This window comes from Poecilia mexicana, unplaced genomic scaffold, assembly GCF_051168715.1.
Source record: "Poecilia mexicana isolate PSO_F unplaced genomic scaffold, ASM5116871v1 scaffold_5, whole genome shotgun sequence".
In the NCBI taxonomy this organism is placed as follows: domain Eukaryota; kingdom Metazoa; phylum Chordata; class Actinopteri; order Cyprinodontiformes; family Poeciliidae; genus Poecilia; species Poecilia mexicana.
Window position 1 is genome coordinate 550,480 of NW_028263374.1, and position 288,358 is coordinate 838,837.

The 288,358-nt window shown below is 39.1% G+C and overlaps 1 protein-coding gene and 1 pseudogene across 2 annotated transcripts; both read left to right on the top strand.

Moving 5' to 3' along the window:
* Positions 1-38,133: 38,133 nt before the first annotated feature.
* On the top strand, positions 38,134-41,057 carry LOC106912160 (uncharacterized; annotated as a pseudogene). Its single transcript, XR_015762798.1, has 10 exons — positions 38,134-38,225; positions 38,426-38,578; positions 38,669-38,810; positions 38,903-39,049; positions 39,148-39,241; positions 39,334-39,445; positions 39,517-39,751; positions 40,123-40,283; positions 40,362-40,480; positions 40,625-41,057. The product of XR_015762798.1 is annotated as an uncharacterized LOC106912160 (transcript).
* Positions 41,058-57,474: 16,417 nt separating this feature from the next.
* chl1b (cell adhesion molecule L1-like b) lies at positions 57,475-206,485 on the top strand. Its single transcript, XM_088005311.1, has 26 exons — positions 57,475-57,903; positions 132,287-132,484; positions 148,496-148,604; positions 148,752-148,942; positions 150,131-150,253; positions 151,235-151,405; positions 152,617-152,640; positions 152,718-152,829; positions 152,906-153,087; positions 155,897-156,028; positions 158,009-158,149; positions 159,830-159,941; positions 164,812-164,978; positions 165,064-165,229; positions 166,642-166,766; positions 167,043-167,144; positions 167,391-167,588; positions 168,547-168,617; positions 169,324-169,546; positions 171,423-171,538; positions 171,651-171,855; positions 171,987-172,109; positions 183,973-184,152; positions 201,030-201,161; positions 202,608-202,680; positions 205,795-206,485. Exons 2-26 carry the CDS (start codon positions 132,379-132,381, stop codon positions 205,997-205,999), a joined length of 3,489 nt encoding a protein of 1,162 aa, XP_087861437.1. The 5' UTR covers positions 57,475-57,903; positions 132,287-132,378; the 3' UTR covers positions 206,000-206,485.
* The last annotated feature ends 81,873 nt before the right edge of the window (positions 206,486-288,358 follow it).

Genomic DNA, 288,358 nt, shown 5'->3' on the forward strand with positions numbered 1-288,358 from the left:
AATAGTGAATCTGTTTTTTTTAAATTAGACCTCCAAAAGCGCTGTTCTAACAGCTGACCTCCGAAAAAAATCCCTGGTTGTGTAGCATTGAAACATCGGTGAGTAATTGCACGCGCTCAGCCGTTGGCCAGTAAATTTGCTAAAAAAATGGCTAAAATATCTAATAACTGTTCAAATTTAATAAAAATTAAATTGTATTGTAAGCTTTATATCATTGTTGTTGTGTATGTTGTATTTGTCCTATGTGGATTTGCTTCTTTTCCCATTAGTACGTGTTTTAATATTTTGACATTGGTGTTATGGTGCTGTAATGCGGGTTTCTAATCCACATTTTAAATGTTAGATTTAGTGTTATAAATGTACTTTGGCACTTTTAGATTGAGATTTGAATTGTTGCTTTGTTGATATTAGCATCCTAAATTTTAAGATGCTTTACTTTGACCTTCTTCCAGGTCAGGTTTTTTTCTTATGGTGCACTTTTAAAACATTGTGCCAGAGACCTCAAGATCACCTTTACAAAGAACTTGGATGGCGAGCCCCAGCCCAGAGGACCGAGTGAACTGGTAGACAGTGACCCGACTGGTCACCAGCCGTGAAACATAAAAAATATTTCACAGACACATTGAGAAGACTAAACAAAACTTGAAAGAACAATTGACAGATATCCAAAAGACTGGGTTATTTTTTTAATTTAATTTTTTTAAAGTGCACAATTTTTGTTTATTTGTACAATGTGGATCCACAAATGTTGTTTATATTAATTTTTTTTTTTTTTTAAATTAAATTCTACTTTTTTATATATACATTGTGTGCTCTCCTCTGTTGTTCACACCTAGGCTTCCCCGGAATTTAGAATCTTCTGATCAGGCCCAAATTCCTTATACTTTGGTAGTGTTGGTTTTAGTAAAGTAAATTAACTTGACTTGCTATCTACTATTAAAGGTATTTAAAGTAACCCTTCTTGTGGGTTACAGAGAAAAATTTGGCGAGCACAGCCAGGAGCCTAGAGTTGTGTGACAACAGTGGAACAACGATTTGAACCTTGCTTGTTCACACATTGTAAAAATGGATTTCATTGCAAAATTAGGTGTTAAGATACCGAATGCACTCATTGTTAGCGGTCTAACTGGATCAGAAAAGGATGATGATGTTTTTGACTACTTGCGACAATGTGGTACAATAAATAGGACACTAACAGTCGATGATAGCTCATCTGAGTTTTACCAGAACTGTGTCGTGGAGTTTAGCTCTGATTTAGCTGTTCACAAGCTAACATTGCCTTACCTCTATCCATCAACTGATAATCCAGATGTTAAATACTGTATCCGCGCCCTAACAGATGTTTATTCAAAAACCGTAGGGGGCAGTGTTACAGATACCTACCTCACTGAACTAAAGAACTTAGCTAAGGTAAGTGGAAAGGATTTTGAAGAAGTTTTAAGGGACGTGATGTCAAAGTTTGAAGAGTCCATGGGACCTGTGGAGGCAGCTGCAAGCCCATGTCCAAACAATGACACAGAGCCTACACAAAGTGCTGCTTTCCCTCCACACCACATTGATAATCCCCACTTTCCTAAGCTTGTTCAGAGCCCAAATACAAGTTCCTTGAAACTTAACCAGAAACCTCACATGTTAAGCCAAACCGATCTAGTCTCACCTGAAGTTCAGAGGATTGTGGTTGAACATGTTGTTAAAACTATAGATAAAACATCTAATACTCATTCCACCCTTAGGCTGAGAGCTTTCTCTGGAAAAAACCCTAGACCACATACCGAAGCCGACGATGAAACATGGCGTTCCCATGTTGACTTAATGATGGGAGACACATTGCTTTCCAACTTGGAAAAAACCCGAAAAATTCTTGAGAGCCTTCTCACTCCAGCTTCAGATGTTATTCGGCCTCTCGGGCCTGATGCATCCCCTGATGACTATCTTAGGCTGCTCGAGTCGACATTTGGCACTGTTGAAGATGGTGAGGAACTGCTTGTGCGATTCATGAACACTTTGCAGGATCCTGGGGAAAAACCATCTGCTTACTTACATCGCTTGCAGGTGGCGCTGAGTCTGGCAGTACGCCGGGGTAGTGTAGACCCCAGTGAAAGAGACAGACAGCTTCTTAAGCAATTTCAGAGGGGCTGTAGGGATGAAAACCTGCTGACAGAAATGCAGTTAGAGTTAAAGAAAAATAACCTGCCCACGTTTGCAGAACTATTACTCCTCCGTACTGCAGAAAACAGAAAAGAAGTTAAAAGCACCAGAATGAGGAAACATTTTAGTGCAACAAAACAAAAAGCAGTGTCACATGAACAAACCGTCACTGAAACAAAAATGAACTCTTCCGAAACAACTTCAAACACTTTAAGTGATCTGAAAAAACAAGTTGCTGACTTAAAAAGCCAATTAGCTGAAGTTATGAAACAAAAGAAACAAACAGTACCTAGGAAGAACCAAACAACAAAACCTGACCATGCAAACCTTGAACCCAACTTACTTTCACACAACCGCCCTAGTTCACGGCCCAAGCCTTGGTACTGCTTTCGTTGTGGGGAGGATGGACATATTGTTGCCAACTGTGCATCTGAGCCGAACCCTGCACTTGTAGAGGCAAAACGTAATGAACTAAAAGCAAAAAGACAAGTATGGGATATACAACACGGTGGCTCTGTTCCTTTAAACTGAAGTCTGCCTCTGTTGAGGGACAAACCGAGACTACCACAGAGTCAAACCGTCCCCTTGAACCTGAGAAAACTGTGCAGACTAAAAAATGTGCTATTTTAAAGTCGCATACTAAAACCGACAGATTCAAACTGCCTCGAGGCTTAATCGGCACTAAAAGTACAGCCCAAGTAAAGATTAACGGGAATACTGTAAACAGCTTACTCGATTCTGGTTCCCAGGTGACCACGGTCCCACAGTCATATTATGAACAACAATTGTCCAGTCATGAGATTAAACCACTTTTTGACCTGCTCGAAGTCGAAGGAGCAAACGGCCAATCAGTGCCTTACTTAGGATACATTGAAATGAACATAACTTTTCCAAAAGAGTTTCTCGGCTTTGAAGCTGATGTCAACACTTGCCTTAGTTGTGCCAAACATTCGAGCTGCTTCCCAGTCCTTGGTGTTAATTGGGACTAACACCCTAGATGTGCTTTATGAGCTCTATAATGAAGCATGTCCCGGACTGCAGCCTCTCACATCAGATGGTTATAAGGCAGTCTTAAAAGTCCTAGAGTTAAGACACAAACAGACCAAAGACAGTAGCCTTGGTCTAGCAACCATGTATAACAGAGGCCCTCAGTTAGTCCCAGCAGGCCAAACAGTTGTCCTAGAAGGCTCGGTATCTGTGTCGACTTATGCCACAGAGAGATCTGTGCTGCTAGAGCACCCATCCTTTTCAACCTTACCCGGGGGTGTCCTAGTAAAGCCCAGTCTCATCAGCTTACCTGAGCGAGCACCATACCTGATACCAGTTGTTCTCACCAACGAAACTGAACATGATGTCATGATTCCTCAGAAATGTGTGATTGGAGAAATCCATGCATTCCAGAGAGTCCTCTCTCATGAACATTCAGTGGAATCTTCCAAGTCAGGGGTCAGTCAAAAACACAACCTGGCTTTTAACTTTGAGTCCTCTCCTATCAGTACTGAGTGGAAAGAGCGCATCTTGCATAAACTCAATAACATGTCGGAGGTTTTTGCACAAAATGACCTTGATTTCGGTCGGACTGATCAAGTCAAGCACACCATTAAACTGTCAGACGAAACTCCATTCAAACACAAAGCACGCCCCATACACCCAAACGACCTAGAAGCCGTCCGTAAACATTTACAGGAGCTGCAACAAGCAGGCGTAATTCGAGAATCCACTTCACCATTTTCTTCACCCATTGTTGTTGTGCAAAAGAAAAATGGCGATGTCCGCCTCTGTATAGATTACAGAAAACTCAATTTGCAGACTGTAAAAGATGCTTACGCGCTCCCGAACTTGGAGGAAACATTCTCTACTTTGACAGGATCTAAATGGTTTTCAGTCCTTGATTTAAAATCGGGCTACTATCAGATTGAAGTAGAAGAAGCTGACAAACCAAAAACTGCATTTGTATGTCCCAGTGGCTTTTGGGAGTTTAATAGAATGCCCCAAGGCATAACCAATGCTCCAAGCACCTTCCAACGCCTCATGGAACGATGTGTAGGTGATATGAACTTAAAAGAAGTTCTTGTGTTTCTTGACGATATCGTCTTTTCCAAGACACTTGAGGAGCACGAAACTCGCTTAATGAAGGTTCTTAACCGCCTCAAAGAGTATGGTCTTAAACTGTCTCCTGAAAAATGCAAGTTTTTTCAAACTTCGGTGCGATATCTCGGACACATAGTATCCCACAAAGGGGTAGAAACAGACCCCGAAAAAGTGAAAGCTCTGAGTACCTGGCCTGTGCCCAGAGACCTTAAACAACTTCGTTCGTTCTTAGGTTTCTCAGGGTACTACAGGCGCTTTATCAAGAACTATTCGAGCCTTGTTAAGCCTCTCACTGATCTAACATCAGGCTATCCACCATTGCGTAAGAGCACAAAACCCAAAGCTAAGCCTGCTGAGTACCATGATCTGAAAAAACCCTTTGGTGAGCGGTGGACTCCCTCTTGTGAGCGAGCTTTCAAAGATATCATTGGGAAGCTCACTTCTGCTCCTATCTTGGCATTTGCCGACCCTAAGCTGCCGTACTCACTTCACACCGATGCTAGCACCACAGGGCTTGGTGCCGCCCTCTATCAGGAACAGGACGGCCAAACAAGGGTCATTGCTTATGCGAGCAGGGGGCTGTCCAAGAGCGAAGCTCGGTACCCCGCCCACAAATTAGAGTTTTTGGCCCTAAAGTGGGCTGTGACAGAAAAGTTTGCAGACTACCTTTATGGTAACCAGTTTACTGTCATCACTGACAGTAACCCCCTGACCTATATTCTGACAACAGCTAAAATGGATGCAATGAGCTACCGTTGGTTAGCTTCTCTGTCTACCTTTAACTTTAAGCTCCAATATAGAGCAGGCAAACTGAACTCTGATGCAGATGGTCTTTCAAGGCGACCGCATGGTGATTTATTAAATGATGCTGTGTCACAAAAAGAGCTTGACAGGATACAGCAGTTCACCCAAACTCATTTAGCACAGCAAGATACCAGTTTAAGCCAAGAAGTGGTGTCAGCCATCTGTGAGAGACCCTTGTGTTGTAGTTTCTCCGATGAACCTACCCCTATTGTGCACTCACTAGCCATCTCGGTAAACACCTTACCTGATGACTTTGTCAATGAAGATGACTGTGGTGGTCTTCCAGTTGTGCCCCATCTCTCAGCTGAACAACTCAAACAAGAACAAAGAACTGACCCCTGCTTGCGCGAAGTCATTGTCCAAATTGAGACTGGTGAAAAGGTTCCACCTACAGTCAGAACCGAACTTCCTCATATAAATCTGTTACTTCGAGAACTCAGTCGTCTCAAACTGCACAACCAAATATTATACTGAACACGCCAAGATGATGGCAACGTCATTTTTCAGCTCGTTTTACCTGAACAGCTCCGTGAGTCTGTTTTTCACAGTCTCCACAATGATATGGGCCATTTAGGTATTGAGCGTACCCTTGATCTTGCCAGGGCAAGGTTTTATTGGCCTCGAATGGCAGCTGACATCGAGAACAGAATCAAAACATGCAGCCGCTGTGTGCGGCGAAAGACCCCTCCGGAAAAAGCTGCAGCGCTGGTGAACATAAAGTCTACCAGACCGCTCGAACTGGTTTGTATGGATTTCTTATCCATTGAGCCAGATCAAAGCAACACAAAGGATGTGCTCGTACTAACTGATCACTTTACTAAGTACGCCATAGCCATTCCAACTCCTAACCAAAAAGCCCAAACTGTGGCAAAATGTCTTTGGGATCACTTTATAGTTCATTATGGCATTCCTGAACGATTACATAGTGATCATGGGCCAGATTTTGAGTCACACATAATAAAAGAGCTTTGTAAGATCATGGGCATTCACAAGATTCGAACCACCCCTTATCATCCTAGGGGAAATCCTGTGGAACTCTTTAACCGCACCTTGTTAAGTATGCTTGGGACGTTGGAACATAAAGACAAAACGCAGTGGCTCAACTTTGTAAAACCATTGGTCCATGCGTACAATTGTACGAAAAATGACACAACCGGATTTGCACCTTATGAATGAATGTTTGGTCGTCAACCTAGGTTGCCTGTTGACCTTGCATTCAATCTACCTCTCCAAAAGAAAAGTTTTAAGTCCCACTCACAATATGTGGAAAAACTGAAAACAACTCTCCAAGAAAGCTACAAACTAGCGACCCAAAATGCTAACAAAATGGCCGACAGAAATAAAGCCAGATTTGACATGCGTGTAAAACCATCCAAACTAGAACCCGGAGATCGAGTTTTGGTGCGAGCCGTTCGTCTTAGGGGTAAGCGTAAACTAGCCGATAGGTGGGAGACAGGCATTTATGTTGTGGTGGAACAAGCTGGTGATCTACCAGTCTACACCATTAGGCCTGAAACTAAAGATGGGTCAGTGCGCACAGTCCATCGTGACCTTCTTCTACCTTGCGGGTAGAAGAAGGTCTACCCGCAAGGTAGACCTTCTGTGAGTGTGCTCTCACAGAAGAGAATCCAACTCCGCCAAATCGCGTCTGCAAACCTAAAACACGCCATTCTCCTGAGCAAAATGAAGAATGCAATCTTTCTGAACCTCCTGAAGATGAGGAGCTCTACTGGTTTAGAAAACAACCTGTCCCAGAGTCAATCAAATTCACACGAATTTATGAGATTCCAAGACAGACATGCCCTAAAAACTTACCTGGATGTGACAACTTACCTGGATGTGACAACTTACCTGAATGTGACAACTTACCTGAATGTGACAACTTACCTGAAAGTGACAACACACCTGAATGTGAAAACCTGCCTGAATTCAACAATAGACCCGTTTGTGATAACATACCTGGCAGTGGCCCGGTAGTTTCTTGTGAGGAGAACTTTGAAGAAGTAGCAAGGACTGAACATTTGACCCATGATAATGATTGTGAAAGTGAACCTAACCTACCTAGTGAAGGTGTATGTAACCAAAACGTATCAGAGGACAGACCCAAATACCCAAGTTCTGAAACCACAAATCCTTTGAGACGTTCAGAGAGACAAACCAGTCAACCAAACAGGCTCCAGTACAGCCAGTTAGGGAACCCACTCGTATCCATTGCCCAGTCTCTATTCCATGGCTTAAGCCTTGCTTTTACCAGTGCTTTGGTGGAGCCTGAACTTGAAACCACTTTTAAGAGTTCCTGCTTTCCTATCATTTCAAAGCAACCCATCCCATGCAAAGGGACTTGCATGTTCCAAGGGGGGACAGTGTAACCCAGTGTTAAAAACACAACAAATCAATAGATGTTGATTTAATCTTATTCTACAACGAGATTAAAAAAAAATTGTAATAAAGTAAAAAAAAAAAAAAGAATATGTTTGTAAGTATGTTCATAAATATTGATATAAACAGTGCTAAAAATCTTTAAAACCTGTGAAATATCCCTTTAGTGATTGCTTTTAGTGACAGATTAAACAACCAATAACTGGCACAGTCTGATTTCACATCAGCCAATCAGGTTGATTGTCCCGCCCCTTTAACTGCAACGCTGAGCTTTCACTCAGATTGCGTCTAACTCCCTTGAGAGCTGACGGTTGTTCCGTAAACTTCCTAGAAGATTACATTAAATTCCTTGAAGAATCCTGGAAATTGGTAAGGCAATGTTAAATTATTATCGCAGAATTCATCATTCAAAATAGTGAATCTGTTTTTTTTAAATTAGATCTCCAAAAGCGCTGTTCTAACAGCTGACCTCCGAAAAAAATCCCTGGTTGTGTAGCATTGAAACATCGGTGAGTAATTGCACGCGCTCAGCCGTTGGCCAGTAAATTTGCTAAAAAAATGGCTAAAATATCTAATAACTGTTCAAATTTAATAAAAATTAAATTGTATTGTAAGCTTTATATCATTGTTGTTGTGTATGTTGTATTTGTCCTATGTGCACTTTTAAAACATTGTGCCAGAGACCTCAAGATCACCTTTACAAAGAACTTGGATGGCGAGCCCCAGCCCAGAGGACCGAGTGAACTGGTAGACAGTGACCCGACTGGTCACCAGCCGTGAAACATAAAAAATATTTCACAGACACATTGAGAAGACTAAACAAAACTTGAAAGAACAATTGACAGATATCCAAAAGACTGGGTTATTTTTTTAATTTAATTTTTTTAAAGTGCGCAATTTTTGTTTATTTGTACAATGTGGATCCACAAATGTTGTTTATATTAAATTTTTTTTTTTTTTAAATTCTACTTTTTTATATATACATTGTGTGCTCTCCGCTGTTGTTCACACCTAGGCTTCCCCGGAATTTAGAATCTTCTGATCAGGCCCAAATTCCTTATACTTTGGTAGTGTTGGTTTTAGTAAAGTAAATTAACTTGACTTGCTATCTACTATTAAAGGTATTTAAAGTAACCCTTCTTGTGGGTTACAACTCCATGCCATGATGTTCAGAATTTAGGTTTCATGGCATCTCAAGGTTTCAACATTGCAGCCAGAGGGGCTGAGGGAGGAAATACAACTTTATTTTGTAACAAATCAAGAGCTATCCAGCTTTTATCACTTCACAAAAAAATTAATCAGCACATTAACTCCAAAGCACACAAAGAAGCTATACTCACCTGCGGAGGGTGAGGAGGGAATTATATATATATATATGTATATATATATATATATATATATATATATATATATATATATATATATATATATATATATATATATATATATATATATATACATATATATGTATATATATATATATACATATATATATACATATATATGTATATATATATACATATATATATATATATAATTCCCTCCTCACCCTCCGCGGGTATATATATATATATATATATATATATATATATATATATATATATATATATATATATATATCAAATATATATACATTTGATGGTATATGCCATCAAATGTGGCATATACCAAGGAGATGCTCTGTCCCCACTGCTGTTCTGCATAGGCCTGAACCCCCTTAGCCAAATCATCAACAAGACTGGCTACGGATACCGACTCAAGAATGGGGCCACAATCAGTCACCTCCTCTACATGGATGACATCAAGCTGTACGCCAAGAACGAGCGAGACATCGACTCACTGATCCACACCACCAGGATCTACAGCACTGACATTGGGATGTCATTCGGACTAGAGAAGTGTGGCCGGATGGTTACAAAGAGAGGGAAGGTCATCCACACAGAAGGGGTCTCACTCCCAGAGGGAACAATAGCAGACATAGAGCACAGCTACAAGTACCTGGGAATACCACAAGCAAATGGCAACCTCGATGAGGTCACAAGGAAAGGAGCCACAGCCAAATACCTCCAACGAATAAGGCAAGTCCTGAGAAGCCAGCTCAATGGCAAGAACAAGATCCGTGCAATAAACAGCTATGCCTTACCAGTAATCAGATACCCTGCCGGAATAATTAGCTGGCCAATGGAAGAGATGAAGGCTACGGATGTTAAGACTCGGAAGCTACTAACCATGCATGGAGGGTTCCACCCCAAATCCAGCACCCTGAGACTGTACACGAGCCGTAAGGAAGGAGGCAGAGGACTAGTGAGTGTGAGAGCCACTGTCCAGGATGAGACATCCAAGATCCATAAATACATCAAGGACAAAGCCTCAATGGACGATGTGCTCAGCGAATGTCTCAGACAATGGGGAACAGAGGACGAGGTGCTGGAGGAACCATCATGGGAAGACAAGCCCCTACATGGGATGTACCACCGACAAATAACTGAAGTGGCTGATATCAGGAAATCCTACCAATGGCTGGAGAAAGCTGGACTCAAGGACAGCACAGAGGCCCTCATCCTGGCCGCCCAGGAACAGGCACTAAACACCAGAGCAATAGAGGCTCAGATCTACCACACCAGACAAGACCCAAGGTGTAGGTTGTGCAAGGAGGCCTCTGAGACAGTCCAGCACATAACAGCAGGGTGCAAGATGCTGGCAGGGAAAGCATACATGGAACGACATAACCAAGTGGCGGGCATAGTGTACAGGAACATCTGTGCCGAATATGGACTGGAAGCCCCGAGGTCAAAGTGGGGAACACCCCCAAAGGTGGTGGAGAATGACCGAGCTAAGATCCTGTGGGACTTCCAGATCCAAACAGACAAGATGGTAATGGCGAACCAACCGGACATTGTGGTGGTGGATAAAGAACAGAGGAAAGCCGTTGTGGTGGATGTAGCAATACCAAGTGACCACAACATCAGGAAAAAGGAGCATGAGAAACTGGAGAAATACCAGGGCCTCAGAGAGGAACTGGAGAAGGCCTGGAAGGTGAAGACCACAGTGGTGCCTGTGGTCATAGGGGCCCTCGGGGCAGTCACCCCCAAACTGGAGCAGTGGCTCAAACAGATCCCAGGAACAACATCAGACATCTCAGTCCAGAAATGTGCAGTTCTAGGCACCGCCAAGATACTGCGCAGAACCCTCAAGCTCCCAGGCCTCTGCTAGAGGACCCGAGCTCAGAGGATGAAAGAGACCACCCGCGGAGGGTGAGAAGGGAATTTTTTTTTTATATATATATATATAAATATATATATATATTTATTTATATATTTATATAAATAAAATATATTTATATAAAATATAAATATTTTATATAAATATAAAATATTTATATAAAATATAAATATTTATATTTATATATAAATATAAAGGTGCCTGTGGCCCCGATGACCACAGGCACCACTGTGGTCTTCACCTTCCAGGCCTTCTCCAGTTCCTCTCTGAGGCCCTGGTATTTCTCCAGTTTCTCGTGCTCCTTTTTCCTGATGTTGTAATCACTTGGTATTGCTACATCCACCACAACAATGTCCGGTTGGTTCGCCATTACCATCTTGTCTGTCTGGATCTGGAAGTCCCACAGGATCTTAGCTCGGTCATTCTCCACCACCTTTGGGGGTGTTCCCCACTTCAATCTCGGGGTTTCCAGTCCATATTCTGCACAGATGTTCCTGTACACTATGCCCGCCACTTGGTTATGTCGTTCCATGTACGCTTTCCCTGCCAGCATCTTGCACCCTGCTGTTATGTGCTGGACTGTCTCAGAGGCCTCCTTGCACAACCTGCACCTTGAGTCTTGTCTGGTGTGGTAGATCTGAGCCTCTATTGCTCTGGTGTTTAGGGCCTGTTCCTGGGTGGCCAGGATGAGTGTCTCTGTGCTGTCCTTGAGTCCAGATTTTTCCAGCCATTGGTAGGATTTCCTGATATCAGCCACTTCAGTTATTTGTCGGTGGTACATCCCATGTAGGGGCTTGTTCTCCCATGATGGTTCCTCCAGCACCTCGTCCTCTGTTCCCCATTGTCTGAGACATTCGCTGAGCTCATCGTCCATTGAGGCTTTGTCCTTGATGTATTTATGGATCTTGGATGTTTCATCCTGGACAGTGGCTCTCACACTCACTAGTCCTCTGCCTCCTTCCTTACGGCTTGTGTACAGTCTCAGGGTGCTGGATTTGGGGTGGAACCCTCCATGCATGGTTAGTAGCTTCCGAGTCTTAACATCCGTGGCCTTTATCTTTTCCATTGGCCAGCTAATTATTCCGGCAGGGTATCTGATTACTGGTAAGGCATAGCTGTTTATTGCACAGATCTTGTTCTTGCCATTGAGCTGGCTTCTCAAGACTTGCCTTATTCGTTGGAGGTATTTGGCTGTGGCTCCTTTCCTTGTGACCTCATCGAGGTTGCCCTTTGCTTGTGGTATTCCCAGGTACTTGTAACTGTGCTCTATGTCTGCTATTGTTCCTTCTGGGAGTGAGACCCCTTCTGTGCGGACGACCTTCCCTCTCTTTGTGACCATCCGGCCACACTTCTCTAGTCCGAATGACATCCCAATGTCAGTGCTGTAGATCCTGGTGGTGTGGATCAGTGAGTCGATCCACACGCTCTTGGCGTACAGCTTGATGTCATCCATGTAGAGGAGGTGACTGATTGTGGCCCCATTCTTGAGTCGGTATCCGTAGCCAGTCTTGTTGATGATTTGGCTGAGGGCGTTCAGGCCTATGCAGAACAGCAGTGGGGACAGAGCATCTCCTTGGTATATGCCACATTTGATGGACACTTGTGCAAGTGCTTTGCAGTTGGCTTCAAGGGTGGTTTTCCACAGCCCCATCGAGTTTGCAATGAAGGCTCTTAGAGTCCTATTGATGTTGTACTTCTCTAAGCATTCAATGATCCAGGTATGTGGCATTGAGTCATAGGCTTTCTTGTAATCAATCCAAGCGGTGCACAGGTTGGTGTGTCGGGTTTTGCAGTCTTGGGCGACTGTGTGGTCTACAAGGAGTTGGTGTTTGGCTCCTCTGCTATTTATGCCGATGCCCTTCTGTGCTGTGCTCATGTATTTATCCATGTGTCCGCTTTTCTTAGCCGCTATGATGCCTGATATGAGCTTCCATGTTGTAGAGAGACAGGCTATTGGCCGATAGTTGGATGGGACTGAACCCTTTGAGGGATCCTTCTGGATTAGGATTGTGCGCCCTTCAGTTAACCATTCAGGGTGAGTCCCATATTGCAGCTGGTTCAGTTGAGCTGCCAGTCTATACATATATATATATATATATATATATATATATATATATATATATATATATATATATATATATATATATATATATATATATATATATATATGTGTGTGTGTGTGTGTGTGTGTGTGTGTGTGTGTGTGTGTGTGTATGTTTTTTTGTTTTGTTTTTTGTCATAGTACCCCCAACAATTTAAAACTACTTTCACCCCTGGTGATAAACCCCTGCCCAATAATAAAGTTTTCCCTTAACCAAAAATCAACCTTTCTGATCATAGTTCAACATTGAATTACCATCTTTACCTATATGGGTTGAGACTATAGAAAACACTTTTCCTTTTTGTTGTTTTATTGTCTTTATATAAAGTATATCTTTATGTAAAATGCTTATTTATTTACTGACGGTAGACCACAGTATTATGAAGTGTAACCTGCTTCCCAGGTTTTTCTTTCTGATTATTAATGTTTAAAAATCTAGAAATAAGAATAACAATAATAATAATAATAATAATGTTATTCAATACAATATAATTAACACACATGGTTTCATAGTGGTTTGCACAGAAAAGGGGGTCAAATTAATTAATTAATTTTATTTATTTATTTTTTGCATGATTTTCTTCACGCACGTGTGAATTCTCCCCAGGGACTCGAGTTTTCTCCCACAGTCTAAAAGCACGCGTTAGCTTAATTGGCCCCTCTAAATTGTCCCAAGGCGTTAACATGTGCACGCGCTGCTGTCTGTCCTTGTGTATCTCTGCATCATGTTACCGCGATAAATGTTGTTCCCTGAGCCTCATAACTCACAGTTACTGGTGTTATTTATGAAGGCAAAGTGGCTTGAAATGGCTAAGGAGAAAAAATATAAAATACCAGTGAGGGCGAAAAAAATAAGGTTTGCTGAAAGTGCGGTGCCAACAATGACTTTGGAGTGAGAGCTGGATGGCTCGCAATATGGAGACAGTTTAAGGGTGAGTGCAGTTTGGTCTCTGTCAGTCTGTTCGCTGCACTTTGGCAACAGGAGAAAGCAGAGTATATCTGAAGCCTGTTCTGCTGCTTCATTTGGACCTAGCTACATAGTGTGAAAAAAAGAGCAGCAGCCTTTTTTCTTTTGGAAGCTTAACATGTTCGAGCTCGGTGATTTTGCTTCTTATTCAACAACCTCTGCATTCAGTTCAGCGTCTGGAAAAGTGCTCAATATGTCCAGAGCTGTGAATAGCAATTTCTTTTCCCCTTGGAGAAGCGGGTGCCAACTTTGGAGGGGGGTCTGGCAGCAGATGGTGCAGGTGTGAGATTAGAGCAGGCATTGACACATGGCGGGAGGCTGAGCTGGTGTGAAGCCACAGTGGATGAGAGCAGAGTTCAGAGATCTTCTCTATGGGGATGCATCACCAGCTCTGTAGTTTCTTTCAACTTTGGGAAAAACATATTAAATGCAATAACTATTTTTTTAAATAGTGTGTCAATTTAAAATAATCCACACACTCCGTAGACAGTATGATCTTTTAGATGTTTCATTTTCCCCACTGGACTGAGCTGTGTGCCAGGGGTTTATTTATAACAAAATTAATAACTAAGTAATCACTGGTCGGGACTACTTTGCATATGGCTGTGTTGTGGGAATAAAGTTCGGTAACACTTTATTTGAAGGGGGGGTGAATAAGACTGACATGACACTGTCATAAACATGACATAACACCTGTCATGAACATGAATAAGCCTTCATGAATATTTATGACTGTTGTCATAAAGCGTCATTCGGTAAATTATGACACTTTTAATACAAAGTTGACATTATTCAAAATGTCTTTATGACATCTTGACATAAACCAAAAAATCATTACTGATACAAATTTGTTATAAAAGTATTACTGATTGCACTTTAAAAATTAGGTAACTTTATGTTATTAAAGGTAAAGTTTAAACAGTAATGATTTCTTGGTTAATGTCAAGTTGTCATAACAAAGACATTTTGAATAATGTCAACTTTGTATTAAAAGTGTCATAATTTACCGAATGACGCTTTATGACAACAGTCATAAATATTCATGAAGGCTTATTCATGTTCAAGACAGGTGTTATGTCATGTTTATGAAAGTGTCATGACAGTCTTATTCACCCCCCCCCCTCAAATAAAGTGTTACCTAAAGTTCTTTATATTACTGCTGCCGGAATTCATTAATAACAAATAATATTTTTCAAGAAATATGATGTGTGCTTTTATGTGCAGGGCCATATCAGAGCAACTCTATTTTCACTGCCGCAATTAAGGACAAGATGGTTGCTCAAGGGCATAAACATGGCTCTTTGATTCATCTCCCTGGTGCTAAATCACAAGGCTTTTGACCCTGTGTAATACCCACTGCTCACCCGGCAGAAAAAGACTAATTACAGAGCTGTAAGAAAACTGTAGTGATACAGGTTGGATATCTCACTGGAGGCCAGGAAATATTTTTAAATAATAATAATAATAATAATAATAATAATAATAATAATAATGGTAATATGTTGTTGCTTTTTTTTTACTTCTCCTCCTATCAACAGCCAGGCAAGTCTAAAACAAGACTTTAATCTTCACGCCTTTGATCAAACATATTTAATGTTCTCATGATTTAGATATCCAGCAACCAGTATAGTCAGAAGAGGGCGACAGAGACTAAAAATTAAAAATAATGCATAGTTAAAAAAAAAGAAGTTTTGTCCAACAGAGGGAGGCAGAGGATTATGGGGGAAAACACCAGCGTTTCTCCAATAGTCTAAACGGGTCTGGGAGCTTCAGCTCAGGCTGGAAGCTTTCTTCCTCTTCAGGAAACCTGCTCTCCTGTTCCATGACTCTCTTTCTGCCTATGATTTTTTATGATTAAATAGAAAAAAAGTAGAATTACAGCAAAGTTTGCAGGACACAATAACAACACACACAACCAGATAAATTTTTTACAGTCTGACTCTACTGTTGGGTCTTGATGTCACCTGTGTACTCAATTTTAAGGTAACTTTATTCATTGTTATTATTAAGCTAAAATCTCCAGCATGGGGAAGTGGGATGAGCTCGACTTTTCTCAACACCCCCTCCTCGAGGTCAGACCTTTCACATGCTAGGAACCCAACACCCTCCTGCAGGTCTGCGTCCTCATCCCCTGGAAAGAGAAGATGGTCCTCTGGGATGTGAAGATGCAGATCCTCAGTTGTCACCAAGAACTCAGCAGTCTTCAAAACTCCACTGCTCTTTGACACCCACTCCTTGGAGTTTTGATGTCTCCCAGGAAGTGACAAATGTCGAAGAGAACCCAGGTCACTCTGATCCTTTAACAATGGCAAAAATCCTCAGCTGGATGAATGGCTCTTCAGGATGTGGAAGATTCCTTAGGGACAGGTTGATGGGATGAGGCAGAAACCTCCAAAAATAAAAAATAAAAATCTGGAAGTTCAGCAGAGCAAAGCAAAAAGCATAAGCAGCATGACGCTTTATCCATAATTGTAATCCTTTTCCATCGCTGGGGATTGTTAAGGGGTACTGGAGTTGTCGGAGGCAACAGGAATTGTCCAATTTTAAAACTGCAGTCTTTGGGGCTTCCTCATCAAAACTTACAGCACTGAATATCCAGGACAGGTGCTCTGAAACAGTTGCCAGGTCCTGGGAGGAAAGTGTTGACCCTTCCCCTTCCAGGTTTCTGAGTTATTTTCATCACCCCAGGTTCAGTTATTCTTACATGTCTGAGTTTAGGTAGACCTTTCTTTAGTAGTTCAGTTATTTCTTAAGTCCTTCTAGCTTCCCCCGGTAGTGTTTCTAGTTTTCTTATTTTGTCACTTTAGGTTTAGTTTTTTGTCTGAATCTATGTCTGTCCTTCTTTAGCAATTCTAGTTAGGTTATTTCTTTGTTTAGTCCTTCTAGTCACCCTAGCTCTACGTCCCCTAGTTCTTATTATTGTTAGATCAGCCTTCTTCCTGTTTAGGTTTGTTTATGTTTTTTCCCTCATGTCTTTTTGTCTTCTAGTTTATCAGGTTTTCTTCAGTATTAGTGTTTCTTTAGTTTTAGCTAGGCCCATTGTTCCATTTACCACCTCCCAGTACTTAAGCTCCTCTATCTCACTCACAACTCACCACTCCGTCTTGTTACCCTGCTCGTCACTATACTTCTTTCTATCCATGTAACCCTCCCTGGATTACCTGTTATTCCCTGTTGTCTTCAGTTTGCTTTGTTTTCCTTTTGGGATTTCCCTGGATCATTGAATTTTTTGTAATTTGAATTTCTTTATTAAAACATCCACAGCATTCAGCGTCTTCTGCCTGCTGTTATTGGGTAACAATATACACACATCATGACTTCATAACTAATTGTTTAGTTTGAAGTTACCACTTAGCTCGCTGACTAAATAGTTTAGAGCTAAATATTTAATTTGTAAACTATTTAGCTAGTTGATTAAATATTTATGTAATTATTTTTTACATTTTTTTTCTCCTATGACAGGCTACATAACCAAAATTATTGCTGTTAATTTATTTCACTGTGTAACTTTACCACAGTACGATCAGAGTCAGTTTCAGCATCAGTTTCCCAACAGGCCATTTGCATGTTTGCGTGTTTCCCATATATGGTCTGTGTTGGTCTCATCTGACAAGAATGCTTTGTTTCACATGCTCTCCGTGTCCCTTATATGACCTGTGCCAAATTGCAGTGCAGATTCTTTTTATTCTTTTAAGCAGTCTTTTGTTTGTTTTCTTGTCTTGTCTTTTCTTCTGGTTCCCCAAAGACAAGATTTGTGGAGTGCATGGCTGTCACTGCACTAAGCAGAGGAATTCTGCAGCTCATTTTATAACCCAACTCTGCTCCAAACACCTCCACAAGTTTCTCCTTGACTGTCAAACAAGTTACTTCAAATAGAATTTAGAAAATTAATTGGTTGCACTGGGTTTTATTTAGGGGGATCAGAGTTGGGGTGTGAATAAAAATGCAGTTGGCTGAAAATGTGACGGGTCATACTTTTACAAAATCGTGTACGACACAAAACCAGGACTGGGTGTTTTAACTCAAACATTGCCAAGCGAAATGAGTAAAAGTGCCAGAGGTGTCATGAATTACGGTGTGGTGGTGAGGTAGCCTTACAAGACAAGAGGCAGGCAATTGATCTTAGTCAGAGGTTTTTTTTCTCGAGGATCAACATGAGAAGCTATGTTTGAGCCCATAAATGACACAATTGACAAAAATAATGAGTAAAAATGATTGTTATCCCAGGAGAGATTTTTTGCATTTGGTGCATAATTGGGAGTTTGCAGCAGGGATCAGATGTCGGTCAAAGCCATGGGTTTTAAAATAGACCATGATGGAATGGACTGAAAGAAGAATTTTGTTGTAAGGCTAATGCAGAGATTTCGAGGCTGTGTGTGATATCTGCTAAGAGTTTAAATGTGATGGAGAGAGACAAAGGATTCCAAAGACTAAAGATCTGCACACTAAAAAGCTCCAATTTTTAAACTGTTGCTTGCAAGCCTCCTGTGTTAAGCAGCCGACTGGCTACCCTAGCAGGTAGCCTGACTAATTTATTAGCTGATATCAAAAGATTGGTGGGAAGGGATAATATTCTCTGCAACTAAAATTTAACCACTAAAGTTAATGGATATCTGTTCAAAAAATTTAGCTTTAATCTATGCAACAACATTAAAATGATAAAGATTAGCGCTAGATAACATAAATATAGCTGCAATTTCTAGCTGGATTTCCATTGGCTGGATTTTCAATCGCAAAAATTTGAATTACGAAAATGAATTTGCTGAATGGAAACTTGTAAATTTTGGAAGAAATAAATGTTTTTGGATAAAATGTTTTTGCCTGAGAAAAAATAAGGGTACTACTTTGTGTCAAATTTTAATTAATCGAGTTTGATGGATTAAAATGCCACGCCCAAATCAAAATCGATGTTATCGCACACAAACATCTGTTTATTTGCGTCATTAAATGCTTATCGCACACAAACACCTGTTAAATCTGCGTCATAAATGCTTATCGTATAAAACGACTGTTAAATCTGCGTCATAAAATGCTTATCGTATAAAAACATATGTTTTGATTTAAATTAAGTTCTTATCAATAATAAAACAGGCAGCATTCTGGAACATTCTCTCATGCATCACATTAAATTAAGTTCTTATCAATAATAAAACAGACAGCATTCTGGAACATTCTCTCTTGCATCACAATAAATTAAGTTCTTATCAATGTAAAGCAGGCAGCATTCTGGAACCTTCTCTTTTATATCAAATGGTTAATAAGGGGTCAGGCCCTCTTTGTGACTTTTGACCCAGTTATACCAATGCAGCTACTCCTCACGCAGAGAATAAGGGTCAAGGAGCCTCTTTCAACATATAAATTTAAGTTCTTATCAAAATAATACAGGCTGCATTCTGGAACATTCTCTCTCTCTTGCAACATATTAAATTAAGTTCTTATCAAAAATAAAACAGACATGATTCTGGAACCTTCTCTTTTATATCAAATGGTTAATAAGGGTTATCAAAAATAAAACTGGGTCAAAAGTCACAAAGAGGGCCTGACCCCTTATTAACCATTTGATATAAAAGAGAAGGTTCCAGAATGCTGCCTGCTTTACATTGATAAGAACTTAATTTATTGTGATGCAAGAGAGAATGTTCCAGAATGCTGTCTGTTTTATTATTGATAAGAACTTAATTTAAATCAAAACATATGTTTTTATACGATAAGCATTTTGTGACGCAGATTTAACGGTCGTTTTATACGATAAGCATTTATGACGCAGATTTAACAGGTGTTTGTGTGCGATAAGCATTTAATGACGCAAATAAACAGATGTTTGTGTGCGATAACATCGATTTTGATTTGGGCGTGGCATTTTAATCCATCAAACTCGATTAATTAAAATTTGACACAAAGTAGTACCCTTATTTTTTCCTGAGGATGTTGTGGTTTTTCAGCTGTATCAAAAATAGTATATTTCACAGAACTGCATTGGAAACACTCTTTTTGCATCACACAAGTCATTTGATCAACTGACGGATGTTAGCACTGGCAGAAACCATGAAGAAGTTGACAGGAAGTGGTAGGAGAATGATGGCACGGCAGGTGCAATGACATGTTTTAGTGAAAACACTTATTTTAATTGTGTTTCTGATTTAATGGAAACACCTCAATTGTCAAATTGTGTTTTGTCGACATTAGTGTAATATCGACTAAATTTTCTAATTTAATGGAAACAGCTTTTGATCATTTACAATAGTTGTTCCTCTTATGTTTTAAATAAAAACAGTTTGATCATGTCATGCATTTTTGTTTTAAGTATTTACTGTATTATCGCAATACAGTGACATAAGGTTAGCATACATTGACATATGGGGAGAATCTCGTAAAAGTCCCAAGCCTAATCTTGACCTAAACCAGTGGTTCCCAAACTTTTTCTCCTGGGCCACCCCTATCGTGGGGATGTTTGTTGGGGGGGATTCGACTTTTTGGGGGGCAAAATTAATGTACATAGCCGAACATAGACAACACCAGTAGCCTACAAGCTACTTGTTAACAAGCTTAAGGTGATGTATTGACATTAGCTAGTCATCTTTTAGCTAACATTACCTGCATCCAACAGCTTTACTCAACTCAGTCGGTTAGTTTGGGGGGAAAACTGTGAAAAGTTCTTTGCGTTTTGCTGGTTTGCTGCCGTGATTCTAACACACCTGTAGCTCCGCCCAGCAGCAGCAGGTCGCCTTCACTGCCACACAGGTGTAAACCCAGTGCGAGTGTCGTAGCGCTCATGTTAAGGCGGTTCGGAAAAACAGGTTACGACATGTTAACAACAGATTAAACAGTTTTAACTGCTGATAAAAGTGACAGAGGACACAGATATGGGAAGTGTGGAAGCCTCTGTATCAAATTGACATAGGAATAACAGAGTTGGCCACTCTAAGGTAAAAACCCAGCACATACAGCGTTCATGTTTTTTTTTTTCAACCAGACGGCTCACCCCCGCCCCCCGCAATGGCACGGCGCCCCACCCCCCCTAGGGGGCGCACCCCACAGTTTGGGAACCTCTGACCTAAACAAACATGGAGAAAAGCAGATGACCTAGTAATTATTTAAAACTAATAATGTCTTTTCAGTCTTGTGACATATTCTTATTATGTGCACTGGAGAGAGAAATAAGACATAAACTGTTAGATGGTTAATATTCTAAGCAGGAAAAAAGAGGGGGCAGAGATGGTGGGGAGGGCTGACTTCATCAGGGCTCGGTGTGAGCACCAAGAGGCCAGACAGAAACTTGATTACTGGGAAATGGAAGACTGTTGTCGTGTGACTCTGACAGTGTGTAGTGATGGGTGGAGGGGGTGAAGGGAGGCACGACTCCAAGATGATACCATCAAAGTCCTCCTTTATTTTGCCTGATGAGGAAGCGATGTCCCATCTCCCTGAGCTACCAAAGGGCATGCTGATCTCATCTGGCAGTCAGACACAATGATGGGACGGCTTTTTGCTTCCCCCAGAGCCACAAGTAAATGAACAAATTAGTGAATGGACTCTGCATCAGGTTTCACAATGAAACTAGATGGAGTGCATTAGCATTTTTCTAGGTAACTGACTGGATATATTCTGTGCTGTAATAAGATGTGTGCTATCTTTGATGAATCTAAGTTGCGCTATGTCACTTGGTGCTGGAAATTCAAAGCACTGTTCTGAGACACTCTCCGCTGCGTCTGGGGGTTGGTTTAGGGGTGTTCTTCTCTCTTGTGCTCCGCCCTTGATCCTTAGAGACACAATAGGAATGGGAAAACAGAAAAGGAGGCAACTGCTTTTGAGTATTTTTAGAGACAGATGCAAATTATTGCATTTATAAAAATGTATTTAAAAAAATGTTTTTTACATATTTGTTAAAACTGTCACCATGTTGTGACAGTTTGCTATGAGACAGATATGAAAAGATCAGTCTCCTCCACCACCTCCATGAGCTACTATTGCCACCTGAAGAAATGTACCGCTCCCAACCAAAAGCAACCAAACAGAGCCAGTAGGAGGGGCTTAGTTCTGTAAATCAATGTCATGTCCTTGCCTCTAATCGTACTAATGGCAGAGAAAGAACTTAACGTTACATGAAAACTGCTTAGCCACCATCATAGTCCAGTTAACCCCGGGAGAAGGCAGAGCAGCTCAATCCTCTCAGATGATCTGTCTCATGCCATACTACCACAGCATAGTGACAGTTTCAACAAATATATATATATATATATATATATATATATATATATATATATATATATATATATATATATATATATATATATATATATATATATATATATATATATATATATTTTTTTTTTTTTTTTTTAATAAAAGTTACATACTGCAGCTTAAAGTAATTCAAACCCAAAATAACTTGATAATTTCAGTTTAGTTGCACATATATGTGCAACTAAACAGTATTTAGTATATATACTATGGTATATATATACTAAATAGCAAAGACATTGTAAGTTACATTTGAATAAGTTAGCACTGGCAGACTTTCAAGACTTTTTCAGGGTAAGCAATATTCTTAAACAGATCTGAAAGTGTCATTTTCAAGAAGCTTTCTGTTTTTTTCCTTACATCATCAACAACAGCCTTATTGTGTTAACCTACAGGCATTAAAGAATAATGATGTCATCAGAGCATCCATCCATGCATTATCTTACACCGTTGTCTCTAGTGGAGTCAGTCGGGATGCTGGTCCAGCAGACAGAGGGGAAGAGGCGGGGTCACCCTGGACAGGTTGCCAGTCCATCGCAGGTCATCAGAGCATATTTTAGTTTTCAACAAGTTGTACACATATTGAAAACTTTCTCTTTGTTTTTTAAATGAGCAGAAAAGGAGTAACTCCCTGACCCTTTACAATCCAAAATCCTCATCACTTTCAAACACTTCAGAGTTGATGAGAAGCTATGTTCACTTGAAATCTTTTATTAAGCAGAATGTTTTGTTGTACAATGTGGTTTGAGAATAACAACAGCCACATAGGGGATGTTTAAATTGTGGGATTTCACACGGATGGCAGGTCACAGATGCCTGGATTGTAAACAGGCCACGCCCTGTTGAGCCTAGCAGTGGAGTCAGACACCCTTAAACGCTCTGAGGAGCAACGCTGCCTGGTGAAATAAATCCAAACCTTGACTACTCCACTGCAGCCAGACAGTGCTTAATGAGATGCAGCCAGATTACTAATTGACTTTCCTGGATTCCACGTTGCATACATCGCCATGTTAACTGAACCAGCCATAGCTTCTCATACTCAAACAAAATAAAATCCTTTTTTGTTCCATATCTCCATTTTTTCCGAGTCTGAATAAAACTTTTAGTAATTATCCCAATCTGTTAACTGCTAATCGTATTAAAGAAATAATGAAGTTTAATAAATGCAAGACATGATTAAACAGATTATATCTGCTTGAGAAATTAGTTATAATGGCTCCAACGTATGAGGCATGGGTCGAGAGAGTGAAGCGCTGTGGCTAGAGGCAGTTAAAGAAGATGCTGTTAGTGCAGCGAGGAGGAGGAAGTGCCTGGATTCTCGCTGACACCAACACGGCCCATTCTGTTCCCTGTCACAGTGACATAAAGCAGTCCTGAGTCACTGCTGGCCGCCTCCTGAATCCCTCTGCTTGGCTGACACCCTGACCCTCCACTACCCCACTACCCTACCCCCTCCACACATCAGATTATGTATCCTAATCAGATGGATAACAAGATCCAGAATGTTTCCTCCTGGGGAACAGATACTTAGATAGCAATATGTTGTTAATTGCACAGAAACATGTGGTGAAAGCAGTGCAGTGTTTCTGCAGGTTTCACCAACTCAAATTTAAGACTTTATGAGACCTTTTTAAGACAATTATGAATACAATTTAAGATCATATCATGGTTATCATAGTTAACTAAAACTAACAAAATAACAAAAACTGAAATTGAGAAAATATTTTTAACTTGCATTAATAAAAATGTTAATTAATAGTTAACAGAAACAATTTGGAATTATATTGTGCATTTATAATACTATTTGCAACATGCTAAAAATATAGATACAATATCCTTTGATTTTGTGTGTATGAATCTTTTGAAATGATGTGAAATAGATTTTTTCCCCACACAAGCAGCTGTCGGCACGTTACCGAACTCCATTCTCCTCCTGGCAGCTCTTAAGCCAGTCCACAAAATGGTTACAGCAAAAGTCCAGCCAGCTGAGAATAAATTTGCACTTACCCAAAAAGCTAGTTATCTAGCTGGCAAGGGCAGCAGTTAGCTGCAACTGCCTCGAGTCACAGAACGTAATGCAGGTCTGTACACTGCTCAAACCCCCCTAAAACGACATAGAATATTCAAGATTAAATAGTAATGGCATGACAACATTTAAGATCTGTGACGTATTTAAAGCCATCTTACTTTTTTAATTGAATTTAAGACATTATAAGGCCTTAATTCTTACAATTAAGGATGCGCGGACACCCTGTGTAGGGATTTGGCCCAGGCTTCACTAACTGGGCAGTTTACAACCTGCATATCATTTCCTCTGCTGAGGAAGAATGTTGTAAACTTGAGTCTTTGTAGTTCTCTAAAATTTTAAACCGACAGTTTTGGGTTTCTGCATGTATCCAGGCCCCATGGCTCTATAAAACAGCTTGTTTTAGACTCAGTGTTAACATGTTAATGCAGGGTAGCGCATTGTGCCCATCCATTGTGTAGATACATTAGATTAATAACAGCAGAAACTGGGCTGCGGGCATCATGTTTTAGTGGCTTTTAGTGCTTAATGTGAGACAGACTCCATTGTCACACTGGATTCTGTTCTCATGTTGTGAACTGAATACTGTTGTAACAAATATTCAGACACTTTGAAAAAAAGTGTCTTAGATGTCAGGAACAAATTGGTGCAAGTGTGGTTTACAATATTTGACCAAAGGACATTTTGACATGACATGGATGATAGGAATAATACCAAACAGACTTCAAGTTGTCAAATGATTACTCAGAATACAGTTTCTAATTGTACTAGAAAGTCAAACAAGTCAAGAAAATCATTAAAGCTTTAGGAAATAAACTTTGACTGCAATTGTCTTACTGGATGTTCAGATTCAATAGAAACAGAGAAATTACACAGGATTTCTATGTTATCTCCATGGCTGTTGTGTAATACCATATAACTGAAGTGATACATGCAGCATAAAGTATTTAGTCAAACAAAGTGCAAAGTGGATGATTTTTTTCTACTCCTGCTGAATCTTCAGTGGGCGTCAGATCAAAAAAGTGGAAGAAACTCCATCTGTCTTTCAGTAGCTAAATTAATAACATTAGCTAAATGCCTCTTGTCACTCTTTAGAAGGTCCTGATAAAATAGAGCTCAGTTTGTCATATTTCATGTAAGATTTAATTTGAGGCTTTTGTGTGTCGGTTGCCAAATAGCTGAAGAAGAAAATGTGGCAGAGATCAATATGAATTCATACCAAATTCTTTTTTTGTTGTTTTTAATGATCTAACCAAACAATAAGGGGTGCAACTGCATAATCTTGTGATTTAGCACTCCACCTAATGCGTCAGACGTAAATGAGAATGTGAGAAGACAATGAAGCAAATGAAAGGGATTATTTCCATTGATTGCAGGTGTGTTTCTCTTTAATTCACCATAGGGCTAAAGACTTGGTTAGATGGGGTTCTGGGTCTAAGCTTATTGATTTGTTGTTGGGCCCCACTTTAAAGCCACTTTGCTGGTTATTACATGTACTACCATTCTCCTGTGGGCAGCGTTTGCCCCTGCTACCAAGCATGCCGTGCCCCCCCGACACACACACACTCCCATCTCAGATGGCTCCGTAGTACATTTAATTGAAACAGACAAAATAACACTGCTGTTATCCCGTGGGCCTGATTCTATTAGCATCTTACTTGGACCCCCTTAGGGAAACGCAGCCGCAAGCGAAGGGGGAAACACAGACGGAACCATCCATATCTTTGGAACTCCTCTGGGGGATGATTGCATTGCCTGCAGAGGTGAGACAGAATGTTTCCCCCATTCCACCAGAGCTGGTATAAGACATCCTGCATATCAGGATCCCGATGATGTTTGTCCAAACTGTCCATTCACACAGAAATGAATTCACATCCAAACACAAATGGCTGTAGAAGGTTTTGAGCTTCCACTCGTCTTCGAAGAGACATGGACCTTTTTGCCCTGGTACGAGCGGACAGGCAATTATTTGCATGATCACACAGTCATTGTGTTGCATCCAGTCACTGAGAAATTTAATTATCTCATGGTAAATTCTTTCACAGAAGACAAGTAACGAGCCAGGTCCGCCCTCATTTCCCGCAGTGGTTCATGTCCATCAGTGTGTCTATGTGATTGGATTTTTACTCCGTAAGGATTCATGTGTGAAAAACTACGCCTGTTTGCTTGCTTTGACTAATGCACCACGTATTAATTATAAGTGCCCACCTTCTGCTGCGTTGATTGGTTGTCTGAGTCTCAGACATAATGGTTGATAGAATTGGAGTATGGATTCTGCTGAGCAGTGGAATCAATTGTCTCACCTGAGTAGTCACATAAAATATAGGCTTCAACAGACAGTAACACTGCTGCACGCCTCATTCAGTGACAGCACTCCACTTTATCAAGTGGGCTGCACTCATACTACTGAAGGAACAAGAGAGTAGAACCTTATTCCCCATTTCCTCCTTTGTTAAATGATTGAAGGCCACCTGGTGCCATTCTAACTCAAATCTCATTGCAGCAATATTTGGATTGCTATGGAAACGGCTTTCCACCCAGACATAATGGTGTCTCCCAGCTGCTCCTATACAGTCGCTCTCATAAAGAGGAAATGATTCCACAAGACGATGATGCTCCACCAACAGAGCAAAGCAGGGTCCCTGGGGAACAAGTGCCTACGCAAAGAGCAACCTGCCACGGTAAAAAAAACGCCTCTCCCAGCCGACTGCTGATATTAATTACCAAATGAAAGATGTGCCTCCAGTATTTCCTAAGTATGGCTGGGAGGGTAAGCTACAGATGTTCACACACGCGCGTACACACACACACACACACGCAGACAGGTCTTCTAGTAGAAAAATGGGAGATGCTCTTGCTTTATTCTCAGCTCCTTGCAGCACGTGTCCTGGTAAGAAGTGGAAGAAAGCCTTCTTGTAATAAATCACAGCTCCCTCCAGATAACACGCCATGCGCTCACTCTACCTCTGTGTCAACTCCCATAATGCTTCTGTGCAGTGTAGCCTACAACGTGCAGAAAATCACAAATAACTCTGGATAATTTCCTTCCCGGCTTGTTTTTGAAGGAAACCTTTATGCAATAATAGTATTGCTTTTGACATAAATTTGAGATAAATGTAACCAAATTCATTCCTAGCCTATGAATATATCACCAATTCACAGCATGCCATCTGAAAGCCCTTTACAATCCCATTTTAATGCAGAGATACAGTGGTGGGCACTCTTCTGCTAATAGTGGAGCTAATTTTTTGTTTAGCGCTTTAGTGTTTTGGCTAACTTTAAAAATGTTTAGTTCACTTAGCGTCCCCTAAATAAATTTTTCTAGATAAATTTTAAAGCTCAAATTTACTTGGCTGTTTTGTAAACTTTTAATTGAAAAAGGTTTGACATCTCTGTTGACGTTATTGACAGTTGAATATTGACTGATGTTTATATCCATGCTCTTATTTTAAAGTGGTTGAAGACCACTCGTGGCTCTCGTTCTTTCGCTCTTTTTCCTCCCCAATAACTTTATTTTAATCAAGACATACAGGAACAAAATGGATACTAAAAATAATTTAAATACAATATCTAAGGGCTTAGTAGAACATGTAAATTATAATGTCAGTGTGAGGAATTTACCCCCTCCCTAACAGGTGCTGTTTTTTGTACTTCTATATTTTAATTTATCTGGTAAATGTATTTTTTGGTTGGAGGAAGATACTGACTTTATTTAATATTTTGTAAATCATTATCTCTTCTCTTTGAGGTCACCTGGTCAAGTGTTGCCATGAGCAGTGCTGACAAGGTGTTTTCAACCAGCCTCACTGGGAAAATCCATTGTTTGAGAGGGAGGGGAGATGTTTGTGGATTTTGTTTGGGCCCAGATTGTTTTTGTTTTGAAGTTGTTAGTGTTAGTTGTAATTATGTAAATATGTTTCTAAGAATATAATTTAGTACAAATGAGACTTTTTCCTTTCTGGAAATGTAACTGTTGTCTCCATCCCTTAATTAGTCCTGGTAGGAGCCAATCCTTTAAAAACCAGGTGGTCTAGATCAGAGGGCGTCTCTCTTTCTTGTTGTTTGAATGCCTGTTATGCTGTGAACTGGATTGCAAAGTTTGAAGGACTGCATAAAGAAAAATTCAGAGCTCTACAATTTCTGGATCCTGTCTGATATTTGATTGCAAACCAACAGTCAGCATTAATTTAGTTCTCCAGGGTTGTAGTCTTTCAAGGGTAGATATAATTTGAATTGAAGTTAGCGCTTTAGCATTAGCTTTTAGAAGTTATTTGTTTGTGAATACAACAGATGTGCGTGCAACTTGACTGCATCAAGAGCTGGTCGGCCTTTGAACTCTCTCTGGTTGCCATGGTTACCCACACTTATCTAGCTGTTTCAGCAATGTTGTCAGCAATACAACTGTTTATCACAGTGTGATAAAATACGTTATTCTACCAAATTAACATTAGTGGATGAGATGCAAATTAATAACCCATAAGCAGCTTTAGTGTTAATGCAACTATCTTTTTGGCTATCGTTGCCCACCCCTGGATAAATATATAATCAAATCAGTTAAATTATGTTGATGGAATACTGTTCTGGCAAACTGCCAGGTAGCCACTCCCCTCTGCTGTACCTTTCTGCGGCTTCTCTGCTTGCAGGTGGACTCAATCTCCTAGCAATCAGAGAGTGCAGGTACTTTTGGTGTGACTGACCTATCACTCCTGTTTGAAAAAATCCCACAGCATGAAAAGCAAACGCATGTAAATTCAAAACTGTGCAAAAGTCTACTAAAACTGTGAAGGATAGCCGGTAAGCCTCACAATGCTGTTGCTCATTTCCTGAATCTTATTGGAGCAGCACATGGTGTCTGATTGTTGTATCTAATAGTTTTAATCTTAAATCTTGAAGTCAAGCTAGTAAAACATACACGTGATGTTTATTTGCTAAAGTAGAAAGTGGAAAAAAAATTTGACTAAAAAAGAAAAATAAATAAATGTTTGTCAGAATGTTTGACTATGAAAATATATTTAACAAAATGATAAATATGCTAATTTATTTATTGGTGTTGAATTTTACTATAAAATATTTGCTGTTTATTATACTTTTAGAATAACTGGTTTAAAGGGGTGGAAATCTGTTTAATTTCACTATGTATTTATCTTGTTAATTTCAGAATGTAATGGATGTGTTTCTGTTTCTTTTGAGGCTTTTCACCTATGTGGCTGAAAGGCTAAATTACTATGGTGACAATCATACTAAAATAAAGACGGATCAGCTAAATTGAAGGCTCTGAGTGAAATCCAGTTAAAAGTTTCATTGTAGAGACTATCCCTTTCAAGTGGGGAATTGCACAGTAAAGCAAACCTGACAAAACTTGACAAATACCATGCAAATACATACATTTTGTTGCATTCAGGTTATTAATGAAATGCAGTCAAAAAAGTAGTGCAGCATAAAATATAGTGGTTGTTTCTGCAATATACCATAATGCACAATATTATTTGTCTTCAATCTTAGCTAGTTAATGCCTCATTTGTTTTGGTTATGTATTTCCTTTAATTGAATACAGAAATGTTTCAGTTTTGGACTTAATCAGACTTTCAGTTTGACATATGACACTATTTAGACCACAGAGGATATACATTTTCAAAATGTTTTATTTAATGGATTTTAGCAGTCTCGCCTTGCTGTATGTAGTTGGCAGCCCTAAGGTGTGCACTATTTAGACTGAATGAAAAGAAAGCTAGTATTTGGCATTCATTTAGTGCCTGTGTAGTACCGAATAACATCCTTAGAAAACCCAACAAAATCAGTTTTACCAGAATTTATTGTGGTTTTATCAGTAAACCTGACAATAAATTTACAATCAGAAATGTTTGAACTGGGAGCAGACTAAAGTATTTTCATTGTAAGTTGCAATAAATCTATTAAACATTAGCAATATTTAAAGTGCCTCCACCTCTGTGTATGTTTTCAGGACTAAAACTGCAGCATACTCACCCATCACTAACTAAAGGTAGCTTTTGATAATGCGAGATTTGAAAAATAAATTTTCCCTCCAGTTGGTGGGTCTGGGTTGAGCTACGTGCCTCTTTTCATTTCTGCTTAACCAATTCATATTGACCTTGCAAGCAGAGCCACTTACTGAATGCTCTCCAGTTTATTTTTTATTCTGAATTTTAATAAATCTTAAGTAATTTAAATATACATCTCTTTTTGCAGTGGCTTCTGGGGACTACTGCTGACTTAAGTGGCCCATATTACAAAAAATGAAACCACCAACTGAGCTACAAGAGGATGGGGGGAGGAGCAGCTGAAGGAGTTTTGGGGTTCACTGCTGCAATATGAGGTACAAAGTCCTTGTTCATACCCCAACTGTGAGGAAAGAAAAACACATGTTGGCTATTCTCTTTGAGTAGGTGTGAAATGACAGTACAAATGAAACCTAACTTATTGAATCAGCCTTAGTATTCCCTTAAAGCGAACATCCGCAACAAGAGAAAACAAATGATCCAAACTGGAATGAACGAACAGGATAAATCTTTTGTGAAGGCGTTGAATTCCACTTTAGATAAATAAAACACTGGCCAGCATTGTTCTGAGCTCCTGACAACACAATCCATCTTCATTTTTGATGAAAGCCTATATAGGCTGTCTCATATAGAGCAGGCGAGTCGGCACACAGGCTGCATATTTACTTCCAGCTCATTTATTCTCATTATGCAGCTCTGAGGACGTCAATGAGGGGATTTCTGCCCCACAGTGATATTTGAAGATGCAGAAGGAGAGAGAGGGAGAGCAGAGAGAGAGATAGGAGGGGTGAGGGTGATGTGTCAGACGGAAGAGGAAGAACGGGGGGTGCATGCCGTCATGCTCTGTCCATGAACTTTGACACCTTTGACAGAGGTACCCTCTGTTTTCAGTCCCCTTGTTGACAGCACCAGCTCATTCTTTTCCCCCTTGTTCAGTCTCCATTGGAAATTTCACCACCCCCTCACATAATGAGATCCTGCCCTGTCTAGTTGAGACGGATTCACAAATTTTAAACTTTGTTTTACCTCTGTGCAGTAATTGGGGTTTCCAGCACTCTCAATACTTGAGAAATGCTCCTCAGTTGTATTGCCGTAGATATTCTAAAAACAAAGCTGTCCTTGTCCATTTAATGGTACTAGACTTTTTCAAACTCAAATATTTTTTCTGATTGATTTAGTAGCTGCGTTTCCACTAACCATATGAGTGCAAATTAAGATTGAAAAAGTACATTTGCTTTTAGGGAAACAGAACAACCTCAGAAAAAAATATTTTTTGATAAAACACTTATGGGCTAGGATGAGGTGGTTTCTCAGGCATATTGGAATTGGTTTATTTTGCAAAACTGCAATGGAAACTCTTGACTGAATTACGAGGGGTGCAGTTAGTCACTCCTTTGGTTGCAGTACAGAAGTGTGGCCTAAAACTTCTGTTGTTCTAAGCCAAGAATCTGCTGACGGTAATGACCAGAGCGTTGTGGAGCGCCTGTGTCTTGTCAGTGTGTGGAGTACCGTTGACACTCTCCAACTCTGTTGACATTTTTCAGGGTCACTGAGTGAAAGAGATCACTTGGATTGGCTGTGCACAATAACAAATTAGTGCAATAGAAGGGATGTGGTTGATAAGTACACAAACTTCCAAAACCTCTTGTAAATTGCAATTTTATTCTCCACAAAACAAGAACGCAACAGTGGCAATGAGAAATTTAAATAACAGCTAATAACTGATTCATTGTAGGGCTGTTGTAAACGAATATTTTAGTAATCGAGTAATCTATCGATTATTCTTACGATTAATCGAGTAATCGGATAAAAAAAAATTATAAAATGAAATATTGGTAAATCTGGCATAATACCGGTGTTACTATCAGATATCAATGTCAGTCCAATTTTTCATATTTGAGCATCCCTAACAGTTGCTTTTTTGTAGTTTAGAAAACTAACCTGTAACAATAATAGCTCACTTTCTAAGTTAACCAGAAGAAAAGTTATAGAAAAATCTGAAATTATATTGAATTTAATAACAAAGAGGCAGGCTCACAAATGTGCTTATAAAAAATGTCTACAATCCAGCTTTTAGTTTATGTATTCATCTTCAGTGAGTTTAATAGATTAATTAAACTCACCTTGCCACCTAACCTGTCACGCTTTGGGTTTGAAAATACGGGAAATGCCGCCTGGAGTGGGAGGAGAGGGCGAATGAACGTAAGATGGGGTGGAGGGGAGGAAATAGACCAGCGGACTGACGAACCGTTAGACCGGGGGACGAACACGGGGGGAAGCAATACGGGATATTTACGACACCTTCACTGGTCACACTCAGAAACTCATCTACCAGCCATGTACGATGCGCTCCGCCACCCGTTTCTTCAGACCGGGATATGAAATTTATTGTGCGGTTCGTCGGTAAAGCTACATTTACACGGTAAGCATCAGATACTCAGCCGCCCGCCCTGTTCAGTCTATCCGCTCACCTCAGCGCTCTTCCCGCCGTTCGCTTTCAACCAGCAGCCCCGGAGGAGAAATGCTGCCGTACTCCAGGCATTCCCCCAGTCATTTTAAGGATGCTTATTGGTTCCCCAAAAACGATAAAAAGTCGGGCATTATCATCAATCAATAAAATCCCCACGGGCCAATCTTGAAGATTGGACTTTATGCTGAGACTTAGCTTTTGTCAACAACTCAGAGGCGGAAGTGAGAGCTCCGCGCAACGCAAATGAAGTCCCGGCCGGAACACGGTGCGCTAACTAATAAAACATAAATTAACGAAGCTTCGAGGCAGGTAAATTTTCCTCGAGGAATTTTAGTAATCGAGGTACTCGAATCATTCGAGGAATCGTTTCAGCCCTAATTCATTGTCAAAGTATTTTATTTTATCAACATTAGACTGACTCTAGAAAGGGGAAGAAAAGGTTTTGTTCCCTTAATCTTTTAATGATTATGGGAAGAAAATGATCCAAAACAACTAAGACCCTTGTGAAGAATAATTCATGATCTTGTTCGGTCATGAATTAACTGTGATTGACTTTTTTATCGTTCACAATCTCTAAATACTCCCAGGTTTGGCGTGTAGGATTAATACAGCACTTAAATTAACCTTAAGTAAACCTGTCTGACAACATGGAGCTGACTGATCTTCAGTAAGAACACATTGTGCCCCAATTTAAAGACATTCAAGGACAGGTGACAGAGGAAATCACTGACACCTGTCAGTCTGGAAAGGGTTACAAAACCATTTCTAAAACTTTTGGATTCCTGTGAACCATACTATAAAGCATTATCCACAACTGTAGAACACATGGAATGATAGAGAACTTTTTTAGAAGTCATTGACCAACTAAAACATTCTCCAGGACTGCACCAAGAACTCATCGTGGAGGTCACAAAAAAGCTGGAAAAACCTCTAAAGGACTGCGGGCCTCATGGTTCCATTAAGAACAATGTTCAGTATATATTACTAATGCCTTGTTTCCACTTACTAGTACTGCAAGAGTCGGTGTGCTATTTTATGAATCGGCATATTCAGGAGAACTTTTCCTCTGTCGGTTGTGCTCATCCAAATGCTCAAAGTAGCATCATTGTAGCTGGATGACAAACATGATGCACTATGTATAATGGTTACATTTACATTTCCAAAGCATCAAGGTGATCCCCTAGACTTTTTGGAAAAATATTGTATGAACTCATTAGACAAAAGTGGAAGTTTTTGGAAAGTGGGTCATGTTATATCTGAAATAAAATTAATACATTATGTTGGTATGAAAAAGAACATCATACCAACAGTCAGACATAGTGTAATGGTCCTGGGCTGCCTAAATGCTTCAGAAACTGAACAACTTGCCATTACAGATGAAGCCAGTCATTCACAAGAAAATCCTGAAGGAGAATGTCTGAATAATAGTCTGACATCATGTCCAAGCAGACAATTCCTAAACCTATATACAATACATTTTCCTTTTGTAATCCACAAGAAAGGTATACTTCAAATACTCTTGTTAATAGTAGATGGCAAGTAGGGCTGAAACAATTCCTCGAGTGATTCGAGTATCTCAATTATTAAAATTCCTTGAGGAAAATTGATTTGCCTCGAAGCCTCATTAAATTATGTTTTATTACTTAGCGCACCGTGTTCCGGCCATGTCATTTGTGTTCCGCTGCGCTCTCACTTCCACCTGAGTTGTTGACGAAACCTAAGTGTTAGCAGCATAACATCTAATTTTCAAGTTCGGCCTGGAAGGATTTTACTGATTCATGATGACGCCTGGGATTTTGTCGTTTTTCGGGGGACCAATTAACATCCTTAAAATGACAGGAGTGATGCCTGGAGTACGGCAGCTTTTCTCCTCCGGGAGCTGCTGGTTCAGAGCGAACGACGGGATTATTTATACAGGTGAGCAGATAGACTGAACACTGCGGCGGCTGCACATTAGATGCGTAGCTTTACTGAAAATACCGGAAAATAAATTTCATATTATCCCAGTCGCAACTAATGAAGCGCATCGTGACGTTACATACCTCGTAGATGTGTTTCTGTGTGTGACGAATGCAGGAGTCAAATCCAGTAGCTAATATGAACACAAACTATATAAATGGCTGGACAAGGTTAGAGTTCACCTATTAAAGTGACTGAAGATGAATACATAAACAGAAAGCTGAAGTATTTTTAATAGCCTGCTCACAAATAGGAAGGCTATTTGTGAGCATAATAAAGAGCCTGCCTCTTTATTATTACATTGAATATAATTTCAGATTTTTTTATAACTTTTCTTCAGGTTAACTTGGAAAGTGAGCTATTATTGTTGCAAGTTAATTTTCTAAACTACCGAAAAGTAATTGTTATGGAAGCTCAAATGTGAAAAATTGGACTGATGATATGCGATAGCTATGTTATGTTAGATTTACCCATGTTTTATTTTATCATTTTTTTTATGCGATTACCCGATTAATCGCAAGAATAATCGATAGCTCCACTGTGCAACCAGTGTTTAGCTCAAGGTTAATCCGATTTATGAACGCTAATTTCGGCTGCTCCCTCCTCAAGTGCTCAGAGGTTCACTTAGGGCTCTACTCCGGCTTTAGAGCCAGAGTAACAGCCCTTACAACCGACGTTATATCTAGCGTTAGAGCCAGAGTAAGCGGCCTTAGAACAGATGTTACAACCGGAGTAAGCGGCCTTAGAACCGGAATAAGCCCTAAGTGAATCTCCAAGCGCTTGAGGAGGGAGCAGTAGAGAACGGCTGGCCAAAATTAGCGTTCATAAATTGTATTGACCTTGAGCTAAACGCCGCTTACACCGTGGAGCCAGGAGCGGAGCTATGGGGGGGAGCGGACCCTCGGCCCGAGCCTTGGAGGGGCCCGGATGGGAGGCAGAATATGACTTCATGTATCCAAGCCTTTATATGTCTGAGAGCTGGACCCGCTCTTGTTGAGTACAGTGTATGTAAACTTACATAGAACGATGCCCAAGTAGTTTATATAGGATGCTGCCTCAGTCATTGTTGACTCATGGTTACGAAAAACTTTACACGACCGACTGATTTTAGTGACAAAGTGGGTGTAAAATATTGAACAAAATGTTGTGCTACATGACTGCTTTATTTACATTTAAACTTTATGACATACAAAATTACAAGTGGATCGTCCTTATTGTCTCCAAGTGTAATCTGGGTAAAGCTTGTCACCAGCCGTCCACCAACGTCATCACTTGACAACAGATGGCAATGGACTAAATTAACTTGAGTGGAGCTACATGGAGCGGCAAAGTGAAAAGAATGGAAAAAAGAGGGCAACGAAAAGCCAAAAACTGGACACATATTTTGTCTTGGAGATGAACCGGACTTTTTTGTTGGCAGCCCAGCGAAGGAGCCGGACTAGTTACAGTTACAATGTGTGTTAATTGTAGACTGATTGCAGTGGCGCAAAAAGTGGGCATGCAGCGCATGCAACGCGTAGGGGGGCTGCACCAGAGGGGGGCGTCAAAACCCCGTCTGGAGGGGGCGGCGCGCCGATGATGCCTTCGCATACACTTCACCGCGCCCTTACGCTCCTTCACCTCGCGCACATGTAAATGTAGCGAGTTTTACCTTTTACGTGTCTTCGTCTCGGGGTGGGGGTGGGGGGGGGGGGGGCGCCGATTTATGTTTTCGCATCCACCTGAATAATATGTAGTTGCGCCCCTGACTGATTATAAACTGTATCAGCCCAGCCGCCTAGCTTACATCTCCTTTTCTCTCTGTCGGTGGTACACCGGTGATGTCTGAAGGCTGAGTTATAGTCGTGGTTTTAACAGTTCGGGTTGAGCGCGTTTTTGAGCCAAGACAGAAAGAAGTATGGCGTTTATAGTTGAGGTTCACATTGGAGTCGCCTGGAAGAGCATCTTCCAGATCGTGTGTGAACGGCGGCGCGCGCGATCCGCTCCGAGTTTCAAAGATCCAGAAGTGCACGAGCTGCTGCCACACGCAGAGCATGCGGCGCGTGCCGCTGCGTGCTCAGTTCTCAGTTCAACGCATCAACAATAAACCTAGCTTCAGCAGTTGCTAGCTGCTCCAGGCTCCGAGTTGAAATTAATAAAGTGCCAACATGATCCGATCGCTCTCCGTGGTTCTGAACTGAATTGAATTTGTGTTCATCATTAGTGACCAGTAGCCTGATGTTTCTGTTCTCTTGGTTTGTTGTACTTCATGTCTGATGGATTTCAGAATGACAGAGTCGTTCTTTGTGGTGGTGAATGTTGTAAGCTCCGCTGTTGCGGGCATGTCTATGTTGTAAAGTTAAATTATCATGAGCTTTGTTATAGGGCCCGGTCATTAGCCCCGACGCCCGGCCCGACGCTGACTTGTTCCACCACTGTGTGGAGCTTTAATATCATAGTTTTTGTCCTAAACAGCCCAAGCATGTGCGATCACTCACCGATACTCCGATGTTACACGACGCTACACAGGGATTTTTCCGGGCTCACAACGGAGGCTTTCTGAGATTTAATAAAAACGGATTTACTATTTTGAATTATATATTTTGCGAAACTATTTTAACATTGTTTTTCTTACCGATTTCCAAGATTCTTCATAGAATCTGATAAGATCTTCCAGACTATTAACGGAAGCAACCATCAACTCTGAGCTCTCAAGCGTGTCTGACGCAATCTGAACAAAATCATAGACATAATATAAGAATAGACGCCTCATGCACCGCTCTCGCTTATAGAGCTTTGGAGCTGACGTCACAGCGTATGACGTTTACGTCGCTCGGCACCATCTTTGGTGTCCACAGACGAAAACAATTTTTTTCCGGTGTTTTTGTCGTGTTAGCGCTGAATTCTCCTCTTCCACAATGCTGAAAAGCAGTTTGAAACAAAGTGGGCTATATCGCGAAAAGCTTCTCCCAGAAGCCAAAAAACGCTACATGGAAAAAAATAGAAAAAATTGGACATAACGACCTGTTTGAGATAAAAAGTTGGAGCAGAAACCCTGATCATTTACCTCATTTGACATTCCCATACATATTCGCATACCTGGTCTGTGGTGTCAGTGCTTACACCGCGAATCAGTTCAAGAATTATAAGTCATTGGAGGCACGTGTCCAGTTTACGAATGGCTGGGTACATGATTTGGACATTTTTAACCCCCCCCCCCCCCCCCCGGATTGCGAATACGTTGTGGTTCGAACAAAGGTAAGCTCTGAGCTCCTTAATTTTATATACATTCTTAAAGTACATTATTTTACAGTCAATCAGAATGTTTTTTGGTATGAGTACTAAAAAGTGTGAACGCGTTATTATGAAAGTACTAACTGATTTGCGAAGCCCCAAGTTTGTATTAAATTACGGCAATTCCACTGCATTTTTGCTTCCTTTGAGCTCGTCTAATAACAAGATAGAAAGACTTAGAGAATTAACTTGTCATTTACACATGTACAATGAAAGAAAATACAGTTATAAAAAGTGCAAATAACGTATGAAGTATGTACAATATAAACCTAAATATGCAGCTGCTAGAGATGCATCAGCACTTCTTGCTTTGTAACTCATAACCTCTTTGAAATTACAATGTCATGGTTATTCTTCAATTATAAAGTGTTGATTGGAATAATAGATGGTACAACTACCTCTAGGTTCACATGTATACATGTATACATATTTTTTCGAACAGACCATGCTACTGCGTGTTTTGTTTGGTGGGGAGCAGAAGTACGTGAAACTTTCTAACCTAACATTTGATGCATTCCTGAGAGAAGGTTAGTAAGTTAGTAATATAATCTTGCTAAAGAAATCCATCTTGCATTAAGTATTTTTTTCTTTCCATTAACGTATTAAAATGTTGTACTGGATTGAACTCACTGGCATTTTGTAAAATTAGTTGGGTTACTCTACTTATTTCAGCCTTTGTTTATCAGCAGTACATGTTTTCATTTTCACTTCTTTAATATTTCTTTAGTGTGCCTGAAGTTTAACATTCCAGAAGGCACACAGCAGGATCTGAAGGTGTATGACCAGTCTGAAACAGAAGTTGATGTAGATGTTTTTGAAGAAATGGTGAATCAGTCACCTGGAACCTTTTGAGTTATGTTGAGCAACAAAGAAGATCCTGGTAATTCACCGATGTATATATATTTCATTTAGAAGCTGGTTTGGGAGCATTAGAGTTCTCCTAAACCGGCTATTGCTTTACTTTTTGCAGGTGCTGTTCTACCATCATGATCTTCATTTTCAGTGACATCTGATGATACTATCATTCTGGATTTCCCAATGTGTGACCCATCAGAAGAAGCCACTGCTGAAGGAAGTCAACCTAAAAGCCCATGTAAAATAAATTGTGAGGTGCAAGCGGTAAGTTATTACATTTCATTTAGCATTGTTTATGTACTTTCTAGGTTTAGTGGTTCAAGAGTTTATAATTTTTTTTTCTTTGAAGTTGAAGTTGATTGAAAAAAATCTTGACAACAAAGCCTGGTGGTGGTGAGCGTATCATGCAAGAGTATGCAAGAACTAAATGCTGGACAGATGCAACCAGAAGACAGATGATAAACATCCTTACAGCTGCAATGACAGAAGCACATGTGTAAGAATCATACACTGAGGCTATAAAGAAACATTTTGTTTTGAATTGTTTTTCATTATTTTTTCAAACGTCAGTTTAGTGACTCATTGTTTCATCAGATCATCCCCTCCTAAAAGCGTCAGAGTGATGTATGCTCAGGGGATCGTTGCCTTATTTCCTTATCTGGAAGACCCATTTTCAAAACATGAATATGTAAGTAAAAGGGTCTTAGCAACATTAAGCATATATATTTACCTTCAAAGATGTTTATGGAATGGTAAGTCTGCTTGTATTTATTGACATAGGAGCTTTACTATGATCCAGACAGCGGTTCAGGATACCTTGCATGGCGTTTAAAGACCATTCAAAGAAAAACTGCAGAGGAAAGAGGTGCCTCAGGTAGCAAATCTCCCAAAAGTAAGTTTTCTCAATAGTGAGTATATGTAAAGTAATATAAAATCTGTGGCTGAGAGAAACTTTTTTTTTAGGTGGTGGACCAGGCCATGGCCAATCCAGGGTTTTCACTGCTGACAAAGTGCTGTCAGATGAGGAAGTGGAAGCAGCTATTGCTGCTTTGAAACACTCTGCTGATGATGACACGGTCCGTGAGAAGATGAAGGCGACCTTCCATTACCGTCATTCAGTGGTCAATGATGAAAAGAAAGCAACAAATGTCTTCTCTGTCTTTCCACGGTTTCTGGACACACCAGGACTGGTAAGACAGCTTTATCTCTTACACTACTAAAATATTCAGTGGCAACAGTCATAGGAGTGTGTCCTGTAACCTGTGTATTACCAGTTTGAACCACAACTCTTTCTAAACGGTTTTCCCCTTGGCCAAGACACTTCACCTGGCTTGCCTGCTGGTGGTGTTCAGAAAGCCTGGTGGCACAAGCACATGGCAGCATTGCTTATGTCAGTCTTCCCTTGTGCAACTGTGGCTACAATGTAGCTCACCACCATCAGCATGTGAATGACTAAATGTGGTGTAAATCACTTTGGGGTCCTCTGGACTTCATAAAGCACTATACAAGTACAGGCCATTTACTGCCTTATCACTGTGTGAAATGCTTTTATTTATGCATTTCAGGTAGAACAAGATTTCAGTTTGGTGAAGGCACTGCCAACAAATTTTTGGAGAAGTGACCCACCAGTCTCAAATCCAAGGTCATAAAGGAAAGCCATGGCCTGGAACCCAGCACTGAGCTCTTGGATTTATTGCGGAATGCAGAGTTGCCTGCTGAAGCTGAGAATGGTATGTTGGTCTTCTAGGTAATTGTGACAAATTCATATGTTAGTGGGATGATGGTAACCTGAAGCTGTTGGTTTGTAGGTTGGGATAGTGACATGTCTGCTATTTTGCATCTGCTACCACCGTCTGCACAAGGACAAAGGAGGCCGGGTAAGATGTCTGCATCTCAAGCAGTGGATCACCTCATCAGATTTCTAAAGGTACTGCTAAACAGTTATTTAAAGATAAAAATCCATAATTCAGTCTCTTCATTTTTACAATTCAAAATTTGACTGTCTGATCTTCATTCAGAAATTTGTCACTAAATACTTTTGTCATGTTTTTATTTTTTTTTTTTAATGTAGGCTGGAACCAGTGTGCAGCAGCATCTTGACAAAATCAGACAACGTACCCAGCCCTACCTCCTGGCCCATGGATCCATCCAAAGCAGTATTCATGCATTCTTCATTGTGATTGACAACTGTGCTATTCCATGTAAGGCAACATGTTCAGTTGGAGCTCTTGATGAGCTCTTTAAGGCCCATTATGTGTTTAGTACGTCATACAGTGCTCCCTTGACCAACTTCTTCACCTTTCTCCAAACAACTGTTTACAACTAATCAGTTGGAGAAACAAAGGAAACAGCCAGAGTTGCAGAGTTGAGAGCAAGAATGCTCCATTAGTGTGACATATGTACAGTAACTTTTCATGAACATTTTTATGCTTATGAAGTTATTAAAACTATGCAAGGTTTTGTTGTTTGATGTCAAATATCTATGTTATCCGAAGCCCTTTGACATAGACGACTCATATAGAGCAAATGGCACTTCTCTCTTTGTTGTCCCATATTATCATCTTTGGTGAACATTGTTTTGAAGATGATTAAACTGACACTGTTACAGTAATTATGTCCCTGGATCATAAAGTTGAATAAATGTCACTGTGAACTTAGAACTTTGTTTATTGATTATTATTATTGATTATGATTATTGATTATTGTGACTGGTAGGTTTTATAAAAGCCATATAAGTGTAAAAGTTTAAGTAAATTTAGTGTAAAATTAACTCCATAAAAATAACAGTATTACTCTGAAGAGTGTAAACAAACAATGGTGTTAAATAATTTGACTCATTGACTTGTTGATTTTGACACTAAAATGAGTCAAATTAACTCTGAAAATTTGACACTGGCCATAGAGTACATTTTTACACTATTTTCGAGTGGGACCAAATGTTATCTGAAACGGAGTTAAATTCAACTCTATAGGTGTTAAATTGACACTTCGTTTTTTACTGTGTATGTTCCAGATTACAGAACAGTTTTTGGTGAAATATATATATGAAAAAACGTTTTTGGTGAATAAAGTGGAGTAGACTTGCTACTTGTCAGATGACGGAAAAAGTTTAAGTATCGTTTCTGCTTCAGCTTTGAGTAGCGGTTTAAGCAGAGAGGTAATGAAATACAACAGACACTGACAGGCCTCTGCGTCTGCTTTACTCTGAAGAACTACTGAGGGGAGGAGACAGCCAGGTGAGGAAAAACTGTTCTTATCTATCGATTCAGTATTTTTATCATACAGACATTAGGCTGCTGTTGTTGTGCTATTAGCTAGCTGCTAGCTAACGACTTTGTTTGCAAAGCTAGATAACAAAAAGCTTCTTCCCTGTGTACGAGGCACATCGCCCATCCAAAACGTATCATCTCCATAATGGATAAATGTCCGATCTTCTAATTTCCTTTGCTGCATAATGTACATTGCATTTATTCTGGCGTTAGGTAAATGTATCTTGAAAGAGAATAGCACTTAAATAAAAGTCCAACAAGGATATTCATTTAGAATTAAAAATAACTCACCCTGAATTACCATGATAGATATAATGTATGTCATTAATGAAGGGGAAAAAACTCAACCCAGACTTTAAGTTTAGGGTCTGGTTCGCAGAGTTTGTAGTTAAATTTTTTCCCCAATTATTCAATGGTGAAAAATAAACTAACCTCAGTTAAGTAAAATAAAATTTTAATCAAAACTTTTGGAATTGTAATGATTTCTTTTTTAAAAAACAAATTGTTTTGTTTAAAAAACTTTTTTTTAATTAAATAACTAATTTTTGTCTTGTGAACTTAAAAAGTTATTTGCCAAACATAAACTTTTATTTGCACACATCAGAAATCTTGTTGCGATTTTGGGTCCTGCCCATGATGTCATGTGAGAATCACAAGCAAAACTTTGAGTCAAACAAAAACTTAGAATATCAAGAAAATATTTCTGACATGCACAAATAAGTTTGTTTTGCAAAAAAAAAAAAATCACTTTGAGACAAATGTGTGATTTAAATGTTTAAAAAAGTTTTAAGCAAAACTCAGTAGGCTTTTTCCATAATGACGTGCATTAACAATTCAATTTTTGCTTTTTTTTTTTTTTTTTTTTTTTTTTTTTTCTGCAGTTCCACCTTAAAGTTTGATGCAGCTCTGCTTTCCTGAATGGACCATCTTCATCTCCACTGCAGTAAACATGCAGCTCTTTTTTTATAGATTACAGTTCACTAAAAGGTTGCATTGTGCCCTTGTTTATATTTTTAATAGTGTAATTCTGTAAAGACAAAATATGTAAATCAGAGCTAAACCACCAGCTCTGATTTACATTTCTTGCTAAATTGCGGGTTTGAATATCGCAATACTTTCTTATAACAAAATAGACCTGCAGAAAGAAATTACTAATAAAATATCTTACATATGCATAGTTGTATGCTCTGTATAGAGATTTACCTTAGCTTTGATTGTATATTTCACAATTTTGTAATTTATCATTGTTTATTAAACTCTGAAAGCTGATAGGCTTTGTTAATATTCTGTCCTAGAATGCGGGGAGATGTGCCCTTTTTTTTCTTTTGAGCACCTGCCCTATTAGTGGTCTCTGCACGGCCCTGCTCAGTACCACATGCAACAGCGGGTGAGGCTCTGGCAGGCTATAGGAGTCCGCCATTGCCGAGAGGACAGCTTGTTGCAGCGGATGTTGGGATCGCTACTGTAACCGCTGTATTTTCTTTTCGCAAGTAAGCTGAGTATTAGAATGTATAGCTCATAACGCCAGTAGCCTCCGATGGGTATGGAATGACACAACAAAGGCGCTTCAGTATAGCTGCATTACCGAGCTAGATATAAAGCCGGAGTTAGCACCAGGCTAAAGTAGCGAGGCTAACGGCTCACGCTTGGCTCGCGCTTATGTGGGCTCGGTGGGTCGGCTTAATAGGGCCGCAAAATGTGTTTTAAACTTATGTATTGTTTGAGTTCAGTTGAGTTAATGAAAGTATGTTGGATGTAGATGTACAGTGATGTCAGTAGAGAGCATGTGTATTTGTTGTAGCACAATGTGCAACAGCGGGTGACGCTCTGGCAGGCTGTAGGAGTCCGCCATTGCCGAGAGGACAGCTTGTTGCAGCGGATGTTGGGAGCGCTACTGTAACCGCTGTATTTTCTTTTCGCAGTTTAAACTGAATAATTATGCTGCACGAGGAGTGACTCGGCCCATCATTTCCTGCGGTGTAACAATACCGTGGGTCATGCTGAGCAACACTGGCACTGTTGAGTGTGCACATTGCACCTGCATGGCAGGGGTAGCAGACCTGCACCCATATAGGTGCCCTACTTTTTAAGGTGGAAGCAACAGTGAGGATACGAGGCACAAAAACTGTTACAGATGAGCCAGCATACCGGATATTACCTGGCAATTTTACGAAGATTCACACAGAAGATGGCCATAAAATAGACTACAGTACTTCAGCTTCTCAAAAGAAGATACTTGACAAAAAAAATCCTTGCTGAAGTCTCAACACCAGCCAGAAGAAGCCGTCCACAAAAAAGAAAAATTCGTACCATTGCTAACTTAGATTCAAAAAATCTGCGAGAATGTCGTTTTCGCCGGTTATGTTTATGGACACCAAAGATGGCACCGATACCCCTCTGACTAGAGCAGTGACGTCACGCTCCGAAGCTCTATTGTCACTGACGAGATTTAGGGCGGTCATCTTGGAGCGGTCCATCACTCCACTCAGCGTTATGTGTTTAGCAGGCACAATGACGTATCAGCGCATTTAATCGATTATAACACGCTTTTTTGTTACTGGAAACCATATTCAAACATACATCAAAGCTACATTTATAAACAATTGTATTTTTAAGTATGTTTTAATACATAGTTCAGCATATTTAAATATGCTTATGTAACAGAGAGAAGAGCTCGTGTGTCTGTTTGAGTTTTGATCGAAATGATTATAGTGATGGTTGTATGTATTTGATCAATGCGTTTGTTTGGAGCCACCTAGTGGTGTGATGAGTGACTGCATGCAACGGGTCCGTCAGGCACTCTCGCAGCTTCCCCCACCAGAATTCTGAGGAGTACTGGTGGAGGTAGGTGCGAGAGAGGCAGCTCTTCACTTCTTTTTTTACTTAGGGTCATATTTTTCTAGTTCAACAATTAACAAGGTATTGTAAGAATATTTAACATTTATAAATATAATTTGTAGAGATGTGCCCATCAGGTTTTTTCCTCCCGATACCGATCACCCATGAGGGCCGATCACCGATACCGATCACATAATTATTATTTATTTTTTTTTTTTTATCATAAACCCTACCAGTTACATTATGTGGAAAAAGGAACCATGAATTCACCTTAATTTAGACAAAAACTTGTTTTTAATAACTTTTTCCAAGAAGAAAACTAAACAAAACAGGCGTTGTGCAAATTGTACTGCTATTGATAATACTATCTTTAACAGACTGATAACATATGAATGCTCTGAAGAGGCTAAATAATACAAAGAGCCAAAATAAAACCTCTCAACATTGCCAAGAAGTTCAAGTATAAAACTTAACATTCAAAGGCAAAAACAGGTTCCATTACAATAAACAATCCAGAGTTACTGAATGAAAACTTCCTGATAGCATGGCGGCTAGCTGATTACTGCTAGCTCTGATTGGCTGTTTCTGACTGAGCGGAGTAATTATGCAGAACAGGGAGGAGATTGATTCTTTTCTCAGAGATTATCTGTCTCATGTTAGGACAGCGAAAGTTTTAATACGTGTGTAAAATGTATTTTTTTAAGTTAGATGCTGCAGCTTTAAGCAGAGGTTCGGTGTGAGAGTCACTACCAGGTGGAGCAGAAGCGAAGCTCCGTCTGTGAAATATTACTACCTGTAGCGTAGCAGCAGTTCAACAGCGAGAGCAGAACCAGCGTCTTACATCGCAGCTGGATGACCTAAATACTTTTGCGGGTTATTTGTTTAGCTTTCTGACCGTCATGCTAATCCGGGTGAGTGTTTGTAGCTGTGCGCTGCTTTACCTGCTATCTGATCCTCCGTATGTCTTTTTTACTGCAGTGAGCCTCGATGTAGCCAAACTCCGTCAAGTATGGCATTGTTTTTATGTCGTATTGGATTCGTCGTGTTGATGCATTTTGACCTGCTTCAATTTTCCGCCGCAACACGCAAACTTCCCCATTCACTCAGTGGTTATAGTTCCACATCGCTTAGGATTTGTTGCTGCGCGTTTGCGCAGTGAAGGAAAGAGGAGACCAGCTGCACAGGCAGGCTGCGAAATGAGAAGCAGGTGATCGATATCGGCAACAAGAGCCTGTTGAAATAAGAAGCAGTAATTTTTTGTTTAATGGTTAAAGGAGAGGCTGTTATACTGACCTCTGCTGTGTCTTGTGTGTACTGCAGTTGTATTATTCTGTTCAGCGAAAATAAACGAACGCACGTTGAAACGCCTGTTCTCTTCAGGTTATGGGCCCAGAGCGTCGCTAAAAACGTCCTGTAAGTGAAGTTTTTGAGTCAGATAAACGGAATTGTGGGATTCACAATGGATGAAAAGATGTTTATCGACAAGCTGAGCGGACCAGAGAACTGGGCAACGTGGAAGTTTCAGATGGAGCATTTGCTAAAGGCTAAAGGACTGTGGGGCATGCTAACAGAGACGGATATGCTAACTCCGGACGCTAGCGCACAAGCTCAGGCAGAATTCCAGAGACGGAGAGAAAGAGCATTTTCCATGTTAGTGCTAAATGTGAGTACACCCCAGTTGTATTTAATAACAAGCTGTCAAACTCCAAAAGAGGCTTGGGACATGCTAAAAGGACATTTTGAGAGAGACACTTTAGCAAATAAACTGTTCTTGAAGAAGAAATATTTCAGATGTGAAATGAAAGAAAAGGACAGCTTAAATGACCATTTAAAACGAATGAAGGAACTGACTGATCAGCTAAGAGCAATAGGTGCTGTTATTGAAGAGGAAGATCAGATTGTAACACTACTGTGTAGCTTGCCACCAAGCTATGCTACGATAGTTACTGCTCTCGAAACAAAGATGGACAATTTGACATTGCAGTTTGTTCAGCAAGCATTAATCAATGAAGAGCAAAAACGAGTCAATGTTAATGATGACTACAGTGCTACTACATCGGGTGTTGCATCAGCCATGTCAACACAAGTTCGCAGAGAAATGCAGGACCATTCAAAAGTAGTGGGAGCTGAAGGACAGAGTTCATGGAGATGTTACAAGTGTGGCAAAGAAGGACACATAAAGCGTAACTGTCCAAGCTGGAAAAAAACGAATCAAAAATCACAAAGCCAAAAATGCAGTATGCGAAAATGAAGAAAATCCCTCTGAGAGTGCCTTTGTTGCAGAAAATGCAAATCTAACTGAAGGACCAGGACAACATGAGTGGTTGATTGATTCCGGAGCATCAAAACACATGACCTGTGACAAAGAAATTCTTCAAAACTACCAGCAGTTTTCAGAAACACAGTCTGTAAAACTGGGTGATGGCAGGGTGGTGGAAGCTCAAGGATTTGGCATTGTGAAATTGAACATGACCTTCAAAATAAGTGATGCTAAACCTGCCACAATGCATGATGTGTTATATGTTCCAAGATTGTCTGGGAATCTTTTTTCAGTGGGAGCCGCTACGAGAAAAGGAAATACAGTGCAGTTCAAAAAACCTCGGTGCTACATACGTGGCAAGGATGGAACTCTTCAAGGAATGGGAACACAAAGATCTGATGGACTGTACCAGTTGGATATTAAAGGATCTTCACCAGTGTGTCATAGTGCATCAAGTGCATCAGTAACAGCTAATCTGTGGCATCAGCGCTTAGGTCACACCACTAAGCTAGAGAAACTAGAAGATCTGGTGAATGGAGTGAAATTCTCTGCAGGCAAAGAACTTCCTTTCTGTGAAGCCTGTGTGGAAGGCAAGCTCACAAGACAGCCATGTAAGGCAGTGGGAGAAATCCGGTCCAAACGAAAGCTGCAACTGATCCATAGTGATGTCTGTGGACCCATGCAGACTGAATCCATAGGTGGATCAAAATACTTTGTAACATTCATTGATGATTTTTCTCGCTGTTGTAAGGTTTACTTCATGAAACACAAAAGTGAAGTCTTAAGCAAATTCAAAGAATTTGAGAGAACATTCTCCAATGAGTGTGGACACAAAGTTGCAAGACTGAGATCAGATAATGGTGGGGAGTACATTTCAAGTGAGTTTCAAGAATATTTGAAGGCTCAAGGCATACACCATGAGATGTCTGTACCTCATACACCTCAGCAAAATGGAGTTGCAGAAAGAAAAAACAGGACATTGGTTGAAGCAGCTAGAAGCATGTTGTCACATGCTAAGCTACCAAAGATGTACTGGGCTGAAGCAGTAGCAACAGCAGCTTACATACAAAACAGATTGCCGACATCTGTTCTGAAGCAAGAGACACCCTATCAACGATGGTCTGGTAAAAAACCTGACATGAGCCATGTGAGAGTGTTTGGTTGTGTTGCTTATGCACATGTTCCAAACGTTCAAAGGCGAAAACTTGACAAGAAAGCTGTAAAGCTTAGGTTTGTGGGATATGCAAACAACGCAAAAGGATATCGTCTGTTAGATGAAGAAAAAAGAAGAATTCTGATTCGAAAGGATGTCGTCTTTAATGAGTCGGACTTTGACTGGAAACAGAAGGAGGAAGTTTCCTGTCCAGAAAAAGAGGTGGTTACCATCACAGAAGAAAAAGAAACAACTGATGATGTCACTGTCGATGAAACTATTAAAAGAGGAAGCAGAATCAGAAGGGCTCCAAAGAGATATGGATATGACGAGTTTGCAGATATGGTGACTGTTGATTATTATGTTCTGTCATGGAACCAATCACACTGAAAGAAGCATTAAAGGGTCCAAATGCAAAAGAATGGCAAGAAGCGGCTGATTTGGAATACCAGTCACTGGAAGAAAATGAAACATGGGATCTGGTGGAATTACCAAAGGACAAAGAGGTCATTGGGTCAAGATGGGTGTTCAAAGTCAAGCATCAAAGTGATGGAAAAGTAGAGCGATACAAGTGCAGACTTGTTGCCAAAGGTTACTCACAGCTCTATGGTGCTGACTACTATGAAACATTCTCGCCTGTAGTACGTTTTAGCTCAATTCGTACATTATTGTCCTTTGCCATCCAGAATAACCTACATGTACATCAAATGGATGTTGTCACTGCATTCTTAAATGGACACCTGGAGAAAGAAATATACATGAAACAACCTGAGGGATACATCAAACCAGGTCAGGAGCATCTTGTATGCAAATTAAAAAAGTCAATCTACGGATTGAAACAGTCTCCTCGTTGTTGGAACAAAGAGTTCACAACATTCATGATGGACCTTGGTTTTAAGCAGAGCACCTCAGATCCGTGTGTGTTTGTGAGATCATCACAGGAGCTGGAGATAATTGCAGTTTATGTAGATGATCTGATGCTGATTACAGAGTCGACTGAAAGCATGGATGAGTTAAAACTGACTCTCCAAGAGCGCTACAAAATGAAGGACTTGGATGAACTGTCCTACATCCTCGGCATCTCAGTTATTCAAGACAAAGCAAAAAACTGCATCTATCTTCATCAGAAACAGTACATTGAAACCATTCTTCAGAAATATGGGATGGATAAAGCAAATCCTGTGGCAACCCCTGCTGACATCAGTGTAAAGCTGAAAAAGGATGATGGTGTCAGTAATCCTGTCAATCCAAGCACATATCAGTCTATGGTTGGAAGTCTACTGTATGCTGCGATGACAACAAGACCAGACATAGCACAAGCAGTGAGTGCAGTGTCAAAGTTCAATGCAAGTCCAAATACTGCACATCTGACTGCTGTGAAGAGGATTCTTCGATACTTAAAGGGCACTGTTAACCTTGCTCTAAAGTATGACGGTTCAGGGAACAAAGATTTGACTGGTTTCTCTGATGCTGACAACAGCAGAAGCTGAATATGTTGCTCTCAGTCAAGCAGCTCAAGAAGGTACCTGGCTGAGAAGATTACTGAATGATCTTGGAATGGTCACAAAGCCTACAGTGATTCTGGAGGACAACCAAGGAGCCATTGCGATAGCAAAGAATCCGGTGGACCATTCAAGAACCAAGCACATAGACATTCGTTACCATTACATTCGTGAGTGTGTGCAGAATGGTGAAGTCAAGTTAGAATATTGCCCAACTGATGACATGAAGGCAGATATCTTGACAAAGCCTCTTGCAAGACAAAAGTTTGAGTATTTTAGAAGAAAGATTGGACTTTTTCCAATGTAAATCTGTGGTAGAATGTCTTGCTTTGTAGTTTCATTATAAAGTTGACAATGTTTTTCTTGTTGAGTATAGCAAGACGAAAAGTAAACCATAAACAGAAAAAGGTTGAGTTAAAAGTATTTCAGCACTATCTTGTGTCTTAATACCATTGTAAAAAAAAATTAAGTGGGAGTGTTGAAATAAGAAGCAGTAATTTTTTGTTTAATGGTTAAAGGAGAGGCTGTTGTACTGACCTCTGCTGTGTCTTGTGTGTACTGCAGTTGTATTATTCTGTTCAGCGAAAATAAACGAACGCACGTTGAAACGCCTGTTCTCTTCAGAGCCAATGATCGCCGATCACCGATCATGCACTTTTTCACGGAAATCGGCCCGATTATGATTGGTGACCGATCGATCGGCACACCTCTATTAATTTGTAAAGTTTTCTTGTGGTTGGGCTGGAAAAATGTGACCCTATGAGTGGGAGCTGCGCCGGTTGGTGTTCGTGGCTGACCACTCAGTCACGGCGCTAACTGTGTCTTTTATTTTTCAGCCTGTCGGACCACTTGCCTGCGGTCAATCACATTGTGAAGAGTTTTTCATCTTTTGTTGTGCTAGGTGGGTTCAGACTGTGAATTTGTTGATATATAGAAAAATGTTTTGTTAGTGTTTTGACTGTTAATTGGTGTAGCAGTTGTCTGTTATTTTACTGTTTATTGCTGTTGATGTTACTTTTGATTAATTCATTGAATAAGAATGTTTTGTTTTGGTTTTGAAAATTTGTTAACCGTTGTAAGTGTTGTTTAAACTATACGATCATATCTTAAAAAAAAAAAAAAAAAAAAAAAAGAAATAAAGAATTCTGAGGAGCGCTGGTGGAGCCTGTCGGACCACTTGCCTGCTGTCAATCACATTGTGAGGAGTTTTTCATCTTTTGTTGTGCTAGGTGACCAACAACACAATAAGAAGAGTTACACTTAGTGGCTATAACAATAGAATAGGAATGGGATATTCTGATATTGATGTATGATGAGCATATTACAAAGCACACAGCCGTTCATAATTTATAAATTATTTAGTAAGATCAATACATATTTATATAACTATACAAACACAAACAAATAGATTAATACTGAATATTGGATACATGTTTATATATGTATATACACACACACACACATATATAGAGAGAGAGCTATAGAGATATATGTATATGTTTTTAAGCTGACGATTTCTAGCTTCAGAGTGATTCAGCAGCTGAGATTGAGTCCAAAATCCGATGCGAGATTCATCCGTGCTGCAGTGAATCCATCTCTCTTTAAAGATATCTCACTCTTCTTCCTCATGTAACCTGGTTCTGCTTCACTGTACCAGGCCGGCCCAAGTAACCCCTCGACTCTGCGTTGTGTAGTTTTTTTTTTTTTTTTTTTAAAGAAGACAAGGAGTTTCTGGGTGGTCTGCAGTTTATTTCCTGAATGAGAACATATCGGGTTCGAATCAGTGCAACGGCTCAGCTTCAATCAGCACACTCTCGTGTAGCTTTCACAGACTGGCACTAATTACAGTAAAAAAAATCATGTTTTAAAGATCATACAATGAAGAATAGAATAATAAATGATGTACCTGAATGAGAACATATCGGGTTCGAATCAGTGCAACGGCTCAGCTTCAAAATCAGCACACTACAACAGAGAGAGCGTTATGTTAACTTTTTAACTTGGCACATGAAGTGTTTTATGATAAAATTAAAAGTACAAAAATTGGTGCCAGGCACATATCTGGTAAATATTAATTACATTCTATTTATCCAAGTTAATAAAAATGATGTTTTATCTGTTGCTAACATTTTTCTACTCGGTGTGCTGAAGATGCAACTCACCTCTCGTGCAGCTTTCACAGACTGACACCGAGTACAGGAGCCAGCAGTATATTACCAGCCACACAGAAAGGGGGCACTATTTCCCCATTGCACTGATACATAAAGCAAGTGGGATTCTACAACCTAAACACTGTTACACTCACATCGTGTCTTTAGGAAACCTTCAAAACAAAAACGGAAGATTTGGGATGTATCTTACTTTTGACAAAATGAAAGAATTACATATAAATAATAGTCTTTACCACCTGTGTAAACTTTGCTGGTGAATGTTATAACACATAATATAAGTTTTATAATATATGTTACATTGTTTCATTTCTAATATAGGCTCTTGTGTCAGATAATCTAAGTCAATGTTAGAGAATAATTATTTTTTTTAGATTTACGGAATCTCAGTTAGCCTTCATAGCGGGGCTGAACCCGTATTACACCAAGCACTAAAGCTAATATTAGCTGGTATCTCGCCGGTGGACATAAATACAGTAAATTAATATTCTAATCACAATAATATGTCCATCTTACTTGTGAAATGTTGTCTGTCGAGCCACACAGAAATAGTCCATCGATCCGAACAACAATATCCCTCAGTGCTCAGGCATCTTCTGCTGTTTTGGTTGAGCAAAGTAGGAGGGACGACCGCTCCAAGATGACCGCCGTATTTCCTGCGCCGGAGCAGTCGATGCGGGGTCTACTCTTATATTATTTATGTCTATGAGCAAAATCTCAGCAACGCAGTTAAAGGGGCGGGACAATCAACCTGATTGGCTGATGTAAAATCAGACTGTGCCAACTATTGGTTCTTTAATCCGTCACTAAAAGCAATCACTAAAGGCAAATTTCATAGTTTTTAAAGATTTTTAGTACTTCTTTTCTATATTTATGAACTTATTTTTAACTTTTAATTTTTAACTCTTATAGTAGAATAAGACATGAAATCCATTTAGACTTTTTAATCTTGTAGAAGAAGATATTAAATCAACATCTATTCATGTTTTGCTTGTGTTTTTAACAGTGGGTTACACTTTCATAAATCATTTTAGTCAGACCTGGATGAAAGCCTGGACTGGTTTATAATTATCTACCTTTACAAAAAGCAAACAAAATGATTTTCCATCTAAAGAAAAGTAACAGGTTGTGATTCTGCTACCACTTTGTTTCAGTATAGTTACGGTGATCTTCCGCTGATGCTCAGCGCTGTTTTTTGTGTTATGCTAGTCTCGAGGGTTTGTTTCATAAAAATTTAAGTTCAGTTTTATCAGACCACAACACATTCACCCTCAAAAGTTACATGAGATTTTAGCTAGGATAGAGTTCTGTCAAGAAAAAGGCTTCTACACGCAACCCTACTCCACTGCTTGGAGACATGGACAACATTATTGGTACATTAAATACTAATGGAGAAATATGCAGATTTAGTTATGTCCTATATTTCCTCTAATTGTTATTGAATGCCTAATTAATAGTATTGGGTTGTTTCCTGCTTTATCCTGACTGATACCTTTGCCCAGTGTATCCTTTGATTTGTAATCTTGTCATTAATTGCTTGTCATTAATTGCTTGCTTATGATAAGATGACTTCTTAAATTAATTCATCAGTTGCTTTTGCAATTGTAAGAGGCTGATCAATTTGAACGAGAATGATTAATGTATGATAAATTAAATTAGCTGAGCCTAAAACTGATGGTGTTTTCCATAGATTGAAAATTATTCCCCACATACAAATCTATGAAAGTATCCATCTATTTTACAGATGATGCCACATTGTTATGAGTACTTAAAGATACAACTGAGAACCAAGTCATTCAGACTAAGGGCTTTAATAATGAAACAGGAGCAATGGAAAGGGTACACTTGTAAATACACAAGTAATTACAGAACATAAACAAACTCAATAGATATTGACAGAAATGTTCACCACAAACCTAATGAGTTATCATTAGGTTTGCCTTTCATCTGCAACAAACCTCAACATTTCTCACACTTTCATTTAAATTTTGTTCAATGTTTTCAAATGGTAGCCTGTGACATGTGCATTTTAATGCTGCATTAAGCTTTTATGTGCAAACAAAGACAGAATATCATGGTGACAGCAGGAAAATATGAACCAGCCTAATCAGTTATATATAAGTAGACCTCTTTTAACCGGCCCTCCTACAGGCTAGCTGAGAACAAGACCTTAAGCCACTGTATCTCATTTAACACTTACAGCCGAGGCAGATTCACACTGAGAGTAGGAAAGAAGCAGATGTTCCACCAAATCTAATTAGATTTGATAAGAGCACCCGCTGCAGCACAGTGCCCCTCACAGAGGTATCGTATTCCATTCGTTGCTCTGTCTAACCATTGTGTAATCCACTCAGCGCAATTATGATGACCTATATCAGGTTATTTGGATTCAGTTCAATCTGTTCATTTCCTTTCTTTGGGAACAGAGAACTCTCAAGGCTTTTCTTTTTGGTAACACCCAGATGAAAGCGATTCCAAGGTTGGAAGAAAACCGGGACATTTCCAGTTAGCTTTTAACCTTAGCCCTGTTGCAGATTTTCATCTTCTGTGACTATAGTGTACATATTAAATATAGAATATTTAATGGAATTGCAAAATTTTGTGTTTTGACATTAGTGTAATATAGGTCAGTGTTTCCCAACCCTGGTCCTCCAGGCACACTGCCCTGCATGTTTTAGAAATTTCCCTGCTTTAATGCACCTCATCCAGCTGATTGCAGTTCAGCCTCCTAATTGAAATCACCTGTGCTGAAGCAAGGAAACACCTAAAACATGCAGGGCAGTGTGCCTTGAGGACCAGGGTTGGGAAACACTGATATAGATAAAGTTTTGTGCACATTTGAAATGGAAACACACTAATGTTAGCCTGTGTCATGCATTACCAGTTTTGATGTGTGTTTGGGGTCTTTCTCCTGTTTGCAATGCCCAATTGTGTGCCCGTTTTTTTTGACTTTGGACACAGTCTGTTCATCATTACTAGTGTTGCCACAGTTACCTTGACAAAGTAATCTGACTGCTTAGTTCAGTGTTTCTCAATTCCGGTCCTAAGGCCCCCCTGCCTGCATGTTTTAGGTGTTTTCCTTCTGCCACACACCTGGATTGAATCTGTGGGTGATTGGCAGCCTTCTGCAGCACTTGATGGCTGCAGAAGAGGCCATGCAAACATTTTAATCAGCTGTTCTGGAATAGAGGCACAACATGCAGACCTGGGGGGGAGGTAAGTTAGTTAGATTACAAGTTCAACATATAGTATCTTTATTGGAAGTGTAATCTTAATAGTTCTGTCAATAATGTGTCTGCTGACATTTCAAGTTGCACTTAAGAACAGTTTTTATAAAAAATTAAATAAAGTGGTATGTCTTGACTTAAAATAACATAAATACTTAAAAAAAATAAAATAGACTTACTGGTTTTGCATTAAAGTCAAGCTTTTGTTGTTTGGGTGGTAGGGAAACTCCTGCATTAGTCCTTTCTACTTGGTGCTACCTGGTGGAACTTTACCAAGTTTGACTGTGCTGCAATGCCACCATCACTGGTCATTACATCATCCACTCGAGGTTATGCACCAGCATTGACTTATCTTGAATTTTCCAAACACACTTCTTCTCAATGTGGTCAAATATCCCAGTGCAAGTCTTGTCTGACCATCACTTCTATTTTTCTTGAAGGCTTTTGGCTTGTCCACCTTTACAAGATGGACACTTATGTTGAGCTGTAGGGTACCAACTTTGGAAAAGTGGTTTCTTTCTTGGACATTTCTGTAAATGTTAAACGGTTCCATGTGATGACCATTGTGATCCTTGATTAACCTCGTTCCTGGACTGTTATTGAACATTTTAACCATCTTTCTTACCATCTACAGGTTTCAAGAATGCATTAGATTCTTGAAACCTGTAGGCAATGGGTTTTCCAAAAGGACAATGAACCCAAAGAAATATCTTATACACATTTGAGCCTCTTCTGACCCTATGTAAATTAGTGCAAAATTAGCCTTAGCACTTAACCACAGAATAATGGATAAAGCCTCCCATGAGATTGGTGAAAACTGCATTCATTCACAATCAACTCTTTAATCAGTTGAAAGCTTTTTCCATTTCCAAGCTCAAATCAGGAAACTTCCTGTCTTGCATATATATCTCGAATGACCCGATGAATCAAAGATAACTGATGGTGAGCTCTTCAACATTCCTGGCACCGGCCAGGAAGCTCTTTCCACCTTGTCATTTCCCAGGTTGGAGATTGGTCCTATCTCTGCGTCTGAGTCTCAGGTTATTGAATAAATTGATTTCTTGCTGACCTTTCCTGCTTGCTCCGCTGATGCAAAGAGTTCCTAATGATCCCGAACTGTCAGAGGTGCTGAAATCACAGATCCCAACAGACACCATTAGCTTGTAATACTGGGACTGGCTGTGTGATCAAAGCAGTGGAGTCCCCTTGATACACACCAGGTTGACAGCACAAGAGCACCTGTTAATGTGCCGCAATCCGTCATTTGCAAAAAGTGAGACCTCAGAGGTGAGACAGATGATACAACTTTGTACTGAGGTTTTATATGTTTGAGTTTTTCTTGCCCATTACCTAGTAATGGGTCCTATGACTGTTAAAATATCATAGGACATTTTAACAGTCCTACGAGTTAAAATGTACATTTTGTTCAACTTTTTATCAGGTTTTATCTATCCATCCATCCATTTTCTGTACACCCTTGTCCCTAGTGGGGTTGGAAGGGTTGCTGGTGCCTATCTCCAGCTAACGTTCCGGCCGAGAGCCAGGGTACACCCTGGACAGGTCGCCAGTCTGTCAGTTTCTATCAGGTTTTACTAAAATGTTTTGTTGCATTTATGTTTCACAGAATAAAATCACTTTTAGACAGTAAGCTGACATTGTCAGGACCACTTACTGTTTTTCTATTATTCTCTTAGAGATTTAATTTCATAAAACAGGTGCTTTTCATACAATCAAAAAAAACGAGCAAATATTTTTCAGTTCTTATTTTAGAGCAATGGAACTGACACCTGAACAGGGATCTGTTCTAGTTCTGACTTTCAGTTTCTTCAGATTTTGAGATGTGAAACATTTTGAAAGGACACAAAATGTCAGATTTCTTCTTTGTTTTTCTACATCTATCAATTTCCAAACAGACTTTATCCTCACATTTTAGAAAATGAATGGAGAAAAAAAGTCAATTAAAATGTTTATTCAGGGAATATCTTAAGAAAAAAAGATGGCTTTTAATCAAAAACATGAAAATGGTATTTAATGTCAGTTTCACATATTACCGGACAAGATCAAACCTTACTTTATTTTATTGGGTTTTTATTTGACACACCAGGTTTAGAAAATGGATGGATAGTGTATGTTTATTTTTATGTTGTCTTGGTCAAACATATGAAAACCTTGCAAAATACATTCAATGGCACAATGTGGAAAAAGTTGGAAGGGATATATAAATATAAATACTTTTATAAAGCACTATAATCAAAAGCCATCATGTGGACTAGTGTCTCACAGGAGCTGCTGTTACTCTAGTTTGAATCACGGAAATTCGTTAAATTCTGTGCAGGGAAACGCATTAAACTGCCTACTGATGTAATAAATTGAAACGTTTTTGACTCTTCATGTTTGAACAACATCCTCACCAGCAGAGTTTAGTCCCCGTCCCTCCTCTCCGCCCTCCACCCTTTTAAACCTGCTCTCTGTGAAGCCTGGGAATAATGTCAGTCACAGTTTTTGGGGGGTCTGGACAGAAAGAGGTGGGGGTGCTTTAACCCGGTCACAACGCGGGGAAGTTGTTATTGCGTTGCCATGGGGTTTTGTGAAACCTATTGACTGCGATAGGGTCCCTGCATTTCTTCTGAGTCCGTCTTTGTTGAAGGAGGAGGAAGAGACCCCTATTACTTCTTTTTTTCTTCCCCCACCAAGTCTCGCGGAGGCGCGTGAGGAGGCAAGAGGAGAGAGGAGGAGGAGAAACGAAAGGAGCAGCCGCATCCAGGAAAGGTAGAGAGGGAGGAGGAGAAACGGAACTGCTCCGGTTAAGACAAACAGCGAAACTAAGAGGCTCTACGTTTTTCTTTACCGGTTACACCTCCAATCTCTTTCTTCCGGCGGTGGATGCAAATCAACTTTGGAAAGAAGGGCTGCGGCATGAGTTGCCCCTGAGGGTGAGTTTCTAGCACCGTCTAAAATTATCCTTGTTGAGAGTTGTTGATTTTATAGCATGTGAATGTCGCCGGTTTGAAAACGGAGGTATTTGGTACCACTACTAGAGTGGGCGAAGCACCTGCGTTTGTTTCATACTAGCAGGTGTGGGCTATGTTAATTTTTTAAAAACGGGGAAACTGAGATGGTGAGTCGTATTTTGGGAAACGGTTTTTCTGGACTCCTTTTTTATTATTTTCATAACTTCAGTGCAAAAGTGTGTAAAAATAAAAAATAGCGGGGCAGCTAGGTATCTCATCATTTCCCCCGTAAATTACAATAACTCTAAAGTTAATTTTGAATTTTATATACTTTAGAAAAAATTTATTTTATTTTATTTTTTATGACTAGTAATGACAAGAAATCATGCAATGTTATATTCCTCTAGTGTGAAGGGAATTTCGTCTCTTTTCTGAGATTCAGATCATTCGGCTAAGCAGGGGAAGAGTCGGCGGTTCTCTCTTCCCATAAACGGTTTTCCACTGTTTCCAGTATTACTGTTTCTAGACAGAGTGGTTCATATCTGCCTATTTAGTACTCTTGGGTGTATGTTTTTCACTGTAGAAATGAACACTATGAGGTTTCAAATCAAGAAGCAAGTTCATTTGTTGTTCTGAAATCAAGCAAAAATATCCAAATAACAATGACAATCTGTTAATGCTATAAATGTTGAGGGCATACTTAGAAATAGGTAAAAACAATAAGTGCTTGCAGGAAGTATTCACCCCCTGGGTTGTTTTACCCCTACTGTTTTTAACGAATCAATAATGCTTAAAAAAATGGCTTTTTGTCAAAAAATAAATGTTCTTATGAGTGAATGTACCTTCCAGACACAATCACTCACTACACTCTGGTGATCTCCATCCAACATGTGTTAATTGGGGTACGTCACTTTAAAGGGGGATAGTATTTATTCAGGCACTAATTTTTGGTTATATATTTTTTTTAATTGTCCTTATTTAGTAGAAATCAGTTTTACTTTGATAATAAAGGATTTTTTTGTCTATTTTGTTAAAAAAAAAAAGCCCAAATTGTTGATCATGATTAATTTATAAAAGCAATAAAAGGAAAACATCCAAGGGGGTGAATACTTTCTATTGGGACTACATCTTTATTCCATCCATTTAGATTTATGCATCAATACAAAGTCACACACCTTTATTTTTTTAATTAGTCATGCCTGTGCTTGAAAACATGGGAGTAGTAAAATAACACAATATTTCATCATTAGAAGGTTTCAGTCAATGACCAATTCTGTTCATGTTTCTCCAGTATCTCCTCTGTTTTTTGGTGTGAGTGATGTATTGTCCCAAAATTAGTCTTAATATGCTGCTCTAACATAGGTGAACTAATGCTAATGTTGGCATGTTTTCTTTTTGCTTTGACATAAGTTGTTGAGCATTTGGCTCCTAACAGATTTATTGGTGTGCCTAGTTAAACATGTGGGAGCAAACCTTCCAGAAAAAATGAGTTACTCTACAAACTTAGTGCTTTGCTTTGAAGGCTGATTAAAGCTGGTTGCAGAAAATGAAACTGCAAAGTCTGTATGTCATGCAACTGAAAAACTTAAGGACAGTACAGCAACAGCAGGTAGCAGAGGTTAGGATTTGTTAGAGCAGTGGTCCCCAAACTACGGCCCGCGGGCTGGATCTGGCCCGCCTCCACATTTGGTCTGGCCCCCTGAACAATACCAGAGAGCATTTAGATTTTTTTTCATATACTGTATTTTCCGGACTATAAGCCGCTACTTTTTTCTTAAGCTTTGAACCTTGCGGCTTATAGCCCGGTGCGGCTTATATGTGGATTTTTCTTCAACCACCAGGTGGCTCTCTTAGCAGGAAGTGAATCACTGGAAGTCAAAATTTGAAATAAAAGAAGAAAGCACCCATTAAAACGGAATTAGGTTTTAATGGGGAATTGGAATTTGAGAATGTTGTTGATCAGCTAAATAAGCATTGAGGGGAAAAAAGATTTTTCGTTTTTTTTTTTAAATAAAACTGGGATCATTATGAGAATTTGAGGTATAGATATTGGGATCCAGTAGATGGCAGTAGTGCAACAATAATGGATGCAAGCTGCCTTTGAAATCTAAAGAAGAAGAGCAAAAAGAAGAAGAAAGCGCCGATTTTCATTTAGCACATGCTAGTAGCAGACACGAAGGATCAGCACTTTTACTGTTACAGTTATCGTTCGGAAGCTATCGTAATCAGTTCAGTTAAATCTAAACTTGGCAATTTTTTCTTTTTCAACCGTAATAAATGTGATATTCAATTGACCTGTTATGACTCAAATGTTGAGTGTCTGCCCCCCTCTGCTGTGTGCTGCATCATTGTGGAAAACCTAGAGCAGCAGAGATATCTGAGGCTTATAGTCCGGAAAATACGGTATTTATTTCATAAATAGTGTTATTTCCTGGATTTTTTCTCTGAAGAACCCAGAGAGGGTTATTTGAGTGTGCTTTCTGGAAAACAATAAATTTTTACATTTAGGCACTCCTGTAATCGTCACACTTTTTCTGTTACAAACTGACTGTGGCCCCCCACCAGAGAAGGAAAAAGTTATGTGGCCCTCACAGGAAAAAGTTTGGGGACCCCTGTGTTAGAGTCCACTACAGGGCATTAAAAAAAATCCTGGATTGGGAGTCTGGTTTGATACTCTGGATCATTAACAGATCCACAGATGCACTTTGCGGGCTCTTTGTAAACAGTAATGGTCTGTAAAACACAGCTAGGTGATTAGTACAGATGAATAAATATGACTCAATTTATATAAATATTCAAAGTTCAATGTTTATCTCTTAAACTAGTTAGAACAATGTGGAGAAAACTGGTTACTACGGAAGCGCATTGCTATCATGCAGTAAAAAATTTTTTTCGATCGCTATCTCGTTATAACGAGTTACGTATCTCGTTTTAACGAGTTACGTATCTCGTTTTAACGACTTACGTATCTCGTTTTAACGACTTACGTATCTCGTTATAACGAGTTACGTATCTCGTTTTAACGAGTTGCGTATCTCGTTTTAACGACTTGCGTATCTCGTTATAACGACTTACGTATCTTGTTTTAACGACTTACGTATCTCGTTATAACGAGTTACGTATCTCGTTTTAACGACTTACGTATCTCGTTATAACGACTTGCGTATCTCGTTATAACGACTTACGTATCTCGTTATAACGAGATACGTAACTCGTTAAAACGAGATAATTTTAGGTCCAGGAAGTGGCGGTATTATGCTAGGCTAGTACAGTGACTAACATGAATTGGTCAGGTTTCCCTTCATGTTTGGTCTACAACATGTAGAGATACGGATGCTGCTTTGCACTGTGGTTAAAACCATTAACAGCATGCCTACTCTGACAAGATCCTAAACAGAACGGGACTGCACAGAAGGAGACGTCAGTCCGGTCCTCTAGCTGTGGCGGCGTTCCTGACTGGATCGAAGCTGAAGTTGGCTTTCGATTGTAGCTTCTGATTCGGGAAATGGCTAAAGGGAGATTATAACGGAGGCTCAGATGTATTTGATGAACATTTTCTGGTCAGATTTTTTATTAGAACAGTACACTTGCTAAACAACGGCAACGGCTGTTCGTAATCAAGCAACCGAAATCAACAGAAGGCTAGGTAGTGGCAAAAGACAAAACTAGATCCTGTTAAGCATTCTTCAAAATAAAAGACTTCCTCTCTCCAAAATAAATCATACACAAAGCTTTGAATTTAATTATTTTTCACGTCACCTTTTGGAATTGTGTACAATCAAGTTAAATTCGGTGAATAATAATTATCATGTAAATTATACTTAACATATGACTTGACATATGACTGTAAATAAGTAACTGGAAATTATATTTAACATATAAATGTTAAGAAATCATTTGTTATGCTTTAAAAACGAACATACATCGACACTTCAAATCTGGAGTAGATTATTCTAATCTACGCTAATGGCAGAATATTTCAAACCTAGTTTGTGATTTGTGAAATCTTTATCTGAATTGAAACCTCAATAATGAGAGATTTAAAAATATTTTTGCATCTGGAATGCATTAGAAATAAACTCCTATCACATTTACAATATTTGTTATTATTTTAACCTTCTGTTTTCTTTCACTTTTTTGTCCTAGAGCACCTGCCTTTTTGTGTGGCTTACAAGGATCCATCAGCTGGGATAATAATGCCAACAACTTTTCAGATTCCGATTTATAGTGATGCAACATGGCATCAGAGATGAATAATCTATTCCAGGTCGGAAGTGTCTAAGTATGTTAGCTTTAAAAGTTTAATAGTTAAAGATGCTACCCATCTCCTTAATTGGTCACATCAATATTATAAAAATTACAATATTGCCAAAATTCTTATATGTTTTCCAATCAGTTTCAATTTCCTCACTCCCCTTCTTTTTAAGGAGCTAAATATAACTTTTTTCAACTTCACTTAAATGGTAAACGCCCAATAATGAAACTGCCTCTCTTATATCTGCCATATGACAGAGGGTGTTAACAATTATCAAACCTATTATGTTATTTCAACCCAGATCAGGGCAGCAATGTTTTACTTTACTGCCAGACAGCCCCCAGCATGGGTTACTATTGTGTCCCACTGGATCTCTATTGCTATGGACTTGTACATGTACTCATCAGGCAGGAAAAGGTTAATTAAGCAAACAAAATACCCATTTCTGAAAAATACAATGATGATCTGGCAAAAACACTTGATTATTTGGGAGAAATGCAACAACTATCCGATATAATGTTCATCCATGTAGAGCAGGATTTAAACTGCTAAGGATATAGCTAAAGTGTCTGATCTTTTTCCTGGGAAGGTATTTATGTAACTTGAAGAAATTAAAAACAAACATGATATTCCTACAAAATATTTCTATAACTATCTTCAAGTTCAGAGTTTTATTTTATCAAAGCAACACAATAATCTTTATCTACCCTCTTTGTCTTCATTAGAAGACATTATTGTAAGTCACCTATATGGTAAAGGAGAGGTGTCTCTTCTTTGCTCCTTGTTTGTCGACAAATATTAAAATCTTTGACCAATATTTGAGAAATATTATTATTTTATTTTTTATTTTATTTTTTTTATTTTATCAGGTAAACCCCGTTGAGATACACATCTTATCTTATTTTCAAGAGGGACCAGGGTAGAAGTCTGCAACACACAGCAACCTGGTTACAAAATAAAATTAATTATATGCAGAAGTGTAAAACAGTAGAAAAGAATTTAAAAACAGTGACACCGTTTAAGAGAATCTCGTCTGTTTTTAAGAATTGCTCGAAATAAGTCCAGTGGAACCAGTTTTGACATCTTTATTTCAGAGCTGATTCCAGGCTGTAGGAGCCATCACACTAAAGCTTGCTTCCCTTTTTCAGTTTGGAAACGTGGAACATGCAAAAGAAAAATATTGTAAAAACGTAAAGAATGGGAATTAACAGATCTATGTTAAAGAAAGTTTAAGTATGCTGGAGCCAAGCCGAGTAGAGATTTATGAATCAGGATCATTAGGTGATTGTTTCTCAAGACGCTTAAAGGAGGCCATTCAGCTTTTGCTGATTTATGATTTATTTTGGAGAGAGGAAGTCTTTTATTTTGAAGAATGCTTAACAGGATCTAGTTTTGTCTTTTGCCACTACCTAGCCTTCTGTTGATTTCGGTTGCTTGGTTACGAACAGCCGTTGCCGTTGTTCAGCAAGTGTACTGTTCTAATAAAAAATCTGACCAGAAAATGTTCATCAAATACATCTGAGCCTCCGTTATAATCTCCCTTTAGCCATTTCCCGAATCAGAAGCTACAATCGAAAGCCAACTTCAGCTTCGATCCAGTCAGGAACGCCGCCACAGCTAGAGGACCGGACTAACGTCTCCTTCTGTGCAGTCCCGTTCTGTTTAGGATCTTGTCAGAGTAGGCATGCTGTTAATGGTTTTAACCACAGTGCAAAGCAGCATCCGTATCTCTACATGTTGTAGACCAAACATGAAGGGAAACCTGACCAATTCATGTTAGTCACTGTACTAGCCTAGCATAATACCGCCACTTCCTGGACCTAAAATTATCTCGTTTTAACGAGTTACGTATCTCGTTATAACGAGATACGTAACTCGTTAAAACGAGATACGTAAGTCGTTAAAATGAGATACGTAAGTCGTTAAAACGAGATACGTAAGTCGTTATAACGAGATACGTAAGTCGTTATAACGAGATACGTAACTCGTTAAAACGAGATACGTAACTCGTTATAACGAGATACGTAAGTCGTTAAAACGAGATACGTAAGTCGTTAAAACGAGATACGTAAGTCGTTAAAACGAGATAGCGATCGAAAATTTTTTTTTACTGCATGATAGCAATGCGCTTCCGTAGGTTACTTAATGTACATTAACGCAAAGAATAAAAATACCAAAATAACTGTATAAAATGTGAGCATTTTCTTTTTATTATGTCTTGAACTTGATGTACAAAAATGAATGTGAGTGTGTAAAACCTATAACATAAGAATTAATGGCCACACCTCCCCTTTTCTGTTCTTTTATGCCCTCATATGGCGTATACCACTGTGCTCTCTCTGACTATATTTTACTGTGATTGTCTAGGTTTCTCTTGTACTGCTACACTGTTTTTTAACCTGGTGAAATGATTCTGACTGATGCTGGACAAGTATTAGCTTTGGTTCAGCAATTGGTAAATATCAAGTCAGATTTGCATAACACAAATCAATGATTCTTGAGAAGAGGGACAAAATGGGTTTCAATTTTCTCCCCCCCAAAAATGTAATTATTCCTCAAACTTATATATTCAAATATGACAAATAATGTTTTGGAAATGTAAAGATGCTAAGGTGCAGGCTCCAAGTTGCAACATTTATTTCACAAAATTTCACCAAAGTTTTGTAAATTGTCAGTTATGGAGTTGACACATCATGCTTGTGACGAGCAACTTAGGAATAAAACAGAAGAAAAAACTAAAGAACATATGCTAACCAGAGCTGCCTAGCCCTCTTAGCAAGGGAAGAGGTCATGGGGTCCTCAGAAGTTCTGATCCCCCCAATAATGCCTGATTTTTTTAAGATTCTTTTTATGTCTGACGGTGTTGTCAAAAACTTGGGACAAATTCCAATGGAGTTGGAAAATATATAAAAATGATTTTTAATTCAATTTATTGATACTTTTATAATTACTTATTTGAATACTTATACTTAATTGTCATAATATATTATCTTAGTATTCCTTTATTATAAGTATTATAATGTATCGAGTTCTGCTCCAGGACAAGGGATTTTACAGACACCATTATGCACCTACTACAAAGTTTAAAATAAATAATATTTAGTAAACACCAGGAAAACATAAATTGTTGTGCTCACATGACCCAGGTTAGTTTAGTCAGATATTTGAAAAATATTATATTTTGTGTATATTCTGTTTTGTCCGTCTTCTCAAGAATACAATATTTGAAATAAATATTTGAAGAATTTTATTTATTTATTTATTTTTAATCATTTATCAATTTTTTATTAAAATATTTTATATATATATTTTTTTATTACATTTTTTTGTTGATTGAAGAGAGACGTTTGCTTTTCATTTACATAAGCAAGTCAGTAAATAGAAATGGTTTGGTCACTGCTCAGAACACGGGCGTGTTCACTATTGACTCGCATAATGAGAACTCAACACTGCAGGACGGATGAGACGTCTCTCTATCAGCAATAAGAGCGGGCTTTTAGAGCGGCCTGAGGTAAGACACAAAGTTGAGATTCACTGCTTTGTGGTTAATCTGCACTGGATAGCGGTGTCCAGGTTTGCACACATGCAGATGTCCAATTCCAGCAGATTCTCTGCTGTGCTGTGAATTTATCACAAATTTCATAGTGTGATACAAAATACTCTCAAAAGTCAAAATATGTTTACAGGTAAACTCCACCCACCCAGTCCCCCAAGATGTTTCCATGATTAAAGTAACTGAGCTCTCCTGAATCCCACTGCACACTTGAGGAAACGGCTTGTCATTACAGGCTTCAACGACTGAGTGTAAACACGCCTGCCAACAGATTAAGATGAGTGATGAGAGTTAAATCTGCATGATTAAAATCGCATTAGAGTGACATTTAAATCAGAAACCTGGTAGCGCTTATTAGTGGATTCTGTAATCGATGGGATGTGGATGGAAAACTTGTTGGCTGTTTCTTATGGACTTTAACAAACATCCCCTCTTTCTCATATGGAGAGATTCCCCTAGTTATGAATATTAATAAGGTATGGAAATGCATGTATGGAGCTAAGTGTTTTGTTTCCTCAGTGCTGTTTTTCGGTGTCTCTGTGCAGACATCTGCCTTTGAGGGAATCCCAGAAAACAGCAATGCTCTGTGGTTTACTCCTAATTTGGTATTTGTATTCTCTTTGATTGTTTTTTTCGGGTTGCTTCAAAAGCAACTTTCAACTTGGCCTATATTGTCACAGAAGAAAGCAAAAAATCTCCTAGTAAACATGCCACCAACAGAAAACTTCTTAAGCTGGTGCTTGGTGATGTTAAATATTAAGACCATGTGAAGTGGAGGACACCGTGAGGTCTTTTGTCTTCCTTTTATGAGGTATCCGATTTAAACCAGCAGGTGGGGGTGCCCAAAAGCACATAGGCCCTCCAAAGTTCATTATCACCCATCAGGTGAGCAGAGGAAGCCTAAATTTAATTTCTAGGCCAAAGACAACAACCTCTAATAGCACTTGTCATCACACGTGGACTTCTGCCTCCCCCCTCTGAATTCACGCCAGTAGCGCTTTGTGTCCAGAAGTAGGTCGAATGCTTCTCACCAAAGCACATTTGAACCAGAGCCAGTAATTGGACAAGCAATGTGTCGAGCATCTCTCAGCCCGTTCCATGTCAGGCAGCGCCACTTAATATGCAGCTCCAACCTGCCGCATTTCATGGACCCTTTTTCATCCCTTTTAATCATCCGTTGAATCATTTGGATTTCAACACAGCAGCAAACAGAACATCCGTTGTAGCTGCAGTCATACAGATTCTCAGTCAGGATTTAGCTGACTGGGAGTTCCAGCTCTAAGGGTTTCCTTCTCTCTACACCACTTGGTGTAAAGAGAAGGGGACACCTGGACTTTCTCCTGCCCCTCACGTAGATGTTTTAAGGAGTAAAATATACAAAACCAGTTGTCTTTTTAGAAACTGTAAGAGTGCCACGTCGTAACACTCAAAGGGAACAAAGAATCTGTTCCTCAACAGCTATTTACCTGTACCTTCTAGGTTCAGCCCTTCTCCAAAATGCCAATCAGGCCTCTGGTGCATCTAGCAATGTCTGGAGGAGGTAATTCATCCATTAAATTAAGCTGTATTATGTGCTTTGTATGCATTTCATTCCTATAAAATACATTCAAGTTTGTAACTGTAATGTGGCCAAATGTGAACAAATGGTTCTTGTAGGCTGAAGTTGCAGACCCCAATTTAAAAGCATTCCATCGTAGCTGTGGGGACTATCTTAAGGGTTTTGGCCCACTGGAAGTGGAACCTCCATCCCACTGTCTCAAGTGTTTCGTAACCTGTAACAGGTTTGCTTCCAGGGTTGCTCTAAAAGTACACTCATCAGCTCTGCTGCTTCTATTGTAGGGCCCTGTAAAAATACACTTCTACATTGTGGGAACTTCCACAATGTAGAAGTGTATTTTTAAAGGGCCCTGTTGTATATCTGCCTGCCCAGGTGTATGCTTGCCTTGCAGCGCCATTGTTCAAGTCGATGGGGCGCATTCTCTTTTACTGTCCCGGTTGCAGCGTGTGGGGCTTGAGAGTTGGAAGCAAGAATGAAACAAAGTGCTCTTTGTTGGTAGCCACAGGCAGCACAGGCAGACCTGATATGGAATACAGCAGATTCAAAGATGCACTCCACCTCAGTCGAATCGAGAAATAAACACGCTCTCTGGTTGAATATTTGAAAGGTCTGCTGCTTTACTGTCTTTATCCTGCAACAGATGCATCTCTAATCAGCCGCAGGAATGTAATTTCAGGTTGTAATCCAGCTTGTCGGATAAAATCTGGAGTATCAGATGGGTTGTAGAGATTAGAGAATCCTCTCTGCCAACAATGAGCGTCAACTTACTTGCACTCTCAGACTAATTGTCCATCTAAGCAGCTGCCCTATCAGGAGTGCTGGTGCTGTCTGTGAGGAAAGTCAACCTCGAAGGTGAGGCATGTATGCCTCGAAGGCACAGTGCCTAGCAATTGCTCGGGCCCTAATTCATGTTCAGCTCAGGCTCCAGTGCTAGAAGCAATTACAAGGAGGATCGGTGCTCCTGGTGCTGCAGGCGGAGTAGGGGGTGCCGCACCTCAACCGTACCAGAGCCCTCCTCTTTCATGTCTGTCATCGATGACAGCTGGAAGGGGCACAATTTTACACAGTGTGTTTGGTTACATGAAATATCCCGTTGCCTACTCTCTGGTGGCGATATACATGTATTAATTCACCAGATTTATTTTTTAGCATACCTGTGAGTGGTTCAGAGAGGAGCCTGATTCCTTCCACTAAAGAAAAAGATAAGAAGTGCTGATTACTAGAATCAAGGTTTATTTCTTATTTAACAGGTCGGTGCAACATCGAGGGAAAATGTAGCTGGCGTGATCTACGGCTTGACGCTGTGCACAGATAATTAACCTGGAGAGTCAGGACAGAAGAATAAACCTGTGGTGTGGTCAATGTTATCTGGTATGCTCAGCGCTTCTCCTCGCAGCTCAAGGGAGGAAGGAGCCAGAGCTGACGGAGTGTTATGCATGCATCCCTGCATCTCTTAGGGTGTAGCTCTGCTTGTCAATGTTCTCTTTCTTTGCTATCAGAGGTTGTGTTTTCTTGGAACATTTTCGACTGGTATTTTCTGCCAACTATTGAAGACATGGAACTATCAGCAGCTCAAATACAACAAGATGGTTTTGTTCTATAAATTTAATACCTACAGCAATGATCCCCTGTCATTTTGAATTCAGTAAAACTCGGATGGTTTTCAAGAAATATAAAAAATTAAATTGGGATAATTTGGTAATTTCTTTTTTTTTTTCTTCTATTTTAAACCAATTGTATTAAAGAGCCTGCAACACATTTTTCAGTTTTATTTGCTAATTTCAATTTCTGTATGTAATGGTGATTAATTGCATTTCAGTTCAATTATTGACAAATTGGGCAACATTTTCAATTAAAAAAAAACCTTTTTGCTGTTAATTTATTGAATAAATAGAAATATGAGCTTAACAGTAAATGTATTTATTGGGGCCTGCCTATAGCAATGCATAGGGAGAGCAATGATTGCCTCCATGCATTGCTTGGCAGGCACCTATAGAGTTTTGGAACGTGACGTCACTGCTGTAGATGGAGGGATATCAGCTCCATCTTTGGGGTCCATAAACATAACTAACAAAAACAACAGTCTCGCAGAGTTTTTAAATCCAAGTCACTTAAAATAATTTAGCTATGGCACAAACTTGCTGCGTTACTGAATGTAATGTCCAATCACACTACTGAAACGGTAAAAAGATGGAAAATGGGCTTTCGTTTCACTATTTTCTCGACATTTATGTAAAATACATTAAAAAGAATTAACTGCACATTTAAGTGAGATTTGTTAACACTATCACTGAATGAGTCACACTGTCAGTTAAAAACTCTGATATAATTTACATCTGACAGTTGACAAAATGCCAAACTACCTCAATTTATATGATGTTATTCTGAAGGAGGCCATATTGTAGCTCATCAGGTCCATGAAATCTTTACAGTATAGCAAAATTGAGCATTTATTTCACAAAATGTAATCAAAATTTTGTAAATTGTCAGTTGTCAACTCCATAGTTGACACATAATGGTTGTGACAAACAACTTAAGAATAAAACAGAAGAAAAAACTAAAGAGTAACATATGCTAACCAGAGCTGCCTAGCCCTCATAGACGCCTCATGGAGCGGGTCGGCCCGTTGCAGCGATACGTAATCGCGTCTGCCATATTGAATGTGGCATCTCTGCCAGTAAGCTAATACAAATGAATGGACCCAACTTCAGAAAATGCCATTCCACAAAGTATTTTTAGCTAATGTTCATTATCGACCCACTCACATATAAACGTGAATATATTTGGAAATTAAACAATCACCCAAGACAACATTTATGACTTTTCATTATATTTTAATTGTAATTTCTGAATAAAGAAAATAAATGTGAACCTATAATACAATTGATTTTGATAAATTGTTTTTATATATACAGTAGTGATGGGTAGATGAGGCATCATGAGGCATTTTGACTCATAGCAACACTGTATTGATACTGTGTCGATACTGTGTCACTCAATACTGACACCTGCTGGACATTAAAAATTCCTACAGGCAACATAGTGATTTGATGACTTAGTCTATACAATAAGACTTAAGTCTTTGTATTTTATTGAATATTATATGTTGTATTATGTCATATCTTCAGTTACATTTAAAATATATTTGATATACAGTCAATAAAGTGAAAATTTAAGTGAATGTGTTTGGAATGAGGATGTGTTTTTCCCACACATTTTTATTAAAAAGTTTTTACAACCTTATGAAATGAAGCCTGTTTTGCTTATTTGACAAAACTTCTGCTGTAGAAAAAAAATTAAGTAAACACTACATTTACAGCGAACCCTTGTTTTTCTTAGGGGTTGCGTTCCGAAAATAACCCGTGATAGGCGAAATCCTTTTTTACAGTTATTACACAGCACACATAAATACTCTACATTGAAACCAAAGAACAAAACCTGTTTTCAGGTCAGCGGATGTGCGTGTTCATCAATCGGGCCTTAATCTGATCCGCAGTCGTGGCATTAAAGCGTCTCCTCCAACCTGCCCCAGAGATTCACAGCTGGATCTATGGCAGAGCGATGGAGATGCCTCAGCATTGAAAAGGTGGATTTATTTAAATAAGACAGTTTAGTCAAATATATGCGACACTTAACCTGCAGAACAAAATATGAAAGTAAACTAAATTCAGCTGAATTTGGATTCAGATCAAGTAGAAACTGGAACCGGATGAAACAACAAAAATGAAAACAAATTTATTTTCCAACATAAGATCAAAATGGTCCCACACTGTGGAAACCTCTTGTTTGAAGCTGCTCCATAGATGACAATGTAAAAGATCAATAATTTGTTTGGCAAATGCTTTTGACAGATTCGCTTCCTTATAAACACAGTTTGGCATCCAGTGTCATTTCGAAACAGTTCCTGTATTGGTCACGTGACTTGCTGAAACCAATACGCCCACTGACACAGGTGTTGGTCTGTGGGCTTGATACATGCGCCGGTGCGTCGGTGTTGCTGGACCCATCACTAATATACAGTAATCAACATTTATGAACATATGTACACACACAGATGTCAATATATTAAATAATAAAATATATGTATATATATAAAATATATATACAATTTATTAGTTGACAAATAAAAAATATTTTATTATTCAAATAACAAATAAATGAATAATATATAAGAAATTGGTAACACTATTTGAAGTGTTACCACTTGACATGACAGTGTTAGTCATGTGTCATGACTGACACTGTTTATGACGGTGTCAGTCATGACACTGTCATAAACATAACACCTGTCATGAACATCAATAAGTCTTCATGAATAGTTATGACTGTTGTCATAAAGCGTCATTCGGTAAATAATGACACTTTTAATACAAAGTTGACATTATTCGAAATGACACTTTTAAGTGTCAATATATTAAATAATAAAATATATGTATATATATATAAAATATATATAAAATATATATACAATTTATTAGTTGACAAATAAAAAATATTTTATTATTCAAATAACAAATATATGAATAATATATAAGAAATTGGTAACACTATTTGAAGTGTTACCACTTGACATGACAGTGTTAGTCATGTGTCATGACTGACACTGTTTATGACAGTGTCAGTCATGACACTGTCATAAACATAACACCTGTCATGAACATCAATAAGTCTTCATGAATAGTTATGACTGTTGTCATAAAGCGTCATTCGGTAAATAATGACACTTTTAATACAAAGTTGACATTATTCAAAATGTCTTCATTATGACAACTTGTCATTAACCTCGCCAAAAATGTCTTCATTATGACAACTTGTCATGAACCAAGAAATCATGATCTGACATAAATTTGTTATAAAAGTATTACCAATTAAACTTTAAAAATTAGCTTTATGTAGTAATATTATAAAGCTCTGCCATGTTGTTTAGTCGTAATTTTCTTAATTTAATCGATCCTAAAGTTTTACAGGAAGATTTCTACAAAGCACTTAAGAACTTAGCATTTGAAACATTATTTAAGGCTGTTTTAACCCTTGTGCGTGCGAGAACTGAGGCAAACGTAGAGAACTGTGGCAAATGATAAAAGTTTTACGTGTGTGGGGTCGGTTGGTATGGACCCCATTTCTAAACACAAGGGCTTAGTAGTGCAATACACCATCTCCACCAGTGAGAGGCAGCAGTGGACGAACAGGCGTGCAGTGTGTTGGTGAAGAAGAAATCTTCCATATTGCGGCGCAAACCTAACACAAGTTATAACGGCTAGACCTCCTGTTTAAAAAGAAGCCGAAGTTTGATACCTAATACATATGAGGTATGTGTATTAACATTACATTTTCTTTGAGAAAATAACATTGACTATGTTCTCTTTCTCTGTAATGTTAGCTATAAGCAATTCAAGCCAATCCTACCTTGCTGTAAGTTAATGTTAGCCAAAGTTATTAAACACAATTACTGTAACGTTAGCCCTTAATATTAAATATATTTTAAAGACAGGCAAATAGTTTTTTCCCCCTCCAATTTTAATCTAGCAAATTAAAAGCTAATATATTAGTCAAAGTTATCCTTCATGTGCATTATTTAGCGACTTGGCTGATGTGACACAGTGCTTGTGTTCTTTGCTTTGGCAAGTTTAGCCACATGGAGACCCAGGCTAGCCTAAGGACACATGGTGGGGAGGACAAAGTTGGCTAGTGAAGACATGCTACGAGTGTGGAGGATGATAAGGACCAGCCACCAGAGAAATAAGTTCCTATTTGACCAAAGAGAAAGAAGCAGATGAAATATTCCCCAAGAAAATTAGGTAAGTCGTTTTTGTGTTAATATTTTCACCATGTGACGTGGGGTGGGACAGCCAGGTAAGTGGGGAATGGGGAGCAGGAATCAACATTCACCAGCTGAGTTAGGTTACGTTTTAGACAACTAAAACTGATGTTAAATCTATTTATTTATTAATAAGCTTCTTGCAAACAACCCTAAGTTAGAGTATCTGGTTAGAAATAATTTAGAATGCTCATTAAGTAAAAAGATGCATTCATGTGCCTAAAACTATATGCATTCGAATAACAGTGGCAGTCTGTCTGAACTTCTGCCAGACAAATATTTGATCAGAATATTTTTGTTCAGCTCCAGTTATTATTCCACTTGTATTAAGAAATAATTGTATTGCACTTTATAACAACCAGTCATGTTAACTAGGCATTCGTCTGCCAGTCTACCATTCTGACAGTGTGCAGCAAGGGACATTTTTGAAATGGTATTTAAATAAATGCTGGAATATGATCACATTGTTTTTTGTTTTTGTTCTTTTTTTAAGTGACCACAATGAATTGAGTCATCACCGACTATGAGAATGTCCAGAAGAGATTCACCAAGTCTGAATTCATGAAAAGGCTTTCGCCATGATTAACTATTGCAAGAACAGCTGTAATTTCTGAGCATTTCTGGACACCTTCAAAGAGCTGCTTCCAGGAAATGAAGACAAGAAGATCTCCTGTTTTCAGAGCATTACAGGAAGACTATTACGAAGGAGATGGCTGACATAATCAAAGCAAAAAAATGTTACTGTTGAAAGAACCTATTTTCTTAAGTTAAAGAATAAGTAATTCTGTTTGTTTTTCAATCAGCATTTCAGAGTAACAATATACTGACCAGACGTTAAACCCTCTGTTATCTTAGAACAAGTTCTTTTGTTTTATTCCAATGTACAAAGGGTTTGTTCTACAGTTATGATGGTAGTTATAAGTAGTCCAGTGTGTTTCACTTCATTTGAGGTAAAACTTAATATCAATAACTCTGTTAGCATTGCATTTGACACTGTAATGCTAAATTACATCTTTAGAATTGTTGCTACTAGTTTCAATTTACTTGAGGTAAAAGTTAATATTAATGACACCGTAGTGACACTTAATGACTTTGTCATAACTGTTGAAACTTGTTTCACTTTACTTGAGGTAACAGTTAATATTAATGACACTGTAATAACACTTAATGACATGTTCATAACTGGTGCTACTTGTTCCACTTTAGTTGATTTAAAAGAAATTGTTAATGAGTCTGTTATTAAATAATTTGACCTTGTAATAAAGCTTAGTGAAATATTAATCATTGTTCTGTTAAAGCTTTTGCTAATGTAATAATTAAATCATTATGACTACTATTATGACAAATTTATGTTAGATCATGATTTCTTGGATAATGACAAGTTGTCATAATGAAGACATTTTGTCTAGAATAATGTCAAGGTATCTTAACGAAGACATTTTGAATAATGTCAACTTTGTATTAAAAGTGTCATTATTTACCGAATGACGCTTTATGACAACAGTCATAACTATTCATTAAGACTTATTGATGTTCATGACAGGTGTTATGTCATGTTTATGACAGTGTCATGACAGTCTTATTCAACCCCCTTCAAATAAAGTGTTACCAAGAAATTTTAAATATACTTATATATATATATATATATATATATATATATATATATATATATATATATATATATATATATAGAACTGTTTGTGTGTGTACAAGTGAATGGACTTGAACTTGATAAAGTGCCGTTCTACAAAGTATTTTAAGTTAATGCCTGCCATTGACACATTTTCTCACACACATTAATATATTTGGCAATCAAAGAAATGACTAAAGAGAGCGTTTCTAACTTTAACGAGCACAATTAAATTAAAGAGCACAATGTTTTATTTGATAAACAATTCTGAAAATTTTTATAATGACATTGATGAACAGACACTTTTACGGTGTTTAATTAAAGAATATATTTACATAATTCCATAGTTTAATGTACATTTAACATTTCAAGACAAATAATTTTCCTGTATTTATTTTTTATGCGTTATTGAGAAATGACTTGATTTATAAATCAGTCATTGTCAAATATTAAACTACATATTTTTCTTACTTTTTTCCAGAGAATTTACAGTATGTCAACTCTGCTATTGACAGCAAAGAGTGAAAATAATTCCAACAGAGTAAATTATTTTTTATTTCATTATATAAGCTACATTAATACACTAATACTTCAGATTGAGATATTTAAAAATACACAAAAAGTGAAAGAACAAAACATTTATTTATTATACTGGGAACACTGGTCACAGGCAGGGCTTCAGTCTGTTGGTTACACTGGGAGAACTACAATGACTTCTGAGACGTCCTGGTTCACAGGCTAAAGCCAAGGATAAAAGAGAAATTATCCAAAAGTATAATAGAAAATACATGCGATATGTTTCGTATACGTTTCTTTCACATTCAGAAAAAAGACATTTTCAGCATGTTGGGCTCTGACTCGTAGTATCTTTATAGCTAAATACCGACATGGTGAAGCTGAGCTGGAAACAGACTGAAGACCAGCAGCTCCAGCTCTGATCCTGACTGATCTTTCCTCACAAAATCCCCTGGTTTTTAATTAACTTCTCCTCTAACAGCGGTTTTTCATCAGCTCTCTCATTAGAAAACAGTATGAAAACGTTAGCCACTATGCTAACAATCAGCGGTTATTTCGGGCCAATTTAGCTACATAGGAAATATTTTTCGGTTGTTTAAAAGCGAATTTCTGGCTGCAAAGTCAAGTAATTCTGATCTTTCATCCTTACCTGGGGAAGGTAATCCTAATGAATCCAGTTTTTCGTAAAACGGTTGAAACAAGTCAACACAGCACAGGACTTAAGGAGCTTCGATCGCTCTGCTGCCACATACAAGATGGCGGACGCTTTTACGTATGACTCAGCGCTCCATGAGGCGTCTACGTATTGATGTCTATGCCCATAGACATAATATAAGGATAGACGCCTCATGGACCGCTCTCGCCTATTGTCGCTGGCGAGATTTAGGGCGGCCATCTTGGAGCGGTACTCCACTCCACTCAGCGTTATGTGTTTAGCAGCACAATGACGTATCAGCGGATTTAATCAATCATAACACACTTTTTTGTTACTGTAAACCATATTCAAACATCTGTCAAAGCAACATTTATAAACAATTGTATTTTTTAAGTATGTTTTTAATACATAGTTCATATTTAAATATGCTTAGTGGCTATAACAATAGAATAGGAATGGAATATTCTGATATCGATGTATGAAGAGCATATTACAAAGCACACACCCGTTCATAATTTATTTAATAAATTATTTAGTAATATCAATACATATTTTATGTAACTATACATTCCTATAAAGATTAATAATGGCACAAATAAATAATGATTAATACTGAATTATATATATATATATATATATATATATATATATATATATATATATATATATATATAAACGTGTGTGTATGTATGTGTGTATATATATATATATATGTTTATGTTTTTCAGCCGACGAGTCCAAAATCTGATGTGAGATTCATCCGTGCTGCAGTGAATCCGTCTCTCTTTATAGATATCTCCCTCTTCTTCCTCACATCGTGTCTTTAGGAAACTTTCAAAACAAAAAACGGAAGATTTAGGATGTATCTTACTTTTGACAGAGTGAAAGAATATAAATAATAGTCTTTACCACCTGTGTAACCTTTGCCGGTGAATGTTATAACACATAATATAAGTTTTATAATATGTGTTATATTGTTTCATTTCTAATATAGGCCCTTGTGTCAGATAATCTAAGTCAATGTTAGAGAATAATTATTTTTTTTAGATTTACGGAATCTCAGTTAGCCTTCATAGCAGGGCTGAACCCGTATTACACCAAGCACTGTAGCTAATATTAGCTGGAATCTCGCTGGTGGACATAAATACAGTAAAACAATATTCTAATCACAATATATACACAATAATATGTCCATCTTACTTGTGAAATGTTGTCTGTGGAGCCCTCACATCAATAATCCATCGACCAGAACAACAATATCCCTCAGTGCTGAGGCATCTTCTGCTGTTTTGATTGTAACAAATGGGGAGCAAAGTAGGAGGGTATACCGCTCCAAGATGGCCGCCGTATTTCCTGCGCCGGAGCGGTCCATGAGGCGTCTATGCTTATATTATGTCTATGTCTATGCCTAGCCCTCTTAGCAAAGGAAGAGAAAGGAAGAGGTCATGGGGTCCTCAGAAGTTCTGATGCCCCCAATAATGCCTGATCTTTTTATATTCTTTTTTTATGTCTGACGGTGTTGACAAAAACGTGGGACAAATTTCAACTGAGTTGCAAAATATATAAAAATTATTTTTAATTCAATGTATTGATACTTTTATAATTATTTATTTGAATACTTATAATTGTCATCATATATTATCTTAGTATTCCTTTAATTGTTTTAAACTTTTATAATGTATTGAGTTCTGCTCCAGGACAAGGGATTTTACAGACACCACCCACAAAGTTCAACATAAAAAATATTCAGCAAACAACAGGAAAACATACATTGTTGTGCTCACATGACCCAGGTGAGTTTAGTCAGATATTTGAAAAAATTGTATTTTGTGTATATTTTATTAAAATTTTGAGCTTTATCCATAGGATCTGTTTTGTCCCTCTTCTCAAGAATCAGTCGCCGATCACGGTCTGTCATTAACGATCACCAAAACGATCACATTTATCTAACTGCCTGCGTGTGCAGCTCATCTCCTCTTTCCTTTACACTGCGCAAGCGCGCAGCAACAAATCCTGTCGTGGAACTTTAACGCACTGAGTGAATGGGGAGGTTTGTGCGTTGTGGCAGAAAATTACCTCGGGAGTGAAGCACGTCAAAATGCATCAACATAACGAATCTAATATGGCATTTAAAAAACAAGCACTTGACAGAGTTCGGCTATATGGGCTTAATGCAGGAACAAAAGGACATCCGGAGCGGCCGGTGTTCTGGTAAAGCAGCGCTCAACTCACCCGGATTAGCATCACGGTCAGAAAGCTAAACAAATAAACCGAAAAATAATTCAAGTCTTCGAGCTGGCGGTGTAAGACGCTGGTTCTGCTATCGCTCTTGGACCGCAGTAATATTTCACAGACAGAGCGCCGCTCAACCTCCAACCAGCAGTGAACTCTCACACCGAACGTCTGCTTAACGCTGCAGCACGTAACTTAAGCAAAAAAAGATTTTAGATATGTATTAAAACTTTCGCCGTCCTAACAAAAGACAGATAATCTCTGAAAAAATAACCTCTCCTGCCTCCTCCTGTGTTCTGCAGAATTACTCCGCTCAGTCAGTGACTGCCAATTAGAATTAGCATTAATAAGCTAGCCATGGTACCAGGAAGTTATGATTTAGTAACTCAGGATTATTTATTTTAATGCAGCCTGCATTTGACTTTGAATGATTGTCTCCTTTATTACTTGACATTATTTGATATAGGCAGATTTATTTGACTAATAATTTATGGAACTGAGAGCTTTACTGTTACTTACTGCCTTACAGTTGTCCTTTTGACTGAATAGCTACTGTATTGTGCCTGCAAGTATTTTGCATGTTTGTGTCTAAATTAGGTGAATTTATTGCTAGATATTTTTTTAATTTTGCCAGTTCACTTAGTATCATTTCTACCTAAAGATAAAAATTAACAGTCAATCCAGGCGATCGGCAAAGATCGGTGATCGGCAGAGATCGTCCTCATGGGTGATCGGTATCGGCATTGGCAGCAAAATACCTGATCGGAGCATCCCTAATTAAAAGCTATGTAGTTAATCAATCAAAATTAACAAGTAAAAGTACTGGCCCTACTTATAATTCTTGAGAACACTAAAGTAGTGTTTTCAAGAAGATAAGAAACTCAGAACCAGAACCACCAATGGAAAAATCCAAAGATCTCTACTTCCTGTCCTCCCATGTTGTTTGCCTTTTCTTTGTGCTTAAATTTCTCAAAACCAAAAAGAAGACAAAAGAGCAACAAAGAGAGTGTCTTGTTCTGATTATGTCGTGGTGACTGTGTTCCACTTGTGTTCTAATCCCAGCCTCCAGGCTGCTTTTCAGAAGCGTTTCCCCTCCTTTGTGGCATTCACTGTGAAGGCTGATATGTGGTGCTTTTTTGCTTCATCTGACTTTGAAATTGTAGTCTTTATGTTTAATTAATCACCTGAGATTAGGCTTACATGAAAACCATAAGCAATAATGAGGACCAATGAATGGAGCTTTTATGAGTGGGTAATCACAATCCCATGATGGACTGCTGTCGGCTTCAAGCTCATTCTCCAAACTGGCTGTCCTGGTTTTGGCTAGTCAGCACAGAATTATAATACCTCTATTGGGTCAGTGTACATATCCTCTGCCTTCCCTGTTCATATATTAAAACATCGACACAAGTATAAGATTCTCAAAGGAACAACAAGCTTGACAGTTATACCTTAAAGAGGGAAGCGTTACTGCCCTTTAGTCGGTGGGTAACATGGGTGATTTCCATTTCTGTTGGAGGCTTGGTTTGGAATAATTCATGCATCCAGAGGTGAAATGAACAAAGATCACAAGCGCAAAAGTGACAAATGCAGAGAATGGAACAGAGGAACATGCCATCTCCGGCTTTGTGTCCAATGAAGGGTATTGTGTGTGGCTGCATGGATAAGGTTACTGGAGGACCCTTGGGAGATCAAAGTGAAGGGCGCCAAGAGGAGCATTTTGACAGGAAGGGGACACAGAGAACATTACTGTGAAGAAATGAAACATACCCAGCACTGCAGAGCTTTGACATTTACTAGTAAAATTTGTCAAAATTGCTTTTTTCAATGCAACATCAGCACATAGTTATTTCAATAAATGGCCCAGGAAAATACAGCAGGAGATGACTGAAACCAACAAAAACAATGATGCGGATTTTAGTCACTTTGACTGATGTTCTGGCATATATTCACTTTATTCTGATAGCTTTTTCTAGCCATGTCCCTGCAACCTGAAGTTAATCAGTCCTGGTCAGAGGAGAGTCCAAGATCAAGTTGATTTTTATTTTATTTCTTTTTACCATTCTCAATCAACTCTCATTCTAAAAATGTCATATCTTCTTCACAGAAGCCTGAAGGAAACTAAGGAAAGACCTTTTTTCGCATATCCTTTACAGGCACAGTAAGAAGCTGTTTGCCTACATCTGCCAGGGAAGATTTCTACCAAAAACGCATCTGAAGATGGAATGCTGACCGTCTGATTGACTTTATTTAGTAATAAAATCGGCAGTTTGCATTCTCTAATAAAGTCTAGTCATAGCTTTAAATCTCTGGACATCATAGGTATATTATCTATACAATTCTTAGAATTTTCTTTGTGCTTCCAGAACAAAATCATTTAAGTGTTACCATACTGATCTGTAATTGGTGTGTATGAGATAATCTCTGTCTGGACATAGCCGACGACAATGAGTTGTAGACCTGGGAATGTCATAATGGCAGCAATTCTCCGTGTTCCCCTGGGATCTCATTAAGTCGTGTCGGGGGGCCTGTTGGGTCCTGGAAGTGGACTGTTCACCTCTGTGTATGTTGATGTGTGAACCTATGAGGCCAGTGTCTGATGTGCATTACAAAGAGGCCGTTTACAGGCCCATCGAGCTTCAGAGTCAAGCACAGAGAGAGCAGATCAAGCATGATTAAAGCCCTGAAACAAAGAGGTAGAGTTGAGTGGTCAATTTGTTAAGTGGGCAAACACATGAACAGAGAGTTTAATGTAATCTATAAGCATCATCAGAGTGTCCTCGCATCCTCAAAACCTTAAATTTATGCATCTAAAATGAAGGCCTTAAAATTGCTTTAGAAATGCAAGCTGGCCTTAAGAATGATAAAGTCTTAGATTTTTGTTGTGGCAGGACTGCTTAATCAATTTAATGTAGTTTTTTTTCTCCCAGTAATTTTGTCAAACTTTTTTGCATCTATCACAGGGAAGTGCAAATTTATTGCCAGTTGGCTGTACGTCTTGCCACTGGCTCATGTCTAACCCACATGATGCTAACCCGTACAGTGCTAACTCATATGACGCTACATTCACAGAAAGCTTGGCACTGTGGTGGCCAATGCTGTCAAATAGACACAAAACAGACCCTTTTACTACTAATGTAAGAATGTGGCAAAACCTTTAGTTAATCTCACACTTAGTACCTTTTTTTAATATATACAATCAATACATACATTTATGCACATTTCACTTTTAATATAGGTCTTATATTACATAAGGTCACAATGGTCTTCAAAAGTTAAAAATTTGAGTTGATAAACAGCAGAAACCCCAATAATGTTACATCTTTATTTAAACCAGAAGAGAAGAGATAATACATAAACTTAACTTTTCATGCAAACATAAATTAAATACTCCACATTTGTACTGATTCTAGACCTGTGTGCCATTTCGCAACAAGAAAAATTTAAATATTCTTCTCCATGAGCCTATTTTGAGGACTTCTCTCAGAACAAACTTTCCAGCAGCTTGGGAAGGTTATTTATCTCTGAAAGTCTTTGCAGTTGCCCTTTGGGGTCCTGTACAGTGAGCCAGATCTCAGCATGAATATTTCTTAATGTTCTCACCCCCAGACACAACAAATGTTAGCGTAAAAGAATCTTGCCAAGCTGGTGCAGATCCAAATCAATTCATCGGCTCCCATCTTCATTCTTTTTTTTTCTTTTTCATTTTATTTTAAGCATGACCCAAAGAACACCAGCCATGAACCACAGAGCTCCTTGACCTCGTTATCACAGCTCCAGAAATCAAGACTTATTGTTTTTATGACTCTCTATTAAATTGGAATGTTTAAATGGTTTACAGTGGAATTTTAATAAAAATAGGAGGGTCGCCTTTGAGTAAAGTTGCAAGGCGGGGTGCTTGTTCATGGGACCGCTGGTGTGTTTGGGGTGTTAAAAAATTAGCTTGGTGCTAAATTACTTCACAGTTTAGTCACTAATGGACTCATTTAGAGACACAGCAGGTCAGTGGTAGGAATGTGAGTTTAATTGCTGGAGCTAATCAGTCTCATGTAGCCTTTGCTAAGCACATCTCCAGCACCAGAGTGAAATACTCACTATGAAATCTGAACCATATCAGTATTAATTGTAAAAAAAAGATTCATCATCTCAGAGTAGAGCTTAATATACATTCAGTTCTTTTCAAAATATGACAGATGTTGAACTTTTCCACGTCACAACTACACTGAATTGTCTTTTATTGAGATTTTCTGTCCATGTGAAATGGAAGAAAGAGGATGTGATGTTTTTTTTTCTTGAATGAAGAATTTGAAAAGTGTGGAGTCCTTTTATATTTGGCATCCACCAATTGTTAGAATTACTGCTGCATGCTTTCTTTCCAAATTAATTCTAGCTTGGTGGCATTAGAAAGAGAGCATCTGTGAACATCAGTTTTGTGAACATCAATGTATGCCTGGACTTTGATTAAACCTCATCAACATGGATCTCGGGCCTTTCTATTATGTGTTTTCCCTGGATTGCCCTGTATTCATCTTCCTATGAATTCTGATTAGCTTCCTTATACATGGTTAGAAGAAGAAACATCTCCTTTTTTGGTTTTGTTGGCTTTAGTTTCCTTTATTTGAGAGAGCTCAGACAGGAACCTGGGTGGTGAGAGAGGGGAAGACATGCAGCAAAGGTCATCAGGCTGAGAATCGAGCCTCCGACAGCCGCGTCGAGGACTAAGGCCTCCTTATGTGGGTTGTGCTTTACCCCTGCACCACCACAGCACCCCACTAATCATAATTTAATTGAAAACCGAATAGCAACATTTTCATTTCAAAAACTTTTTTTGATGCCAAATTATTGAATAAATAGATATATGAGCTCAACAACAAAGATATTGTCTTAGTCTGATATTGTTATTCAACCATCAGATTGATTATTATTTTATTGCTGACATTAGCGTTGGGGACGTCTGTGCTGCTGCAGTATGTTTAGCATTGAGATGCTATTTTAGGCTTAAGAAGTTCCACTAAAATGGCTAACTCCTTTTACCACAACTTGAACACAATGGTGTTTTTGAGTGTCTGATCAGATTGTTTATTGAAGTAAATATCTAACTCCCGGTTGACCAAGAGAAGCAGCTTTGTCCATTGCTGTTGGTTGCTGATGTTGCTTAGAAACACATGAATACAAAGGTTCCAGCTCTGGATTTTTGCATGTAAAAAAATAAATTATGTTAAAATTTTTAACGCGTTAAAATCAATGTAATTGATGAATTAAAATTAATACATTACAGTTCCAACCCTAAATGTAGCATGACTTGATGTAAAAAAAATAAAAAATCTAATAGGCTTGAATATTTGACAAGACACAATGAGAAAATAGTTTTTGTCTCAGTGTAATTTTAGCTTTAAATTTCTATCAAAGCTTTTAAGATTCCTCTTTATGAAGCATTCACACTTTGTTCAGCTACAGAAATATGGCTGCGGGCTGTTTCCATCAGCCATGAACCCATGAGAGAGATAACATTGTGTCTGTGAGCTCTGAGTGGAGGGCAAACTGTGACTATTTCCAGCAGAAAGCAAAACACTGAACATCTATAATGACCTGCTGCAGTAAACTGAACAAAAGGCTCGGAATGAAAATATTGGCAACAGTTTTGTGTCATAGAAGCAGAACCTGATTAAGTGCTGCATGCTAATTAGCTGTGAGGGAAACCTATGTGTACCTCTGGAGGGTGGGCGGTTTGTTTTAAAAAAATGATGTTCTTAAAGGAAACATGTAGTTTTATAGATAGAATAACACCCTGCAGCTATGGAATTAGCGTTTGTTTTTCTGCATTAATCAGTGAAGATCTGTATTAGTCTGTCGTGGCTAAGACAGAAAAAAAACAACCAGAAAAAGAAAAGAGCAAATGATAGAGCATTTCGCTGAGTGCCCCGCCCGTTTAGGCTAAAAGACTTAGACCAGAGGCTTTGGGAAACAAAAGCATATCAATAGTAGTGATCCGATCAAAATCCAGCTTTGATATCTTGGAATCACACTCGACAGTCTTCGTATGTAGTGCAACTCTGACTCATTTCTGCATTGCCTGCCACACTCCGAGGCAAGTGTGTCATCCGTCACTGATAAAACTTTGTGGCGCTCGTCTAGCTTTAGAATGTACCTTCTTCACCAGGGCTTCTCCAGACAGTGTTGTCTTAAGCGCTGGAATTTGCATTTAAATTGACTTTCACATGTAGCCACTTATTTTCTCGAGACCGAAAGGTTTATCATTGACTCGGCTCCTAATTCTCTTGGATCTGCTACAAGTGCGATAACCAAAGCAGGATTAATATTCGGGGAAATTGGAGTCCCAGGTTTGTTTCATGGTCTGCTGTAGATATTCTCCACTACCAGTGTGTGGAAAAACTCCACAAAAACTAGAGATTATGTTCACGTCATTCACACACAAGGGATTTCTTGAGGAATTATTCCAGCTTTGAAATTTTTAGGGACTTTGTAAAATTTTACATTTTTTCCCAGTTTTTCAAAAAGTCATCTTTTGTTCTTAACTTATACCAAAGTTTCTCCATATTGTCAATCTAACAGTTACCCATTCTTTATCAATAGTGTCCATCTTCAGCCTTCTTCAGCAGGTGTCCCTTTTTCCTTTGAGGGCCACATAACTTTTCCCTTCTCTGGTGGGGGGCCAGAGTCAGTTTGTAACAGAAAAACTGTGATGATTGCAGGAGTGCCTAAATGTAAAAATGAATTGTTTTCCAGAAAGCACAATCAAATGACCCTCTCTGGGTTCTTCACAGAACAAAAGTCAGGAAATAAATAATACTATTAATGAAATAAATAATAACCAAATAACCCTCTCTGGGTTCTTCACAGAAAAAATCCAGGAAATAACACTATTTACGAAATAAATACACATTTTCCGGACTATAAGCCGCACTGGACTATAAGCTGCAACCACAAAGTTTTTTTTAAAAAAACCAGTAAACATACACATATAAGCCGCACTGGGCTATAAGCCACAGATATCTCTGCACAATGATGTATCACGCAGCAGAGGGGTGCAGACGCCCAAAATTTGAGTAATAACAGGTCAATTGAATATCACATTTATTACGGTTTAAAAAGGAAAAAGTTGCCAAGTTTAGATTTAACTGAACTGATTACGGTAGTTTCTGAACGGTACTTGTAACAGTAAAAGTGCTGATCCTTCGTGCCTGCTACTAGCATGTGCTAAATGAAAATAGGCGCTTTCTTCTTCTTCTTTAACTTCTTGTTCTTTTTTTAACTTCTTTAGATTTCAATGGCAGCTTGCATCCATTATTGTTGCACTACTGCCATCTATTGGATCCTAATATCTATACCTCAAATTCTCATAATGATCCCAGTATTATTTAAAAAAAATGAAAAATCTTCTTTTTCCCCTCAATGCTATTTAAGTGATCAACAACATTCTCAAATTTCAATTCCCTATTGAAACCTAATTCGTTTCAATGGGCGCTTCCTTCTTTTATTTCCAATTTTGACTTCCAATGATTCACTTCCTGCTAAAGAGCCCTGTAGTGGTTGAAGAAAAATCCACATATAAGCCGCACCGGGCAATAAGCCGCAAGGTTAGGAAAAAAGTAGCGGCTTATAGTCCGGAAAATACGGTATATGAAAAAAAATGTAAATGCTCTCTGGCATTGTTCAGGGGGCCAGACCAAATGTGGAGGCGGGCCGGATCCGGCCCACAGGCCATAGTTTGGGGACCACCATTCTTAAGACAGCTTAAGATGGCCCAGTCTCCACACTTTTGAAATGCTTACATTTAGATTTGGGCTGTTCTAAAATATCGAATTGGGTTCTTCCTAGTTAATTCTCTGCATCTTGGTGACTATGTGATGCTTTGCACATACAGTACCCATAGAGAACCCATGCATGCACAGAGAGAACATGCAAGAAAGGAAATGAATTTGAGCCCAGGACCTTCTTGTTGCAAAATAACTGCCTCACCATGCAACTCTAAAATAATCTTTCAGTTGTAAATATGTGAAAAGATTATTATTTGCAAGATTGCTTGCATTTTTAATGTCTGGAGAACATTTTAGTCAATCTTGTTGATCATAATAGAGCATAATAATACATTCTCCTAGGGCTGTTGTAAATTAATATTTTAGTAGTCAAGTAATCCATTGATTTTTCTTATAATTAATCGAGTAATCGGATAAAAAAATTATAAAATAAAATATTGGTAAATCTTCCATAACACCAGTGTTACTATCGGTTATCAATATCAGTCCAATTTTTCATTTTTGATCATCCCTAACAGTTACTTTTGTAGTTTAGAAAACTAACCTGTTACAATAATAGCTCACTTTCTAAGTTAACCTGAAGAAAAGTTATACAAACATCTGAAATTATATCCAATTTAATAATAAAGAGCCAGGTTCACAAATATGCTTATAAAACATGTCTATGCTCCAGCTTTTAGTTTATGTATTCATCTGCAGTGAGTTTAACACATGAACTCTCACCTTGCCCCATACCTGTCAAGCTTTGGGTTGAGAATACGGGAAATGTCGCCTGGACTGGGGAGCTTGATGTGGTGGAGGCAGGCAAGCGTAAAATGGGGGTAGAGGGGAGGAAATAGAGCAGGGGACAGACGAACGCAAGTCTGGGAACCGGTAGACCAAGGGTTGAAAGTAAGAACAGGGGGTGGGAGCAATATGGGATATTTATGGCACCTTCGTTCGTCACACTCAGAAACTCATCGACCAGCCACAATGATTTCCGCCACTCGTTTGTTGAGACCAGGGTGATATGAAATTTATTGTGCGGTTCGTCCGTAAAGCTGCACTTACACTGTAACCATCAACTATACTCAGCTGCCCGCCCTGTTCAATCTTACTTGTTTAACTGGCAAGTGCCACACATTTAAAGTTAGTGATAGTTTGAATATGCTTGTAAAAACGTTAGAGGAGCCATGTTGTGATAATTTCCTGCAGGCAGGGTTCTTCAAGGACCGGGAGTTTTTAAAGAGACTGAGGCCCAATTTCAAGGCATTAAATTACAATGTAAATTTTCTTTTAAGTCTTATGTGATATATTTATAGAAATTTTATAATAACTGAAGGTAACATATTCTACTATACCTGAAAAATACATTATTCTGTGTGGAGGTTCCACCATCTTTTCCCCAGTGTTGGTATTTATTTAAACAATTGCACATAATATATTTAGAATTTTTCACACAATATATTCATAATTTCACTTTTTTGTGGTGGTTATTGCATTAGGCTGTTTACTATTGCATACATTTAGTAAACACCTTATGTTTATTTGGATAGTTAACTATTTTGTTTTGCTGAGTTTGAAGGACTGGCTGTGGGAGAGGACTCAATGTAAGGCAAACCAGGAAGTGGAACAATCCATCAGGCTGGTGGAAGCAGCACAACTGCTGAAATATTTTTCGTGTTAGGTTCAGGCGCGGAGCTATTGGGGGGGTCAGCGGGCAGGAGGCAGAATATGACTTCAGGTATTCAAGCCTTTGGATGTCTGAGAGCTGGACCCGCTCTTGTTGAGTGCAGTGTATGTAAACTTACATAGAATGATGCCCCAGTAGTATATATAGTAGGCTGCACCAGTCATTGTTGACTCATTGTTACGAAAAACTTTACACGACCAACTGATTTTACTGACAAAGTGGGTGTAAAATATTGAACAAAATGTTGTGCTACATGACTGCTTTATTTACATTTAAACTTTATGACATACAAAATTACAAGTGGATCGTCCTTGTTGTCTCCAAGTGTAATCTGGGTAAAGCTTGTCACCAGCCCTCCACCAACGTCATCACTTGACAACAGATGGCAATGGACTAAATTAACTTGAGCGGAGCTACATGGAGCGGCAAAGTGAAAAGAATGGAAAAAAGAGGGCAACGAAAAGCCAAAAACTGGACTCATATTTTGTCTTGGAGATGAACCGGACTTTTTTGTTGGCAGCCCAGCGAAGGAGCCGGACTAGTTACTGGGAGGAACTCTGATTTTATTACAATGTGTGTTAACTGTAGACTGATTGTAAACTGTATCAGCCCAGCCGCCTAGCTTACATCTCCTTTTCTCTCTGTCGGTGGTACAGCGGCGATGTCTGAAGGTTGAGTTATAGTCGCGGTTTTAACAGTTCGGGTTGAGCGCGTTTTTGAGCCAAGACAGAAAGAAGTATGGCGTTTATAGTTGAAGTTCACATTGGAGCCGCCTGGAAGAGCATCTTCCAGATCGTGTGTGAACGGCGGCGCGCGCGACCCACGCCAAGTTACAAATGCCCCTTTTCCACCGGCTCTAATCGGCCGGCTCGGCTGTAACATTATCACGTTTCTTAACCATGTAATCCCTAAAATGGTGGGTTTTATTTCGCAAATTACTTGAAATAAATACGGTTTTTACACCTTTATTGACACATATGAGTCGAACTTTTTTTCAGCCCGTGTCTGTTGAAAACGTTCTCCGCAAATGGTTTGAAATTCTCTGTTTTTTCTTTTGATACCATAACAGCTTAAAAGCATTACAAAACAGAGGCCCATTATGTAGAACATTTTACATCATGCTTAACTTTCTAGTCTGTTAATGTAGGAGGGAATGCATTTTAATTCATGAGCCTGAAAATATTTGCATCCATCCTGTTGATATAAAAATTATAGCATTAGCTCAGAGAACAAGTGTCATTACGTAGAAAAGGTGAAATCCTTTCAGCTCTTTATTTCTCCAAGTTAGCACAGGTATGCATTTTTTGGCAATTTGCTTTTCCAGCCTGCCAAAATATGCATCCCCTCTTTATTTTCCTCAAATATTATTATTATGCTTATATTATGTCTATGCCGGCCCTGCTCTGAAGCCCTGTTTGGTAGGTGACGCAAGCTTCGCTGCTGTTCACTGATTGGCTGAGGGCGTGGACAAGACGGAGCAGCGGAGAGAGAAGAAAAATGAAGGCGCAACGTTTGAAACTCGCTGCAACACGGAAGTGATGGAAGATATAAACAAGCCGTTAACTAAAATAAGATGCCGGCTTTTTTCTTTGCTTCGGATTTCAATATTCAGCGGCAGCTCGATGGAGCCGTGAGGAATGAGTCGTTTTTGTCAGTATTGGAGTGAATGTAAAGCCTCGTTAGCCGCTTGGGAGCCGACGGAGCCTCACGGTGAACACTGACGCAGACGCACCTGACGCCGCTGCTGCTCTCCAGCCAGGTGAGAAGTTTGTAGATATACGTCTGGTTTATACTACATTTAAGGTTGCATACATACATACAGTCATGGAAGACATTTAAAACACAAAGTCTGCTGTATTGTTATTGCTCAAACACAACATGCGCATTTTCTGAAGACACTCGGTTGCACATTACAGTTCTAAATAACTCAATATTGTACAGCATTTTACCTTCGCTTGTTTATCTTTGCGTGAATCTACGTGCTTCGATTGTTTCTCATTTTGCTGTTGCATCTGAGTTTCCTCCGTTGCGAGATAATAAAACATATTATATGAATGGCTAGATATCAGTTCTCTAATCAAATTATGAATTAGTAATTGTAGAATGAGCAATAAACCTGAAGAAAACGATAGTGATATTTTATCCATGGCTGTATGCATGCATAGGTCTAAAACTTACAAGTAATTACATTTTGTCTTTAATTTACACTATTCCAGTTATTTATAATTCTGTATGGTTGGATGGTAAAAAAAAAGTGTTTGCATGTATATATAAAGTAACATGTCTGTTTTAAATAATTCCTTATGTGTATGTAACTTCCACATTAGTAACTGTTATTTATCTACATTTATGTGCTATAAGCTATAACATCTAATTACTTTTCCCAGGGAGCAGAAGGAGAGCAACATGGCTGACATGATGGAGAACGATGAGGAGAACCATCAGAACAACAGGATCTTCTTCAGGAGGAAGCAGCTAACAGCAGATATGGCAGAGCTCCATGGAGAATTGAGACAAACAGAAAAATAAAAGTTGTTGTGTCTCAGTAAACAAAGTCTCTATTTCTGCTCACTCCACACATTATTGTATATACTGTAGTTTATATGGCATCAAACTCCTAATACAATCCTCCCAAAATGTGAGGAGCTTTAGCCAGAGTGAAAATAACATTATATTACATAAATATTTAATTGAACTTAACATTGTAGATTACCAATGAAGCCATCCGAAACTGAATACGTTATTCAGCAAACCCAACATTTTGACATTATCAGGGTTTCTATTAACAAGAACCCTAAATACAAATCATGTTAGTTTCTAGTTTATACATCATCATTCTATCCACTCACTGTTTATCTGTCGATAAACAGTGAGTGGATAGAATGATGATGTATAAACCTCTGATGATGTATAAACAGGAAGACATTCCTGCAGAATCTTCAATGTAAGAAAGGGAGAAAATGTGTCTAAAACCTGTAACCTTAATTAGTGATAAATAAGACTGAGTTTAAACTTTAAATTCTTAGTGTCCAAAATGTGAAAACATGGAACTAGAATCAGTCAGATTGGAAGGAATAAAGCTTTATTTGTTCTCAGTATACCTTGGACATCAGGTAAATCATAATTAAACGTATTGAGAAGTTAAAAACAACAAACACATTTTTTTTTTTATCAGAAATGTTTCATCAGCATATTGAGCTCATGTGATTCCTGCTCCAGAAAGGTGAAGGTCTCTGGATATCCTGAAGGTAAACACCGACCAGCAGTCAGGAAGACGGACACTGATGAGATCCTACAACCCAAAGGCTGCACGAAGAACCACGATGGTCTGCGGCGGCAGTTTACCAACATGAAAACACATTGAAATATATTATGAATTAATTCTGATATTTGTAAGTTATTTGCAACACCCTGACTGACATCAGCTCATGTATATTCGGCACTATTACAAGTTTTATCGTAGTTTAAACAAAAATAATCGTTAGCTTACCTGAAATGTCTGAGACACCTGCTTTCCTGCCGCTGCAAGGCGGAGATCAGCTCCTCCTCACCACATCGCAGCTTTCCTCCCACTGTCACATTTTCTTTTAGTCTCAGAAAAATCGCAATCAGGCTATAAAAAAATAGCTCAGCTCTCTCTTCTTCTTTTGTATCAGAAAAACAACAACTCGCGTTAGGTCGCATGTAACGAAGCACAGCATGTAGCTCCTGGAGGCGGGGCGCTACACCCCCCCGCCACCAGGAGGCGGTACCCTGCAACAGAGCCAAGTGGGCCGGTGGAAACGCGGTCACTCCGAAACAGAGCCGAGCCGAGCCGAGTTGTTGGGGATTTATGTTTCCGCATCCACCTGAATTAGTTGCGACCCTGCTTAGCTTCAGCAGTTGCTAGCTGCTCCAGGCTCCGAGTTGAAATTAATAAAGTGTCAACATGATCCGATCGCTCTCCGTGGTTCTGAACTGAATTGAATTTGTGTTCATCATTAGTGACCAGTAGCCTGATGTTTCTGTTCTCTTGGTTTGTTGTACTTCATGTCTGATGGATTTCAGAATGACAGAGTCGTTCTGTGTGGTGGTGAAACTTGTAAGCTCCGCTGTTGCGGGCATGTCTATGTTGTAAAGTTAAATTATCATGAGCTTTGTTATAGGGCCCGGTCATTAGCCCCACCCCCCCTGCCCGACGATGACTTGTTCCGCCACTGGTTAGGTTGTCTTGTTTTTAAAGTTGTGTTCTAGTCAAAATTTCTTGGTTTGAATTAGTTATTTATGTTTATGCATTGTTTGTCTTTGTCTCATCTCCCACCCCTTCTCGTTTGTGTAGGCTAGCCTTTGTGTATAAATTCCCCTCTGTGTTTATGGTGAGAGGTCAGTTTTTGGTTTGCTGTCCTTAGTTTGGTATGCCTTAGATGATTTCTTTTGGGCCCATTTTGCTACATTTTTTATATTTGTTGTTGAAAGCCTTTTGTTAAGAATTTTTGAAAAAATAAATACAAAATATTTTTTATATATATGCCTTTGTCCTTGTTACTGGTTGGACCGTAACATTCTGCCCCATAAAGAAAAGTACAAATTTGACCTCAACTTTTTGAAAAATAATATAGCAACATTCTGGAGGAACTGATTTATTTTTGTCCACTGCACAGCTATGCACTACATACTGTTGATCTAACATGGAAACATACCAGTAAAATACACTTAAGTCATGTGGTTGTAATTTGCCAAAATGTGAAAAAGTTCTGGCAGTACGAATACTTTCGTAAGACTCTGTAAAACAGAACAGTCCAATCTTACTCTGTATCTCAAGCCAAGAAACAAATCTGCAGCTCTTTTGAGTCATGTCAATGTGACCTCTGTGATTAATCCACCTCGCAGAAATAGAGGAGCAAGAGTCAGTCGTCTCTGCGGGGTGTCATGATAAATTAGGGGGCCGCAGTGCTTCTGGGCTGACAGTTTGATGTGGAGATCACCCCAGAAATCCTGTTTAATTGACACCATTACCCCCGAGGTGTGTCAGCTTTCTGACACGTGTGTGAGCTCACATGTGTTTCTCTTGCCGTAAATAGTAAATTCATGGTTCATGTTTTTAAAGCATTGTACACCTCAGTAATCCTCTCTTTAACAGCTGCTAGTCCCAGCTGAGCCACAGTAGGTGTCGTGTCAGTGGGTAATGGGGGGAGGTTTGCAATGAACCTTTTTATGATTGACTCAGAGACCAATATACTTTCACTAGACAGTCCGCAGGTCGTTTCCTCCCTCTGGGTTTGTTCTCCTAGCCCTGACGTTGAACCTGCGCATTCAAGTCCCCATGCACTGTAACTCACCCGCTGTTTAAACATTTGGACTGCATACCCCAAGCCCCAAGCGGCTGTTCACGGGCATCGCCTGGCCACAGATGGCTCTCCTTCTTCCTGAAATGTGCTGGCATGAGAAGTTTGAAGGTTACCACCAGGTCTTCCTCTCTGGTTTCCTCTTCAATTGCTGTCGTTAACACTTGGAGACCTTTTGATACTTGAGCCACTCATATCCTCATCTCTTGCGATGTGAGGAGATTTTATCTTGGGCCAAAAGTTTACCAGGAGCACCACTGTTAACCCCGTAATTCTGTGTCTTCCGTTGAAGGGCATGCTCTTTGTCTCTTCATCAAAGAACAGAAATGACAAGAGAGCATTTAGAGTTCACTATTTTGCTACAGAGGATGCTCTCCCTCCTCTTTCCACAAACTTGAGGTAAACAATCAGAGGGTAAAACAATGTGTGTAGGAGTTTGTCCAAAAGAGTGATGCTTGTAAATTGACAGAGGTTTTTCTAGCGATGACTACAATCAAGGCTTGATGTGCCGGGTCAGGAGGATGAGGAAACTGCTGTTATAGCAAAAAAGGAAGAATCTACATCTGAAATTGCTCATCCAAAATGCACCATGTGTCTGCTTACGATCCACAATATTCAAGCAAAAGTAGTCCCCTGCAGTCTTTTCACATTTACAATCCAAAACTTTGGGATTTATTGGGTAAACCATCCAGTATTAGTGTGTAATCGTAAAGTGTAAGATAACTTCCACTCTGTTCAAAAACACTTTGCTTATCCCATAGGAAAATGAAATGTCATTACTCATATCATCCAAGTCCAAAGAGTTGTTGTGGATGGTGAAGCTGTAGACAGCAATAGGCCTGCTGTCACAATAACACATTTTACTGGACAATAAATTGTCCAAGAAATTATATTGTTGATAATATTGTCATTTTGAGACCATTCTCAATATCATGACACTCCACAGTGGAACTGGAAGATATTTTGAATTTCCAAAATAAAACAAGACAGCCAAAAACAGAAACCAGACCATACATAAAATGGATTATGTAAACAAAATTGCCTTTTAAAAAATATTAATTATCACAACAGAAATTGTCAATCTCATTTTCATTTATCATGGCATTCATTGATTCATTGATTAATGGCTCTTTGCGACAGGCTTTGGCAGGAATGGTATCCAGTAGCAGTCTGAGGCTTCTGACTAAAGACTGTTGCTATTTGTCAGTTTGGAAAAGTAGCTCAAGCTTAATCAGGTAAGATTGAGAGTATTTGTGAGTATATGTCACACTTTGCCAAAGATTTGTAATTGTATTTAAGTTTGAACTTTGACTATGCCATCCTTGCACACGAATATGGCTTGTTCTAAACAGCGCTATCCCATTTCTGGCAGTAGGCTTAGTGGTTGTTTGGCTGGATGGTTTACTCCTACCCCAGTCTCAAGTCTTTCAACAGCTTTTCTTCCAGTTTCAGAAGATCATGGGGGTTTTCCCACCTGATTGACCAGTAGACTTGGTTTGTTTGGGAACCAAAATTTGAACATTTTAAGATATATATTTATTGTTTTCAACAAATTATCAACAAAGCAGCAGGATAGTTATCAGGATATATTTACATGCGAAATGTTGATCAGTCTTTCAAGACTGATCACCCTACACTGATCAGTGTAGGTTGACTCTTACAACACTGGTATCTTTTACATCATCTTCATCTGTTGATGAATCCAAGCAAAATCACAGCTGCAAACAGGTTCCTTCATTCATAAATCCTGTCAAGTCCAGCTTGATTACAGGATCATCAATCAATCCAATGTGCTGGTAGATTTTGCATTTAACTTAAAAAAGGCTGCCATATTTTATAAAAAGTCTTACTTCTATTCTGCATCCAATAGGTTATTTTTTCTAGTGGCACACAGCTATTAATCTCACAAAGCCACATTTTAATTGGGAGGGGGGAGTCTGATTTCCATTTTGTTGTAATACATTTCTTAGCAATTTCCAAAAGGACTTCTGTAAGTTTCTTGTCATAGTCTGTCTTTAATTTGGAATTTATAAAGTTCCCCAATAGACAAATCTCCAGGTCTATTGGAATCATGATGCCATGAATGTCTGATAACGTTTCACAAACCCCCTTCCAAAAACCCTGCAATTTAGAGCAATGCCAGGTGGTATGGAGGAATGTTCCTTCCTCCATACCACATATAATAAAACAAAGAGGAGATATCTTGGAATTATATTTATGTAATTTTTGTGGGGTGACATATAACTGATGTAAAAAATTAAATTGTACTAGTCTAAATCGAGCAATTAATTCATTTTAATGTATTTTACATAAATTGCATTACTTCACATGTATCAAGTTTTTCATTTTACTTACTAGTTTGTCACCACCTTCAGCTCTGTGTCAACTCCGTCATGCACTGTCAACTCCATCAGATGGACTTTTTGTTGTTTTTTGTTTTAAATAATATTTTTTTTGTTTCTTGAGAAGCATTTGTCTGTAAAATGAGTAAAAATATCACTAATAGGGTATTTTAAAAATCATTTTATATTTACTTTTTTGTCAGATGGTGATGACAAAGTTCTGGGTCAGGTCGATTAAAAATGTATTTTTAAAAAAAATGTTGCAACTGGGAGCCTGTACCTTAGCATCTTTACTTTTCCAAAACATTATTTGTCATATTTGCATACATGAGGTTGAGAAATAATAATAAAAAAAAAAAATGGGAAAATTAAAACCCATTTTGTCCCTATTCTCAAAAATCACTGCATAACAAATGCATAGATGGAGGGAGAGGGGGAACAGGAAAAGCAGAAAAAAATTAAATAAATATAAATAAATAAAATAAAATATTCAGCTTGGCCACAGGCCATTGAGAATATGAAAATATCAAGGTGTATCAACTCACATGTGCACCAGATGGTAAACCTACCAGTTAGCCTACTGGTAAGCTACAGCAATTCTGACAGGCAGGGAAAGAACAGGACTACAGAGTTGGAGCAAAGATGCCACCACCTGAGACCTACACCAGTGAAACCACTCATATGTTCAAGGAAAGGCCCCCAGGACCTAACATATACATTATTACTATTATTACATTATTATTGAGAGTGTATCGTATTTGTCCGAGATGTAAACAAGAAATCGTGTTATTCAGCCAGCACTTAAAAGAGGGAAGTGAGGCAGACTTCCACTCTATAAGAATGACACGTTTAGCCACAACCGTCCCAAATAAATAATGGCAGTACCAGAACTGATGTCCAAGGGTAGCATTTGGGTGTCCACATCTGCTGCAAACACTTGAAAGATTTGTGAATATTTTACTTAACTGTGCTTTAGAATAGTGCAGGTGATGTACCACTTTTAAACTGGATTAGCTGCAGTCTAGCGTTAATAGAGCAGTCCTTTATTCATATCAGAGTGCGATCCCAAAGTGCAGCAGAAATTGTAACTCCCAGATCTTTGGACTATGAACCTGTGAGACCAACTTTTCAGATCACTTAGTTTCACCTTCAACAGGGTGTTGGCTTCCCAGAGTTGACCACAGGAGGCCTTGAGGGCCGAGATTCGGCCATCAGCAGACGACATGGCTTCATCAATGTTGTTGACTCGGCTCTCTATTTCCTGTTGTTTTTGCACGGCATTGAGGGAAACTTCAATAGCGTCGAGTCAACCCTCCATTGACTTCTTCAGGCCATCAATGAAATCAAAATGTTTGGCGACTTGCACCTCCTGGGCAGTAACAGCAGCTAAAATAGCTTTGTTGCTAGCTCCGAAGCTCGGCTGAGCTGTCTCCTTCTGTGCGTTGTCCTTCTTCCTCATTTTGAAAAATAAAGAGTAAAAAAGTAATCTCACTCTCTTGAAGTGAAACAAGATTGAATAAAAGACCAAGTGTATTGTACTAAAAAATTAAATTTGAGGAGATATCACAGAACTTCACAGAAAAATCTTAATTTTAGGAGATATCACAGAACCTCACAGAAAAGCATCTACTCCATTGCATTGCTCTAGCGCCCCTCCAATGATCCAGATTAATTGAAAAACCTGTTCACCTACTCGCCTGTGGTGGCGCTGTTCCAAGAGCCGGAAAAGGAAACGATACAATAAACCTCTGAAGAAGACCAGTGCAACTTCCTTCTTCACAAAATGTAAAGAAAAATGGAATACCGTCAGATTTTAGTGGTTGTAGAACTTCTCTTTTGTCTGTAGTAAATAAAACCAGGAACCATTTATTCCTGTAGTTCTGGACTTGTGCAATTCTTTTGGCTCTATTGTCCCAGAATGCCCTAGCAGTCCACTTCCTGCTTTTGGAGCGGCCTCTGGTCCACTTGCATCTACATACATCTTTGAACTGAAGTGAGACCTGGGTTTTTAGGTGGAGTAGAGTTCGATTGCACAGTCTCACCAAACAAACCAGGCTTTCTGGACAAACAAACTGGAGTTTGATTAAAACGGACCAAATAGGGCTGGTGTGAAAGCACCTTACTTGTAATTTTTCTTCCATTTTACTGTTTTGTTTAGGTCTATCACATAAAATCTCAACACAGTAGAATAAGGTTTGCAGTTTTAATTTGATAAAATGTAAAACAAAAGAAAAAAGTTCAGAGTAAGACTACTTTTCAAGGCACTGTTTTTTGTAACTCAAGCTCAGTTGATTACTCATTAATGATATTTGCCTGTAAAATGCACACACTGTAGCTGAGACTAAATAAGTCTCTAACTGTGCCGCTGTACTACAGATGGCAGAACAGCTGCCATCGAATTAGTAAATTAGGGGGGAACAAAGGACCAAATCTAGCAGGCCTAGACTTGTCTGCGTTGTTTTCTGATGGCCCTTGAGAAATGCAGCAGATATTCATCTAGTGTGGAAGCTGTATGAGCACCGCGTTGCTACTAAGATTGTGTTAGTATTGCCAGTGGAGTCACGTCTGTCTTCTTTTCTTTTCTTTTTGTATTCTAAGAGCTGTGAAATGGGGACCAGTACTGATCAAGCCAACCATAAGCTAGCTCCATGCGGGGAACTCCATTACAGTGCGCAGAGCCCATACTGGCTCCAAAAGGAACCAGAGGGGGGGGATTTGATTTGTTTTGGTCAATAAGTGGTGAAAATGGCTCGAGATGCCCCCCTCCTCTTCCTTTTTCTCTACACAGTGGCTGATTTATAATCCTGCCTGTCTCCAGTTTCCTGCCGCTGTGTTAAAGTGGGAGGTGGGGCTATTAAACGGATGGTGTAGCATTGCATCTCTGTCACTGTCGGCACGGAGCCCCCAGGTTGAGGGTTGATGCTAGCTACTATTTGCATAGAGCTTTTCTTCTTCAGTGCAAACTGTTTTAAGTCAAACATTAGAGCCTTTAGATAAAAGAGACAGCAAAACACAAGCACAGGATTAATCAAAGCAGCGTGAGCTTCAGTGGATCAAAGGAACATTGTTCCCCAGGCATTACATTACCACTATTATTTCTGTAAACCTTTTTACTAGGGGTGCACTGATTGCAGTTTTCTGGCCGATATCTGATTATCAATCTTTTAAAAGCCTGACTGCTGATTCTGAGTCAGTCAGGCTGACTCAGAATCATCTGAAATGTTGCTAACTATAGCAAGAAAGTCTCTGAGTTAGCAGCAGTGAGGTGAGTATTGTTAACTGCAAATGTGCAGACATGACCTGGTGGGCGGGAACAGTCAAACCTTTCTCATGGGAGACCAGAGACAAAGACAGCTGATTTTTAGTCCTTTGTTGAGGTAGATAAGATCAGGGGATAAGATCAGCTTCAGATGTAAACATCAGCCAACAATAATCTCCCAAAATTAAGGCAATTGACTGATCGATAAATCGGTGCACTCCTAGTTTTTACTGTTGCTATATGTTTCAGTCATTCATGTCACCGATGTGGGGTTTACCTGCTTTAGCTACGCATCGCACCACATGTTGTTATGTTTGACTTGAGTATGACCTACTTTCTGATGTGCTAAATACTTACCTCATCCAAACTAAGTATTATGCTTGCTAACTAAGCAAGTAATTTCAAACTAAATATTTTGCTTGCTAGCTAAATAGTTAGTTTCAAGCCAAATATTCACCTTGGTAACTTTATACGTAGCTTGCTACATAAATATTTAATTTTAAAATAAATATTTAGCATAATAACTAAATATTAAGTTGTAAAAAATATTTAGCTCTATGACTAAATATTTTATTTGATATTTTAGCTTGCTAACTAAATATTTGACTTTATAATAATATTTGGTTTTCTGAGCTAAATATTTTTTAATAACTAGATTTTTAGTGTGAAATGGTGAAAATTAAAAAATTAAATAAATTAATAACATGGAGAACATATATCTTTGGCTAAATAACCCAAATTGGTGTTGATTTTTGATTGTGTAACTTTATAAACGACGCCCCAGAGTGGAGCATCTTCAGATCCAACCCATAAAAATCCCAAATTCAAATGACATTTTTTTATTTTGCAATTTTACTTAGCCATTTTGTCTCTGGCATAAACTTGGTGAAATTTGCTGTTATTTCTTCTGGTTTAATTTTGTTCCTCACGGTACCACCTCAAAGAAAAGCCCAGTTCTAAGCGATGTGGTTCCAGTTGAACTCTGTATAGGCAGATCTGGTATTATCTTCCATGTTGGGCGAATCCTCTTCTGTCTGGTCAGAGCCAAAATGCAGGGCACAGCAACTTCACAGCCATCATCATTAGAGCTGTGGGGCTGTGGACCCTGATGGCCGTCCCTGCACTGCTGCTGCTGCACATTCAGGAAACCCTTGCAGGACTCCAGGGTGTGAACACATGAACTGATTCAGATGGATGAATTCATAACTTCCATTTCTTGCTTTAAAGCAGAGTGTAAAACACAAGAACCTCTGCAGCAAAGAGCCACAGCAAGCACATTAGGTGTGCTGTCCTCTGTGTACCCCGCTGAAACCATTAAAGGAGGCTAATTGGAAAGTTTGCCCCAATTTGTCTTCATTCTGAAAGCAGGAAGAGACGGCGCTGTTTACAAGTTGCAATATTGAGAGTGGGGACAGTCCCAGGGGTGACTGCCAGTGGTGGCAGTTTTGGGTGGGGGTGGGCTTTGTAGAATCAATGCTGTTGGAATGAGCATTGATTCTACTCCTAATTTTCTTCTAAGATTTCAGATAGCCCAGAAAAGACTTTGCTCAGTGGATACTAGAAGGTCAAGTGGCAAATCTGTATGCAGATTATAGCAAAAGAGAGATTTATTACGCACACTTATCAAGAAAGAGGCAAACCATGTATTTGAAAATCAATACAAGGTTATAACAAGGCTCATTAATCAAGTTTATTTATTTTCACAGTCCTGGTAAAAAGCTCTCAGTGGTCATCTTTTACGAATTACATGTTATTTTTACTGGGCCAGTATGGATTTCTAGCCACCCAAATGAACTCTTTTAGAGCCTGGAGTCATTGTTCTCTGCTTTGCCTCTGGTTTCGGGCACCATGTCCCCTCCTCCTCCTCTACATGTACTCTTTCCCAATCAATACATTTTCACAGTAATATAACTTCATGTGCCCATGAGAGCTTGTGGTAAATTTACCAGCATACTACAGGTTGGAATTAAATCAGTGCATTTCCTGATCGTCCTGTCTTCTGCTAGCCTTGTTAAATGATGTCAGGGCTATAAACAGTACATTTTGTTGCAGTTGCACACATTTGATTTTGGGCCATTTACCCAGCGTTTCTCTCCAGATGGTTCACAATTTATGTTTTCATCTCAGTCTGATTGGGGGGATGGTGGGGTTGCAAAGTTTAACATTACTGATTCTCATTAGCTCAGTGACTGTGCTCAGCTCTTACCTGATGACGATCAATACTCATACTGCATCAAATCAATTCCCTTTATGGAGTGGAGGCTGGAGACCACAGTACTAATTTGTGTGTTGGAATCTACCCAAAATCTAATTTCTGATCATGAGTTTCAGCCAAAAAATTTAACAATCAGTTTTTCAAGTCATTAGATGATATTGTTGTGAATTATTCTTAGTGTTCATGTTGCAGTCTTTTTACTGTGCAAAGATGTGATATGCTACTTTTCTGTCTCACATATACGCTGACACCAATCTGTCTTTGCTCAGACAAATGGCTTCACCAATAATGGGAATCTAATTTAGTTTCCTTCTGATCTATGGAGGCTTGGAAATGTCAAATCGAAACAGGGGTTATTTGGGAGAGAAATAGTACAAAACCTTAAAGGATCAAAATAATACAAAACTAGAAAAATGTTAAATATAAATAAGTCACCACGAGCCACAGTATTGTTTTTCAAACATTTTTACAAGTCTTTTGTCCTATTTTTGGCCCATGAAGTCCAAAAAGACAAATATATTTCCTGTAGTTGGTTCGTATTGAAGCCAGTCTGCATTCACACCAGAAGCAAACTGCACCAGAATTTGTTTGGAAACGGACTGAGGCCAATTCCAAAAGTGGTCTGGGTCTGATTGTTCACACTGGTACAGAAGGTCTGAACTAAAGGTGGAAATAAACTGGCAGGTGTGAATAGACCCTAATACAATAAATTCCAAAGGTGTATAGGGTAAATTAATATTTTAACTTTCCCTCCCAGCCAGCATGTGTATTTAATTATTTTTAAGACAAAATAACTTGTTTTGAGGACATTAACAGTAAGTTTATAGGGTTAAAGTGGAATGGTAGACGGTGTCCTCAGAACACCATGTGATGTAATTTCATTCCAATTAAAAAAGGTAAAGATAATTTTATTTATATAACACATTTTCAGCAACAAGGCAATACAAAATGCTTAGCAAGTGAAACTGAGACTGAATATGAGTAGAAAAGTAAGACTTTCAGCTCCTTCTGTTTGCTTTTGCTGTTTTACAAACCCACTGTGTGGCTAGCATTATTGAAAATAATGTAGTTTTTTTAAATAAAATTTTTTATTGTGTCTAGTGCTCATAGTACTACAGAGAGGTTTTCATTTCTAGGTTGGGTGCCGGTTTGATATGCCTCCTATAGATGACCTTTCTCGTGACTCCCTCCTCCTTCACCATGGAAGTCATCGTGTCATTAACTCATGTTGAAGCTGAAAACTTTGCTATTTCTCAGTCTTCCACAGATGACGTAGCCAATTTCTGGCTACTTTTGACTGTTTTTTTTTCATAGTCCCTGACTTTTAAAATAGAAAATATGCTATTATTTTGTGCAACAAGAGTGAAAACAATTGAAAAATAAATGTTATGTTATTAAAAACAGATTGAAGCATGCTGTCCAAGAAGATGGTCTTTTTCCTGTGATACTAGCACATTCATTCATAGTCTATACTGATCCAGTTCTTATCCTTATCATAATTTATTTTTCAAAATGTAAAACAAAAAACACATCACTATAACCTCCCACTATAACTCCACCACTTCCAGCCTGATTGTCCACTATTACAATGTATCTCTGTCCTCTGAATTTCAATCAGTCCTCTCAATAAACTCGCTTGGGATTAGCAGCTGCTTACTTGATGGCCGCCAACAAGTGCTGATTGACTATCAGAGCTGCGCACTGAGGTGTACCCATGCTAAAGTACAGCTCATCTGCCATTGTTCCATCATCAGCCACAGCTGAGCAACATGCATTATGGATGAAACTTGCCCTCTTTGCGCACAACACGTGAACCGCCGAAAAGCTCGGAGATGAAAGCAAGAAACGTCAGACGGCGAAGAGTCTGCCTTGCACTGACCGCGGTTCCTGCTGCGACCGCAGCGTGAGGTGGAATCACAGATCAATCACAAGGCTTCGTTAATGGTCCGAACAGCACAGATGGATTCTGCTCGGCCCGTTACCAGCTTCACAAAAGAACATCACTGCTCAATCTTTTAAGCTCTTATGTCTCTGCAAGATCTTCCATCTGTTTTTGTATGAACGAAGACGGACAGCCAACTGATGTGTAAATATGAAGGCACTGCAGCCTGTTTGAGTTGGCTTTTATCAGATAAAGGATGTAGACAGGAATGTAGGTTTAAAAGGAGTGAAAATTGCAGAGAAACTAGTCAAATTTGAAATAATTTTAGTGCTTCCTGTTTTAGAGGTGACGAAGCGTATTTACGAAACATTTTGTTGTCTTGCAGACTATTTTGTTGGAAAATCTGCTGTTAAATGTTCTCTCCATGCTCTCCCAAGTCCAAAACAGAGCAATTCCTAAACCTCCTTTTAATAGAGTCTTTCAGGGAGGCACAGGAAGAGGAACAAATGGCTCTATTCAGTGGCGTCCAAAATGCTAATGCCTCCAGCCCTTTATAACATTTACACGTTTATAAGGGTTCCCATGTCACGACATGGCATGGTCCACCCCTAATGGTGGCTGTGGCCGGGGACAGCACGAAAAGGGCCAGGCGTGACAGAATATGAGAAATATGACGAGATGGGAGGTTTCCCCTGGAGACAGAACATCTGAATCTGCTTTTCCTTACCAAAGGTTCTCACTGCAAAACACTTTCCAAGTATTTTTGGTCTAGTTTCTAGTGAAAACATATGAGTACACATGAAATAAGACAAAACTAACTTGCAGCTAACTTGAGCAAGACTAGGGGCTTGTTTTTGGTCAATAAGATAAAAAGTATGACTTCCTCTGGTAGATTAATTCACTTATAACAGGACAATTTTCCCTTGTCACAAGTGAACAAATATGCCAGTAGCACTGGAACTTTTTCATCACTACTAAGCCATTATTAACTTAAAATATTCACTTATATCAGTGATTCTTGAGAAGCGGGACAAAAGAGATCCTATGGATAAAGCACAAAATTTGAATAAAATATACACAAAATATATTTTTTTCAAATATCTGACTAAACTAACCTGGGTCATGTGAGCACAACAATGTATGTTTTCCTGGTGTTTGCTGAATATTTTTCATTTTAAACTTTGTAGTAGGTGGGTGGTGTCTTTAAAATCTTTTGTCCTGGAGCAGAACTCAATATATTATAATAGTTTAAAACAAATACAGGAATACTAAGATAATATATTATGACTATCAAGTATTAGTATTCAAATAAATAATTATAAAAGTATCAATACATTGAATTAAAAATAACTTTTATATATTTTCCAACTCAATTGAAATTTGTCCCAAGTTTTTGTCAACACCGTCAGACATAAAAAGAATGTAAAAAAAATCAGGCATTATTGGGGGCATCAGACCTTCTGAGGACCCCATGATCTCTTCCTTTCTCTTCTTTTGCTAAGAGGGCTAGTTAGCTCCGGTTAGCTTATGTTATTCTTTAGTTTTTTCTTCTGTTTTATTCCTAAGTTGTTTGTCACAATCATGATGTGTCAACTCCATAACTGACAATTTACAAAATTTTGATTACATTTTGTGAAATAAATGCTTCATTTTGATATACTGTAAAGATTTCATGGACCTGATGAGCAACAATATGGCCTCCTTCAGAATAACATATAAATTGAGGTAGTTTGGCATTTCGTCAACTCCGTCAGAAGTCAACGCCATCAGAGTTTTTAACTGACAGTGTGAGTCTTTCAGTGATAGTGTTGACAAATCTCACTTAAATGTGCAGTAAATTAATTTTAATGTATTTTATATAAATGGCATTACTTCACATGTATCAAGTATTTAATTTTACTCATTAGTTTGTCACCACCTTCAGCTCTGCGTCAACTCTGTCATGCACTGTCAACTCCGTCAGATGGACTTTGTTTTTATTTAATATATTTATTTTGTTTCTTGAGAAGCATGTATCTTTAAAACTGAGTAAAATATCACTAATAGGGTCATTAAAAAAATAATTGTATATTTATTTTTGTCAGATGTTGACAAAGTTCTGGGTCAGGTCCATTAAAAATGTAATTTTCAAAAAAAATGTTGCAACTGGGAGCCTGCATCTTTACATTTCCAAAACATTATTTGTCATATTTGAATACATGAGCTTGAGGAATAATTACATTTTTTTTTGGGGGGGTGGGGGGATGTAAACCCATTTTGTCCCACTTCTCAAGAATCACTGATATCTTTCTTAAAAGTTACTTCTAAGTTAGTTTTGTCCTATTTCAAGTATACTAGAATGTTTCCACTAGAAACTTGACCAAAAATTTGGTGTGCGAGAAATGAGATTTTTTTGTCTTTGTTGTTTCTTCAGTCACTGAAGTTTGTATTTTGAACATTTTCTTAGCCCCGGTGTTCGAGCTAATACCACTGAATGTTCTTCTGCATGGACTTTGCTTACTGGTTTAATAAGAAAATTAGGCAGCAATGCAACTGATAACAGTTTCAGTGGTTGGGCATACCGTTATAGCAAATTCCAGTAACGCAATAAGTTCCTAAATTGAAGAAGTTTTCTGGAGTCAAACATATGAAGGGCCAAGCAGAGCTTAGTGATTGCTTGGGAAAGTAATTATGCCTTATCTCCATGGCTGCTGGAAAGCAGTTTACAGACCTGTGGCTCCAGCTCTTTTTGAATTGAGACTACGTCAAATGCTCCCAAGGTGTTTCTTGTGTGACTCAGCCAAGTCGTCGAACAGTTCCAGTGCGGTATCGACCTGTTGGACTGATTAGATCAGAGTCCATCAAAGTTTTCTGCTAACTTCTAATTCCATTTACAATACCATACAGGTTATTCCCTGATTCAAAGCGTGCTCGGGTATTTGGATTGATGTTAGTGAACTGCTTTAGGTAATACTATTGATGTTTGAGTTCTAACTATGCCATAAACAAAGGTGAAACAGAGAGAAAGCAATGGGGGGATGACTGGTGACAACTGCCATCAGTGTCATTTTTAACAAGTCTCCAGTCCTCCATATGTGGACTATTTTTCCTTTGGTCATACAAAACCTTCCAAGAGTATTTGGTTTCCCACATAGAGATGCACTAATTCAATATTAATATCTGTACTGGTCCTCATATTGAAGAAAATTCTGGATCGGTTATTGTTGACAATGCGCTGGTTCCTTAACGACAGATCTATTCAGTTTCCTTCTATGCTTTTGTGCCCAGAGTGATGTCATGCTTTATTTATTTTACGTTATATTTAGAATTCCTAATTGCACTTTCTGAACCATTTGACAGAATGTTTGTTGCAGTTTATTTTTTTTTTAGTCAGTCTCAGTTTATTTATTTATTTTACATTGGTAAAGAAATTTGTAATTAAGTACATTTATGTCTGCATTGAAAAAAAGGAACGTCTTAAGTCAATTCAGATGTTTTTCTGTATTGCATCGGAATCAGGTGATACTAAACCTCAGATATCTGTATCGATATCAGAAATCAAAAGAGTGAGACATCCTTAGTCACGTATTATCACATTTACAAGTTTTCAGACAAAAAAGGTTATCAGCATGTCAGGCTTTTTTAAAGATTGGCCAAAAAACTGCAATCGGTGCACTGCTGATTACAACTGCACACCTTACTTTATTGGGATTTTACGTGCTCGATGAACACAAAGTAGTACATAGTGGCAGGGGCGCTGCCAGAAATCTTGGGCCCCCTGACAAAAATTTGTTTGGGCCCCCCGCGCAGCTGCTGTTACCATTTTTTGAGTCTATTTGACCTATAAAAAGCGTCACAATTTTAAAGGCTTGCATCTGCCTTGCTTTCTTGGATTCAATACTGATAATTAGCACAATATTTACTGCTCATGAATTTAACATCCAACAGTCCACAGCCAGTATGCAAGTAGCTTGCTTAAATTTTTTTCTATTAGTTTTAGATTACTGAAATGTCTCTCCCCATGAGCAACAGCCAAAAGCAAAGTGTAACTACACATAAAGCAATCCAGACTTTTAAAAATGCTATGTAGTTGCATTTTATTCAAGCTGCAGTACATAACTTTAATAAAAAAATATGTTTTCTCCATATTTCTTAAAGCTGTCACCATGTTGTAGCAGTTTGTTATGAGACAGATAATCTGTGAAAACAATCAATCTCCTCCATCTCCTTCCTGAATTACTATTACTGGTTAAAGTAATGCACCGTTCTGACCAAAACAACCAATCAGAACTAGTAGGACGCTCTTAGCACTGTCAACCATCTTCATTTACTCACTGCTAAATATGCTAATGGGGATAAACAACTTATCATTTACAAGAAACTGCTTATCTGCTGTCATTGGTAGCTATGCTAACTAAACTTAGCATTCACAGTTTGGATCTGCACAACTCTGTGCTATGCTAGCTGCAGCACGGCACAAATCGAGGAGGAGGAAGGATGAGCAGCTCCACATGAGATTGTGATTGACAGCACTAAAATTCTCCTGCCTCTGACTGGTTGTTTCTAGCACTGGGAGAAAGCAAAGGAGATAGATTTTTCACAGATTACCTCTGATACTATACTGTCACAACATAATGACAGTTTTAAAAAATATGTGAAAAAAATATTTATATAAAAGTGACATACTGAAAATACAATATGATTAATTTTGTGTTTGACAAAATGTTTGACTGAATTTTTTATTTTATGTCTATGAACAAAATATAAATAATTAAATTGTGGAGTCCCTCCTGCTGGTGAGGGCCCCTAGAATCGTCATCACTTTTTACCCCTTTACCGCACCCCTGCATAGTGGAAATTAAAATGTGTGGCAGTTTTAAAAGTCTTTGACAATTTCAAATATGCCAGTTTTATCCATCTTCCCATCAGTTCTTATTAGCTTCCCTGCTGAAGACAACCATCCCTTCAGCATGGTGATTGTGCTTAGGGTGTTAGATTTTCTTTTAACATAGGAGTTTGAATGAAAATAATAATAATAATAAAAAGTTTAATTTTGATCTCATCTGACTAAAACACCTTCTTTCCTGTTTGCAGTGTATTCATCTGGACTTGTGACAAACAAAAGACAAGGTTTTCTTTTCATTCTGAACGCCAAACTTGGGAATCACACTAATAAACCTTATAAACCATCCCACTTGAGTTTGGGATCTTTGCCACTCCTTCAGAGTTCCCATGGTCCTCTAGATTGCTTTTTTGAAAAATATTCAGCATTCTTAGATAATGGATGATGGATATTCAAGCTTTTTAACCAAATCATCATTTCAACAACGTTCTCTTTGACCTTCCTGCTGTGTTTTTTTATCTTCATGATGCTGTGTTTTTCCCTAATCCTCTAACTGTCTTCTGAGGCCTTTGGGGATTAAATGCCCACCACACTTTTAAGATTTTTCTGTGTAAAACTATTTAGAAAATGATTCATTCATTTCCTTCTACTCCACAATTTTTCACTACTGTTAGTTTTGCAACTTAAAAGCATTGAAGCCTAAAGTTGCAACATGACACAAAAATACCTTGGTAAGATATAATTTTGAAATTATTTTTTTTTATGTTTCTAGCATAGAGAGTCACACCAAAACCAAATGAGTGTTAAATTATTCCTCTTTATCACAGTTTTATAAAACTCTGATGATGAGTTTGACGGTGTGGATCAGATTTCTCCCTACCACATTGAAAGGCTTCTATTCAGGATTAAATATTTGTGCACTCTGGGGTGAATGAAAGCTCAACAATTGTGCCAAAGGAAATCGCTTTACCCATTATGCGGCTCTGCAAAGTGAGTCATCTTTTTCTTTTTTCTGTCTACCCCCTTTTTGTTGCAGTTCTGTTCTTTTATCGCTTAAGTTTGCTGTCACGTTTTGTTTCCAAACCAAAAAGCAGAGGCACTGCTTTTAAAACCATCAAAGTAACATATTGAGACGAAGGTTGCTGCTGGTTTCCCAGTAAACACCTGTTTCTGCTCTTCGCTTCGGTTTCTTTTGCCTTTTGTGGGCAAAACAAAGTTGCTTGATGAGTCACTGGTTGACTCTTGTATCCAACCATTGCATGGAGTTTGTAGATCAGCTGAGCTCCGTTGTTTTCTGGAAACTGCCAAACCAACCCATAATGTGGGTGTTTCTGCAGCAGTAATCGATGGCAGAGTCCACTGCTACAGATGGCACACCAGCATTAATGATTTATATCTTTTATTTCCTCCCCTCGCCCTGTCCTGTTGGAGGTTCGATTTTATGATTAAGCAAATTGGATTTGATCCCACTCAGCGCGGAGCACAGCAACAGCAGCTAAATGATGCTGCTCCATCAGCACTTTAATAACCCACTCTCCACCTGAGGAGGCCCAACTCTCTTTTGCTCCGACCACTCAGGGCCTCTTGAGAACTGAATGAACTCCCCCCCCCTCTTAACCTCTCTTGCTCATTTGGAAACATCCAGCTTTTGACTGTTGTTATTTCTTAGTGTTCTACAGCCTAAAATGTTGAGCAACATGCACCAGTGAATGCTAAGCGAATGCTTTACAAGCGTAACACTATGCAGGGTCGAAATTGTGAAAACAAGGAGCCGGAATGAACATTCAGAAAACGGAACTGGGACATTGATGTTGCCAGGATATGTGACGAATGTTATTGATTGCCCTGGACAGATGACTGTAACAGCATCCAACAAAGCTCAATGTGACTGAATCAGATTATGAAGCTGCAACATGTGACTAAAAGTGTAATTGCTATGTTTTGGGACAATTTTAATAGCATAATTCCTACACACTTTATTGTTCTGCATAGATTTTTTATTTATTTTTTTTTGTTGGTTTTTTATTTTAAGAACAATCTTGAAGTCTCTAAAGAACACTTAAAAAACCAAAAGTACTCTTTTTGTACAACTTTTTCATTATATATATATATATATATATATAACTTAACTTTTTCATTGCTTCCTAATACTAATTCTAACAGCATTAAATTGTTGAAGTGGAGGGGTCTGGAATTAGAATAAAGTTTAGTTTTGAATGAAACAAAGAGCTTATATTAGCGAGATAGTAAACACAAGACGAAACAAAACATGATCACAAGAAGGAAGTCAGACATATTTAACAATATTTCCTGGATAACTAAGAATTCCTGTTTTGTTGTTGCCACAAGTAAAGTAAAAGTTTGTCAAAGGTCAAATATGTTTTTAAAATCTGTGATCAGTATAGGATATTAAAGTCATGCTTTTTTCAATCTAAGATAGTATTGTCAAAAAGCTAAGCCTAAATCTCAAGCTTTGTTTTTAAAAAAGCTTGAAGACTGAAGAAAAAATAACTGTGAATAGCCCTTTACTTCAGTGCTGATAAGAAGTAGACACAAACTTTAGCATCAGTAGCACCTAACTGTTAGCCAATTGTAACCAGTTGTTGTCAGGCAGAACAACCAGACTTTGTTAGTCAGCGAAAGTCCAACTTCCTGTTTTTTCCTTCATAATAAAAGTCTCAGAAATATTTAGTTTAAAACACTCACATTCATATGTATGTAAACATAACTTAGACTCAGCAAAGTCCACATGAAGAAGAAGGTGGTACATTTTTGTACATTAAAATAAATTTGTGCATCCACACAACAGGATGCAGCACCACTGAAAACACTGTAGCAGATATTCCAAACCAATCAGCAGCGCTGTCATACAAGCCCAACACCTGTACCACACCGTTTGTTATTGGCCAGAGTGAGGCGCATGCCAGATGGAGAGAGAAATGGAGCTACTACATTATCGTTTCAAAAATGTTGTGGCTCACATGAACACACAGAAAGATGTACCCACTCTGGGTCCCGGTTTCAAAAATAATCATCTTTATGTTTTCCAAAATACAGAATCTGTGTGGTCACACAGTCTAAATGAAATCCTTTCAGTGTGGACAGGGACTTATGGTGTAGACTTGGTTTCATTTGGGGATCAAAATTGAAACATTTGTTATATTTTCAGCTGCTGCAGTTTGCTTTTACTGTGTCCAATGATCCAAACCCTTTGAAAAGCTTGCTCCCCTCCTCACCTGTGGGGGCGCTGCATCAAAAACTACTGTAAGAAATTACATGAAAACCTCTGAAGAAGATGAAAGTGAAATGTAGCAGTTGTAGGATTTTCCTTTTGTCTGTCAAAAGGCTACGACCCATTTCACCTCTGGCGAATTTGTTTTGGTTGTATTTACCCAGAATACCATGCGCTATAGTCTGCTTCATGGTTCTGGAGCGGTCTCCAGTCCGTATGGCGTTCACATATGAATTCAAACCATACCAGAGTTTACTTCAACCAAACCAAAACTTTGGTTTTTAGGTGGACCAGAGTTCATTTTTCTCATCCGCATCAGAGTTCCATTCTGCATTCACATCTCTCTAAATGAACCAGACTTTCCAGGCAAACAAATTGACATTTGATTAAAGCGACTTAGTAGGGCTGATCAGAATGCAGCCTTTGTGTATTTTATCACAAACACTCTCAGCATCGGGACAGAGCATCACAAAGCAGATTGTGTCATCTCCCAGACTTTTCTTCACAATGTCTGTGAGCTTTAGTGAATCAGCCACTGTAGACATACATCTGGTGCGGGGATGAAGGACAACTGTATAGATTCAATTTTGCTTTGCAGAGCATAACTGAATGACTCTTGATGTTTCCAAGTTTTGCATCCAAACAGTATTGAGCAATTTTACACACTGACATTTCAATGATAATTATGATTTGATAAATTGTTCTGCTTTTCATCACACTCCTTCTAATTAGTGGGTAGAGGACTCTTATTACAGTGGCTATCTAGTGAATTATTGTGATGATATGACAATAAGTGGAAGATTAATTTGCTTCAGTGTGACTTTAGTTCAGCAAACAGCTGCCCTCCACCTACTCAGAAAAAAGTCAAATGATCATCTGTCTGCAGGCGAAGCGTTTGATGTTACCCTGACAAAGGCACACACTCCATAAGTCCTTTCACTGGATTTTTTTTATTTCCCCCACCCCCCACCCTGCCTGCTTTTAAGTGATGAAAAAATAACTTTCAGGGTGTGCCTTGTTTTGCAGTTCAAAACAGACATTTGTTTCATTTGTTCAAGCTCCCTTTCATGTGGCAGCAACTCTTGAGAGCCTTGAGTTCTTGATCTGGCATCCAGCTTTATTTTACTGGAGACACCCATAATGAAATCAGAGGACACCCATGGTCCTCTGATTTCATCTCCTGTGTGTAGGTCGCATTCATTGTACTGTACATTTACAGTCAAAAACTAAACATGCACTAGAATATTCTGGATAATTCTATACAAATGATAAGTTTGTTGCTTTCATATATTAAGATATCATTGGTGTTACGTGTCATCTTGTCTTGTTAGTCAAATGTGTCGAATCAAAATAAAACGCTCCCACTTTTTTCAGTCTGAGATTGTTTTTGTATTTTTAAAATCAAAATTACAGATTTTTTTTAAACTACTTTAGAAATATTTGCAATATTTTTCTCCATTAAATCCCTTCCAAAATATACATAATTCACTAACAAAAATATGTGGGGAATTTGAGGGAAATTTGGCAATTGTGGAATCACAAAAAAAGGAAAGGACTGTTCATTAGTAATAATCCTTTGATGCATTTTTTTTTGTTAGTTTAGATGCATTTTTTTTGTTAGTTTAAATCCACTTCACACTGCTGTAACAAGGAGACAGTTTTCCCCTCCAAGTCACCAGGTGCTGTGTTATGCACGGCTCTAAATTTTCCAGGCAGTGATGTTATTTATGACACTGTCTGTGTCATTCACTAGCCTGTAGGAAAATGTCACTTCCTCAACAAGCCCTCCAAGGTGCAGTGAATAATTTAAAATGATTTTAGCTTTAATAAGTCATTACTGCCCCAGGATCTCAAACATACGTCATTTTCTAGAAGACATGGAGTATAAATGATCCAATCAAACCCTGAGAACTAATAACTCTGCTGTTGCTGTGGTCCTGGGCCCACACACGCAGTGAAGAGCTCTTTTTATGCGCTTGCTGAATGGGCATGACGATGAGGTTTGAAAAGTTATGCAGCCAGCCTTTTGACGAGTTTGTCTTGATAAAAAAAACACACTGACACATACACATTCACCCATCTTTTAATTTGTCTCAAATATTGTGCCTGCCTCTCCATTTCTATCCCGGGATGTCGAAGTGAGACGAAGCCCACCATGCTTTTTCCACAGCAGGATTAGTGGTGTGCTGCAGCAGACTGATGCGCCTCAGTGGGCCTGAAGGGCTGACCCTGAGATGAGGCACCCAGCAAGACACTCCTTAAAAGGTTGTTAGATACATGTGGCTTATTATGACATCTCCCGCTCAGCCTTTTCAGTTAACTATAGACTGGAAAAAAGACAGTTTTCTGAAAATAATGAATCCCAATTGTTGCTGCTGTTATGGAGGTGAAAACATGTCTGGTGCTTTAGATTCCTTTATGAACCTTTAAATAACGGTCATGGAGCAGTATTATGTGTTTTCCAGCCACATAGTGTAGTTTTATAGGACAATCAAGTAAGTATTACCTTCAGTTGTTATATAAATCAAATATGACTTAAAGGAGAAGTAAATTGACTTATTTGAGTTTCACATCATGTTATTCCCTCATCAAAAACATACCTGGAACATGCCTTGATTCTTTCATGCACATTTGAGAACAAACGGCTCCCCCTCTCAGCTCCTTCAGACTAGCCAGCAGCCATTAGCAAACACCTGGTGGAACTGCTGAGCTCATTATAGGATCTACTTCTCAGAGCACCACTGGTAAAATCATTGTTAAAGGATTAATAGAGGAGCCATGTTGGGATGACTTCCTGAAAGTGGAGTTTCAGAAAGAGGAGGAAGACAAATTCCTCCTCTGAATGGTTGCCATTCAGCTGTGCAAAAACATACCTCCAAGTATATGGAATAACATTATAACATGAAGTAAAACAAAAAAAAATTGATTTCACATAGTTCTGTCCCTTTAAATTACAGAAAAATCAAAAAATTACAAAATCAAAAATCAACCTTCACTTGTGTGTTCCTCAGTGGAGATCTGAGCACACTGTATTGGTGCGTGTGTGCGTAGCCCTCCAGCCATTTGGAAGGTGTGTGTCCAGGGTGTATCTTAGAGCAGAGCCAAGCACCAAGCCTGGTTACCATGCCGACACACCTCACAGGGAGTCACCACGTTTGTCTTAATGAATTAATTTTCAAGCTCATGTTTGCCTCTATATTCTCCATCAGCTGTGTACACACACTTAATGGTGAAGGACTGCTGTTAGTGACCTGGGGGAAATGCTTTATTGATTCTGGGTGGGTGGGGTACGGGGCAGATTATTACATTTTCTTCTTAGCTGATGCTTCTTATGAACTTATCCATAGGATAGGAGTGTGGAAAGATGAAGTGCAAATTTACTTGAATACTTGAGAATATAGGCATTTCTTTTTACCAGTCAGCTGATATGTTGAAATTTCAGACTTTTTCCAGCATTCTCGTGTTCTCTATGTACAGGAATACACAAAGAGTACATTTAGTGTTTGCTAAATGTGTTTATTCACCTCCCTGAGGTGTTGTACACACAACATACAACACCCAGGGAGACGGAGCAGACGGTGTTGTGCTCATTGTGTTCAGTTGGTGTGCTAATCGGGACCAGGGATCCCCCGATCACTGCCACAATTGCTGAGCTCACCATCTGTGGTGCTCTGACGGCCGGCAGCCTCGCTGAGCAAGCAGCAGAACCGTCTGGCCCAACTTTACCTCAGTCCTCACATGTACTTACATCCCTACTGTCAGTCTGCAGACGCTTCGTAACAATACTCATTACAATTTTGTCACTCTGCAAACACAAACATTATTGTATTTTATTGTGGTCTTGTGCAATAGACCAGCAGAAAGTATCATGCATTTTTAAATGGAAGGGAAATGATACAATCATATAATCTTAACAGAATAAATACTTTAGAAGTGTTTGTAGCTTAGGGTTTTCTTCCATAATTGCTCTGTTGGTCCATCCATCTTCCTGTCATCTGTGCTGAGGAAAGCAACCTCACAGCATGTTGTTACCACCATGTTGAGGATGGTATGTCCATGCCAGAATGATTTACAGTGTAGATATGTGCCAGATGTATAATTTGTCTGTAGAAAGTTTAATTTGGTTTCCTCTGAATGGGATGCCTTCATCTACATATTTATAAGCATGTCTCCAAATATTATGTCTTTGTTTTAAAAATGGTTTTCCAATAATCAGAGATGCACTGATATAAAATTTGGGCCATATCCGATATTTATATTTCTGTTCTGATACCCGATATTTATCGATATTGCTTATATTTCTATTACTCTACCCTTTCAACACCATTAAAAAAACATTCTGCTGACATTGCATGATCACATTCACATGACCAAACAAATACATGACCAACTATCTTCCTACTCCCTGTAATGAAAAGCAAACGTAAATGACAACAGGATGGAAATAAACAAGTTATTGGTAAAGGACCGATACCGATAAATAAAAAATTGAGCAGCAAGTTCATCAGGGGATAAGATCAGTACACAGAAAAAAAGAATAAGAGATTGTACAATAAGGCAAGTTTTAGGGGAGCACTGACTGCAGTTTTCTGGCTGGTCACCAATTATGATCTTTATAAATCCTGACCTGCTCATTTTGATTTTGGCAAATGCAGTTTTTTTCTGAATTGTTGCTAAATATAGCAAGAAAGTTGCTGAGTTGGTAATAGTGGGGTGAGTATTTTTAACTGCAAATGTGCAGACATGACCTGGTGGGCAGGACTAACAGTCAAATCTCTCTCAGAGGGGAGCAGTGACATGTTTGGTCACCTGACTCTGGTGCAGGACAATTACAAACGCAACACAAGCAAAGGTAAGTCTGAAGTTTATTTTCGACCAGCAGCTGGGACAGACAGGTGAACGTACGGCAACAGGCAGGAGGTGAGGACCCATCGGGGATTCGCTCTGGTGGGAAAAGGTGAGTTATGGACACGTCGTCTGAATGGGAGCTCAACGTGCAACGGAGAAGAGGCAGATCTTACTGTTGGTGGAGATGAGGTGGTCCTGGGGGGGAACTGATATATCCACTGAGATTGAGAGACCGTTGGAGGGTGGACAGGCAGGCGAGCGCGTTGATCCGGGAGCGATCCAGCAGCGAAGGTGGGCGGATAGGACGGAGCCAGGCAGGAGACGGGAAACGGGAAAGGAGACGGGAGACAGGAAACGGCTATCAGCTGATGGGAACCGGGCAGGAAACAGAACCAGAAGAGGGTTTTCTCACACCAGGAATGAGGACTCACTGGATACGTAGAACCATCTGGCATCTGCCACCAGAATCCAGCTCCTATTTAACCGCTCCTCCTGATAGGATGATGAGCTCCAGCTGGCTACACCTGTCTGGCACACCCTGCAGGAGAGAAGGTAGGAGACACACACACTCACAGCACTCAGCTCAGTGGATATGACAAGCAGAAGAGGACAGTGGCTGATTTTTAGGCTTTTGCTGAAGTAGATAAGATCAGGAGAAAAGATCAGCTTCACATGTCAGCATCGGCTGATCACAGATCTGACAAAATAAAGAAAATCAAAGCCGATAAATGGGCTGGACAATGAATCTGTGCAATGCTGTGAGAGCTTGGTGGGGCCAGCTGCACATTGTTTAAGGAGCCCAGAGCCTACAAATAAGGTTGATGTAAACTGGTGTGACTTGTGTGTCGCAAAAAAAAATTGTTTCCGTTGCAGTTTTGCAAAATACACTAATTTTGATGCAGCTGAATTTTTTTTATCAAAAGAATTTTTTAAATTGGAGTGTTTCCATTACGCTAATTTATTTTCAGAATTTAAATTTTATGGTCAATAGAAATGCAACTAATGATGCAAAAGTGGGATAAAATGTGACATGACAATTCAGAAAACTATCAGATATGTTAGTCAGTCTGCTGTGAAAACATTGGATATAGGTCGCATCTGCCTGCCTAACAGCCTAATTGTTGTCTGGTCTACAGACAACGAGAACAAAAAGAGAAGTTCTATTTTTGCCCAGCTGATTAGTTTAGGTTTTTGTAGTAGCATAAGAATAATGGGTTGATGTGAAGCTTTGAACATTGCTTGTAACCTAATCCTGCATGTGACATGACATGATGTTTCGGAGTGATGTGGGACTTCCTGTTCAGATTAAATGGCTTCAGTTCATGACTGCTGCAGAATGCTGCAACCCTGTGAAACTTTTAAAATCTTCGCGATAAGAATAAAGATAGGGGCACCTGTTACCATGGTAACTCCAAGTAAAACCGCACAGAAAACCACAGTGGTTTTCATATTGATTCAGAATGCAGAATGAAGACTTTGATATCAGTCAAAGGCAGGTTGCCCAGCTTCTATCTTCCCAGTGCCAGGTTAGAGGCTTATTGACCGTTTTTTTTGACAGACTGACTAACAGACGAGTTTTTCAGTGAAATGGGCCGCAAGCCCAAAGTTCAATTAAAAGCCCCGCTCTGCATGAGAGCAGCATATTTGCCAAACGGGGAGAAAAGTGTAAATCAGTCTTCATGCTTCCTCAGCAACCTGCTTGTCCTTGGGGAGTATTGATGGCTCCGCCTCAACTCATTTTTTAAACACACCCATCAAAGCTGCTACATTTATCTTATCTTGACAGGTTGAGGGGGATTTTTATGCAGCACGAGTGCTTTGGAAACACATGGCTTCATTTTAACGAGCTAGCAAGGCTAAAAGCTGCACGTGAAAACCACCTGCCTTTTTTTTTCTTTCTGTCCAAGCAGCAGGAAAGCAACCTGGCTTAACTCGAAGCATGCTTTTGTTTTCTCATTCAGCTTTCTCTTGCTTAAATGTCTCAGCAGGTCAACAGAGCATTAGTCTAATTCCATGCTCACAATACGACTGCAGACTTTCATTTTGTAGTGGTCAGATAAGGTTGTGTGAATCCTGCTGATGGAAGATAAGAGACATGTCATAAATTAAGACTCTTGTGGGGAACCGTGAATTTCCTGATATTATATTGTCACCTTCCTAAAATAATGGTCTAAGTAATTTTTTTGCCAAAAGAGATTTTGTCAAAAAAAATCACCCCTTTTTTTTGACAAAAGAAGATATAGACAAAAGCAATCACTATTGGCAATAAATAACCATTATTTATTGTGTCCAAAACAAATGTGCGCCAAACTTTGTCGCTATTCTGCTAATGTTGAAAAGTGTGCCAGTTTGACGCTATGAAACTTACTGGAAATTTTCCTGCGCTGTAAACAACTGTCCTCCACTGAGAAGAGAGAAGTGCCAAGCCAAATGAGATAGCTGTTGATGTTATCTCAACATTTAGAAATGTGACCAACACGGACTGAACGGCTTCCTTGACTTCCTTCCTTAGATTGCTAAAACTACAGGAACACTACAATTCTAAAAAGAGCAGAAAACTGGTGTCATTGTTCACAACTTCTTCTGTTTGCTAATTGACCCAGTAGAAATTGACCAGAGACAGTTCAAGTTAAGGGGAGAAATCCCTGAGTGCGCTAGAAGCAGGAACTTTTTTCAAGCGGAATCGCACAGGAAGGCAATGGACAGGCTTGTCTTTCCATCAAGCAAATTTATTTTCGGATTTCGAATTTGCACAATTTTAAGGTCAATGGAGATACTTTTAGTATGAGGTATGACAAATATCCCCAAATACAGTGAAAGTAGAAACGAGTCCTTCACAGGATGTTGCTGGTTGGTTCCTGGGTGTGAATAAATGTTTGCCTTCTCACCCGCGTTTGTCGTGTCCAGATGGTTTAATCAGCCGGGCTCAAAGTGCGAGAGCAGAAAGGGGAAGAGGCTTTTCCCGGGGCAGTGCCCGGGACAATGTCAGGTTTGTCTGGCCCGAGTGCCAAAACACTAAGCGTCTTGGTACTGGCAGCCCGCTTCGGGACCTACCCATCCCGTCCGGCTTCCAGGGCCGTTCAGCCCCGGAGCACTAAGCAAAGTTCATAAGGCTTCCTTCTGTTTGTGCGGCTATAAAGGAGGCTCCATCCTGTTGTAGCTCAAAGAGGAGCTTATGGGCACGCAGATTCTGGCACTGGCTGTGCAGAGGAGTGAGTGTTCTCAGTTACTGACTCTGGCTGACTGCTTTCATTAAAAGAAGATATGCCCTCTCCTCAACAACCCTGCCACCTTCATACCCCCTCATTAGATCCAGATCTGGGCCTTCAGTATCAACACTTAATTTGTTATCAAGCTATTCACCTCAATTTCCAGGTGAATAAACATCCATCCATCCGTCAGTCCATTCATCCATCGTTCATCCATCATTCATCCAACATCCATCCAATATATTTGTTCGCCATTCCATCCATCCATCCATCCATCCATCCATCCATCCATCCATCCATCCATCCATATGAACATCCATCCATCTATCGATCCAATATGTCTGTCCACCTATCCATCTTCCATCCTACCTCACTCCTTTTTTTAAGAGTAAATGCAATATTGAAAGAAATATATTTAAATATTGGAGAAATACCTACATTCATTCATAAAATGCAGCAAAAAAGGACAAAGAAAGCAGAAATCTTGATTTCTGGAAATATATTCACTCTTGACATAGGAAATGTGTAAAAACTCTGAGTAGTGGTGTTCTGTCTCATTAGGACTGTCGGCTTTTTCCGATTCTTCCGCTCTGCTGCCCTCCGTAACCCCCTACCGAGGTAACAACCTTGTCATCTCAGGCTGTAAGTCTGCTCCAAGCAGCCGTGCTTTGGTTGCTGTTTTTCCACCGTGGTTACGACCCACATCAGCATAATTCAAGCATGACCCTCCTCCCTTCCTTTCATTTTCTGCCTTTTCTCTCCCATTTAAACCCAAGCCTCTGTCCTGAGTCCACATCGTACATCATCCAGCACCGAGGTTTGCCCTCTCGCTCCACCTCCCCCTGCATGTCGTGGGAGAGATTCCTTCCCCCGGTCCTTTTCTTTTACGTTTGAAAACTAGCATCAACAGCACAAGCCCTCACTCCACAATGTCAGTTGTTCTAGGCCAGGTAACAGACATAGTTCCCTTTCTGATGTAGACCAATCAGGAGATTGGAGCAAACTTCTTAAGACATTTGAACATTTTCTTGCATTAAGAAAGGGGGAGAATAAAACAAAAGGTCATCCAACAAAGTGCAGGGTTAATGCTGGCTGACAGTCTTAAGCAATTTGATGCGAGTCTCCAGCAGCATTAGCAGAGAATTAAGCAGATTGTCAGTAGCTGACAGAACAAATTTGCAGCAGGAGCAAGACTCAACAGATTCCCAGTCAGCAGGGAATCTGGCTTCCCATCCCAGATTCTCCTTTCCATCGGTTCTCCCAGCCGATTATTGCAAATAAACACTTCGCCGAGCCTACAGGTGCATCAAACATCTTCCATTATGCTAATGTAGGAAGCAGGAGACGGGACTGGTGGTGCAAGATGAAACTCACATTCCTCAACTCTGGTTTGTGCACACTCGCTGAATAGCCCTTAGATCAGCCTTTGTGGGAGTGATTGTCAGCAGCTTAATGAGCTTCTTTGCCAAGCTAAAGGCTTTGGCAACATATGTGACTACAGTGCCTCTTCGCCTCCGTCTCAACCTGCATGATACAACATAAAGCAGACTCAGCGTTCTTCCTCCCTGTAGACATCAGAACTCCCTTAACTCATCATTTTCCTGTTTACTCCGGATTTGCGCGACCCGGAAAAAGGAATTGTTACTTATCTCATGGGGACCAGGACTGAGAATGAGAAAGTCCGATTTTGTAAGTAACTATTTGCTACATCTGACGATACCTTCTAGGGAATGTTCTGGTTCCTCCAGGTTCACTTCAGCTAACACTAATAATCCTACACTGTCTCAATAGGACTTTATTTAATTTGGAATACAAGGATGCATAAGTAATACTTTCAGTGATATTTTCATTATATCATTGATTGTAGTTCTTAATGTCACTCTTTTCTCTTAGTGGTTGTCTTTGATTGATTTTAGTTGACCTTAGTGCAACTAAAAAAAAACTGTCTTACAGACATAAATGTTATTTCATGTTTTGGAAAAAGACACTGATAGCAGGTATTTTTGGTAAAATACCTGCTATAGGAAATTTTTGAAATAATTTTTATTTTATTTCAATTTGTCTTTATTTTATTTCACTTTCTTGCTTTCAAAATAAGAAAAACAAAACTTTTCCAAAAGCAAAATGGATATGTTTTCTTTTACATAATATTGTGAAAAATGATGTAAAAAAGAGGCAATTTCCAATATGTTGGAAAAAAGGAAAAACTTTTTGAAATTCATTGCAATTATTCCATTAAAAATGGCAAAATCTGATTAAAATCTTGCTCATGTTATTATGTCTATTTCTAAAAATAGTTGGTCCTTATTCTTTTTGGCCTGTTATTAAGAGTCATTGAGGAAGGTTCAAACATTTGTTTTGGACAAAACAGCAACACAAGACATCCCCCAGCCTCTCTTGCACCAGTTATGTTTGGATTCACAGCACAGTTACTTCATATTAATGGTGAATTTCATGCAAATCAAAACTGTCTGCACGAGATCTGCACTGATCAGGGTTCTGGTTTTTTATTTAGACTTTGTTCTGCCATCTCTAATTTTATCTGGTTTTACAGTTACAGTCAACAGTGATCAAATAATTATTACCAACCTTGCCACATTTTATGAGTGGTCATTAACCAATTATATGAGGAGCAGAGGTGATGTCACACTACGTGTTATGAGAGCAGAGTTTTGCTAGTTAAAATACACAGATGACTGTTAAGTTGACATTTTAAGCTGTCTGTGAAGTTCCCCTCAGGCTGCAGGGTTTGTTATCCACATAGGGTTACCACGTTTCAGAAATTAAAATAAGGGACGCTCCCCACGGTGCGTCGCCCTACTCTCATGGGGTGGGATTTCCACTGCAGTGATAGACATTATTTTATGGCGGTGTTTTTTGTTTTTAAAAAGTGATCCGTAGAGCAATCATTCATGCATAGTTTGTTAGAGTACCCCAAAATTGTACTCCAATCAGAGTAGCATACCTTAAAAACACATTTAATTAAGCAAGTGTAAAAAGCATTTGGTAAACTATTCAAGTACTGATCAGCTGATCATAACACCTGATTTAATATTCAAAATATGTCCTCAGAGAGCCAAAAGTATAAAAGATATGTGAACATTCTGGTACTGTAAAGAATATTACTGAAATATTTATAGAAATAAGGAGTTAGGTTTGGAGGCTGGTTCTAGACGAAATTTACCACAGAGGCCAGGATAGTTAGTGTTTTTCCATGGCGACACTTGAAAAATAATGGGGGAAAAAAAACAACTGAGCAATATTTCATCATTTGATATAATAAGTGAGCCAAAGAGCCACTTTTGTCTCCAGATATCTAGGTTGTAGATCCCTGGCAGATGGAAAGTATGATCATATACAGAAGCTAAAAGTGCAGCACTATAATTTTTAGTTCATTGTTAAAGTAAAATTGTGAAGGTTTAAAAAAAAGTGATCCACCACTGAGTATTAACATAAGACATGTATTTAGTATAACTTCTTTGGTTCCCTGTTGGCCCTTATCTAGAACCGCCCAAGGCTGCAGGTCTGGGTCTGGTGCATTAATAATACATTAAATGACCACTGAACAATAAATTCATTAAATATATCAACATTTCAAAATAAAACCGACAGAAAGCTCTAACAAACCTTTTAAAGTAGGAAATATTTATGTATTTAGTGTTAATCTATTTGTATGTCTTGTTCTTTAAATGACCATTTGTATTATTTTGGCTGATAATAAGCAAATAATCGAACCAGTAAAAGCACAATAAGAAACTTACTCATAGCAAAATGTTCTGTACCATATCAGCCTCGGGAGATGATTGAAGGATGAAGAGACGCTTATGTCAAGTGTTTTAGGTTCTGACGGGTCTGCAGTGTTCCTCTCCTGATCCATTCATACAGCAGCACACTGCGCCACGATGGACACATTTTTTTAATTGCCTGTGTTCATCCTCACTAACATTATTCAGCCTAGGATTTGCGTCTTCCCTCACACGTCTGTATCTTTATGAGAGCTTTTACTTCTAAGTTCGGTGAAGAGTCGGGTCGAGGACATTGTAAAAAGAGGCGGGTTGATAGCACCTCACTGCGGCTGCGTAGTGTTCGTCTCTAGGCAACCGTGACAACAGCGTCGGTCCGTAGCGTTCTGGGGTCCTGTATAGCTCCCGCCACGACAATTTACCTGACCTTAATATTTCCTGTGTTTTGTTTTGGTCATTATTGTTACACTTAGTGTGTGATAGGTGTGTCTATCGGACATTTATAGAATACGGAACGAATCGCGTCCGTATTCGTTGCGTCCCGTATCGGTTCAATACGGGACGCATCATTTAACAGCCAAATAGGGGACTGGTGGCAACCCTATATGTACGTGCAACAAAAACAATGGTGAATAGCATCGTGCTGTGTGTGCTGCTTAACCTGTTCAGTTTAACAATAACTTGATATGGAACATTATGTCAGCCAGATTCCCCGCTGTCTGGGATATGAGCATGTGGCTTATGGGAGACAGATAATTGCTTTCTAAATAAAGTGAAAGCAAATGAAGTGGTAGCTGAGTGTCAAAAGCACATGGTGTTTCAATGACATGCTATAATCACAACGCTATCCAGTGGCCTGGAATGCAACTAGAGCGGATTCAAGGTGACTTGGTGGTGTCATGTCAATGTGATACTTTAGCTCAGTCAACATCTGAAAATACTAAGGGTATATTTAGCCTAAGTAATTAGCACAGTTAGCATAGTAGCTGTAAATATGTATTTTCTCTTAGCATGCTTCCACAGACTGATCAGTTGTTATGGAATAGGTTCAGATTGCGTGTCTCTGCGTATTCCACAGTGTCTGGCTGAAACCAGATTTGGCATTCTGGAGCTTTGCTTGGTCACCCAGTGGAAACGTGACACTGGTTCAAAATCATTGAATGGACTATGAATCATGTTGGTAGCAAAGCCTTGTGTCAGTTGCCTTGGTTTCCAGTATATTCTAAGATTAATTTGCAGAATTCTCAAATATAAAATTCCAAAGTTTCTTGAAATACTTTTGGTTTTCTTTAAACACAGATTTGCTTTGAGTCTTCATTGATTAAAAAATGAAAGTGTTTAAACAGATCATTCAACAGAGTCATAAAAGTGAAATGAAAAGCAGTTCGGGCCGTGTCAGGATGATGAATCATCTCCTCCTGAGGGATCAGGGTCACCTTTAAGTCACATTTTCAGCTTTCACAGTCTGCCGCTTTGACCCCAGAAAACCTGAATCTTGACTTGTTTAAAGCAGCAGCACTGTAGAGACACAATAGAGACAGGGCGGATGAGTTCCAGAGCACTCGCTGAACAAATACAGACTGCATCCACATACAGCTAAAGGTCTGTCGGAGCTGAGCTTCCTGCCAGGGCAAATTTACATCAAGGAGGAAAGAGAACTGTTTCATTAATGACTTTAAATAGACTTCCAGGACTGTCGCTTTAGTTTTCTTAATCAAGATTATTTACCAGGATGGTCATCCTTTGAGAATCTGACCTTAACTGACTGTGATAATCATGTCACTCTACATAGATACGTTTTATTTGAGCCTACATTCTGATGTCCTTGTCTTACATCAAACTGAAATATTCATTAGAATGTAAAATTCTCCAATTCTTTACTTAAAAACTAAACCTTTTAGCCTTAAAATTTTCTATTTGATGTGTTTGAACGCAAGCCGTTAGGCAGCGGAGAGCCACAGGAACTGGGCCACCTATCCGGCAGCCGTGTCAAACAGCTTACCCCGAGTAACATTGTCCAGATGTTCTGCTGCTGCACAGAACAGGATTTTCAAATGATAAATTTTTGGGAACATTTCATTTTATTTCACAGGCTGAAATCCTCACTTTAATTGCGTGTTTGAGACACCAGAAGGGAGTACAACGCCCACTACAGGGATGTCGGAAATTCTCGTTCATTGGTATAAATAAATTGCTTGGAGGGCCAACAGAGATGAGGATTGGGGATATAAGAGCCATTGATCATGTCTTGCTGCGGCACGGTTTCATCAGGGGTGGTAGAAATTACTGGCATCAGTCAGTCAAAGAGCGAGAGGAGCATGCTGCATTAGTTCACTCAAAATATTATTCCTGTCCTCAAAGTCCAGCTCATGAATTCATCTCTCTGCCTGTCATTGTCCTGAGCAAGAGGCACTCCTGGGAGACTTCAAAGAGAGCAAATGAGAGGGAGAGACGATGAAAACCTGGGACAAGTGCAGTCCACTTTCTGAAACACCTTCTTTCACCTCTGACTTCAGGATGATCAGAACATCTGTGTGTTGCTTTTCAGACACGGTTCGTACAACCTGTGTGGCTGAGAACCATTCTCTGTTCTGCTCTGTTCAGCTCTTTACATTGGTTAATTGAACTCATGACTTTGATTGGAAATGATTCAGAAAGAACATTTTGTCATCTTATTGTTATTTATCCTACATATTACAGCAGCACAGTGAAGCAAACTCTAGAAAAGTGACTGAAATGTCTCTTGTGGTTTGAAACCTTTTAAGCTGTTTTTTTTGTTTGTCAGACCAGTTCATACCTGTTTTATTGGAACCAGCTGGTGACATGATTGTCCAGTTGCTGCATTGCTCGTAGTTAGACCAGGGGCTGCAGGATGGATGCCCCCTTTCACAGGGGACTCGGTTCACCCAGGGTCAGAAAGGTTCTGGATCATTAGTTCATTCAGAACATAGGAGCCAGAAATGGTGCAGTCCATCAGTGGATCCCTGTGTGTTTGTGGCCAACTAGCACTTGCTCCCTTGCACCTGAGACACTTCCTCTCTTCTCCTGCCTTGTATTAGTGGTAGGGTCAAGCTGCATCCTCCATACTGGTCCTGTTTGTCTTTATGTCCAGATCTGCTTTCAGTCTCCTGGCACTCCCCAAAATATGAACAGCATTATAAAGGAATTACATTGAATGAGTCTTTCACAATATTTCCTGTGGAATTTGAAGTGGATGATTTCTAGGTATGCACTATGAAGATAAAGTATTGAAAAACAGTTTTATTTCCAGACTTTATGCTCTGCTCTGTCTGTCCATTCCCTTCCTCCATTCATCCACCCATCCTTCCATCCTTTCATATAATCTGTCCATCCATCCTTACAGTCTGTTCATCCATTCGTCCATCAATCCCTGCATCTGTCCATTCTATTTGTTCATCATTCCATCTGTCCATCTAGCTAATCTGTCTGTCTATTCCTCCATTCATCTATCACTGAAATATATTTGTGAATGGACCTTTTTCTTGTTTACTGCTGTGGGTTAAATTTCATTCTGGAAAAGTATGAATATTTGGTTAAAAAAAAAATGTTTTGGAAAAAAGACACGCATGACTTTGACATTATGAGATCTAAGAGATCTAAGAGATGTGTTTTGCAGTCCATTAAACTTATCAAGGTTAGAAAAGCATTTCCTTTTAGAATTCAGAGATGAAAACTTTATGCTCTGTCTAAAGGTCCATTCCCTTCCTCCATTCATCCATCCTTCCATCCTTTCATCTAATCTGTCAGATGAAATCTGAAAGAAAACGAAAGCTGAAAGAAGAGAATCAGGCTGATTCTTTGGTTTTACACTCAGCAGCAATTGTTTTCCTCTTTCCAGACTGCTTTTGAAATCTTTAAGTCAACTGAGAAACCGGCCTCTTGAAAACTTTTGTGGTCTTTCTAAACGCACAAGAAGCCATGCAAGTCCTCTCAGAGTTAATCAGTTCAGCTGCTGTTCTAATTGTTCTCCAATAATCAAATGGGAATGAATGTGGAGGCATTCTGGACCATGAGAGGGAAGCGTGGAGTTGCTGTGTACCCGTTGCAGGTCTTTAGTAAAGTGAATATATTAATCCAGCCTGACAAGACGAGGATCTGCTTAATCCTGTTAAGGGTCTGCACATTATACTACAGTAGGCCCGCACTTCTCTTCCTGTTGTCTTTGTGTGAGAAAGGAGCAGATGGTGCCAAATTAACAGCCTAACCTACTGTAGTGAACTTTGAATGGCTGAGCTCGGACTGCCACCCTATTACTAAACAACACGATCACAAGTGGAGGGAATTCTCCAGATTTCTTCTCTTGGTGGGAGTATATTGTCTTTGACTTTATATCAGTTTATGTTAGGTGGGTGGTCTTCTCAATTTTGAACAGTATATTTGGATGTTTTCAGTAAAATAAAACACTCTCATTTAATATACTTTATCATTAGTTTTTGAAGTATATTCTTCTTTTTCTTTAGTAAATGCAACAAAGATAACTTTTTACAGGCAAGGTGTTCTAAATACATAATATTTTCCTTTTATTCTGCATCAGCTGTAAGATGACACAGATTGACAGGCACAAAAATTCTTTAGTATAAACAAGGTGATTCCTATAAAGCTATTTATTAGGCAACATACACAACCCTGTGTGTGTTTGTTGCGTGTCTGGAAAAACTGGATGTGAAGTCAAATTGAGGTGAAAAGAATTGTCAAAACCTATTCCCCATATAAAAGATATTAATTAGATGTTGTGTTTAATAAATATGGAAAAAGCATACTGCCCGTCTCGTTCTCAACCAATGGCTCTTTAAGAATCATTGTGCTGAAGCTAAAACTGCCACTTGAGAAGTTTTGAGTAGAATAGATATACAGACAAAGGGTTTTTTAATCCTAAATGCCAATGGTATATTTGCTTAATATACAATTTTAAGTTTAATTATGGCTCTGTATGCTGTTCTTTTAGCAAATGACCTTTTCTTTCGTCTGAACACTCCAGTTAATGATTAATTGAATTCTAAAGTAGCTGACCATTATTTCATCACAATTAATCCGATTAATCGTTTCAGCCCTACAAAAAGCTTACATTTCTCACTGGAGGTAAAGGAATGTAAGGTTAATGGTTCAAAATCAACTTAACTGTTGTTTTTGAACCATTGCCTGTCAATGTAAGTAATGGAAACATTGTTTTCATGGACCAAGGCTCCTCCACTCTTGTTCCAGTGTTATCTGAAAATGGTTGTACTTTTGGTCAGGTAGGTAATAGTCGACGGTGTTCTTCAACTGTCAGCCAGAACGAAGACGGTCTTTTCTTGGCCCACATTGCTTTATTGCCCCTCCATCACTGAGCTGGTTGGGCTTCACGCTGGCCTTCCCACAGTGAGCAGCGTTTAACCCCCCACTGCCTCCCTCCATTTCAGGATGGTGTGATGGCTCTAGAGAGAGGCAGGGATTAGGAACAGCCTGTGGTCAGTAAATCAGATATGAGTTGAGTGCTGGGCCTCAATAATAAAGGTCCACTAGGCACCATACCCTCAGAGTTCAATGTACACATTATAGCTCACAGCAGTTTGGTTTTGACCAGGCCTCTCTCTCAGCCAGATGGCCGGGTTGGGCCTCAACAAATCATTAAGCAGGAGGAGAACAAATTAAATCACCAGGCCCAGTTTGAACCAACTGTAATCCATCTAAGCCGGTGTTATGAAGGTAGAAGATTTTGGCCAGGACCATAAGTTAATGAGAATCACTCTCTTGTGAGGATTGAGTGGCCCACTTTGCTTAACCTGGCCAATCTCACTGATAAAGCACAAACCAATTAGACTGAAGGCCTCACCGTTTCCATTTTAATTTGTTTTCAACTACATAAATCACACACTTGTCTGGGAAAGATGAAACAAAGGAACGAATGACCTGGGCTGCTCTTTGAGATCACTTAAATCTTAAGCATGAACTAAAATCAATGGGTAAGAACTGTGATTAGGTAGGGTTCATTTGGATCACGTGCAGTACCTTTCCAGAGCATTCATTCCTCTTGAGATTTTCCACAAAATCCAAGAACTTTCATCTAGTTTTCACTGATTTTATGTGATTGACCAACACTATGTTGTGCATAATTGTGAGATCAAAGCAAAATGTTCTTCATTTTTATTTGGAATGTATTTACATGTATTCAGCTCTCTTCACACAGATACACCAAATTATAAATCGAGCCACAATATGTATGTCATGTGGTGGAAAATCCACAGTTTTTTAGCATGACTTGAAAATTGATGTTCATATTGATCTAGGTGATGGTGAATTAATTAGAATTTCAGGCTCCAGGGAGATCAGGTGTTTTCCACAAAGGTTTTTTAAGGTTTAGGCTGTGCGTCTGACATTTTGGGAGACCTGAAACAGTAATTGTTTGAAAACAGGTCAAATGCTAGTTTTATGTTTCAGCATATACCTGCAGACCAAGTTTTTCTAATAACAAACATGTTTGGTGTTTTTTGTGTCATTCTGCACCAATTGGCCCAGCATACCTGCTACAGCATTTTCTGTGGTGGATGAACATTTTTTCTTAGTTTGCAAAGATTGACGTCTCCATGTGGATGAGGTTCCAGGTGTGCAAACTTTACACACCTGGAAAGTTTGCACACTTTACACACTTTACAACTTTGCACTACTTTTTTCCAGTATAACATTTACAATCCCTATTAAATAAATAGAAAAAACGGTCAAGGGGCAAGGAATCAGCAATTAGTATTTATATATAATTTATTGATATCATGAATCCTTTATTGACATCATGAATCATCATTAGAAATTGGGGAAAATTTTTGTAACAACGATAAATTCCAATTGACGTTTGAAAACTCCAAAACCTGGCAGTACTGACATAATTGTTACTTTTACTATTTTTTCCACAGGTTTTTGCATTTACTGTTTGGGTTAGTGATAAAAATCACTTTTTCATGTAATTGTTGTCCTGAAGAATTATATTCCAAATGAAAAAGTTTTTCAAGAGCGTCATTTGTGTTGTGCCATGCAGTCACAGCCATACTGTTATGTAAAAAAGATGGCAAAGAAGCAATAAACATTTTCATACCTTAACTTTTGTCATAATATTATCATAAAATAATGTGAAAAATCTTATGTTCTTACCCACCTACTAAGAACATGTTTCCAAGACTACTCCAGTGTGTATGATGAACACTTTGGTCAAAGGCCTATTCAGAATCGCTGTAGCCATCAGCACCTACAACAACTGTATGAAAATTGTGGAATATGAGTTACAACATTTAGCTTCACCCTGGGGGGAATAAAGTATTGAATTGAAACCTGAACACTGTTGTAGGCTGGTAGCTAGAGGTCCCTGTTAGCTTAGGAAGGCTCTTGTTGGGTCACGGTTAATACTATTAAGTGTGGATGAGAAGTTCAGAGTGCATGTTCATATAAAAAGAGGCTCAAAGGAGCCAAATGAAGTGTGCTGTTCAGCAGTCGGTTATTCAATTCCAGCTCTTGACCAGGAGGTTGACCTCAGCGCTGCCTATTGATTCTACTGAGGCAGAGGCAAGATTAGACCAGAGCACCAAGAAGATTCCAGTCTCTTAATGTCTCTTAGTTGAATATCTCCACATAACTGATTCATCATAGCACTCATGCACACCTTCTTTGAGATTATACTGACTTAGAGTTTAGAGTGGCCCTAAAAAGTCCAACCCAAACCGAACCAGTAGGCATTATGTCTGAGCCTGATCTGACCTGGCTAATTACCTTTAATCATAGTCCCGAAGCCGAAGTAAACCTAATATTATTTTAATTATGATTAAGTTAAAATTTTTAGCTTTTGGTTAACCTCTTCCAACTCCTTTCAGTCATTTGTTGTAACCGCAGGGTGAGTCATGTGCAAATTTTCTGGGATGTGTGATGCAGTGCACTTGTTACAGTCTGATTAACTTCTACTTACTTTATTCCCTCAACAAGTTAAACTATCTACTCCTCTATTTACACTATAATAAATAGATTAACACAACTGTATCGTACATTCTTCTTTGGTTTTCTCTGTGCTGTATGTAGGCTGGACAATAAACCAATAACAGTATTGTGATATATTTAAAATTTAATAATTTAACTGAACTCTGATTCAGAACCGCACAGCATTCTAGGGGATGTAGACAGAGAAAAGGCTTTAGCTGCTCAACCTCTCACAGCCAGCTAAGTAAAGGGAGTGACATCAACTAGCTCACTCACTCTTTGGTTACCTAGCAACAACCTATAGCAGGGGTCCCCAAACTTTTTCCTGCGAGGGCCACATAACTGTTCCCTTTTCTGGTCGGGGGCCGGTCTTAGTTTTTCGTGAAAGAAACCTTAGAAAACTTTTGTTGACTGGGGGGCTGGATTGCGTTTGTAGATAGATTTTTACCCAGAATGCAAATGAAAAAAAAACCGTGAGCGAAACGGTGACTGGTACTGACTAGTATATATTCCATTGAGGGAAACTAAGTTTCATATCTGCTCAAGAGCTCCCCTGGTGGTTGAAGAAAAATCCGCATATATATGAAAAAAACACTGAATGCTCTCTGGTATTGTTCAGGGGGCCGGACCAAATGAGGAGGCGGGCCGGATCCGGCCCGCGGGCCGTAGCTTGGGGACCCCTGACCTATAGAGTAACTTGTGGGTATCTAGCAACAACCTGTTGAGTAATGCATGGTTACCTAGCAATAACTTGAGTAATTTGCGCAGCAGCAGTTTCAATCAATAATTATCAACATTGACTGATAGGAAATGTCCATCCGTACCATCCAGCTTATACTGCATGTACTACAGGCTTATAAAATGTGTCACAGAAGATTGAGCCAACCCTGTCTTCAAAGAACTCTCACCTAAATTTCAGGTCAGGCTCAGGCCATAAATCTAAACTCTAATTGGACTCCCTATCTCAGCTGCAATAAGTGTAATTTTTGGACTTTTGCTATTTTATTTGCAGCCCGAAGCCCTTCTAATGGAATTCCAACATCTTCATGACATCATGTTTCTCTGTTCCCCTATAATCACTCTATCCTGTTTTTAGGATAAGCTAGCTATTGTGCTAATTACTCCACCGTAACCCGCTAAGCCAGGTCAGAGCTAATATAAGGAAGAGTAATGAAGGGACACTCCAGAGGTTTCCCAGAGAGATCATCATCCCCAGCGTTCCCATAGCTACCTTCCTGTCCTCCTCTGGTTCAGCAGCCTGGACCTCTCACACTTCTGCTCTGTTAGCTGCTGAATGAAGCGCTGCTGTGTTCTCCGTCTGTCTGACTCCAAACTTCACTTTGCTTTTTATGTCTCCCCTGAGGCAAGCCTGCAGAATCTGCAGTAATAGATAAAATTGTGGCCGCATTCTTGAAGTCATTCAGTCATCATTATCCAAAAACTCCATCTCCAGATGAAAACAACTCAACGATTAAATCAGCCAAGCTTTGATGTTAATGTGGCTTCAGTTTTTCCTCTCTTCGCAGCGAGGCTGAACATCTGCCATGTATTATTAATAAACCCACAAGCTCCTGGTGTTTTAATTTTTATTTCTTTTTATTCTTGCATTAGAAAAGTACTCTATGAAGCTTACCTCAGCAGACAACAAAATATCTAATGGGGGGGGAAAAGGCATTTTTATAGAAAAGCAGAACTTGACTGAGTTCACAGTGTGGACGTGTGTCTGGGTGGAAAACGAAAACGTGTGACGCTGAGGAGAGAGCAGTTGTGTTCCCGATCAGGGAGGCGGGGGATTCGTTATGTGTGGGGTTTGCTGGAGTGTGGGTCGGATTCATGGGGGCTTCTCCATCTGTGCTGCCTTCACAGGTACGGCATCTTCAGCCCATCCCAGAAATGAACTGAGCTCACAGAGGAGAGCGCTGGTTGGTCGGTGAAGTTCTGAAGCCTGCAGAGAAACCATGAGGTCACAACGAAGCTCCGGATTGGCTGGCAGGCTGACGCTGCTGGTGGTCACTTGCCTCCATGCCTTTCACACAACGACAGCCATCGATATTCCTCTTGAGGGTGAGTTCAGATCAGACAGAAAAATATGGCTTAGTTTGTGATGGGTAATGTCATAAAAGGCATCCCTGTCATTTTAGGTTATATATTAATATGAGGGGTCGCTTTAACGGGATATTTTCCAGTTTTTTGATTGGCTTTGTTTTTAAACGACAGAAAAATTTGAAGCCCGTTGGTCATTTGAATGGTTATAATTCACACCCTTGACAAGTGCACATGGGTAAACATTATAGATTTTACGCAAAGAGTTAATGGCAGAGGCAATTAAAATCAATTAATAAAAAAAATCCTTTTTGAATATCATCTCATGGTCTCTGAACTAAATGTGTCTTTCTAACTGAGAGCTGACAGCGTGTTGAAGACTTATGGACCGGACGGTTTGGCGCCTCTTGTTCAGAAGCGCATTCCAAACCTTTGGTAGAAATGATGCATTTAATTAATGTCTCAGTACATACAAACCAGAGAAAACTAAAGAGAATGCAATGTTATGTTAATCCATTTATAGTCTAAACAGAGGAGCCGGCAGTTTATCTTGAGAAAATGAATAAAGGTGCAGAAGTTAATTAGCATGAGCAGTGCTCTGCACAACTAATGCAGACTAAACTTAACTCACCCTGCGGTTTTAACATTATATTCTTATTTATATATAATGTGTGTGTATATGTAAAATAGTCCGCCTATGTGTCATTCAGCTCTAAATTACTGGAAATTACTCAGCTATATACTGGATAAGTTTATAGCAGAGTTGTTGTTATACATTAATTAGGTTTATCCAAGTAAATTTATTAAGTTGTCATGCTAAACAAATTTTAGCATGACAAATTTTAAAAAAGTACATTTGACAAACTTAATTCGATTATATGTGACAAATTAACACAATTGTTTTTAAGTTGGAGCTCCATTATTTTTTTTTCAGTGTACAAATAAATGCTGTTGCAGTTTTTAAACCCAAATGACTCTGCTCAAACTGTAGGTTCAACAAGTGTAGGCTGACTTTGAGTCAAATTATGTATGATTTCAACCAAAAAAGCAGCTTTTCATTTCATTTCCAACAGAAAAAAACAGACTTTTCATTTGAAAAGCTGTCAAACTATCAACTTGCATTACTCATCGTCCCTCTCCTTTTCTTTATTCTTTTCTTTTCTAATGCAATGCCTGGATTGTAAATTCCGAGCGTGAATAACATCCTTTATGGTCACCTGAGCACCACAGTGGTGACATTGTGATAGAAAACATTATAGAAACTCTACCAGCTCAGCCTAACTCATTATGAGTGCAATAGATGATGGGAAATGAAGAAAAATGTATTTTTTTAACTAGTCAGAATCACAAGAAGAGGATAAAGAAATGCTTTGGGACTGATTTTACTTTCCATACAGAATTTAACCTTGGATGGGTTAAATAAAGAAGTATTTAGTAATAAATCACCCAACAGAGATCTGTTATGACTGTCATGCATCATGCAGACCGAACACATTCACAGACATTATCATGTTTGAATCAGGTTTTTGCTTCATTCTGTGTCGGATCTGCCCGTCTCTCCCTGTTCCCTTGGAAACGCATCTCAAACACGTCCTTGTAAATTATTCAAATATTTCCTCCTCCAGTCATGAAGCCTTGAGGAAAAAGAACAGTTCTAACAGGTTATCTAAAAAGGCTAATGCATTGTGGGATCACTGTCAGGCAATCTCTCTTGATTGTTGTTCTTGTGTGTGTGCTTCAAGCCTTTCATGTCGAGAGATTACTTATGACAGGCGGAGATTATTCCCAAACCGCTGACTGTTTTTCTTTTGTTTATTTCCCCCTTTGCTGCCGTGGATTATGTAGTTTTGGGTCACGTAAACAGTAAGTTCACGCTGCATTACTGTTGTTGGTATTAAAGAGTTCTCGTTTTCCCTCTGCGGCATCTTTACTGACAGTCATGTTCTGAAAGTCATCAGCACCAGTCATTAATCCATAAAACTTTTTTTGTCTCTTTAACCCTAATCTCAGTTTATGGGTAAATGTTTCATCAGATTGAGTTGAGCATGTTCCTTTGTTCCTTTCACCGCACCTCATGACACCAAATCACAGAATAAAACCAACAAATTGTGATGATTCTTTCAGTAAAATGTGGATTTTATTGCTTTTTTTTTTTTTTTTACATTTTGGGTACACCCATAAATCTGAGTAACATCCTCAAGCAGACGCGACAGACGTTTTAAATGTGTCGCAGGAAATGCACACAGAACACTGAAGTGGACACTAGTGCATCATACAATACACTATCAACTACTGGCCATCCACTGCAAGTGCAAGAAATTTTTTTTAAAATCCAAAACAGGCAAAAAAGCATGCAGACCAACTCAGGGATATCCAGTCCCTCTGTCTAAAGCAGTGCTTCCCAATCCTGGTCCTAAAGGCACACTGACTTGCATGTTTCAGATGTTCCCCTGCTTCAGCACACATAATTTCAATTGATGGCTGATTAACAGGGTCTTGCTGAATTGCAATCATCTGAATGGGGTGTGTTGAAGCAAGGGAATATCTAAAACATGCAGGTGGGGGACCGGGGCCTTGAGGAGCAGGATTGGGAAACACTGGTCTACAGTACAGGACTTCTGCTGATTAAACAATATTGTGAAATCAAATAAGAAAATAAAAACACTTGAAAAAAATCCTAACATAAAGGATCATAAGTCATGCATCAAGAGTTAATTAATTTTAAGTACAAACAACACCTTGCACATTTACTTTTCGTCCTGGTAAATATGTGAAAAGAGCCTGTAAATGAATGTGTATTTTGTAATATGTATATGGAGCAAAATCTGTCTTTGAAAAAGTAGAAAAATCCAATCGATAATTTATTCACTGCAGAAGTCATAAAATTCAGAAAAATGAACTCGTTAAAGGAATGAGTCATTTATCAACATCCTTGCTGATGAATCAGTGACTCCCTTTAACAATTTCTGTGAGATAAAAGGAACTGAGGCACTTCTGTTAATAAAAGTTTACTTTTTCCATCTTAGCAAAGTCCTGGGGAACTTTTAAATGGTTACTCATGAATCCATGTTCCCCTGGGGCAACAATATGATGCGACACAGTGGTTCATTTCTCTTAGTCACAAGCAAAATGAAGTAACTTTCCATTTAAGTAAAGCAGATGTCTGTTAATTTTCCACTAAATTTCAACATTAAAACAAGTTCATCTCAGCAAGTTACAGAACCGCAATACTGACTGGCACCTCAGGGTCACCAAATCTCCATAGTAACAGCATTTTAAGGCTTTTGTGAGTCTTTGACACAAGTGAAAATAATTGTGGAGGATGCTATATTTCTATAGGTGCATAACCATGATGCTAGATAACAATGTGCAGCTTTCAGATTCACATCACTCAATAACCTCCCATAGTGATCATCATCTGTAGCATTAAACAGCAGAGTAACTATGCATTAAGCTTAATTAGTTTTTTTAAATGTGGAAACCCCAAGCAGAAAGCCATTAAGCAAAATAAATAAATAAAAACATTTCCAATACACTGGAGAAGACGAGGATCTTCCCTGACCCCTGCACCGTGTAACTGCTGTGGAAAGAATCCATTAAGGGATTAAAGTGAACACTGGCACACAAACGGAGCTCATGTAATTAACTCACGCAGTGAGTGTAAACAGGAACCATCAGCATTCTCAGAGACAAGACAAACTTTTAACAATCTAAGCTTTCAGGATGTCAATTCGCCCTCTGCTTCAGTCACAACACACTGACAGGATGACAATAAAATAGAATTATTCTTCCGCAGCATCAGGTATAAAGGTTTTTACAAAACAAGTTTTTATAGGGACAATATTATTTCATCTGGTTTGTGTCATGATGTGGTGGTGGACCCAAACGGAGCAGGCAGTAGATGTACTTCATGTGGATGTTATTTTAATGAACAAAATAAACAAACTAAATCCAAAATCCAGGGAAAACAAGGAAATCCAAAACAATGAAACACGAGGGATAACAACGGTAACAACTGGCAACGTGGTGAGCAGGGTAACAAGCTGGACTGGCGAGTTGTGACTGAAAAAGAGGAGCTTAACTAGTGGGACAGTGGCCTAAATGAGAAGAGTGATAGCAGGTGTGAGTAATTTGGCACAGGAGCTGGCTGAGAGCTGGGGAGAAGGTGGTACAGGGAAACTAAGGAGATCTGCTGGGAACACAAACGGGAGGAAACGGGGAACTGAAAAATACTTCTAATACAAAAGACACTAAGAGTAAAGAGAACCTGATGAACTAGGAGATTAAGATATGAGGGACACCATAACCGAACCTAAATAGAAACAAGGCTGATCTAACAATAATAACTAAGGAACACACAGCAAGAGAAACTAGAAGATCTAAACAAAGAAATAACCCAACTAGAATTACTAAAGAAATATATATATATCTATATATATAGGGTTTGTAGACAGATTCGGACATGGAAGAATAACTGAACCTATGGTGATCAAATTAAGAAATAAACATCACTAGAAACCCTGCAGGGAGGCTGAAATAAGAAATAACTAGAAGGATGAAATATAATTAAACTATAGTCATTAAAGAAGGCTTGACATGGACTCGGACAAACAAGGACAAAACTTAAGGTAACTAAAGAATAAGCCTAATTAGAAACACTATAAACAACTGAAAATAAGGAAAGCAATAATATAATTCTAATTACACTAAATACCTCTAATAATAATATCAACAGGACCATGAAGGGCTAAACTAAAGTGAATTAAAACATGAAGGTAAATAAAATGAAAAGCAAAACAAACCCAAAAATCCAGTGTCCTGACATATGTCTGATTAAATAATTGTTTACTTTAATCACATAAAATATTTATTTAAAACTATAATCTTTCATTATGTGTATGTTTATTACCTAAAATATTTAAATATCAAATTTCGACTTAAATTTGATATTTAAATTGATTAGTTTCTTCACCTGTTTACATGCAACTTGAAGTGCTTGAATCAAACGTTTCATGAATGTTTAATGCATTAAATTATTAAATGAGAGAAAACAGCCACTTCCAACTGTACACATATTTCAACACAAATGGTTCATGTTCCTCTTCAGAGTCTGCAGCCTTGCTGAGCTCCTCTCCTGGGATTTCCTCCTCACCCTCTCCAACTTGCTCCTCTTCTATTGCCCCTGCTACTGTGTTTTCATTATTTACCTCTTCTGGGGTAAATAATGAAAACAGTCTCTGTAACTTGTTGATCCACCATGGTTTTGCTGTATTGCCTCTTTATTTGACGCACGTCGGTCTGATGTCTGACGTTGTGGAGTTTACCTCGCAGTGAGTCATATTCAGGGCTGGAACCAAGTCAGGATTGAGCTCATCCATTTCATACGTCGGTTTGCCTTTAAGAGGACATATCAAAACACACATCAGTATTAATGCTGTAAATTTGATAACACTAAAAAACTTAAATAGTTTACTTCACAATAATGTAAGAACCTCGATGTCCACTGACAAAACTTGGACTACGCTACATAAACAATACAAGCCCGACCTGAACAAGGTTGACCCACTTAAATGAACACAACATGAACTGAACATGAGTACACTCAGACAAAATCATAGCGAAAAATATGACACAACACCAACAAAGCAAATTTAGACACTCACCAGAATAGAAATGTCTGGAGCAAATTGTAGGTATCTGGGGATGTTGGAGAAGGTACTATCAGGACGTCTCATCGCTGATACCCAGGACATTCGTTTTCTAAGCTAGCTTAAATAGTGAAACGAAAGTCCGTTTTCCATCTTTTTACCATTTCAGTCGTGTGATCAGACATTACATTCAAGTTCGTACCATAGCTAAATTATTTTAAGTAACTTGGTTTAAAAAAATCTGCGAGACTGTTGTTTTTGTCGGTTATGTTTATGGACCCCCAAAGATGGCGCTGATATCCATAGACATAATATTATATTATGTCTATGCTTTTTTTTTTTTTTTTTTTTATTAGTAATCTTTAAAACAATAGCATTGTACATCAACGAAAGAATAGAACAGACAGATAAAAGCAAAAATATATACAATAAAATAGCATGGTGAAAGGCAAAAAAAAAAAAAAAAAAAAAAAAAAATGCCAGGGGGGATTTAAATAGAAAAAAACAAAAACAAAGAGAAAGTCATTTGGGGAGAGTTAAAGAATATTAAATTTGTGTAACAAGTGTACAGTTTTTATGGCTTTTAAGTTATCAGAAGACTCAATGAGATTAATGTACATATTCAATTCTTTAATAAAGATAGAGAACAAAGGTTTGCTATTGCTAAATTTGCATTTATGTATAAAAAATTTAGCAAGAAGTATAATAAGGTTGATGACAAAAAAGGAGTCCCAGTTCTTCTTGTCAAAAGCAGTAAGTCCAAGGATAACAGTTTCAAAACTGAGAAGAGTTTGTGGGGAAATAGAAACAATAAGGATCATAATATCATCCCAAAGTTTTTTGGTGTAGTTACAGCTCCAAAACAAATGATTCATGTCTTCAGTTTGAGTGGTACAAAAAGAGCACAATGTGTCAATATTTTTTTTGAATTTACACATATATTGTTTAGTTGGGTAACATCTGTGGACAAGTTTATAAGATACTTCTTTAACCTTGTTAGTAACAAAGAATTTATGAGGTAGAGACCAAACCTTCTTCCAAATAAGATCATGAGTGTGCCTGTTCCAAAAAACAGCAGAACTAGGTTGAGAGATGATCAACTGTTGGAAAAGGGCACGAATTTCTTTGTTTTTGGAATTAGATGCCAAACAAATTTTAGCAACAGAAGTGTCCATTAAATTGCATGAGGTGGAGATTGGTTTTTGACTGAAGATGCCTTTCATGATCATAACAAGGCCAGAGGGAATGGCATCAAAGACAACAGCAAATTCCTTAGCAGTTACAGGAAACTTAAAATGAGACAGAAATTCACTGTAGCTGAACAACGCCCCTTGATTATTAAATAGCTGCCTCACATACAATATGTTATTTTTATTCCAGTGGTCAAAGTACAGAGATTTATTCTTGTATAAAATATCCTTATTGTGCCAGATTATACATTTGTGAGGAGAATAGTTGTGCTTGTAGATCAGTAACCAAGACAGCAAACATTGTTTGTGGAATGCGGACAGTTTGATTGGGATTTTTTCAGGATTAAAGTTACAGAGCAGAAGAAAATCAATACCACCTAACTGAGAGAATAAGTAATTGGGAATGAAATTCCAACATGAGGAGGGACATGACAGGTATTGTTTGATCCATTTGACTTTGAGTGTACTATTTAAAGTAGAAAAGGTCAGAAAATCTAGCCCCCCCACATCAATTGGGTTCATGATAACAGACTTTTTAATGTAATGAATTTTGTGCTTCCAAAGAAAATTGAGTAGTAACTGGTCAATTTCTTTACAAGTGTTGTTGTCAACAAATAAACCAAACTAGAAAGGCCTTCAGCCTTAGACAGCAGAGTCCTTCCCCTTAGAGTTAGATCTCGATGCAGCCAGAGGTTCAGCTTTGTTCTGGTTCTGGAAATAGCTGGAGAAAAGTTTTCAACACATCTATTTTTGTCATTCTTAGTAATGGTAATTCCTAAGTAGACTACATTCTGTTTAATTGGTATGTTGCTTATAGTGGATAGAGTGCAATCCTTAATGGCAAAGAGTTCACATTTATTGATATTTAGATATAGACCAGAGGCTCTAGAAAAGATTTGAATACTATCAAGGGCAAGGGGAACTTGTTCAGAGTCACGCAAAAAAAGAGTAGTATCGTCTGCTAGTTGGCTTATTAGTAAACTCCTGTTTGCTATGTTGATACCTTGTATAGGACTCGCTCTAAGATGGGTTGAAAGGAGTTGGCCAGCTAGGAGGAAGAGATATGGGGAAACAGGACAGCCCTGCCTGATGCCTCGATGTAATTGAAATCTGGGGGAAGTTCCAGATTTTAACTTTATTGCACTGTTGCCATTAGCATAAAGAGTTTGAATAGCTTTAATGAAGACGGGACCAAATCCAAATTTTTCAAGAGCTAAGAATAAGAAGTCGTGTTCCACAGAATCAAAAGCTTTTTTGAAGTCAAGAAATAAAACTATTATCTTCAATTAAATCTGAATAATCTATTATATCAAGGATCAACCTTATATTGTTGGATATGTGACGCCCTTTCATAAATCCTGACTGACTCTCATCAATGATATCCTGTAGAGCATTCTTAAGACGTTTGGCCAACACTAAAGCAAGTATTTTATAATCGTTATTTAACAGACAGATAGGGCGCCAGTTATCTAAAAGAAGAATGTCTTTTTTTGGCTTAGGAATTAGGGTGGTAAGGCCTTGAGTGAGAGTAGCAGGGAGGGATCCCCTCACAAAGCTTTCCAAATATACCTGTAGAAGAAAGGGGGCCAGCTGTTTGGAAAATAATTTATAAAATTCTGAACTCAAGCCATCTACTCCTGGAGATTTGTTCATCTTGAGGTGTTTAATAGCATCTAAAATCTCAGGTAGAGAGAATGTTTGATCACAAAAAAGTTTATTACTTTCATCAATTTTTGTAAGATTTGGAAGAGCATCAAAGAACTGTGCAGCATATTCACTATTATATGTGGAGCTGTATAATAATCTATAAAAATCTGCACAGAAGGAGGCAATTTCGCGGGGATCATTTTCATTAGATCAGACGTTTTCATTAATTTTGAGTTTGTGTATGGTATTAGAGTTATAGCGGCTCTTTTCTAAATTGAAGAAGTATGCAGAGTTCTGCTCACCTTCTTCCAACCATCTTTGTCTGGATCTAATGAAGGCCCCTTTTGCTCTCATTTGATACATTTCATCTAAGCTGTTCTGTAATTGTGAAAAATAATTTCTCTCCTGATCAGACATTTGATCCACTGATCTCAGGGAAAGCGTCATTAAATTTGAAATAATAAAATCTTCAGTTTGTTTCTTTTTCCTAGATATTTCCTTACCACATTTTCTTAGATATTTCCCTATTTCAAATTTCATTAGTTCCCAGTTTAACCCGAAAGCATTTTCTGTATTTGCTTTAGACCAGTATCTATCTATTAGAGAAACAAGGCTGCGGATGATATAATCATGCTTTAAAAGTGAGTTATTCAGTTTCCAAAATGTGAATCTCTTTGCACTGTCTGACTGAAAATTTAGCTTTATGTGTATGGCACAGTGATCTGTAAGGGGAGTAGGCAAAATACTACTATTACACATTTCTGATAAATGGTCAGGCACTAGCCATAAGTCGATGCGGGATTGGGATGATCGTTGTTTATTATGCCATGTATACATTCTTTGCGAGGGGAAGTTCTTTCTCCATATATCCACCAGACTAAGCCGTTCTATAAAAGCATTTAAATAGCCATTGGCATTATTAGAGCAGTGTGGTGGCCATCTATCAAGTGCGTTATTAGGAGTAACATTGAAGTCCCCGCCTATTAATATGTTAGCACCAGGATATACATTTAACCAGTGAATTAACCGATTCTCAATATGGGAGAGAAACCTAATATTGTTATTTTTTTCGTTATATCCATAAATGTTAAGGATAATACATTTTGAAGAGGAAAAAGTGCAATCAATAATAATAATTAAGAAGTGCCCCTCAGGGTCTGATTCGGTTTTTAATATTGAAAAGTTGGAGTTTGAATTATTTTGAAGAATACAAACACCTCCTGTACGTTCTGAACCATGAGACATCCACACATTATTACCCCACTGAGACTTCCATAAATTCAAGTCATTAGAAGTAGAGTGACTTTCTTGGAAAAAAACAAAGTCAGTTTTCATCTTTTTAGCAAACAAAAATAAGGCTTTGCGTTTGACATTATCACGTAACCCCCTGGCATTAAGGGAAACAAAAGATAAAGACATGAGTGCAAAGTGGAAGAAATAGAACTGAACAAACAAACAAAAAAGTGTTCCTTAACTTACTGAGCAAAACGTTGTGCCGTCAGAGCAATATAAGGAGAAATTACTTTAAGCATAATATCAGGGCACAAAGTGCTTCAACATCAGAAAAACTGTAAAAAAAAAACATGCGCCCTGGAAAGTACTGCAACTTAGAAGAGAAATAGATGGAAATCTTATTTATATATAGCAAGAACATTGTTGAACCAATCGAAGTGTTATTACTGCAGATTTACTTGTCTAAAATTACATAACTCCTGCAGGCTTGAACAGGTGTGCTTCCATTTCACTTAAAGAGGGGTTATGAGCCTTATGTCTCAACATTGGAGGCTTGGGGAGGGGAGATTTCTTTACCCTCAATGAACGCGCGGCCTCCCACGAAGTAGGCTTTTTTTCCAATCTTTCTAGCATCAGCTACCAAAGGCCACAGAAGTTGTCTTCTTTCACGATCGGATTTGCAGAGATCTTCGGTGAAGCGGAGCTTGTTGTCGTGCAGAAATCTTGATGTTTTTGCCGCTTTCCAGACAGCATCACGCAGTCGGCGGGACAGGAACCTGATGATGATCGGTCTAGGAGCGTTGCGCTCCTTCATCTTGGGACCCAGGCGGTGGGCGACATCTATGAAGGACACCAGCGTGTTCTTTTCCTCGGGAATTGTAGCCTGACAAATTTTAATAGCAGCCAGGCGAGCATCCTCATCATCCCTCTCGCTGTGACCACAAAGCTTCAGGTTCCAGCGCCTGGAATGAGCTTCCATTTCAGCGACTCGGTTCATGAGATGAGTAGTGCGGGAGTCAGAGTTGGAGACGTTCTTTCTGATTAGGTCGATATTTTCTTTCAACTCTTTAACTTCAGCCATGCTGGTGTCAATCTTTTTCTCCAATGTCTCGATCCGGTTCCCCAACTTCAATTCCAGACCATCGGCTCTCTCATTAATGAGCTTGGAAAGTGACTCAATGATGTTGTCACCGTATAACTTTTCAGATTTTCTATCTTTTTTGGGAGCAGGCGAGTCCCGAGGGGTGAGCGGTAGAGGAGGGAAACTTTCTTCTTCAAAATTGATCTGGCGTTCAGTATAATCGTGACATCCTTCCATTAATGCATTTATGTTCTCCGAAGCTAGCTCGTTCTCTAAGCTAATGGAGTTAGCAGCATGTGCTCCCTTACGTTTAGACTTAGCAGACATTCTACTTTTGTAAGAGAGATGAGTACTCACTTAAACACCTCCTGAATTATAGAATTCCACAGTATTCGCGACAAAAGGGCAGACCAGAACAGCTGTATTAGTCCAAAATAACAGTTCGGCACACGAAGCTGCTTAGAAGAGATACACACGCAGCGCCATTCCACGCGCCTCCTCAAGGATCACAGCGCCCATTATGTCTATGCTGATATCCCTCCGTCTACAGCAGTGACGTCGAGAAGGACATCGCTGCAGCAAATAGAAAGGGGAGGGGACGGACCACTGTCAGTCTCTTACCTTATTTGGAAATTGGGCCATTGCAATCCGGAAGTGAAGGGGGCGCTATTTCCTATACTTCCGTTTTTATTTTCTTTTGAAATCTGTTATACATTTTCACCTTTAGGAAGGAGTTTCACTCTCAGAATGTATTTGGACTTCTCTCTTTTATTTACTTCACGGTAGCTCACAGTTTTTAGCAAATTCTGTAGCTTTCGGTGTACTTCTAAATCTGCTCCTTAGTCGCATCTTTTTGGGCCTGCTACTGCCTCTAGTGGCGTGGGGGTGGTGACACAACTAATATAATTACATTACTAAATCAGAATACCACAGTCTTTATTTTATTACTAGTTCACCATGATACTCCTTGGTGTCAAATTCGGACTTCATAAATGTACTATTATTTTTTAGGAGCTTGCTACCCGGAGCTCATTACTACGCGTCCGCTCTCTCCGCCATCTTGCCGCGCCCCGTCACGTTCCAAAGCTCTATCCATAGACATAATATAAGGATAGACGCCTCATGGACCGCTCTCGCCTATTGTCGCTGACGAGATTTAGGGCGGCCATCTTGGAGCGGTACTCCACTCCACTCAGCCTATGTGTTTAGCAGGCACAATGACGTATCAGCGGATTTAATCGATCATAACACACTTTTTGCTACTGGAAACCATATTCAAACATATATCAAAGCAACATTTATAAACAATTGTATTTTTTAAGTAAGTTTATAATACATAGTTCATCATAGTTAAATATGCTTAGTGGCTATAACAATAGAATAGGAATGGAATATTCTGATAATGATGTATGAAGAGCATATTACAAAGCACACAGCCGTTCATAATTTATTTAATAAATTTAGTAATATCAATACATATAACTATACAAACACTAATAAATAAAGATTAATAATGGCACAAATAAATAATGATTAATACTTAATTAATACTTAATTTTGTATATATATATATATATATATATATATATATATATATATATATTTTTTTTTTTTTTTTTTTTTTTCAGCCGACGAGTCCAAAACCCGATGTGAGATTCATCCGTGCTGCAGTGAATCCGTCTCTCTTTATAGATATCTCCCTCTTCTTCCTCACATCGTGTCTTTAGGAAACTTTCAAAACAAAAACGGAAGATTTAGGATGTATCTTACTTTGACAGAGTGAAAGAATATAAATAATAGTCTTTACCACCTGTGTAAACTTTGCCGGTGAATGTTATAACACATAATATAAGTTTTATAATATGTGTTATATTGTTTCATTTCTAATATAGGCCCTTGTGTCAGATAATCTAAGTCAATGTTAGAGAATAATTAATTTTTTTAGATTTACGGAATCTCAGTTAGCCTTCATAGCGGGGCTGAACCCGTATTACACCAAGCACTAAAGCTAATATTAGCTGGAATCTCGCCGGTGGACATAAATACAGTAAAGTAATATTCTAATCACAATATATACACAATAATATGTCCATCTTACTTCTGAAATGTTGTCTGTCGAGCCCTCACATCAATAATCCATCGACCAGAACAACAATATCCCTCAGTGCTGAGGCATCTTCTGCTGTTTTGATTGAGCAAAGTAGGAGGGTATACCGCTCCAAGATGGCAGCCGTATTTCCTGCGCCAGAGTAGTCCATGAGGCGTCAATGCTTATATTATGTCTATGTACGGCTCTATCCACCTTATTCCTACGCCCCATGATACTTTGCGTGAATTATGAGCGCGACTTAGACCGGAACTGCTATTTGTTTACATGTTACCCTAACGCTAACTGGCTTCCGTCAGAGCTTTTAGGCTATGAAATATGTGGGAACACCAGCCATCAAAGGTTAAATGTGACAATATCGGTTTACCGCAACCTACAGCTATTGCGGGGAGGGATGATAACTTGTAGAAAAGGCCGCATTTCTTCAAGTCCCGCACTAGCATAGCTACTTCACTGACTCATGCAGATTTGGGTTATCTTGAACTTGCTGCAGCCACAAACTAAATGTGGTCTGTTTATTAGAGTACAGCCACGAACAGCACAACAGTTATCCGAGCTCCACAAGGGCATCTTATGACACTTTCCAGTGGCAAGTTGCTCTCAATAAGAGGTTAATGTGCGATTCGGTTCGGTTCTAGTCCAGTGGGGAGATTCAGCTGTTGCGCAAGATCTGGAGCGCAGCAGCTGCGGTTATTTCTCTGCTGATTTGCAATGACACTCAGCAACGGAGAACCTCAAGGTTCTGGTTCTGATGGATTAAATAAATCCAGATATTTTATTTGGTCTTATAAATAACATTTCCAGGCCCCATCGTAATGATAAATACTCAGATCATGAGCTTTATTATTTTTAAATTCAAACGAAAAATAAAATTCACATCACACCAAGCTAATATTGTGTAGTTCTGGTGTTTCATACTGTCGGCACAACTCAGATCTATGACAGATCTCAGATCTTCTCTGCTTTCTCTTTATTACTGTCAGTTCTTCAGAGAAACGAGCTGTTAGCAGCGCTGCTAATTCACGGTCACTCCGTTACAAAACTTAACGATTCCTTTCCTGTCGCTCCCCGTGATTAAACTCACAATTACGACAATCTGTACTGACCAGCTCTCTGATAGCAGACGGTGTGTCCGTAAATAAGTTTTACTAAATATTGTATTATAACCGAAAAGAGATGCAAATTCTATCATGAATACAGACTAGCAAAAATACCCTACAAATTACAATGAAATACTGCTACTTCCGCTAGCCGCCGGAAGTAATACCCATAATCGTTTCCCCAGTAAACCCTTCAGGAATAAGGTGGATACAGTATTTATAGCAAGTGACGTTACTTTGTGGCGTCACTTGTCATTAAATGGCACCATATGTCTTGAAAATACAGAGTACTGCCCTTTTAAGTGTTAAAAGCAATGAAAACATTAACAATAGTAATGATTAGAGGTGTGCCGATCGATCGGCCACCGATCATAATCGGCCGATTTCCGTGTAAAGGTGTATGATCGGTGAACGCCGATTACTATCTCTTGTTGCCGATCACCAAAACGTTCACCTGTATCTCACTTCTCAGCCTGCGTGTGCAGCTGTCTCTTTCCTTCCCACTGCGCAAACGCGCAGCAGCAAATCCTGTCGTGTGGAACTCTAAAATTCCCCATTCATGGTCCAGTGAATGGGGAATTTTGCGCGTTGCGGCGGAAAATTACCTCTGGGGTGAAGGACGTCAAACTGCATCAGCACAACGAATCTATTATGACATTTAAAAAACAAGCACGTGATGGAGTTTGGCTGCATCGAAGCTCAAAGTAAGGAAAAAATGACATCAGGAGCGGCCAGATAGCAGGTAAAGCAGCGCACAACTACCGACACTCACCCGGATTAGCATCACGGTCAGAAAGCTAAACATATAACCCGAAAAATAATTAAAGTCTTCGAGCTGGCGGTGAAAGACGCTTGTTCTGCTCTATCTGTTGAACCGCCGCTAGCGCTACTGGTAGTAATATTTCACAGACGGTTCTGCTCCACCCGGAACGTCTGCTTAAAGTCACAGAATGTAACGTAAACAGCAAAGATTTCACATATTAAAACTTTCCCTATGTCCTAACGTGAGAGATAATTTATGAAAATAATAATAATAATCGATCTCCTCTCTTTCCTCCTGTGTTCTTCAGAAATACTCAACTATGTCAGAAACAACCAATCAGAACCAGCATTAATCAGCTAGCTGTGCTCTTGGGAAGTTTTGATTTAGTAATTTAGGATTGTTTATTTTGATGCAACCTGCATTTGACTTTGAATTTTACTAGACATTATTTGACATAGGCAGTGTTGGGAGACTTATTTGACTCTTGTATAATTTATGGTACTGAGAGCCTTACTGTTACATGTTGTTTAACTGGTTGCAGGTTTTTCAGTTGTTCTTTTGACTGAGTCGCTGCTGTATTGTGCCTGCAAGTATGATGCATGTTCACGTTAATTAGGTGAATTTATTACCAGATAATTTTTTTAATTTTGCCAGATCACATAGTATCATTTATAACTAACACAAAAAATAAACAGTCAATCCAGGCAATCGGTAAAGATCGGCCTTATTGGTGATCGATATCAAAATTGGCAGCATCCCTAGTAATGATAATAGCAATAATAAAAATATACTAATGGAAAATACTGTGCAGTTTTTGCAAATAAAAATATAGGATTTGCGAGTCAGATCACATTTCCAAAAATGTACATAATGTGCACCTCCATTGAACATTAAAGACCGTTTACAACATGCTGTAGCATCGCCAAACTGGGCACCTGTCAGTCTGTGTCATAAATGTGCATTCATCATCTGCATTTAATGCTTTTTAATATACTAATAGAAAGACATACATGTCAGTGTACTGCTTCCCAACCTGTGTGTTCAAATGCCTCAGATTATACCAAGTTAAATGACCTGGCCTTTTTACTTAGATGCAGATGAAACACAAAGCCTCTGTTGCAGAGAGTTTCCTCTGAACAGCAGAACAGGTGTTGAGTTTTGTTTGATGAACCAGGTTTGGAAGCAGCGCTGTAGCAGATAAAACATTCTTTGACGGGATGAAGGTCTTTGATTCCCATGTGTGCTCTACTGTTCGCTTCCCAGTTGAGCAGCTGCCCACCATCACAGATCAGGCTCCCAGTTCCCTCATCGCCTTTCCTTTCGACGAGAGCTTCGCCATGACGTGTGAGGCTAAAGGGAATCCTGAACCAAAGTGAGTAAGCAACTCTTCCAAAGCTTTTCACATAAGAGCAGGGAAGAACACACCATCACATTGCAAACAACCACAGCTCACCATCAGTGTGTTGCGTTCCAGGGTTCCCGGTTTGAGCTTTGACACTTTCATGCTTCCTTTTTCCAGATTCCAGTGGAAAAAAAACGGGGAAGATTTTGACCCTTATCTAGATCCTCGGCTGATGAAAGAGGAGAATTCTGGGACTTTTGTGATCCCCAACAACGGGAACCTCACAGAGTACCAGGGAACCTACTGCTGTTACGCTTCAAACAAACTGGGGACGGCCATATCCAAGGAGATTGAGTTCATCGTACCCAGTGAGCAACATTTGTGTTCGTGTCTGCATGTGTGTGTGTGTGTGCGCTTGTGTGTTTATATGGGGTGCCATGTTACAATGTTCTGGAAATGATTCCAAACCTAATTTGGAGGAAATCGGGTCCCATTTATTGGCGCACCCCTACTAGAAAGGGATTTATAGTGTTCCATTGTAATCTTAATTTACAAAACACGGTTCCTTGCAAAAATATTCACACGCTTTTGATCTTTTTTTCTTACATTTTCTTATGTTACAACCATAAAATTCTATGTATTGGGATTTTATGTAAAAAAGGAGTAATGTGTCTTTTTTAAGTGGAGGAAAAGTGATGGTTTTCATCAATTTATGCAAATTAAAATTTTAAGTGCTTGGTTTGAGGATCTCCTACTAGCCCAGCAGTGTATAGGGACATGTCTCTACTAGCTTTGGGCATATGGATACTGATATTTTTGACTATCTTTTTTTTGTCCCAAGCTCTAAGCCAGGATTTACAATGCCTTTTCAGTATATCTCTGGTATGTTTGTTTACTTTGTTGTAATAGAAGATGAACCTCTATCCCAGTTTTACATCTTCTACTCCCATTAACAGGTTTTTCTTCCTGTTTTTAGGAAGTATTCTGGTGAAAAGCATCCTCACCACCATGCTTCATCATGGTGGCTGTGTAGTCCCTGACCTGTCTGCTGTGTTTTGTAGTTTTCATGCTGGTTGGTTCACCAATGAACCTCTGAGACCAGAAACCACAGCTGGATTTTTCCTGAGGATCAGTTACACACAGGTGGACTCTGATCACTCATTAGACCTGTTACCAAGGGAAATGGGTGAAATAGATTTTACTTAGGGGATACCAGAGGAAAATGGTGGTTGATTACAAATGGACACCACAATGTTGGATTTGTGGTTATGAAAAAAAACAAAAAAAACCACAGTGCATAATTGTTTCAACGTCACAGTGCTTTTTTGTTGACCAGTCACATAAAATGTTAATAAAATACATCAAAGTTTGTAGTTGTTATGTGACAAAATGTGAAAATGTGTTACATTGAAGTACAGTTCTTGCAATACGGGTCTCTGTTTGATTTTCAGAATGATCTTACTGCCCTCTTCTGAAACAGAAACAGAACTGCGGTGCGATTTCAATTCATTTCCTCCACCAACTCATCAGTTTGTTCTGCTGTGTTTTTCCTCCAGACGTTCCAAAATTCCCTAAAGAGAAGCTGGACCCTGTGGAGGTGGAAGAGGGCCAGCCTTTCATTCTGAAATGTGACCCACCCACCGGCATCCCGCCCCTGCAGATCTACTGGATGACTATCAGTAAGTGACGCCTAATTCCTTTCTCCGTCTTCTGTATTAATAGATCAAAATGTGCGGTGAATATTTTACCCTCTGAATCACGTTATGAGAGGTATATATAGGCTTTAAAACAGCCCTAAGCTGCAGTAATCCATTTAAGCATCTCTGATTTGAATATGTGTCAGTACTCACAGTCTCAAACATTTGACTTTAAATCCAATTTTGGAGCTTCACATTGCCAAAGGCAGTAAATGTGTCAGGAGAAATTCTGCCAAAAAAAGAAAAAAACAAAACATTTTAACACACCACATGTGAAAGTAGCATAAAGTGATTTTCGCTTACTATTTTAAATACATATTATGTAAAAGAAAATTTTGAATATACCTCATGTTATGATGTTATTCCCTCATCAAAACATACCTGAAGTACTGCCTTAATTCTTCCATGTTTGAGAAATCCTTTAATCTTCATGGCAACCATTGAGCCTTGCAAAACACCTGGGTGGACCTAGCACCGTCTTTAAGGTAGAAGCTCCTCCTCCTGCAGTTTCCAAAATCCCGCCTCACAGAGCAACTTCATCCACTCAGCTCCTTCAGACTAGCCAGAGACAATTAGCAAACACCTGTTGTAAATGCACATCAGCTGAGCTCATAATAGGAGCTACGTCTCAGTGAAATGCTGGTAAAAACATTGTTAAAGCGTCAATAGAGGAGCTGTTTTGTGATGACTTCCTGAAGGCGGAGTTTCAGAAAGAGCAGGAGTTTCTTAAAGAGACAGAGGCCCAATTTCAAGACGTCAAATTATGAATTTCTTTTAATTTATATGTGATATTAACATTTCTATAAAAACTTCTATAAAAACTGAAGGTAACAGTTACTTGACTGTGCTATAAAATGGCACTATATGCCTAAAATTATGTAGTAAGAAATTTCTTACACATTTCTTAGATGTGTAAGAAATCACTTTCTATCAGTTTTATTTCTGCTGCCTTGTCGCACTCAGACCTCCAGCACATTGAACAGGACGAGCGGGTGTCCACCGGCCTCAACGGAGACCTCTACTTCTCACACGCGGTGGAGAAAGACAGCCGGAGGGACTACTGCTGCTTCGCCGCCTTCCCCAGGATACGCACCATCGTTCAGAAGACCGCCATGTCTGTCAACGTCAAGACAAGTAGGTCGCCGAGCCACATGCCGTGACATAAACTTTGATTTTTCATCTCCAACCATGGGCGTAGGTTTGGGTAGGGATGGTAGGGACATGTCCCGACCAATATTCACGGGATATGAAAAAGTCCCGACCAATTTTTGCCATATTGGCTCAAAGAACGTGGATCTACGATCTTTGATTAGCAGCAACAGGCGGTGCGCGGAACGGAAGCTTCTTAGTTTGACATTTATTATGAGCCTCCGAGACCGTGTCGGAACGGTGCTGTCGGGGGGTGGGGGGAGGGGGAGTCAGTTGAATCGTCGGACGTTCTTTGATTAGCTGCAAAAGGCGGCGGCTAGCTGGGCACACGCGTCTCCTTCTGAGTCTCGAGACCATGTCGCCACCAAAAAAGAAAAGGACAGACATTAGAAGTTATTTCGCTACGTCGGCTGTAAGTACAGTGAGTGGACCCATAAGTTAGATATCTATCACGCAACGCATTTGTTGTAAAGTCCGGTGTTTAGTGACCTTACTAAACACCGCACTGAATGTGAGGTAGAATAGGTCTGTTAATTATGTAATATTTTTTCACATAGGATGCTCAGACAGCAGAGCAAGGGGCAGAGCAGAACGATGGAGAGGTGGCTGGAGCTTCAGGGCTCCAGGTGAGGTGTTAGTTCTCAGATATGAAATATACTGTGAAATTATCTCAGTAAATATGGCATTTGATACAAACCAGGTTACGCTTTGTTTGCTCTATAGGAGGCAGTCAGTGTGAGTGCCAGTGACCAGGGAGTATCCAGAGGATATTTGTTTTGATCTTACTTGTAACGTTTGCTGAATTTTGTAAAGGAAAAAGTAAAGTGTTCTTGAACTGATCTGCTGAGTATGACTGTATCTGGTTGTATACACAAGATGTATGATATGGTTATGGTTGGGGGGAGGGGGTTATTAAGCCAATGTGGTTTCCCCCCCTTTCTCAAAAATGTTTGGTGCTCTTGGGCATTTCACTGTGCTGCCGGGGGGTGGGGGTGGGGGGGTCAAGGTCCCCACCAAAACTTAGACCGAACCTACGCCCTTGTCTCCAACAATCACAAAAATCCATTTTGATGTCACTTTGTCTGATTTATTTGCATGTTTTTAGTTGCTTGGGTTATTTTTTTATCTTTTCATGATTCACCCACATTGTCCTCGATGTGTGTGTGTGTTGGTGTGTCATCCAACTTCCATGTCAGGAGGAGGTGACAGGTCTGAGAGCGGTAAGTTAGAGGAGGGAATTTTGGTCTTTTTGTCTTTACAACTCTATAATATTGTCATATTCTCACTTGTTCACCAGCCAATGCAATCCTGGAGAGGAAACCCTCACTTCTGACGCCCTCTGGTGGCAGTTCAGAGAATCAGCTGGTCAAAGGAGAGGACTTGGAATTAGAGTGTATTCCAGAAGGAATGTGAGTAACACTGCATAAAGTGATGGCATTTGAAAAGCAGTTTTATGTTTCAATTCGACTTCTGTTTTTTTTGCAGTCCAACTCCACAGGTGGAGTGGATAAAAATCGGTGATCAGCTTCCTGTTAAAGCAAAGCTGGAGAATCACAGGAAGCTGCTGATCGTTCCCAGAGCCCAACAAGAGGACAGCGGGAGGTACATGTGCAGAGCAAATAACTCACTGGGAGAAGCTGTCCATTACTTTACAGTGACAGTTGAAGGTAAAAACAAAAGTCAATAATTAGGTTAAATAATTTTACCTTTCCTCATCAAAACTATAACATGTAGGTCTCCTTTGACCCTGCAGTGCTGTAGGCTAGGATTACAAACCTGTCCTGTCTTTCCTTAGGCCTAAATTATTGAATTAACATTCAGTAATTACCTTTCAAACTTTAATATTTACTAACAGTTATCTTTTAAGCGTTTAAACTTTCTGTTTGCTACCCAAAAATATCCAGAAGGCTGCTTTATTGAAATATGAATAAGCATTTATTAAAAAAAAAAAAAAAAAAAAAGAAAAGAGAAAAAGATCAATCAAAGTATTTTTTGGCATAGTAATGGCTAATGGCTATTGTCTTCTCATTTTTTAAATATTGCACTAAATATGGCTTGGAGGTGTGGTTTTTATTTTCTTGTTTAGCTCCCAGTGATACTGGTGTATTGCACAAAGAGGACAACATGAGAAAGAAACACCAATGTCACATCATTAACCTTCACTTTAAATCTACATCTATGTGGTTAAAACAGGTGCATGTTGATACAGAACCATGATCAGAGCTGGTTTCGGAATCTACAAAGTAAGCTAACATTCAGCTGGTTTAATGGTCCTTATTTCAAATCCACCTAAACTTTCTGACTCTGTTGGCTCTGGACCCTTCGTCCAATTAGTAGTGGGGTGAGCTTATCCACTGATCTTATCTACTTCAGCGAAGGTCTAAAAGTCAGCCACTGTCCTCTTCTCTCTGCAGTGACAAAGGTTTGACTGTTAGCCCTGCCCTCCAGGTCATGTCTGCATGTTTGCAGTTAACAATATTCACCCCACTGTTACCAACTCTGAAACTTTCTTGCTATATTTAGCAACAATTCAGACAAAAGAATCGGTATCAGCCAAAATCTGAATCTGCAGCTCAGACTATCGAAAGATCAATTATCAGCCAGTAAGGTGCAATCGGTGCACCCCGTAGTTGTGTGTTTATATTTGAGTCTAATGACCCTACATTGAGTAAAAAAATCTTCCCTAAGATGTCAAATTGACTTGAACTGCTGTTGAAATTCTTTCATGGTCACATCATTTGTTTATGTTCAAGGTTCTCTGCCCTTCAATTACATTTTATTTAGTTTTCATTGTTTAATGCATTTATGATTTTATAGATATGTTTGCATTTTAAATCAAAAGACTTATTGTGGATGGACAGATTAGCTTTAATTCTACAGGCTACTGTAGAGGAGGTTCTTAGCACCATCAGTCATTCTTGTGTATGTGCTGCTAAATGTGCTAATGGCGGAGAAGCAACTTATAATTACAGGAAAACTGTTCATCTACTGTCATCGGTAGGCATGCTAACTAACCAGAGCTAGCCCTAGCCCTTGAATTTTGCTAGTCCTAGCTGAACAGAGAGCAAGTGCTACACTCTGGCTAATGCTAGAGCCCTCCTCTTGACTCTGATTGGTCATTTCTGACAGTGAGCGGTGTATTTCTGCAGATGGCAGTAGGACCACAGGGAGGATGCTGAAGAGCTTCATTTTTTTCACAGATTATATGTTTCATAATATACTGGCACAACATCATAATATATTGTTATATAGTTTATATTATATTTAAAAGTTACATACTGCAGCTTTAACTAAGTTTACACATAAATGTCACAATTTGCACAGGAACAGAAAGTGCTAACTTTCTGTTCTGAACAGGAACTTTCTGTTCCTGTTCCTGTGTTAGCACATTACACTATAGAGACAAAGTATTTTTAGTTTAGTTTCTAGTGCAAATATCTTAGTATGCTTGAAATAAGACAAAAACTAAGTTACAAATAACTTTTCAGCAAGATATAGGATCTTGATTTAAGTCAATAAGTCCTTAATATTGATTTAAAAATTACTAGTTCTCTGGCAGATTCTTTCACTTTACAACAAGACCATTTTTCCATGTCATAAGTGAAAAAATATTCAAGGATTCAAGGATTTTTTTTAATGCCCTACCACCTTTGGCTGTTTGTTTTTGTTTATGCCAATGGAATAAGTATTTTGTCATCAATATTAAGGAATAATTGACCTAAACAAGCTCTCCAATACCGTCAAGTCAAGTCAAAATGTATTTATATAGCATATTTACAACAGCCTCAGCTGACCAAAGTGCTTCACAACAAACAACATCACAGGGAGATAAAGATATTAGCATTATGTTCCCTGCTGACAAGTAACTTCTATGTTAGATTTGTCTTATTCTAGACATTTGCACTAAAATTAGACCAAAAATACATGGTAGGATTTTATGTTTTTGGAATGTAAAGCCCAATTTGTACAGTTTATCTGGGAAAAAAGTTTATTTGATGTTTAATTACTCTTTAATTCATCCAGTCAATCTACAGAGAGCGGCAATAACATTGCTTTCCCTGTAACTGCAGGTCATTGAAAACAATTAGGTATAAAAATGAAGGTAATGATTTATAATGCTTGATCATTTTGCACCACTTATGACACAGAAGACAGAAAAACCACGATTACGATAGCTTCACTACAGCTGCTCCGCTGTTCAGATTTTGTTTAAAAGAGGACATCTACAGCGACGTCCTTGTGAGTGACCCTGAGCAGGTGTTATTGTTTAAGTGTTGGGTTTATGTGAGAATTACACCTGATTCTATCATGAGCAGAGTCACTCAAGGGAGAAATGTTTCTTTGTCGGTCCATGTCTGCAGGCCTTTGATAAAAAAACCACAGCATTACTTTATATTGCATAGCACACAGTGAAGAGGTGACTGTCTCTCTCTGTGCAGTGTCTCTATGATAACATGGAGCTGACTGTGTTCCCAGGGCCTCCAGAGTGGGAGTCAGAGCCACAGAGCCAGCTCAGTATGATTGGCTCCCATGTCCACATCAAGTGCTCGGCCCGCGGCGTCCCGGAGCCCACCATCACCTGGAGGGTGAACGGCCAGCTGCTGCAGGGTCAGTCCCATGACACTGACCATTAAACACTGCAAAAACTGGATCTTACCAAGTATTTTTGCTCTAGTTTCTAGTACAAATAAATGTATACACTTGATTATTATTATTTTACTATCATTATCATCAACATTTGATATTTGGTTTTTTTTTATTATTATTTTAGTTGGTATACTATATAGATTATGAAGTATATGGTGTATCAACCAATCAATTAGGAGTTAGAAGTGTCAGTTTGTAATCATTTTGTTTTAGGTAATATTATTTATTTATAGGTTCTTTAGCACAGTAAATTGCATGTTTTTTAATTACACATTTCTGATAATTATTGAGTTGGTAAGTGATGATTTTTAATAACTTCTGGCAGATTATTTCACTTATAACATGGGAAAATATTATGCCGGTGGAAGTAGTACATTGTCATCAATTTTAAGAAATTATTGACTTAAAACAAGCTCCTATATTTTGCTGAAAAGTTACTTTTAAGTTATTTTGTCTTATTTCAAGTGCACTAAGATAATTGTAGTGCAAACTAGTCCAGAATTACTTGATAAGATTTTGTGGTTTTGCAGTGAAAACGAAAACATTTTCTGTTTTTGGCTTTAAAACAAAAGAAAAAAAAATGTTGGAAAGTCGAGAAAATTAAAATGGAATCAACTGTGTTTTTCTGCAATGTCTGGCTTACCGTGAGGGAGAAGGATTGTGTTATCCGAGACCGGGCTGACCGGTTTCATTTATTTCATTTCTCATTTCCTTAGAAAGCTGAAATGTCTCAGTTTTTAATTTTCTTGTCCTTGAGAGCCGTGCTACTGCTTCACAAGAAACAGAATATTGGAAAGTTTACTTGCCAGACCTGGTTGGTTAAATTAGCAACAAAGCTTATATTCAGATCATTGTGGCAAATGAGCACAAAGAGCTCATCTTTCCCTAAGCTTGCATTTAAATGTATCTGGAAGAGGTTTGCTGGCATAAAAGTAATAAAGAATTCTCAGTTTGTTTTATTCAGCCAACGTCTCTAAAAATCCTTACAAATCCCAACAATGTGTAATAAACACTAAAAAGCATCTGATAGCCTCAAAACCATTGTCCATGAATTCTTTTAACTTTAGATGAGACAAATGATTCAGTATGAGATTCTCACCTTGAAATACCTTTTATACAGTATTAGAAATGCATGAAAAAAACACAATAAACAAACCAATTCTGTTTTTAAATGAGAAAATAAACATTTAATTGCCTATAATGCAATAGCAGCATTCCTTTAGTGAACGCTTGATCATTTGTGGCAAAGGATGCATCTGCTGATAAAAAATACATCTAACATCAACATGTGAAAAGTTCAGCACTTTCTGCTCGACTTCAAATTGATTAATCCATTGTTAAATTAGTTGATTATTTCAATAATCAACTCACTACAGTTAAACTGATTAATTGCTTCAGCCCTATTCCAAGTACCATATTTTCCGCACTATAAGGCGCACCTAAAAACCTTCAATTTCCTCAAAAGCCGACACTGCGCCTTATATATGGACCAATATTGAGCCACAACAGGTCTAGCAACTACGGTAAGCAGCTGCCGACTTCATTTTCGCCCGTAGAAGAAGAAGAAGCGTGCAGTGCATGCTGGGATAGTTGTCAGAACGCTGGTTTGTTAATAAAGTTTGACTGACCTACCGACCGTCTAGAATCAGGTCGTCTGCAGGTCATTTAGCACCACGTTCTCCACCAACATGCTGTGCGCTAAGGGAGAAGGTGACCATTGTCCGGCCACGCCCCGGCCCAGTTGTGGAAAGCTCTCCTCACCGACCGGAGTCGGACTGTTTTGTTGACATTCCCTTAAGTGCAGCTCCATCTAGTGAATGCATAACGTGACTCCAGCCTCTACTGTAGCGTCTATTCTATGCGCCTTATAATGCGGTGCGCCTTATAGTGTGGAAAATACGGTAGTAATAATGTAAAACATTTGCATTTTCCCCATTGCAGACTCCCCAGTGGCCAACAGGAAGATGCTCAGCGATACCATCTTTTTACAGAACGCCAAAGCCTCTGACAGCGCCGTCTATCAGTGTGAGGCCTCCAACAGACACGGGACCCTTCTGTCCAACGCCAACATCATGATCATGAGTGAGTAAAACAAAAATTCTCTGCAAAGCCTTTGTGAGGATGGTAAATGGACTGAACTTATATAGCGCTTTTTCCAATCAGTTTTGACCACTCAAAGCGCTTTATACTAGAGTCACATTCACCCATTCGCACTCACATTTATACACCGATACGCAGATCGGTAGCCAATTTGGGGTTCAGTGCCTTGCCAAAGGCACATCGACACGTGGCAGGTGGAAGCTGGAAGCGCACCTACAACCTTCCGATCGCAAGACGACTATTCTACCTACACAGCCACTGTCGCCCTAGAGGATGTGTCAGACTTTACCGCCGGAGAGCCGACATACGCCCATAGAGGGGTGAGGAGCCCAGAGAAGAAGCTCTGTCTGCTGACTGTGTCATTGCACTCAGCCTGGCTGCTCCCCCAACAAGAAGCAACAACATTCTGTTCTCCGCCATTTATATCCTAACAAGTTCGCCCTACATTCTGTGCACATTTCAATGCTATAAGATCAGCACAGGAGTGCAGATAAAAAAACCCACCAAACACAGTCCAGCGCTTTCTGTCTCCATGTGGAGTTTCCGCTCAGCGACACAGGAGTTAATAAAGCCGGACAGCTTCTGAATGCTAAGTCCCGCTTGCTGCTGCTTCGCCAAACAAAAAGGAGAGACGGAGCATTTTAATGAGGTCGCTGTGGCTCAAACTGATAAGGTGCATGTGCTCCACTAACTCATTATTGGATTGTTTTCTGCTTTCATTTCATGTTCGCATTCCTTACAACCAGACTGCCGATTTATTTATTTCACTTACACAAAAGAATTTGTAGTTAATACACACATACGACAACTGTAAAATGCTGTCACCTCATTTAACCTGCAGTTGCCTTTGCTGTTTTTGTCAAGTGTTAGTGCTTCCTTAAAAAGTCTCAAATTCATGTGTCTAAAATTAAGACCAGAAATATCTTAAATTCATAAAAATGTCAATTGGCCTTGAAAACATTAATCACAGATCTTAAAATTTGTCATGGCAGAACAATTTAATATAGTTTTGTTATCTATGTGGGACTTTCCTATCAGGGAAACATTTCACTCGCACACAAACTTGTTTGTTGCATTCCTCCCTAAAAATGGTGACAAAGATCTATATTCCTTCTTTGCCAGCTAATCAGCTAGCTATATTTTTTACCTCTATTATGGGTACTAAGCCCAAACGTCATCCAACCATCCCCAATATATGTTTTTTTTGTCTTAAATTTCATTCAAGGTGACATTAAAAAGGTCTTTAAAAGCCTTAAATCCATGTGTCTAAAATTGGGGCCTTAAAATGTCCGAAATTCATTTGAAAAGAAAAATTATTTCACCTTAAATATGTTAATTGCAGTTCTTAAATTTTGTAATGGCAGTACTGTTTGAGTCATACACAAACAGTTTTTGCTATACTTTATTGCTATGCAGCTAGTTCTAACCATCCTTTATACTTATAGTTTTTTCAGTCTTAAATTTCATTCAAGCAGGCATTAAAAAGGTCTTAAAAAATCTTAAATTTGAGTTACTGAAACCTGCAGACACCCTCGGTATAAAAGACTCTAATCTCACAACCCGTCAGGTTTAAAAGTCTAAAAAGAAAAAAGCGACATCTTGATTTGTACACAGCTTTTGCTCTTTTAAAGAAGATAAATTCAGTTGTTTTGTTCTTTTCAGATTTACAGCCTATGATTCTGACCAATAACGGGGAGGACTACTCTGGAGTGGAGGGAAAGGGAGTGATGATGCACTGTAAGGTCTTCAGTTCTCCTCCTTCAGCAATCACTTGGTAAGCCCAACACACCAGCAGGGAGCAGTAGAGTTTCAGTAGGTTCATTTGTGTTGTGCCCTAGTCAGATTCAAGCTAGTGTTTCAAAACATGCCACTTGCAGTGCATTGTAAAAGTATTGGCACCCCTTAAACATGTCAGTGTTCTGTCACATGACAGCTGCAAACTTGAACGTATTTATTTAACGTATTTATTTAACAGACCAGGGTCTGCAACCTGAACCTTACACAACAGCTCTTAGACCAACAATATGTAGTGTGTAAATGTGAAGTGGAAGAAAAAGAACTTGTTTTTTTTTTCTTTCATTTTTAGCTTTGGAGGAAGAAACTTTTTTGCAACTATAGATCATGAAATTAAAAACTTTGGTCCTAATTGAAGCGATGCAATAATAATGCTATGATTTTATTATTTTTATTTTTTCTACTTTTTGTCTTTTGAAATGAATTAATATGCATATCATAAAAAACAACACAATAATATTGGTAGTAAGACATGTAGAGGCAACAACTGTCAAGATGTGGTGGTTTGGTTGAGGTGAGGACGCGGACGCAGGCAGACCCAGGATGTATGTGAAAATGATGAATTTAATGATAATCAAAGGCACGGAACAACGAGAACTGCACGGGGAAAACAGGTATCACACGACATACGACAAGGATCCGACGAGAGACAAGGACAACAGGTGGGTTTAAATACACACGGGGTAATCAAGGGGATGAGACACACCTGGGAAACAATCAACGCGGAGGACAGGACAGAGACTTACAGGAAAACAGGACAGAACACAGAAAATCTCAAAAATAAACACACAAACACGGATCATGACAGTACCCCCTCCTCAAGGGGCGGCTACCAGACGCCCAACAGAAAAGTCCAAAAACAAATGAAAAACAACCCAACAGGGTGGGCGGAGGGGCGACGGCAGGAGGGCCAGAGTCCAGAAAACAAAACTAAATCCACACAGGAACTTAAACACAGGAAAACAGTCCGGGGGCCGTCCACGGCACAGGAGGCGGAGTTTGGGCCGCGGAGGGCGGCGACGCCGGAGGCGGAGCTTGGGCCGCGGAGGGCGGCGACGTCGGAGGCAGCGCTTGGGCCGCGGTGAGCGGCGATGCCGGCGCAGGAAGCACAGACGAGGAGGCAGGTCTGGCGGGCCGGCAGGAAGGCCGGCTGGAGTCTCTGGGGGAGCACTAGGAGTCGCTGGGGGAGCGTCCGCAAACTCGGGGGGTGGAGCCACAGGAAACTCGGGAGGAGTGTCAGCAAACTCGAGGGGCGGAGCCACAGGTAACTCAGGAGGAGTGTCAGCAAACTCGGGGGGCGGAGCCACAGGAAACTCGGGGAACTCTGGAGCGGGGGGCTGCTCACATGCAGCGGACGCAGGAAACTCTGAAGCGGGGGGTTGCTCACATGCAGCTGACGGAAGAAACTCAGGGGGCTGCTCACATGCAGCAGACGCAGGAAGCTCTGGGGGCGGAAACAAACGAAGCCTCGGCGCTGAAACCGGAGGCAGCTGTGACTGGTGCTGAGGCAGCTGGAACTGGCGCTGCCTCGGTGATGGGACCGGAGGCAGCTGGATCTGGCGCTGCCTCGGTGATGGGACCGGAGGCAGCTGGATCTGGCGCTGCCTCGGTGCCGGGACCGGAGGCAGCTGCTGGCGCCGCCCAGGGGCCGGGACCTCCGGCGGCTCAGGGCGATAATGGCGGCGGGGTCCGACCCCTGGTGGGCACAGCACCAACCGTGTTCCCCACCAACGGTTAGCCCTGGCATCCATGCTGCTGGCACAGCTCCTCACCGTAGTGTGGTCGGATCCTTCTGTCATAATGTGGTGGTTTGGTTGAGGTGAGGACGCGGACGCAGGCAGACCCAGGATGTATGTGAAAATGATGAATTTAATGATAATCAAAGGCACGGAACAACGGAGAACTGCACGGGGAAAACAGGCATCACACGACATACGACAAGGATCCGACCAGAGACAAGGACAACAGGTGGGTTTAAATACACACGGGGTAATCAAGGGGACGAGACACACCTGGGAAACAAGCGGAGGACAGGACAGAGACTTACAGGAAAACAGGACTGAACATAGTAAATCTCAAAAATAAACACACAGAAACACGGATCATGACAACAACAATAAAGAAAAATGCTGACATCAGATCATATCAAAACTTATATAGATTGTTTTGTCCACATAACCTCGAAAATTCTATTTCTCCTTTGAAAAATATGGTGGTGGCAGCACCATGGCATTAGGGTTAGCTGGTCAGAGATGAAAAGGGCGGAGCTAAAAATAGAGAAAAAAGCTGAAAAAGCTTCGAGACAGAGGCAGACATCAACCACAACCATTACAGCAAGAACTCCAATGTAAAGGTTTCCTCATTCATGTGTGTGATTTTATTCTTCTATCATGCTTGAAATAAATAAATAAAATAAATAAAGCATATTTCTGCGCTAAAGCAGCCCAGAATTTGTGCCCAGTCACAAATTCTCAGACTTAAATCTGAGAATTTGTGACAAGTGAATCTCACAGATCCTCTATCTCAGTGTTTTCCAACCTTTTTTGAGCCAAGGTACATTGTTTTAATTATAAAAATCACGAGGAACACCACCAACCAAAAATGTAAACAAAGATACTCTGTAGCCGCCTATATTACATATATAGTCATTTTTATCAAAGTGTCTTGAATAGAAATCAAATAAACTAAATTATTAAAACTAAAATATAAAATATAAACTAAAATATAAATTATTTTTAGTATATTTTACATTTCTTATTTCAAATTGCACTTAACATGTCCACTTCAAAAATACACCTGAACAGTGCCGCAACACTGTCGTGTGTGATGCATGAATGTAGTAACATTCATGCATCACTAATTCTCTTGTTTTAATGTAAAATGCTCTGTACCTACTGCCATCTAGTGATAAGAAAATTACATGATTACGCCGCTAGTCACTACAACAGCAAAGACACTCAAAGATGGCATTATTTACAGATAATTAATTCGTTTTCAAAAAATCTTTTAAGACCAATTACCATATTTTCCAGACTATGAGTGCACCATACTATAAACCGTATGTTCAAATTTTTTGAACCCCTCTGGAAACTTACATATATCAGCCGCACCGGGCTACAAGGCCGCTGGTATCTCTGCCGCTCTCGGTTTCCCATAAGGACCCAGCAGAGGGCTGCATCCTAATAACTGCTGGAAATATTAAGGACGCAGTTCTCCGTCTCCAAATCCGGTTTTGTTCACGCCGAGCTTACGTGCAGTGGTTTTATTTCCCTCCTGTACTGCCAGATCGATACTCCTCAACTTAGAAGCTGCATCATATGAGTTTGAAAACATTTCTCCGTCGTGCCTGCTGCTAGCACGTGCTTGTTCTAAATGAAAATTAGCTCGTTCTTCTTTGATTTCCAATTTTGACTTTCAATGATTCACTTCCTGCTAAAGAGCCACCTGGTGGTTGAAGAAAAATCCACAGAAATGCCGCATGTTCAAAGTGTAGGGAAAAAGTAGCGGCTTATAGTCCGGAAAATACAGTAGGTGAAATTGGATAATTTCCATGGCACATCACTCACGGTACACTAGTGTGCCGCGGCACAGTGGTTGAAAAACACTGCTCTATCTAATCTAACTAAACTATTTTGCAAAGATGAATGGGTAGAGTGGGTCTCTACCCACTTGGTGTTTCTCTAAACACCAGGGGGTGGATGATATGGATGTAAAGTTTTACCATGATATTTTGAGGTAGTTTGTGATAATAATAACACTGAAACTGTTTACTACTTTTTTGTTAACTGTATTGGTTGTAAAATAAACTCAAGCATTGGTTATGGCACAGCAATAATAACCCCACAAATATAAACTCCGCTCTTAAAAAACAACGACACAGAGAGTTTTAGGGAATTTTGAAAATTATTAATTAGAATTTATTGTGACAGAGATAAAATTATCATAAAATATTTATCACAATAAATGCTAAATAATATAATAAATGCCCACTACTAGAAACACCCGAAAGATTCACTGCTGCAAATGCAGTATTGACTCAGATGCACCAAATACAAATACATTCTACACTATTAAGGTTTACATTGATAAAAAAAAATTAATTCCACTTCATACACTGCTTTGTGGGGGTCTATCACAGCAAATCCCATAAAAATACGTAGACTTTTGCTTTGGTAGCAGAACAAAAAGTGTCATGTTACAACCACACATGTAAAAGTGTTCTACTTTTGCAGGTATGTATGCATATTTGGTAACACTTTATTTGAAGGGGGGTAAATAAGACTGACATGACACTTTCATAAACATGACATAACACCTGTCAGGAACATGAATAAGCCTTCATGAATATTTATGACTGCTGTCATAAAGCGTCATTCAGTAAATTATGACACTTTTAATACAAAGTTGACATTATTCAAAATGTCTTTGTTATGACAACTTGACATTAACCAACAAATCATTACTGATATAAATTTGTTATAAAATAATTACTGATTTCACTTTAAAAATTAGGTAACTTTATGTTATTAAAGGTAAAGTTTAAACAGTAATGATTTCTTGGTTAATGTCAAGTTGTCATAACAAAGACATTTTGAATAATGTCAACTTTGTATTAAAAGTGTCATAATTTACCGAATGACACTTTATGACAACAGTCATAAATATTCATGAAGGCTTATTGATGTTCATGACAGGTGTTATGTCATGTTTATGAAAGTGTCATGACAGTCTTATTCACCCCCTTCAAATAAAGTGTTACCGTATATTTTCTTACAATTGCCTTTCTTCTTATGTATTTGAACTGAATTTACCTCAGACTGAAACCTTTTTGTTTTTCCTTCTGTCCTCAGGAGCAGAGATGACTCCTCTGAGTCGGTGGCGGGGCCCCGGTTTACGCTTCATGACAACGGTTCGCTGGAGATCCACTCGGCAGAGAAAGGCGATGCGGGACAGTACACCTGTTTGGCTAAAAACACGGAGGGATCATCCGCCATCGACGCCATGCTCTACATAAAAGGTAAACACTCATTCCTTTGCTAGCATGTGGAAGGAGCAACCCACGGCGTGTGTGCTCTGCAGCTAACTCATCCTTTCTGTGGAAGATCCCACCAGAATAGTGGTGGCCCCAAAGGACCTGCAGATCTTAAAAGGCAGCGCAGCCCAGCTCTCCTGCCTCGCAGAGTACGACAAGTCCTTCAGCAATGACTTTGAGCTCCTGTGGGAGAAAGATAACATACAGATAGCGCTCAACTACACAGTTAATCCCAGGTAAGACACAGAATTTTGTTTATGGCCGACTTGGTCTCAGCTCAGTTTTCCTTCTACCTCACACTGCTTGACAAAAGAATATTCCAGCCTTTTGAATGTTTTTCACATTTCATACACAAACTTTAATGTATTTCATGGGAAGTTTTTTTGGGGACTAACACAAAGTTCAAGAAAATGAAAGACAACAATACATATAAAAATCTGAAAAGTGTGGCATGAATGTTTATTTACATGATTCACTTACTTTTTAATATTTCTGTTTATGGACTCTTTTCTTTCTCTTGTCTGGATTTAATTGATTCTGTTTGTTCTGTTACTACTTCTTATACTAAAGCATGACAACTTGAAATTGTTTATTTGTAATGAACACATATCAGTCTTCATCTCTTCAATTTATGCAACACATGAATTAGTTTTATTTAACTTTGTTTTAAATTTCTTTGATTTGCAGTTAGAATGTTGATTATTATGTGTGTGATTGAGTGTTTTGGACTGAATAAACTATTTGGTCCAAATACACATTTTAAAGGTAAAATGTGTATTTTTCCCTCCTTAATGTTTCTAAACTGTGTATAACCACATTTTGCCTTCTGTTTACCTCCATTCATCTTACCTTCAGAACTACCACATTCCCTCAGCATGATGCTGCCACCAACATCTTTCACAATTTTTAAAGTGTTCAGAGTAATGAGCAGTGGACTTTTCTACCACACACTGTAAAAGGACAAAATCTTACCAAGTTTTTTTGGTCTGGTTTTCAGTGCAAACAAAATTAACTTACAAGTAACTTTTCAGCAAGATATAGGAGTTTAAGTCAATAATTTCTTAATATTAATAAAATAAAAAACAGTACTAGTTTTACTGGCAGATTATTTCACTTTTAACAAGATATTCTCTCATGTTATAAGTGAAATAATCTGTCAGTGGAACAAGTACTTTTCATCAGTACTAAGGAGTTGTTGGCTTAAAACAAGCTGTATCTTGCTGGAAAGTTGTTTGCACTAGAAACTAGAAGAAAAAAAACACTTGGTTAACATTTTCAGTGTAGCATTCTGTTTGTAGGCCAAAAAGTTCAGTTTTGGTCTGTTTTCATAATTGAGACTTCTTAAGGCTTTTTTACCAGTGGCTCTTTACTTGCCACTCAGTACTTTCTGTACTGAGTAGTAATAGCCATTTCAGTCATGAATTTAATCATGTGATTTACTGGTTGCTCTGGATTTTATTTTAGGGTTCAGAGTTCACAGGGTGAATAAATAAGCATGACTCACTTTTCAGATTTTTAGTGATAAAATAATTAAACCTCCATCATATTTTGTTCCTATTCACAATAAAATAATTTGAAGGTGGAAAAGTTGAAAGGATTTGAATACTGGTTCATTGTTGATTTTGTGTCTGGATATCTCTGTGAACAGATACATCATGGAGGACGGCTATCTTAACATCAGTGACGTTAGCCATGGAGATCAGGGTGTGTACAGTTGTGTGGCGAAGACTCCGCTGGACAGAGACACGGCTTCAGCCTTCCTCATGGTGTTAGGTGAGCACATGCCACAGCATCAGCAAACCCCACAGCTCTGTATCATTGTATGTGAAGAGATCAGAATGTCAGAAAACACAGAGCACCACCGTGTCTGACAAGACGCGGCTGACGCCTCTCGACCAAAAACACACAGCACCGGCAATTCAGCTCGTTCCACATCCTCTGACTCTTGGGACAACTTGATCGAACATTTGCTGCTTTGGCTTTTCCTTACTAGTAGAGATTGATGCCCCTGTGTGTGATTTCGTTTTGTTCTGTTGGGTTGATTTCCAGATGTCCCTGTTGCTCCAGAGAACTTGGTTTTATCTGAGTACAAGAGTAAAAGTGTAAAGCTGGAGTGGATCCCCGGGGACGACCACAACAGCTCCCCTACTGGTGCGTAGGTGTAAATGCACATTAAAGAAGCAAGGCATGAACGGTATTAGGACTTTTTTTTTTTGCTCACCGTGCTGCATACATAATAAAAGTGTTGGATCTCAAATCCATTATTGATTAATGCAAACATGAATTGTGGTTTGTGCCCCAGAGAAAGAGAGAAGCCAGGAGTACTTCGCTCAGCGTGGGTCAGATAAGTGATCTTTTATAAACGGACACTTTGATTATATTTCTGTTTCTTACCAGAGTTCATCATCGAGTTTGAGGAAAACAAATGGGAGCCAGGAAACTGGAAGGTGCTTCTCCGAGTCCCTGGGAACCACAACTCTGCCGTTCTCAGGCTCCACGGTCACGTTGAGTATCGCTTCCGTGTTTACGCCATCAGCGCCATCGGAGCAGGGCCGCCCAGCGAACCCACAGAGAGATACAAGACCCCCCCGTCAGGTGGGACTTGCCCTCCTCTGTTATTCCACAATGTGATACGTTCCCCGACAACTCCAGCTCAGGAAACCTTAAGCATCCTTAAAAAGTCTTAATTTAATTTGGCTAGAATTATAGTCTTAAAATGTCTTCAATTAGTAAAAATCAGGGTCCATATACTTTCCCACAGTAAAAATCGAGCATGTTAAAGGAAAGTTTTCAAACTTTTGCTGCACTAACTTTGGAGATAAAAACAATTCAAATGAACTGCAGAAGACAGTTTCAAATGAGACGGTTGAAGCTTACCACTAACTAGTAGCTAATGTACCTTTGCTAGCTAGTTGGAAAGACATTTTGCTTCTTTCATGGGCACAAACCTGGGTTCACAGTGTTTGCTGTGCTTTCTTTTTATGCAGTGAAGTTCTCCTAACCATCCCCTATATTTATAGTTTTTTCTGTCTTAAATTTAATTTAAGGTGGCATTTAAAGGGTCGGGGCTGCACAGTGGCGCAGTTGTTGCCTTGCAGCAATAAGGTTCTGGGTTTGATTCCCAGCCCCGGTCTTTCTGCATGGAGTTTGCATGTTCTCCCTGTGCATGCGTGGGTTTTCTCCGAGTACTCCGGTTTCCTCCCACAGTCCAAAAACATGATTGTCAGGTTAATTGTCCCCAGGTGTGAGTGTGTGTATGGTTGTTTGTCCTGTGTGTCTCTGTGTTGCCCTGTGACAGACTGACTACCTGTCCAGGGTGACCCTGCCTCTCGCCCAGAACGTTAGCTGGAGATAGGCACCAGCAACCCTCCCGACCCCACTGAGGGACAAGGGTGTAAGAAAATGGATGGTTAAAGGATTTAATGGGTGTTAAAACATCTGAAATGTGACTTGTTGAAACCTGCAGATGCCCTGTTAAAAGGAGCCACTCTTTCACTACTGACGTCTCCCACTAACAATGCTGACAAAAATCCATATCCTTTCTTTTTTACAGCCCCTGACAAGAACCCAGAAAATATCAAAATCGAAGGTCATTTGCCACATGAAATGAATATCAACTGGGAGGTAAGAAGCAGAGCCAGGTCTTTTATTACCCTGTTACTTCCATATTCTGCAATTCGTCCTACCTTTCCCCCTACCCCCACGCCTCCTTCTGCTTCAGTTCATAGAATTCCTCTCAGCGATCACAGATGAAGTTTTATCAATGTTTCATTTGCCAGCAGCAATAATTTAAGAAGCAGAAACGGTCCATTTTTGATATTTACACGTTCCGCAAAGATCTGAAGAAAAACCTTCTTATCTGGGATCACTGTGAATATGTATCTATTGAGCGCGGCTCCTTTTCTTTGATTAGAAAGCAAAAGGGAAGGCTGTGAAAAGAAAACCTTTTAACATTGGCAGTCATCCATTTGGCTTTTATTGTAGAAAGATGAATCTCTCCTTCACTTATTATCTGCTTGCCCTGTCTCGGTAATGTAGACCCTCACTTGTGGATTTCAACTCTTCCACTGTTAATGATTTGCTTTTGTGGATAATGGCATCTTATTCTATTTCTCACACTTTTGAGTCCTGTGAGGAGATGAATCTTTTCATCTGTGGTGTCTGTATTAAACAAAACGGACCACGTCAGTGGCTCCATTGTTTTATTACACATTGTGATGAAATTCTCCCACAGAGCCATGTGCAGCTCACCACACACTCTGGGATTTGACACCAACCGGTGACAAAACTTCAATAAAACTTTTCTATTCTTCCTGTCTCCGCCGTCCAGCCGCTGCTGCCCATCGAGCACAACGGCCCCGGCCTGGAGTACAAGGTGAGCTACAGGCGGCAGGACGGGCAGGAGGAGTGGACGGAGCACACCGTGAAGAGGCACTCGTTTGTGGTACGGAACACTCCCACCTTCGTTCCCTATGAGGTGAAGATCCAGGCCAGGAACAACCAGGGCTGGGGGCCTGAGCCCAGAATTGTGAGCGGATACTCAGGAGAGGACTGTGAGTTTGATGGAAGCTACTGTCGTTCATGATTCAGTCTTAGGTGACTTCATGGTGCAGGAAGGAGCTAGTTAATGAGGATGATTTCAGAGATTTCTTCTCTTTCCTTTTTAAAGGGACAATATTATGTAAAATCCACTTTTTTAGACTTATATCATATTATGTCATTCTCTCATCAAAAAGAAGCACTGTTGTGATGATCAGGAAGTGTTGTAAAGAGCAGGAGCTTCTTAAAAAGACAGAGACCAATTTCAAGGCAATATGATAAAAAGTCAAACTTCACTTCAAAAGTCACTTGTGGTTACTTGGTTGTGCTATAAAGTGGCTTTAAAAAAGATCAGGGAAAAAAATATACAAAAAACCTAATTTATCATTTATTCAACAGGAAAATAAAATTCATGCTAAAAATAATTAGAGATTAGAATTTAACATTAAATAACCTAGAATAAAATGAAGAAAATCATCCTCACCACCATCACCATGTTTCACTGTTGAGATATGATAAATAAATAAATGAAGAGATACCAGAGCAGAGTCATCTAAAGCTAAACTGCTCAAAGATCAATGACATTATGATGAATATGCTGCTTAGACTATCTGCTCATGTATCACTCACTGTTTGAAATCTCATTTCACACATTATTTCCATTAACAAGACACAAAATTAAAGAAAATAAAACATTTCGACACTTAGCTGATAAATGGTTGCTTTCATAAAAAAATAAAATGGTGTGAGAATTGAGTTTGTACAGTTTGGACAAGAGAGGAAAATGGAGAAAAAAAACGTAATTAAGTCTCAAGCTAGTTGCTTTAAGCTGAATGTCTTACTCCTCTTTTTTAAAAGTAAAATCAGCTATTTTAGATGAACTTCATAGATCCAGACATGAAACATAAAAAATCCAGCCCATCTTATTTATTACTTCCATTTTTGCAGTGTAAGCGCAGTATGTTGGAGTTTGAAGGGAGCATCTTCTCATTTCTGTGTGCATTTTCTGCTGCGATGTTGTAATCCAAAAGAAAAATAAACTCAAGCATTGGTAGAACGCAAAGTAGTTATGGACCCATAAAAAATGACTTCCATTGCTTATAGCAGAGGGTTATATCCTGTTTCTGTCTGTTGGTTTGTTATTTTTTGTGTAAATGTTGTTCTTTTACTTCTTTTAATAGAACTGTGTAAACTGTGCTCTGTCCTGTGAATTCCATGGTGACACTTTTGATTTTTTCAGCTTACTTAGGACAAAGGGTGAAGTTTAGCTATTTTGCTAATTCCTGAATATTGAAACTGTCATGAATTGTGGTAACATAGATTAATGTGCACTGTCCTAATGAAGTAAAATAAAATTGAGTTAAATAAGTGCACATTATTAACCTGAACACATCATCCCCACTGTGAAACATTCTTCATGTTTTGTGATGTTGTGGATAGTTCAACTCATTAAATAGGAGAGGCAGATTGTTTTGGTTTTGGACCTAATCTTGTTTTGATGTTCTGGTACAGCTTGGCTCTAGCTGGGTCTGGGGTAGGAAGTGGGGGTAAGTTGTAGATGGGGGGCCACAGGGGTCGTGTAGTGTATGACTTCCTCTGAGGCTTAAAACTAGGAGTCACACAAACCTGTACTTCCTGTGTTCAGCCTTCTTCTGGACTTGTCCTGTGGAGGTCACCTCAGGTCATGACTCCTCCTTAGTGTTGTGTGCTGTCATTAATGTAGCGCTAGCTCATTAGCCCAACCCTGTAGGTCCGTTTTTTATAGATATTCATGAGAGAACATTTGAGAATCATAAGTGTGTTTTGTTTTTGTAGATCATTAGGTTTTCCTAGAAAAGCTGCAGTTCCTCAAACTGTTACTGATTCTGACGTGTGTGTTTGCCTCTGCAGTTCCCTCTGCTGCACCTGATGACGTAGCTGTGGAGGTGATGAACAGCTCAGCGGTCAGAGTGACCTGGACACCCGTCCACAAGGACAAGCTTCATGGACATCTAGGAGGCTACAGGGTAATGCCTCAGAAAACATGGCTTTGCTTTCAGACGCAGCTTAAGAGGAGCGGCCACGACTTTGCTGCTCCCAACATGTGTATAACGTAAAACCGCCTGTCTTCTTCTTCAGATAAACTGGTGGCGCCTGCGCAGCCTGGTGGACTCGAAGAAAAGCCACGGAGACAAACAGTCTCTGGTGTTCCCCGGGGATCGGACCCACGCCACCGTGCCGGGCCTGACACCCTTCTCTGAGTACAGCCTCATTGTCATGACCTTCAACGGGCGAGGCAACGGTCCGGGCAGCCATCCGTTCAACTTCAGAACCCCAGAGGGAGGTAGGGTTTTGGAAAAGCAGCGTGAGGCGCATTGATTCACAGCCTCTGAAGAAAACATCCAATAATAACCAAGAAAGTAGGTTAATGCTGCTGACAGTGCTTATTGTGTGTGCTTTGTTCTCTGCCCACAGTCCCAGAGAAAAACCCAGTTTTGAGGGTCACAAATGTAAAGAGGAACTCTGTGTCTCTGGCCTGGGCCCCTCCTTTGGAGCCCAATGGGATTCTAACAGGATATCTACTGGAGTACCAGCTCAGTATGTATTGCTCAGGAAAATGACATGCTTTCTTCTTATGCTTCCACCACAAAGTTTATAGATATAAGTGTATAAATATTAAAGTATTTACAGTTTGGGAACAGTAACAATATTATAAGCCTAGTTTAAAAAGACATGAGATGTTTATGCTTAGTTTATGTTTATGCTTAGTCTTCCTTTGTTAGATGGGACTAAGTTTAGTCCGGTATGAGGTGTAGCAGCCTCTCGGATTGAACAGCCAGACGCAGGGAGTTTCAAACGGGTGCAATTTAATCTCAACCTTTCTTTCCATTGACACCGTGAAAACTGTAGCACAAAACAAAAGAATACAGAACGGTTGGACATACTCAGCTCTTGTATAAAATCAAAATATCAATATTCAGTTATACACAAAAAATACGTTATGTCCTTTAACTCATTAATATACAGTTTCGTTTATAAACCACAACATTCTACTGTTTCTTAAATAAACCTATAACATTTCTTATTACAAATCACAATTACATATATTTATACCTCATTCTGCTTTCCGAGGGCGCTATTTTAAAGATTTTCTCCGGGTTTCTTTATAATCTAATGTTGTTTCGTCTGGCAGGGTGTTGCTAGGTAACCACAGAATAAACAAAGAAGAAATCTACCGTTCTTTAAATGAAAGCATAAATTAACCACTAGGAGTCACTGTTGGACCAATGAACAAGGAGAATTTTCCAATTAAGCAGTTATTTACACTCCCACCAAATCCTGTTACAATGAATGAACAAAGTAATACATAAAGAGTAAATGAATTGAACAGGATTTTTGACTCTACTAAATAATGTAGACTAAATATGGTTGCATAAAATTACCATGAAGTAAATAAACTGTACAAAAGTTGTTCATCCTTTCTCATCAATTTTCCAAAAGAAGAACTAAATTCTGAATTGGCCTCTCAATAATTGAAAGTTTAGAAGAAGAATTTGACTTTCGTTCACCGACTTGAACTTTGGCTCGACGGACCAATCCATCACTGCCTTGAACAGTGTCAACCACTCGTCCTAGTTGCCACTGATTTCTCGGAAGGTTATCGTCTTTGATAATGACAATGTCCTCCTTCTTGAGATTGCGTTGAGCTGAGTGCCATTTCTGTCTCATGGAAATGTTCATCAAATATTCCTTTTTCCAGCGATTCCAGAATTGTTCAATGAGATACTGCACTCTCCTCCACCTCTTTGTGGCATATAGGTCCTCTTTGACAAACACTCCAGCGGGAGGGAGAGCAACCTTAGATTTCATCATAATGAGATGGTTTGGTGTTATAGGCTCCAATGCTTGAGGATCATTGATTCTATCCACTGTTAATGGGCGGCTATTGACAATAGCCATGGCTTCATATAACAATGTCCTGAGGGATGCGTCATCAAGTCGGCCTGAACACTGTGCGAAGGTAGCATTCAATACATTTCTGATGGTTCTGATTTGCCTTTCCCATACACCACCTGCATGACTGGCAGAGGGGGAATTGAAAACAAATTCACACTGTTTGTCCACCAAGAAAACTTCCAGTAACTTGGTGTCACATTGTTTCAGTGCTTGTGTGAACTCGTTCCTGGCACCAACAAAATTAGTGCCTTGATCACAGTGCAGTTGTCGTACAGCTCCTCTAATACTAATAAAGCATCTCAGTGCATTTATGAATGAGTCAGATGACAAATCTTCGAGCATTTCAATATGGACAGCTCTAGAGTAGAGACATGTGAAAATTAGGCCATATCTTTTGTACTCTTTGCGGGTTTTCTTTACAATGAAAGGGCCAAAACAGTCCATGCCACTATATGTGAAGGGTGCAGAGGATTCAACACGTTCTTTAGGAAGGTCAGCCATTCTCTGCTTTTCCGTTGGTCGCCTAAGTTTTCTGCAAAACACACAATCTCGTATCAGCTTGGCTACCAACTTGCTCCCACCAATGATCCAGAATCCATTGATCCTGAGCTCCATTTGTGTCTGGCCTCGACCTTGATGGTATGTCTTAGCATGGTAGTGTGACACAATCAGCTTAGTAATATGACTGTTGTTGGGTAGTATTACTGGGTGTTTGACTTTAAAACAGAGAGATGACTGCTTCAATCTCCCACCCACGCGGAGAAGCCCTTCAGACCAGATGGGATCAAGACTAAAAAGGGTGCTGGTGTTTGGAATGTTCTTTTCATCTTCTAGTATCCTTACCTCATTTGGGAAGTTTTGTTGTTGAACAATTTTAATCACAGTTTCAGCTGCTCTTTGTACTTCTTCAACAGTTACATGTTCGCTATGCTGTTGCTTTGAGCCTAGTCTCTTGATTCTTGCAATCACCTTGAGAAGTGTTATCCAAGAGGAAAACCGATTCAGGCGTTCGAGGATGTCATTACTGCTTTTGACTTCAGTTACAAGCACCTGAATTGTCTTTACTTCAGGATCACCGACAAGCAATTCTGTTGGAGTGCTGAGTGTTAACTGTAACTCATGCTCCCAAAGAAACCTTGGTCCTTGCAACCAGTTTGTTGAATGAATATCTGAAGCATATAGACCTGTGGATGCATAATCGGCTGGATTTTCTGAGGTTTCAACATAATGCCACTGATTAGGATCACTGTTATCTCTAATCAGTTGAACACGGTTGGCAACAAATATGTGGAACCTGCGAGCATCATTATTGATGTACCCTAGTACAACTTGTGAGTCAGTCCAGAAAAATTCTTGATCTATCTTCATATCAAGTTCACATCTTAGCATAACACTGACTTTTGTAGAAACCACTGCTGCTGCAAGTTCTAATCTTGGGATACTTGTGATCTTTGAAGGAGCAACTCTTGCCTTTGCTATCACAAGACTGCAATGGACTTCACCCTTGTCATTTATGTACCTCAGGTAAGAACATGCACCATATCCTACACAACTGGCGTCTGAAAAATGGTGCAGCTCTACTCGGACCACATTGTGGAAGTCAGCAGGATGATAACATCTCGGAATTGAGATCTCTTTCAGTCTCTGCAGATCATTTATCCATTTCTCCCACCGTGGCTTTATATCTTCTGGGAGAGGATCGTCCCACCCTATCCCTCTGTGACAAAGCTCTTGAAGAATAAGTTTTCCAGTAAGGGTGAATGGAGCAATGAATCCGAGAGGATCGTAAAGTGAAGCAATGATTGACAAGCAGCTGCGACGGGTAGAAGGTTGATCCTTTAAGCCGATGTTAAAAATGAAGGTGTCATTTTTTATCAACCATTGAATGCCAAGTGCACGCTCCAATGAGGCTGGATCCAAACCATGGGGTTCGATGGCTGTTGCTACTTCTGAGGGACTCAAGCAGGCGAGAGCAGCTTCCTTGTTTGAGTTGAATTTGTGAAGCCGTAAGCCTCCCTGTTTGCACAACTCTTGTGACTCAATGATCAGTTTTTTGGCTTCCTCTACTGATGGGACACTAACTAAGCCATCATCCACATAAAAGTTTTTCTCAATAAATGTGGCTGCTTGAGGATAGTTAGTCTTGTGCTGCTGTGCTAGATGCTTTAGTCCAAAATTGGCACATCCTGGAGATGAAGCAGCTCCAAAGAGATGAACTGCCATCCTGTACTCCTGTGGTTCTTTCTCCAAGTCTCCTCCTTTCCACCAGAGGAATTTAAGATAATTTCTGGATTCAGGAGTGACAGAAAATTGGTAAAACATTCTTTCTATGTCACAGATTATTGCTATGGTCTCTTTCCTGAAGCGACATAGCACTCCTAACAAAGGATTGATTAAATCAGGCCCAGTAAGCAGTGTGTCATTAAGCGAAACACCATGGAATTTGGCTGAACAGTCAAAAACGACTCTCAGCTTATCTGGCTTCCTGGGATGGTAGATGCCATGATGTGGAAGGTACCACTCTGTTTCTCCCTCAGATGTTGAAGGGGCAGGCTCTGCATCACCCTTATTTATGGTTTCTTCCATGAATGTTTTGTATTGCTCGTAGTATTGTTTGTTGGCCTTTAATTTCCTCTTCAGACACTGCAGGCGAACTTGGGCTAGTCTTTTGTTGTTTGGTAGGTTAGGTAGACTGCTGCCTTTGAAAGGGAGAGGCATTTCGTAATGCCCATCATCTTTCTGTGTGATGTTGTTGCTGAGAAACTGTATAAAATTAACATCATCTTGAGACACATATTTATCTTCATAGCTTCTCTCCATGAAATCTGATTCTAAGACATTTAAAATGTCAGTCGTCGATGGGATTGCTAGCTCCTTTACTGTGAGCCGATGCACAAAGCTTTGACTTCCTTGTCTGTCTAGGTGGGGGTTTGATGAGCCTATTATACTCCATCCTAGTTATGATCTTTGTGCAAAGGGTTGGTTTTTGTCACCTGTTATGACTTCTAGTGGAGCTAGGGCAGCTGGACAGTCATATCCAATGAGAAGCCCTACATCACAGTCTTGAATGGGTGGTAACTTATCTGCCAAGTTTCTGAGATGAGGCCACATCAACGCAGTTTCCTTTGTTGGGATATAAGACTTGTCTATTGGGATGAAGTCTCTGCTGTAAGCTTGGTGTAGTTGGATATAACTCTCTGAGTTAAGTCCTCGAACTTGTAGACCAAGAACACTCTTGCTGGAAATAATTGTGTCGACAGCAGTCATAGTACTGAGTTTCAACTTTGTTGGATGGAAATCCACATTCAGTCTGTCAATGACATCTTCTAACACAAATGTTGAGTCACTCTGTGTGTCCAGCATTGCATATGTTAGTATTTCTTTGTGCGGCTCTTGTAATGAAGACACAAGTACTGGTACAATACTGGTGGTGGCAGAAGCATGCTGTGTTGATGTATGGGACACGACTCTGTGTGTTTCTTGACTAGCATGTTCTTCTGTGGAAGTGGAGCTATTTGTTGTTGTCTCCACAGGTCTTTCCTTCCTCTCTTCATGTAAGCAGGTTGGATGACGACGTTTGCATATATTGCATGTGTGTCGTCTCTTACAATTCTTTGTCACATGACCTTTTCTCAGGCACCCAAAGCAGAGCCGATTTTCATGTATGAATGTCCTTTTGTCTTCAACACTTTTTGATGCGAAAGTAGGACACCCGGTGATGCTATGGGTTTCACTTTTACATGCATAGCAAGGTGATTTTGGTTCACAGCTATTTGTATCTTGTGTCTCATGACTGGAACCTTTTTGTGCATTTGTGTTGAACGTTTTGGCTCTTTTTGGGTTTCTGTCAGCTGGAAACTTGACATTTCCTCCTAACAGGGGTGAGGTGATGGGATTGCAGGCTATTTTTGCCTCTTTGCTTAAAAACTCTGTGAAGCATTTAAAATTTGGATAATCACCTGATCCATCAAGTTTCTCTACGACTATTCGACTCCATTTGCGAACAATCCATTCAGGCAGTTTTGTGAGCAATTTATGGTTCTCTTCACAGTCATTGAGGATAGCTAATCCCTTGACATGTGGAATTGCTTCTTTGCAGCCTTGGAGGAAGTCAGAAAACTCACGCAGCGCAAGTGAGTCATTTGCGTTGATCTTTGGCCATCTTGCAAGCTTGTCGCGAAAGGCTTTTTGTATAATAAACGCATTTCCATATCTGTCTTGTAAGACTTTCCATGCTTCAATGTATGCACCTTTTGAGTCTCGATAAAAGAAACCTTCAACAGCTTTGCGTGCTTCTCCAGCAAGATAATTTCTGAGATAAAACATCTTCTCACTTGCTGGGATGGGCTTTCTGTCAATAAGAGTCATAAATGACATCTTCCAATCAGTAAACCTCAAAGGATCTCCACTAAATACTGTGGGCTCAGGGACTGGCAAGCGACTCATACTTAATGAGCTGGCAAATGCTTCAGCTAGATTGGATGTTTCTGGATTTATTGTCACCTCAGGAGATGATTGGTAAGGTTGGAATGATGCAGCATCTGGATTTAAGCAGGGTTTAGCTCTAGAGAAGACAGGGTTAGTTCTGTAATTAATATCTTCAATTTCTTCAACATTGTTTTCACAGTGCTCAAATTCCTCATATGCTCTCACACGAGCCGCTGCTACAGCTATTTCCTTTTCTTCTTTTAACCGTTGCAGTTTTGCTCTTTCTTTTTCCAGTTGTTGTTGCATTTCCACTTTTCTTTGCTTCATTTCTGACAGCATTTTTGACTCTTTAAGTTTCCATTCATTTTCTAATTTTTGGAGTTGTGCTTGCTGTGCTTGAATTTCCTTTGTAGCCTTTGATTGCTCCACCTTAGCAGCAAGCTCTGCTTGTGCATCTGCCTTGCTGTTATTAGAACTAGATGAACTGGAATGTCTGCTTGAACTCTCTGATGATTTCGATGAGTTTATGGTTTCAGTTTGAGTGTGACCAAAGATGGATCCATATTCATCTTTGTTTAATGTTTCTCTTACTCTTTCTTTCTCAAGATGACTATTATAATCTTTATCAATAGTGTCTATACGATTGTTTATGAGGTTACAGATTTCTTTTGTGAGTGTAACACAGGCTTCCATCTTTTTGACAATCTCTGCTGTGGTGTTACTGTTACGTAGAATGGGTTCGTACTGCAGTCTTACAGCATCATACTCTGCTTGAATGCTTTCCTGTAAATTATTGAGTTCTTCTAATGTACAGAGGGCCTTTAGTTTTTTCCTAGTTTCTCTTGCTACCCACTTCCAAGAATCATAAACTTTGTTGAACGCTTTCTCACGTTTTTTGTTCTCTTGGATGAGCATCTCTTGGCCTTTTTCTGTTAGTTTTCTTTCTCTGGAACTAGACAGCATGTCAACAGGATTTTCTGTTTTCTCTGTTGGAAGTGACATTTTACTTGTTTTCTGTAACTTCTTTGGGTTCACAGAAGACCTTTTAACTATCCCTTGACACTACGCCAATTCAGTTATGCTGTGAGCTTGTCCTTGTGATTGTCCGTTTTAACTTTATGCTTTATCTTGCCTGTGTGAGATCATTGGTGCGAGAGGAGACAGCTTCGTTTCAGATGGGATGGTGTCAGTTTCACCGCAGAAAGATCTGGTCTCTTGCCGTGAGTTTTCACTGTAGCAGCCTCTCGGATTGAACAGCCAGACGCAGGGAGTTTCAAACGGGTGCAATTTAATCTCAACCTTTCTTTCCATTGACACCGTGAAAACTGTAGCACAAAACAAAAGAATACAGAACGGTTGGACATACTCAGCTCTTGTATAAAATCAAAATATCAATATTCAGTTATACACAAAAAATACGTTATGTCCTTTAACTCAGTAATATACAGTTTCGTTTATAAACCACAACATTCTACTGTTTCTTAAATAAACCTATAACATTTCTTATTACAAATCACAATTACATATATTTATACCTCATTCTGCTTTCCGAGGGCGCTATTTTAAAGATTTTCTCCGGGTTTCTTTATAATCTAATGTTGTTTCGTCTGGCAGGGTGTTGCTAGGTAACCACAGAATAAACAAAGAAGAAATCTACCGTTCTTTAAATGAAAGCATAAATTAACCACTAGGAGTCACTGTTGGACCAATGAACAAGGAGAATTTTCCAATTAAGCAGTTATTTACATGAGGTTCTCACTGGCTATGTTTCCATTGACTACCTTGACATTTCGAATTTAAACTTGTTTAATGAAAACATGCCATTTTCAAAACAACTTGTTTTTGATCAAAAGTTTTGGTGCTAAGATGAGGTGGCTTATTCAACCGTTTCAAAATCGTATGGTTCCCAAAGCTGCAAAGGAAACACTTTTTTAAAGCACAAGATCAGCAATCGCATGTTACTACTGGCATAAACCACAAAAAAGAAGGCGACGATAGGAAATACGTGAACAAACTTGTTCAAGTGTGATTTTAATTGTGTTTCTTATTTAATGGAAACACCTCAATTTCGAAATTGTGTTTTTTTTACAGTAGGGGAGTATTGACAAGGTCTTGAGCACATTTGTAATGTGTGATAGCCTTCATTAAAACTACTGTTTTAAGTAAGCATAGTGTTTGCACAAAAATTTAAAAACAAAAATGTATATCATGATGTAATGCATGACGCTCATGTTCAATTCAATTTCTTTATATTGCACCAATTCACAACGAATGTCGTCTAGAAGCAATTTACAAAAACATTACTTCAATTCAGTCACACATACATTCCACATGACCCTAGTTATCAAACACTGCAATAGTTAGATTAATTATTCAAAGCTGTTCAAAAAGTTTCTATCTGAGGAAACCCAGCAGCAAATCACTGACTTGCAGCTTTCACTCCTCCCAGACAAACATTCAGACTATATGTTAACTTTTCAGCAGTCCCTCATACAGAGCGTGCATGTGGCGACAGTAGAGAGGAAAAACCCCCGTTCAACAGGAAGAAACCAACATCAGAACCAAAACCGTTTTCAATACGAAGACTGATACCGAAGAAGAAAGATTAGATGCACAGGGGTACTTTCTATGTTAATAAAAAGTAAAAAGTTAACAGCAGAAGAGGCAGAACAGTTAGTTGTTGGCAGCATTACCTCAGCCAGGAAGGCACCACAACTCAACAGAATGCTAGACCAAGTGTAGCTTCAATGGGGAAAAAAATAACAGAGAAAACATAAACCTAACAGCAAATAATGTAAAATGGAGAGTAGTAGAAGAAGAAAGTGATGAAAAATGGTCAGTGTGTCCTCCAGAAGCCTAAGCCTATGGCAGCATCATTACAGACATGGGTTAGGATAACTTAAGCCAGTCTAACTAAAAGCTTCATGGAAAAATCTGACTTTTAGACCTACTTTTAACATTTGACATCAATTTGACATAACATCATTTTTGCTTTATTTTCAGGATCACAAATTGGCTTTTTTTCCACATTTATCCAACTTTGCTAGATACAAACAGTGTTTTCAAAGAAAGAGTTATCCATATGCTGTCGTCATCACTAATAACACATAATAATACATGAAAAAACAATCTACCATAACACTTAGGGAATTAGAAATCTTTGGTTTGTTCAAGCTAACTAATGAGAGACCATTTTAAATGGTTCAGAATCTGGTTCTTTTTTAGAAAATACAAAATAAATGAATAGAAGTTTTGAAACTAGAACCTTTAAAATGATGGTATACCATGAGATCAAAACTCGATCCAGCCTAAATTAGACTATAGATGTATAGTTTTTGACATAGGCTTTAAGAGGGATGTCTGAAAAGACAGAAGGTGAGTTGGCCTGTTGATGATTGTGCATGCAGCCCTTGATCTTTAATAGAAAAACATATTCATCCTGGTATCAGGATATGTTGGGCAAGGTAGGTGTTTTGTATCACAGTCATGAGCAGTTCTGGCTCATTCCATTAGAATCTGCTATTCTAATGGAATATTCAAATACATCCCTATTTGAATACCCTGAGATTACAGTTCCTGAGGACATTATCCAGACACATCACATGTCCAAATGCTTTGCTGATCTTAAGCAGACATCATAACAAAGGTAATGACCAACTTCTAATAACGACGTAGTGCAGCATTTCCCTGGCTAATTGGATCTGATTTGGTCACTGCACAGGAGGGCCGGGTATCAGGCAGCATTTCAGGAAGGGACGTTTCTGGTGGCGCGCCACAGCAATTAGGCTGATAGGTTCTCTGAAGTGTGACTCTTTGTTGAAGTCCCCTTGATGGAAGTCATGTGCGAAATGTTGAGGATAATGCAGCCAGCGGTTAGGAGTATCATCAATGACTCAAGCTCTAGCACATCTGTTCAGCAGTAATGTCAGATCCTACAGGTTTCTGATGAATGTCTGCTGTGACACTTTTCAGTCTGCAACAGGATTTGAATCCCTGACAAATTTTCTTGAAGTAGTTTATTTTTTAAAGTTGCCATCAGATTGTTATTTCATTATATAGTATAATATAAGTAAACACACACCTCAATCTTCTGCATATATTCCATTATTTCTTTGATTCAGTACAATCACTGCTAACAGTTTACTTTTGTTGGGAAGAATCACGGTTTCTGTACTTAGACAAACATTAGACAGAGGCGTTTTACTGTGTGCGAATCTTTTATTTTTTGTCCCAAAGCAATGAATTCCAACATTACAGCTGTCTTTATTATATATGCTTTAAATGTTTTCCCAATGACATTTACTAGCCAAACTAAAATCTTCAATTTAGCGGAGAGCTAACATATTACAAAACACAGTCATCATTTTAACTTAGTCACAATATACAAGAACAGCATGGAACGCCTAAACACAAAACAGCAAGTCTAAATTCAATAAATATTCTTGTGGATGGATCCATAACCATTAATATAGAACGTGACAAAAACAACTCAGGATACACTAACTGACTGCAAAACTAGCAGGGCAACTAGCATGTTAGCACCAAATTGCTATCACTCTCATCATTTCCCTCTCAAAACAGAGTCTACATAAGACCAGTAAATTTTATATCAAATAGTATTTGTTGAAAACTATGTGATAATCTTAACTGTGGTGCTTAATAAACTTTACCAACATGTAATTAAACAATGTGTTATTACAAAATTAGGGCTGGCTTGTTCTGGCTAAGTAGAGCAAGAGACTTCAGGGATTCACTGCCACCTTGTGGTTTGCCTCGGTACAACACGGCCACGCCACATTCTTTACCCATCTGTTTCTTGCGCTTCCACTGTACAAGCTGTATATGTACTTAGAAAATATATATGTCTGTATATGTCTTAGAAAATACATTTATATTTTATCTAACAAGGTCCTTTTACTGGCAAAGTTCTACTGATGCCAGGAAATTTTAAGGAGTTTCTTAATCAAAATTCCACTGAAAACATAATTTTTGCTTAATTCTTTGTTTCAATGTATCATTTGGGTTTAAAATGCAACCCTGCTGAATGTCTCATTCCTTTTTCATTTGCAGCTTTTGTGTTTGTGCTGATGGGGTTGAGGCACAATACGAACACTTCAAGCCAGTCTAGTGTAGCTTGCACTGCTCTGAACTGAAATATTGTTCTAAGTAGGAGTCGAAAACAACGTTGGCTTTGGTTCATTCTGTGTAGCAAAATCCTGGCTTGTTTCACACTTCATAAAGCCAACCGTGTTTGGCTCGGGCTGAAGAATATTTAGAGACTTGCTGTTGTTTGTTGCAAGTGTGCGAGCCAGAGTCTGCAGCCTTTCGCCAGTTCACTGTACAAGATAGAGAACACAAGCTGGCAGGCCACAGGGTTTCTGGGAAAGTTACAACATAAAGCATTAGCAAGATGGAAGCATCCGGCTGATGGCTTTTTTTTCTCTCCCTGCTCTAGTCTGGATTGCATAATTTGCCAAAAAGACAATTTTATCCCTTGAAAGAAAACCCAACAAGAATCAAGATTTTTACTGAAGAGGAGAGGAGTCCCCAGGAGGAAGGAATTCATACTGAAGCATTCCTGTCAGCATTTCTGTTGCTCTTAATGTGAGGAAAAACATTGCGTCCCTGCCACAGCAAAGGTCACCTTAACACCTGCTGGGTTTGTTTTTGTTACTAAGAACATAAATGCCATCTTCATACCTAGCTGGCTGCCTTACAGTCTGAAAAATGAGACGCAATCAGAAAGCAGACATCAAAAACACAAAGACGATTGAGTTTTAAATGGACATTAGATAACATACGGAGTTCATATTTTAAAAAGAAAGAAGAGGTGAATTATCTACCTGTTTCTTTGTGAGTTTTTATCAACTGAAGAGCATTAAGTTAAATCCAAATTATTTATATTCCGCTAAAGTCTTGGTTTAAAGTTTTTCTTTAAACCCATTTTCTACTTACTGTTTTCCTTCAGGTGGTAAAGGAAGCAAAAAATCTTCCAAGTTTTTGTCAGTCAGCAACTAGATGGTTATAACTGGATAACCTACCAGAATTAAAGCTGTATTTTCTTTCATTTCTTTAGTTAATGACACAGAGGAAGTTGGGCCTCTGCAGGCTGTGAACATCAGCAACCCTAACACCACAAAGTGGATCCTGCATGAATTAGAGCCTCTGACCAAATACAAGTTGTATCTTCGCTCCTGCACTGCGGTTGGCTGTGGGCCCGTTGTCAGCGAGGAGAGCACCACCGCCCTGGAAACAAGTGAGTGACAGATGATAGTTGCATTGCCATTACAAATGTGGGCAAAACTTTGTTGATATTCCGCAAATGTTGGAAAAACACAATATTGCATTTGTAGTGTTTCTATTCAATAGGAAACACAATTAAAATCACACATGAATAAGTTTGTGATAAGTCATTAAGAACATGCCACACCACCATCTGCATGGCCACCATTTCCTGTTGACCAAGTGACTCTTGATGCAGAAAAAGTTTCCATTACAGTTTTGCGAAATACACCACCTCATTCTAGAGTAGCGGTTCTCAACGTGGGCAGTACCGCCCCCTGGGGGGCGTTCAGAGGACGGCAGGGGGCACTGGCGGAAATTTTTACAAAAGGGGGGCGCTGGGATTCCTTTGGGGGGCGTTTGGTCGAAGGTAAACTTTACACCTTATAACAACAATACCAGTTTAGACTTTGAGCAACTTGGTAAAATTGTATTGTGTAACATTAAATCATGCTTGGCTGCAACCGTATCGATGGCAGCTCTCCTTCTATTCAGTGTTTGTAGCTTCTTGGCGCAGCTCCGCTCCTGCTACTGGTAGCTTCACCGCATCAGTTCAGCGTTACACCGGCTGATGACGGTGCTGTGATTCACTTTGTCTGGTATTTTTGTACATATGTTTTGGCAGTTCTGTGATCATGTCTAAGCAGCAACTTATATTAAAAAGTGTTTTATTTCCGTTTGAAAGCTGCACGCTTCCATGGAAGGACAACAGAAAATCGCTCTTATAAACATGTAATTACTAAAATCACAATACCCTCTGAAAAATGAACCCATTTAAATAAAGAAATCCCTCCATGGGTGATACCTCGATAGAGGGCGTTCATTTTATAGCGTTAACACCGGTGCTGTAAGGTGTCCGGTATGAAACGGGTGTGATAGAACAACGGTACCACAGCACTTTTAAATATCAGTGATCAGAATACGGAAATTGTTTCTGTTGTCAGTCTGCCTTTTCCCCATTAATAAGTTTCCCGAACGCTGCGCACCATAGGGGGTTAAAAAAATCAACAAAACAAAACAAAAACAACGCGCACATTGCCACATTGTGCAAAACTCTGAAACAGGAGAAGCAGGACATAAAACGGAGTGACGAACTAGATGCGAATTATGGCATAAAAACAGAGAATCCGACGCTGAACAGTGAAAAATCAACACATGATGTGAAACACAAGACGATTAGGCGGCACAGCAGGTGATGAGTGGTGAGCGTCAATAAATGATAAAATAAATCTAGCAACAGGAAAGAAACTAAAGTGAACATAGCAATAAACCAAGAGAGGACAATACTGATCAAAGGAAACTAAATGGAAATGAATGAAGAACAAAATGCAAGAATAAACTAAGAAACTAAACTAAATACAGAGGAATAAACTGGTACGGCAAGACCTTTTGATCAAAGCTTAATACAGAGGACTGTATGGCAAGAATAAACAGACACTATTTCCAGATAAAAGGTAAAATAATATTGTTGAAGTGCCATGGGTTTGTTGAGACCATATGTAGTACTGAGAATAAATATATCTTACAGACCATAACAGTAAAGAACTTATCACTTATTTATGTTTTTAATTAGATTTGATATATTTATTTCTTCAATATTATTTTTCATGTCAGTGTTAATGGCATGAGGCTGATGACTCCATGACACTTTCAATTTGACTCATTAGGATTTGATGAAGAACCAGATTTGTTCTTTGTACCATATTTTCCGCAGTATAAGGCACACCGGATTATAAGGCGCACCTTCAATGAATGGCCTATTTTAAAACTTTTTTCATATATAAGGTGCACTGCATTATAAGGCGCATAGAATAGACGCTACAGTAGAGGCTGGAGTTACGTTATGCATCCACTAGATGGAGCTGCACTAACGGGAATGTCAACAAAACAGTCCGACTCCGGTTGGTGAGGAGAGCTTTCCGCAACTGGGCCAAGACGTGGCCGGACGATGGTCACCTTCTCCCTTAGCGCACAGCATGTTGGTGGAGAACGTGGCGCTAAATGACCTGCAGACGTCCTGATTCTAGACGGTCGGTAGGTAGATAGGTCAGTCAAATTTTATTAATAGATTACAAACCAGCTTTCTGACAACTATCCCAGCATGCACCATGCACTTCTTCTTCTACAAGCGAAAATGAAGTCGGCAGCTGCTTACCGTAGTTGCTAGACCTGTTGTGGCTCAATATTGGTCCATATATAAGGCGCACCGGATTATAAGGCGCAGTGTCGGCTTTTGAGGAAATTGAAGGTTTTTGGCGCCTTAAAATTGCAGAAAATGCTGTAATTTCTGTCCAGTAAAACTATTAATCTATAAATCAATAGACAGGTCTATATAAAGATATAATCCATGTTTCTATGTCATATTTCTATGGCATTAAAAGGACCTGGAACTTTTGTTTTTCCACTGAAAGCTCTCGTTTGCACAATAAATACCACGTGGGTGAAATTTTATGGATGATACTCTGATGTCCCATTCTCCTGAATGCAGCACCAGAAACAGACAGAAACACTGAAGAGAAGAAGAGCTATGATTAATGTAGTTACAGTTCTATCCATGTTTTAATGCTGCAGAGCTCAGTCGTTTTGCAAATAGTTCAAAGTTTAAACTGGCATTGTTGTACATCTTATCTGCTCATTTTGTGGAATATTTAACAACTAGAAAATGGCAAAGAACAAGAATATTTTTTAAACTCTGATTGGCTGCTGTTAGGCCTACCGATTTTAAGTTGAATGTCCATCCATTGCATTTTTCATAGACACCTGTGAAAATAATTTCTATTCCCATGGCTTTTTTGTTCTCTGGGAAATTATTTTTGATGATAAATACAGAAACAAGCATAAAAATCAAAACATCTACAATAGTGATAGTAATATTAATAATAAAATAATAGTCAGTGCAAAGTAGCCTACAAATTCTTTGGTGGGGGTGGTGAGCGACCTCGATAAAGGCTAGTGGGGCGCTGGCCCAAAAAAGGTTGAGAAACACTGTTCCAGAGCAAAACTTTTTATTGAAAAATGTGCGTTTTTTAAAATTTCCGTGTTTCCATTAAGCAAATTTATTTTCATAATGCCAAGTTGCGCAATTTTCAATTTAATGGTCAATAGAACTGCAGATAATGTTCACTAAGATGGTGGCAGAGATTAGTGCATCCTCCTCTGTGAGGGGTTCACAGACCACCTGTTCATGAAAATATCTTTCTCTTTGTCACCATGACAACGCAGGACAAGAAACAAAACGATCATCTGAAGGAGTGGTTTACATTTAGAACCGTAAAATAAATTATCACAAAGAGCTGATGTGTTGGAATTAATTACCAGCTAGTTTGTAGCTTCTAATCTTTTCAAATGCATACTTGAATTCAGAAAGCCATTTTTATTTGCCTGCGTTAACACCATTAATTACTGATTGGCTTTTTTTTATTTATTTTTTTTTTATCCAACTCCAACACCAAGAAATTGGCAGTTCAGGGCCTCATTTTGCAAAAAAAATAAAAAATAAAAAAATACTCAGTGTTTACCAACAGAATCCTCATAATCACAGAAATACACTTAATTGGCTTTTGTTTATTTGTAAGCTGAAAAGGGAAATTATTTATTTGTAAGCCAGTGGAAATGATTACAGGGAGGATGACTCACTTTTGTCATGTCGTTGCTTGTAATTTTGCCGGGTGGCTTTGTGCGTGTTGGAGGGAGACTGAAAGCCTTTTGTGGCAGCTCTGCTTTCAGCTCCGAACATGTCCGTGTTGTTTCTGCTAATGGTCCTCTGTCTGCACTCTCATACGCCACTAAATAGTGCATTGCTTTCTGATTCTGCTTTGAACATGACAGCGTGTGTCATTTGTGTGTGAATTTGTATGTGAAGGTGTGTGCCTACTTGGCCATGCAATGTCTGTCCCCTTCCTTTCATTTTTGTTCTTTGGTTCTGTTTTCTTGCAGCTTCTTCTTTGGCTCCTACTGTTGGCATCAGTATGTAGATCTATGTTTATGCAGAAAGTGGGTCGTCGTACCAACACGCACTCTGTTCTTAACTTTATGCAATTTACATTGGTATTCGTGTGTTGTCATTTTACAACTACAGACTTCAACATATTTTACTGGATTTCAACTCATTGGCCAAAATATATTAGAACAAAATTGGTTCTGTGATTTTCAAACCTTTTTATTGATACAATTTTGAAAAGTGTGCTTTTCTCAGTTCCTTCAGTTTTTCACAATTCTGCGAACAAAGAAATTCATGTGAAAGTAACAGAGCCCCACATTTTTCACACTAATGCATAATTATTAGTTTATTGATAATTTTCCACAAAACATTGGGTTTAAGTGACTACTAACTCTCACCTTCAAGTGACAATATTTTTTATTTCTTCTCAGGGGTTGTGTTAACAGAATATTTTTCATCTTTTAATTTTTAACCTGTCATTCACGAGAGGACCCAAATTTGGGTCCTCTCGTGACAGGGGTGTCAAACTCCAGTCCTCCAGGGCCGCTGTCCTGCAACTTTTAGATGTGCCTCTGCTGCACCACACCTGAAAAGAATAATTAGGTCATTAGCAAGGCTCAGGAGAACCGATCTACACAGGGAGGAGGTAATTAAGCCATTTCATTCCACTGTTTTTTACCTGTGGCACATCTAAACACTGCAGGACAGCGGCCCTTGAGGACTGGAGTTTGACACCCCTGTCATTGTGAATGACAACCTGTGAATGACAGGTTAAACAATGACAGAAAACTATGAAGGCCATCTGTCTTCTGATGGATTATAATTGGCACACCTGACCACTTGGTGCAGACACACAAACATTTTCAACTTATGGAACTTATGGAAGAAACGCTCTGATGCAGCTGAACCAGTGGTGAGGACAGAGTTCATTCCACAGGATTTCCTGCTGCTGCTCCTCATTCAGAGAGTCTTACTGACTTCTAATCACTTCGTTTAGAGAAAAGTTCCCTGATTTCAAAATGTTGGTTGAGTTGGAGCTTGTAATTCCAGTCCAGTATTGCATTAAACCATGGTTTCATCCTCCCGATCAACATCAAAACTCTGAAACATTTGATTATGCACAAGGGGAGGACAATTAACATCAATTTACTCTGTTTCCTTCTTGTAGACTTTGAAGAGGGTCTAGGAGGAAAAAGTGTGGCAAAATTCCTTGCAAATATCTGTAAAGCAGCACAGCTTTACAGCTTTGTGGTTTGGGTTGAAATAAGACAGCAAAAAATATGAGTGACTAACTCCTATCCAGTCTCACTAATCGCAACGTTGTAAATCAGTCATTTGTTGCGATTCCAGCTGTAAGTCGTTTGGGGTCTGTCTGTCTCTACATCTAAAGACAAATTTGTTTAAGCCAATTCTTCCATTCTTGTTTTTTTAATTGCTGTGGATCTGTCAGACTGGGTGGAGAGCAATGATTGTAGCCATCAATTTTTTAGTCTTGCTTCAGATTCTGAATTGGATCTGGACTGGGCCATTCTAACACATAAACAGGTTTTGATCTAATTATTTACATGGTAGCTGCATCGTTGGAGTTGTTCTCCTGCTGCAAGATTAACCTTCACCTCAGTGTCATGTTTTTACAGTCGCTAAATGGTTTTCTTCAAGAACTGCCTTGAAGTTCATCATCAACTCTGTCTGACTTTCCTGTTCCTACTGAAAAATCGCACTCCCCACAGCATGATGCAGCCACCACCATTTTTCACACATAGGATTTTGTACCTTGTACCTGTCTGCTGTATTCCTTGGTCTTCATAATGCCTTTTGTTCTCTAATGTTCTCTAACAAATCTGAGATTCATACTTTTCATATAATTGTTTAGGTGATTTCTGAAGGCAGTTTGGATAAAACTTGATTAAGTGACAGTAGGCTGAACAGGGCCATTTGGCCCTGTTCAGCCTACTGCCTATTCAGCCCTGTTCAGGGCCATTTGGCCCTGAACAGGGCTGATAGCAGACTTTTTCAGAATTGTATGTAGTAAATTGTATTATTTCCGTCTTCTTCTTTAAGGTCATGTTCTACTTTGTGTTGAGCTCACATAAAATTCCACTAAAATCGTCTGAAGTTTGTGGTTGTAATGTGGTGCAACACTTCCACAGGTCTGAATACCTTCCCCAGGTTCTGTCTGAATTTTAAAATGGTGTTTGTTGGTATGAGTCGTCCTGTTTTAGCATGTTTTAGCCGTAGCAGGGCAGACATCAGTGCATGCTGTAGGCCTCAGTTCCAACCAACAGGAAGTGTTTTATTTGTCTGATGTTCCAGCTCGCCTGCAGATGATTGACCCTCTCTGTTGTTTGCCGAGAGTATTCGGTGTCTCCTTTCATTAGAAAAATGTCAACTTCCTCACACTAAAAGTTTGTGGCTTCCTCTCTAATAACAGTGTTAATGAGTAAGCTAATTATAAACTCCTATTAATTGTCCCCTATTAGCACCTGTAAATGAATGTTGACTTTTTATCCTAGCAACAGCAACCTCAGTGCTTCATGTCAAAACTCTACCTAAGGTAATAAATTATGCTTTGCGTAATTTATATTGCCTTGTGTAATTTATACTGCCTTGTGTTTGGAAACTAGTGGAGCTCTTTTGTAGCACCTGTAGATGTGTAGTCACTAATTTTAGCCCAGGATAGCGTTATGCTAACAATAGAATGTAGCTACTGTTAGCTTTGCTTCTGCTAACCACAAGATGTGTTTTTCTTTTAGGAAAGTCTCTGTCAACTCCAACCACTCCAAGGTCACATGTGACCAAACCCACTCATCCCAACATAGGTATAGCAGCAGTTCTAATACGAACAGCAAGAAAACATGTAAAAATGCTGACAAAGCTTTTTGTAAAATCAACCCAACTCACTGAAGAATATATGACAAATGAGTTTTCTTTCTTTCTTTGGGTTTATTTCAAATGTAATGGACAAAGATGACAAGAAAGGTGGGGAAAAAATTTAAAAAGAAAGGCGATAGAGGTTAGAAAGAAGCTTAGAAAAAGCACAAGTCAGCACACTAGAAGTCTGCCTCTAAACCTGCAGAAAGAGAAAAAACAAAATCGAGAAACATATGGATATATAATAAGAAGAATCATATAGGCCTGTCGCGATAAATGATAAATCAATTAATCGCACGATAAATAAAACCTACCGACCTCATTTTAATTATCGGCTTTATCGTCTCTTCCTGTCTTTTTTCTTTCTGTTGATGACACTGAATGAAAAAAGGCTCAACTCCGGTACTCTTCCTTAGTTGTTGGCAGACTCTCGGCCCATTTTCAAAACCTGACAGAAATCCTAGGTATAACGGTTCGATCGGGTTCGTTGTGCCGTGTGGTGTCCAGCCACATGGGCACAAAATAGTGGCTACAAGTCCAGTTAACTGATTTTAAAACCAGGCATTAATCAATGCTTTACTAGAATCTACATGTGATGCATGTGGCTAGAGTCAGCGTAAAGTCCTGACTGAATGAAAATCATTATAACCTATTTATGTCATGTTAACGAAGAACAGCTGAAAAATTTGAGCTGAGCCAAATTGCTACCGGTTGCGGTAGCAATTTGGCTCCAACTCCTCTCCTTGTCATTTCTATATTCTTTGAACGAAATATTGAATAAATATTAATGTTGTTTCCACATATCATCTCCAATGTCCCCTGGACTTCAGGTTCGCCGTGTCAGCAGTTTGGGATTCCCTCCGTAATTTCCCCTCAAAAGCACGGAGGAGAATCCGCGCTTTCTGATTGGCTACACTCTAAGAAATAATCCTGTAAATTTACAGTCAAATACTGGCAGCTATAGACACCAGAAGTTTACTGTAAATGCACAGTAGCTGTACCGTAATTAATCCTGACAGTAGATTACCGTCAATGCAAGTACAGTATGGATACTGTGAAAGAACGGTAAAATACTGGCATCTGTAGCTGCCATACGTTTACCGTTCTTTCAAAAGAACGGTAAACTACCGTTTTTCTGAAAGAACGATAAAAAAAATACTGGTAGCTACAGATGCCAGTTTTTTTTTTCTAACCGTTCTTTCAGAAAAACAGTAAAAAAAAAAAAAAAAGCTGGCGTCTGTAGATACCAATATTTTACTGGACATTTACATTTTCAATCCTGTAATTACCTTTTAAAGTGCTGTACTGTAAGTAAATACTGTAATGACGCCAACACACCGCAGATGTAGTACTGCCAACAGGGTTTATTAGAAATAAGAGCGAGCTACTATTCCTTAGGCTGCAGCTCTGAACTCTCCGCTCTTCTGGTGTTCTGTCAGATCAGCATCGGTCCTGGTCCTCCTGCTCCCCTGATCCCTCGCCCACATGACAGGTCCATCACATGTGAGTGGAAGTCAGTAGAGTCAGACAGGGGAAGCCCATAACACTCTACACATAACAGTGATCACAATGCAAACTTATAACAAATACACATAACCATATGGACCCCAGCAGAACTAAAATACAGAATCGTTAAAATACTACGGTGGTCGACAGGTTCAAACGCGCAGCAAACACGAGAAAAACAAATACAACAAAGAAAAGACGCAAACAAAAAAGAGATGCAAAAAATATATAAAAATAAGTGTTCCAGACTACTAGAGCTTTGTGTCCGAGTTCAGGGTCTACTTCCTTTCAAGCTTATTCTGTCATAGGCTTGAGAAACGACCCGGTCTACGGAAGAGGGGTCCTGCGAAGGCAGAGAGCATTGCAGAGAGAAGCTGTAGCCTTCAGCTAGCTGCTTAGCCTCCACCTCAGTGCTATGTTCCTTAGCAGCCGTGACACGATTTATACAATGTTTGTAGGCGAGAACGTCTTCTTTGAAGTAAAAAAAATATATATAAAACTAAATACAATTTGAGCTGCACATTTTCCAGTAGCACTTTATAACTACACCTTATTTAACCTTATTTAACCATTAATAGATAGTTAATTAAGGATTATTAAGCAATAAATGAATCTGTGACTAATTGCTCCCAAAACAAACAAACAATGTATATTCATGCTTAATAGGTCATGAAATAACTATTCTATGCACTGTGTATATATATGTTTGCAAATAGAACTTATGTATTGTCACAAAGTATTCACAAAAAGACTTAACCAACTTCTAATAACTGCCTTTATTATGGAGGTACTGCAGGATTAATATGAAGCCAATTCAAACATTTCCTAACCATTAATACATGTCAACACATGTGAAAGTACATTTCTTTGAGTATTTGCAAACACATGAAGAATAGCTAATTAGTGTGTTATTACGCATGTATAGACATTAAGTATGTTGTTTTTGGTAGTAATTAGTCATTATGGTGAAAGCATTAATAAATGTGTTAATTTATAGCTTGTTAAGTATGAATCATCCTTAATTAATTAATGTCTTGAAGGTTAACTATTAATGGTTAAATAAGGCTACACCAAGTACATCAAGATTGACTTGATGTACATTATAAAGTGCTACCCATTTTCCTAGAACGGCCACAGGACCCGTTTGGTCTGCAGAGCAACATGAAGCAGCTGTTTCTCTTACTGTTGCCGTAGTTTAATATCTTGGCAACACCATAGGGAAATCTAGGACAGCAGATCTGTATTGTGAGCCGGCAGTGCGACTGCAGAGAGGAGTCATTTGAACGGGACAAATACGTCGAATTGTAAGTGATTGATTTGTTGGGCCCTGGCGCCGCCTGTACACGACAAAAGATTGACCCGAGAGCCACCGGAGATTTCCATGAATTCTTCAAGTGAGTAAACAGCCAAACAGCTCTAATGAGAAGAAGAAAGAAAAAAAGAGAGGAAAGCTCATACTGATGTTTGAACAACCATAAGTGGAAGCTGATGAAAGCACCTATATCAGAATTTTTCACAGATTTGCCTTTGTGACTTTGAAGGGCCATCTTCTCTTCTGGGCTCCCTGCTGGCTGAGCAGCTGCTCTGTGCTTTGTTTAATAGCAGGCTGAGGAAAGAGGTGACAAAAACACGGCTGTATTTTTAGTCATCTGCCTGTTTCAGCAGTTTGAATTACTGTGGTTGCACACTAATCCATCTGCATTAGCCAGAGAGAGAGAGTGTCACGCCGTGGTTAGGGGACGGACAAGCCCAGCTCAGGTGTGTTTGTGAACTGAATTATCACCTGGAAATAAAAAAAAAAAATCAGAAGCAAGGCACCTGAGCTGGAGATGGAGAGGAAGATTTGCATGTTTGCCTTGTTGGGGGGAGAGAGGCGGATGATGCTTTGTTCACCTGAAGGCTTAGAAAGATCCTGTTTGTCATACTGATGATGCAAATCACACCCAACATTAGAAAACTGTGCAGTCAGAGAAAAGTTTGACTATTAATACATCAGCTTTGACATCACTTTTTGAAGTGTGACCATTTAGACAAGAAAATAAACTGCATACTGTCTGATGGAAGTACACATGGATGACACTACACAGCAAATTTGGAAGTGTTCCATCAACTCCTACAGAGTTAAATTCAACACTTTGAAAGTGTCTATATTGATCCACTCTGGATGGTGTAGAAGTTACACTTTAGAAAGTGTTATTTTTGATAGAGTTGAATCAGCATTCACAGTAGTTGAAATCAAACACACTTCAGTGTTAATCTACCCAACAACTAGTGTATATTGTCAAAAGTTAACACTATGAATATGTTAATGTAACACAGAACGGTGTAAAGTATATATGAACATAGAAATCTGAGTGGTGCAGGGGTTAAGCACAGCCCACATATGAAGGCTCTAGTTTTCAATGTGACCGTTGTGGGTTCGCTTCCCGGTCTTCCCCTTCTCTCATTACCCACTTTTTTGTTGTCAATTTACTACCAAATAAAAGCCACTAGAACAATTAAAACCGTTTTTCCCCCAGAAACTACTGGCCATCAATAATCTCCAAATTCATTTTAAGACATTAGATGCTACAAAAACACCAGCACAATTTGCAGAATATAATTTACTTTTATTTTAAAACGTCAAACAGCACTGACAGCAATATACAACAAAGGTCATACATTCATGGTACTTTGCACTGAAGGTGAAGTGTGCTTTGAAAGTTCATTGGAAGCGGCCATGGATGGTCTTGTGATCACTGATGGTGAAGTGTCTTTGGTGCTGCTCTTGTTTTCGCCAACATGAAGGAGGAAGACTTCCAACCTGGAAGGAAAAACAAGAAATATAGCAGAAACATTAGGATAATAAATATTTTAAAAAGAAGTGTGAGCAAAACTAATCAGACTCACCTCTGTGTGTGTCACCATCATATTCATTCAAATTACTCTGCCCACCTGGTTTACAAGATAACGCATAAAAAAGTCAGAAATAATTACTAAAGAAATTAGTCGGCTGATAGAAAAATTTAGGACAGCATTAAAAGTTGTGCCAACCTGTCTGAAGAAATGCGTTGGAGATATCATAATAGGCTTCAGTCACCAACATGACACACTAACAAAGAAAAAACATTTTGGCAGTTTTTAGATGTGCCACAGGTACAAAACACCAGAGTCAAATGGCTCAATTACCTCCTCATTGTGTAGATAAGTTCTCCAGAGTCCAGCTAATCACCTAATTATTGTATTCAGGTGTGGTGCAGCAGCGGCACATCTAAATGTTGCAGGGCAGAGGCCCTCCAGGACTGGAGTTTGACACCTGTGGTCCAGCACAGCCACTCCCCCATTTTGCAGTCTACAGCCAAAAACTTAAAGAAAATGACCTCCGCAGCTAAATAATGCTAATTCAAATGGCCTCCAGATTTTTCTGACAGTTTCAATGTTTGGTTAAGACAATAAACAGTCGTATATACCGTGATATCCAAACAAATAAATGTGCATTAAGCGAACTGTGTATATGAATCAATACTCTTGTGTAAACGGAAAAATAATGCCTCCATAAAAAATAGTCAAAAACATTATCATTTTAACATGGAACTTACCTTGTTATAATAAGCTCCAGACAAGACGCCTTACTGCTGCCTCCACTCCTCAGGCAAACATGTGATGCAGTAGTGGAACAAGACGGTGTCGGCTGGGGGGCGGGGCTAATGACCGCCCCCCAGCGGTCATTAGCCCCATAAAGCTCATGATAATTTAACCTTACAACATGGACATGCACGCAACAGCGGAGCTAACAAGTTTCATCTCCACAGAGAGCAACTATGTATTTTGAAGTCCATCTGACATGAAGTACAACAAACCAAGAGAAGAACAGAAACAGCTCTAGCTAGTTTGCCATTTGTTGCCAAGTGACTGATGATGACGTTGGTGACAAGCTTTACCCAGAATGCACCTGGAGACAATAAGGACGATTCATTTGTAGTTTTGTGTGTCATAAAGTTAAATATAAGAGTGAAAATAAAGCCAGTCATGTGGCACAACATTTTATTCAATATTTTACACTCACTATGTTACTAAAATCAGTCAGTCTGATAAGGTTTTTAGAAACCATGAGTCAACAATGGGGAACCCTACTATATAACCTACTGGGGGCTCATCAATTGTTTTCAACAGGAGAGGGCTTTCTTTTACAGTTCTTATCAGTTGTTATAAATAAAATTTGGATCCCTGAAGGGATGTTCTGCCTCCCATGTGGGCCCCCTGTAGGTCCAGGCCCGGGGCCTTCTGCAACCCCTACCCTATCCTATCTGTTGCTCCTTCCCTGATGTGATGTCACAAATATGTTACAATTGTGGGAGGAACTGTCTGATGTTGATTTCTAAATCAACCCCAGACTGAGTGTTGAGTTAGACTGTTGGAATTAATTTAGAAATCAACACTGGACTGGATTGCTTTTTTTTTTTAACTCTTTGTAACTCTTTAGTGAGTGTTTGGGAAACTAACACTCACTAACACTCATGTTGTTGAATTAACACTGTATTTTTAACATACAACACTTGCACTGGAAATCTGACACTTCCAAATTTGCTGTGTACTTTTCAGTCATCTTTCATAAATGTGTGTATTTCCAGGATTATTTTCAAAGATATTTTCATCAAACTGCTCCTTTTCATTCAAAACCTTTGTTTATGCTAACATGTAACATGTTAACATGTTACATGAATGAAATAAATACCGTACATAAAATTGAGGTAATTAGAATGGAACTGAATTCAGTTAAATAATCCTCACCACTGTCAGGATTTTAAAACAAATCCATTAGCAAAGAGAATAAACAAAGAAAGCACGGTTAATGTCATAAAATTAACATAGACAGGAACAACATGAGTCCATCTCTAATGTTTACATCATATCAACTCAATTCAAAAATACTTTCTGTACTCCCAAAGGGAAATGAAATGTTGTAACTCATAATATGTAACTTTCTTCAGAGTTGCTGTAGAGGCTTTTATTTGTGGGAAGTCACATCTTTTAACAACAGTCACCAACTCAGTGACCTATTCTCTCCTGAGTGAAATTAGAGCTGCAGTATGTCACTTTTATATAATTTTTTTTTCACATATTTTTTTTTAAAACTATCATTATGTTGTGACAGTATAGTATCAGAAAAATCTATTTCCTCTGCTTTCTCCCAGTGCTAGAAACAACCAGTCAGAGGCAGGAGAATTTTAGTGCTGTCAATCACAATCTCATGTAGAGCTACTCATCATTCCTCCTCCTCGATTTGTGCCGTGCTGCAGCTAGCATAGCACAAAGCTGTGCAGATTCAAACTGTGAATGCTAAGTTTAGTTAGCATAGCTACCAATGACAGCAGATAAGCAGTTTCTTGTAAATGATAAGTTGTTTCTCCACCATTAGCAGATTTAGCAGTGAGTGAATGAAGTTGGTTGACAGTGCTAAGAGCGCCCTACTAGTTCTGATTGGTTGTTTTGGTCAGAACGGTGCATTACTTTAACCAGTAATAGTAATTCAGGAAGGAGATGGAGGAGATTGATTGTTTTCAGATTATCTGTCTCATAACAAACCGCTACAACATGGTGACAGCTTTAACAAATATGGAGAAAACATATTTTTTTATTAAAGTTATGTACTGCAGCTTGAATAAAATGCAATTACATAGCATTTTTAGAAGTCTGGATTGCTTTATGTGCTTTTGGCTGTTGCTCATGGGGAGAGACATTTTAGTAATCTAAAACTAATAGAAAAAATTAAAGCAAGCTACTTGCATACTGGATGTGGACTGTTGGATGTTAAATTCATGAGCAGTAAATATTGTGTTATCAGTATTGAACCAAAGAAAGCAAGGCAGATGCAAGCCTTTAAAATTGTGATAATTTTTATAGCTCAAATAGACTCAAAAAATTGTAACAGCAGCTGCGCGGGGGGCCCAAACAAATTTTTTGTCAGGGGGCCCAAGATTTCTGGCAGCACCCCTGAGGATGTGTGAATAGGTCTGTCACGATGAAAAAATTTACTGTATGATAAATTGTTCCAGAAGTTCTCAACAAACGATATTGTTCTTTTGAGACCATTTTTTAAAGTAATATAATGGTAATGACGAAATAATAATGCAAGAACACATTCTCAAAGGTCATTAAACTTTAAATTCTAATGAACATTTAACACTGGAACTGGAAGACATCTTTAATATCCAGAATAAATAAAACTAATGAATTTTGAAGGCTTTTTAAACAAAATTGCTTTTCAAAATAAGGTCTAGTCGAGACCAAACTACCAAACTGAAGATTTTATCATCCAGATTTTGGTAGAAAGAGAAGAAAAGAGAAATGATAAATCATGCCAATGGAAATGATTGAGTTTGTTTTAATTTATCATCTGATTAATTGATTTATTGATTATTCTGACAGGCCTATGTGTGAACATTAGACTAAATCCTTAAGTATGTTACAGTGAGAAACGTCAGAGGATAAAAACACTAGACTCCGAGCAAAACTCAGATGGCTCAGCTTTTACTAGCATGTAAACGCATCAGCTACACACAAATCTGAGAGCTTCCCCGAAGCGCGAAATGTGCACTCATAACCGGATCTGTGTGTAAATGCAATTTTGTGTGTGTACCAGGTGACTTGTGTGTACTTCTAGGCGAAGGAGAAGGTTTATTTTATTTTTAAGGTTTACAAATCCAGTATTACACACGGACAGATATTTTTACGCACAAATCCTTTTACGCACGCACAAATCTTTTTACACGTCCACAGATATTTTGAGACTATTTTCACTCCATAGAAGCAGCTCTGTTAATATCAGCTGGATTCCTGCAGGTTTTCTGCATGTGTGAACATCTGTAGGTTCTTCTCTTCTCAGTTCCTGGTTCCTGTAAGTGGCACCAGTAACATCTGCAGTACCTTAAAAAGTATGAATGTCCACATGCCTGTTCATTCACATTACAATCACAGGCTTTAATACATTTTATTGGAAGTTTGTGTGTTTGATTTTTAAAATCTGATAAGTGTGGCATGCACTTGTTTTTCTAATTTAGTGCAGCCAAATGCCTTCAAAAATGAAAATGTATTTTTATTAAATCCAGTGAGTTATTCAGAACAAATTGTTATTTAATAAACAAAATCAATCTGTGAATAATTTAATCTGAGTATAAAGCAGTCCCTCAAAGACTTCCTGATTGTTTGTTTGATTTGTTTTAATCAAAGTCATTTTGAATGTGACGCTACTTTAGAAACATTTGTGAGCAATTTAGTGATATTTTTCCCTTATTACATCCTTTTCTAAATTCTGCATTTAGAAGATAAAAGATGAGAAAAATAACAGACAGATGGGACTCAAACATTTTCATTCTTAAAGGCACAGCTCCATGTTTGCTAATCGTCACATCGATCACAGACTATAAATGCAGACGTAAGAAATCCTGCCATCTGCAGTTGGGCGTTATTTAAATGAGTAATTTAAATTGAATGTTTTAATCATTTTTATGGCAAAAAATTGGTAGAAGCATAAACTTATTTTTACACCCACCTCTCTTACAACACTAACATCATCCAATAAATTACTGTTCAGGTTAACTTGGTTATAACATTCTGTTTTAGTTGGTGTTTTAGTTGGTATTTTCTACATCCATATCTATGACTGGTACAATGCATTCATATTTTCATGCCTTTATGAACAAGCATCAGTCATTTTGAAAAGTGAAATTGAAATTAAAATTATTTCTGTAGAAGACTGGAAACTGGAGTTTCACCTTCCAGTAGCACACACACATTGCCTGAACTCCAGTAGAATGAGTTGGATGAAATCGTCTAATCAAAGTCCAAATCTAAATGTAATGAATTTATTGCAAAGACTGAAAATTTGATTTTTATAAATTTAATTCACGCCACAGTTTTTTGGTTTTTATTTGAAAAACATTTTGGAAAACCACTTTGTTGGGGTTTTGAACTCTTACAAAGGACTGCAGCATCTTTAGCCTTGTGCTGTTTTGTAAATAATTTCTTCATCTCTAGGTGTGTGTTTTCATAACACCTTACAACCCCTCCCCCCGTAGTACAGGTGAAGGTCACTGGAAGACATCAGAGCTTTAAACTCTTCTCTCACTTTTCATTGATGGTCTCAAACCGCAGACTGAATATACCGTGTGCCTGATTTCTAACAGCCAGCTTGATAATGCTGGTTTGTTTGAAGAGGTTATCACAACCAGGGCTAAAGGTGAGGAGGGAAAAAAAAGTAATTGACCTCCTGATGAGGAGAGCACAGCCGCGTCTTTGAAGCGACATGGTGACGTGGCGGTCCTTCACACCGTCACTAGCATTTCATTTAGCTCACTAAGAGGAATTACATTTGTTCAGCGTTTCCTGCTTGATTAATTAGACAAGCAGGATTAGCTGTTTAATATTAATACTGGAACGTTTCCATCAGCGTCTCAGCCCGAGCATCAGATTAACTTTGTCAATGCAAACATTCAATCAAGTGTCCGATGGAAAGGCCAAGGCCAGTCAAAGTCACGGTATCTTGTCCTCCACAGGCCTGGCCAGTGTCCACGGAGGAATCTCCACCCAGGGCTGGTTTATTGGCCTCATGTCTGCCATCGCTCTGCTCACACTCATCGTGTTGATTGCCTGCTTTGTCAACAGAAATAAAGGAGGAAAGTATTCCGGTAGGCACACCACACACGCACCCACACACACACGTTTGCGAGGCTATCTTTGTGGTGACTTTCCACTGACTTCTACTGCCTAAACCTTACCTTTACCCTTTTCCTAACCCTAAGCATCACATACCTAACCCTTACCTAACCCATACTCAATTCACACCTTAGTCCCCTTAGACCCCTGACCCAAAAACAGGGTTTCCCCTTGTGGGGACCAGGCTTTGGTCTCCACAAGGAGCAATTGGTCCCCACAATGTAATATGTGTCAGGAAAATCGTCCCCACAAGGTATTACAAACAAACGCGCACACACACACACGCACACACGCGCACACACACACACACACACCCCCCCACACATGCACACACACACACACACACACACATCCTTATTCCCTTGTTTGAATACTAATTGTTGCCTAAAGCATCATTTTAATTCCATATTGTTGTTTGTTCATGTGAGAGAGGTGATCAATCATCAGACAGTGTACTTCCACACCACACAGTCATTTACTGCAGCAGTAGACAGAACAGGCTGTCTACTGCTGTGTTTGCTCCTCCATGTCTCACAATTAAATTTTTTACGTTGTTGGTGTGGCGGGTTTATCTAATTCTGTGCATGAGGTCACTTTATAAAGAGTGACGGCCTGAGCTGGGCCTGCCTGACAGTTTGTTGTTCTCCTCATCAGAGGAAGCAGAGACATCATCAGCATCATTATTCACAGCTAATGGCCATGAGGGGCAGGGAGAACAACCACACACAGATCTGTGTTTCCTCATTTAACTCTCATTACCACTGACAGCTAGTGACTGCTTTTCATAGGGTTCATGTGGCTCACCACCCCGGGCGTCATGGCCTGGGGGACGCCACAGGTTCACTTGTGTCCCTACCTGTTCTACACAGTGTAAAAGATTGGGGTTGAGAACTAAAACTGGCAAATGATGTCAGAGGTTGTGTTGTTCCTTTGTGCTAAATTAAAGGAAAATTACACAGTTTTCACAGAATCAACCATGTATACTCATGAGAAGCTCAAATTGGTGCTAAACTTTGTTGTACAAAAACATCCATCCTTTTATTAGATAGATGGATAGATAGATAGATAGATAGATAGATAGATAGATAGATAGATAGATAGATAGATAGATAGATAGATAGATAGAACTGTCACTGCCTCCAGCAACTATTGCTGTACAGTTCATACAATAATTTGCATTCTTACTGTTGACATTCACAGAAAGCATACAAAATATTCACAATCCAAAGTTTTCTTCGCCTTAAGCTCTGAATTGTGAAGTGATTGAAATATTTTCCTAAATACTGTCATTAATGTTTGAAGTGGGAAAATGACTGCAGATAATTGGGAGTAGTCAGGTGACTCGTCCAGCTGCACCAATGGCCATCTGTCTGACTCCTGTGGAAATCTCTTAGCTCTTTTCATCACTTTGTGTGCAGTGAAAGAAAAAGAAGACCTTCATCCAGACGTGGAGTCCCAGGGCATGAATGATGACACATTCTGTGAATACAGGTAAGCGTTCCACCTCCCCTCCCCATGAGGACAGTGTCTCACCACCTCACTGCATCCCCGTGAATGTCTGCCCCTCTTCTTTTCCTCCATCTTCTCCTTGCTAAATTCTCTCTGCCTTTTTTTGTTCTCGCCGAAAAGACGGCCCAGATTCCACGAGGCTCCCACAGAGCCTCGCTCCTCTCCTGCCGGAGACATTAGATGGGCCGAGTAACCGTGAAGTATGTGATAACCGGTTTACATGTGGGCGTGGTCAGAGTAGCTGCTTTTAGACTCGGTGTTGTGTTGGTGTGTGGTGAACAGTTCTGCTCTGATGTCACAGTTTTCTGCTCCCTGCTGGAGCCTCAAACCAATCAGAGTCATTGAATGCGCCTCATCTCCTGGGCAGTAATATCAGGGCATGTGTCATTGGTCCTTTAGTGGTTCTATTCATAACCGTCTGCCACAGCATGAGTCCCAGTCTAATTCCCCAATCAGTGGGATCCTCACTGCTAAACAAATGCTGATGTGATAAGGTTAAAGTGGCTCAGTGTGGCAGCAGTTAGATTTCATCATGTTCACTTCAGGAGCCTGTTGCCCTCAATGTTTAAAAAGGTTTCTACAAAATACTATCAAGTTCAAATTATTGACTAATAATCATCATTTAGAGCTGTTAAATTCAGTCAAAAATGCATAATTTCACCAAAAAAGAGCTTAATTTTTAAAAATGTCTTGCAGTGAGGCTCTTTGAAGGTATTACAAGTTGTAGTTTTCCTACCGAAGCTTAAAGCTGCAGTATGGAGCATTAACAGAAGTATGTTTTTTAACATTTGTTAAAACTGTTATCATGTTGTGGCAGAATAATATGAGACAGATAATCTGTGAACAGATCCATCTTCTTCACCTCCTGCCTGAGCTGCTATTGCCATCTGAAGAAATGCACACATTCAAAAACAACCAATCAGAGCCAGTAGGAGGAGCTTAGTGCTGTCACTCACCCTCATGTATACACTTCCAAATGTGTTGATGGCAAAGAAACAACTTTCCATTGCAGAAAAACGATTAATCCACCGTCACTAGATAGACAGTTAGTAAGCTAGCTAACTAACTCTAGCTAGAGCTAGAGTTAGTTAATGCTAGCTAGCTAAAGCTAGAGTTAGGAAGGAGCTGTGGCAGAGCACAGGGAGAGTGGGGGTGTGAGTGGTGCATACATGAGGTTGATTGACAGCGTTTAGACCCTCCTAGTGGCTCTGATTGGTTGTTTCTGATGCAGCAGTGTATTTATTCAGATGACAGTGTTTGTTTTTCACAGATGATGTGTCTTATATTATACTGTCACGACATAATGATAGATTTAACAAAAATGCAAAAAACATTTTCTATGAAAGTAAGATATTGTAGCTTTATGTCATATGGCAGAGATAGGAAAGTGAAGGAATCCTCATGAGTAAAAAACCAATAAGATGAACTGCAGTTTTAACCATTTAAAGCAATACTGAACATTTCTGTACATGGAAAACAACTCTATATTAGCAAATATTAAACTTCTACAATTACACAATAGGTTGCATTTATCGCACTAGCTGTTAGTCTTAGCTGTCTGGATTAGTTTACAGACTCACTGTGATATAACATACGTCTGCTACAGGTAAGAGAACTGCTATTGATGATAACACCAAAAAATCTGAAATGAAAGCAGACCAGGTTCAAAAACTTTGGCATCATTTTTGCTGGAAGCCAAATAAGATTGACACTATTCTGTAAGGAAATGGTAGCAGTCATCTAGCTTAGCTTAGCATAGCGTTTTTGAGTCATGACTGTAAATCATAATTGTGAATGTAGCTCTGTGTTTAGATTCACTAGCACTGTTTGCCTTGTTGGTTTGGAGTTTGTATCTGTATTTGCTGTGACTCCTGAGGCAGAAACCACCAACTGCTCCTGACAGAACACTACTCCAACTACCTGGGCCATGTATATTTTCTTATTTTTGCTATTTTGTGCTGTAGTCCATGTTAACAATCACATATTAACTCATGGTGTGATATAATGTTCCTTTAGGAATGAGCCAGAATGAGATTCTGTGGCATTATACCAAGAACCAAAGTCTCTTTTTTACATACATACAGCTTACTCTGACTATTCACAGATTCACCAGTTTGCAGATATTTTTGTGGAATATTTTTTTCTATGTTCCACAGAACATAGAAACCACTTCAAATAATTCATGGAAAATTCACCTATTTGTGAATTTGTTTGTAGCTTGAGAAGCTGAAATAGCGAGGCACAATGCTACTGGGCGAACTAATGACTGGTGTTAGCCAAACAGTTAGCAGTGTTTCTTCAACATTTATTTTCAATGCCACTGATTGATTGATTGTCTGCTAGGCTGATTGACTGGCTGATGAGCTGTACTCCCAAGAACTAGAATAAGACAGACTGTAGATGTCCTCTGCTATAGCACCAGTTTTCACTGTGCATGTCGATGCACTTTAAAGTATATTTGGTGTCTGAACTAATGAAATAGGTAGTTCTAAATGTATTTAGAGGGAGTCTCAAGTATTCCTAGATTTTAGCTATTTATGGGCCTAACACCCTTCTATACCAGGCGCTGCAATCATAAAAAGCAACAAATATAACTCCTGCTCCTGATGTAAGAGCAGTACTGGCTACAGATATTTTTAAGATCAAAGTTAATTGTGCGGCTTCCAACATTCAGTAAATTCACCACTTCTGCCTATTTTGTCAAAGCTTCTGCAATCGGCTCCTGAATAAGAGGCTCTTACATAATGTTACATAGAACATTCTATGTAACAGTCTGCATTACAGGATGACAGCATGAGCAACCCCATCACCAGCCTTGTCCCAATGCACTCCACCCCTCTTTATGGCTCATCTGTCTTCCTTTGTAAAAGATACATCGTTGCACGTTCAGTCCACTCTGTTACTTTGAGAATCTATGAAAGCATCTGTGATTACGATCCATTGGTCAGCCTGAGGTAGAAGTCGGTGTCCCTCATTAAAACCTGGGTGGAGGCAGCGATAGTGCTGGCCTATACCTCCATCCCTACCCTGTGACCCTCAGAGCAAAGCTCCGGGTGGAATGCTGGGGAATCTAAACCCACTGTGCCTCTCCCACAGCGACAACGACGAGAAGCCGCTGAAGGGCAGCCAGCACTCCCTCATTAGGGAGATCAAGGTGGCGGACAGCGGGGACAGCCTGGTGGACTACGGCGACGAGGACGTTCAGTTCAACGAAGACGGCTCATTCATCGGCGAGTACGGGAGCCGCAAGGAGAAGAGGGTGTCGGCCGAGGTCAAAACCTCCACTCAGATCCCAGCGTGAGGAACAGAACGCCCAGTCAGCATCACTCTACCCACATGGAACCAACAAACCCAGGAGGACAGAGACATTATCAAAGACTGCCGAACATTTTGTGTCAAAACGTAATGAGTCATTGCCAACTGCACACTGCCATTCTCTAAAGCTCTGTTCCTTCACACTGCAAAACGAGCATTACTAAATACCATGTATATATAGTGTATATTGTATGTGTTGATTGTTTCTTTTTTTTATAATTATCACAAAAACTTTAGAGGTCGTGATTTGTTTTGTATTATTTTCTCTTCATATTGGTGTTTTCAGCTGCACTCTGGTTTGTATAAATGGTGAACTCGCATTGCGCTCTGTCATTACATGAACCACTGATGTCACTGTGTTGCAGGACACAGGCGATGGGGGAGAAGTTGATATTTTTCCAGATGAGCAATTATTACTGACCTTTTTATATCTGAAACAATTCATTAAATTTGATGTAAGATGTGTATGAAAGTTTGCCTATTAACTTATTTTTCTCAGTGGTTTATACCTGACAAAATAATGAGGAAATCTACATAACATTGCCTCACCGTAGCTATCCTAAGACATGAGTGTCCCTGTTATCTGCCTCGGCAGCTTCAGTCTTTGGTTAATGTGAAGCCCCTTCTCCATGGGCGTCCCCTGGCCACATTCCTCTTCATTTGCAGATCCTTCCTTGTTCCTCCCAGTTTTTTGGCATTGCTGCAGGTTTTGGTAAGCTTGGGTGTTGTCACATCTGATAGTCCAGTAGACTCGGTTCGATTGGGAACCAAAACTCCAACATTTGTTACATTTTCAGCTACTGTGGTTCACTTTCACGCTGAACTGAGTGAAACAAACCAAACCCTCTGAGCAACACAAGAACCACAGAAGAAAACAACATGAACACTTCTGAAGAAGACTCCTAGTGCAGATTCCTTCTTAAATTGTGAACAAAATTTTACTAGTTGTAGATTTTTCTTTTGTCTTTGGTAAAAGACCACAACCAGTGCTTCCCCAACCTCGAGACTAGCACATTTATTTTGGTTGTATTAACCCAGAATGCTCTGAACTCTAGTCTGCTTCCTGCTCTTGGAGTGGTTTCTGGTCTGCTTGCATTCACATGTGCATTCAAAGCGCACTAGAGTTCACTTCAGTCCAAGTTAGACCAGAATTAGCTTTATGGTCTGAGTTCGATTACACATGCACACCTCCCTAAACGAACTTGACTGTCTCTAGGCAAACAGACTGGAGTTCAGTTAAAGCGGACTATAGAGGGATACTGTGAATTCATCCTTGGTCAACTTTGCTAGAAGAGAACACACAGCGTCAACTGGACAGGGAAATTTGCAACAAATACAGTGAGAAATTTCAGAAATCTGTCTGCCCACAAAATGACACTATTGTTCGGCAAACGTCCTTGCCCATTTTCACACCCACATGGTGAGGAACACACACCCAGGTTGGCTAAAATTGAACATTGACAGTCTAAGGGGAGATTTGACAATAGAGCAAGAGTTTTATTGTTCAACATATTCTCACCTTCCTGAAATAATGGCCTAGGTTATTTTTTGCCAAAATATTTTTAAGTTTCTTTTGGAAAGAAAAATGTCATTTTTTTCAGCAAAAAATACTTGGGCCATTATTTTAGTAAAGTGACGATATATCAGTGCCAGGTTTGGAACATGTGGTCCATTTCAGATGATCATTGATTAATTATTTCAGTTTTCATAAAACATTCCAGACACTGATGTTTAAAGGAGGAACCTTTGGCTGAGACAAGTAAGCTCAGGAGTTTTTAGCAGCCATTTCCCACTCCAGCAAATCTGAAGTTCAAGTCTACAGTCAGCAGTTATTTAGCTTAGAAATAACCTTTATTGTCCCTCAGTGGGGAAATTCAGGCGAACCTGCAGCAAAGTGACAGGCAGGTTGAAACATAGACTCACACCCAAGATTTAAACAATGTACAAAGGAAAATCATGTTAAAAAGCCTGGATACTCTGATGATGCAGCCTAGTAACAGTCAAATGAAACAGTTTGATCTGAGGTGATTCAGTGGTCAAGATATTAGAGATGTCGCATCTCAGGTGTGTGTGTGTATTTGCCACATTCCTCATTGATCTGAAAGGACCATCAGGTGGTACTTAATCTGAAAACTGCTAGCTTAACATAAATATTTTAATTTCCATCTAAAGTGCCAAAAGTATTCCTAACCCTTGAAATTTTTACATTTTGTGACATACCAACCACAAGCTTTAGTGTAATTTAATGGGATTTTTATGTGACAAACCAAAATTATATCTGATTTTCACAAATAAAAATGTAGGATGTAGATATATTGGTGCCTATTGTGGCATTTATTTAAATAGGAGGAGAAAAAGTTGAATACAAACACAGATTGAGATTTAAAGTCTCATTTATAAAAGCGTCCTGGGCTATTCAGCAGCAAAGCTAGATAAAACAAGAGAATTGCAATTTCCTTAAAATGATAAACAGCCTGAAGCATTACTATCTTAAATAAGAATTGCCAAAAATTGCCATTTCCATTTATAATTTAATTAAAATTTAAATTAGTGTGACCATGCATTTAAAGGCAAAGAAACCTGAAAGACATCTGCGTAGCAGTGAAAGGAGACTTTATGCTGTGAAATAAATTGACCTCAGAGCAGCAAGAACAATCCAAACAAGGCTGGTCTCAAAATTGAGCCCTGGAGGACCAGAAGCCGAGGTACACTCTGGACATTTCATCAGTTCATCGCAGTGGAACACACACACACACACACACACACACACAGGACAAACGGCAAGACACATACAGTCACACTAATGGGCAGTTTAGATCCCAACGGACACAGGAAAACATGCAAAATAATTCTGATAGTTTTCAAAATAAATTCTAATGAGAGGACTTCTGGCAGTGGACATTAAAGTGCTATTAGAGCAAAAGGAGTTGAATACAAACACACAGCTTACTTTTAAGATTTGTTTTTCCAAAAAAATGTAAATACAGTGTATAATTTTCCTTCCACTTAACATCTATACATCATTGTGTTGCTCTGTCACATTAAGTTAAAGTTTTATGGTTGGAAGGTAAACAGAGCGATTAGAGGTTAGGATACTTTTACAAGATATTGTAACTGCTAACATTCAGGATTCTTATTGCACACACACCTGTTGACTGACACCACACTGAACAGTTTCAACTGGCAGTCATCAAAGAGCCTGTAGGTGGTGCAGAAAACTTCAAACTGCCAGTAAGAAATGTGTTAATGTGGGACCAGCAATGATCATTTCCATCTAATGTCTGGAATGAAAATGTGAAGCTATCCCTTTAAAGTGTTTTTCTTTTTTAAAGCAAAATAGAACGTGCCTCAGACTGATCAATAACATGATCACCAACGTGATCACCAACGTGATCACCAAAGTGATCACCAACATGATCACCAACATGCTCGGACCGTTAAATAAAAAAAGAGTCCTGGTTTCTTACTTCACTGAGTCAGATGATTAAAACCACAGAACAGGGAAATTAATATTTCCCTGTTAAGTTCAACCCAACATGGACCAAAAAGCCTTTTTGTAATCAGATTACTTCATCTGGCTGCAGATGCTTGACATTCACCTGTTTCAGTCATCCAATAGTATTTCAGAGAAATGTCTTAACATGCCTCTTTATCTCCACACTGTCATGCAAAACACACTTCTGTATTCATATTGCAAATAACCAACATGGATGTGTTGTGCAAAGATTCAGCCATTGCATGTTATGAATGTTAATCTGTATTCTTTTTTATGCCATTAAATTGTTTTACTTTCCTATATTTCTGGTCTCCTCTGTCTGTCTGACCGGAGGTCATGAATGCTCCCTCATCACTATTTGCACGTTCCAGATATTAAACCCTCCTTGAATAAATCTTTTGACCTTTTGGTGAGGAAGAGGTCAGTGAAAGCCACTTTGCTCCCTCTGAATAAACTGCAGGGTGTTTGATGAGCTCTTCCAGTTTGGAGGATCATTTTCACCACCGTCACTCTGGGGGTGAAGCCTCGGTTTGAGTCGAGCGTCGCGTTTGATCACTTTGGCTGCAGGAGAGAAAATCAGAGCAGCAGGCAAGAGGCAGAGGCTGGATGAAGTAGCAAGAGCTGTAACCATGTCTGAAGGTTGATATTAGGGAGCAGAGCAGAGAGTGGAGAGCGTCAATGTGACGGTTCTGACCGCATGGGCCACACCTGCTTCAAATACTGCCAGCCTCTCCTCATTTAACCCTGAGGTCAGCAGGGCAACCATGTTCTTACTTATGTGCATTCAGTCACATTACAGTTAGTGCCATGCCTCTGTTACTGATCATATAAACAGACAATCAGCTGTTTAATACAACAAACACCAACAAGAAATAAATTTTACGCCATTTTTTTGGGGGATTCCACTTTATCTCAGAGTCCCGTACTAGATAATAGCTGTATTTAAATAGATGTTAAATACCAAAAATACCAATTAAACATACAGTTTTTGTCATTACTTTGGCACCCCCTCTATAGTGGTGCCCATATGCGGCACACTAGATTTCTGTATTTAAAAATAGTTTATGCAAACAGTTGTTAAATACAGAAACTGTCCACTAGAAACCATTTTTCTGCCTTCGCCCCTACAGCACTCCACCAGACAACATGCTGGATTTCTGTAAGTCATTTTTCTGCCTTTGATTTGGCGCAACACCCACAGATTTCTGTATTTAGTGACTATGTTTCAATGATAATTAAGTACAGAAAATGCTAGTGGGGGGCCCCTATGCGCTGGAGTTCTGTAATAATGAGCTATATAACACAAAAGATAACACAAAAAGTTTTTGTGCCAGTAGGTGTCACTAATGGACCCTCTGGAAGACATTATGAAGATCCTCACCTCTTCGTCAGCAGCACTGGTGGTATTTCTACACATACAGTCAGAGCTGGCGTTGCCACTTCCTGCGTCTAATTGTTCAATTGAACAGTTTGCAGCCTTCTAGAATAAAATTGAATCACCTCACACAGGGGAAAATGTGAGGAAAGTGCAAAATGCCGACAGTTTTACTCATTTCCTGTGCAGCGCTAAAGAGATTCTGCTGATTTGGAAAGCATCGTCGTTCAGATATCACTTAGCCAGATTCAAATAGGTCTGCTAAATCTCTGGTCACATTTAACAAGCAATACTCCATCTGGAAGACCAACAGGAAAAAAGAGCGTTCTTTGTTTTCAGCATTGGGTCTCCATGGGCCAGATGTTATAAAGTAGCAATAGGTCTATGGTAATCTCTGCTGCAGAGGACGCTGAGGCTGCTTTGGATTCATATCAGTTGCTGGCTGGCAGATTGCTACAGTAGCAGTGATACTTAGGGAGGAAGGGCCAAAATTACCTCAGAAAGTTCTAAAACTGCAACTTTTTTTTCCTTCAAATTATCTTAGTCACCGTTTACAGTTGAACCAATAAGTTTACATACACCATATAAAAAGACGCATCCACCTTTTTTCTCACTGTCTGAAGTTAAATCAGACCAAACTTCTCTTATTTCAGGTCAGTTAGTATTACCTCAGTTATTCCTGACACAATAATGACAGAAAGAATATATCAGAGACGTATTTATTAATGTCTTCAAAATCTGATGCTTACATATATTTACTGAGCTTATTGTATTAAGTTTATTAATCAAAATCCCAACAGTTAAAGTCGTAGATCATTTGTTCTTAAACATTTTATTTAAATAACATTTTTTCCTCTATAGACAGATCTTTAAAAACAGGTTAACAACTGGACTACACTCTAAAAAGAAAATAGTTGAACCAACTTAATTGAATTGCTTCTATAGGTAACAAGCAATTCATTGACATGTGGCAGGAGGAAGCTAGAATCAAACCTACAACCTTCCGATCACAAGATGACTACTCTACCCAAAGAGCCACGGTCGTTTACCAGGGAATTCTTTTGCTTTTAGCTTGAGTCATGGTGTCAGACGTGGGATACAGGTGTTATTGAACTTAATTATTTCAAGAAAAGTCAAAGTAAAAAGGTCATTTAAGGAAAATATTTGTAACTTTTAAGTTAGAGTGTATTTAGAGGTCACTGTAAAAAGAGTATTATTAGTAGTATTAAAATATTTAGTTTGGAACTACTTAAACATTTGAGTTGACTTTCTGTAGAATTAAGTCAAAGAGATTTTAAATGTTTATTAGAACAAAATAAATGATTTGAGTAAGAGTGACTTAAATTTGTCATGTTAAACCCTCTTATGAATTAAGTTATAGAAACTTAGCAAATTGAGTTGGAAGGACTTAGTGAATTGAGTTGGATGATCATAATAAATTGGGTTGGTCAGACATAGGATACAAAACTGGCATTGAACTCAATTGTTTTAAGTAAAGTGAAAGTGAAAAGTTCCTTTAGGTTAAAGATTTGTAAGTTTTGAGTTAAATGAACACAAAAAAGTAAGTTGCCATAACAAAGGCAAAAGAATTAAGTGAAATTAATGTAAATAAGTCCAGAAGATGAACTGCAGCCCAAATACACTTTTTAGAGTGTATACTTTTCAGTGCGCTGTATTTAGTAAAAGTAACAAAAAAGGCAGTAAAGTAAAGAAGTTTTAGATAAGTCATGTATGCATCCTATTTAATTCCAGATTCACAAATAGAAAGTTGGAAAGGTTTTTCTTTTACCAACCTGACCTAAAAATCCAATATGTCTGCCTTGCTTGACGAAAATCCTCTCTAAGCACTTTTACCTCAATAAATCCTTCACACACATTATGACAGAACAGCTTATTTACATGGGATTTTGATTTAATTTCTCATTTAATGAAAACATCACAATTGCAAAATTATGTTTTTTCAACATTAGCAGAATATCTATAAAGATTTGTAATGGGAACGCAGCTTATGATGCTTGTCTTGTCCACTTGTGAAAAGAAACAGGCAAATATTGGGACACCTGCCACTCATCACTGACTAACATGCTGTTGAATCAAGAGGGGGTCACTAAGGTCTCTAACACTCCACCACGTCTCTGGATTTGTATTCAGAGAATAGAAAACCCTGAGTGTGACAGGGGTGAGCCACCAGGCCATTATTTTGGTATTTGCAGTAAATCACAGGGTCACTCAGTTAAATAAAAGATGTTATTCGGACGACACCTCTGGCAGCAGCAGTTGTGTTAGAGGTGAAATGCATAAAAGTACAGCAGCATAGGCTTAGGCAGTCCTATATGCTTCAAAGCTTCCATATCATGTCACGACCCCCCAGTCCATTACAATAGCAATTTCAACAACTCTGGAAAAGAAAAAAAGAAAAGCTCCATTGTGTGTGTCCATGCTGCTAATGGAATTCTCAGCAGGGAATAGAAGGCTAGCCTCTCTCTTTGGGTATCACCATTTGTTGAGTGATGAATAGAGCAGGGAGACGGTCAATGACTTCAAGTACAAGGTGGACTTCCAAGAGCCTCTCTGACGCGAGAGAGCCTTTTCCCCCAGACAAAGCACTCCAGCAGCGTTTCATCAAAATCAGAGGTATAAATAATATAACACTCAAATGAACGTCAGAATTGCCTCAAAGATCTTGTACTAGACTGGGGTTAAAAAAACATAGCTGCATTAAGTAAAAATATACATTTCTTCTAATGTTCAACTCAACAGAGCTGTGAGGGAAGCAAAGAAAACAGATAAAATGTTCGCTCGGCTTAGGGATGATGCAGCCGCCGTGCCGCTGAGTTTACCCTGGTTAGAACGACGGGTTTTTCCTACGTTCAAGCAGGATCATGAATAAATCATTTCTAGATGTTTTCCACATAATGGGAGATTTCAGTCTGTATGGTTCAGCTGGAAAATACATAAATCTGTTGTAAAGAAATAAAAGAGTTGGATGTAAGAGTCCATAGGCTGCCCTCTCTGGAGCAAACGGCATGTTTTCTACTCTAATCTTGGACTAACTGGCTCATTTCAAAACATTCATGTTCCTCGTGTGAAGACATTTTTGTGGATTTGGATTTACGCCTAAAACTGCAATTTCTATAGAATAATTTCCTCCACATCTACAACAAATTCAGTTCCTTATAAAACAAAGTGACACCAGATTGAACTAAAAATAAAAATATTTTTGAGCTTCACATCATGTTAAATTTCCTCATCCAAAACATATCTGGAGTGCTGCCTTGATTCTTTCATGCATGTTTGAGAAATCCTTTAATCACCATGGCAACCATTCAGCTGTGGAAAAATACCTTGATGGACCGAGCTCAGCCTTCAAGGACAAAGCTCCTCCTCCTGCACACAGATCAGCTCTCCCCTCAAAACTATTGATGGAATAGTTGCACTAAATATCCAACCATGACTCCAAAACAAGCAGTAGTCTTTTGGGAGTTTTTCTTTTGTGTGTCATCAGGCTGGAAACCAGAATCAGTTTATAGGTTAAGATTTTGTGGCCCAAACAAGAACTTTGACTTTGACCTGAAGTGCTCACAGCGTACTGATATTAGATATAAACTAGAGAAAATTTTCCACAAATATCAGCATCCCATCGAAGATATTGTCTCCACCCACTTTACTACAAGAGATATTGCGTCTTTTTGTTTATTTCTAAAAATAGAAATAAAATGATGATTGTTCAAACACAAACAAATTTTCTATGGTAGAAAAATGTAGATATTTTTGGAATCCAGAGTTCGTAGGTTTAAATGTCTCTTTATTCAACATATCGTTATTTTTTTTTTCAATGTGACATCATCGGAAGGCTTAAAATCTACATTTTTACAATCTGTAAATAACTCAGACCCCAACAAGTTGGCTTCTTCCTACTTTGACCAGTCACATTTATCACAAATTATAAGCAGATTTTTTTTTTTTAAAGATTATGTAAAATTAGCGACTCTGAATTATCTACTATATTTCTGGATTATCTGATTCACCAGAAGATAAAAATGAATTTTTTCACAACTGGCTAGGATTGTTGCAGCTTTTTGTTTTCCCCAATTCTTTCCTCAAAAATGTGTTTTTTTGGCTGAATTTTTATGAAATGATTCATCTTTGACCAATTCTGCAGTTGAAAAAACTGCAATGCTTTAGAACCTGTTTGCTATAAAACAAAACAACAAGCTACTTATTAACCCACTCTCTTTATCAGAAAGCTTTTATCTGAAAGTGAAGCAGCAGATGTCTGATTCATGCTGACAGGTAATGAGGAAATCCTGCAGAAGTCACTGCTGAGCATTTTGCTCCAGGAAGCGCAGATCCACTCAGATTTGAGGCTGAGCTCCCAGTGCCAGCTCAGCTCTGCGGCTCTCTCTTCAAAATGCACAGGCGTCAGGGACCGATCCAAACATATCGCACTAGCGCTGCAAATGAATTGGTTCCCCCCCCCTGCAGCCCCAGGTCCCAGAGGCTGTCAGCAACTCACAATGTATGAGAGCTTCATTCATCAACACGTTTTTCCTGCAAGCTGCGACTTTCTGGGGGTAAAAGGCAAAAGAGGGGGGGAGTAAAGAAGCAAACCCAAATCAAAAATCTGTTAGGATGTGCTAAAGGGGCAGTATCATGTGTTTACAGGCACATAGTGCCATTTTCAAATAACTATATGTTACCTTCAGCTGTTACAGAAAAAACTATATAAAGAGAGAGTGAGTTAAAAGAAATGTAAATTAATAATTTAATGAGATTGGCTCTTTTAGAACTTCTGCTCTTTCTGAAACTCCGCCTTCAGGGAGTCGTCACAACATGGTTCCTCTATGAACCCTTTAACAACGTTTTTACCAGCGTTGCTCTGAAGCGTAGCTCCTATAACAAGCTCAGCAAATGCTCAGTTCAAGGTGTTTGCTAATTATCAGAGGCAGAAGGTCATTAGCTTGGAACTTGAAGCTTAGAGGAGGAGCTTCGTCCTTGAAGGCAGAGCCAGGTCCACCAGGCATTTTTCACATGCTGCTGAATGGTTGCCATGGAGATCTCAAACATGCATGAAGGATTATCTGCAGCCCATTGGTTTATTTGGGTGATTGACATATCCAATAGCCAATAGAATCAGGGAGATTACAAAATCCCATAGCAACATCATTCACCAATCACAACGAGCGGGAAAGCCATTTTACTCTATACCTGAGTTAGCTTCATTTATTCTGGCTGCTGTTTATCCCATCGGATGCAGATGTAGACGAGGCTCGGTGTGAACTCGCGGTCCAGTTTCTGTATGGAGCGAACTTTTCTGGACTCCTTAGTCATAACGTCTCGGAGCATTGGTTCCTCTCAGGGCTGTGTACTTTCACCTCAGCTGTTCTCCCATTGTACACCGACTGCTGCACCTCCAGTCATCAGTCTGTAAAACTGATCAAATTTGCAGACGACGGCCCCCTCATTGGGCTTATCTCGGACAGAGACGAGTCTGCCTACAGGACGGCTGATTGGCTGGTGGCCTGGTGAAGCTGTAACAACCTGGAAGCTGGAGCTCAATGCCCAGAAGACAGTGGAGGTAATCGTGGACTTTAGGAAACCCAACCCAGACCCAACATCCCCTCTTGTCCTCTGGGACCTTCCCATGTCCATTGTGGACTCATTCTGCTTCCTGGGCACCACCATAACCAGACCTCAATGGGAGCTGACCAGCAGCTCCCTCATTATGACCTAGCACAGGATGTTCTTCCCACGGCAGCTGAGGAAACTCAAACTGCCAACTGAGCTGATGGTGCAGTTTTACAGCTGTCATGGAGACCATCCTCATCTCCTCTATCACAGGGGCCACAACCAGGGACAGACATAGATTACACATTTTGCGTACTGCTGAAAAGGTGATCGGCTGCAACCTCTGACCTTTACAGGACCTGAACTTCTCCAGGACTCCTTTCTCACTCTGGACACAGCCTGTTGAACCTCCTCTCCTCAGGCAGAACACTACGGTCCATCCGGACCAGAACTTCCTGCCACAAGAACAGTTTTTCCCTCAGCCACTAGACTGATGAACAGTAGTTAAATGTTCCTGGTAACGCAGCCACTTCATCCACCCGCTACTCTGCACATGCATTTTCTTTTTCATATTCATATTTTATTTCATTATTTCTTTGATTTTGCATCATTACATCAAAACCATTTTTGATGGTTACACGCTCATAGGCCAAGGCCTGTGAGCGCGTTTACTGACAGTAGCAATAAAGTGACTCTGATTCTGATGGATGTCTTTAAAGAAAGTTCTGAAAACAAGTCAGCTTTTCAAAAAGACAAGAAGGTTAGGAGCACATAGATTTGTTACAGTAAAGCAGAAGATATTCCACAATCTGTTCCATACAATTAGAACACTTCTTCAGGACATATTGTCTGAGAAAGCAGCTTTTCAGATCTCATCTCGCTGTTGTTGCATTTAAGCTTTTTTTTTTCTCATCATTTCATTAACTTTGCATATTTAGAGAGTAGCGGATAACGTCCACCTCCTCAGATTCCCAGCGTTTACTGTGAGGCACTTGAACCCAGACTAAACTGCATCTCTGCTTGAGAAGCAGAAGTGAGGATAATGATGATTACACAGCAGTGTCAACCGTCTGAGCCTGGCACTCTGTGATTAGCAATCCAAACGTTAGCGTAGCGCTTTCTTTCTGGGGAAGGTGATGATTTAGCGGAGGCGTGTGGGAAAGCCTGCAAAGATTCAGTGGCCCTTCACTGCAACTGAAGGGCCAGGGACCAGGGGCCGGACTGACGTATCTAGTACAGACACACTGCATGTGAGCCTGTCTGGCTGCTTTTTGGTAATGTAGGCTACAGCGGGGTGAAGGGGGAGCATGGCAGGGAGCAAAGGTATCAGCAGACAGATGGGCCTCTGTTTCTCTCTGGACCCGTCCCAGCAGCACCGGGTCAGATGAAGCATGGGCCTCGTTCTAACCAGGTGCGCTCCACCTTCCCTCCCTCTCTGCTCTGCCGTCTCTTCTGCTCTGCTTAAATCACTCATTGGGAGGAAAACCTTCAGTTCCTTTAAAGGGCCAGTATCATGTAAAATCACATTTTTTGAGTTCTATATTAGTGTTATGATGATTCTCCTCAGAGCTGAGGATGATGTTTCCTCAGCATCCTGAAGAAACAGCTGAGGATGCTAGCTCCTTCAGACTAGCCAGCATCAATTAGCAGACACCTGGTGGAACTGCTGAGCTCATTATAAGAGCTACTACTCAATGCAATGCTGGTAAAAACGTTGTTAAAGGGTTAATAGAGGAGCCATGTTGTGATGACTTCTTGAAGGCAGAAAGAGCAGGAGGTTCTTAAAGAGACAGAGGCCCAATTACAAGACATTAAATTACAAAGATAAATTTCTTTGTTACATACATACACACTTGCATGTACACATACATAATGTATGTGTTAAATGCCACTATGTGCCTGGAAAGCACTTGATACTGCCCCTTTAAAAAGTTGAACAGTAATGTAGTTCGACAATATTTTAATGAATTGATCTCATTGTTGACATAATATGCTCATACTGACATATCTCATATTTTTTCATATTTTTAATAATCATAGATTCTTCTATGTAGCAATCCATATCTCTGTTTGCCTGTATTATAAATATTATTACATAATATTTTGATCTTATGTAAAATCACAGTTTTTTGGCCACGAGGCTCGATGAGGGCCAATATTGCCTCCTTCACAGTGAGCAGGATGCTAGTACGTATTGAAAAGCTCACCGTAAGAACTTCCCCAAGGAGAGACATCTTGGGGTGATTTGGTCTCCTTGACAACCACAAAAACTTTGTTTGTCCTGTCAGAAAAAAACACTAAGACTTTAATCTTTTCAGCAACAAACACTCCAGGTGTGTTTGTTACGAAACAATTATAAAGTTGTCAAAATTCAAAGAGATTTTAAAACAAGAAGCTGCTCTGCCAGAAAAGTGCAAACTAGTCATCAGTTTAACCTTTCAGCAGAATAACGATCCGAATCAACGTTAACAGTTGTCCTGTTGTTAAAAGACAGCAGGGGTGTCAATTATTCAATTCAAAAATATTTTATTCATCCCAACAGGACATAAAATCTTGTCAGAACTCATACCGTCCCAGTGTCTTCAAAGAGGAGTTGTGGCTGGTGACGCTGTGGGCAGGAAGGCTCTCCAGTATTGCAACACGTCTGAAGCCTGCGACTAAATGGTCTAAAGCAGGGGTGTCAAACTCAATTTCACCGAGGGCCACTTCAGCATATTGGGCACCCTCAACGGGCCACATTGACGGTACAAATCAGGAGGGCATCCCTGCTAAAACACCCCAGACAAAAGGTTGACTTCCCTCATTCAGGTCTGAAGAGGCTTATAATGAGTCAATGGTCCAGGTGTGTTAGAGAAGGAATGCATCTAAAGTTGCAGATGGTAGCTCCCATAGCATAAATGTATGAAAATACAATGTTAAAAATAAATTAAACACCTCATATTGTTAAATAACTGATTTTATGTATTGAAGTTTTAAATATTACATTTGAGTTTCCATGGATGTAAAATTACTGCTCAGTTTAAAAATTACAATATTTAAATCAGTGTTTAAAGGTAAGCAAGCAAATAATAAAAACAAGTCACAGATTTAGTCTCAGAGGCAACTGAAATCAATTAATTAAAAAAATCCTTTATGAATATCATCTCATGGTCTCTGAACTAAATGTCTCTTTCAGACCGGGAGCTGACGGCGTGTTGAAGAGTTATGGACCGGACGCTTTGGAGCGTCTGGTTAGGAAGCGCATTACAAACCTTTGGTTTAAAATGGCGCGTTAAATTCAAGTCTCCATTACAGACCAGAGAAAACTAAAGAGATTACAACACTGTGTTAATCCGTTTGAGGAGCCGGTAGTTTATCTTGAGGAAATAAATGACGACGCAAAAGTTAATTAGACTGTAACATGCGCAGTCCGCTGCTCAACCACTGCGGACGCGGCTCCGCCACTGCGAAGACTGAGAAACCGCTGGAAGTAACTCATCCAGCGGTTTTAACAAATGGAGCCTTCTGGGTGCACGTTACCCAGGAGAGCGGCGCTCTGGAGGAGCTGCAGACGTAACATCTGTCCGTTTCGGAGAAGCGAAACCACGCAAAAAAAAATAAATAAATAAATAAATAAATAAAAATCCTGGTAAAAGCGCACACCGGACCTCACAGGGTAAAACACTCAGAATTCAGTTGATCTGTTTGGATCAGACAGATCCAACTGACTGATGAATTAGCGCAGATTTTTCTGCAGATGGGGACCAGGAGGAAGTTGTTCAGACCCGTTGTCGGTCAAGATAACGGATAACAAAAGAAGTCTAGCGCGACCTGCCGCCCTGACACCAACTCACACACATCTTCATTCACAGTCTTACTTGTAAATCAATTTTTCTTTTCTTGGACGTTTTGATGTTAGCTTGTCCATGTCTCAGTTTTATTCGCTGGGAAAATCAATAAGCAGCTTGAGGTGACTCTGCTGCTCTCTAGTGGCGAGAAGCTGTAATGTTGGCTGGTAACAATCGGAATGCATTATGGGAGATGTAGTTTGTAGTCAAATAGTGCTCAAATTTTAAGTCAATCATAAAATGCTGGGGCGGGCCACATAAAATGACATGGCGGGCCACATGTGGCCCGCGGGCCTTGAGTTTGACACATATGGTCTAAAGAATCACCTCAACCAGTAAAACTATCAAAGAACAAAATCACAGCTAACTCAACAGAGCTACTTCAATATGTTACCACCATGAGCAGGGCAACTTTAGCTGTATTATAATTAAATTATTATAAGTGCCAGTAGTGATTTTGAGCCAAACAATTACTAAAAATAAGGGTGGAATTTTTAAAGACTGAAGATGAATTTATTTATTTTGTATATGTTTATTCATGGATGCCATGGGGAAAGGGTTGTATGGCTGGATTAATTAATATTGACAAACGCATTAAATCTCAGTCAGGATATTCCTGAGTTTAACGACTCACAGCAGGAAGTGGTAAACTTGTGTGTTCATGCAGTTTCTGTGATTCTTGTATCACCAAAAGGCTTTGAAAACCATTAAGTTTTTTTTCCTGTTCAGGCTTGAAAGTTGGGTCAGGACGCACATTTTAATACATAGACTCAGTGGTGAAAATCTTTTTGGGGCATTAGCCGTTTAATCTACAGGCCATCTGGGAAGTGTAATGCACATAGTCACATCAGACTTTGTGCGGTGTTGATGGATACTCGGGCAGCTCTCCCTCCACAAATGAAGTTTTTATTGCAGCACCGCGATGAACGTGGGGAGGAGATGCACAGCCTAATGATCATCACCTGCTTCGATTTTCAGAGCAGGGCAAAAGCAGGAGGACGGAAATGTGGTGCGATGCATCTTACCGGAAGGCAAAGCAGGATGGGAAGTGATGTTCGGCTGAATGGAGCTAATTGTGTGCAACAATCTGGCGCTGAAACAAGTTATTAATCCAGCTTCCTCAGCCGAGTGTGTGGCAGGGGATCAACTACGCAGCTGATTCTGTACACACTGGAGGAGCACAGCATATACACGCAATCAGATTAGTCTGCTAAATATTCTTGTAGAAGAATAACTTCTTCTACAAGAAATGATTATTTATAGCAATAAGTACCAAGGATTAACAAAAGATAACTGCAATATAACTGAGAAAAAAGTGAGGACACCCCTCTACCGCTGGAGTTCTTTCTTGCCTGTTACAAGTCACACTGCATCTGAGTAGCTGTGTTTCCTTTACAAATGTACGAAAAATGTTTTCAGTATTCTGAAAAAAAAAAAAAACTCAACATAATTTTGCCTTTCTATTAAATAAGAAATTTTGCCTTTCTATTAAATAAGAAATGAAATTAAAGTCACACATGAAGTTTCCTGTATTTCTTCTTCGTGGTTTCTGCCAGCAGTAACATCCTGTTGTTGATCATGTAACTTGTGATGCAAAAAGTGTTTCCATTGAAGTTTTGTAAAACATACTAATTTTGATACAGCTGATAAACCCAATTCACGCAAAAACTTATCATCAGAAAGTTTTTTCGAAATTGGCATGTTTCCATTAAGCAAATGTACTTTAAAAATTCCTGTTTGTGTAATTATATTATTTTGCTAATGAAAGTACAGATAGAGATGGACTTTGTCTTTCCCAAGAACTTTCCATTTCTTAAATCTTAGTTAGTATATAAACATTTATATACTGGCTATACTGGCCAGTATATAAATGTATACTGGCTATATAAAGTGCTGATCCTTCGTGTCTGCTACTAGCATGTGTTAAATGAAAATGGGTGCTTTCTTCTTTCTTCGTCTTCTGGTTCTTCTTTAGATTTCAATGGCAGCTTGCATCCATTATTGTTGCACTACTGCCATCTATTGGATCCTAATATCTATACCGCAAATTATCATAATGATCCCAGTATTATTTAAAAAACGAAAAATCTTCTTTTTCCCCCTCAGTGTTATTTAACTGATCAACAACATTCTCAAATTTCAATTCCCTATTAAAACCTATTAAAACGTTTTAATGGGCACTTTCTTTATTTCCAATTTTGACTTCCAATGATTCACTTCTTGTTAAAGAGCCCCCTGGTGGTTGAAGAAAAATCCACATATAAGCTGCACCGGACTATAAGCTGCATGGTTCAAAGCTTGCTTAGGAAAAAAAGTAGCGGTTTATAGTCCGGAAAATACAGTACTTATTCTTAAACATGAGGAACTAATATGTAGCTTTATCATTTTTCTTCTTTTGCTCTTTCCTTTGGTTTGTTATTTTGTTTGTATTTTCTTTTAATTCATGTACAGCACATTGAGCTGCCTTGTTGCTGAAAATTTGCTATATAAATAAAATTACCTTGAATTACCATGAATTTACCATGGTAAGCTAACATAAAACCATGAATTTACTTTGATGAAAGTTAGTCTTCCTTCAGAGTTATTACTTGAGTAAAAATCTTAAAGTATCTGACTTTTATTGTACTTAAGGGTCAAAAGTAAATTTCCCATATGTACCTAAAGTAAAAGTACTAAGTACAAGTATTCAAGAATTCAAGAGTACAATAATTTCTAAGATAAGATTTATTTTGTCCAATATCAATGACAAAAACTTCAGAACTTCAGCTGCATGAATTCAGTCGGGCTCTTCTTGGACTGATGACAAATGTTGCGGTGGCTCTCTACCTGCTGAGGCTGGTAGAGGAGAGTTCAGCTTCAAAAGAAGCGTGCACACCACTAGGAATGATTTCACTAAGTCCATGTTATCAGCTGAACAGGCTGAGTATCCATCTCATCCTTGAGACGACTGCAGAGCAGAAAAGTGACATCATCACTGAGAAAAATACATGTCAAATAAACTAATGATAGTCTTTAGTACAGTTCATCAGAATGGAGTTTGTCATTTAAAAGTGTTTAGTAGTGTTGTATCTGCTGTCTACAAACCAGTGTGATGCAGAAAAAGTGGTTCCAATTCAGTTTTGCCAAACACACAAATTTCTACAGGTTTGAAAAACCACCACATCCTGATGCAAAAATCTTTTATCAAAAAAAACCTGAGCTTTTTTGTATTTCCAAAGCAAATTTATTTTTGTAACTCCAATTTTTATGGTCAATGAAGATGCAGCTACAGACGTCACATTAGATTGGCCTCTCTGATTTTAGCGTTTACTCCGTGCCGTACTCTGGGTCCACAGCTTCTTCTCGACTCCTAAACCAGCCAGGATTTATATCAGCTGCAGGTTCTCCTGCGCAGACTGCAGGGAGGAGACGTCAGATGTTTGTGTGTCAGGGATTTGGCTCACACTTTAGCAGCAATTACAGCAAGATGAGCTTTGAATGCAATTCTGCTTTGAGGCAATCAGAGTCTATGAGGTACAGTAGTCACAGCAGGCAGAGCCCCCGTACCTTTGAGCTTTAGAAGTAAGACCAAGAGTGGAGAGCATTAATAGATGCAATGAATAAGGATTCATATTTCAGTTATGTTTACCTTAATGTGTTTGTACTAAAAATGGGAGATGTTTGGCCATAGGCTCCTGATTGGTTATATCTGGTTGCCTGAACTTCCTGTGTGTGGGCTGTGGCACCGTTCCACCTGATACAACATGCTCCACTGGCAGACACATCAAAATCCAAATGCTCACTTGGTGAGTAAAGGATCCACTGCTTCCAAGTCTTTCTCTGTTTCTGCCAGTCAAGCCAGCATATGGGTCAGGACCACAGCTTGGAGAACATTGTTCAAAACCACAAATATTCAGTGGTAATTTGTAATGTTTTATTAAGATTATATTATATGCTGATATGTTCTAAAAAATCAAAGCAGAACATTATAACAATTTAGCCTTTTTCTTTCATTAAATAGAAAACATAAGTTTGTCATATGTTGATTTCAAATCCACACCCGTGGCTCTCAAACTGAGTTACAAGAACTTCCAGAAATGTAGAGTAGCTACTTACAAGGTACACATGAAGTCAATAAACTGTCATAAAGTGAACTGTGATGTAGAGTGACAGTCATGACCAGTGGGGGGCACACTTCCGTTAGCAGTGGAGCTAAGTGTTGGTTTAGCGCAATGTTTCTCAACTCCGGTCCTCGCCCCCCTGCTCTGCATGTTTTAGATGTGCCTCTATTCCAGAGCAGCTGATTCAAATGATTGCACGGCCATTAAGTACTGCAGAAGCTTGTTAATCACCCAGAGATACAATTCAGGTGTGTGGCAGAAGGGAAATACCTAAAACATGCAGGGGTGCGGGGTGTGAGGACCAGCGTTGCATCCATTATTGTTGCACTACTGCCATCTATTGGATCCTAATATCTATAGGATCCAATATAGATATTGGATCCTATATTGGATCCAATATCTATATTGGTTTAACGTCCCTGGTTTAACGTCAGGGGCGTTAAACCAGTTTAACGCCCCTGACGTTAAACTGGTTTAACGTCAGGGGCGGATCTACTGGGGTGGCACTGCCACCCCAAACGAGAGCCTTGCCACCCCTGTTGCCACCCCAGCTAGCGATAATGAATTCAATAAATAGTTATGGCAAATCGGACATTAAGCGCATGAAACTCTTTTTTCCGACAACATTGAATGCAACACAATGTAACCTGACACCCACTGCTAAATAGCGGGAAGTGCGAGAGAAGGACAGAGTGCCAGCAGCATTGATGGATAAATATTACTGGACTGGACATTACGTGATTTATCGTAAGTCACACATGCGCCATTGCTGTCCATTGAGTCAGGAATATCGGTGGTCTGGAAAATACTACAACCACGCAAAGAATCAGAACAACGGACGCAATGTTTAGCAGTTAATTCAACCATAGATAATGGTAATAAGGGCTTCAGATTTCACAGGTGAGGAAAACGTTTTAATTTAAAGAAAAAATTGAACAAGTGAGCAGTGGGTCAGTTATACTAGCCTAACTGTTGCTGGCCTGGTATTAACTTTGATAACCTCTGCGCAGTTCGGTGTGTTTTGGTTCCGTTAGCACTAAAATAAGACAACCCGCCCACCAAGTCGTCAGTTGAGCAGCTGTTTTAGATGTTCTGTTTTAGTGTTTTTGCTACTTTTTTGTGTGGGAAATGTTTACTTTTTGGTGTTGATTCCCCTGATCGGTAATCTGCTCGTTGAGTTGTTTGTCGGTTGCCATGGCAACGGGTCGTGTATAATACCAACATACAGAGCGAGAAAAGGCGGAATAGAGGTTGTTGGAGCTATTTTTTTCTTTATTTCTTTATCCATTTGGATTTTGTTACTTTATTCTTAAATTTCTATTTTTTGTATTATTTACAGAGTTTATTTGTAGGTTGATAATTGTTGACTTCATTTATTTTTTGTTTGATTATTTTTCTTATGTATTTTCTAAATTTAGACAGGAAGTAATGCGGGTCAGTCCACTTTCTATAGGTGTAGGGGCCTGGTGACGGACCAGCAGGCATTTGGGTTTGGGGCCGATGGTTTTTACCAGAACAAGAGAGGTAGCATGAGAACAAATGAAAGTTTGAACTCTGTAATTGTTTGGTGAAAGAGGAAAATAAATCACCAAGAACAATCAATAAATTTGGACATTGAACCTTCTTTTGCCTGTGTCTAGAAACATGACCCCAGTGCCTCAGTAGTGGCTTGGTGGAACTTTTATTGGATGTTTGGCTTGGCAAACAATCAGAAGTGGTTCTGATTGTACCTTTAATAAGGCTGATAAACAGCCTTATTAAAGGTACAATAAGGCTGTTTATCAGCCTTATTGTACCTTTATTGTGGCGCACTACAGCCGCTGCAATTCCTAAAAACAAGTGACAAAAACTGATCTAATCCCCTGTGTTCGCAAACCGTGGTGATATTTATAACAGTCGTCAGACCTACAGCATATTTAAAATAAAATTGACTGATATAAATAGAAATTCGCCCCTTCTTGCATCTTGACAGAACTAACAGAAACTAAACTGTTTATAGATTTGCATCATGGAGAATTGATCAAACATCAGTTTTCTAATCTTTATTTTAAGTCATATTTAATAGGTATATCTAATAACAAATGATGGCGCTACTAATATTTTCGTGACAGATTTCTCCTTGTCCTGTATTGGGATAAAATGGTTTTCTGGACACAATGAATCACATAGTGACCAATAGGTGTTGTCCAGTCCAGTAATGCATATCAATTAGCATGAAAGACATAAAAATAATTAACTATACTAACTGTGCTACATGAAGCTCATTTTGAAACGATGCAAGTTAAAAACAATATTTCGTATCTATACATATATATATATATATATATATATATATATATACACTGCCACCCCTGAAAATATCACTGCCCCCCTCTTGCTGCCCCATAAATATTTTTCTAGAACCCCCACTGTTTAGAGCATTTACTAAAACAATCAGCACAATTAGCTTCCCCTAATTTAAATTTCCAGATCAGGTTCATTTTCGTTTACTGCACCAAATTGGAAATGGATAACGGTTATCCATTTTTAAATTTTGTCTTAATAAACAAAAAATGAAAAAGCTAGTGTGTTTGCTTTTTTTGAACACACAGACCCTACATATAGGAACAATCAAACCCAGTCATTTGAGCCATATTTGGACTTTACACTGCACATGTATTTTTCCATAATTTATTCCACGTTTTTTGGACTTTGGAGTTTGCTACTACGTTATTTTTGCAGAAAGTGAACAAGAATCAGTTTGAAGTTGAAGATCAACGTCTAAAAACATTACACTGTTTTAAGAGGAGTCACAGTGTTCCAGGGGAGAGATTTCCAGGAATGACGGCCTCGTTGAGATTGATCTCCTCTACATGAGAGGAGATGAAAGAAGCTAACAGGTCATGCTTATCTGATGTTGCAGCGGATTATCTGATTTCATTGTCTAACTGACCGGAATCTGGCTGCATCTGTTTTGCTTCTGCAGAGCTCGCATATCTTCACTTGATCTCTGTCTCTAAATCAATTTGAAGCCATGTGTTTATTCCTGTCTTGAGGATGTTGATGGAACACTACACTCCAGCCTGAGCTAAAACAGAGTAGCTGTCAGCTGAAAGCATTATAGGTGAAATATTGTAAATTCTTTGATAAAATACATTTTTTTTTCTTGTAACAATTGGTGATTTGTTTTAGTGAAATAAAACCATCTAAAAATGACAAAGTTCCATCTCATTGGCAAGGTAATGATGTGTGCATAGGTCAGGCCACAAATTGAGATAATGATGGTAGTCATTTACCATATTTACTGGATTACCATCTGCAATTTTATGGCTGAATTTAAAGCCACTTTATTCACTCTGTTGTAACAGCATTTTCACAATCAAATGTACATCAGACATTCTTTGATCATCCCATTATTGCTGAAGCAGCAAGGAGCAGTTTGGTTCAGTTCAGAGAAAGTATTTAATCACATCACGATCCAGATGATTCATATTTACATTCAGTATCTTCCTGTTCTCAGCTCAGATTCTAAGTGAGTTATTGGTCTGAGAGATAATGGATTAAAAGTTGAGCACATCCTTCCATCCTAACTGAATTACACAGAAATTGCCAAAGGTATTAGTAGACTTATACTGTATCCCCTGCAAAATATTTTTCATCAGTTTTTAATTTAATATGTAATTTCAATACATTTGGTTATATATAATTATTAGATATAGTGTCATTCCATTTCAACATACTGATCTGATATATTTAATTAGACAAAATACTTAAACTTAATGAAATTATTTCAATTTGGTGCACAATTCTTGTTTATTTAAATTGTTGCTTTTATATTAAGGGCTATCTACTATATGTCTATCCACCTATCCAGCTATTTAGTAGCTGGATAGAAGAACACATAGCTCTATGACTACAATATAACTTATAGTAAGCTGGCAAGCTTATGTGTGCACTGCAACATATTCAAGCAATTGAACAATATTATGCTTCACATACTATTATTTTTCTCTTTATTAGGCGGGATTTAATTTAAGATTTAATATGCTGGTGTTAGACAACTCCTTTGTGTCCAAGCTGATATAATCAACATTGATAGCCAGGGTTGTTAACCCTCAGTCATCTGGTCTAAGTCTCACCCATACCTCTTATTCTCAGCCTCTCACATGCAAATTAGTTCTATTAAAGAAAGCTGGTTAATGATACAGAAACATTGTTTATCATAAAACGATCTGTGATCGGTTTTTCCAAACAGTGGGAGTTTGACCATCTGTTGGTTTTTTTTGTTGTGGAAGACGGGCTGTGCTAACTTTGATGCTAGCTTTGCGAAATACTGAGATTTACTGGATAAACATGTATTATAGTAAAACTGCATCCCATGTCCAGGTCAAATTTCATTCCAAGCTCATATTTGGAGTGAGTGGCAGCCCAGCTTTAGCATTGTTAGCAGCTAACAGTTTTTGCTTACAGGTGGAAATGGCATGTTTCTGCTATTTAGCGCTCTGGTCAGCCAAAAATAAAATTAGATGTTGAGTTTCCTCAGCACACCAATGACCAGTCTTTGCTGTCATGTTTGTTGCTTCTTTGTTCAGCTTACTGGGTTTATTTCTCTGTTGACTGGTGGTGATGACTGTGACATCATGGCTTGAGCAGAAAAAAACAGTTGTTCTGCAGTGGCAGAGTTGAACACCAATTCATGAAGTGGAACCTCTTTTTTTCTGCGTAATCAGGCACCTATGATTCAACAACAAATCCAAATTGTGTTTGGAAAAGGCTTCTGTGGGGACTCTGCTGGAGGGAGGCACAGAGCGTCCCGATCTGTGATCGTCAACTCCTCACCAGCTTCTTGTTGCTGGGCTGTTGGACTGAGCGCTTTCAGGAGGTCCGTTTTCCTCACAGCCATCAGAATACACAACTCTGTCAGTAACTAATGACCTCTTTGATTAGACTGTACTGGTACATTGCACAGTTTGGCTAACTGCATAATGAAATACATTACACTTTGCTTTCTTGTTTTACTCTATATTTTTTTACTGCTTTTTATGTGATTTTGAGTTATAGAATAACACTTCAAAAGTTTTATCGAAATTATTTCACACTTAGCCTTTTTAACATATAAAGGTGTGAATAGATGGCATACTAACCCCAAATCTATTCCTACTGCACATATTATTGAGCTGTATATGGACATGGCAGATAGAGGTATTCTTAAGTTGTTTTCATGTTTAAACGTCGCTTTATCCTGTCAGGAGGAGAAAAGCATTTCATTTCTCAGAGCAGATATTTTCCCTGACTTTAAAGTGTTCGACACATAAAGTATTATGCTGTGATTTGTTTGTAACCTTCACTTTCCTGTGTGTTCTTTTGGAGTTTCTCTGCCCCTGAAGAGCTTAGTTATCCCACTTTCACCCGCACCTCCTTCTGTTGACTTGTGAAATGTGTCTCACTCCCTTCTGATAAAATGGCTCCCGATATGTCCAGTGCACAAACAGGCTGCATTATATATAACCATCTATCAAGTGGCAACAGATTTCTGATTTCTCAGAGGATGAGGAGCTCAAAAGGAAAAATGCAAACTGAGAATCCCTCAAACGGAACCACTTGAACTGCAAGAGGCAGTACGTGTGGAACTGAGAATTTATTCTGATGGCTGTAAACTAGAGATTTATATATGATTATTTCATCTTTGGTCTGTATATCTAAATTTTTAGTCACTGTTAAAACATGAAGTCTTTACACGCTCCTTTGGCAGAACAATCCTGTCCATTTTCTACATTTCAGTTTCGCTATTCTTTAGAAGTGAAAACTAGTTTGAAGAAAAAGAATGACTTTTCTTCAGCTTGCTACCTGACATTAATGTCCTTTCTCTTGCTGCCATGGTAACCTGCTATAAGCAATCCCACAACAAGGCTACTTGCCAATTCTCGGTAACACCACGACATGTGGCCAACTTTACACCTGACTGTTGTCAAATCTTGAGCAGTGTGTACTGCAGCTGCCTTTTTTTAAATTAAAACATTAATAAGAGGAAACAGATGGTCGTAAAAACTGATTACCCTGGACCATTAAAAAAAAAAAAAAAAGCAAAAGTCAGAGTCAGCTGCAACTGTTTATTACAAGATGAAGAATTTCTTCTAAAAGATAGGATTTTATTTTCCATCCTCAGAGGTACAGGAGCTTAGTGGGACAATTCCAAAATCTAACACTAATGTAAGGTTAAGTTAAAGGTCACGCAAACCGTTTAGGAACATTTAACATTTTCTGTTTTTCCCAAATTAATCAAATAAAGAACTGCCTTCGGTTGGAGTCCTGGTAGGTGGAGGACATAATCTACCATGGCTGATGTATTTTACACCTACCAAAAATCAGATTGAAAACTCTGAAAGGAGTTAACACAAACGCTAATTTGTGTTAAAATGCTAATTTTGCTAATTGGCTAATGATGGAATGTACATTGCGCATTTAAATCAGAAAATAGTTCAAATGCAAAATTATGTTTTTTCTACATTGACAAAGTTTTGCGCACATTTGTCATGGAAAGGCAGCGACTCGGATGAGGTGACTTGAAACAGGAAAAAAAGAACTCCAGTAGTGATCATGTTGCTCATCAAGATGTTACTACTGGTAGAAAAGACAAAGACAAAAACAGGAGGTGGGGGGACCACAATGAGCACAGGATGTTTTTTAATGACTCATTGCATGAACGAGCTTGATCATTCATGCGAGTAAACAATCAAGCTTTCTTATCGTTCACATGTGATTTGCGCTTTATTTCATGGAAACACCACAATTGCAAAATTGTTTTTTATTGACATTAGTGGAAAAGTGACAAAGTTTTGTGCATATTTATAATTTATTTTGTAGTAGTTTTTTTTCTCTTTCTACAGCTTTAACCCTTGTGCGTAGACCTGTCGCGATAAACGATAGATCGATTAATCGGACGATAAAAAAAGCTACCGAGCCCATTTAAATGATCGGCGTTATCGTTTCTCCCTGTATTTTTCCATGACACTGGATGAGAAAGCTCAACTCCGGTGCTCTCCACTGACCCCTCCCTTCCTCATTTTTTGGGAAGGGAAAAAAATGAGGAGGGGTGGGGGAGGAGAGAACTATTGCATCAGGTAGTTAGCGACGTAGCGCGCATCATTTTGTACTTCTGCAGCTTTAGCACTCCGTGAGGAGTTAGCAAGGTAAAGAAACACCATCTGATATTGGGGAAAAGCTCGAAATGGAACTGATTTCAAAGCCGAATGCAACTGCAGCAGTGTGGGAGTATTTTGGATTCAAACCAAATGACCGAGGCGAACCGCTGAACCTTTGCGAGCCGGTATGTCGCATTTGTCATAAAACAGTAGCAACTAAGAGCAGCAATACAACCAACTTGTACAAGCACCTAAAGCACAACCATCCAGCAAATTTTTTTACAGCTGGGGACAAAAAGTAAAATCAGTGACCCGTCTCCGTCTTCAAGTTCGCAACAGTCCACCATCACTGAAGCAATTAATCAACAGGCAGCGTACTAAAAGGACGGCGCAAAGTGGTGTGCACTCACAGACAGCGTTGTTCGCTTAATTGCTAAAGAAATTCTCCCATTTAAAATAGTTGAAAAACCAGCATTTCGAAAAATGTTGCAAACATTTGATAGACAGTACGAAATCCCCGGAAAAACATACATATCACAAACGGCTATTCCACAACTGTACAACAGTATTAAAGAGGATGTAAAGGAGGAGATAAGACATTTCAGTTTACTCTGCTACGTCGGATATGTGGTCAAGTTCAAATATGACCCCTTATATGAGCTTGACCATTCACTATATAAGTGCTGAATGGACCCTGCACTCTAAATGTTTAGAGACCAGATATGTCCCAGATAACCATACTGCTGACACCTTGGGTGAAAACCTGAAAGCTCCTTTAGTAGACTGGGGACTAGATGAGGACAAACTGGTCTGCATCACAACAGACAACGGTGCTAACATCGTCGCTGCAATAAGAAATCTTGGCTGGCCATGGCTCACCTGCTTTGGCCACAACCACCACCTTGCTGTTTCCCATGGCCTAGACAGTGACAAAGAACGGACAGCACGTGCCATAGGACTCTGTAAAAGTTTGGTCAACACATTCGACCTGAGCTTCCTTAAAAAGAGAGATCTGTGGAAGGCACAGAATGAAGCTAATCTCCCTCAGCACAATCTCATTCTGGTGAGTTATTTTTTAAAAAGTAATTTATTCATTCATTTGTAACTCTAAATATTCAGAGTTATGTTTATTTTTTTATAGCATGTAGACAAGTAGAATCTACATGTTATAAAATTAAGACCATATAATTAAGACTGTTGTCTGGCAATAATTTTACATACAACACAAATTATTAAGGAGAATTAGAAATGTAAAAAGTAGCACTTCTTTAAAGATGTTGAAATACATCAACAACAAATGGTATTGTTCTAATATAGTTCTATATATTATTATATTGGAACAATATAGAGTCATTTTGGTGTTATATCTACTTGTTGCCACAAGGGGAGTATTGTTACCTATCAATACTGAAGTTTGGCCCTAACAGAGTAACGTTATATAATAAAAACATTTTCAATATCCCACAGGATGTTGTCACACGATGGGGTACTAAACAGAAGATGGTTGAGAGGGTGTTGGAGCAACTCCCAGCCATAAGACGAGTCCTGGTTCAAGACAGAAAGCACAGCCATCTCAATCCAACCTGGCAGGATGTTTTGGTTTTGGGATCCATCAACGCAGCAATAAAACCACTGGCTGACTTTACAGATGTCCTTTCAGGAGAAACATACATCACAGTGTCCTCTGTTAAGCCTATGCTGGAACTGATTAAAGGCAAACTCCTCTCTCCAGGCCCTGATGAAAGCACACTGACTGCCAGTATTAAAAAGACATATCCAAGATACTGACTGAAAAATACAGCTCACCTGCCGTCCAAGCCCTCCTGACAAAAGCCACCATACTGGATCCAAGGTACCGTGGCAGCATGGAGGAGGCAGGGTCATTGGATGACATCAAACATCAGCTGGTGCAAGAACTACTGGAATTTAAAGGGCCAAAAGTAAGTGAAGAAGGTGTAAGTGGTGAGGGCTGCAGCCAAGCTGCTGGAGGAGACAAAGATGAATCTACAGCTGCCCCACCCACCAAGAAGAAGATGCTAAGTGACCTTCTTCAAAACAGAAGAGCTCAACTCAAAGGCCATACCCAGGCTACATATCCAAAAAGAGAGCAGGCTGATGCAGAACTGACCAGGTTCCTCCAAGAAGATGCTATTGATACCTCTTGTGATCCTTTGATGTGATGGCGTGACAATCAAAGAAGATATCCTTTGATTGCAAATTTGGCTCAAAAATACATGTGTATTTGTGCAACAAGCACCAGTTCAGAGAGAATGTTTAGCACAGCTGGAAACATTGCTACTCCTGAGAGATCCTGCCTTAAGACACACAAACTCAACATGTTGGTATTTCTTGCTCGGAATCTGTCTAAGGTAGCTACAGATCTGTTTAAAGATTGTTGAGGCATCTGGTCTTATTTCAGAGTGTGCTTTTGTTACTTTGCACTTTTTGTTTATAAAATGGCAGTTTTGCCCATCTTTATTTAAATCTACTAATACAATATATTTAATACTTTGTCTTAATAATGATGTGTACTTAATAATTTGTACTCTTTTGGTTGAACATAGTTTTTATTTCCACTTTGGTTTTAACTTGTGTTTAGTTTTTATTCAAGTGGATTTTTTGTTAACAGAGACTGAGAGTCCATTTTATTTTTATATTTGGTTGTTTTAACCAGTTCCAATGTTAAGTGTTCTTCTGAAAATAAAGTGTATTTATCTTTGGCAGGATGTGCTTGCATTATTGTATTATTGTATTATTATGTCATTATCATTTCATCAGTTTAAAATGGTCTCCAAACAATATTATCGTTTATCGCAATAACTTTTTGGGACAATTAATCGTTCAGCAAAATTTCTTATCATGACAGGCCTACTTGTGCGTATAAGGACTGAGGCAAATAATGCAAGTGACACGGGTGTGGGGTCGGTTGGACCCCATTTGTAAAGACAAGGGTTAACTTTTTAAAAGAACATTTTATTTGAGTCCATAAGATGAAAAAGAAACACACAAGGAGATAATAAACTGTTTCACAGCTCACCGAACGCTGAATCTAAAGTAATACCAAGTTCTTACCCACAGTGCATAAACATATCTTTCCCAGAATGTATACAGGCAATATTTTAACTCTAAACAGCACATACTCGTCTCATCTTTAATATATATTTTGTGCCTCTGTATTACTTGCCTGCATATGGAAAGCTGGCTCAACTATGTGGGGCATTTTACGTTCCTCATTTAGAAGATAAAAGACACTCAGAGTGGGATAACACAACGACTTTATTCAGTTCTGCCAATTTGAGTCAAAAGTCTTTCATCAGCTCTCTGCTTGATGAATGAGAGAGCCAGTTGAGCTGTGAGCAGTACTGTATGCCGATGCACCAATACTGTGACAAATGACTGTGGGTCTGGTGACTACAAACACAGTAAACAGAGCCGCAGCCTCCACCGCTTTACACAGCCCATCTTTCCACGCTCGAACTCGTTCATCTCCTTCACAGCTTGATAGCGCTGTGTAGAATGGGGATAGCATCATAGTTAATGCTGCTCACATGAAGGCACAAGTCTTTTCTGCTTTTCCCCCCTTTTTCTCAGAAATTTGGCAATGAATTGTGTGGATACAACCATCTCTCGAAAAAGATGCACCTGAATCTGAAAGTTGTGGGTTGGAGGAATACTGAAGGTAGAACTCTCTCTAACGAAGTAAATGAGAGCATGAGGTAGCTAGTAGCATCAGCTAGTGGTAGCATGTGAGGCAGACTATGGGTTTTAAGAAACAGCCAAGAGAATCTAAAATTTGAATTTATGTGATGTATTGTTCTGTTTTTTCATGATGGCTATGCTATAAAAAAATGTGGATTGTAGATAAATCCACAAATCATTTGGAGCTCCTTCAGCTATTCTTTACCTATCTCTCTCAGGCTTCAAAATGGAAAGGCCTGGCTAGATTCAAATCTCTCCTCACAGCTCAGTCTGGGTCAGTCTGAGCTGACCCAGACTGAGCTGGGGCCAATGGGCCAATAAGCGAACAGAAGTTGTGAATGCTGACGGTGATTTTCTGCGCTGTTTTAAAATTGGAATGTTACTACCTTCAGTATTTGAATATTTTTCTGTGGAATAAAACTACTAAATTATTTGCAAAACATTTGCCTATTTGTGGATTTTTTTCTCAGAGTATATCTAAACCATTCTAAAGAAATTGCCACCTGATAAGTTAAAATAACTAGGGTACCATTAGCTTAAAATGCCAATGGCTGCCATTGGCAAGCAGCCAATCCTGGAGCGCCATTCATTTTCTTCAGCGATGATTGGCTAAACCCCAGGATTTTCGAGTTAGCTTCTGCAGTAGAGTCAAAACAGTCTCAGTTGTGCTTGTTAATGCACACATAGGTATATGTGGTGTTTGAACTATTAAAATGGGAAGTTCTAAGTGTTTTAGAGGGGGTTTCGGTATTGGGGGTTTCAGGTATTTGCAGGTGGTTGTGGAAGCTCACTTATTATTGGCCAATTTCCGTGAAAAAATGTATGATCAGTGATCGCCGATCATCTTCTCTTGTTGCCGATCTCCCAAACCAATCCCATTTGGTAACACTTTATTTGAAGGGGCGTGAATAAGACTGTCATAACACTTTCATAAACATGACATAACACCTGTCATGAACATGAATAAGCCTTCATGAATATTTATGACTGTTGTCATAAAGCGTCATTCGGTAAATTATGACACTTTTAATACAAAGTTGACATTATTCAAAATGTCTTTGTTATGACAACTTGACATTAACCAAGAAATCATTACTGTTTAAACTTTACCTTTAATAACATAAAGTTACCTGATTTTTAAAGTGCAATCATTAATACTTTTATAACAAATTTATATCAATAATGATTTATTGGTTAAATCATTATTGATCATTTATTGTTGCAAATTCTAATATGGCATTTAAAAACAAGCACTTGACGGAGTTTGACTATATCAAGGCTCAATGCAGGAAAAAAAGACATCCAGAGGGTCAGACAGCAGGTCAAGCAGTGCACAACGATCAACACCCACCCTGAAGAGCATGATGGTCAGAAAACTAAACGAATAACCCGAAAAATAATTAGAGTCAATTAGCTAGCGGTGTGAGACGCTGGTTCTGGTCTCACTGTTGGATTGCCGCTACTATTTCACAGACGTAACGCCGTTCAGTTTCCACCCAGCAGTGAACTCTCACACCGAACGTCTGTTTAAAGCTGCACCATGTAACTTAAAGAAGAAAAAAAAAAGATTTTACATATGTATTAAAACTTTTGCTGTCACATAAGACAGATAATCTCTGAAAAATAATCGTTCTCCTCTGCCTCCTCCCTGTGTTCTGCAGAATTATTCAGCTCAGCCAGAAACAACCAATCAGCTAACCATGCTCTGAGGAAGTTTTGATTCAGAAACTTAGGCTTGTTCACTTTTATGCAACCTGCATTGGACTTTGAATTAATATTTACTTTTTTGCTTTATATATTTGATATAGGCGGTGCTGTGAGATTTATTTGACTCATTTATAATTTATGGTACAGAGTTCTACTGTTAAAGGTTTTTTTTTTTTACTGATTGCAGGTTTTCCAGTTGTCCTTTTGACTGAATAGCTGATGTATTGTGCCTGTAAATATTTTTGCATGTTTATGCCTAAATTAAGTGAATTTATTACCAGATCATTTTTAATTGTGCCAGATCACATAGTAGCATTTATACCTAATGCGAAAAATTAACAGCCAATCCAGGTGATCAGCAGTGATCGGTGAATGGAATCGGCAGCAAAAACCTGATCGGAGCATCCCTAGTAAATATGTTTACGTTCTCGTAGTGATGATGGTTTGATTATTGTTGATGCTTTTAGGAGCAAAATGACTTCCAGAGGCAATTAGGAAAATTAAAAACAGGAAGTCAATTTCAAAATGACTCCACATAAAGGGCATTGAACATAAACTTTATAGTCTTCTGGTTCTTTGGTTCTCTGCTATGATTTTTTTTCTTGTACTTGTCTTAAAAACAGAAAGAAGAACTTTACAAATAAATTGACTGCAGTCATTGTTGCTAAGCAACAGGTTTCCGTTGTCCGTTTTAGTCTGAAGCAAAGCATGTAATTCAAAGCACACAGAGAAATGTGGGGAAGTGTTTTGTTTCCACCAGCACAGTCGCTCCAAATCAAACTCCTGCCAGGAGCCTTAAGTCAACTCAGCTGGAAGCCCAGATGCTGTGTGTTCCCTCCAACAGTCCCCAACGCAGAGAGCACCAAACCCATTTCACAAGATAGCACCAAGATGGCGAGCCGTGATTCCAGTTCAGGCTGCCGCTTGATGGGTGAGCCAGGCCGAGTTTCCATCCGTCTCTGAGTGCGCTGAACCCATGTGTTAGGAACAAAGGTGTTATATTATTCATCGTTCTGCTTTTATACTCCCACCAGGTTTTAAAGCGGGACACTGCCCCCATTGTGAGTGCCATTCAAAACATATTTCATGGAACCTAATGGCATTAAAAGTACCCACAGGAATAACATAATAATGAGCATAATTTCATCATCACCTCATGATAAAGTGTGAAAAGGTAATACTAGTATAAAATGCTTTTAAAGGGATGTACTTATCCAATAATCACTGCTGGCTGGTTTGGTAGAATAAGGTTAATTATATGGTCACTTGGGGCTCTCGATACAGAAAAAATAGGCCAATTTAAAGAGCTTTGATGGACAAATTTGAGATACTGGAAACTTATGTGACTTTAAACAACCTTGTTGAGAACTTTGATTCTAGTGATTGTTTTGGGAGGCTACTTCAGAAGTCCTGATGTGTGTGTTTTGTTTTTATAAACCCCAGAAATACAAATCTTATGGAAATATGAAACATTAAAGTTGCAATGGTTTCTCAAATTCTAACCACAAGAACACTTGACTTTTCTGTCATATCCCAACTTATAATTATCATAATACAAATTGAGAATTGAAAGGTTTGTCAGATGTCTTACAAATAAAAAGGATTTTGTGCATTTGTATTTAACCCCCTAAGGCAATATATTATGGTACAGTATTGGTGCCAAAATTAAGACCATTACCTTATTGTAGGAGTTTTTATCCATTTCCAAAGTCAGCTAGCGTTAGCATTGGAGAGGGTAATGGCTAGCATGCCTACAGGCTGGTTACCCATTGAATTACCTTCTTCCTTTGCTGTCCATTTGGACAGATAGACTGGTGCGAACACTGGATTGAAAAAAAAACAGTTGATAGGCTATCTCGTTAGCCTAGAGAATGGCTAATTGTTAGCCTATCCAAGATGAAAGAAAAAACAAAAGCATTGGTTAGGCTAGCATTAGCCTTGAATAGGCTACCAACTAGCATGGCTAGGTTAGTCAACTTTGACTTATACTTTTTTCTTTAAAGAAAACTTTATGAAGAAAAATGGCTGGCATACAATATCTGTAAATAACATAAATTAGACACATTGTATTCTTTTGACAAAGTATACTGTAATCCGTGATGCCAAGCGTAAACATATTGAATAATGTGGAGCTGAAGATTGCAGCTTCTGATTTGGCAAATGGCTACAGAGCAATTAAAACCAGTTTTTCACTACCTTGGGCATCTTTCATTTGCTCTTATTTAAAAACTTTAATACTTACTCTTCAAATATGGACTAGATTATTCTACACTTAAATCAGATTGAATAAAGTTAGCGGCAAAGTTCTGGAAGAAATAACGATGGTTAAAAATATTAATTTAACACATCAAGTTTTCTCCAGTTATCCTCTTCAGAGATATTTCTGAGGGAAAAACTCACCTTTGTAACCATTGCATATTAATTCTTCCCATTTAGATTGGGTCCGGCTGAGTACAAACAATTCTAAGTCTCTCTCTAGCAGCTAGAGGCAGTGCCCGATCTGAACTTTTTCTTCTTTCCTTGTCACAACTGTTTCTGTGGTTACTTACCAGCAAAGTTCGATTGTGAGCATTTATGTTTGATTAGTCTGTCCAAAGCCTGAGAATTTATTAATCGTATAGGAGAGTCATCAGTTCAGGATAATTACAACGTGAATCAGTAAGAAGAAGTAGATAAATAAAACCCACTGAGCCTATATAATGGAATACTTCAGCAGCTCCTTGTGGTTAGATTGGCTTTGTGAGGTGAAATATATGAAAAAATTACAGACAAGTATATTTATAGACTCCTTTCTTTGTATCGAGATGTAATTTCAACTTTTCTTGGCATCTTACTAGAATATCTGTAGCATTTCTTGATTGAAATACACTGAGACTTCTACAAAAGTTCAAAGTCAAATAGCTGCATTTCCATTAACCATATAAATGCACAACTTGATATTTCGAAAATAAATTTGCTTAATGGAAACACGGCATAGTTAATCTGTATGTGTTTCACTGTTAGGTCCCTGTATGCCTGGTGTCAGAGTCTAGTCCACATTGCCGGCAGTAAGTCTGGCTTGTTTCCGGTGAGTGGTTCGCAGAAGAGTGTGTATAAGCTGGGATGAGGATCAGTGCCTCCAAATCCGAGGCCATGGTCTTGAGCCAGAAAAGGGTAGAGTGCCTTCTCCAGGTTGGGGAGGATGTCCTTCCCCAAGTGGAGAAGTTTAAGTATCTCAGGATCTTGTTCACGAATGAGGGAAAAATGGAACGTGAGATTGACAGATGGATTGGCGCAGCATCTACAGTGAAGCGGGTCTGTCGTGGTGAAGAGAGAGCTGAGTCAAAAAGCGAAGCTCTTGATTTATTGGTCGATCTATTTTCCTACCCTCATCTACGATCATGAGCTTTGGGTCATGACCGAAAGAACGAGGTCAGTGATACAAGTGGCCAAAATGAGTTTTCTCTGTAGAGATAGGATTAGAAGCTCAGTCATCCAGGAGGGACTCAGAGTAGAGCCGCTGCTCCTTCACGTCGAGAGGAGCCTGTTGAGGTTGCTCAAGCATCTGATTAGGATGCCTCCTCAACGCCTCCTTGATGATGTGTTCAGGACACTTCCCCTGGGAGGAGGCCCCGGGGAAGAACCAGGAAAAACTGGAGGGACTGTTTCCCGGCTGGCCTGGGAACACCTTGGGGTTCCCCTGGAGGAGCTGGCCGAGATGGGGGATCTTGCGTCTGTGACATCACACTGCAAGAGGTCCATAAGATATAATAATTATATTCCTGACTCTTGAATGGTTTTGCATTATAAGTGGTCATAAATTTCTGATTCACAGAAATTTTATTGGCAGCTTGTGGTCCAACATTTAACCTCACAAAAGATGATCATCTAAACTGATTGTCACTTTTATCCAACACAATTCAAGGCCTTTTTATGATGACATATACATCCACGATGTCTTCATGCCTTTGGAAGCACAAAAGATTCCATTGTGCCAGCGGAAATTCTAGACAATCAATGCTTTAGAGTGAGCATGTTGACTTTTTCTGCAGCAATATAGCTCAGCTTACCCAGTGTCATTTTTTATTTTTCTTATCTTCTGCACCTTGAAGGTTGCCTGAGAGAAAAAGTCTCTGGTGTTGTACTCCAAGAATGCTTCAGTGGTCTCCAGAGGGGGGAGGGGGAGGGGGAATGCCCTCGTTTAGTATTGAACAGTCCAGTAACCATGTCTTCGAGCTGTGTCTGAGACCATTCCCTTCTCTCTGAAATTTCCAATGGTGGGTTTCAGCAGTGTGGAAATGTTCCCCATATCTCTGTGGATATCAATGTTATTCCAAGACACTATCTAGGCTTTGAATTGCTTGCCCACAATTGTCAAAAAAAGTAGAATTTCCCAAGCTTGTGTTGACAGTTGCTTTGAGGCAATAGGGGGAAATAATTAGGAAGAATGAGATTTGCCACGGCTGCTCGGCGTTTTTTTATGCAGCTCACTCTGGAGAAATGGGAGATGCCTTTTTTGCTTTGGGGTGGGATTTAGCTTATACAGACAATTTTCACACTTTTGAGTTCTCTGCATCTAAGTAAGCCTTACCCACTTGATAAAAGCAAAGGAAGCAATTGCTACTGTCATCCTTAAAATAGGATTTGAGATATCAGTGCAGCTATTTTTCATCCACTGTTTCCTAATGTACAAAATGTCTAACGACACACCATGTTGTACAGCAGCATGTTTTCATAAACCCATGAGGCTTCAGTCATATAAAAGCTGTTAGTTTTGTGATACCACTCTGACAGTTTCAGTAAAGAGGGGATGTATATTTCATCTTTGCTAGCAAGTCCCTTCGACATTCAGCATGTGGATGCATGGTCTCTGACCCACTTCAAGAGGCAGAGAGTAGAGGATGGCGAACAAGATCAAAAACATTTCCCCTGCACTGTAACAGATAACTGGAAAAGCCTAAAATATCCACTGACTCTAAACATTGCTGGATAACTTAACTTGTATTTGCATGGCGAAGCACCGATGAACATAATTTTTCCAGGTATTTTGACGTTCCTCCACAATTACACATATAAAGCTTAATTGATTGACTTTCCAGAGCCTGTAGGTATCAGTATGTGTGCTCAGATTTCTTTCACCAGCTGCATTTCCAGTATGAATGTGCGTAAAACTTTGATATTCTGCTAATATAAAAAAACAAACAATTTTGCAACTGTGATGTGTTGATTAAATAAGAAATGCAATTTAAATTCACATGTGGATAAGTTTAACTTGATGCCATTAAATAACATGCTGTGCCTTCATCCTCCTACCAGTCACTGTTTTCCCCTTTTCCAGCAGAAACAATATCTGGTTGATCATTTGACTTATGTGATGCGAAAGAAAATGTTTCCATTGCAGTTTTGCGAAATACTACAGAGCCTGTCTGGTGAGGTGGGGAATAAAAAACTCGTGACCATGACTTAATCATCGGAATGACTTGTTTAATTTGTGGCCATAACTTGTTATAATTAAGTAATTCCCACAAAATATTAGGCTGTGTCCATAATTTATTAACTTTTCTCCCATATCACCAGAAAGGCTCCATAATATACACTAATCTTGATGCAGCTGAAAGATCAGCTCATCTTAGTGCAAAAACTTTTTATAAAAAAAAAAACTGGATTTATTTTTTTAGAAATTGGCATGTTTCCATAAAGCAAACTTATTTTTGTAATTTCAATTTGCACAATTTTATGGTCAATGGAAATGCAGCTACTGACTGCTGCTGACAGGCTCCAACTGACAGCTTCCTGTGGACACAGGAACTAAGGAAATTGAAAGATGCCAACAAAAATAACAGCCCACTGAAACGAAAACATAGGGTGCGCTCACACGGCAGCCTGAAGTGACCCAATTCCGATTTTTTTGGCAATTCCGATTTTTTTTGCCGGGGCCGTTCACACTGCCAGTAAATGCGACCTGTATGCGTTCTGCAGTGTGAACTAGCAAACGACCTGAAAGTGTCCCACATGCACAGTAGAGGGCGCAATAGTGTCAGCGTTATCAGTATTCTCAGTATCAGTGACGTTCAGTTCGGATGAAGGCGACCTGAACGTTAGGTCGCATTTGAATCGGATACATATTGGATATGGGTCACATTCAAAAAAGAATCTGACCAGTGCTGTTCACACTGCCATGAAAAGATAGGATACAGATCGCATTACGTCAAAAATATTGGGTCACTTCAGGCTGCAGTGTGAACGCACCCATAGTGTTTATGTGTAGTGAACATCTCTCAATGATGACAGGAGGAAAACCGACTATTGGTAGAGAAGAGGAATTGTGAACGAGGAGGGCTGACACAAAGACCCAAGTTTCAGGTTAATTTGTTGCTTTTAGTAAACAGCAGTATGAGTGAGTTGAAATGGACTCTGATGAACTAACTCATCCTGTCAGATGGAGCTCTGACAGAGGAAGCCTTCTTCTGTTGGAGGAAGACCATTGTCAGTGGTCTGTGCATTTTTATTGACCATGTAATTGCACAATTTGACATTTCAAAAATAAATTTGAGTAATGGAAAAACACCACTTTTGAAAACAAAACAATTGTTTTTTGCTAAAAGGTTTTGGCATGGGAAAAAGTGTTTTTTTTTTTTTGGTCGTATTGAATTGGTTTATTTTACAAAACTGCAACAGTTAGCACTTTTAATGCACCACGAGTCATGTGATTAACAACCGAATGTTGGCACAGTTCCAAACCATGAAGAAGACTACAGGAAGCAGCTGGAGGATCATCTTTTTTAATGAGTGATTGCACAAACAAACTTTAGACGTGTGATTGTAATTACACTTTTTATTTAATGGAAACAACACAATTTTAGTTGTTTTTCAAACACAATGCTAGACCAAATTGGGACAGATCCATTTAATCTCTTGCATAATACAGTCACAAATTCTCCCAAAATTCTCATTCATACTGCTCTGTGTCAATCGAAGCAAACCTTTTGAAAAACCTGTTTACCTTCTTGCCTGTGGTGGCGCTGCACCAAGAACCACTGAAGGAAACAAGATGAAAACCTCAGAAGACATGATAGCAACTTACTCCTTCACAAAATGTAAAAAAATGGACTAGTCAGATTTTAGCGGTTGGGGGATTTCTCTTTTGTCGTTGGCACTCTACCTGGATTGGAGTTTTTCAGGATATTATATTTATTCCCTCCTCTAGACCGCACTTTCAAATTACATGTGATGTTACAGCCTTCAAACATCATCAAAGTCATTTAGAAGAATAAAGCATCTCTCTCTTCATGCCTTTTGAGCCACACCAGGCAGACACAGTGTTAGCCACAATGATTAACACTTTAAGTTAGTCATGCAGCCGTGGGGGAAAAGTGTAAACTAAGCCATAAGTAGCAAGCATTGCTGTAAACACTTAAAGGATCGTTAGCTCCCTCATTACACATCTCATAATATAGTCAAAGCATAGTTGCTTCTAGCTTAATTAGCATGATTGACCTTGTTATGCGTGTGCACATTGTTGTGCTGCAAGTCTTCGCAAGAAAACCCAATAAACTTTGCAGTCATTTCAACCAATAACTTCTCATTTTAAAAGTGTGAGCCTGCGGCTCTTTAGAATAACCCTGATTATGGACAAACGAGGCCACAATCACCGTCCCGCTGCCATTCATCCATCAAACAGCATGGGAGTTTACATTTAGAGTGCAACAACAAGCCTAGCCAAGATAAGTCATCTCCATTGGAGACGGCATGATCTCTTCTGTGATTTGTGGCCACAATTTTTCCTGTTCTCCTCCCCTCTGCTTCTTCCAGGGGCCTGAAGTTGGCTGGAGGAAGTTTAAAGGTGATGACAGCAAGAGCAGGGAGCCAATTGGCCACGGTGGGAATTAATGAGAAATGCATTAGTAATAGGATCACAAAGAGGTATTGGAGGAAGTCAGAAATTGGTAAGACTGTTATTCTAAGCACCACAAGTCAAATATCCCTCCAACTTCATATTTATAGTGCTCACAGAAAGTTACCCTACAATTTAACATTCCACCGCTGTCATGAGATCCTTCCAACGTGTTAATTTGTAGATTTGGTTGAAAATTTACCTTTAAACTTCAGTTTCCATTTGGTTTTGAATTGACTTCAGTTTTAAGCTTGTAAATCTGTCAGACCCTTTGTTACTTCTGTATTTTTTTTCTTTATGTGCTTGACATATCAAGCTAACTTTATGCTTTTTGTACCAACCTGCTGAGTGTTTTGTGACAAAAAAGTCAGAATTGTGACTTTAAAAAAAAAAAAAAATCTGAATTCTGACTTTAATCTTAGGATTCTGATTGTGTGTCATCCATCCATTCATTTTCTTACACACTTATCCCTTAGTGGGGTCGGGAGGGGTGCTAGTGCCTATATCCAGCTAACATTCCGGGCGAGAGGTGGTGATTCTGTGTCAATTTATTCAAAATAAATAATTCTTAGGTTTATATCAGCCACGTTGTTAGTTTATTCAAATCACACAATGGCTGTTTCCTTGTAGGACTTGCAAACCTGAGTCCACAGTTTTTCTTATTCTGTTTCTTGAATTTCATTACCAGAAAACCAAATAAATGTTGCAATCATTTCAACATGTTTTCATTTTAAAAGTGTGATCCAAACTGAAAGCCTGTCTCAAATTTACTTTGTAGAGTTGAGTTATAAACCTAGATTTGCCCAATGGTGCATAAACAATTTAAACAATTCTGATTCTGAAAAGAGTGTGATTTTTTTTTCACTCTACTACTTTTTCATGCACATTCTGAGATTCCATGTGCACTAGAGGTGGTCAGATCAATCCAAAATACTGATAATACTGATACCAAATCAGTAACAGATTGATACTAACATGATAAGATTAATACTTTAGCTTTTTTTAAATGTTATTTTATTTTTGTATTGTGGTTTCTAAATTCTATCTCAAAGATTTTGTTTCCACCTATATGGTCATTTATTTTGCACTTTATTTAGGAAAACAAAATTTCTACTGTTACTGTTTTATCTCTTTAGAGAAGCATTTTGTAGATGCCTATAAACTTTGTCCAAATTCTGTCCAAGTTTTTAACAAAGTATTTCAAAGGGGGAAAAAAACACAAAAACAAAAGACAAACATATGATAATATATCAAACTTAAATATTGGCAATATCAGCCCTGAATTTACTTGGTATTGGATTGATACTAAAAAGTACAGTATTTCACTCCTCTACTGAGCAACAACACATCTAACTGACTCACCTTGGAAGTTGAAGAGCAGAAAATATTACAAGAAATCCTCCCACAGTTAATATCAATGTGAAAACAGCTCCTCTCCACCCAGATTATGTATGATCATACATGAGGACACACCATGTGATGAATGAATGTGTGTAGAGATGGTGGCCATGACCTTTACATATTGCATCATCAATGCATTAATAATGCAACGTGCAGCTCTCTGCTCAGCACCACTACCATGTTTCATACTGCGAGTCACACAACAGCAGCCGTTCATTCTCCCACATTGGCTCACCAGCTTTGTCTGTCAACCAGCCCTTAAGGGCCTGTTTAAAAATTAATGAGCACTGCTTAGACTGTAAATAACTGCTGGTAATGCACCGTGGGTTATTTGAAATGTAAAACCTACATTCATGCTTTGATTATCTATGTATCTGCCCTGAGCGAGGAGACGGCGTACTTGCAGCCTCGTTGGCAATTCCCTCACCAGCCTGCTGAACGATTCCCAACAAAGTTTGGCAAAGTGGGGGGGATCTAAAGAGGGGGCAATGCACCAGCACTTTTAGGGTGCTTTAAAGAATATGCAACAATGCTGAAGAAGGTAATCACATTTTGAGACCCTGAGGAAAATGTCATGTAGTAATTTCTTCAAATGAATTAGTGTTTTTTTTAATTATTATTATTTTAATTTCACAGCAAAATACCACTGACTGCTAATACTTTTTTATTCCTTCATCTTTTGTTTTATGTTAAAGAAACCTTATTCTGCTTTCTCAGTAAGCAACTTACAGCTGCCGGCAGACAAACAGCCCTGGGACTCGGCCATCAGTCAACGTGTCAGCCCTCATTAGTTTTCTCCTGGATGTACCCTTAAACAAGCCCAACCTTGTGTCTTTATAATTGTGTGTCCATAGTTACAGATAGCAGGCTTCAGCACAGTGAATAATTAATTGGGGTAAATTGCACAACTGTAATTTGGGTTCCTCCCTTAGCAGTCACACAGTCATCTGTATTCTACGTGAGACTGGAAGTCTATTTTCTGCCCCATATCAATTTTTCATATGCAGTCATTTGTCCTCGGGGGACGAATAGCGTCTCAGCTCTGGGTACTGAGTCCCCCCCCTCCGTCCCCACAGCATTCCGCTGACATTTCCTGGCATTGTATTTATTCTCATTTAAAATTTCTGTCCTAATTTTATAGAACACATATCCCCATTGCTCTGAACATCAGGAATATATATGCTGTGAGTTCACAAAACTATTACCCAAACTTTTCTAGGAACAGCATGACAATTTCTTTCTTTTTCTTCTACCCAAGTCAATTACATCCAGTCGCTACATTTAACTGGCGGCCATAATGACCCCATCCCAGACTACAAGAGAATGAATTTCAGTGGCACCTGATTATCAACTTGCTTAATGAGTCCGGCCTCTGCCTCCCACCACTACACTGCTCAGGAAGAAAAAAAACAAAAAAAAAAACAACGGAGAGCCTCACTCCAGATGGTCATGCCCTTTAAGAAGTCTCTCTCTTCTCTGTAATGGAGCAGGTTGGCTCCAGCTCCCTGGGCTGAGTGCTGGGATGAGTCCAGGCTGCTGCTGTTAACGAGCCTCGGCGTTCCCTCCTCTGTCATGCTGGGGTTTTACGCTCGTCACATGCGCTGCTTCTGTTTTATCTGCTCCTGTGTGCTCGCGTGTAATCAGGTGGGGGAGTTAAGAAGCAGGTCAGGCACCTGACGCCCACCTGCCTGCGTGTTATATGGCTGACATGCTAACCTAGTTGTGATCATGGCAGTTATTAAAGGGGCAGTATTATGTGTTTTCCAGGCACATAGTGCCATTTTATAGCAGAATCAAGTAACTGTTACCTTCAGTTAAAAAAATCAAACGATCAGGTTTATTTGTATAGAACATTTCAGCAACAATGTAGTTCAAAGTCCCAACACTAACTAAGCACGTTGAGTCCTGACACTCAGTTAGGATGTATGTTGTATGTTCATGGAAAGATTGTTTTTCTACTTAATGTTCAGCAGGGACGCCAGTTCAGAGTCTTATTCTATAAAAGCTTTATTGTTCAATAGTTTGGAGCACAGCTGCTGTCAACAGCGGCACTATATTTCACACTGACCACTTAAAATGAAGACAAGGAGAGCACTTAAGCTGTCAACACTGATAGTTTTGGTGGAGAAGCTGATGTTAAAATTCTTTTGAGCACAATCTTTCTTCCATTTTTTCTCAAGTATCCATCCGTCCATTTGCTATGCTTGCTTCGTTCTTAGCTTAGCTCTCTCTCAGGGTCATGGCAGGGCTGGAGTTTATTGTAAACGGTCGAAGGGCAATTGGTGCGTTACACCCTCAGCAGGCTGCCAGACAATCACAGGGCCCACACAGAGACAAACAACCATGCACCATCCACTTACACCTAAGGCTTGTTTGTTGCCCTAACAGGACCATTATTACACAGGTGAAAAAAACAGAGTACCATGAACAGGCAAACATCACAGAAGACGGTTCCAAAAATACCAGCATTAAAGGGGAAATGTTGCCTAAGATTGACTTTTGTTTAGCTTTACATTATGTTATTTTGTTAGTCCCTCATCAAAAACATATCTGGAGTATTGCTTTGATTCTTACATGCATGTTTGAAAAATCCTTTTATTCTGGGTGCCGAAAGCGAGTGGTGTAACCGAGTGCTTACTTGATTGTGCTGTAGAATGGCACTATATCCCTGGAATATGCATAGTGCTGCGCCTTTAAGACAACTTTAATGTGGGCTGGTTGCTGGAATTATTGTAGTTCAACATTTATCCAGTTTATGGTCCTAAGGTTGTCAGGATCTGTGTTTGTTTCTATGCAAGTCTGAGTCTCTCCTGATTGGTTCCCTGCTGGGAGTAACCTGGAGCAGAGCTGCACACCTGCAGCTCGTTGGGTCATCAGCCTGAGAGTAATCATTCTGCTCTCCATTGAATGATTACTCACACAGGAAAGTCTCCAGCATCCTTGTACCGCTCTTTAGAAAGGCTGGACTTTTTTGTGAGACACCTAGATTTTGAGCTGCACAGTGAGACCTCAGCTTGTTGGTCTGCTCCACTCACTCACTCCTTGCCTCAGGTTCTTTGGTGACCACTTGTTTCTAAGTCAGAGGCAGAATCGTAAGATCACCTGGAGCTCCATGCCTCACCTGCCTCCCTGCTCACTCCAGCTCTCAGTTCAGCCTCCAGTCCAGAGACTCACTAGTTGTTTTGACCTGAAACCTATTTGCCCCGTCCTCCGTCTGAGAAGCCTCCCAGGAACCATAAGCCCATTTAACCTGCCTCAACTAACAACCATCCACACTTCGTTCTGTCACTAATCCATCTGTCCACTCCCAGAAGAACTCTGAACCTGATCCATGGCCAGTATTCCTGTTCTTGTACATATTGTAAACAAATTCTTAACTTTGTTTTCCATGTCTGAGTCTACATGTGGATCAGAAGTCTTCCTCCGAACATGACAAATGAGTTCATCAACACTCTGGATTTGTTTTATGCAAATATCACGGATGAATACAGATAAAAAGCAAGACCTCTGCTTGGATCATAAACAAACCCCTTTTGTCAGATGATGATCACAGGAAGCTGTCACGGCAATGCAGGATTGCATGTAAAAACACCAAGAGCAGCATTGAACAAAACAAACAAGGAAATTTATAACAATGATCACAGACATGAGGCTAAACAATTGGCGATGAAGTTGTTCCTTCTAATCTTAAGGATTTTGCTGGCCTGTTGTTTAATGTCGGATGCAGAGAATCTGGTTCAGCCCTTCAGAGGTAACACAGCAAAAAAAAACAAACAAAAAGTTTCTCCTTCTGCCCGGAGACGCCCTACGTATCCTCCAGGGCTAACCGAGTCGGACAAAATGGCAGAAATACGGGCACAAGGCTCACGTTTCATAAAAGAGAGAACAAAGCGATATTCATCACCTGTGAGTCTGAAGCAGCAGTCTGTACACTTCCTCAGAGACTGGAGCTTTATATTGTGCTCCACATGAGCAGGGCCTGGTCTAACACACAAATCAAATTTCACAGAATGCTCAGAATATAAAATAGGGAAATTGAAAGACAATAATTTGTGCATATTTTAGTTGCTGTGGCACAACACCCCCCCCCCCTCCCACCCACGCTCTCTCTACTTCTCCTTTTGAGAGGGGGAGACATACTCTCCATTTAACGGGTGAATTGAGTTTCCTAAATCGGCTGGGATTTACCCTGTCCAGAACTGAAGTAAACTCTGTTTAAGCTGGTGTTGAGAAAGACTTGCCTGGTTTCTGACAACCTTCATCCAGATGTCCCACTCGTCTTCCCCCTGTGAATTAGCCAGACTGAACAGCCTGCAGTCCTGTTAACACACCTGTTAACGGTCGCTCTTTCTCTTTATTACAACTTGTACTTGTTACTGAACCAGGTTGGTTTTAGTGATTCGGGCGAGTCCCAAGGATGTTGTTTTACATATAGTTTTTGGCTAAAAGCAACCTATCAAACATTTTCCACTTTTTCCTCCCCAGAATCAAACTTCATCTATTTTATGACCATCAAAGAACCTTAAGGTGACTCATTAATTGAATGTCCACAACATCTTTTAGATTTTCTTAATGCTAATTATTTTATTAGTAAGGCATTTTTGCGAGGGTACAGCTTAAATCAGTGGCAGAAATAATCAAATAAGTAAAATCAATCATCTAGGCCAGGGGTTCCCAAACTACGGCCCGTGGGCCGGATCTGGCCCACCTCCTCATTTGGTCTAGCCCCCTGAACAATACCAGAGACCATTAAGTGTTTTATTTCATATATATGTGGATTTTTCTTCAACCACCAGGGGGGCTCTTGAGCAGATATGAAACTTAGTTTCCCTCAATGGAATATATATACTAGTCAGTACCAGTCACCGTTTCGCTCACGGTTTTTTTCCATTTGCATTCTGGGTAAAAATCGATCTACAAATCCAGCCCCCCCCCACACACAGTTTCACAACCCCCCCCCCCCCCAATCAACAAAAGTTTTCTAAGGTTTCTTAGTGTTTCTCGAAAAACTACGACCAGAAAAGGGAACAGTTATGTGGCCCTCGCAGGAAAAAGTTTGGGGACCCCTGATCTAGGCTATCTTTCCCTAATGATGACACTGAGAACTAAAAAAGGGAACCTTTGGGAGTGACGGACGGAGAATGGCATTTTGAACCCAAGAACTGGCCTGATGCTGAAGAAGGTGTTGCAGCAGCAGGAGGCTCGTAGCGCTGATCGATCAATCAATCAAATTTTATTTGCATAGCACATTTCAGCAGCAAGGCATTTCAAAGTGCTTTACATAATTAAAATAAAAACAGCATGTGACATTGATTAAACAGTGAGAATGAGAAAGACATTTTGAAAAAAAAGAAGATAAAAACATTAGACAGTGAGACAGAGAAATAAAAAGAAGTTAATAACTAGATGAAAAGTAAAGATAAAAACATTAAAAACATCAAAACCCGCAATTTAGCCATACGCAACTCTAAACAGGTGGGTTTTTAGTTGAGATTTAAAGGCACCCAGTGTTTCAGCTGTTTTACAGTTTTCTGGAAGTTTATTCCAAATCTGTGGTGCATAGAAACTGAAGGCTGCTTCTCCTTGTTTGGTTCTGGTTCTGGTGATGCAGAGCAGACCAGAACCAGAAAATCTGAGGGGTCTAGACGGTTGGTACAGCAATAACAGATCTTTAAGGTATTGTGGTGCTAAACCGTTCAGTGATTTATAAACTAACAACAGTATTTTAAAGTCTATTCTTTGAGCTACAGGGAGCCATTGTAGGGACTTTAAAACTGGTGTTATGTCTCTATCTTCCTGGTTTTAGTGAGAACGCGAGCAGCAGCGTTCTGGATCAGCTGCAGCTGTTTGATTGATTTGTTAGTCAGACCTGTGAAGACGCTGTTGCAGTAATCAATGCGGCTAAAGATAAACGCATGGATGAGTTTCTCTAGATCGTACTGAGACATTACTCCTCTAATACTGGAGATGTTCTTCAGGTGATAGAAGGCCGACTTTGTGACTGTCTTAATGTGGCTCTGAAGGTTCAGGTCAGAGTCCATCACTACTCCCAGGTTTCGGGCTGATCGCTGGTTTTCAGTTGTAATAACTGAAGCTGAGAATTGATTCTAGTTCACTCCTCTTTAGGTCCAAAGATAATAACTTCAGTTTGTTTCTGTTCAGCTGGAGAAAGTTTTGGCACATCCACACATTTATCTGTTCTAAGCATCTGTTCAGTGATTGGATGGGTTCAGAGTCACCCGGTGACATTGTGATGTAAAGCTGTGTATCATCCGCGTAGTTATGGTAGCTAATCTTATTTCTTGTTATTATCTGAGCCAGTGGGAGCATATAAATATTGATGAGGCAGGTGTCCCTGTAGGTCTGATGAGCTTACGTCTCTGCTTCGATGGTGAGGTCACACAGGACTTGGGTGCTGGCAGGAAGAGTACTGACTTAGAGCAGCAGGTCTCTGATCTTAGGATGACTTCCTTTTGTGGGTAGGGGTCCTCAACTTCTTGACTTGTGGCTCTGAAGCTCCCTTCACCTTGTCTCATGATCTTTCATGATCTTGGTCCGTTGAGATGTAGACGAGCTGGTCTCACGGAAAGAACGCACCAGTTCTTCTTCTTTGCCTTTATTCTTTGTCTTTATCTTCATCTTTGCCTTGGTCTTTGGGGTCTGAACCCAGCTGATGTTGCGGGGCTGACGGGTTGGTCCCCATGCGCAGGACAGTCTTCGGCTCTGTGGCCCCGGCTCTTCTTCAGCTGCAGAGTTCTTTGTCCATCTTGATCTTGGCTCGAAACTGCCTGGAGGATCCAACCAAAGGTTCCTTTTTTGCACTCACCTTTTATAGGGTTTATCTACCCTTTTGGTGTGTTTGCATTGGCTAGCACTGTTGCTGTGCCCGTTTCAATGGCTGACTGCTTAGACAGATGATCTCATATCCATCACCATCTTGGAGACATGACATGATGTCTGGTTCTAATGACCCATGATTGCTCAACAGTTGTCTGCACACCCTTTTCTGTGGAAAGTTTAAGTTCAACAATAAGGCCTTGGTCCTCTCTGCTCTCCTGTTGGTTCCTCTTTTCCCCTATCCTTTCACCTACCATCTACCTTCAACACATCAGTGATCTTTAATTACAGTTACACATTTTACATCATCTCAAGTTCAATGTCAAAATCACATTTAAAACCTTTTAAGTTTCTTTTTGATTCAGCATTCATTTATAACTAATGTCCAGAATTTATTAGTTACTCTTATTATAATCTTAATGTGAGTTATTACAGACAGTGTTCTGAAAAGAAACCAAGAATAATCCATTATTCTAATTATTTGGTACCAAAGTTACAGTTACTTGTTTTACTTGTAAGTATCTCCACAAGTGTAAGTATTTCTTATAATCAAAACAATATTAATATAAGTATTTTACTTTGGGTCTTATTCAATTACTCAAAATGTTTAGATTTCATTCTTTGAAACTTTTATGCTTTGAAATAAGGAGTAGTCTGAACTATTTTTATACATATGCAGGCTGGAAACTTACTTCCTCTTTTCTCAGGAAGCCTGCTGTTCCTGTTTCATGACACTCTTTCTGCCTGACTGATTTCTTATGATTAGATAGAAAAAGTAGTAGAATTAAAGCAAAGTTTGCAGGACACAATAACAATACACAACAGCCATATTAATTTTATTACAGTCTGAGTCTACTGTTGGGTCTTGATGTCACTTGTGTAATTAATTTTAAAGGTAACTTTATTTATTGTTACTATTAAACTAAAATCTCCAGGAAGTGGGATGATCTCGGCTTTTCTTGTAGTGTTCATGGCAGATAGCATAATTTGAAACCTTACATACAGGAGAGTTGTCAAAAAAAATAAGAAATAACTCTTTTTGTGATAAATAAAAAAACATTGAGTATTTTAAGAGAAACAAAATAAAACAGCACCTTATATCAACACTGACCCTCAAATTTCTTCAGAACGTTTTACACAACATATCAGGTGCCACATGCAATATCCTGTAAAAGTCTTCAAACTCTTTGACCTTTTTCCATTATGTCACATCATAACCACCAACTTGCTTGTAGTTTATTGAGTTTTTAGACAGACACAAAGTTGTGCATAATTGAGAATTGGAAGGCAAAAGAAACTTTTAATTATTTTTTTTTTACAGATAAAATTTGAAAAGTGTAGAGTGGTTATTAGTATTCTGTGTATAACTATTTCGTTCTGCAAGTCTGTTTTGGTAATTACTCTTCATGTTTGCAAATGTAAAAACTGCAGATATCTTGGGATATGTTCACAAAGCAGGTCTTCATACTAAATTCTGAAATGTTTTTTTTTTTTTTTATTCATTCTTCTGAAGAATGCGACTGCAGTCAGGCTTCTGTGAACAGTTTAAAACCTGCATGTGCAGAAGAAGTTTGTAGATGTCAGACAGCAGTGTTCTGTTTCTGGGAGTAATAATGTAAGTTACCATTAGTCTACCATAGGGCTGTTGTAAACGAATATTTTAGTAATCGAGTAATCTATCGATTATTCTTACGATTAATTGAGTAATCGGATAAAAAAAAAATTCTAAAATGAAATACTGGTAAATCTGGCATAATACTGGTGTTACTATCAGATATCAATATCAGTCCAATTTTTCATATTTGAGCATCCCTAACAGTTTATTTGGGCTGCCACAAGGTTAATTTCCGATGCACTCGTGTGTTTGAAGAGGAAAAAATAAAATGTCCATAGCGCTCCGATGTAAAAATATAAACAAAAATTTATTCCACAGTTTTTGAGTAAGTCTTTACAAGAGCAATAAAGTCCTTCACTAACCTCTACAAACAAACTACGGTTGAAAAACCGTGTGGCTCAGTCGCTCCCTTAGCAGCGCCTTCCCTTCTATCTGCCGTCTCCCTTGGCTACACGGCCCACCTCATTTGCATAAAATTGCCAGGTGGCCAATTAAGCTATAAAATATACTTCTAGTAACACTTATTCACAGTAAAACATCATGAAATTAGTTACATGCAATATTAATAATTCTACCTAAAATTTCAACAAAAACACTTAGTACATTTCTAATTAAGCAAATACATTTTAACAGTAACTGAATACTTTATACATTAACTTGGCCTCCACATTCCGGCCCCTAATTGTGACCCTATTACACTACACAATTACCAACTAAAACTTGTGGAGCCAAGGTACTCAAATGTCCTTCAAAATAAACAACATAAAAAGATAAAACAAATTTATCAGTATTTAAGAATGACTGCTTCAGTCCGATTCCTGCAAAAGACAAATCTTTGTTATGGGTCTGTCCATCGTGTTTGTCTTTGTTTTGATTCTCACTTGACGCACCATTCCTGTCTTGTCAGAGATGGTTTGGATTACTTTCCCTGTAACCCAAGAGTTGCGTGGAGCTGTATCATCAACAACCAGCACGATGTCTCCAACTGCAAAGTTGCGAGATGGACGGGTCCACTTTTGCCTTTCCTGAAGCAGTGGCAAATATTCTCTTGTCCATCGTTTCCAGAATATTTCTGACATATATTGTACTTGCTTCCATCGCCTTCTTGCATAGAGATCTTGCTTGTCAAACAGTCCAGGAGGAAAAGATGGTTTAGTTTTTAGAAGCAAGAGGTGATTGGGAGTGAGTACCTCCAAGTCTTTAGGATCACTGGACACCTTAGTTATCGGCCGACTATTAATAATAGCTTCCGCCTCACACAGAAGTGTATGTAGGCCCTCTTCGTCCAGTGTCTGCAGTCTTAATGTGGCATTTAAGATGTTCTTCACTGACTTTATTAATCTCTCCCAGACTCCACCATGGTGGGATCCTGTGGGAGGATTGAACGTCCATTGAATGCCTTGTTGTTGAAGGTGGCCTTCAATCTTGGACATGTTCCATTCATTAATGGCTCTCTTAAGTTCACGCTGTGCACCAATGAAATTTGTTCCATTATCAGAACGAAGAATCTTTACCTGGCCTCGTCTAGCTATGAAGCGACGAAGGGCGTGGATAAAGGAATCTGTGTCCAGTGAGGCTGCTGTTTCTAAGTGTACTGCACGGGTAGTTAAGCAGGTAAAAATGACACCGTACCTTTTCACTACACTTCGTCCACGTTTAACCTCAAACGGACCAAAGTAGTCCACTCCTGAGTTAGTAAACGGTGGATCGTCTGGCAGAACTCTGTCTTGAGGAAGGTCTGCCATTTGTTGCTTTCCTACAACTCCATGCGCACGTCGACAGACAATACACTTAGAGAGTATCTGTCTTACTGCGGTGTTGGCACCGGGAACCCAAAACTTTGTCCTCAGCTTGGAGATTACATGATTACGACCACAATGTGCCAAGTTCTCATGAATCTCTCTGAGAATAAGCTTTGTGACGTGTTGATCCTTACTTAGGATTGCTGGATGCCTTGATTCCTCCGGTAGTGCAGCTTTCCTAAGTCGTCCTCCAACCCTTAGAATGCCTTGTTCCAGTACTGGATTCAGTTTGAAAAGAGAACTGGTTTTCTTCACTCCCTGATCTTTAGAAAGTGTGGTGATCTCTTCGGAAAATGCCTTAGCTTGGCAATAGTGAACAATTGCTTCTTCAGCTTCTGCAAGGTTCTCCATAGTTAGTTTCTTGATGTCCTCTTGAAGCAGGCTTTCCTTGAAACTTCTCATTTCCTTTTCAACTTCAGATTGAGCTTTAACAACGTTTAGCTCTTTCCTTTTGCGACACAGTTGCAATAGGATACTCTTAACTTTAAGCATCCAGGCAACTGCCCTTTTTAGTCTAAACCAGGATGAGAAGTACTGCAGGAATTCCTGCACTTCATCTTTACATTCCTCAACAGTGTGAGCACAAATCAGTGTACTCTTCACCTCTGGGTCTTCTGTAGTCAGGTCTCCAATGGTATGCACACTCTCTGGCCATTTGTCCATGTGTTTAACAAGAAAGTCCGGCCCCTGTAACCATACATGGTGGTGAATGAAGCTTTCTGCCTTGAGTCCCCTGGATGCACAGTCAGCAGGATTCAATGAGGTGTTGATATACCGCCATTGCTGTGGATTGGAGCACTTCAGGATGGCATCCACACGATTAGCAACGAACGTGCGGAACCTACTCGTTTGATTGCTGATATATTTTAGTACTGTGGTACTATCTGACCAAAACACAGATGGTTGGAGTGGAAGCTGCAGTTCTGATGTTAGAACTTTGTCCATGCGTGCTGCCATGGTTGCTGCAGTAAGTTCCATACGGGGAATTGTTACAGGCTTAAGTGGGGCCACTCTTGCCTTCCCCAACATGAATGCACAATGAACTTTGTTACTACTGTTTTTCTGTAGCAAGTAGCTAACTGTACCGTAGCCCTCTTCACTGGCATCGGCAAAATGTTGCAGCTGGTTGTATACTGACTGTCCAAATCCTACAGGTTTAAAACATCTTGGGACATTTATGTTCTCCAGCTGGTGGAGCTGGGTCTTCCACTCAAGCCACTTATGAGCCAAGTCTTCAGGTATGACAACGTCCCAGCCAATCTTCCGCCTGCAAAGCTCTTGCAGAATCTTCTTCGCTTGAAGCATGACTGGTGACAGGATACCCAATGGGTCGTAGACAGAACTCACGATGGAAAGGATGTTCCTCCGAGTGGGAGCTTTGTCTGGCATTATGATCTTGAATCGGAAGCTGTCAGACTGAATACACCATTGGACTCCCAAAGCTCTCTCTACAGGAAGCATATCCTGATCCAGGTCCAGATCTTTAACTTCTGTTGTCCTCTCTTCTTCTGGAATAGCTGACAGCACTGCTCTGCTATTGCTAATCCATTTGGTGAGTCTGAATCCGCCTCTTTGACATACTGCTCTCAAAGTGTGGTACAACTGGATGGCTTCATCTTCTGAGCTCACAGACTTTAAACAATCGTCTACATAGAAGTTGTGAAGCACTGTGTCAACTGCTTGATTGTTGGCCTGGTGTTGGTTGTCTTCGGCACATTTGCGGAGAACGAAATTAGCGCAGCTTGGTGACGAAGTTGCACCGAAAATGTGAACCACCATCTTGTACTCCACCATTTCCTGAGTAATATCGCCAGATTCCCACCACAGGAACCGTAGAAGGTCAGAATCATCATCGGGCACCCTTACTTGGTGAAACATAGCTTCCACATCTGCCATAATGGCCACCTCTTCTTGTCTGAATCTAATAATTACTCCAAGAAGAGTACTCGTAAGATTTGGTCCTTGTAATAGCTGGTTGTTTAGAGCAGTGCCTTTGTACGATGCTCCACAATCAAAAACCACTCTAAGTTTGTGTTTCTTCGGATGGTAAACTCCGTGATGTGGCAGGTACCAAACCTTCCCATCGTCACGATCCAGATCCCTTTCTGGTACCTTCACTGCATAACCTTTGTCTATGATGTTACTCATGAAACCTGAGTATTCAGTGTGGAATGAAGAGTTCTTCTCCAATTTCCTCCTTAGGTTTAAAGCACGTTGCTCAGCCACTTTACGGTTGTTAGGCATCTGAATATGTTTGTTCCGTAATGGCAAGGCAATACTGTAATGTCCATCAACAATGGTAGCTGACTGTGTTGTAGTCTCCAAAAACTGCAAATCTTCCCTTGACATTTCTTGTTTCTCGTTTCTGTCACACTCAGGAAAGTCACTTTCAAACTGCCGTCTCCAGAGTTCGTCCAATGTGCTTACTGATATGCGATTTGCTGAGACTTGAATCAACCCTTGTGTTGCACCTTGTGAAATGTGCCCTTGGAGGGGTTCACTGATGGTCCAACCAAGCCTCGTTCTCACAGCGTATGGACCGCCATTTTCACTTGCTATGACCTGCCATGGTTCGATAGCTTTAGGAGCGTTATTACCAATCAGAAGTCCAACCTTTGCTTCAATCTTGGATATAGACACCTGCTGAAGGTAGGGCCACCTCTTCACATAGTCTTGTGAAGGAACGTTGTCAGCAGAAGCAGGAATGTTGCTGTGACTGTACGTTTCTGGCAGCTCAAAAAAATCATTACTGTCTAAGCTGCTTATTTCCAACCCAGAAACCATGTGACTACTGACGACATTTTCTTTTCCCATTGTTTTCAGCAAAATCTTTGATTTCCTGCCTGAAACGTTCAGCTCATGCATCAGCTCTTCAGTGCAAAAACAAGCTGTACTGCCTGGGTCCAGAAAAGCATATGTGTATGCAACCTTTTGACCTCTTTTGACTTTGACTTTGACTGGAACTATCGCCAACGTGTGCTCTGGTTTCTCTGTACCATGGCTGGGTGCATTCATTCCCACAAATCCATTTACAACTGACTCTGTCGGTTGTTCCTCTCCCTCACTAGTTCCCACTTCAGGCCCTGCCTCGTTAACACCACTGGACTTTATCTTCATGTGTAGTACTGTGGGATGTGATTGTGCACAAACCTGACAGCTTGCCTTTTCTTTGCACAAATTACTCATGTGTCCCTTTTTAAGGCAGCTAAAACACAATCCTTTGGTTCGCAAGAAATCAATCTTTTCTTTGTGAAGTAACTTCCTCATCTTCTTGCATTGTTCCATAGTATGCTCCTCACCATGACAGAAGAGACAAGGTTTGGAAAATGCACACATCTGATTTCCGCTGACCTTTTTCTTTGCCTTGGTAGGTGTGTCCTGTGTAGTGGTAATAGTTGCGGCTGCGGTGAATCCTTTTTTGATGCCACTTCTTCTTTGTAACTTCTCATCCACTTGTCCTTTAACTTGGAGCTTTAAGGTACTATCCTTTATGTCACCAAACAGTGGATGTAAAACTTCTCTGGCCTGTTTATTGACGAAATCCACCAGATCGGCAAACTTGACTCTGCGTTTTTCTTTGTCCAAGATTCTACAGGCATGTGTTCTCCACCTTTCTCTCATTTTGTATGGAAGCTTGGAAATGATGGCACGCATGTTGGCTGTATTATCCAACTCCTCCATGTACTCTACATCTGCCATTGCATTACGACATCCAGTGAGATAGAGTCCGAACGCATGAAGAGCCTCTCCGTCGTCAGACTTGATGGTTGGCCAACTAATAGCCTTGTTAATGTATGCCACCGATATCTTGTAGGCGTTTCCAAAGTGCTCTTCCAAAAGTCTCTTAGCTTCATTATAACCACGTGTAGGTTCCATATGAAGACAACTCCTTATCAATTCTCGAGGCTGTCCACTTGTGTACTGTTCCATGTAGTACAGCCGATCTTTGTCACTTTCTGTTTTATCCTCCACACTGTGTTCAAATGCCCGAATGAATAGTCGATACTCTAATGGGTCCCCATTAAAAACGGAAATGTTCTGAGGGGGCAATGCTGCCAACTTCTGCTGCTTTGCTAGCACTTCGACTACATCCTGCAGAGCAGTTGGTGACTGTGATGGCTGAGAGGTAACAACATGTGTTTGATGCATGTTTTGAACAACGTTATCATTCCGTACTTGACTCTCTTGTGTTTGGAAAGGACTATTTGACTGCTGTTGAGCAAACAAATCTTCAGCTCTGTGCGACATCACATAGGAGTTCATTCCATTCTGTTTGGTTGCACGACTGGACATCTTGGATGCACGACTAGATGCCTTAGATGCACAACCTTCGTATTCTGATAGAATCTTGATCTTTGCCTCATTTGCTGCTAGAGCTGCTTGTATTTCTAGCTCCTCCTTTTCAGCTTTAAGTTTTGCCTCTCTTTCCTCAAGTAGGCGTCTCTGTTTCAAAGTTGATGCCTGAACCAACAGCTTAGCTCGTTCCAACTCTGCTTTCATTCGTGTGGAGGATGCTGACGATGATGCACAAGAACCATGTTCAGAAGAGCTTTTATGACTTCGTTTCGACAAAGATGCGTTAGATATGCTGTCGCATGGATTAATCTCGTCATTGCATTTTTCAGCCTCTGTTGTGCACTTAGCCTTGTCATCAATCCAAGCCAAAGCTGTCTCAGCAAAAGCCTTGAAAGAATTAGCCTTAGGTTCAAACCAGTTTTCTTGATCTGATTTTAAATCCTCTTCTGACATTTGTTGGAGCAGCTCCTTTACATTTGTGTTCAAACCACAAAACTCTCCAAACAGTCTATTAAATTCTTTCATTAACTGGTTTGCCTCAGTTAAGCTGATATCATCTTCAGTTTCTATCAGCCGTCGCACCTGATTCACTGTGCCTGTTAACTTTGCCGACGTGGCTCTTCGTAAAGCAATTGCATGCTGCAACTTTTGTTCCATAGCTTTAGGTGTGACTTTTACTACTCTAGTTTCCATAGTAACCACGGTATCTTCCTTTTCAACGTTCACGACACAAAATTTCCAAATAGCAACAACAGAAAATCACCTGGCTCATCCGAAAGCATGACTCAGCATTTTCCTCGATAAAATATTTCCACTAGTCACGTTTCTTCTAGCTTGTTTTTTGTTGTTGTTGTTGTTGTTGCTGCTGCTGCTGCTTGAAATCCGTCCACAGATGATAATCAATCCATAGAGCAGGTTTTTCAACGAATATTTGGGCTGCCACAAGGTTAATTTCCGATGCACTCGTGTGTTTGAAGAGGAAAAAATAAAATGTCCATAGCGCTCCGATGTAAAAATATAAACAAAAATTTATTCCACAGTTTTTGAGTAAGTCTTTACAAGAGCAATAAAGTCCTTCACTAACCTCTACAAACAAACTACGGTTGAAAAACCGTGTGGCTCAGTCGCTCCCTTAGCAGCGCCTTCCCTTCTATCTGCCGTCTCCCTTGGCTACACGGCCCACCTCATTTGCATAAAATTGCCAGGTGGCCAATTAAGCTATAAAATATACTTCTAGTAACACTTATTCACAGTAAAACATCATGAAATTAGTTACATGCAATATTAATAATTCTACCTAAAATTTCAACAAAAACACTTAGTACATTTCTAATTAAGCAAATACATTTTAACAGTAACTGAATACTTTATACATTAACTTGGCCTCCACACAGTTGCTTTTTTGTAGTTTAGAAAACTAACCTGTAACAATAATAGCTCACTTTCTAAGTTAACCAGAAGAAAAGTTATAGAAAAATCTGAAATTATATTGAATTTAATAACAAAGAGGCAGGCTCACAAATATGCTTATAAAAATGTCTACAATCCAGCTTTTAGTTTATGTATTCATCTTCAGTGAGTTTAATAGATTAATTAAACTCACCTTGCCACCTAACCTGTCACGCTTTGGGTTTGAAAATACGGGAAATGCCGCCTGGAGTGGGAGGAGAGGGCGAATGAGCGGGGGTGGAGGGGAGGAAATGGACCAGCGGACTGACGAACCGTTAGACCGGGGGACGAACACGGGGGGAAGCAATACGGGATATTTACGACACCTTCACTGGTCACACTCAGAAACTCATCTACCAGCCATGTACGATGCGCTCCGCCACCCGTTTCTTCAGACCGGGATATGAAATTTATTGTGCGGTTCGTCGGTAAAGCTACATTTACACGGTAAGCATCAGCTACTCAGCCGCCCGCCCTGTTCAGTCTATCCGCTCACCTCAGCGCTCTTCCCGCCGTTCGCTTTCAACCAGCAGCCCCGGAGGAGAAATGCTGCCGTACTCCAGGCATTCCCCCAGTCATTTTAAGGATGCTTATTGGTTCCCCAAAAACGATAAAAAGTCGGGCATTATCATCAATCAATAAAATCCCCACGGGCCAATCTTGAAGATTGGACTTTATGCTGCTGAGACTTAGCTTTTGTCAACAACTCAGAGGCGGAAGTGAGAGCTCCGCGCAACGCAAATGAAGTCCCGGCCGGAACACGGTGCGCTAACTAATAAAACATAAATTAACGAAGCTTCGAGGCAGGTAAATTTTCCTCGAGGAATTTTAGTAATCGAGGTACTCGAATCATTCGAGGAATCGTTTCAGCCCTAGTCTACCACCAACAGCAACGGACTTTTATGGAGCATTAATAGCAACTTCTATAGAGAAGTCTGTTTGGATACAGAGCCAGAACTAAGAGTGATGGGATTACTGACACAGACTTCTTTCATACATTTTTAACTATTATTTTCAGCCACTGTTTACATCCTGACTAACCAAGTATGGCTTCTGCTGTTGCAGAATTATGTTGCATGTTTCATGTTTTTGACATAAAATTCTGATTAAATGAGACATGACCATTAAGACTGCAGCTTTGAAAAAAAATGGATGTTTCCAATTTAGCACCTCTTACACAGTGACAGCCTCTTCTTATGCAATTCTGCTTTATTCTCATCTTTATTCAGTGCTGTCTGAGATTCCTTTTATTAACCTCATTTTCTCCAATATAATTTCAGTGAACAAAAAGATAAGTTGTATATGATGACATTGATTATTGGTACTGTTTTAGAATTGTAGCTTTAGTATTGTTTAGTTATAGTTGAATGGCAGTGGAAAAGTAAATGAAGTCGTTCAGTTGGACAGACTTCTACATATTGAATTCAAACTAATAGAGTTGTTTGACAATACTTCTGACTTCACTGTGGGGACAGTTGTTTACAGCACAGGCAATTTCCAGTAAGTTTCATAGCGTGGAACTATTGCATCACATACATTACAGTTTAGGGCTGAAACGATTCCTCGAATGATTCGAGTACCTCGATTACTAAAATTCCTCGAGGAAAATTTACCTGCCTCGAAGCTTCGTTAATTTATGTTTTATTAGTTAGCGCACCGTGTTCCGGCCGGGACTTCATTTGCGTTGCGCGGAGCTCTCACTTCCGCCTCTGAGTTGTTGACAAAAGCTAAGTCTCAGCGGCATAAAGTCCAATCTTCAAGATTGGCCCGTGGGGATTTTATTGATTGATGATAATGCCCGACTTTTTATCGTTTTTGGGGAACCAATAAGCATCCTTAAAATGACTGGGGGAATGCCTGGAGTACAGCAGCATTTCTCCTCCGGGGCTGCTGGTTGAAAGCGAACGGCGGGAAGAGCGCTGAGGTGAGCGGATAGCCTGAACAGGGCGGGCGGCTGAGTAGCTGATGCTTACCGTGTAAATGTAGCTTTACCGACGAACAGCACAATAAATTTCATATCCCGGTCTGAAGAAACGGGTGGCGGAGCGCATCGTACATGGCTGGTAGATGAGTTTCTGAGTGTGACCAGTGAAGGTGTCGTAAATATCCCGTATTGCTTCCCTCCGTGTTCGTCCCCCGGTCTAACGGTTCGTCAGTCCGCTGGTCTATTTCCTCCCCTCCACCCCATCTTACGTTCGTTCATTCGCCCTCTCCTCCCACTCCAGGCGGCATTTCCCGTATTTTCAAACCCAAAGCGTGACAGGTTAGGTGGCAAGGTGAGTTTAATTAATCTATTAAACTCACTGAAGATGAATACATAAACTAAAAGCTGGATTGTAGACATTTTTTATAAGCATATTTGTGAGCCTGCCTCTTTGTTATTAAATTCAATATAATTTCAGATTTTTCTATAACTTTTCTTCTGGTTAACTTAGAAAGTGAGCTATTATTGTTACAGGTTAGTTTTCTAAACTACAAAAAAGCAACTGTTAGGGATGCTCAAATATGAAAAATTGGACTGATATTGATATCTGATAGTAACACCGGTATTATGCCAGATTTACCAATATTTCATTTTATAATTTTTTTTTATCCGATTACTCGATTAATCGTAAGAATAATCGATAGATTACTCGATTACTAAAATATTCGTTTACAACAGCCCTACTACAGTTGATAATGTATGTGTGATTGGGTAAAGTTTTAAAAAGCAGAGTCTGCGCCTCCAGCAGTCGTTTCTCAAAAGCTGAGGGTTCAGACACTCTGTACAAAGCGAAGCGTAAAACAAAGGGCCCTTTGTTTACCAGGCTAGGGACGTTCAAACCGCCATGTATGGGTGGCATTTGGGAAAAACAAAAAGAAAATTAATTTGGGTCGCAATTGCCTGCTGTGTGAATGTAGCCTTAGGTCTTCTTTAGTTTAGTCTAGCACACATTTCTGTTTGTACATTTATATTTCTAGTACTAGAATAGACAAACAAGTTTTTCCATTTCTGAAATCTGAATAAACTTGACACAATTGAGATATTTATTCCAAATCGTTCAGCTGCTCCTGAGCAGGATTTGGTTTTGTCATCCCCGTGCCCAGAGGCAGATTCTTCTGTTAGTCACCAGGTCAGACATATGTGAGCTAAAATCGCATGGCTGCTCCTCTCCTGCACACATGAAGATCTCCCCAAGGAGACAATTAGAGAGAGAGAGAGACCTGTGCTACCTCAGCAAGCAAATAAAATCTGAGATGTTATGAGACAGAAGTGTGACTTAAGGCTGTAGCAGCAGCGGCCACCAACACACTATAGACCAACTCTCTGGTGAAAGCTCAAACAACAGGCATACTATGACAGAAGTCAGCGGGGTTTCACATAAACAGAAACGTGTTTTCGTTTATTGTCGCAGGGTTGCTAATGTAGTCATGAAATTATGTTTAATTGTGGCGCTCTGCAGCTGAGGTTGGGAACATCTTGAATCCAGCGTGAAGAATTTGATGCATATCCCCACAGATTCTGTCTATAAGAGAAATAACGTTGTTTTTTTTTCCTCTGGTCCCTTGTGAAGCAATTTGTCGAAGCGCTGGATAGATTACACAGCTTGGCTGTCACTTATTACAGACAGGTCAGATCCTGATTAAAAGGTCTGGATATAAAAAGCAGCTCTGATTTGTCTCTTCCCTCTGAAACATTACTCACATCCAATGTGGGAGGCAGGGCTGTGACTCATTACAGAAACAGTGCCAAGAAAACATGCAATCACTACTTGTGGAAGAAGTTCATTAAGATGTTTTACTCTGATTAAAAGTAATATAAGACCTGAACATTTGGACTTTAAACTACATCTTCAAAAGTTCAATAAAATTTCTCTAATTCCAACTGCTGCATATAGAATCATCTAACTGCAGGAAAGGTTAAAAAAAAAAAAAAGTTTCTCTCCATGTCCCATAGGGAGAAACATCCAGTAAGTAAAATAGTAGTCTTGAGCTGTAGGAGGACCTGATCAGACCTCACTGAAACGCTTCGACAGGGTGGCATACCAAACTTTAAGAAGGTAAAATTATACAGTAAAATAATTTTAATCAGTTGTTTGTTTTATTGATTCAATTTTGTACAAGGGGATGATTTTTTTTCTTTTGAAATGACTTTAGCCTTTCACCTCCTACATAGTTTTCATAAGCTAGTGTTAGCTAGTTTAGACATTGACCACAGTTCAAATAGTGGTGCATTTTAAGGAATATTTTTTGGTTTTCCTATTCAACTGTCTGTAAACCCCCACCCCCCCCAAAAAAAACAACATACATGAGAAATGATTACTGAATCAAACCTTGTGATCATGTCCAACTCGACATACAGTAGACCACCACTTCTCTGTGGATCAGTATTCATGGATTTACCTGTTTGAAGACTTTTTTGTGGAACATAACTCCAAGTTATTCACAGAATATTTGTCTATTCATTGAGTTTTTTTTTTTTTTTTTTTTTTGTAGAGCATATCTAAATATATATAAAAAAAAATGCTACTTGACACACTATTGCCTGGCATTTGCAAACCAGCCAATCCAGGACTGACATTTATTTTTCTTGGCTCTGATTGTCTGTATCCCTAAGAGTGGAGAAAAGGAAAACCTTAGATATTAGCTTCTGCTGTAGCAAAGACTTTATATTAACGTATATTTTTTGTTTGAACTTTTAATATAGACATAAGTGTTTTAAAGGTGACTCTCAGGTATTCACAGATTTCAGCTCTTTGCAGGTGGTTCTGGTCCCTAATCCCTGTGAATATCAGAGGCCTGCTACTTTCTGATATGGCTTCTTTGACATCACTGCCAGTATTTCATAGGCTTAAAAATTACATTGTTTATCTGTTGTGAACTTAATGATATAAACAGGATATTGGAACTTTCAATGAAACTGTCGTGTTACTCAGACGTCAAATTTAACAGATTTATTTAAAGAAAAAATACTTGCAACTTCAGGTTAAAGAAGTAGGAGAGAATTAATTCAAATGGAAATTAGATTTAACATTTGCAAATGAGTTTGCAAGTTAAAAACAACATTCCAGCTGATTAGCAGGAAACCTGTGTTGTCTGTTAAAACAGTGGAAGACAGTGTGAAGAAACTTGTTAAATAGACTGTGAGCAAGGATGTAGTTAAAAAACTAACAAAAAAACGATGGAATAAATTTTGGGTTTTGGACCCAGTGGAAAATTTGATTCAGGAAATCATACAAGTAAAACTTGAAACAAAGATGAATCCTTGGAAAAGCAAGAATAGAACAAAATTAACAAACGTGTTTATATTTGCTGAAAATGTTTAAGGGAACTAAGGCTATGTTCCAAACTGCAGCTGAAGTGACCCAAATCCCATTTATTTATTTTTTATTTTTAAATTTTTGATGTTGTTGTTCACACTTCCAAATACGTGACTTGATCTTGTGCTTGAACAACAAACACCCTCAAAGTGTCCAGCATGTGCAGTAGAGGGCGCAATAATGTCACACAGAGAACATGCTCAGTGTTTGCGAATGTAGACGTGGAGCATATCTTCTGATTTTAAAGTTGTTGTCTGGTCGGAGCCAGCAAAGTAACATCTTAATCCTCAATATTGTCCACCATCGATGTTGTTTTTCTTCCCACTTGCATGTGTCAGGACACAGAATAGGAACTTTTGTCCAGTAGCAATGAAGTTCAGGTCAGACGAATGCAACATTGCCATTCAGATATAGGTCAGATTGGAAAAGTTCTGATATCCAAGCGGCCTGGGTCACATTAGAAAAAATCCAATCTGTGTAGTTCAGACTGTCATAAAATGATCAGATACAGGTCGCATTTAGGCAAAAAAAAAAAAAAAAAATGGTATTGGGTCACTTCAAACTGCAGTGTGAGCGAAGCCTTATAGGCATCATCTTGAAAAGCCCAATGTAAACTAAGGCCCATGTACTACATTGGAGACAATATTTGTTCGCCTGCATTTCACATACATTTTACTTAAAATCTACATCATCCTTTGGTATTTTTGAGGTGTAAAAGCCTGCAGTTATTTTATGGAATAGTGCTAATAGAATTGCCGCAGGAGATACGTTAAACTGAAATTCCAGTTTCTCCCCAACTTTAACCAGAGTCATGATTTCCACACTTAATTTGTAGATGCCAGTGGAAGCTTTCATATTTGCTTGTATAGCTGATGAGTTGCATCAATTAAGAGGTAACTGGGCAAAATGGAGAAAATATCTTAAATGAATTACAAATAGACTGCACAGTGGCGCAGTTGGTAGAGCTTGCCTTGCAGCAAGAAGGTTCTGGGTTCAATTCCCAGCCCCGGTCTTTCTGCATGGAGTTTGCATGTTCTCCCTCTGCATGTGTGGGTTCTCTCCAGGTCTTCTGGCTTCCTCCCACAGTCCAAAAACATGACTGTCAGGTTAATTGGCCTCTCCAAATTCTCTCTAGGTGTGTGTGCATGGTTGTGTGTCCTGTCTGTCTCTGTGTTGCCCTGCAACAGACTGGCAACCTGTCCAGGGTGACCCCGCCTCCCTCCTGGAACTGGAGAAGCACCAGCAACCCTCCTGACCCCACTAAGGGACAAGGGTGTTAGAAAATGGATGAATTACAAATAAGGTATTACATTATTTTTCATAAAGTATACAGTTAAATTAGAGATAAGTTTTGAGCATTTTTAAAAGTATTTCTAATTCATAAGAAAAATAAACTGATATATTGGTTTAATTACATTGACACAAAGTGGTTTGTTTATGAATATGGAATAAGAGTGAGAGTACAAATGGAAATATACATGTATGAAATTGAGAATATGAAACATATCCATCTGCTCTGTGAAAATGCCAGTACAAAATTACTGAATTTCTAAAATAACACAATTAATGGATGATCATTAATTTAAAAAATCCTCTAAGGTTTATTTCCTTTTAGTTTGATTTTACTAAAACAGTATCTCACTGTTAAGAAAAATTATCTGGATTTTTCCATTTCACTACCACCTTGTTTTTTAACATGGTGGCAGCATATTTGTGTTACTTTTAAATGAAAAAATATTTTTCCCTGACATAAACCCCCCTATTGGGTTGAACATGACCTCTATGAAGGTGGTAAATCACTTTCTGGGTTAAAAAAAGCCATTAAGACCAGTGGCAGCTATGTCTGTAACAATTACCCTTGTGTTGTTTTCCAATGTCACATATTTTCCTGTTGTTAAATTGCTTCATCCAAAAACTGCTCTTGAAAGTTCAGAAATGTTCAAAATGTTTCTTACTTTTGAAGGGCATCAACTCTTTTTTGTTCACAGGACAAAATGAATTGATGGACATATTAACAGTTCTCAAATCAGATGAAAATGGGACCAATCAAGGATTAAAATGGTGTAACCTTAATTTTACATCGACTGGAGCGTATGCACCGAGGTTGGAGGTGAGTCTGATGTCGCAGATTTTATTTTTGTCACACATAATTGAATAAATTATATGTTACTTTGTTGTGTGGCTCTTTGTGATGGGCCAGTAACAAACGCCATGATGTGCTCTTGCATTCTGACTCAGACATGTGAAAATGGCTGAAGGCATGAGGTTCTGCCCCTCATGTTTTCCATTGAACCCTTTTTGATTGAGTGTAATTATGCAAATGGCAAGTGAGTGCCAAACGGCTGCTGTCTCATTTTCTCTGCACAGTCGGGCCAGATGTGTTCGGAACCAGGGGCAAAAATGTTGACTGTATCAGGACAGCAGCCAGCCCAATATGGTACAGTACATTTCTGTCAGTTCTGACAGAGACACTGTTCACACAAGACTCAAGCAGGTCATATATTTTGCCAACGACAAAAGAGAAATCCCACAACCACTGAAATTTTAGTTACACTTCATGAAGAAGGAAGTTTTGCTCAGGATCTTCTTCAGAGGTTTTTGTGTTGTTCCTTCAGTTGTTCTTGGTGCAGCGCCACCACAGGCGAGGAACTTAATAGGTTTTTCAAAGGGATAGGAAGGTTTGACATAGTGCAGTATGAAAGTGTATCACATCAGCTGAAAATGTTGCAAATTTTGACTCCAATCAACAGAGTTTACTGGACTATCAGGTGGGAAAACACCCAGAGTGTATCATGTTAAGTCCTCATAAAACACATCTTAATTAATTGATGGTTGTAAAATTAGAAAATGTGAAAACACTGAAGGAAAGTGATAGATTGTACATATGGTGAGGGTTGTTTTGAACAAGGAATACATCTGGAGTGTCTGGAGAAAAGCTTCAAGGAAACCAGAAAGAGGTTCTGCCTTTTTCCTCCTTCTTTTGCTGTTCTTCAAAGCAAACTGAATTTGATTATCTCCATGCTTTACACTCATAGATTCTGAGGAAGTCCACAAAATTGTGTAATTGCATTAAAAATATTAAATGGTGAAACATAAACCAGCAAGTGCATCCCTTCCAAGAAAGCTAACCAGAAACCCTCCAGGTCAAGCAAACCCCAGCTTCACTATAAATAGCATTCTCTGAATGCCTTTTAACAAAGCTCATTTAGCTCTAGGAGACACGAGAGATTCTGGGAATACTGTCTCATTATGTTATATAAGGCCGGGCATTAGACTGTTTTCCTGTTATCAGCGCTCGTGTATAAATGTGACATTTCACGCGGTTTCATGTTGAAGATCTGTTTTCATGTAGAAGCTGGCACTGCTAAACTGCTAGCTTGATGTTGGGTGTGCTTCATATAGCTGGAGCAATCTGCTGGCCAGGTGCCCTTCACTCCAACCCGGACCGGACCCATTATCACCAGAGGTTTTCTTACAGCACATTCATTGTGAACTAAATTCAAACCTCTTATGCTCTTTCCTTTCTCACCTAGTGTGTGTTTACACAAAACCTAACAGGTAAAATATAAACATACCTCATCAACACTTTTCCCTTGGTCTTGGAGGAAGTCTTTGCTACTTGTGAGAAGGCAGCCTTTTGAGGCTGGATTTTTGGTGAGGATATGTTGCTCAGTTTAATCCAATTCAATTTAAAAAGCTAGATCTTGAGGTCATTGAGATGCTGACTTGAAACAATCTGAACATTGCAGTAAACTCCAAACATTTTATAGCTGAAAGTGAGGGGTGGGGATATATTTGTCAGACTGAAGTCAGACCCTGATAGACTATGTTCACAAAGCAGGTTTTGATGCTTAAATACAATATTTTTATGAAGTTGATTTTTTTGTGGTCATTCACTCTACACATCAAATGTGACCATAATAATTAAAGTGTGAACTGTTTCCAACCCCAAAGCTACCCGCATGTACAGAAGAAGAAAGTAGATGCCGCACAGAGTGCACTGTTTACCGAAGTAACAATGAATGCTGCTGTCTATGGAACAATTTTATAGTTTATTAAGCAATGGAAACTGACACCATTGTCACAAGACCATAATACGAAGCTAAAAAAAAAACAAAAGAATTACTACTAATAGCAGTGACCGTTGGTGAAGCATTGATTATTATGTAGAGCAGTCTGGATGTGTAGTCAGAGCTCAGAGTGGTGGGATTGTGATGTGAGGTGCTTCACTGACACAGGCTTCATTCAGAATCTCAGAATTCAGCCATTCAATCCTTCATTGGCCCAACCTGAAACAAAATAATTGTATGCTTCCAGGCTTCAAAAAGCTTTCATCTGACTCGTCGTATAAGATGGGGCCTACAGTGCCTGATAGTTATGTCAATCGTCTCAATGCCGGGTAGATTCTCAACATTATATGACAAGTCTTTTTTACTGAGACAATATGGATCTTATCCTAAATATACACATATTTTTCAGGATACCTCGTCTGTGCCAGTCCATTTAGGGCTTTAGCTACTTGTTGTGATCCATTTTGCCATGTGTCTGAAACCCAGCAATATAGCCTAGCATAGAATATTTCAACAAAAAGTGAATAAGAGTAACTATTACAAGATAGGATGACCTAACTTTTGAACAAACAAGTTCAACTGAATTCCCCCCCGCCCCCCCAAGGGATAATTAAAAAATACATTAGATATCTTAAAATGTACAGATTATTTAACGAAGTGTCCAAATTCATATTTTTAAAAGTGATTTATTATTAAGTTGCAAAATGAAGAAATTTTACCATGGTGCACACACATTTTATATTCACTGTAATGATAATAATTATAGCATAATTAAATATTTCAAATTAGATTGTAAACCAGAACTAAATACACTAAATCTTGAAAAACAAAGTAAAAAAGGAATCAAGTTAAACAATAAGACTGCATACAACACAACCAGAATCAGAACTTGTGTTTTTTTTTCTTATAAATCTTGCCTCATATGTATCTTCTAATGAGAATCTCGTCTGCTGGTAACCCTCAGCTCTCCTTAAGAGCAACCAGGAAAGAGGGCAGAGACAGTGCCAGTTGGAGGCCAGATTTTTAATTAGCTGCTCAGCTAAAGGAAATCAAACAGCATGTTAACGTGTGTGACTCTTGAGCCCTGCTAGATTTGAGTGTGTCCCTACGGTCAATGCTACTGACTGCAGCGGACAGGTTTCAGAGCGGCGGGTTCCATGGCAGCCTGCTGTCACACACAGACACAGCTCAACTGGCTGTTCACTGGAGCTATTCCACTTTTTCCTCATATGACAATAACTTTTGTTTTAATAGTTAGAAAACATTAATAATATTCTAGAATACAGCTTAAACCATGCTTTGTCAAAGTAAACCATAGGCAACTGTTGGACTTTTTCTACATTTTTATTTGTTCCAATAGCAAATTTTAAAGGGATCCATGATTAGTTATAACAATAGACTGTATATGAGAAATATTTAATGTAGATGTAGAAACAATACAGTATTAATACTGTAGGGTGTTTAGTTTTTATACATTTTAGTAAAATGTCACACAAAAGTCACCATATTGTTCACTCTGCAATGCATTCTGGGTAAATTAAATCTACTGCTCTAACTCCATCCAGCCAAAACAGCAATAAGTAACATCTTTAAGACTTGAACCTGAGCATGTTGAAATCGATGGGAATGTAGCAATCACAAGAGGTGATGAAGATTAGGAGGACCAAACAGAGGTGTTTTTATTATGTTTACTCTCTGTAACATAGTTTGGACTTAGATATTTGATTCTATGCATCATAATTTCAGGGATGGAAACATATTGTCTCCTGTCCTAACATAGCATGAACTTCACGTGTTTTGCCACTAGTGGCATTTATTTTGAAAGAAATCCAACTGGCAGGGGAGGACATGGAACCAAGGAGCCACGTAGAAGAGTTGTAATGTAGACCACCGAACCTGAGACCAAGACAAGACAAAGACCAGCTCCCCGCGCTATATGACACAATAAAATTAAGTTTACCTATCAAAATTGCTTCTCAAATTGATGTGAAAGATCCACAATCCTATAAAAACACCTAGATATTAAATTCTTAGAGGTGAAATAAATTTAAGCAGTATCAATTCAAACTCTTCATTCCAATTTGCTTTCATCTCTGTGCCACAATACACAGAGCTCTCCTGCCGCCCTAAAAAAATAACGGCCTGGGTGGTTGTCCATATCGCCAATGTCAGAAACCACAACTGTCTGCACCATTAAACATAGTAATTAACGGTCAACGCTCAACTATGAACAATCTCCAAGGCACAATAAGCAAGAAGTAACCAAGCAGAAGGAGCACCGTGACCGTTTTCATCCTCCCCCCAGCTGCAACGTCTGCCACCATGACAGGTGACGAAAACAATGAGCACGCTACGTTCTTGTTTTATGTAATTTCCATTTAAATAAATATATATTTTAATTAAATAAAATAACAGCTACTGCAGTGTATGCAGAAAATTACAAGAACAAAGAACGGCTCTCAGTGAGGCTTCAGTCCTACAGGACTTAGTAAAGATCCGTCCAGAAGAATCGGATCGTTCATATTACTATATTGCACTTTGGTCACAGCGTTGTCCTATATAAGCGACACCTCAGTCAACACCTCCACACAATAATTCAGCGCATGAGTGACAACTTTTTTTCATCGCAGAGGCAACATGTGTGTCTCCGTACAGCTAGCTTTGCTAGCATCACGTCCACATAGCTTACCTTTCTTTAAGTTTTCCTTCCAAGTGACGCTAAAAGTAATGCGAAGCGCTGCTAATTTTACATGTCGATTTATGCAGCGCTATTATATTACTGAGGATCAGACAGACATCTTCTCCCGCTCAGAGGAAACCACTGCGCATGTCTGGAGCTCCGCGTGCGAGTAAAGGTGGAGGCGATGGGTGACAACAGACACTTATTATTTATTATTGCTTGGATTTTACGGCGCCACCTTAAGACCCTGAACTTCACATTTTAACGGAAAAAAAGAGCAACGATGTAACGAGTAACGCGACAGTTTTGTAGAAATATAGTGAAGTAGAAAGTACAGATACTTACTGTAAAATGTAGTGGAGTAAAAGTAGAAAGTATCCATTATTAAATCTACTTAAGTAAAGTACAGATACACGAAAAATTTACTTAAGTACAGTATTGAAGTACTTGTACTTCGTTACTTCCCACCACTGCTTTTAACACATTAACTCTCTTGCGAGAAAGCCAGAAAACATCTCTAGCAAATGTAAAACTTTTTCTGTGAAATTGAGTAAGTTATTTTGAAATTTGCCATTTCCATTTCTAGTGCGATACTTCAAAATGTGGATGGAAATAGGCTACAATCTAATTTCTGCTTGATGTTCTGAAGAAAAAGCAGTTACTGTACTACCTATACCTCACAGGTTGTGGTGAGAAACGGATGTTAAAACTGGAAGTGTATGTTTTCATCGACAGTCTCTGTCAGAGCTTGAAAGTCGACTGAAGCCGTTTTGTGTTACACAGCTCTTCCAACATGCCTAGGTTGTTCAATATCAGGAAGTTCATAACGTAACACTTGGTGTCCCCCCGGATTATCCCATAATTACATGAAATGAATACTTTAATTATGCAGACGCTTCTGATAACAGCACATTTGCCCTTGGTGTAGTTTGTGTTCCTGGATCCAAAGCACATTCTCCACAGATCATGAAACTGTGATCTCCCCTCGCCTCTTCCTTTCTGTTCCAGGGGGATGGAGCCTCACTAGGGAGTTGAGTGTATTGATAATGATGTGCACGCTGCAGGCATAGCTTCCTGTGGGATTTGTACTCACCTGAATGGCCCCTGGAGTTATTATCTTTAACGATAATGACTCCTCTGTCTTTCATTGCTGACCTGGGTCTCCAGAAGGAGGTCAGAGAGAAGAGTCTCTCCTTCCCATGTCCTCTTTGCTGGTCCAAACAAAGAATTTATAAAAATTTATTACTTTTTTTTATTGTTTAACTTGTCTTGTTTGAACAAACACATTATTTTTACTGAAAAATTAAAGTGGGAGGGAAAACAGACCCACTACGTTTTACAAACGTTCTCTTTCATCAGAACTTATTCAGCAAACTTGTTTCCATCTTGATTTTAACACATTAACTCTCTTTCGAGAAAGCCAAAAAACACATTATTTTGTTCAAAATAATGTTGTTCAAAAGCAGCTTATTTTGTGGTAAAGCCTTAGCAGCTGTTTATCTTTTTTTATCTCAGTCTAACTTGTTTATTTTTTACTTGTTTTTCTCTTTGCTTCACATTTCCACATTTTTCCAGAATGTTCTCCTTTCTCACACTGTGAGAGTCATGTTCTTTTATTTCTCCAGCCCATTTAAACATAACTCAGCCTGATTTGCTCAGTCAGAAACTCCATAAGACACAGGTGGAGGTCTCAGTAATCACAGGATATTAATCCTATGATTACTGATGTGCAAGGGCAAAAAATCTGCTAAAGTGATGACTCCAGTGTCACTTGGAGTTCTAGGAAACAACTTTTGTAGGCTACAAGCTAAAACGTGTTGGTCTCGCAATAAAGTTGTTTCCTAGAACTTCAGGTGTTGCTGAAGTCTTCACCTTATCTGACAAACAGACCACAGTTTATAAGACTAAAGGCCTGTGTGTCTAACAAGGTGGTTAGCAACAAAGGAGCACGACAGGGCACCTTACTCTCACCATTCCATTTCACTCTCTACACTTCAGACTTCCAGCACAAGTCTGACTTTTGTCATCTCCACAAATACTCAGATGACTCTGTAGTTGTCGGTGTATCAGAGATGAACAAGAGTCTGAGTACAGAGAGTTGGTGGGCCGCTTTGTGTCCACCAGCTCTCTTTGGGAACAATCATCTCATCTTAAATGTGAACAAAACAAAGGAGATGATTGTTGATTTTAGGAGAAACACCTCCACTTTCTCTCCGTCATGGGAGAAGAAGTGGAGGTGGTGGGAGAATATAAATATCTCCAGCTGGACTGGAGACGTAGCAGTTAAGCCCTGGGCACCATTCCTGCCAGAACCACAACTATGTGCACATCTGAAGCCTACAAAGTTAGGCATAGTGACTTTAATTCAGCATGTCTTCTATCTTTTTGCTTAGATGTTTAACAAAATGTTGTGCTTACCTATTGCGAAATGTTCATTTTTTCATTTGTTTGAGATTTAGGGGGAAAAAAAACACTTGAGGCTCTTTTCCACTAAACAGCCTCTGTCCACTTCGGTCCCAGACAGATTCATTTTCCACCAGCAGATCCAGTGGGCTCTGCCTGGCTGGCTCAGATTTTCATACCTACTATAGGTGCAGTACTAGCCACACTGAGCCAGGTACGGTACTGAAACCATTTGATTGACAACTACCACATTTGTTGATTACCTCACAGCAAACTCCAAACAACATTGTAGTTTAACTGTGGATGGCAGACATACTGTCTGCCATCAGAGATCTGCACAATTATGAATTTAATCAGGAGCAGTTGCAGGAACACATGCAGTAAGTTCTGAAGCAGAATGACTGTGAATTAGCAACGCTGCCAGCGATGGACTGGTGACCTGTCCAAGGGCGACCCTGCCTCTCGCCCATTTACCGCTGGAGATGGGCACCAGCCTCCCTCGTGACCTCACTATGGATAAGCGTGCAATGGATGGATGGACGAATGGATGATAGCAGCGATGCCAGCAGCTCATTTCTCTTAAGAATGGGCAGCAATAAAGAGAGAAACAGTGAAGCTGTGATCGGCCAACTTTCTGTTAGAGTTCTAGTTTCACACTCTGATAGTGTGAAACACCAGAGCTACATAATATTAACTTGTGCTAATATTATTAGTTTTATTTTTCCTTTGGATTAAAAAAAATGAAGGTCATGGATTACATCTTTTGACTGCATTACCTAAATCCAAAAAAGTTGCTCATTAAGTTAAAAAAAAAAAAAAAGAAGAGCCAGAATGTAATTATATTTATATGTATAGCGTAATAATCAGGAGATCTGAGTCGTATGTCTCAGTTATGTCTTATGTCTCTGTTTGGGTCAGCAATGAATTTATGTAAGACAATATTAAATATCTGGGTTTATATGAGTCCATCAGAACCAGAACCTTGAGATTCTCCATCGCTGGATCTTTTCAAATGATTGACTCGGAGTATACAAACCATCTTCCATCTCCCAAAGCCTCAACCTAGATTTCTTCAGTGTCAGTGTTAGGGAAAGAAAGATTAGATTAAAACTAGAAAATTCCTGCAGAAATTTTAAGGAGCCTGCCAACTGTGCCCATCACTTTAAACCCAGCGTTTCAAATTTGACATGAAAAATAGATATATGCAGGTCTGACATACTTATCCCACCACTATAACACAGTAACTGTAAATATTGTCAGGTGTATTATGACAATATCAGTCACCATTGATAAGCAGGGTATACACCCAAAGTCAGTGAAATTCAATCCGAAACCGACGACTATAAGCTTCGCACATGGTGTTCTCACTCATGGTCCAAAATAAAAAACATGAAGAAAGTTGGTAATAGTTAATTTCTAAAAACAATTTCAATTTTCATAGTAAAGATTTTAATTTACACTCAAAAATTCAGACAAGTAATAATTTTATGTAAGCAAAACATGAATAGTCACAGGAAATATGTATTCTTCCCACAATACATTGTGATATCTGATTCAGCGCTGTGGGAATACTCACTGCCTCTGTCTAGGACCCGTTGCTATGGTAATTAATGATCTGCACCTGGGCTGACTCTCTCTGTCAGATAGTCAGGTTTCTATACTTGTGAGACACCCAGCGTCGGTCTCCAGGACCCTGACAAAAAACCATAAGCCCTAGGAAAATTTTGAAAACATTTTACAGGAGCAGGCATGTGTATCTATGTCATGACCAACTTTGAGATCAATAGGCCTCTATTTGTGCCTGTGAGGGGGAGTTAAACAGAGTTTTGGAGTCAGACCTCCACTGTCCTGTGTGTGTGTTTCAGAGAGAAATCTTAGTGATGCTGTGAGTTCCTCAGACTCAAGTTTTTTCGTTTTTCTCAATTTATGTCGTCATTTTTACACAGAATCCCAATAAAAATAATAGCTCCAATGCCGGGATCGAGCCGCACGTTTTGATACCACTTTTGTGGGGTTTCTCGCAGCGGTACGAGCCGCATTAACGGTAACGGAAGAATAATAAATTATATTTATTATTATTATAATAATAATAAAGAGACATTCTATTAGGTGTAGAACAATAGGTGCCTGCCATGCAATGCATGGAGGCAGTGACTGACTTGCTTCGCAAGTCAGTCACTGCTCTCCATATGCATTGCTTATGGCAGGCCCCAATTATTTATTTTTCTTATCTGATTATGTCTGCTACTGAATTAAGCCATTACTGGCTCTTGCAAATTATTACTAATTATAGAAGCATATAAAAATTTTGAGGAGTTGTGGATATTCAATTATTGTGTCACTATAATCTCAAGTTTTTCGATAATAGTAAAACTGTCTTGGTGCATGGTTTGATAATTTACGGTAAGCCTTTATAGTTGCCTTAGCTCAAGTTAAACAACATCCCTGGGACTTCTAATAAAGTTGCCTAGTAATTGAGGCAACTTTATCAGAAGCTTCATTTTGCTGGCTTTATAACTTTATTAACTAGAAATAAAGTTATAAAGAAATAAGCTTGATGTGTACCTTCTATACCTACTGAGAGCATTTTACATTTCTTTATACTTCCTAAAAGGCTTTATAATGGATGCCCTTTTGTTTAACGCCATTACTCTTAGAATTTAACAAGCAGGTTTGTTTGTAGGTGAAATAAGTTCAACTACTAAGTTGGAAAAATACTTGATGCAAGGCTTTGAACAAATTGAAAATGTAATAATACAAGAAAAACTTTGAGGAGAGAAAAAACAATTTCCTTGCTGCAGCTGTACAAAGGTCCTCCTGCAGAGCTCCTTCCACAAAGAACATTATTCATCAGTCATTGAAGTAAACAAGAACAGCTTTCTTCTTTTTGTTTCCAGCGCTGAAGCCACCCGCGCAGAGTTATGACTCTGTTCAGCCATGCTTTTCTTACAATTGTGTGCAACGACTTCATGACCTTCTTTAAAAATTTAAAAAGACACTATTGTAAAAACAGGATCCTCACAGCGACCTGCTGCTCTGCCGTCTGTAAAGGCTTGTACAGCAGCTGGGACCTTGTTCTTTGTGCTTTTATATCCTTGTGTTTATCTCTCTAAGTGGATTTCAAACTAGGCTCATTTTAACCATCAACTCATTCAGTCCTTATCAAACTGAAACAGAGAAATGAAGGATCAATGTATCTGCATTTGCAGGTATTATATATATACTTCTAAATCTGCTCTATATTATAAAACTCCACCAGGATTTAAAAGGTGTCACTGAACTCATTTTTACTTCTAAAATGATATGATGGTTTTCCCTGGTTCTGCGAAAACATGCCTCGTTCTTAGGGGTTAGGTTATCCTGCTCTAAACTTCATTACTTGCTTCTATTTCAACTGTTAACTTATTGTTATTTTTGTCTCCATTGAAGCTACATCTGGTCTAGCATTATGTTTAGCTTTGGTACCTTGCAACAGGAAGGCATCGGAGCTAAATGTTCTCCTTCTATTTTACTATTCATGAACATAGAAATTATTCCTACATCAGTTCTTCTGTTTCTTTTTTGTGTATCTACTCTGTCTTCTCAAACCCCAATCTTTCAACGTCCCAGCCGTTATTAATAAAAGGCAACTCTAAACAGGTGGGATATTTGTCTAAATTTAAAGGCACTAAGTGTTTTGACTATTTTGCAGTTTGCTGAAAGTTTATTCCACATTTGTGGAACATAGAAACTGAATGCTGCTTCTCCATGTTTTGTTCTGGTTCTGGGGAAGCAGAACAGAACCAGAACACCTGAGAGGTCTGGAAGGTTGATACAACAACAGCAGATTCCTGGTTTTTAGTGAGAACACAAGCAGCAATGCTGAGGATCAGCTGCAGCTGTCTGACCTGTGAAGAGACTGTTGCAGTAATCATTACAACTAAAGATAGTGAGTTTCTCTTACATCTTAATTCCGGAAATGTTCTTTAGGTGATAAAAGGCTGACTTTGTTACTGTACTGTCTTTATGTGGCTCTTAAGACTCAGGTTTGCATTCAGATTCCGGGCCTGATCTCTAGTTTCCAGCTGTAATAACTGAAGCTGTGTGTTGACTCACAGCTTCAGTGAGTCAACTCACAGCTTAGGTCCATTATCTTAGGTTTTTATCTTAGGTCCAAAGATAATATCAGTTTTGTTTCTGTTCAGCTGGAGAAAGTTATAGCACCTCCACACATTCCACACTTCCATTCCATTATAGTTCTTGAATGGGTTCGGAGTCACCTGGTGACATCATAATGTAGAGTTGTGCATCATCTGCATAATTACAGTTACTAATCATATTCATTGTTATAATCTGAGGTAATGGGAGCTTGTAGATATTGAATAGAGGGGTGACAAGGTACCCCAAGGTTCAATCCTTGGGGTTCAATCCTTGGGGTACCCCACACTTGACTGCACTTTGAATTGCCTTGTTGCTGAAAATGTGCTATATAAATAAAATTACCTTACCTTACCTTCTGTCTGCTCTGATGAGAAGTCCAATCCAGCTCTCTACTAGCTTTGGTAATATATCACTGTCAACAGTGTCCAATACTAAGGAGATGTTCAACAATATCAACACTCTGGTTCTTCCACAGTGTTTATGTATGTACCCTTCATTGAAGACTTTGCGGTTGGTTTGAAGCTGTGAACCAACAATGATCTTCCTGCATGAAACATGAACTGATAACTGAGCTAGCAATTCCCTTCAGAGTACCTGTCTAATAGAAAGTAAGGAAATAATAGTACTAGTAATAGTACTTTTGCTTTTTACAACCCTTTATTTTGTAATGAGAAAATGTTCTAAATATAATCCTGTTCTCAGTATTTGTTTAACATAGGGACGTAAATAATGGAGCACTGCCTCCTAAATCTATTTCTTGCAAATAGTCTTGTTTTATGTTATGTTCCCTAAGGCCAAAGGCATAAAGGTTTGGGAATTCATAATTAGCGTTCACAAAAAACATTATAAAGTTTATTAGAGTGAAGTTGTCTGAAGGTTGAAAAGATCTGCTTTGGTCTCAGTCCTTTTCAAGCTAGCTGTTAGCTTTAGCCTGTGAGACACACTCATTTGCATTGGTACTAAAGAAAATGTAAATAAAATATTACTGCTTACCTTTCAACTGAAACTTAAATACTAAACTGTTCTTTTACCCCACAATAAATTCCACATCACAATGGTTAAGACTGGTGCTAAAAACAAGGCTACACTTGGTCTCTCTCTAGTTTGCCTCTTTATATTCCTTTGCCAGATGACCCAGTCTGTCTCGGCAAACCTCACCAGATCCTTCAAAATATGAGGATAATAGACTTCTTCGGGAACTGGGAACGAGAATAGAATCTAAAAGCTCCTCTCTATATACCAAACCCTTTTAACCAAGGTCTATTAACCTCACCGTAGCATATTACCAAAACAGAGCAGCATGCTCTGAGAGCGCAGCCTTACTTGCACTTCCTGGAGTTTCTAAAAGTAGAAGCTTACTCTCCTGTGAAAACCACTTCCAGTTCGGGTTCAGGAGGCTGACGGCCTCTCCGCTTTTAAGATTAAGTCTGAAGCCTTCACTTTGAGCTTATGGTGTGGGCTCTGTGGACCCTGAAGCATGTATTAGACCCTCACTGCAGGTGGGAGATCTGGTATATGATGCACCGAACTCCTCCTCTCTTCTCTCAGTGAGTTTGTGTCTTTATAACATCTCATTAACTTTGTGTCTCCTGTTGTTCTATGTGCTTTTTGTCTTCATATACCATGACAGTGTCATCTCTTGCTTCAGTCTGAGAGGTTTCATATGCTCTGGTAGCTGTTTTGTCAAAATTAGAAATTATAAAATGGCATATTTGTTTCTGTTTTTTATATTGCTTAATGTTTTTATTTAATTTTCAACTTGATACAAAAACACTGTATGCTTTGGATTTGGGGTTCAATTCATCTCAAGGTCATTTTGATCCAGTCATACATACCTTCCAATTAAACCCAGTTATCAAGTATTACAGTAAAGTTTAGTTTATTATTCAAATTGGTTCAAAAGGTTTTCTATGTAGGGAAAGGTCAGGTATTATTTAAGGTTTAAAATGTTAATCAGCTGCAATGACATCCTCCCTACATTTGCAAGTTTCTTTGCAAAGAAAATAAAACTTTTGATTTTTGCTAAATGGTTGTTTACCTGCACAAACAAAGCACAATATTTTTAGTGAGAAAATCCTATTTTGATGGGTAAATCATCTCAAGTCTGAAATATAATAGTCATTATTTAATAGGAAATTAAGCAAAAAAAGCCTTTTAATCCATGTTTTAGAACTACATTTTTTCTGTTATCTTTGTCTGGATAAAGACAAAGATAAAAAGCTTGTTCTCGTTTCTCAGCAACGAGAACAAGATAAAAAAAAAATAATAATCATCCTGCATTATTTAACTATGTTTACTGCCAAAGTCTGCAAAAGTCACTGGATGTTTATGGTCTGATTTACTATGAATTTAGATCACAAGCAGCAAAATATGGTTAACTAAACAATGAATACTTTGTACTGTACCTGTGATCCCCTCTCTACCTCCACTTATGTTGTCAGTATTTATTTTTACAGTGAAACCTTAACCAATTGAATTTCCTTTACAAATGTGTTCAAAACTTTAATATTCTGCTTAAGTAAAAAAAACAATTTTGCAATTACGGAGTTTTCATTAAACAAGAAATGCAATTAAAATCACAGTTTGTTTACGCAATATCATTTAAAAAAGGCTACGCAATTATCCTCTTACCAGTTCCTCTCGTCTTCGTCATTTCCGCCAGTGGCAAAGTTGTTGAACATACACTGGGTGTTGCAAGTCAACTAATGTTGATACAGCCTAACCGCCTCACCCTAGCGCCAAAACTTCATATTGAAAAACGCCAGTTTACTTTCTTTCTTAATTTCTTTTTATTTTCTTTTTTCCAAATTGAACTGTTTCCATTAAGCAGATTTATTTTTGAAATGTCATTACTCTAACTTGTGTGGATTGGACTGTTTGGGATGATTTGGAAGGTGAAACTCCACCCTAATCTCATTTTTAAAATCATAATTACGGTGTATCACGCAGGAACTGAGCTCATGTTTTCTCTCTTTTATGAATTGTGTCTCAGATTCACATTAGATTAAACTTTAAGCCCACCCTCTACTAATCCATGGAGACACAGCTGATTGCATGAAACAGCTGGCAATAGTTTGATAAGAGGGGAGTGGTCTGAATCTGCCTGTCCTTTCTTGGTGTGGGGGAAAAAAAAATCATTGGCACTTTAGTAGTTCACTGTCGGGACGTCTTGCGGTCCTCTCTCAGCCACTGTGCAGACAGCGCGGCTCGGCGCACATCGTCGCTGCGGTGTCTGTCTCCTCTCCGGAACAGGTAAGACATCCGTCTAACTTGACTGTAGCGTTCCAGTTACAGGCGAACCGTTCGGCAGTTTTAGTGTGACATCCTGGATGTTACCTGCTCTTGGTAAGCGGCTGTACTGCTTCTCTCTGGTGCTTTGGTCCGTTTTGCTGCTTCTGGCTGCTGTTTTAAAAACATCTGATCTGATACGGCAGCAGGGCTGGATAACATCAGCATCCTGAGCGCGTTCCCTCACGGCTGGAGGGGAAAATGGGGTTTTACATTCGGTTGTCCACGTAGTGCTTCACTATATTGCCTTAGTGGACAGTTGTGAAGATGTGCTGGTGGAGCGGACGAAGGCTCACGATGTGAATAATTTCTTAAAGAAAGCATGAATATTCCGCTTCATTTTACCTTTGGGTTGATTTGAAATAGAGTTATAGTTCCAGGTGTTGAAAAGAGAGATTTTATTTTTGCTTTGGTTCTTCTCTCTGGTGTCCAGACCCTGAAACGTGACAGAAAGCTCTCACCTAGTGTTTCTTTTTTCTCTATCTCTGCTGCTTTTTCTGCTATTACACAATAGAACTGGAGGGCAAATTGCCAAGACACTCACCTCCTCCACCCCATTCATCCCACCCAGGCAGGTAATATATATGCCATTAGTAGGTTTCCTTCAAATGAAGTCCCCTCAAACAGAGTTCAGTAATCACACTTTTCTGTCACCGACTCTGCAGAAATGATGATTAATATGACATTTTGTGGCTTAATTTTTTTAAAGCACTGACTTAATAAGTTCGTCAAGCAGTGGAGCCCCAGAGCATCGAAAGGGGCCCATCTTGTCCTCATCAAATAACATTAGCAGGTGAAGACAGGAGTAACCAACCCCCCACGTCATTTAAAAACACAGAGGACAATGCAACACAGAAACAACACGTCTGAAAATGGTTTAAAAAAAAAAGTATGCATTTATTTTTGATTAAATTGAAAATTAACATTTCCCATCATTTTTATCTAACGCCAGCATGGGATTTTATGCACTTGAAGGAGGGTTACCACTGTTATCTCATGCTTATTAAAGCTGGAGGAGCCCCAGCTGACTCTGGTGCTTTCTCTGGCATCTCACTGGAAGGACATAACGCCATGGAAACATGGTGAACATTTTTTAGCCTTTTTAATCAGAAACCTTGTTGCACCTTGATGCTGATATCTGGTCCACTCCTGGTTAAAACTATCCAACTTTTGACTCAAACCTACAACTCGGGATAAAGCAGTTTTGTGGGTAGAGGTGGGCGAGTCCATTCAAAATATCAGTAATATCAGGACTGAGTTGGTATCGGTTAAAGCTAGCATAGTAAGATCGATACTGTGTCTTCACATTCCCTCCTGACATTTTATTTTTGTATCGCAGTTTCTCAAATATACCTCAGAAAGGATTTAGTTTCGATGTGCTCTCTAGTGTTTTTTTTTTTTTTTGCACATTTTTTTTTTTATATTAAAAAATGCACACATTTGTTTAGTGCTTATTTTTTTCTGTTTGTCAAGTTATATGTTATTGAAGTATTTTGTAGACACCTCTAAACTTTGTCTCAATTCTGTCCTTGGTTTTAACAAATTAATTCAAAGGAACAAACACAAAAATGCCTAAAAGTCAAACTTCATTCCTATTAAGTATCGATGTTACAGGCTTTGGATTTACTTGGTATCGGATCAATACCAAAACATGCAGTGTTGCACATTTCTGTTTGTGGGTAACAAACAGTCCAGGTGGGTTTCAGTACCAGGTTTTAAGTGTATTCTGAGGAAAAGCTGCAGCTTTGAGGAGAACATCACATTTTCAAGTGTACTGAATTCAGCTGATGTACGTGTTCGTGCGCACCTCAACACATTCTCTTGTTATTTTTGAGTCATCACCTTGTGCTGCCAGGGTTCTCTGGGTTTTTGCTCACTAGTGGCAGTATGAGCAGGAAGGTAACTTCTGGCTGAGGGCTAATCTTCACAGGGGTGATGGAGATAACGGTGATGTATGGAGCGGTCGGGGTGGTTTAACACCCAGAGCCGACTGTTGTCTGCCAGGGTCAGGCTGTGTGATACTGGAGTGCTGCGTGAGCCAGCTCCTCACATGTCTGGGATTTGGCAGTTCTTCCAGCTTCAGGGGGATGATGGTGGGCTAGTCTGTGTTTTTTTGGGGTGCAGAATCCTTGATGAATGCCACTTTGCTGCTCAGGCATCTGTCTGTCACTCCAAATAAAAAATATTCTCTTGGCTACAAGCCAGACTAGAAGTTCGTGCGTGCTGTGACATGCTTTTGTTGCTTTTTTACTGATGGCTTTCTTTGTGATTAACCGATAACCAGGCCTGTCACCAAAACAAATTTTGCTGAACAATAAATTGTCCCAGAAATTATTGTGATGAATGCTAATATTGTTGTTTTGAGACCATTTTTTGGATAATATAATGCAGAAACATATCATCAGGGATCAATAAACCTTAAATTCTAATAAGCATTTAACACTGCAACTGGAAGACATGTTGAATATCTAAAATAAAGAAGCCAAGCAACAGAAACGACAAATGAAATTAATGAAGTCTCTGTAAACAGTGTCTTTCAAAAAAGTTCCAGTTGAGACCAAAGAACCAGACTGAAGATTTTAATCATCCAGTTTAGATGAAAAGAGAAAACGGTAAATCATGGAAATTGAGTTTGTTTTAATTTGTCATGCAATTAATTGATTGTTTATTGCGACAGGCCTACTCATAGCGTATTAAAATAAAAGTGTCACACTGGGAACAAATTATTATATTCAAAACTGTATCGTTAAATTTATGTACCTTTTTTAAAATAACAAATATCACATTAAATGGTTATTATTTCAATATTTTTTTTATACAGGATGGGATTAGGAAGAAAAGGTTAAGCTTCAACATATTAGGAAGTTCCTAAAGAAATCAGACTTTTTATATAGGTCATGGAATATAATATATAAACAAGAATCTATATTAATCAAAGTAAAGAACAGAAATTGTTTTATTGTTTGTTCCAATTCAAACTTTTTGATCTTTCAATTGGAAAAAAGCAGCACATTTTATTTATTTTGGACAAATCTCTGTGAGCTTTAATCTGAAATGTCAATCTACTTTTTATCAATAATTTATATTGGTCAGTAATCTGGAATCAATTTTTAAACTTGTTCCATGTAACATTGAGGCTTTTATTTTAAATTGTCTTTGAGCTTTATTTTGAAAAACTACACAATCACTTTTTTAATAAGAAGCTTGCTTCAACTACTAAAGAGAAATCTAATCTGCAACACAGACTTTTATCTTGAAAAATGACTAAGCTTTATTTTTGAAAGTCCAAATTAAGCTCTTTTGGAAAGGACTATTTGCAATTTGAATCTTACTCTGATAATAGTCTGTTAAGAGTATCATTACCTTCAATTTGAAAGTCTAAATTAGTCCTCTTGCTGATGTTGCTTCAACAGGAACTTAACTTATTTTGTTATCGTCTCTATGAAACGGTGTAGTTTGTGTTCCTCAATGCAATTCACTGAGGCACTACTGAGTGCTGAGTTCTTTCATTGCTTTGACTGCAACAATAAAAACAAATATATTAGTTGGGAAAAGATATTTATCTCGTGCTAAATTGTTCCATGCTACACCCTGCACTACACCCTGCATTATCAGGATTGCAAATTACTCTTGTAAAGAATTGCTTTAGTCCAGCAAGACGCTCCATATCAGAAATCTATAGTTTTCGACCAGTTTTGCCGACTAAACGCTTTGCATGAAAAGGACACTGAAATGGAGTTCATGGTTTATAGATGAGTTCATTTTTGAGTTTACACATTTTTAGCCTGGACACACACATACACACACACGCACACACCATTTACTACATTGAAAATCGTGCTTTTGGTATAATATAGTTTAACAGATCAAGTGTTTTGCTCAAAGAAAAGAAACTTATTATGACTACAATCCATCACCTTCTCTGTAGTTGTTTCCATAGTCTACCAGACGATTACAAAATTGTCTTGTAGTCTTGGTTGTTGGAGGAACGTAAAAAAATAAATATGCGTTTTGTTTTTTTTTAAGAAACTGTTTTCTTTCCTTTTAAGAATGTTTATTTATGAAAGAGTCTTCACAAACTCATACCAACATTTAAAAAAGAATGTAAACAGGCAGCTAAACTACATCAGTTAAATCAATCAAGTTTATCTGTATAGTACATTTCAGCAGCAAGGCATGTCAAAGTGCTTTACGTCATAAAAACAAAAGTATAAAGTCATGGAACACACAGTCAACAATTGAAGCATTACATTCTGTAGTGCCATCGTTGCACATCAGAATGCTGATGTTTCATTCAT

What these genes read in the sequence shown, in the direction of transcription:
- chl1b (XM_088005311.1), top strand. Translation starts at nt 132,379, where the DNA reads ATGAGGTCACAACGAAGCTCCGGATTGGCTGGCAGGCTGACGCTGCTG. An exon ending in GAGTGTATTCCAGAAGGAAT is followed by an intron (nt 152,830 to 152,905) that starts GTGAGTAACACT and finishes TTTTTTTTGCAG; the next exon opens with TCCAACTCCACAGGTGGAGT. An exon ending in ATACAAGACCCCCCCGTCAG is followed by an intron (nt 167,589 to 168,546) that starts GTGGGACTTGCC and finishes TCTTTTTTACAG; the next exon opens with CCCCTGACAAGAACCCAGAA.